General features: G+C 50.0%; 3 protein-coding genes across 4 annotated transcripts in view; 2 read left to right on the plus strand and 1 right to left on the minus strand.

Annotated features, from left to right (window-relative positions):
• The first annotated feature begins 698 nt into the window (after window positions 1-698).
• LOC144486462 (nectin-4-like) lies at window positions 699-21,601 on the plus strand. Its single transcript, XM_078204496.1, has 8 exons — window positions 699-1,133; window positions 8,428-8,727; window positions 9,786-9,903; window positions 12,344-12,495; window positions 13,390-13,537; window positions 18,327-18,435; window positions 18,603-18,929; window positions 21,239-21,601. Exons 1-8 carry the CDS (start codon window positions 701-703, stop codon window positions 21,434-21,436), a joined length of 1,785 nt encoding a protein of 594 aa, XP_078060622.1. The 5' UTR covers window positions 699-700; the 3' UTR covers window positions 21,437-21,601.
• Window positions 21,602-29,536: 7,935 nt separating this feature from the next.
• Window positions 29,537-154,532, plus strand: LOC144486459 (uncharacterized). Of its 2 annotated transcripts, none has more exons than XM_078204492.1 (12): window positions 29,537-30,266; window positions 116,000-116,102; window positions 117,838-117,982; window positions 119,772-119,854; window positions 127,111-127,218; window positions 128,906-129,042; window positions 129,742-129,919; window positions 133,406-133,506; window positions 135,020-135,097; window positions 143,699-144,157; window positions 151,024-151,271; window positions 153,107-154,518. In XM_078204492.1, exons 1-12 carry the CDS (start codon window positions 30,173-30,175, stop codon window positions 154,088-154,090), a joined length of 2,718 nt encoding a protein of 905 aa, XP_078060618.1. In that variant the 5' UTR covers window positions 29,537-30,172; the 3' UTR covers window positions 154,091-154,518. The 2 variants fall into 2 exon arrangements, with proteins under 2 accessions (XP_078060618.1, XP_078060619.1); XM_078204493.1 differs by having other exon boundaries at window positions 29,542-30,266; window positions 143,702-144,157; window positions 153,107-154,532.
• Window positions 154,533-194,400: 39,868 nt separating this feature from the next.
• Window positions 194,401-230,000, minus strand: part of LOC144486461 (A disintegrin and metalloproteinase with thrombospondin motifs 4-like) — a 100,672-nt gene continuing 65,072 nt past the window's right edge. Inside the window, exons 7-8 of the mRNA XM_078204495.1 lie at window positions 196,157-196,332; window positions 194,401-195,773 (exon numbers count right to left, since the gene is read on the minus strand). Coding sequence (XP_078060621.1) covers window positions 194,741-195,773; window positions 196,157-196,332 — 1,209 coding nt within the window. The 3' untranslated portion in view covers window positions 194,401-194,740. The remainder of the gene's footprint in view (window positions 195,774-196,156; window positions 196,333-230,000) is intronic.

The raw sequence follows: 230,000 nt of genomic DNA on the forward strand, positions 1-230,000 counted from the left end.
AGTGACAGACAGTGAAATTGGCAACTCGAAATGAGTGAATTCCAGTCCTTTGGATAACAATTCAGTTTCACTGTTAGTGAACTGACAGGTATATTCACGTCTCCAGTATCACTTTGGGTTGGAAAGCAGACACACCCTCAGATTGTTGTTCCAGATTGGAATGCCAGGGGCCAGAGAGTGAAAGGCCATCTTGAAAAACGATTAACACCTCTCTCTCTCTCGCCCTCTCTCTCTCGCCCTCTCTCTCTCTCCCCCTCTCTCTCGCCCTCTCTCTCTCTACCCCTCTCTCTTGCCCTCTCTCTCTCTCCCCCTCTCTCTCCCCCTCTCTCTCCCCCTCTCTCTCCCCCTCTCTCTCCCCCTCTCTCCCCCTCTCTCTCCCCCTCTCTCTCCCCCTCTCTCTCCCCCTCTCTCTCCCCCTCTCTCTTGCCCTCTCTCTCCCCCTCTCTCTTGCCCTCTCTCTCTCCCCCTCTCTCTCGCCCTCTCTCTCTCTCTCCCCCTCTATCTTGCCCTCTCTCTCTCCCCCTCTCTCTCTCCCCCTCTCTCTCTCGCCCTCTCTCTCTCTCCCTCTTCTCTCTCCCTCCACCCTCTTCTCTCTCACTTTCCCTCTCACCCACTATTCTCGCATTCTCTCACACTCTCTCCTTTCTCTGACCTGCTTCTTTCTCACTCTCCCTCTTCCTCTCTAACAATCTCCCACTCTATGTCTGTGGCTGCCCCCGCCCATTTTCTCTATTTTTCTCCGCAATTCTCTCTTTCTGTCTCCACCTCTCTCTCTGTCTCTCTTCCAGGTGTCTCCAGTTCCGAAGTTTCTTTGGACCCGAAGATTCAGGCCATTCGGGGTAGAGCGGTCACACTGCCATGTCGCTTTCTGGGGGAGGGACAAGTGACACAGGTGACCTGGGACAAGATGACGGATATGGGGCCGGAGATGGTGGCCATCCGAAGCCAGGACCATGGCATCCGCACTCACAACTTCTATGGGACACGGGCGCACTTCCAGGTCACGACCTCCGACCCCGACGCCTCGCTGGTCATCGAGGATGTGATATCCACCGACGGCGGGCATTTCCGCTGCACCATTGCCACATTCCCATCGGGCAACTTCGAAAAAGAGACCTTGCTGACCGTCCTGGGTATGCATCACTGTCGCGCACTTCCGCTGTTTGGGCTCAATTCGAATACAATCCTCATTCCACTGCTTTAAAATGCAATATCGTTCCACCCAATTCAAACACAAACATTGTTCCACTGTGTTCCTGTATAAACACTGACCCACCCAATTCAAACACAAACATTGTTCCACTGTGTTCCTGTATAAACACTGACCCACTCAATTCAAACACAAACATTGTTCCACTGTGTTCCTGTATAAGCACTGACCCACTCAATTCAAACACAAACATTGTTCCACTGTGTTCCTGTATAAGCACTGACCCACTCAATTCAAACACAAACATTGTTCCACTGTGTTCCTGTATAAACACTGACCCACTCAATTCAAACACAAACATTGTCCCAGTGGGTTCCTGTATAAAAACTGACCCACTCCATTCAAACACAAACATTGTTCCACTGTGTTCCTGTATAAACACTGACCCACTCAATTCAAACACAAACATTGTGTCTGTGTGTTCCTGTAGAAACACTCACCCACCCAATTCAAACACAAACATTGTTCCACTGTGTTCCTGTATAAACACTGACCCACCCAATTCAAACACAAACATTGTTCCACTGTGTTCCTGTATAAACACTGACCCACTCAATTCAAACACAAACATTGTTCCACTGTGTTCCTGTATAAACACTGACCCACTCAATTCAAACACAAACATTGTTCCACTGTGTTCCTGTAGAAACACTCACCCACCCAATTCAAACACAAACATTGTTCCACTGTGTTCCTGTATAAACACTGACCCACCCAATTCAAACACAAACATTGTTCCACTGTGTTCCTGTATAAACACTGACCCACTCAATTCAAACACAAACATTGTTCCACTGTGTTCCTGTATAAACACTGACCCACCCAATTCAAACACAAACATTGTTCCACTGTGTTCCTGTATAAACACTGACCCACCCAATTCAAACACAAACATTGTTCCAGTGTGTTCCTGTATAAACACTGACCCACCCAATTCAAGCACAAACATTGTTCCACTGTGTTCCTGTATAAACTCTGACCCACCCAATTCAAACACAAACATTGTCCCAGTGGGTTCCTGTAGAAACACTCACCCACTCAGTTCAAACACAATCATCACCCAAGCCGTCCTGCTTCCTTTGATAAAGCTATCTAGTGAGACCCACTCTCCTCCTCATTCCATCCCATATTGCTGGAGAAAATATTTAACCAACTGCCCCTTTGAATGTTACTCTTAAATCTGGTTGCATCAGCCTTCCAGGTAATGCATTCCAAATCACAGGAATGTTTTGTGCCAGGATGTTTACTTTCATGTTGGCATGTACACAGGAGCACAATACAAACAGTTTTGAGATGAAAATGTCAAATCTTTTAATACCGTTCGCAAAACAACAGTACTATACAATGAGATAAAATGTCCACAGCCTCAGGTGAACTCCCAACCACCAGAGGGCGATAAGTATAGCATGTGACATCTTTCTCTCTCTCACCTGGACGTCACCTATCCACCTTGTGCTGATTATCGCATGAAACCCCACGCCCCCTAAAAAAAAGATGATTACATACAGACAACATTGTCACACGGTGTGGAGGGGTGCAGGGAAGGAGGATGCATTCCTTGTGAACCTGGTCCTGGGTCTGGCCAAATTCACCAACCTCAACCTTTAAAAGTGAGATGAGGAATTTCTTCAGCCACAGAGTGGTGAATCTGTGAAACTCTTTGCCGCAGAAAGCTGTGGAGGCCGGGTCATTGAGTGTCTTTAAGACAGAGATAGATAGGTTCTTGATTAATAAAGGGATCAGGGGTTATGGGGAAAACGCAGGAGAATGGGGATGAGAAAAATATCAGCCATGATTGAATGGCGGAGCAGACTCGATGGGCCGAGTGGCCTAATTCTGCTCCTATGTCTTATGGTCTTACCATCAACAGTCCAGACAAAGCGGGCAATCGGGGAAGGGTTCAGGAGTCATCCAGCCTGACTGGCTGCCCCTCTACCATGTCTGTATGTGCAGCTGGGTGTCCCTGGAGTGGGAGCATGTGATGTCCACTGGCACTGTGGAGCTTTCCGTGTGGGTGGACACCCGGGGACTAGGTGTTTTATAGATGCCTCTTGTCACATCTTGGTTTGATTTTTTTTGTTAAGCTTCCTTCAGTTTGTTTTTGCTTATTGCAGTTTCCCTTCAAGATGGCTAACTCTTGTTATTTTAGCTGGTTTAATTTAGTTTGGTCGACTTTTGCCAGAAAGGTCTGAACCGCATCCTCTACAGAACCAGCAAAGGTGCAGAAAGAGGCCATTCAGCCCATTGGGTCTGTACCCACCAGGGAAGAGATAAAATAATCTAGCCACTAATTTTAATCCAGCACCTTCTCCGTAGCCTCGCAGGTCACAACGCTTAAGGTGCAGATCCAGGTACCTTCAAAGTGAGTTGAGTTTCAGTCATCAAACCAGGCAGTGAATTCGAGACCCCAGCACCCTCTGGGTGAAGGGATTTTTCCTCATGTCTCCTCTAATCCTTCCACCAATCACTTTAAATCCATGCCCCCTGGTAATTGCCCTCTCAGCCAAGGGAAACAAGTCTTTCCTGCCTTCCCTGTCTACTTTATTCTGTCATAGTAAGAAGTCTCACAATACCAGGTTTATTTGGAATCACGAGCTTTTGGAGCGCTGCTCCTTCCTCAGTGATGAAGGAGCGGTGCTCCGAAAGCTCGTGATTCCAAATAAACCTGTTGGACTTTAACCTGGTATTGTGAGACTTCTTACTGTGCCCACCCCAGTCCAACACCGGCACCTCCACCTCCACCATATTCTTTCATCAGATATGGGTGTCACTGGCTGAAATCCGTCTCTAATTGCCCCTGAGTTGCTTGCTAGGCCGTTTCAGAAGGGGCTGCGAAGGGTCAACCACCTTGGAGTCAAATGTAGGCCAGACCAGGTAAGGACGACAGATTTCCTTCCCTAAGGGACATTATTGAACCAGATGGGCTTTTATGATGATTAGAGTTCTAATTCCAGATTTTCAGAATTATAGAATTCCTACAGTACAGAAGAAGGCCATTCGGCCAATTGAGTCTGCACTGACAACAATCCCACCAAGGCCCTATTCCTGTAACGCCACGTATTTACCCTCCTAAGTCCCCTGACACTAAGGGGCAATTTAGCATGGCCAATCAACCTAACCCGCATATCTTTGGACTGTGGGAGGAAAGCAGAGCACCCGGAGGAAACCCACGCAGACACGGGGAGAACATGCAGACTCCACACAGTCACCCAAGGCTGGAATTGAACCCGGTTCCCTGGCACTTGAGGCAACAGCATTAACCACTGTGCCACCCTCAATGGAGTGGTTGAGCCAATGTCCGGCTTAAGCGAAGGCTGTGGCTGAGTGCTGTGCCCAACATCGGTGGGTGCTGTGGCAAGCTAAAAGTCCACCCGCCCCAGGCACGCACGCATGCGTGCACGCACGCATGCACACACGCACGCACGCACGCATGCCCCACGCACGCCCCATGCACGCACGCAGGCACGCACGCAGGAAGGCACGCACACAGGCACGCACACACGCACATACAGACCCCCAGCTGACTCCTTCATGAGAAATGATGGTCTGAAGTCGCCACTCAAGAAAGATGTGGACGTTTTAGAGAAAGTACAGCAGAGGTTTACCAGGATGTTGCCTGGTCTGGAGGATATTAGCTAAAAGGAGAGGTTTGTCCTCACTGGAATGACGGAGGTTGAGGGGTGACCTGATAGAGGTTTACAAGATTATGAGTGGTGTGAATCGAGTGGATAGTCAGATGTTCTTTCCTAGGGTAAAAAAGTCACGTGCTAGGGGACATAGGTTTAAGGTGCGTGGGGAAAAGTTTAGAGGAGATGTGCGAGGTAAGTTTTTTACATAGAACATTACAGCGCAGTACAGGCCCTTCGGCCCTCGATGTTGCGCTGACCTGTGAAACCAATCTAAAGCCCATCTAATCTACTCTTCCAATATCATCCATATGTTTATCCAATGACCCTTTAAATGCCCTTAATGTTGACGAGTCCACTACTGTTGCAGGCAGGGCATTCCACACCCTTACTACTCTCTGAGTAAAGAATCTACCTCTGACATCTGTCCTATATCTATCACCCCTCAATTTAAAGCTATGTCCCCTCGTGCCAGCTATCACCATCCGAGGAAAAAGGCTCTCACTATCCACCCTATCTAATCCTCTGATCATCTTGTATGCCTCTATTAAGTCACCTCTTAACCTTCTTCTCTCTAACGAAAACAGCCTCAAGTCACTCAGCCTTTCCTCATAAGACCTTCCCACCATACCAGGCAACATCCTGGTAAATCTCCTCTGCACCCTTTCCAATGCTTCCACATCCTTCCTATAATACGGCGACCAGAACTGTACGCAATACTCCAAGTGCGGCCACACCAGAGTTTTGTACAGCTGCAACATGACATCATGGATCCGAAACTCAATCCCTCTACCAATAAAAGCTAACACACCGTACGCCTTCTTAACAACCCTATCAACCTGGGTGCCAACTTTCAGGGATCTATGCACATGGACACCGAGATCTCTCTGCTCATCCACACTACCAAGTATCTTACCATTAGCCCAGTACCCTGTATTCCTGTTACTCCTTCCAAAGTGAATCACCTCACACTTTTCCGCATTAAACTCCATTTGCCACCTCTCAGCCCAGCTCTGCAGCTTATCTATGTCCCTCTGTAAGTTGCAACATCCTTCCGCACTGTCCACAACTCCACCGACTTTAGTGTCATCTGCAAATTTACTAATCCATCCCTCCACGCCCTCATCCAGGTCATTAATAAAAATGACAAACAGCAGTGGCCCCAAATCAGATCCTTGCGGTACACCACTAGTAACTGAACTCCAGGATGAACATTTCCCATCAACCACCACCCTCTGTCTTCTTACAGCTAGCCAATTCCTGATCCAAACCACTAAATCACCCTCAATCCCATGTGTCCGTATTTTCTGCAATAGCTTACCGTGGGGAACCTTATCAAACGCTTTACTGAAATCCATATACACCACATCAACTGCTTTACCCTCATCCACCTCTTTGGTCACCTTCTCAAAGAACTCAATAAGGTTTGTGAGGCACAACCTATCCTTCACAAAACCGTGTTGACTATCCCTAATCAAATTATTCCTTTCTAGTTGATTATAAATCCTATCTCTTATAATCCTTTCCAAAACTTTGCCCACAACAGAAGTAAGGCTCACCGGTCTATAATTACCAGGGTTGTCCCTACTCCCCTTCTTGAACAAGGGGACAACATTTGCTATCCTCCAGGGTCTTCTGGCTCTATTCCTGTCGACAATGATGACATAAAGATCAAAGCCAAAGGCTCTGCAATCTCCTCCCTAGCTTCCCAGAGAATCCCAGGATAAATCCCATCCGGCCCAGGGGACTTATCTATTTTCACACTTTCCAGAATTGCTAACACCTCTTTATGAACCTCAATCCCGTCTAGTCCAATAGCCTGTATCTCAGTATTCTCTTCGACAACACTGTCCCTCTCCAGTGTGAATACTGACGAAAAATATTCATTTAGCGCCTCTCCTATCTCTTCGGACTCCACACACAACTTCCCACGGCTGTCCTTGACTGGCCCTAGTCTTACCCTTTACTCCTGACATACCTATAGAAAGCTTTAGGGTTTTCCTTGATCTTACCTGCCAAAGACTTCTCATGTCCCCTCCTGGCTTTTCTTAGCTCTCTCTTCAGGTCCTTCCTGGCTAACTTGTAACTCTCAAGCGCCCTAACTGAGCCTTCACGTCTCAAAGGGTGGTGAATGTCTGGAACGCACTGCCTGGGGGAGGTGGTGGGAGCAGGTACGATAGCAGCATTTAAGGGGCAATTAGACAAATACATGAATAGGATGGGAATGGAAGGATACGGACTCTGTAAGTGCACACGGTTTTAGTTTAGACAGGCACCGTGATCGACGCAGGCTTGGAGACCAAAGGGCCTGTTCCTGTGCTGTACTGTTCTTTGTTCTTTTGTTGTTTGAAGTATTCCACAGTCAACTTCACCTCTTGAGGGCCGGCCTCCCACTGTTGTAGTCCCCAAGTAGTGTGGACTAAACAGATAATCGCTATCCGAGCACAAGTGCCAAATAAAGTCACCAATTTGCTTCAACGCTGCCACCATGCCAGTTTACATCAGATTGGCACCTGTGCAAGATCACAATACAAGCCGTGTCGAGATGAAAGCCCCAAACTTTAATGCAGCCGCTAAAACTACAGGGACAAGATATCCGGGCCCAGGAGGGAATACCGGATACCCAGTCACTAGATGACCTGTATATTGCTGTGTAAAAGTTGTCCTCAGTGCCAATCTTCATTTGTTTGCCACTTAATTTAAATCCACTGGTTACTAACGCTCCCCACCACCAGAAACAATTTCTACACAGTGATTTTGAACGCTATTAAACTAAGGAAAAATCCCAACTTCTCCAGTCTCTACGCACTAACCGAGGTCCATCGCTCCCTCCCCATTACAAGTTCTACCACTGACAATGTTGTGTCTCATTCTTTTGCTCAATATGTCCTCTTGTGTCTCACTCTCCCTCCCTTGCCCTCCTTGTTTCTCTTCTTCCCTCTCTCAATTCACCCTCTCATCCTGCTCCCTCACTCCATTTTTCCTTTCCCCTTCCCCTCCTTCACTCCATCTCTACCTCCACCTCTCCCCATTGATCTCTCATCTATTCCCTTCTTCCATCTCCCTGGCTTTATCTCTCTCCACCTCTCTCCAAATCTCCCCCTCATTCTCACCATCCCTCTCTCTCTCTCTCCATTCAATCCCTCCCTTTCTCTCCTCTCCCTCACTTTTGACTGCTGCCTTCCACTCTCCCCCCTTTCTCCTCTCTCCCTCCTTGCTCCCCTTCTCTCTCTCTTCTCTCCCTCTCTCTCCACTCTTCTTATTTGTTTTCTCTCTCACACTATCTCTCCATCTTTCCCACCAACCTCTGGCCCTTTTGTACCTCTCCATATCTGTCCATCCCTCTCTCCCATGTTCCTTCCTGTCTCTCTCCCTCCTCCTTACCTAACCTCCATCTCCCGCCTTTCTTTCTTCTCCCATCCGTCTCTCTTCACCCCTCGCTTCTCTCTCCACCTCTCACACCCATGCGCTTCCTCTCTATTTCCCTCTCCCTCCTTCACTCCTTTCTGCCACCCTCTTCTCTCCTCCCCCTCCCTCCTTCACTCCTCTCTCCCCTTCCCTTGCTCCCATCATCTCCCTTCCTCTGAACAGTGCCCCCGGAGGTCTCCATCGTGCCTGGTTCCCGGGCCTTGCTGGAGGGTGACAGACGAGCATTAGCTGCCACCTGCATTGCCAAGGGTAGCCTTCCGCCAGCGACAGTCAGCTGGGAACACGATGTGCCTGGAGAACAGGAGGAGGACATCATCAGGAATGCGGATGGAACATCGACCATCAGCAGCAACTTCTACCTGGACCCAGTCAGGGAGATGGAGGGTCACAAACTCTCGTGTCTGGTCAGTCATTCCACATTCCCAAAGCCAGCCCGCATTGATCTTCAACTGAGTGTACACTGTGAGTATAACAGAGCACACTGTCGTGGGAGCTTGACTCTGTATCTAACCCCGTGCTGTTCCTGTCCTGGGAGTGTTTGATGGGGACAGTGTAGAGGGAGCTTTACTCTGTATCTACCCCGTGCTGTACCTGCCCTGGGAGTGTTTGATGGGGACAGTGTAGAGGGAGGTTTACTCTGTATCTAACCCTGTGCTGTACCTGTCCTGGGAATGTTTGATGGGGACAGTGTAGAGGGAGGTTTACTCTGTATCTAACCCTGTGCTGTACCTGTCCTGGGAATGCTTGATGGGGACAGTGTAGAGGGAGCTTTACTCTGTATCTAACCCCGTGCTGTACCTGTCCTGGGAGTGTTTGATGGGGACAGTGTAGAGGGAGCTTTACTCTGTATCTAACCCCGTGCTGTACCTGTCCTGGGAATGCTTGATGGGGACAGTGTAGAGGGAGCTTTACTCTGTATCTAACCCCATGCTGTACCTGTCCTGGGAATGCTTGATGGGGACAGTGTAGAGGGAGCTTTACTCTGTATCTAACCCCGTGCTGTACCTGTCCTGGGAGTGTTTGATGGGGACAGTGTAGAGGGAGCTTTACTCTGTATCTAACCCCGTGCTGTACCTGTCCTGGGAGTGTTTGATGGGGACAGTGTAGTGGGACCTTTTCTCTGTATCTAACCCCGTGCTGTCCCTGTCCTGGGAGTGTTTGATGGGGACAGTGTAGAGGGAGCTTTACTCTGTATCTAACCCCGTGCTGTACCTGTCCTGGGAATGCTTGATGGGGACAGTGTAGAGGGAGCTTTACTCTGTATCTAACCCCGTGCTGTACCTGTCCTGGGAGTGTTTGATGGGGACAGTGTGGAGGAAGATTTACCCTCTATCTAACCCCGTGCTGTACCTGTCCTGGGAATGCTTGATGGGGACAGTGTGGAGGAAGATTTACTCTGTATCTAATATAATTGGGGTGTGGTGGGGGGGAGGGTGGGGGGGAGCGTGGGTATAAGTGTTGAGATACGTCCACACTATTATTTCATGATGTGACAAATCTCCAAACTTTCCTTCCCCAAGATGTTCCAGAAGTCACGATCCACAAATCCTCCAAGGATTGGTATGTGGGCATGGAAAAGGTTGAACTTACCTGTGAGGAAAATGGGAATCCTCCAGCCAATGGCTTTGTTTGGAAAAGGTGATTATGCTTTGGCATTGTGCACCGTGGGAGTGAATGGGAAGGGGTTTGGGTCCATTGGCATTGTGCACCGTGGGAGTGAATGGGAAGGGGTTTGGGTCCATTGGCATTGTGCACCGTGGGAGTGAATGGGAAAGGTTTGGGTTCATTGGGATTGTGTGCAGTGGGAATGAATGGGAAAGGTTTGGGTCCATTGGGATTGTGCACAGTGGGAGTGAATGGGAAGAGGTTTGGGTCCATTGGGATTGTGCACCGTGGGAGTGAATGGGAAAGGTTTGGGTCCATTGGGATTGTGTACAGTGGGAGTGAATGGGAAGGGGTTTGGGTCCATTGGGATTGTGTACAGTGGGAGTGAATGAGAAGAGGTTTGGGTCCATTGGGATTGTGCACCGTGGGAGTGAATGGGAAAGGTTTGGGTTCATTGGGATTGTGTACAGTGGGAGTGAATGGGAAGAGGTTTGGGTCCATTGGGATTGTGTACAGTGGGAGTGAATGGGAAGGGGTTTGGGTTCATTGGGATTGTGTACAGTGGGAGTGAATGGGAAGAGGTTTGGGTCCATTGGGATTGTGTACAGTGGGAGTGAATGGGAAGGGGTTTGGGTTCATTGGGATTGTGTACAGTGGGAGTGAATGGGAAGGGGTTTGGGTCCATTGGGATTGTGCACCGTGGGAGTGAATGGGAAGGGGTTTGGGTCCATTGGGATTGTGTACAGTGGGAATGAATGGGAAGGGGTTTGTTTCCATTGGGATTTTGTTCGGCGGGAGTCAATGGGAAGGGGTTTGGGTCCATTGGGATTGTGTGCAGTGAGAGTGAATGGGAAGGGGTTTGGGTCCTTTGGGATTGTGTACAGTGGGAGTGAATGGGAAGGGTTTGAGTCCATTGGGAATTTGTCCCGTGGGAGTGAATGGGAAGGGGTTTGGGCCCATTGGGATTGTGTGCAGTGGGAGTGGATGGGAAGGGGTTTGGGTCCATTGGGATTGTGTATAGTGGAAGTGAATGGGAAAGGTTTGGGTCCATTGGGATTGTGTACAGTGGGAGTGAATGGGAAGGGGTTTGGGTCCATTGGGATTGTGTACAGTGGGAGTGAATGGGAAGGGGTTTGGGTTCATTGGGATTGTGTACAGTGGGAGTGAATGGGAAGGGGTTTGGGTCCATTGGGATTGTGTACAGTGGGAGTGAATGGGAAGGGGTTTGGGTTCATTGGGATTGTGTGCAGTGAGAGTGAATGGGAAGGGGTTTGGGTCCTTTGGGATTGTGTACAGTGGGAGTGAATGGGAAGGGTTTGAGTCCATTGGGAATTTGTCCCGTGGGAGTGAATGGGAAGGGGTTTGGGCCCATTGGGATTGTGTGCAGTGGGAGTGGATGGGAAGGGGTTTGGGTCCATTGGGATTGTGTATAGTGGAAGTGAATGGGAAAGGTTTGGGTCCATTGGGATTGTGTACAGTGGGAGTGAATGGGAAGGGGTTTGGGTCCATTGGGATTGTGTACAATGGGAGTGAATGGGAAGGGGTTTGGGTTCATTGGGATTGTGTACAGTGGGAGTGAATGGGAAGGGGTTTGGGTCCATTGGGATTGTGTACAGTGGGAGTGAATGGGAAGGGGTTTGGGTTCATTGGGATTGTGTACAGTGGGAGTGAATGGGAAGGGGTTTGGGTCCATTGGGATTGTGTACAGTGGGAGTGAATGGGAAGGTGTTTGTTTCCATTGGGATTTTGTTCGGCGGGAGTCAATGGGAAGGGGTTTAGGTCCATTGGGATTGTGTGCAGTGAGAGTGAATGGGAAGGGTTTGAGTCCATTGGGAATTTGTCCCGTGGGAGTGAATGGGAAGGGGTTTGGGCCCATTGGGATTGTGTGCAGTGGGAGTGGATGGGAAGGGGTTTGGGTCCATTGGGATTGTGTATAGTGGAAGTGAATGGGAAAGGTTTGGGTCCATTGGGATTGTGTCCAGTGGGAGTGAATGGGAAGGGGTTTGGGTCCATTGGGATTGTGTACAGTTGGAGTGAATGGGGAGGGATTTTGTTCCATTGGGATTGTGTACAGTGGGAGTGAATGGGAAGGAGTTTGGGTCCATAGGGATTATGTACAGTGGAAGTGAATAGGAAAGAGTTTGGGTTCATTGGGATTTTGTACGGTGGGAATGAATGGAAAGGGATTTGGGTCCACTGGGATTGTGTACAGTGGGAATGAATGGGAAGAGATTTGGTTCCATTGGGATTGCGAATGGTGGGAGTGAATGCGAAGGGATTTCGGTCCACTGGGATTGTGTACAGTGGGAGTGAATGGGAAGAGATTTGGGCCCATTGGGATTGTGTACAGTGGGAGTGAATGGGAAGAGATTTGGTTCCATTGGGATTGTGAATAGTGGGAGTGAATGAGGAGTTCACGGTTGGAAAGCTGTGTAATTATTTACATTTCTGCTCCCTTGGTAATGCCAATTAGAATGGAAGGTTCATTACCCAACAACAGCCTAACCCTGGGGAACAAACTGATGTTTCGTGGCCCACTTTCCATCGAAGATGCTGGAACCTATGTTTGTGAAGCCACCAATACGATTGGGGGCAGAACTGGACAAACTGACATCAAAATAGCTGGTGAGTTCCAATACTAGAGCCCTGCAAATCCATCAGAGACCAACTATCATTTACCATTTAATTTGTCCTAGGAGTGTTTGATGGGGACAGTGTAGAGGGAGCTTTACTCTGTATCTAACCCCGTGCTGTACCTGTCCTGGGAGTGTTTGATGGGGACAGTGTAGAGGGAGCTTTACTCTGTATCTAACCCCGTGCTGTACCTGTCCTGGGAGTGTTTGATGGGGACAGTGTAGAGGGAGCTTTACTCTCTATCTATCCCCCTGCTGTACCTGTCCTGGGAGTGTTTGATGGGGACAGTGTAGAGGGAGATTTACTCTGTATCAAACCCCGTGCTGTACCTGTCCTGGGAGTGTTTGATAGGCATGATGTGGAGGCTGGCGTTGGACTGGGGTAAACACAGTAAGATGTCTCACAACACCAGGCTAAAGACTCGCATTCCAACCATTACCTTGTAAATTGAGTTTGTGTCTATATGTGCCCTGTTTGTGAACACAACTCCCACTCACCTGATGAAGGGGCAGTGCTCCGAAAGCTTGTGGCTTGTGCTACCAAATAAACCTGTTGGACTTTAACCTGGTGTTGTGAGACTTCGTACTGTGTTTGATGGGAACAGTGTAGAGGGAGCTTTACTCTGTATCTAACCCCGTGCTGTACCTGTCCTGGGAGTGTTTTGATGAGGACAGTGTAGAGGGAGCTTTACTCTGTATCTAACCCCGTGCTGTACCTGTCCTGGGAGTGTTTGATGTGGACAGTGTAGAGGGAGCTTTACTCTGTATCTAACCCCATGCTGTACCTGTCCTGGGAGTGTTTGATGGGGACAGTGTAGAAGAACCTTACTCAGTATCCCTGTGCTGTCACTATTTATGATTCTCTCTCTTTCTTTCTATTCCCCAGATACCAAGGAGGGCAATGTGAGCATGCTCTCCATGGCATTCATAGCCATTGGTGCGGTGGGACTGATTTTGCTCATCACTCTGGTAGTGGCCGTTGTTGCTGTGAACCGTTACCATAAAAAGAAGACTCAGGAGATGGTGTTCAAACTGTAAGCACCCATTTATTACCCAGCCTTCCGAACAGAAATGCCCCTTTCGAGCTGGTACAGGAAGAGACCTATCAGCCTCTCAGGCCTTTCTCACTTTCACTGGAAAGTCTGCTGCATGATATAAGGTACTAAAAGAGATGGCGGGAGAAATAGCAAATACACTCGTGGCAATTTCCAAAATTCACTGGACTCTGGGGTGATTCCCGCAGATTGGAAAACAGCAAATGTGACACCACTGTTTAAAAAAGGAGATAGACAAAAGGCGGGTAACTATAGGCCGGTTAGTTTAACTTCTGTAGTAGGGAAAATGCTTGAATCTATCATCAAGGAAGAAATAGTGAGACATCTGGACATAAATTGTCCCATTGGTAAGATGCAGCATGGATTCATGAAGGGCAGGTCATGTTTGACTAATTTGGTGGAATTCTTTGAGAACATTACATGTGCAGTGGACAATGGGGAACCTGTGGATGTGGTGCATCTGGATTTCCAGAAGGCATTTGACAAGGTGCCGCACCAAAGACTGCTACATAAGATAAAGGTGCAGGGTGTTACGGGTAATGTATTAGCATGGATAGAGGATTGGCTAACTAACAGAAAGCAAAGAGTGGGGGTAAATGGGTGTTTTTCTGGTTGGCGATCAGTGACTAGTGGTGTGCCTCAGGGATCAGTGTTGGGACCGCAATTGTTTACGATTTGCATAGATGATTTGGAGTTGGAGACCAAGTGTCGTGTGTCAAAATTCGCAGATGACACTAAGATGGTGGCAGAACAAAGTGTGCAGAGGATGCTGAAAGTCTGCAAAGGGATATCGATAGTCTAAGTGAGTGGGGCGAGGGTTTGGCAGATGGAGAAGAATGTTGGTAAATGTGAGGTCATCCATTTTGGTAGGAATAACAGCAAAATGGACTATTATTTAAATGGTAAAAAATTGCGGCACGCTGCTGTGCAGAGGGACCTGGGTGTCCTTGTGCAAGAATCTCAAGGAGTTGGTTTACAGGTGCAGCAGGTAATTAAGAATCATAGAAACCCTACAGTGCAGAAAGAGGCCATTTGGCCCATCAAGTCTGCACTGACCGCAATCCCACCCAGGCCCTACCCTCTTATCCCTACATATTTTACCCACTAATCCTCTAAGCTACGCATCTCAGGACACTTTTAGCATGGCCAATCAACCTAACCCGCACATCTTTGGACTGTGGGAGGAATCCAGAGCACCCGGAGGAAACCCACGCAGACACGGGGAGAATGTGCAAACTCCACACAGACAGTGACCCGAGCCGGGAATCGAACCCAGGTCCCTGGAGCTGTGAAGCAGCAGTGCTAACCACTGTGCTACCGTGCCGCCCTTAACCACTGCGCTACCGTGCCGCCCAGTAGACGGCAAATGGAATTTTGTCCTTCATTGCTAGAGGGATGGAGTTTAAAAACAGCGAGGTTATGTTGCAGCTGTATAAGGTGCTGATGAGGCCACACCTGGAGTACTGTGTACAGTTTTGGTCTCCTTACTTGAGAAAGGATATACTGGCACTGGAGGGAGTGCAGAGGAGATTCACTAGGTTGATTCCGGAGTTGAGAGGGTTGGTTTATGAGGAGAGACTGAGTAGACTGCGGCTATACTCATTGGAATTCAGAAGAATGAGAGGAGATCTTATAGAAACATATAAGATTATGAAGGGAATAGATAAGATAGAAGCAGGGAAGTTGTATCCACTGGCGGGTGAAATTAGAACTATGGGGCATAGCTTCAAAATAAGGGGAAGCAGATTTAGGACTGAATTGAGGAGGAACTTCTTCACACAAAGGGTTGTGAATCTGTGGAATTCTCTGCCCAGTGAAGCAGTTGAGGCTGCCTCATTGAATGTTTTTAAGGCAAGGATAGATACATTTTTGAACAGTAAAGGAATTAAGGGTTATGGTGAACGGACGGGTAAATAGACAGCACAAATGGGCGGCACGGTAGCGCAGTGGTTAAGGGCGGCACGGTAGCACAGTGGTTAGCACTGCTGCTTCACAGCTCCAGGGACCTGGGTTCGATTCCCGGCTTGGGTCACTGTCTGTGTGGAGTTTGCACATTCTCCTCGTGTCTGTGTGGGTTTCCTCCGGGTGCTCCGGTTTCCTCCCACAGTCCAAAGATGTGCGGGTTAGGTTGATTGGCCATGCTAAAATTGCCCCTTAGTGTCCTGAGATGCGTAGGTTAGAGGGATTAGCGGGTAAATATGTAGGGATAAGGGGGTAGGGCCTGGGTGGGATTGTGGTCGGTGCAGACTCAATGGGCCAAATGGCCTCTTTCTGCACTGTAGGGTTTCTATGATTCTATTCTAAGTGGAGCTGAGTCCACGAAAAGATCAGCCATGATCTTATTGAATGATGGAGCAGGCTTGAGGGGCCAGATGGCCTACTCCTGCTCCTAGTTCTTATGATATCTTCATTCCTCACCTCTGGGCTGTCATCCTCACTGTGCAATGTGTGGACAAACCATACAATGCTCGCTTTTATCGGGGAAGGGGTTTGGGTCCATTGGGATTGTGCACAGTGGGAGTGAATGGGAAGGGGTTTGGGTCCATTGGGATTGTGCACAGTGGGAGTGAATGGGAAGGGGTTTGGGTCCATTGGGATTGTGTACAGTGGGAGTGAATGGGAAGGGGTTTGGGTCCATTGGGATTGTGTACAGTGGGAGTGAATGGGAAGGGGTTTGGGTCCATTGGGATTGTGCACAGTGGGAGTGAATGGGAAGGGGTTTGGGTCCATTGGGATTGTGTACAGTGGGAGTGAATGGGAAGGGGTTTGGGTCCATTGGGATTGTGTACAGTGGGAGTGAATGAGAAGGGGTTTGGATCCATTGGGATTGTGTACAGTGGGAGTGAATGGGAAGGGGTTTGAATCCATTGGGATTGTGTATAGTGGGAGTGACTGGGAAGGGGTTTGGGTCCATTGGGATTGTGTACAGTGGGAGTGAATGGGAAGGGGATTGAGTCCATTAGGATTGTGCACAGTGGGAATGAATGGGAAGGGGTTTGGGTTCATTGGGATTGTGTACAGTGAGAGTGAGTGGGATGGGGATTGGGTCCATTAGGATTGTGCACAGTGGGAATGAATGGGAAGGGGTTTGGGTCCATTGGAATTGTGTACAGTGAGAGTGAGTGGGATGGGGATTGGGTCCATTTGGATTGTGTACAATAGGAGTGAATGGGAAGGGATTTGGGTCCATTGGGATTGTGTACAGTGGGAGTGAATGGGAAGGGGTTTGGGTCCATTGGGATTGTGTACAGTGGGAGCGAATGGGAAGGGGTTTTGTTGATTGGGATTGTGTACAGTGGGAATGAATGGGAAAGGGTTTGGGTCCATTGGGATTGTGTCCAATGCGTGTGAATGGGAAGGGATTTGGTTCAATTGGGATTGTGTACAGTGGGAGTGAATGGGAAGGGGTTTGGATCCATTGGGATTGTGTACAGTGGGAGTGGATGGGAAGGGGTTTGGGTCCATTGGGATTGTGTACAGTGGGAGTGAATGGGAAGGGGTTTGGGTCCATTGGGATTGTGTACAGTGGGAGTGAATGGGAAGGGGTTTGGGTCCATTGGGATTGTGTACAGTGGGAGTGAATGGGAAGGGGTTTGGGTCCATTGGGATTGTGTACAGTGGGAGTGAATGGGAAGGGGTTTGGGTCCATTGGGATTGTGTACAGTGGGAGTGAATGGGAAGGGGTTTGGGTCCATTGGGATTGTGTACAGTGGGAGTGAATGAGAAGGGGTTTGGGTCCATTGGGATTGTGTACAGTGGGAGTGAATGATTTGAATTGATTTGATTCATTATTGTCACGTGTTATTATACAGTGAAAAGTATTGTTTCTTGCGCACTATACAGACAAAGCATACTGTTAATAGAGAAGCCATGATGTGGAGATGCCGGTGTTAGACCGGGGTGGGCACAGTAAGAAGTTTCACAACACCGAGGCAAAGTCCAATTGGTTTATTTGGAATCACGAGCTTTCGGAGCGCTGCTCCTTCATCAGCTGAGGCTCCGAAAGCTCGTGATTCCAAATGAACCTGTTGGACTTTAACCTGGTGTTGTGAGACTTCTTGTTCTGGTCAGGAAGACGCTGACTCAATTGCATCATTCAAAAGGGAATGAGAGGAATGTTTAAAGGGTGATATGTTGCTGGAAGAACAGGGCGGGTGCAATTAATTGCAACATTTGTGCAAAGAGCATGCAGTGGGTTTGATGTCACGAATGGTCGCTGCCTGGTGTTGTGAAGTAGTGCCTTGGTACAAAGAATTTGCATTTGAGTTGGAAGCAGAGATCTTTCAAATGAATTGAATGGAGACATTAATGTGTTTGATCTGAGTAGACGGATGTTTACATTGGACTTGAGGAAGGAAATGTTTGTATTTGAAAAGAGTGGGAATGTTTGGCGACACGGTGGCACAGTGGTTAGCACTGCTGCCTCACAGTGGTTAGCACTGCTGCCTCACAGCGCCAGGGGCCCAGGTTCTTAACCCTTCTTGGGTCACTGTCTATGCAGAACCTGCGTGGGCTTCCTCCGGGTGCTCCGGTTTCCTCCCACAGTCCAAAGATGTGTGGGTTAGGTGGATTGGCCATGCTAAATTTCCCCTCAGTGTCAGGGGAGTAGCTAGGGTAAATGGGGTTATGGGGATAGGGCCTGTCTGGGATTGTGGGGAGTGTTTGTATCCGAATGGATTAATGGATGGAATGGGAAGTGGCTGTGGGAGATGTGATGTGCAGTTGATACTCAATCATAGACTCAGACTGGTGCCTGTTTCTTTTCCAGGGAGGAGATCTCCACCATGTCCCGACAGCCCTCTATCCGCAGGTGTAATTCCATGTCCGCCTCAGTAGATGCCAGGCTTCAAGACGGAGGCGGGAGTCGGGAGAACGATGTGAGTTGAAGAGCATTCGCGGCGGAAGAAGGGCTGCGCTAGGATTGGGGTGATGTGTGAGGGGTCATGGCAATGAGGGGAAGGAAGGATTTGTCTTTGCTCCCTGGAATTAGGCCCAAAGCCTTGGCCTCAATTTTGACGTCTCTCCCTTCTTCCGTTTCGTGCAGCTGGAGCAGGAGCCGATCCTCCAAGAGGCCCAGGTGACGGGCACACAGCAGCAACTCAGGAACAGCACCCGGGACCTGCAGTGCCCCAACGGAGAGATCACATTCCCTCCTCCAGCCTTTGGCAGCCATCGCTACAGCCTGAGGTCGACAACAAGTGAGAACCCCATGGTCCCGAATTACCAGTTTGGGAACTTTCGCTACAGCCTGAATAACAGCCTGCGGTACAGCGGGCGAGAGAGGCTGATGGGCCAAAGGATACTTCCACCTCCCATCCCACTGAGCAACCATAGAGACAACATGAGGGACATGACAGGGACTCCAGAAGAGGTAAGAAACCTGCTTGTCAGGGCCTGTGTGGGTTAGATACAGAGTAAAGCTCCCTCGACACTGTCCCCATCAAACACTCCCAGGACAGGTACAGCACGGGGTTAGATACAGAGTAAAGCTCCCTCTACACTGTCCCCATCAAACACTCCCAGGACAGGTACAGCACGGGGTTAGATACAGAGTAAATCACCCTCTACACTGTCCCCATCAAACACTCCCAGGACAGGGACAGCACGGGGTTAGATACAGAGTAAATCTCCCTCTACACTGTCCCCATCAAACACTCCCAGGACAGGTACAGCACGGGGTTAGATACAGAGTAAAGCACCCTCTACACTGTCCCCATCAAACACTCCCAGGACAGGTACAGCACGGGGTTAGATACAGAGTAAAGCACCCTCTACACTGTCCCCATCAAACACTCCCAGGACAGGGACAGCACGGGGTTAGATACAGAGTAAACCTCCCTCTACACTGTCCCCATCAAACACTCCCAGGACAGGTACAGCACGGGGTTAGATACAGAGTAAACCTCCCTCTACACTGTCCCCCATCAAACACTCCCAGGACAGGTACAGCACGGGGTTAGATACAGAGTAAATCTCCCTCTACACTGTCCCCATCAAACACTCCCAGGACAGGTACAAGACAGGGTTAGATACAGAGTAAAGCTCCCTCGACACTGTCCCCATCAAACACTCCCAGGACAGGTACAGCACGGGGTTAGATACAGAGTAAAGCTCCCTCTACACTGTCCCCCATCAAACACTCCCAGGCCAGGTACAGCACGGGGTTAGATACAGAGTAAACCTCCCTCTACACTGTCCCCATCAAACACTCCCAGGACAGGTACAGCACGGGGTTAGATACAGAGTAAACCTCCCTCTACACTGTCCCCCATCAAACACTCCCAGGACAGGTACAGCACGGGGTTAGATACAGAGTAAATCTCCCTCTACACTGACCCATCAAACACTCCCAGGACAGGTACAGCACGGGGTTAGATACAGAGTAAATCTCCCTCTACACTGTCCCCATCAAACACTCCCAGGACAGGTACAGCACGGGGTTAGATACAGAGTAAACCTCCCTCTACACTGTCCCCCATCAAACACTCCCAGGACAGGTACAGCACGGGGTTAGATACAGAGTAAATCTCCCTCTACACTGACCCATCAAACACTCCCAGGACAGGTACAGCACGGGGTTAGATACAGAGTAAATCTCCCTCTACTCTGTCCCCATCAAACACTCCCAGGACAGGAACAGCACCGGGTTAGATACAGAGTAAAGCTCCCTCTACACCGTCCCCATCAAACACTCCCAGAACAGGTACAGCACGGGATTAGATACAATTAATTTGAAAATATCCTCAACATTTGCATCAGGTTTGATTCTAATCGATGATTTGTTCTTTCTCTCTCTCTGTCTCTCTTTCACACTGTCTCTCCGTCTTATTTGCTGCCTCTTCCTCACTCTCTCTGCCCTTCCCTCTCCTCTGCCTATCTCATGTTCCACTCTGTCTCTCTCTTCCTGTCTTTTTCTCTCTGTTTGTTTGTACTGTTGCTCCCTTTATCTCTCTATCTCTCTCTCTTTTTCTCTTTTTGCCTTTATCTCTCTCTCTGTCTTTCTCTCTCTGTTTTTGTCTCTCTCTCTCTTGGTCTCTCTTGGTCTCTCTCTCTCTCTCTTTCCCTCTTTGTCTCTCTCTCTCTATATCTCTCTCCCTCCCTGTCTCACTCTCTATCTCTCTCTCCCCATCTCGCTCTCTCTCTCACTGTCTCTCTCCCTCGCTCTCCCTGTCTCTCTCTTTCTCTCTCTCTCTCTGTCTCTCTCTACTTGTCTGTCTTTCTCTCTGTCTCTCTTTCTCTCTGTCTGTCTCTCTCTCTCTCTGTGTGTGTCTCTCTCTCTCTGTCTCTCTCTCTCTCTGTCTCTCTGTCTCTCTCTCTGTCTCTCTCTCTGTCTCTCTCTCTGTCTCTCTCTCTCTCTGTCTCTCTCTCTGTCTCTCTCTCTGTCTCTCTCTCTCTGTCTCTCTCTCTCTCTCTGACTCTCTCTCTCTGACTCTCTCTCTCTGAGTCTCTCTCTCTGTCTCTCTCTCTCTCTGAGTCTCTCTCTCTGTCTCTCTGTCTCTCTCTCTGTCTCTCTCTCTGTCTCTCTCTCTGCCTCTCTCTGTCTCTCTCTCTGGCTCTCTCTCTCTCTCTGACTCTCTCTCTGACTCTCTCTCTCTGTCTCTCTCTCTGGCTCTCTCTCTGGCTCTCTCTCTCTGACTCTCTCTGTCTCTCTGTCTCTCTCTCTGTCTCTCTCTCTGACAGGTAGAGGTTCTCTCAAGCCAGAATCTGACCCCCTCGCCCTCGGTACCAGACTCTCAGACGGATGAAGATGAGGAGGTGATGGAGCAGCAGCAGTCGATCCAGGCTGCCATGGGTCACTTCTATCCACACAATGGAACTCTGCGTGCCAAACCTACTGGCAATGGAATCTACATCGCCAGGAGAGAGCACTGCGTCTGAATGTCCCATTGAGGAGTGGTGAATCCTGCCCTCTTATCCAGGATGTGTGCAGGATCGGGGAGCGGGACACACCCCATCTACACAGTACCTGTCGGGAGTGACTCAGTGACTCTTATCCCCTTCCCTCCTCTGTCCCATCGATGTGCTGTCCCTCAGCACCATCATCCCAAGGCGCTGCTTTAGTTTTCACATGTACACTGACCCTCCCCGGCTCCACCTCACCAACTCTCCCAACAACTGCCGCCATTACGAACCAACCAGTCCGGCATAAGCAGGAATCCCCCCCGGGTTAATATTGGGAAGGCCGAAGCCATTGTTTTCGATCCCCAATCCAAACTCCGCACCCTCCACCCACAGACTCCCTTACCCTCCATGTCAGGCTCCTGCTTCCTGGTGACGTTTCCTTGCGGAGCATGTGGCCGTCACTGGCTGGACCGAGCATTTATTGCCCATCCCTAATTGCCCCTTGAGAAGGTGGTGGTGATGCTGCTTTCTTGAATCGTCTGCAGTCCCTGCGGTGTAGGTACACCCACAGTGCTGTTAGGGAGAGAGTTCCAGGATTTTGACCCAGCGACAGTGAAGGAACGGTGATATATTTCCCTGTCAGGATGGTGAGTGACTTGGAGGGGAACCTCCAGGTGGTGGTGTTCCCAGGTATCTGCTGCTCTTGTCCTTCTCGACGGTAGTGGTCGTGGGTTTGGAAGGTGCTGCCTAAGGAACCTTGGTGAGTTGCTGCAGTGCATCTTGTAGATGGTACACACGGCTGCCACTGTGTGTCGGTGGTGGAGGGAGTGAATGTTTGTGAAAGGGGTAACAATCAAGTGGGGCTTGATTGTAAAAACAAATACTGCGGATGCTGGAATCTGAAACAGACAAGAATGGAAAATGCTGGAAAAACTCTGCAGGTCTGATAGCAGCTGTGGAGAGAGGGAAAATAGAGCCAATGTTACGAGTCTGGATGACTCTTTGTCAGAGCTGGCTGAGGGGCTTGATGGTGAACCTGGTTCCCCCGTCACTCACACTGCCAACCGTCGCTCCCAGCAACGTGATTTAAACCTCTCAACTCTTCTCAGCTTCCCTCAATGTCCTCTTCCCTCCCTATCTTTGTAACCTACTCCAGCCCCTACAACCCTCCCTATCTCTGTAACCTCCTGCAGTCCCTACAACCCTCCCTATCTCTGTAACCTCCTCCAGCCCCTACAACCCTCCCTAACTCTGTAATCTCCTCCAGCCCCTACAACCCTCCCTATCTCTGTAACCTCCTCCAGCCCCTACAACCCTCCCTATCTCTGTAACCTCCTCCAGCCCCTACAACCCTCCCTATCTCTGTAACCTCCTCCAGCCCCTACAACCCTCCCTATCTCTGTAACCTCCTCCAGCCCCTACAACCCTCCCTATCTCTGTAATCTCCGCCAGCCCCTACAACCCTCCCTATCTCTGTAATCTCCTCCAGCCTCTACAACCCTCCCTATCTCTGTAACCTCCTCCAGCCCCTACAACCCTCCCTATCTCTGTAACCTCCTCCAGCCCCTACAACCCTCCCTAACTCTGTAATCTCCTCCAGCCCCTACAACCCTCCCTATCTCTGTAACCTCCTCCAGCCCCTACAACCCTCCCTATCTCTGTAACCTCCTCCAGCCCCTACAACCCTCCCTATCTCTGTAACCTCCTCCAACCACTACAACCCTCCCTAGCTCTGTAACCTCCTCTCACCCTACAACACTCCCTATCTCTGTAACCTCCTCCAGCCCATACAACCCTCCCTATCTCTGTAACCTCCTCCAGTCCCTACAACCCTCTCTATCTCTGTAACCTCCTCCAGTCCCTACAACCCTCCCTATCTCTGTAACCTCCTCCAGCCCCCACAGCCTTCCCTATCTCTGTAACCTCCTCCAGCCCCCACAGCCTTCCCTATCTCTGTAACCTCCTCCAGCCCCCACAGCCTTCCCTATCTCTGTAACCTCCTCCAGCCCATACAACCCTCCCTATCTCTGTAACCTCCTCCAGTCCCTACAACCCTCTCTATCTCTGTAACCTCCTCCAGTCCCTACAACCCTCCCTATCTCTGTAACCTCCTCCAGCCCCTACAACCCTCCCTATCTCTGTAACCTCCTCCAGCACCTACAACCCTCTCTATCTCTGTAATCTCCTCCAGCCCCTACAGCCTTCCCTATCTCTGTAACCTCCTCCAGCCCCTACAACCCTCCCAATCTCTGTAACCTCCTCCAGCACCTACAACCCTCTCTATCTCTGTAACCTCCTCTCGCCCCTATAACCCTCAGAGATCTCTGCGCCCTTCCAATTCCGGCCTGTTGAACATACTCTGATTTCCAACTTTGGCAGCCGTTCCTCCAGCTGCCTGGGGGCCTGAGCGCTGGAACCCCCCCCCCCCCCAACCTTTGTGCTTCTCGCTGTCTTCCCCTTGATTAAGATGCTCCTTAAACCCCCTCTCTTTGACCGAGCTTTTACTGACCTGTCCCTGATATCTTCTCAAGAACTCGGAGTCCAATCTTGCTCGATGAGGTGCCTGTGAAGCACTCTGGGATGTTTTAATACATTAATGGTGCTGTTTAAGTAGCAGCTGTTCATTACGTTCTTCCTTATGTTTGACATTTTGTACTGAGCTGTAGATTCTGTATCTGAGTTCAGCTGTTAGGGTCTGTAAAAAGTTGTAAATTTGTACATAACTGTATAAATATTCTGTAAAATTATAACCCAATTTTGGTTTAAAACTCTTGTCTTGGTTTTGGAGTCAAACACTTTTCCTGGTGAAGGCATTATCTCAGTCTTGAGGATAACCCTCTCCCTCTCTCTGTCTAACTCTGTGAGTGTGTTGTGTGTATATATGTTTCTCATTCTCTCTCTCTCTCTCTCTTTCCCAGTCTTGCTGTCTCTCTCTATCTCTGTCTCTTTGTCTCTCTCTCGTCTCTCTCTCTCTTTCTGTCTTTCTCTCTCTCTCTCTCTCGGTCTCTCCCTCTATCTTTCTCTCTCTCTGTCTCTTTCTCTCTTGGTCTCAGTCTCGGTCTTTCCCTCTCTCTCTCTGTCTCTCTCTCTCTCAGTCTCTGTCTTTCTCTCTCGGTCTCTGTCTCTCTCTCTCTTGCTCGGTCTCTCTCACTCTCTTGCTCTCTCTCTCTCTCTCAGTCTCGGTCTTTCCCTCTCGGTCTCTGTCTCTCTTTCTCTCTCGCTCGGTCTCTCTCACTCTCTTGCTCTCTCTCTCTCTCTCTCGGTCTCTGTCTCTCTCTCAGTCTCTGTCTTTCTCTCTGTCTCTCTCGGTCTCTGTCTCTCTCTCTCTCTCTCGCTCAGTCTCTCTCACTCTCTTGCTCTCTCTCTCTCTCTTGCTCTCTCTCTCTCTCAGTGTCTGTTTTTCTCTCTGTCTCTCTCTCTCGGTCTCTGTCTCTCTCTTTCTCTCTGTCTCTCTCTCTCTCTCGCTCGGTCTCTCTCACTCTCTTGCTCTCTCTGTCTCTCTTGGTCTCTCTGTCTCTCTCTGCCTCTTTCTCTCATTGAATGGGATTTTAAGACCTCGCTTGGGTGAGCCCACCTGAGACCAAAGGAGAATTCCGTTCCGCGAGCCGAGCCTTCCCTGATTCCGGAGCGGTTTAATTCCAGCCGTTGTCTCCATCTCCTCATCCCTGGCCAGAACATTCTGGCTATTCACGACGATGGGATCTTCTGGCCGCGCAGACAGTGCCGCTGCCCTGCTCCCCGCTGCCCCGCTGCCCGCTGCCCCGCTGCCCCGCTGTCCCGCTGCCCGCTGCCCCGCAGCCACGCTGCCCCGCTGCCCCGCTGCCCCGCTGTCCCGCTGCCCGCTGCCCCGCTGCCCCGCTGCCCCGCTGCCCCGCTGCCCGCTGTCCCGCTGCCCCGCTGCCCGCTGCCCGCTGCCCCGCTGCCCCGCTGCCCCGCTGCCCGCTGCCCCGCTGTCCCGCTGCCCGCTGCCCCGCTGCCCGCTGCCCCGCTGCCCCGCTGCCCGCTGCCCCGCTGTCCCGCTGCCCGCTGCCCCGCTGCCCCGCTGTCCCGCTGCCCGCTGCCCCGCAGCCACGCTGCCCCGCTGCCCCGCTGCCCCGCTGCCCCGCTGCCCCGCTGCCCCGCTGTCCCGCTGCCCCGCTGCCCCATTGCCCCGCTGCCCCGTTGCCCCGCTGCCCTGCTCCCCGCTGCCCCGCTGCCCCGCTGTCCCGCTGCCCGCTGCCCCGCTGCCCCGCTGTCCCGCTGCCCGCTGCCCCGCTGCCCCGCTGTCCCGCTGCCCCGCTGCCCCATTGCCCCGCTGCCCCGTTGCCCCGCTGCCCTGCTCCCCGCTGCCCCGCTGCCCCGCTGTCCCGCTGCCCTGCTCCCCGCTGCCCTGCTCCCCGCTGCAGGTTTCCGGGTGCTATGGGTTGGACACAATGGAAAATCCCACCGACAGCGGCGGGAGCAGGAGATCCTGTCACCAAAAAACACCGTAAGAAGTCTCACAACACCAGGTTACAGTCCAACCAGGTTGCACTTTAACCTGGAGACTTCTTACTGTGTTTACCCCAGTCCAACGCCAACATCTCCACATCATGACCAAAACACACCGGCAGGGAGGCCGGAGAATCCCACCTTCTATCCCTCGTGCTTTGAGTGAGATTCTCTGCCACATGTTTCCCACGACTGGCGCGTGATGATGGCACCTTCCGATCCTGCCGCTGTCGATGGGGAATCCACCCAGAAACCCACAGCAGGGAGGCAGCACTGTCAGCTGGACCAGAAAACCCCATCGTCATGAAAGCTGGAATGTTCCGGCCTCTGTCTGCACCTCACTCTGACTCTCTCTATCTCCAAATCTCTCTCTATCTCCAAATCTCTCTCTCTCTCTGTCTCCACCTCACTCCCTCTCTCTCTGCCTCCATCTCTCTCTCTCTCTGTCTCTGCCTCCATCTCTCTCTCTCTCTGTCTCCATCTCTCTCTCTCTCTCTCTGTCTCCATCTCACTCCCTCTCTCTCTGCCTCCATCTCTCTCTCTCTCTGTCTCCATCTCTCTCTCTCTATCTCTCTCTGCCTCCATCTCTCTCTCTCTCTCTCTCTGTCTCCATCTCACTCCCTCTCTCTCTGCCTCCATCTCTCTCTCTCTCTGTCTCCATCTCTCTCTCTCTATCTCTCTCTGCCTCCATCTCTCTCTCTCTCTCTCTCTGTCTCCATCTCACTCCCTCTCTCTCTGCCTCCATCTCTCTCTCTCTCTGTCTCCATCTCTCTCTCTGCCTCCATCTCTCTCTCTCTCTCTGTCTCCATCTCACTCCCTCTCTCTCTGCCTCCATCTCTCTCTCTCTCTCTCTCTGCCTACATCTCTCTCTCTCTCTCTGTCTCCATCTCTCTCTCTCTCTCTCTGTCTCCGTCTCACTCCCTCTCTCTCTGCCTCCATCTCTCTCTCTCTCTGTCTCCATCTCTCTCTCTCTCTCTGTCTCCATCTCTCTCTCTCTCTGTCTCCATCTCTCTCTCTGTCTCCATCTCTCTCTCTCTGTCTCCATCTCTCTGTCTCCATCTCTCTCCCTCTCTCTGTCTCCATCTCTCTCTCTGTCTCCATCTCTCTCTGTCTCTGTCTCCATCTCTCTCTCTGTCTCTGTCTCCATCTCTCTCTCTGTCTCCATCTCTCCCTCTCTCTGTCTCCATCTCTCTCTCTCTCTGTCTCCATCTCTCTCTCTCTCTGTCTCCATCTCTCTCTCTCTGTCTCCATCTCTCTCTCTCTCTGTCTCCATCTCTCTCTCTCTCTGTCTCCATCTCTCTCTCTCTCTGTCTCCATCTCTCTCTCTCTCTGTCTCCATCTCTCTCTCTCTGTCTCCATCTCTCTCTCTCTGTCTCCATCTCTCTCTCTCTCTCTGTCTCCATCTCTCTCTCTCTCTGTCTCCATCTCTCTCTCTGTCTCCATCTCTCTCTCTCTCTGTCTCCATCTCTCTCTCTCTCTGTCTCCATCTCTCTCTCTCTGTCTCCATCTCTCTCTATCTCTCTGTCTCCATCTCTCTGTCTCCATCTCTCTCTCTGTCTCCATCTCTCTCTCTCTCTCTGTCTCCATCTCTCTCTCTCTCTGTCTCCATCTCTCTCTCTCTATCTCTCTCTGCCTCCATCTCTCTCTCTCTCTCTCTGTCTCCATCTCACTCCCTCTCTCTCTGCCTCCATCTCTCTCTCTGTCTGTCACCATCTCTCTCTCTGCCTCCATCTCTCTCTCTCTCTCTCTCTCTGTCTCCATCTCTCTCTCTCTGTCTCCATCTCTCTCTATCTCTCTGTCTCCATCTCTCTGTCTCCATCTCTCTCTCTGTCTCCATCTCTCTCTCTCTCTCTGTCTCCATCTCTCTCTCTCTCTGTCTCCATCTCTCTCTCTCTATCTCTCTCTGCCTCCATCTCTCTCTCTCTCTCTCTGTCTCCATCTCACTCCCTCTCTCTCTGTCTCCATCTCTCTCTCTCTCTGTCTCCATCTCTCTCTCTCTCTCTGTCTCCATCTCTCTCTCTCTCTGTCTCCATCTCTCTCTCTCTCTCTGTCTCCATCTCTCTCTCTCTGTCTCCATCTCTCTCTCTCTCTGTCTCCATCTCTCTCTGTCTCCACCTCTCTCTCTCTCTCTGTCTCCATCTCTCTCTCTCTCTGTCTCCATCTCTCTCTCTGTCTCCATCTCTCTCTCTCTCTGTCTCCATCTCTCTCTCTCTCTGTCTCCATCTCTCTCTATCTCTCTGTCTCCATCTCTCTCTCTGTCTCCATCTCTCTCTCTGTCTCCATCTCTCTCTCTCTCTCTCTCTCTTTCCATCTCTCTCTCTCTCTGTCTCCATCTCTCTCTGTCTCCACCTCTCTCTCTCTCTCTGTCTCCATCTCTCTCTCTCTCTGTCTCCATCTCTCTCTCTGTCTCCATCTCTCTCTCTCTCTGTCTCCATCTCTCTTTCTCTCTGTCTCCATCTCTCTCTATCTCTCTGTCTCCATCTCTCTCTCTGTCTCCATCTCTCTCTCTGTCTCCATCTCTCTCTCTCTCTCTCTCTGTTTCCATCTCTCTCTCTCTCTGTCTCCATCTCTCTCTCTGTCTCCATCTCTCTCTCTCTCTGTTTCCATCTCTCTCTCTCTCTGTCTCCATCTCTCTCTCTCTCTGTCTCCATCTCTCTCTCTCTCTGTCTCCATCTCTCTCTGTCTCCATCTCTCTCTGTCTCCATCTCTCTCTGTCTCCATCTCTCTCTCTCTGTTTCCATCTCTCTCTCTCTCTGTCTCCATCTCTCTCTCTCTCTGTCTCCATCTCTCTCTCTCTGTCTCCATCTCTCTCTCTGTCTCTCTGTCTCCATCTCTCTCTCTCTCTCTATCTCCATCTCTCACTCTCTCTCTGTCTCCATCTCTCTCTCTCTCTGTCTCCATCTCTCTCTCTCTCTGTCTCCAACTCTCTCTCTCTGTCTCCATCTCTCTCTCTCTCTGTCTCCATCTCTCTCTCTCTCTGTCTCCATCTCTCTCTCTCTCTCTGTCTCCATCTCTCTCTCTCTGTCGCCATCTCTCTCTCTCTCTGTCTCCATCTCTCTCTCTATCTCCATCTCTCTCTCTCTCTCTCTGTCTCCATCTCTCCCTCTGTCTCCATCTCTCCCTCTCTCTGTCTCCATCTCTCTCTCTCTGTCTCCATCTCTCTCTTTCTCTGTCTCCATCTCTCTCTCTCTCTCTCTCTCTCTCTCTGTCTCCATCTCTCTCTCTGTCTCCATCTCTCTCTCTCTCTGTCTCCATCTCTCTCTCTCTGTCTCCATCTCTCTCTCTCTCTCTGTCTCCATCTCTCTCTCTCTCTCTGTCTCCATCTCTCTCTCTGTCTCCATCTCTCTCTCTCTCTCTCTGTCTCCATCTCTCTCTCTCTGTCTCCAACTCTTTTTTTTTCTCTCTCGATCATTCACTCTGTCTTTCTGCCCCACTCTCCATCTCTCTCACCCTGTCCTGCTGACCATCTCTCTCTCACCCTCTATCCCTCCGTCTCTGTCACTTGCCAGCTCGCTCTCTGTCTTTCTTGATCCTTCTCTCTCTCTCTGGTTCTCCCTCTGTCTCTCTTCTATTCGCTTTGCTGAAGATCTTGAAACAGGAAGTGGTTTTTTTCAAGTGCTCGGGCCGCTTCCTGCCGGTGTTACGTTGTGGGGTGGGGTGGGCGGCCTGACGAGTGGAGGGGCTTTCGTAAACGGTTGGCACTGACGGATTTCACGGCCCCGCTTTGTCGCAAGTCCAACAAGAGGCTGACCATTGGTGTTTTTGTCCCTGTCATTCTCTCTCCCGTCACTCCCTCTCTCTCTCTCTCTGCGTCTCTCACTTCCTGTCAAGTCGGAAATTGAAGTTCGCAAAAGGTAGCCGGTACCTGAATCCTTGGCCTGGTCCTCCCTTGCCTCAGCCAGTCTGTCCCCAATCTCAAGCCTGCCCACCTTGCCCTGCTTCCCCCCCTAGTGCCCCTTGCAAGATTACAAGAAAAGCGGTGGGCGATTCACGTTGGCAGAGGACGATTCAGAAAGAATCTGTGTGAAAGAGAAGAGGAAATGAGGGTGTGATAGGAAGGGGAAAGAGAGAGAGAGAGAGAGAAAGAGACAGTGAAGACAACTCCAGCAAGCGTTTCGGTGAGAGACCTGCTGGATGATACCAACACGGGCCTAACTCAGGCTTCAGGCCGATGTGGCCAAAGGGGCACCAGCCAATGTAGGCCCCAGGCCCAAGTATCGCCGGGCTGGATGACAGGACCACCCAGAGGGAGATCGCAAGTCAAGAAGTGATCGGTGTTTCCCACCGCATCACATCTACATCATGAAAAGACAGAAAGGAAAGAAGAAGATTAACACAAAGGAACGAGTGTTTGGCTGCGACCTTATCAGTCATCTCGAGGTATCGGGACAGGAGGGTAAGATAAGGGGGCCACACCTCCTCAATCTGTGAACTGATTACCCCCGAAAAGAGAGGGACTGAGAGACACCAGTGTGTGTACAGATATCTCCCTGAGAGAGAGGGACTGAGAGACACCAGTCAGTGTACAGATATCTCCCTGAGAGAGAGAGAGACTGAGAGACACCAGTCAGTGTACAGATATCTTCCTGAGAGAGAGGGACTGAGAGACACCAGTCAGTGTACAGATATCTCCCTGAGAGAGAGGGACTGAGATACAGGAGTCAGTGTGCAGATATCTCCCTGAGAGAAAGGGATTGAGAGACACCAGTCAGTGTACAATTATCTCTCAGAGAGAGGGACTGAGAGACATCAGTCAGTGTACAGATATCTCCCTGAGAGACAGGGACTGAGATACAGCAGTCAGTGTGCAGATATCTCCCTGAGAGAAAGGGATTGAGAGACACCAGTCAGTGTACAGGTACCTTCCTTTGAGAGAGACTGAGATACAGCAGTCAGTGTACAATTATTTTTCTGAGAGAGAGGGACTGAGAGACACCAGTCAGTGTACAGATATCACCCTGAGAGGGAGACTGAGAGACACCAGTCAGTGCACAGATATCTCCCTGAGAGGGAGACTGAGAGACACCGGTCAGTGTACAGATATCTCCCTGAGAGGGAGACTGAGAGACACCGGTCAGTGTACAGATATCTCCCTGAGAAAGAGACTGAGAGACATCACCAGTGCACAGATATCTCCCTGACAGAAAGAGACAGAGAGACACCCGTCCGTGTAATGATATCTCCCTTCGAAAGAGGGACTGAGAGACTCCTGTCGTTACACTGGGCGGCACAGTGTTAGTGTGGCATAGTCGCACTGTGGTGAGCACTGCTGCATTACAGCGCTGGGACCCGGGTTCAATTGCAGCCTCGGCTCACTGTCTGGGTGGAGTTTTCACATTCTCGCTGTCTCTGCGTGGGTTTCCTCCGGGTTCTCCGATTTCCCCCACACTCTGAAGATGCATGGGTTAGGTGGATTGGCCATGCTAAATTGCCCCGAGAGTCAGGAGGATTAGCAGGGTAAATATGTGGGGTTACAGAAACAGTGCCTGGGTGGGATAGTGTTCGGTTAGATGTGATGGGCCGAATGGCCTCCTTCTGCACTCTCAGGATTCTATGATTCTTTGATCTCCCTGAGAGAGAGGGACTGAGAGACACCAGTCAGTGTACAGATATCTCCCTGAGAGAGAGGGACTGAGAGAAACCAGTCAGGGTACAGATATCTCCCTGAGAGAGAGGGACTGAGAGACACCAGTCAGTGTACAGATATCTCCCTGAGAGAGAGGGACTGAGAGACACCAGTCAGTGTACAGATATCTCCCTGAGAGAGAGGGACTGAGAGACACCAGTCAGTGTACAGATATCTCCCTGAGAGAGAGGGACTGAGAGACATCAGTCAGTGTACAGATATCTCCCTGAGAGAGAGGGACTGAGAGAAACCAGTCAGTGTACAGATAACTCCCTGAGAGAGAGGGACTGAGAGACACCAGTCAGTGTACAGATATCTCCCTGAGAGAGAGGGACTGAGAGACACCAGTCAGTGTACTGATATCTCCCTGAGAGAGAGGAACTGAGACACCAGTCAGTGTACAGATATCTCCCTGAGAGAGAGGGACTGCGAGACATCAGTCAGTGTACAGATATCTCCCTGAGAGAGAGGGACTGAGACACCAGTCAGTGTACAGATATCTTCCTGGGAGGGAGGGACTGAGAGACACAAGGCAATGCACAGATATCTCCCTGAGAGAGAGGGACTGAGGGACACCAGTCAGTGGACAGATATCTCCCTGAGAGAGAGGGACTGAGAGACACCAGTCAGTATAGAGGCATCTCCCTGAGAGAGGGGGACTGAGAGACACAAGTGAGTGTACAGATATCTCCCTGAGAGATAGGGACTGAGAGACACCAGTCAGTGAACAGATATCTCCCTGAGAGAGAGGGACTGAGAGACACCAGTCAGTGAACAGATATCTCCCTGAGAGAGAGGGACAGGGAGACACCAGTCAGTGTACAGATATCTGCGTGAGAGAGAGGGACTGAGAGACACCAGTCAGTGTAGAGATATCTCCCTGAGAGAGGGGGACTGAGATACAGCAGTCAGTGTACAGATATCTCCGTGAGAGAGAGGGACTGTGAGACACCAGTCAGTGTATAGATATCTCCCTGAGAGTGAGGGACTGAGAGACACCAGTCAGTGCACAGATATCTCCCTGAGAGAGAGGGACTGAGAGACACCAGTCAGTGTACAGATATCTCCCTGAGAGAGAGGGACTGAGAGACATCAGTCAGTGTACAGATATCGCCCTGAGAGAGAGGGACTGAGAGAAACCAGTCAGTGTACAGATAACTCCCTGAGAGAGAGGGACTGAGAGACACCAGTCAGTGTACAGATATCTCCCTGAGAGAGGGACTGAGAGACACCAGTCAGTGTACAGATATCTCCCTGAGAGAGAGGGACTGAGATACAGCAGTCAGTGTGCAGATATCTCCCTGAGAGAGAGGGACTGAGAGACACCAGTCAGTGCACAGATAACTCCCTGAGAGAGAGGGACTGAGAGACACCAGTCAGTGTACTGATATCTCCCTGAGAGAGAGGAACTGAGACACCAGTCAGTGAACAGATATCTCCCTGAGAGAGAGGGACTGTGAGACATCAGTCAGTGTACAGATATCTCCCTGAGAGAGAGGGACTGAGACACCAGTCAGTGTACAGATATCTTCCTGGGAGGGAGGGACTGAGAGACACAAGGCAATGCACAGATATCTCCCTGAGAGAGAGGGACTGAGAGACACCAGTCAGTGTACAGATATCTCCCTGAGAGAGAGGGACTGAGGGACACCAGTCAGTGGACAGATATCTCCCTGAGAGAGAGGGACTGAGAGACACCAGTCAGTATACAGGCATCTCCCTGAGAGAGGGGGACTGAGAGACACAAGTGAGTGTACAGATATCTCCCTGAGAGATAGGGACTGAGAGACTCCAGTCAGTGAACAGATATCTCCCTGAGAGAGAGGGACTGAGAGACACCAGTCAGTGTACAGATATCTCCCGGAGAGAGAGGGACAGGGAGACACCAGTCAGTGTACAGATATCTCCGTGAGAGAGAGGGACTGAGAGACACCAGTCAGTGTATAGATATCTCCCTGAGAGAGAGGGACTGAGATACAGCAGTCAGTGTACAGATATCTCCGTGAGAGAGAGGGACTGTGAGACACCAGTCAGTGTATCGATATCTCCCTGAGAGTGAGGGACAGAGAGACACAAGTCAGGGTACAGATATCTCCCTGTGAGAGAGGCACTGAGAGACACCAGTCAGTGTAGAGTTATCTCCCTGAGATAGAGGGAGCGAGATACGCCAGTCAGTGTACAGACTTCTCCCTCAGAGAGAGACTGAGATGCAGCAGTCAGTGTACAGATATCTCCCTGAGAGAGAGGGACTGAGAGACACCAGTCAGTGTACCATTATCTCTCTGACAGATAGGGACTGAGAGACACCAGTCAGTGTACAGATATCTCCCTGAGAGAGAGAGGGACTGAGATAAACCAGTCAGTGCACAGATATCTCCCTGAGAGAGAGGGACTGAGAGACACCAGTCAGTGTACAGATATCTCCCTGAGAGAGGGACTGAGAGACACCAGTCAGTGTACAGGTATCTCCCTTAGAGAGAGACTGAGATGCAGCAGTCAGTGTACAGATATCTCCCTGAGAGAGAGGGACTGAGAGACACCAGTCAGTGTACAGATATCTCCCTGAGAGAGAGAGGGACTGAGATAAACCAGTCAGTGCACAGATATCTCCCTGAGAGAGAGGGACTGAGAGACACCAGTCAGTGTACAGATATCTCCCTGAGAGAGGGACTGAGAGACACCAGTCAGTGTACAGATATCTCCCTGAGAGAGAGGGACTGAGATACAGCAGTCAGTGTGCAGATATCTCCCTGAGAGAGAGGGACTGAGAGACACCAGTCAGTGTGCAGATATATCCCTGAGAGAGAGGGACTGAGAGACACCAGTCAGTGCACAGATATCTCCCTGAGAGAGAGGGACTGAGAGACACCAGTCAGTGTACAGATATCTCCCTGAGAGAGAGGGACTGAGAGACACCAGTCAGTGACAGATATCTCCCTGAGAGAGAGGGACTGAGAGACACCAGTCAGTATACAGGCATCTCCCTGAGAGAGGGGGACTGAGAGACACAAGTGAGTGTACAGATATCTCCCTGAGAGATAGGGACTGAGAGACACCAGTCAGTGAACAGATATCTCCCTGAGAGAGAGGGACTGAGAGACACAAGTCAGTGAACAGATATCTCCCTGAGAGAGAGGGACAGGGAGACACCAGTCAGTGTACAGATATCTCCGTGAGAGAGAGGGACTGAGAGACACCAGTCAGTGTATAGATATCTCCCTGAGAGAGAGGGACTGAGATACAGCAGTCAGTGTACAGATATCTCCGTGAGAGAGAGGGACTGTGAGACACCAGTCAGTGTATAGATATCTCCCTGAGAGTGAGGGACAGAGAGACACAAGTCAGGGTACAGATATCTCCCTGTGAGAGAGGCACTGAGAGACACCAGTCAGTGTAGAGTTATCTCCCTGAGATAGAGGGAGCGAGATACGCCAGTCAGTGTACAGATATCTCCCTTAGAGACAGACTGAGATGCAGCAGTCAGTGTACAGATATCTCCCTGAGAGAGAGAGACTGAGAGACACCAGTCAGTGTACAGATATCTCCCTGAGAGAGGGACTGAGAGACACCAGTCAGTGTACAGATATCTCCCTGAGAGAGAGAGGGACTGAGATAAACCAGTCAGTGCACAGATATCTCCCTGAGAGAGAGGGACTGAGAGACACCAGTCAGTGTACAGATATCTCCCTGAGAGAGGGACTGAGAGACACCAGTCAGTGTACAGGTATCTCCCTTAGAGAGAGACTGAAATGCAGCAGTCAGTGTACAGATATCTCCCTGAGAGAGAGGGACTGAGAGACACCAGTCAGTGTACAGATATCTCCCTGAGAGAGAGGGACTGAGAGACACCAGTCAGTGTACAGATATCTCCCTGAGAGAGAGGGACTGAGAGACATCAGTCAGTGTACAGATATCTCCCTGAGAGAGAGGGACTGAGAGAAACCAGTCAGTGTACAGATAACTCCCTGAGAGAGAGGGACTGAGAGACACCAGTCAGTGTACAGGTATCTCCCTTAGAGAGAGACTGAGATGCAGCAGTCAGTGTACAGATATCTCCCTGAGAGAGAGGGACTGAGAGACACCAGTCAGTGTACAGATATCTCCCTGAGAGAGAGAGGGACTGAGATAAACCAGTCAGTGCACAGATATCTCCCTGAGAGAGAGGGACTGAGAGACACCAGTCAGTGTACAGATATCTCCCTGAGAGAGGGACTGAGAGACACCAGTCAGTGTACAGATATCTCCCTGAGAGAGAGGGACTGAGATACAGCAGTCAGTGTGCAGATATCTCCCTGAGAGAGAGGGACTGAGAGACACCAGTCAGTGTGCAGATATATCCCTGAGAGAGAGGGACTGAGAGACACCAGTCAGTGCACAGATATCTCCCTGAGAGAGAGGGACTGAGAGACACCAGTCAGTGTACAGATATCTCCCTGAGAGAGAGGGACTGAGAGACACCAGTCAGTGACAGATATCTCCCTGAGAGAGAGGGACTGAGAGACACCAGTCAGTATACAGGCATCTCCCTGAGAGAGGGGGACTGAGAGACACAAGTGAGTGTACAGATATCTCCCTGAGAGATAGGGACTGAGAGACACCAGTCAGTGAACAGATATCTCCCTGAGAGAGAGGGACTGAGAGACACAAGTCAGTGAACAGATATCTCCCTGAGAGAGAGGGACAGGGAGACACCAGTCAGTGTACAGATATCTCCGTGAGAGAGAGGGACTGAGAGACACCAGTCAGTGTATAGATATCTCCCTGAGAGAGAGGGACTGAGATACAGCAGTCAGTGTACAGATATCTCCGTGAGAGAGAGGGACTGTGAGACACCAGTCAGTGTATAGATATCTCCCTGAGAGTGAGGGACAGAGAGACACAAGTCAGGGTACAGATATCTCCCTGTGAGAGAGGCACTGAGAGACACCAGTCAGTGTAGAGTTATCTCCCTGAGATAGAGGGAGCGAGATACGCCAGTCAGTGTACAGATATCTCCCTTAGAGACAGACTGAGATGCAGCAGTCAGTGTACAGATATCTCCCTGAGAGAGAGAGACTGAGAGACACCAGTCAGTGTACAGATATCTCCCTGAGAGAGGGACTGAGAGACACCAGTCAGTGTACAGATATCTCCCTGAGAGAGAGAGGGACTGAGATAAACCAGTCAGTGCACAGATATCTCCCTGAGAGAGAGGGACTGAGAGACACCAGTCAGTGTACAGATATCTCCCTGAGAGAGGGACTGAGAGACACCAGTCAGTGTACAGGTATCTCCCTTAGAGAGAGACTGAAATGCAGCAGTCAGTGTACAGATATCTCCCTGAGAGAGAGGGACTGAGAGACACCAGTCAGTGTACAGATATCTCCCTGAGAGAGAGGGACTGAGAGACACCAGTCAGTGTACAGATATCTCCCTGAGAGAGAGGGACTGAGAGACATCAGTCAGTGTACAGATATCTCCCTGAGAGAGAGGGACTGAGAGAAACCAGTCAGTGTACAGATAACTCCCTGAGAGAGAGGGACTGAGAGACACCAGTCAGTGTACAGATATCTCCCTGAGAGAGAGGGACTGAGAGACACCAGTCAGTGTACTGATATCTCCCTGAGAGAGAGGAACTGAGACACCAGTGAGTGTACAGATATCTCCCTGAGAGAGAGGGACTGCGAGACATCAGTCAGTGTACAGATATCTCCCTGAGAGAGAGGGACTGAGACACCAGTCAGTGTACAGATATCTTCCTGGGAGGGAGGGACTGAGAGACACAAGGCAATGCACAGATATCTCCCTGAGAGAGAGGGACTGAGGGACACCAGTCAGTGGACAGATATCTCCCTGAGAGAGAGGGACTGAGAGACACCAGTCAGTATAGAGGCATCTCCCTGAGAGAGGGGGACTGAGAGACACAAGTGAGTGTACAGATATCTCCCTGAGAGATAGGGACTGAGAGACACCAGTCAGTGAACAGATATCTCCCTGAGAGAGAGGGACTGAGAGTCACCAGTCAGTGAACAGATATCTCCCTGAGAGAGAGGGACAGGGAGACACCAGTCAGTGTACAGATATCTCCGTGAGAGAGAGGGACTGAGAGACACCAGTCAGTGTAGAGATATCTCCCTGAGAGAGGGGGACTGAGATACAGCAGTCAGTGTACAGATATCTCCGTGAGAGAGAGGGACTGTGAGACACCAGTCAGTGTATAGATATCTCCCTGAGAGTGAGGGACTGAGAGACACCAGTCAGTGCACAGATATCTCCCTGAGAGAGAGGGACTGAGAGACACCAGTCAGTGTACAGATATCTCCCTGAGAGAGAGGGACTGAGAGACATCAGTCAGTGTACAGATATCGCCCTGAGAGAGAGGGACTGAGAGAAACCAGTCAGTGTACAGATAACTCCCTGAGAGAGAGGGACTGAGAGACACCAGTCAGTGTACAGATATCTCCCTGAGAGAGAGGGACTGAGAGACACCAGTCAGTGTACAGATATCTCCCTGAGAGAGAGGGACTGAGAGACACCAGTCAGTGTACAGATATCTCCCTGAGAGAGAGGGACTGAGAGACACCAGTCAGTGTACAGATATCTCCCTGAGAGAGAGGGACTGAGAGACATCAGTCAGTGTACAGATATCTCCCTGAGAGAGAGGGACTGAGAGAAACCAGTCAGTGTACAGATAACTCCCTGAGAGAGAGGGACTGAGAGACACCAGTCAGTGTACAGATATCTCCCTGAGAGAGAGGGACTGAGAGACACCAGTCAGTGTACTGATATCTCCCTGAGAGAGAGGAACTGAGACACCAGTCAGTGTACAGATATCTCCCTGAGAGAGAGGGACTGCGAGACATCAGTCAGTGTACAGATATCTCCCTGAGAGAGAGGGACTGAGACACCAGTCAGTGTACAGATATCTTCCTGGGAGGGAGGGACTGAGAGACACAAGGCAATGCACAGATATCTCCCTGAGAGAGAGGGACTGAGGGACACCAGTCAGTGGACAGATATCTCCCTGAGAGAGAGGGACTGAGAGACACCAGTCAGTGTACAGATATCTCCCTGAGAGAGAGGGACTGAGAGACACCAGTCAGTGTACAGATATCTCCCTGAGAGAGAGGGACTGAGAGACACAAGTGAGTGTACAGATATCTCCCTGAGAGATAGGGACTGAGAGACTCCAGTCAGTGAACAGATATCTCCCTGAGAGAGAGGGACTGAGAGACACCAGTCAGTGTACAGATATCTCCCGGAGAGAGAGGGACAGGGAGACACCAGTCAGTGTACAGATATCTCCGTGAGAGAGAGGGACTGAGAGACACCAGTCAGTGTATAGATATCTCCCTGAGAGAGAGGGACTGAGATACAGCAGTCAGTGTACAGATATCTCCGTGAGAGAGAGGGACTGTGAGACACCAGTCAGTGTATCGATATCTCCCTGAGAGTGAGGGACAGAGAGACACAAGTCAGGGTACAGATATCTCCCTGAGAGAGAGGGACTGAGAGACACCAGTCAGTGTACCATTATCTCTCTGACAGATAGGGACTGAGAGACACCAGTCAGTGTACAGATATCTCCCTGAGAGAGAGAGGGACTGAGATAAACCAGTCAGTGCACAGATATCTCCCTGAGAGAGAGGGACTGAGAGACACCAGTCAGTGTACAGATATCTCCCTGAGAGAGGGACTGAGAGACACCAGTCAGTGTACAGGTATCTCCCTTAGAGAGAGACTGAGATGCAGCAGTCAGTGTACAGATATCTCCCTGAGAGAGAGGGACTGAGAGACACCAGTCAGTATAGAGGCATCTCCCTGAGAGAGGGGGACTGAGAGACACAAGTGAGTGTACAGATATCTCCCTGAGAGATAGGGACTGAGAGACACCAGTCAGTGAACAGATATCTCCCTGAGAGAGAGGGACTGAGAGACACCAGTCAGTGAACAGATATCTCCCTGAGAGAGAGGGACAGGGAGACACCAGTCAGTGTACAGATATCTCCGTGAGAGAGAGGGACTGAGAGACACCAGTCAGTGTAGAGATATCTCCCTGAGAGAGGGGGACTGAGATACAGCAGTCAGTGTACAGATATCTCCGTGAGAGAGAGGGACTGTGAGACACCAGTCAGTGTATAGATATCTCCCTGAGAGTGAGGGACTGAGAGACACCAGTCAGTGCACAGATATCTCCCTGAGAGAGAGGGACTGAGAGACACCAGTCAGTGTACAGATATCTCCCTGAGAGAGAGGGACTGAGAGACATCAGTCAGTGTACAGATATCGCCCTGAGAGAGAGGGACTGAGAGAAACCAGTCAGTGTACAGATAACTCCCTGAGAGAGAGGGACTGAGAGACACCAGTCAGTGTACAGATATCTCCCTGAGAGAGAGGGACTGAGAGACACCAGTCAGTGTACAGATATCTCCCTGAGAGAGAGGGACTGAGAGACACCAGTCAGTGTACAGATATCTCCCTGAGAGAGAGGGACTGAGAGACACCAGTCAGTGTACAGATATCTCCCTGAGAGAGAGGGACTGAGAGACATCAGTCAGTGTACAGATATCTCCCTGAGAGAGAGGGACTGAGAGAAACCAGTCAGTGTACAGATAACTCCCTGAGAGAGAGGGACTGAGAGACACCAGTCAGTGTACAGATATCTCCCTGAGAGAGAGGGACTGAGAGACACCAGTCAGTGTACTGATATCTCCCTGAGAGAGAGGAACTGAGACACCAGTCAGTGTACAGATATCTCCCTGAGAGAGAGGGACTGCGAGACATCAGTCAGTGTACAGATATCTCCCTGAGAGAGAGGGACTGAGACACCAGTCAGTGTACAGATATCTTCCTGGGAGTGAGGGACTGAGAGACACAAGGCAATGCACAGATATCTCCCTGAGAGAGAGGGACTGAGGGACACCAGTCAGTGGACAGATATCTCCCTGAGAGAGAGGGACTGAGAGACACCAGTCAGTGTACAGATATCTCCCTGAGAGAGAGGGACTGAGAGACACCAGTCAGTGTACAGATATCTCCCTGAGAGAGAGGGACTGAGAGACACAAGTGAGTGTACAGATATCTCCCTGAGAGATAGGGACTGAGAGACTCCAGTCAGTGAACAGATATCTCCCTGAGAGAGAGGGACTGAGAGACACCAGTCAGTGTACAGATATCTCCCGGAGAGAGAGGGACAGGGAGACACCAGTCAGTGTACAGATATCTCCGTGAGAGAGAGGGACTGAGAGACACCAGTCAGTGTATAGATATCTCCCTGAGAGAGAGGGACTGAGATACAGCAGTCAGTGTACAGATATCTCCGTGAGAGAGAGGGACTGTGAGACACCAGTCAGTGTATCGATATCTCCCTGAGAGTGAGGGACAGAGAGACACAAGTCAGGGTACAGATATCTCCCTGAGAGAGAGGGACTGAGAGACACCAGTCAGTGTACCATTATCTCTCTGACAGATAGGGACTGAGAGTCACCAGTCAGTGTACAGGTATCTCCCTGAGAGAGAGAGGGACTGAGATAAACCAGTCAGTGCACAGATATCTCCCTGAGAGAGAGGGACTGAGAGACACCAGTCAGTGTACAGATATCTCCCTGAGAGAGGGACTGAGAGACACCAGTCAGTGTACAGGTATCTCCCTTAGAGAGAGACTGAGATGCAGCAGTCAGTGTACAGATATCTCCCTGAGAGAGAGGGACTGAGAGACACCAGTCAGTGTACAGATATCTCCCTGAGAGAGAGAGGGACTGAGATAAACCAGTCAGTGCACAGATATCTCCCTGAGAGAGAGGGACTGAGAGACACCAGTCAGTGTACAGATATCTCCCTGAGAGAGGGACTGAGAGACACCAGTCAGTGTACAGATATCTCCCTGAGAGAGAGGGACTGAGATACAGCACTCAGTGTGCAGATATCTCCCTGAGAGAGAGGGACTGAGAGACACCAGTCAGTGTGCAGATATATCCCTGAGAGAGAGGGACTGAGAGACACCAGTCAGTGCACAGATATCTCCCTGAGAGAGAGGGACTGAGAGACACCAGTCAGTGTCCAGATATCTCCCTGAGAGAGAGGGACTGAGAGACACCAGTCAGTGACAGATATCTCCCTGAGAGAGAGGGACTGAGAGACACCAGTCAGTATACAGGCATCTCCCTGAGAGAGGGGGACTGAGAGACACAAGTGAGTGTACAGATATCTCCCTGAGAGATAGGGACTGAGAGACACCAGTCAGTGAACAGATATCTCCCTGAGAGAGAGGGACTGAGAGACACAAGTCAGTGAACAGATATCTCCCTGAGAGAGAGGGACAGGGAGACACCAGTCAGTGTACAGATATCTCCGTGAGAGAGAGGGACTGAGAGACACCAGTCAGTGTATAGATATCTCCCTGAGAGAGAGGGACTGAGATACAGCAGTCAGTGTACAGATATCTCCGTGAGGGAGAGGGACTGTGAGACACCAGTCAGTGTATAGATATCTCCCTGAGAGTGAGGGACAGAGAGACACAAGTCAGGGTACAGATATCTCCCTGTGAGAGAGGCACTGGGAGACACCAGTCAGTGTAGAGTTATCTCCCTGAGATAGAGGGAGCGAGATACGCCAGTCAGTGTACAGATATCTCCCTTAGAGAGAGACTGAGATGCAGCAGTCAGTGTACAGATATCTCCCTGAGAGAGAGGGACTGAGAGACACCAGTCAGTGTACCATTATCTCTCTGACAGATAGGGACTGAGAGACACCAGTCAGTGTACAGATATCTCCCTGAGAGAGAGAGGGACTGAGATAAACCAGTCAGTGCACAGATATCTCCCTGAGAGAGAGGGACTGAGAGACACCAGTCAGTGTACAGATATCTCCCTGAGAGAGGGACTGAGAGACACCAGTCAGTGTACAGGTATCTCCCTTACAGAGAGACTGAAATGCAGCAGTCAGTGTACAGATATCTCCCTGAGAGAGAGGGACTGAGAGACACCAGTCAGTGTACAGATATCTCCCTGAGAGAGAGGGACTGAGAGACACCAGTCAGTGTATAGATATCTCCCTGAGAGAGAGGGACTGAGATACAGCAGTCAGTGTACAGATATCTCCGTGAGAGAGAGGGACTGTGAGACACCAGTCAGTGTATAGATATCTCCCTGAGAGTGAGGGACTGAGAGACACCAGTCAGTGCACAGATATCTCCCTGAGAGAGAGGGACTGAGAGACACCAGTCAGTGTACAGATATCTCCCTGAGAGAGAGGGACTGAGAGACATCAGTCAGTGTACAGATATCGCCCTGAGAGAGAGGGACTGAGAGAAACCAGTCAGTGTACAGATAACTCCCTGAGAGAGAGGGACTGAGAGACACCAGTCAGTGTACAGATATCTCCCTGAGAGAGGGACTGAGAGACACCAGTCAGTGTACAGATATCTCCCTGAGAGAGAGGGACTGAGATACAGCAGTCAGTGTGCAGATATCTCCCTGAGAGAGAGGGACTGAGAGACACCAGTCAGTGTGAAGATATCTCCCTGAGAGAGAGGGACTGAGAGACACCAGTCAGTGCACAGATAACTCCCTGAGAGAGAGGGACTGAGAGACACCAGTCAGTGTACTGATATCTCCCTGAGAGAGAGGAACTGAGACACCAGTCAGTGAACAGATATCTCCCTGAGAGAGAGGGACTGTGAGACATCAGTCAGTGTACAGATATCTCCCTGAGAGAGAGGGACTGAGACACCAGTCAGTGTACAGATATCTTCCTGGGAGGGAGGAACTGAGAGACACTAGGCAATGCACAGATATCTCCCTGAGAGAGAGGGACTGAGAGACACCAGTCAGTGTACAGATATCTCCCTGAGAGAGAGGGACTGAGGGACACCAGTCAGTGGACAGATATCTCCCTGAGAGAGAGGGACTGAGAGACACCAGTCAGTATACAGTCATCTCCCTGAGACAGGGGGACTGAGACACACAAGTGAGTGTACAGATATCTCCCTGAGAGATAGGGACTGAGAGACTCCAGTCAGTGAACAGATATCTCCCTGAGAGAGAGGGACTGAGAGACACCAGTCAGTGTACAGATATCTCCCGGAGAGAGAGGGACAGGGAGACAACAGTCAGTGTACAGATATCTCCGTGAGAGAGAGGGACTGAGAGACACCAGTCAGTGTATAGATATCTCCCTGAGAGAGAGGGACTGAGATACAGCAGTCAGTGTACAGATATCTCCGTGAGAGAGAGGGACTGTGAGACACCAGTCAGTGTATAGATATCTCCCTGAGAGTGAGGGACAGAGAGACACAAGTCAGGGTACAGATATCTCCCTGTGAGAGAGGCACTGAGAGACACCAGTCAGTGTAGAGTTATCTCCCTGAGATAGAGGGAGCGAGATACGCCAGTCAGTGTACAGATATCTCCCTTAGAGAGAGACTGAGATGCAGCAGTCAGTGTACAGATATCTCCCTGAGAGAGAGGGACTGAGAGACACCAGTCAGTGTACCATTATCTCTTTGACAGATAGGGACTGAGAGACACCAGTCAGTGTACAGATATCTCCCTGAGAGAGAGAGGGACTGAGATAAACCAGACAGTGCACAGATATCTCCCTGAGAGAGAGGGACTGAGAGACACCAGTCAGTGTACAGATATCTCCCTGAGAGAGGGACTGAGAGACACCAGTCAGTGTACAGGTATCTCCCTTAGAGAGAGACTGAGATGCAGCAGTCAGTGTACAGATATCTCCCTGAGAGAGAGGGACTGAGAGACACCAGTCAGTGTACAGATATCTCCCTGAGAGAGAGAGGGACTGAGATAAACCAGTCAGTGCACAGATATCTCCCTGAGAGAGAGGGACTGAGAGACACCAGTCAGTGTACAGATATCTCCCTGAGAGAGGGACTGAGAGACACCAGTCAGTGTACAGATATCTCCCTGAGAGAGAGGGACTGAGATACAGCACTCAGTGTGCAGATATCTCCCTGAGAGAGAGGGACTGAGAGACACCAGTCAGTGTGCAGATATATCCCTGAGAGAGAGGGACTGAGAGACACCAGTCAGTGCACAGATATCTCCCTGAGAGAGAGGGACTGAGAGACACCAGTCAGTGTACAGATATCTCCCTGAGAGAGAGGGACTGAGAGACACCAGTCAGTGACAGATATCTCCCTGAGAGAGAGGGACTGAGAGACACCAGTCAGTATACAGGCATCTCCCTGAGAGAGGGGGACTGAGAGACACAAGTGAGTGTACAGATATCTCCCTGAGAGATAGGGACTGAGAGACACCAGTCAGTGAACAGATATCTCCCTGAGAGAGAGGGACTGAGAGACACCAGTCAGTGAACAGATATCTCCCTGAGAGAGAGGGACAGGGAGACACCAGTCAGTGTACAGATATCTCCGTGAGAGAGAGGGACTGAGAGACACCAGTCAGTGTATAGATATCTCCCTGAGAGAGAGGGACTGAGATACAGCAGTCAGTGTACAGATATCTCCGTGAGAGAGAGGGACTGTGAGACACCAGTCAGTGTATAGATATCTCCCTGAGAGTGAGGGACAGAGAGACACAAGTCAGGGTACAGATATCTCCCTTTGAGAGAGGCACTGAGAGACACCAGTCAGTGTAGAGTTATCTCCCTGAGATAGAGGGAGCGAGATACGCCAGTCAGTGTACAGATATCTCCCTTAGAGAGAGACTGAGATGCAGCAGTCAGTGTACAGATATCTCCCTGAGAGAGAGGGACTGAGAGACACCAGTCAGTGTACCATGATCTCTCTGACAGATAGGGACTGAGAGACACCAGTCAGTGTACAGATATCTCCCTGAGAGAGAGAGGGACTGAGATAAACCAGTCAGTGCACAGATATCTCCCTGAGAGAGAGGGACTGAGAGACACCAGTCAGTGTACAGATATCTCCCTGAGAGAGGGACTGAGAGACACCAGTCAGTGTACAGGTATCTCCCTTAGAGAGAGACTGAAATGCAGCAGTCAGTGTACAGATATCTCCCTGAGAGAGAGGGACTGAGAGACACCAGTCAGTGTACAGATATCTCCCTGAGAGAGAGGGACTGAGAGACACCAGTCAGTGTTCAGATATCTCCCTGAGAGAGAGGAACTGAGATACAGCAGTCAGTGCACAGATATCTCCCTGAGAGAGAGGGACTGAGAGACACCAGTCAGTGTGCAGATATCTCCCTGAGAGAGAGGGACTGAGAGACACCAGTCAGTGCACAGATATCTCCCTGAGAGAGAGGGACTGAGAGACACCAGTCAGTGTGCAGATATCTCCCTGTGAGAGAGGGACTGAGAGACACCAGTCAGTATACAGATATCTCCCTGAGAGAGAGGGACTGAGAGACACCAGTCAGTGTACAGGTATCTCCCTGTGAGAGAGGGACTGAGAGACACCAGTCAGTGTACAGATATCTCCCTGAGAGAGAGAGACTGAGAGACACCAGTCAGTGTACAGATATCTCCCTGAGAGAGAGGGACTGAGAGACACCCGTCAGTGTACAGATATCTCCCTGAGAGAGAGGGACTGAGAGACTCCAGTCACTGACAGATATCTCCCTGAGAGAGAGGGACTGAGAGACACCAGTCAGTGTACAGATATCTCCCTGAGAGAGAGGGACTGAGAGACACCAGTCAGTGTACAGATATCTCCCTGAGAGAGAGAGACTGAGAGACTCCAGTCAGTGTACAGATATCTCCCTGAGAGAGAGGGACTGGGAGACACCAGTCAGTGACAGATATCTCCCTGAGAGAGAGGGACTTAGAGACACCAGTCAGTGACAGATATCTCCCTGAGAGAGAGGGACTGAGAGACACCAGTCAGTATACACGTATCTCCCTGTGAGAGAGGGACTGTGAGACACCAGTCAGTGTATGGATATCTCCCTGAGAGAGAGGGACTGAGAGACACCAGTCAGTGTACAGATATCGCCCTGAGAGAGAGGGACTGAGACACACCAGTCAGTGTACACATATCTCCCACAGAAAGAGAGACTGAGAGACACCAGTCAGTGTACAGATATCTCCCTGTGAGAGAGGGACTGAGAGAGACCAGTCAGTGTACAGATATCTCCTTGAGAGAGAGGGACTGAGAGACACCAGTCAGTGTACAGATATCTCCGTGAGAGAGAGGGACTGAGACACCAGTCAGTGTACAGGTATCTCCCTGAGAGAGGGGGACTGAGAGACACAAGTCAGTGTATAGATATCTCCCTGAGAGAGAGAGGGACTGAGAGACACCAGTCAGTGTACAGATATCTCCCTGAGAGAGAGGGACTGAGAGACACCAGTCAGTGTCCAGATATCTCCCTGAGAGAGAGAGGGACTGAGAGACACCAGTCACTGTACAGATATCTCCCTGAGATAGAGGGACTGAGAGACACCAGTCAGTGTACAGATATCTCCCCGAGAGAGAGGGACTGAGAGACACCAGTCAGTGCACAGACATCTCCCTGAGAGAGAGGGACTGAGATACACCAGTCAGTGTAGAGATATCAACCTGAGAGAGAGGGAGTGAGGTACACCAGTCAGTGAACGGATATCTCCCTGAGATAGAGGGAGTGAGATACACCAGTCAGTAAACAGGTGTCTCCCTGAGAGAGAGGGCCTGAGAGACACCAGTCAGTGTACAGATATCTCCCTGAGAGAGAGGGAGTGAGAGCCACCAGTCAGTGGATAGATACCTCCCTGAGAGAGAGGGACAGAGAGACACCAGTCAGTGTACAGATATCTCTCTGAGAGAGAGAGACTGAGATACAGCAGTCAGTGTGCAGATATCTCCCTGAGTGAAAGGGATTAAGAGACACCAGTCAGTGTACAGGTACCTTCCTTAGAGAGAGACTGAGATACAGCAGTCAGTGTACAGATATCTCCCTGAGAAAGAGGGACTGAGAGACACCAGTCAGTGTACAGATATCTCCCTGAGAGAGAGGGACTGAGAGACACCAGTCATTGTACAGGTATCTCCCTGTGAGAGAGGGACTGAGAGACACCAGTCAGTGTACAGATATCTCCCTGAGAGAGAGAGACTGAGAGACACCAGTCAGTGTACAGATATCTCCCTGAGAGAGAGGGACTGAGAGACACCCGTCAGTGTACAGATATCTCCCTGAGAGAGAGGGACTGAGAGACTCCAGTCACTGACAGATATCTCCCTGAGAGAGAGGGACTGAGAGACACCAGTCAGTGTCCAGATATCTCCCTGAGAGAGAGGGACTGAGAGACACCAGTCAGTGTACAGATATCTCCCTGAGAGAGAGAGACTGAGAGACTCCAGTCAGTGTACAGATATCTCCCTGAGAGAGAGGGACTGAGAGACACCAGTCAGTGACAGATATCTCCCTGAGAGAGAGGGACTGAGAGACACCAGTCAGTGACAGATATCTCCCTGAGAGAGAGGGACTGAGAGACACCAGTCAGTATACAGGTATCTCCCTGTGAGAGAGGGACTGAGAGACACCAGTCAGTGTACAGATATCTCCCTGAGAGAGAGGGACTGAGAGACACCAGTCAGTGTACAGATATCGCCCTGAGAGAGAGGGACTGAGAGACACCAGGCAGTGTACACATATCTCCCACAGAAAGAGAGACTGAGAGACACCAGTCAGTGTACAGATATCTCCCTGTGAGAGAGGGACTGAGAGAGACCAGTCAGTGTACAGATATCTCCTTGAGAGAGAGGGACTGAGAGACACCAGTCAGTGTACAGATATCTCCGTGAGAGAGAGGGACTGAGAGACACCAGTCAGTGTACAGATATCTCCCTGAGAGAGGGGGACTGAGAGACACAAGTCAGTGTATAGATATCTCCCTGAGAGAGAGAGGGACTGAGAGACACCAGTCAGTGTACAGATATCTCCCTGAGAGAGAGGGACTGAGAGACACCAGTCAGTGTACAGATATCTCCCTGAGAGAGAGAGGGACTGAGAGACACCAGTCAGTGTACAGATATCTCCCTGAGAGAGAGGGACTGAGAGACACCAGTCAGTGTACAGATATCTCCCCGAGAGAGAGGGACTGAGAGACACCAGTCAGTGCACAGACATCTCCCTGAGAGAGAGGGACTGAGATACACCAGTCAGTGTAGAGATATCAACCTGAGAGAGAGGGAGTGAGGTACACCAGTCAGTGAACGGATATCTCCCTGAGATAGAGGGAGTGAGATACACCAGTAAGTAAACAGGTATCTCCCTGAGAGAGAGGGACTGAGAGACACCAGTCAGTGTACAGATATCTCCCTGAGAGAGAGGGAGTGAGAGACACCAGTCAGTGGATAGATACCTCCCTGAGAGAGAGGGACAGAGAGACACCAGTCAGTGTACAGATATCTCTCTGAGAGAGAGAGACTGAGATACAGCAGTCAGTGTGCAGATATCTCCCTGAGTGAAAGGGATTAAGAGACACCAGTCAGTGTACAGGTACCTTCCTTAGAGAGAGACTGAGATACAGCAGTCAGTGTACAGATATCTCCCTGAGAAAGAGGGACTGAGAGACACCAGTCAGTGTACAGATATCTCCCTGAGAGAGAGGTACTGAGAGACACCAGTCAGTGTACAGATATCTCCCTGAGAGAGAGAGACTGAGATGCAGCAGTCAGCATATGGTATGCTTGCCTTTATCGGACGGGGTATAGAGTATAAAAGCTGGAGTGTGATGATGCAGCTGTATAGAACGCTGGTTCGGCCACATTTGGAATACTGCGTCCAGTTCTGGTCGCCGCACTACCAGAAGGACGTGGAGGCATTGGAGAGAGTGCAGAGAAGGTTTACCAGGATGTTGCCTGGTATGGAGGGTCTTAGCTATGAGGAGAGATTGGGTAGACTGGGGTTGTTCTCCTTGGAAAGACGGAGAATGAGGGGAGATCTAATAGAGATGTACAATATTATGAAGGGTATCGATAGGGTGAACAGTGGGAAGCTTTTTCCCAGGTCGGAGGTGACGATCACGAGGGGTCACAGGCTCAAGCTGAGAGGGGCGAAGTATAACTCAGACATCAGAGGGACGTTTTTTACACAGAGGGTGGTGGGGGCCTGGAATGCGCTGCCAAGTAGGGTGGTGGAGGCAGGCACGCTGACATCGTTTAAGACTTACCTGGATAGTCACATGAGCAGCCTGGGAATGGAGGGATACAAACGATTGGTCTAGTTGGACCAAGGAGCGGCACAGGCTTGGAGGGCCGAAGGGCCTGTTTCCTGTGCTGTACTGTTCTTTGTTCTTTGTTCAGTGTACAGATATCTCCCTGAGAGAGAGGGACTGAGAGACACCAGTCAGTGTACAGATATCTCCCTGAGAGAGAGGGACTGAGAGACACCAGTCAGTGTACAGGTATCTCCCTGAGAGAGCGGGACTGAGAGACACCAGTCAGTGTACAAATCTCTCCCTGAAAGAGAGGGACTGAGAGACACCAGTCAGTGTACAGATATCTCCCTGAGAGAGAGGGACTGAGAGACACAAGTCAGTGAACAGATATCTCCCTGGGAGATAGAGACTGAGAGACAACAGTCAGTGTACAGATATCTCCCTGAGAGAGAGGGACTGAGAGACACAAGTAAGTGCACATATATCTCCCTGAGAGAGAGGGACTGAGAGACACCAGTCAGCGTACAGATATCTCCCTGAGAGAGAGGGACTGAGAGACACCAGTCACTGTACAGATATCTCCCTGAGAGAGAGGGACTGAGAGACACAAGTCAGTGAACAGATATCTCCCTGGGAGATAGAGACTGAGAGACAACAGTCAGTGTACAGATATCTCCCTGAGAGAGAGGGACTGAGAGACAGAAGTAAGTGCACATATATCTCCCTGAGAGAGAGGGACTGAGAGACACCAGTCAGCGGACAGATATCTCCCTGAGAGAGAGGGACTGAGAGACACCAGCCAGTGTACAGGTATCTCCCTGAGAGAGCGGGACTGAGACACACCAGTCAGTGAACAGATATCTCCCTGAGAGAGAGGGACTGAGAGACACCAGTCAGTGTACAGATATCTCCCTGAGAGAGAGGGACTGAGAGACACCAGTCAGTGTACAGATATCGCCCTGAGAGAGAGGGACTGAGAGACACCAGTCAGTGAACAGATATCTCCCTGGGAGATAGAGACTGAGAGACAACAGTCAGTGTACAGATATCTCCCTGAGAGAGAGGGACTGAGAGACACAAGTAAGTGCACATATATCTCCCTGGGAGAGAAGGACTGAGGTGCACCAGTCAGTGCACAGATATCTCCCTGAGAGAGAGGGACTGAGATACACCAATCAGTGCACAGATATCTCCCTGAGAGAGAGGGACTGAGAGACACCAGTCAGTGTACAGATATCTCCATGAGAGAGAGGGACTGAGAGACACCAGTCAGTGTACAGATATCTCCCTGAGAGAGAGGCACTGAGAGACTCCAGTCAGTGTACAGATATCTCCCTGAAAGAGAGGGACTGAGAGACACCAGTCAGAGTACAAATATCTCCCTGAAAGAGAGGGACTGAGAGACACCAGTCATTGTACAGATATCTCCCTGAGAGAGAGGGAATGAGAGACACAATTCAGTGTACAAGTATCTCCCTGAAAGAGAGGGACTGAGAGACACCAGTCAGTGTACAGATATCTCCCTGAGAGAGAGGGACTGAGAGACACCAGTCAGTGTACAGATATCTCCCTGAGAGAGAGGGACTGAGAGACACCAGTCAGTGTACAGATATCACCCTGAGAGAGAGGGACTGAGAGACACCAGTCAGTGGACAGATATTTCCCTGAGAGAGAGGGACTGAGAGACACCAGTCATTGTACAGATATCTCCCAGAGAGAGAGACTGGGAGACACCAGTCAGTGAACAGATATCTCCCTGAGAGAGAGGGACTGAGAGACACCAGTCAGTGAACAGATATGTCCCTGAGAGAGAGGGACTGAGAGACACCAGTCAGTGTACAGATATCTCCCTGAGAGAGAGGGACTGAGAGACACCAGTCAGTGAACAGATATCTCCCTGAGAGAGAGGGACTGAGAGACACAAGTCTGTGTCCAGATATCTCCCTCGATGACCAGGGCTGACACACACAAATAAGTGTACTGAAATCCCACTGAGAAAGAGACTGAGAGAATCCTGTTGGCAGAGAATTTTCGCTGAGAGAGAAGGACTGAAATACAGCAATCAATGTACAGATATCTACCTGAGAGAGAGGGACTGAGAGACACCAGTCAGTGTACAGATATCTCCATGAGAGAGAGGGACTGAGAGACACCAGTCAGTGTACAGATATCTCCCTGAGAGAGAGGGACTGAGAGACACCAGTCAGTGTACAGATATCTCCCTGAGAGAGAGGGACTGGGAGACACCAGTCAGTGTCCAGATATCTCCCTGCGAGAGAGGGACAGAGAGACACCAGTCAGTGTACAGATATCTCCCCGAGAGAGAGGTACTGAGAGACACCAGTCAGTGTACAGATATCTCCCTGAGAGAGAGAGACTGAGATGCAGCAGTCAGCATATGGTATGCTTGCCTTTATCGGACGGGGTATAGAGTATAAAAGCTGGAGTGTGATGATGCAGCTGTATAGAACGCTGGTTCGGCCACATTTGGAATACTGCGTCCAGTTCTGGTCGCCGCACTACCAGAAGGACGTGGAGGCATTGGAGAGAGTGCAGAGAAGGTTTACCAGGATGTTGCCTGGTATGGAGGGTCTTAGCTTTGAGGGGAGATTGGGTAGACTGGGGTTGTTCTCCTTGGAAAGACGGAGAATGAGGGGAGATCTAATAGAGATGTACAATATTATGAAGGGTATCGATAGGGTGAACAGTGGGAAGCTTTTTCCCAGGTCGGAGGTGACGATCACGAGGGGTCACAGGCTCAAGCTGAGAGGGGCGAAGTATAACTCAGACATCAGAGGGACGTTTTTTACACAGAGGGTGGTGGGGGCCTGGAATGCGCTGCCAAGTAGGGTGGTGGAGGCAGGCACGCTGACATCGTTTAAGACTTACCTGGATAGTCACATGAGCAGCCTGGGAATGGAGGGATACAAACGATTGGTCTAGTTGGACCAAGGAGCGGCACAGGCTTGGAGGGCCGAAGGGCCTGTTTCCTGTGCTGTACTGTTCTTTGTTCTTTGTTCAGTGTACAGATATCTCCCTGAGAGAGAGGGACTGAGAGACACCAGTCAGTGTACAGATATCTCCCTGAGAGAGAGGGACTGAGAGACACCAGTCAGTGTACAGGTATCTCCCTGAGAGAGCGGGACTGAGAGACACCAGTCAGTGTACAAATCTCTCCCTGAAAGAGAGGGACTGAGAGACACCAGTCAGTGTACAGATATCTCCCTGAGAGAGAGGGACTGAGAGACACAAGTCAGTGAACAGATATCTCCCTGGGAGATAGAGACTGAGAGACAACAGTCAGTGTACAGATATCTCCCTGAGAGAGAGGGACTGAGAGACACAAGTAAGTGCACATATATCTCCCTGAGAGAGAGGGACTGAGAGACACCAGTCAGCGTACAGATATCTCCCTGAGAGAGAGGGACTGAGAGACACCAGTCACTGTACAGATATCTCCCTGAGAGAGAGGGACTGAGAGACACAAGTCAGTGAACAGATATCTCCCTGGGAGATAGAGACTGAGAGACAACAGTCAGTGTACAGATATCTCCCTGAGAGAGAGGGACTGAGAGACACAAGTAAGTGCACATATATCTCCCTGAGAGAGAGGGACTGAGAGACACCAGTCAGTGAACAGATATCTCCCTGAGAGAGAGGGACTGAGACACACCAGTCAGTGAACAGATATCTCCCTGAGAGAGAGGGACTGAGAGACACAAGTAAGTGCACATATATCTCCCTGAGAGAGAGGGACTGAGAGACACAAGTAAGTGCACATATATCTCCCTGAGAGAGAGGGACTGAGAGACACCAGCCAGTGTACAGGTATCTCCCTGAGAGAGCGGGACTGAGACACACCAGTCAGTGAACAGATATCTCCCTGAGAGAGAGGGACTGAGAGACACCAGTCAGTGTACAGATATCTCCCTGAGAGAGAGGGACTGAGAGACACCAGTCAGTGTACAGATATCGCCCTGAGAGAGAGGGACTGAGAGACACCAGTCAGTGAACAGATATCTCCCTGGGAGATAGAGACTGAGAGACAACAGTCAGTGTACAGATATCTCCCTGGGAGAGAGGGACTGAGGTGCACCAGTCAGTGCACAGATATCTCCCTGAGAGAGAGGGACTGAGATACACCAATCAGTGCACAGATATCTCCCTGAGAGAGAGGGACTGAGAGACACCAGTCAGTGTACAGATATCTCCATGAGAGAGAGGGACTGAGAGACACCAGTCAGTGTACAGATATCTCCCTGAGAGAGAGGCACTGAGAGACTCCAGTCAGTGTACAGATATCTCCCTGAAAGAGAGGGACTGAGAGACACCAGTCAGAGTACAAATATCTCCCTGAAAGAGAGGGACTGAGAGACACCAGTCATTGTACAGATATCTCCCTGAGAGAGAGGGAATGAGAGACACAATTCAGTGTACAAGTATCTCCCTGAAAGAGAGGGACTGAGAGACACCAGTCAGTGTACAGATATCTCCCTGAGAGAGAGGGACTGAGAGACACCAGTCAGTGTACAGATATCTCCCTGAGTGAGAGGGACTGAGAGACACCAGTCAGTGTACAGATATCACCCTGAGAGAGAGGGACTGAGAGACACCAGTCAGTGGACAGATATTTCCCTGAGAGAGAGGGACTGAGAGACACCAGTCATTGTACAGATATCTCCCAGAGAGAGAGACTGGGAGACACCAGTCAGTGAACAGATATCTCCCTAAGAGAGAGGGACTGAGAGACACCAGTCAGTGAACAGATATGTCCCTGAGAGAGAGGGACTGAGAGACACCAGTCAGTGTACAGATATCTCCCTGAGAGAGAGGGACTGAGAGACACCAGTCAGTGAACAGATATCTCCCTGAGAGAGAGGGACTGAGAGACACAAGTCTGTGTCCAGATATCTCCCTCGATGACCAGGGCTGACACACACAAATAAGTGTACTGAAATCCCACTGAGAAAGAGACTGAGAGAATCCTGTTGGCAGAGAATTTTCGCTGAGAGAGAAGGACTGAAATACAGCAATCAATGTACAGATATCTACCTGAGAGAGAGGGACTGAGAGACACCAGTCAGTGTACAGATATCTCCATGAGAGAGAGGGACTGAGAGACACCAGTCAGTGTACAGATATCTCCCTGAGAGAGAGGGAATGAGAGACACCAGTCAGTGTACAGATATCTCCCTGAGAGAGAGGGACTGGGAGACACCAGTCAGTGTCCAGATATCTCCCTGCGAGAGAGGGACAGAGAGACACCAGTCAGTGTAGAGATATCTCCCTGAGAGAGAGGGACTGAGAGACACCAGTCAGTGTACAGATATCTCCCTGAGAGAGAGGGACAGAGAGACACCAGTCAGTGTACAGATATCTCCCTGAGAGAGAGGGACTGAGAGACACCAGTCAGTGTACAGATATCTCCCTGAGAGAGAGGGACTGAGAGACACCAGTCAGTGTACAGATTTCTCCCTGAGAGAGAGGGACTGGGAGACACCAGTCAGTATACAGATATCTCCCTGAGAGAGGGGACTGAGAGACACCAGTCAGTGTACAGATATCTCCCTGAGAGAGAGGGACTGGGAGACACCAGTCAGTGTACAGATATATCCCTGGGAGAGAGGGACTGAGAGACACCAGTGAGTGTACAGATATCTCCCTGAGAGAGAGGGACTGAGAGACACCAGTCAGTGAACAGATATCTTCCTGAGAGAGGGGACAGAGAGACACCAGTCAGTGTACAGATATCTCCGTGAGAGAGAGGGACTGAGAGGCACCAGTCAGTGTACAGATATCTCCCTGAGAGAGAGGGACTGAGAGACACCAGTCAGTGTACAGATATCTCCCTGGGAGAGGGAGACTGAGAGACACCAGTCAGTGTACAGATATCTCCCTGAGAGAGAGGGACTGAGAGACACCAGTCAGTGTACAGATATCTCCCTGGGAGAGGGGGACTGAGAGACACCAGTCAGTGTACAGATATCTCCCTGAGAGAGAGGGACAGAGAGACACCAGTCAGTGAACAGGTATCTCCCTGAGAGAGAGGGACTGAGAGACACCAGTCAGTGAACAGATATCTCCCTGAGAGAGAGGGACTGAGAGACACCAGTCAGTGTACAGATATCTCCCTGGGAGAAAGGGACTGAGACACACCAGTCAGTGAACAGGTATCTTCCTGAGAGAGAGGGACAGAGAGACACCAGTCAGTGTACAGATATCTCCCTGAGAGAGCGGGACTGAGAGACACCAGTCAGTGTACAGATATCTCCCTGAGAGAGAGGGACTGAGAGACACCAGTCAGTATACAGATGTCTCTCTGAGGGAGAGGGACTGAGAGACACCAGTCAGTGTACAGATATCTCCCTGAGAGAGAGGGACTGAGAGACACCAGTCAGTGTCCAGATATCTCCCTGAGAGAGAGGGACTGAGAGACACCAGTCAGTGTCCAGATATCTCCCTGAGAGAGAGGGACTGAGAGACACCAGTCATTGTACAGATATCTCCCTGAGAGAGAGGGACTGAGAGACACCAGTCATTGTACAGATATCTCCCTGAGAGAGAGGGACTGAGAGGCACCAGTCAGTGAACAGATATCTCCCTGAGAGAGAGGGACTGAGAGACACCAGTCAGTGTACAGATACCTCCATGGGAGAGGGAGACTGAGAGACACCAGTCAGTGTACAGATATCTCCCTGAGAGAGAGGGACCGAGAAACACCAGTCAGTGTACAGATATCTCCCTGGGAGAGGGGGACTGAGAGACACCAGTCAGTGTACAGATATCTCCCTGAGAGAGAGGGACTGAGAGACACCAGTCAGTGAACAGATATCTTCCTGAGAGAGAGGGACAGAGAGACACCAGTCAGTGAACAGGTATCTCCCTGAGAGAGAGGGACTGAGAGACACCAGTCAGTGAACAGATATCTCCCTGAGAGAGAGGGACTGAGAGACACCAGTCAGTGTACAGATATCTCCCTGAGAGAGAGGGACTCGGAGACACCAGTCATTGTACAGATATCTCCCTGAGAGAGAGGGACTGAGAGACACCAGTCAGTGTACAGATATCTCCCTGAGAGACAGGGAGTGAGAGACACCAGTCAGTGAACAGATATCTCCCTGAGAGAGAGGGACTGAGAGACACAAGTCTGTGTACAGATATCTCCCTGAGAGAGAGGGACTGAGATACACCAGTCAGTGTACAAATATCTCCCTGAAAGAGAGGGACTGAGAGACACCAGTCATTGGACAGATATCTCCCTGAGAGAGAGGGACTGAGAGACACCAGTCATTGTACAGATGTCTCCCTGAGAGAGAGGGACTGGGAGACACCAGTCATTGTACAGATATCTCCCTGAGAGAGAGGGACTGGGAGACACCAGTCAGTGTACAGATATCTCCCTGAGAGAGAGGGACTGAGAGACACCAGTCAGTGAACAGATATCTCCCTGAGAGAGAGGGACTGAGAGACACAAGTCTGTGTACAGATATCTCCCTGAGAGAGAGGGACTGAGATACACCAGTCAGTGTACAGATATCTCCCTGAGAGAGAGGGACTGAGAGACACCAGGCAGTGAACAGATATCTCCCTGAGAGAGAGGGACTGAGGGACACCAGTCATTGTACAGATATATCCCTGAGAGAGAGGGACTGGGAGACACCAGTCAGTGTACAGATATCTCCCTGAGAGAGAGGGCCTGAGAGACACCAGTCAGTGTACAGATATCTCCCTGAGAGAGAGGGACTGGGAGACACCAGTCATTGTACAGATATCTCCCTGAGAGAGAGGGACAGGGAGACACCAGTCAGTGGACAGATATCTCCCTGAGAGAGAGGGACTGAGAGACACCAGTCAGTGAACAGATATCTCCCTGAGAGAGAGGGACTGAGAGACACAAGTCTGTGTACAGAAATCTCCCTGAGAGAGAGGGACTGAGATACACCAGTCAGTGTACAGATATCTCCCTGAGAGAGAGGGACTGAGAGACACCAGTCAGTGTACAGATATCTCCCTGAGAGAGAGGGACTGAGATACACCAGTCAGTGTACAGATATCTGCCTGAGAGAGAGAGGGACTGAGAGACACCAGTCAGTGTACAGATAACTCCCTGAGAGAGAGGGACTGAGAGACACCAGTCAGTGTACAGATATCTCCATGAGAGAGAGGGACTGAGAGACACCAGTCAGTGTACAGATATCTCCCTGAGAGAGAGGGACTGAGAGAAACCAGTCAGTGTACAGATATCTCCATGAGAGAGAGGGACTGAGAGACACCAGTCAGTGTACAGATATCTCCCTGAGAGAGAGGGACTGAGAGACACCAGTCAGTGTACAGATATCTCCCTGAGAGAGACGGACTGGGAGACACCAGTCAGTGTCCTGATATCTCCCTGAGAGAGAGGGACAGAGAGACACCAGTCAGTGTAGAGATATCTCCCTGAGAGAGAGGGACTGAGAGACACCAGTCAGTGAACAGATATCTCCCTGAGCGAGGGGGACTGAGAGACACCAGTCAGTATACAGATATCTCCCTGAGAGAGGGGACTGAGAGACACCAGTCAGTGTACAGATATCTCCCTGAGAGAGAGGGACTGGGAGACACCAGTCAGTGTACAGATATCTCCCTGGGAGAGAGGGACTGAGACACACCAGTCAGTGAACAGGTATCTTCCTGAGAGAGAGGGACAGAGAGACACCAGTCAGTGTACAGATATCTCCCTGAGAGAGCGGGACTGAGAGACACCAGTCAGTGTACAGATATCTCCCTGAGAGAGAGGGACTGAGAGACACCAGTCAGTATACAGATGTCTCTCTGAGGGAGAGGGACTGAGAGACACCAGTCAGTGTACAGATATCTCCCTGAGAGAGAGGGACTGAGAGACACCAGTCAGTGTCCAGATATCTCCCTGAGAGAGAGGGACTGAGAGACACCAGTCAGTGTCCAGATATCTCCCTGAGAGAGAGGGACTGAGAGACACCAGTCATTGTACAGATATCTCCCTGAGAGAGAGGGACTGAGAGACACCAGTCATTGTACAGATATCTCCCTGAGAGAGAGGGACTGGGAGACACCAGTCATTGTACAGATATCTCCCTGAGAGAGAGGGACTGGGAGACACCAGTCAGTGTACAGATATCTCCCTGAGAGAGAGGGACTGAGAGACACCAGTCAGTGAACAGATATCTCCCTGAGAGAGAGGGACTGAGAGACACAAGTCTGTGTACAGATATCTCCCTGAGAGAGAGGGACTGAGATACACCAGTCAGTGTACAAATATCTCCCTGAAAGAGAGGGACTGAGAGACACCAGTCATTGTACAGATATCTCCCTGAGAGAGAGGGACTGAGAGACACCAGTCATTGTACAGATATCTCCCTGAGAGAGAGGGACTGGGAGACACCAGTCATTGTACAGATATCTCCCTGAGAGAGAGGGACTGAGAGACACCAGTCAGTGAACAGATATCTCCCTGAGAGAGAGGGACTGAGAGACACAAGTCTGTGTACAGATATCTCCCTGAGAGAGAGGGACTGAGATACACCAGTCAGTGTACAGATATCTCCCTGAGAGAGAGGGACTGAGAGACACCAGGCAGTGAACAGATATCTCCCTGAGAGAGAGGGACTGAGGGACACCAGTCAGTGTACAGATATCTCCCTGAGAGAGAGGGACTGGGAGACACCAGTCAGTGTACAGATATCTCCCTGAGAGAGAGGGACTGAGAGACACCAGTCAGTGTACAGATATCTCCCTGAGAGAGAGGGACTGGGAGACACCAGTCATTGTACAGATATCTCCCTGAGAGAGAGGGACTGGGAGACACCAGTCAGTGGACAGATATCTCCCTGAGAGAGAGGGACTGAGAGACACCAGTCAGTGAACAGATATCTCCCTGAGAGAGAGGGACTGAGAGACACAAGTCTGTGTACAGAAATCTCCCTGAGAGAGAGGGACTGAGATACACCAGTCAGTGTACAGATATCTCCCTGAGAGAGAGGGACTGAGAGACACCAGTCAGTGTACAGATATCTCCCTGAGAGAGAGGGACTGAGATACACCAAGTCAGTGTACAGATATCTCCCTGAGAGAGAGAGGGACTGAGAGACACCAGTCAGTGTACAGATATCTCCCTGAGAGAGAGGGACTGAGAGACACCAGTCAGTGTACAGATATCTCCATGAGAGAGAGGGACTGAGAGACACCAGTCAGTGTACTGATATCTCCCTGAGAGAGAGGGACTGAGAGACACCAGTCAGTGTACAGATATCTCCATGAGGGAGAGGGACTGAGAGACACCAGTCAGTGTACAGATATCTCCCTGAGAGAGAGGGACTGAGAGACACCAGTCAGTGTACAGATATCTCCCTGAGAGAGAGGGACTGGGAGACACCAGTCAGTGTCCAGATATCTCCCTGAGAGAGAGGGACAGAGCGACACCAGTCAGTGTAGAGATATCTCCCTGAGAGAGAGGGACTGAGAGACACCAGTCAGTGAACAGATATCTCCCTGAGCGAGGGGGACTGAGAGACACCAGTCAGTATACAGATATCTCCCTGAGAGAGGGGACTGAGAGACACCAGTCAGTGTACAGATATCTCCCTGAGAGAGAGGGACTGGGAGACACCAGTCAGTGTACAGATATCTCCCTGGGAGAGAGGGACTGAGAGACACCAGTGAGTGTACAGATATCTCCCTGAGAGAGAGGGACTGAGAGACACCAGTCAGTGAACAGATATCTTCCTGAGAGAGAGGGACAGAGAGAAACCAGTCAGTGTACAGATATCTCCCTGAGAGAGAGGGACTGAGAGGCACCAGTCAGTGAACAGATATCTCCCTGAGAGAGAGGGACTGAGAGACACCAGTCAGTGTACAGATACCTCCATGGGAGAGGGAGACTGAGAGACACCAGTCAGTGTACAGATATCTCCCTGAGAGAGAGGGACCGAGAGACACCAGTCAGTGTACAGATATCTCCCTGGGAGAGGGGGACTGAGAGACACCAGTCAGTGAACAGATATCTCCCTGAGAGAGAGGGACTGAGAGACACCAGTCAGTGAACAGATATCTTCCTGAGAGAGAGGGACAGAGAGACACCAGTCAGTGAACAGGTATCTCCCTGAGAGAGAGGGACTGAGAGACACCAGTCAGTGAACCGATATCTCCCTGAGAGAGAGGGACTGAGAGACACCAGTCAGTGTACAGATATCTCCCTGAGAGAGAGGGACTGGGAGACACCAGTCATTGTACAGATATCTCCCTGAGAGAGAGGGACTGAGAGACACCAGTCAGTGTACAGATATCTCCCTGAGAGAGAGGGAGTGAGAGACACCAGTCAGTGAACAGATATCTCCCTGAGAGAGAGGGACTGAGAGACACAAGTCTGTGTACAGATATCTCCCTGAGAGAGAGGGACTGAGATACACCAGTCAGTGTACAAATATCTCCCTGAGAGAGAGGGACTGAGAGACACCAGTCAGTGTACAGATATCTCCCTGAGAGAGACGGACTGGGAGACACCAGTCAGTGTCCTGATATCTCCCTGAGAGAGAGGGACAGAGAGACACCAGTCAGTGTAGAGATATCTCCCTGAGAGCGAGGGACTGAGAGACACCAGTCAGTGAACAGATATCTCCCTGAGCGAGGGGGACTGAGAGACACCAGTCAGTATACAGATATCTCCCTGAGTGAGGGGACTGAGAGACACCAGTCAGTGTACAGATATCTCCCTGAGAGAGAGGGACTGGGAGACACCAGTCAGTGTACAGATATCTCCCTGGGAGAGAGGGACTGAGACACACCAGTCAGTGAACAGGTATCTTCCTGAGAGAGAGGGACAGAGAGACACCAGTCAGTGTACAGATATCTCCCTGAGAGAGCGGGACTGAGAGACACCAGTCAGTGTACAGATATCTCCCTGAGAGAGAGGGACTGAGAGACACCAGTCAGTATACAGATGTCTCTCTGAGGGAGAGGGACTGAGAGACACCAGTCAGTGTACAGATATCTCCCTGAGAGAGAGGGACTGAGAGACACCAGTCAGTGTCCAGATATCTCCCTGAGAGAGAGGGACTGAGAGACACCAGTCAGTGTCCAGATATCTCCCTGAGAGAGAGGGACTGAGAGACACCAGTCATTGTACAGATATCTCCCTGAGAGAGAGGGACTGAGAGACACCAGTCATTGTACAGATATCTCCCTGAGAGAGAGGGACTGGGAGACACCAGTCATTGTACAGATATCTCCCTGAGAGAGAGGGACTGGGAGACACCAGTCATTGTACAGATATCTCCCTGAGAGAGAGGGACTGGGAGACACCAGTCAGTGTACAGATATCTCCCTGAGAGAGAGGGACTGAGAGACACCAGTCAGTGAACAGATATCTCCCTGAGAGAGAGGGACTGAGAGACACAAGTCTGTGTACAGATATCTCCCTGAGAGAGAGGGACTGAGATACACCAGTCAGTGTACAAATATCTCCCTGAAAGAGAGGGACTGAGAGACACCAGTCATTGTACAGATATCTCCCTGAGAGAGAGGGACTGAGAGACACCAGTCATTGTACAGATATCTCCCTGAGAGAGAGGGACTGGGAGACACCAGTCATTGTACAGATATCTCCCTGAGAGAGAGGGACTGAGAGACACCAGTCAGTGAACAGATATCTCCCTGAGAGAGAGGGACTGAGAGACACAAGTCTGTGTACAGATATCTCCCTGAGAGAGAGGGACTGAGATACACCAGTCAGTGTACAGATATCTCCCTGAGAGAGAGGGACTGAGAGACACCAGGCAGTGAACAAATATCTCCCTGAGAGAGAGGGACTGAGAGACACCAGTCAGTGTACAGATATCTCCCTGAGAGAGACGGACTGGGAGACACCAGTCAGTGTCCTGATATCTCCCTGAGAGAGAGGGACAGAGAGACACCAGTCAGTGTAGAGATATCTCCCTGAGAGAGAGGGACTGAGAGACACCAGTCAGTGAACAGATATCTCCCTGAGCGAGGGGGACTGAGAGACACCAGTCAGTATACAGATATCTCCCTGAGTGAGGGGACTGAGAGACAGCAGTCAGTGTACAGATATCTCCCTGAGAGAGAGGGACTGGGAGACACCAGTCAGTGTACAGATATCTCCCTGGGAGAGAGGGACTGAGACACATCAGTCAGTGAACAGGTATCTTCCTGAGAGAGAGGGACAGAGAGACACCAGTCAGTGTACAGATATCTCCCTGAGAGAGCGGGACTGAGAGACACCAGTCAGTGTACAGATATCTCCCTGAGAGAGAGGGACTGAGAGACACCAGTCAGTATACAGATGTCTCTCTGAGGGAGAGGGACTGAGAGACACCAGTCAGTGTACAGATATCTCCCTGAGAGAGAGGGACTGAGAGACACCAGTCAGTGTCCAGATATCTCCCTGAGAGAGAGGGACTGAGAGACACCAGTCAGTGTCCAGATATCTCCCTGAGAGAGAGGGACTGAGAGACACAAGTCTGTGTACAGATATCTCCCTGAGAGAGAGGGACTGAGATACACCAGTCAGTGTACAGATATCTCCCTGAGAGAGAGGGACTGAGAGACACCAGGCAGTGAACAGATATCTCCCTGAGAGAGAGGGACTGAGGGACACCAGTCAGTGTACAGATATCTCCCTGAGAGAGAGGGACTGGGAGACACCAGTCAGTGTACAGATATCTCCCTGAGAGAGAGGGACTGAGAGACACCAGTCAGTGTACAGATATCTCCCTGAGAGAGAGGGACTGGGAGACACCAGTCATTGTATAGATATCTCCCTGAGAGAGAGGGACTGGGAGACACCAGTCAGTGGACAGATATCTCCCTGAGAGAGAGGGACTGAGAGACACCAGTCAGTGAACAGATATCTCCCTGAGAGAGAGGGACTGAGAGACACAAGTCTGTGTACAGAAATCTCCCTGAGAGAGAGGGACTGAGATACACCAGTCAGTGTACAGATATCTCCCTGAGAGAGAGGGACTGAGAGACACCAGTCAGTGTACAGATATCTCCCTGAGAGAGAGGGACTGAGATACACCAAGTCAGTGTACAGATATCTCCCTGAGAGAGAGAGGGACTGAGAGACACCAGTCAGTGTACAGATATCTCCCTGAGAGAGAGGGACTGAGAGACACCAGTCAGTGTACAGATATCTCCATGAGAGAGAGGGACTGAGAGACACCATTCAGTGTACTGATATCTCCCTGAGAGAGAGGGACTGAGAGACACAAGTCAGTGTACAGATATCTCCATGAGGGAGAGGGACTGAGAGACACCAGTCAGTGTACAGATATCTCCCTGAGAGAGAGGGACTGAGAGACACCAGTCAGTGTACAGATATCTCCCTGAGAGAGAGGGACTGGGAGACACCAGTCAGTGTCCAGATATCTCCCTGAGAGAGAGGGACAGAGCGACACCAGTCAGTGTAGAGATATCTCCCTGAGAGAGAGGGACTGAGAGACACCAGTCAGTGAACAGATATCTCCCTGAGCGAGGGGGACTGAGAGACACCAGTCAGTATATAGATATCTCCCTGAGAGAGGGGACTGAGAGACACCAGTCAGTGTACAGATATCTCCCTGAGAGAGAGGGACTGGGAGACACCAGTCAGTGTACAGATATCTCCCTGGGAGAGAGGGACTGAGAGACACCAGTGAGTGTACAGATATCTCCCTGAGAGAGAGGGACTGAGAGACACCAGTCAGTGAACAGATATCTTCCTGAGAGAGAGGGACAGAGAGAAACCAGTCAGTGTACAGATATCTCCCTGAGAGAGAGGGACTGAGAGGCACCAGTCAGTGAACAGATATCTCCCTGAGAGAGAGGGACTGAGAGACACCAGTCAGTGTACAGATACCTCCATGGGAGAGGGAGACTGAGAGACACCAGTCAGTGTACAGATATCTCCCTGAGAGAGAGGGACCGAGAGACACCAGTCAGTGTACAGATATCTCCCTGGGAGAGGGGGACTGAGAGACACCAGTCAGTGAACAGATATCTCCCTGAGAGAGAGGGACTGAGAGACACCAGTCAGTGAACAGATATCTTCCTGAGAGAGAGGGACAGAGAGACACCAGTCAGTGAACAGGTATCTCCCTGAGAGAGAGGGACTGAGAGACACCAGTCAGTGAACCGATATCTCCCTGAGAGAGAGGGACTGAGAGACACCAGTCAGTGTACAGATATCTCCCTGAGAGAGAGGGACTGGGAGACACCAGTCATTGTACAGATATCTCCCTGAGAGAGAGGGACTGAGAGACACCAGTCAGTGTACAGATATCTCCCTGAGAGAGAGGGAGTGAGAGACACCAGTCAGTGAACAGATATCTCCCTGAGAGAGAGGGACTGAGAGACACAAGTCTGTGTACAGATATCTCCCTGAGAGAGAGGGACTGAGATACACCAGTCAGTGTACAAATATCTCCCTCAAAGAGAGGGACTGAGAGACACCAGTCAGTGTACAGATATCTCCCTGAGAGAGACGGACTGGGAGACACCAGTCAGTGTCCTGATATCTCCCTGAGAGAGAGGGACAGAGAGACACCAGTCAGTGTAGAGATATCTCCCTGAGAGAGAGGGACTGAGAGACACCAGTCAGTGAACAGATATCTCCCTGAGCGAGGGGGACTGAGAGACTCCAGTCAGTATACAGATATCTCCCTGAGTGAGGGGACTGAGAGACACCAGTCAGTGTACAGATATCTCCCTGAGAGAGAGGGACTGGGAGACACCAGTCAGTGTCCTGATATCCCCCTGAGAGAGAGGGACAGAGAGACACCAGTCAGTGTAGAGATATCTCCCTGAGAGAGAGGGACTGAGAGACACCAGTCAGTGAACAGATATCTCCCTGAGCGAGGGGGACTGAGAGACACCAGTCAGTATACAGATATCTCCCTGAGTGAGGGGACTGAGAGACAGCAGTCAGTGTTCAGATATCTCCCTGAGAGAGAGGGACTGGGAGACACCAGTCAGTGTACAGATATCTCCCTGGGAGAGAGGGACTGAGACACACCAGTCAGTGAACAGGTATCTTCCTGAGAGAGAGGGACAGAGAGACACCAGTCAGTGTACAGATATCTCCCTGAGAGAGCGGGACTGAGAGACACCAGTCAGTGTACAGATATCTCCCTGAGAGAGAGGGACTGAGAGACACCAGTCAGTATACAGATGTCTCTCTGAGGGAGAGGGACTGAGAGACACCAGTCAGTGTACAGATATCTCCCTGAGAGAGCGGGACTGAGAGACACCAGTCAGTGTACAGATATCTCCCTGAGAGAGAGGGACTGAGAGACACCAGTCAGTATACAGATGTCTCTCTGAGGGAGAGGGACTGAGAGACACCAGTCAGTGTCCAGATATCTCCCTGAGAGAGAGGGACTGAGAGACACCAGTCATTGTACAGATATCTCCCTGAGAGAGAGGGACTGAGAGACACCAGTCATTGTACAGATATCTCCCTGAGAGAGAGGGACTGGGAGACACCAGTCATTGTACAGATATCTCCCTGAGAGAGAGGGACTGGGAGACACCAGTCATTGTACAGATATCTCCCTGAGAGAGAGGGACTGGGAGACACCAGTCAGTGTACAGATATCTCCCTGAGAGAGAGGGACTGAGAGACACCAGTTAGTGAACAGATATCTCCCTGAGAGAGAGGGACTGAGAGACACAAGTCTGTGTACAGATATCTCCCTGAGAGAGAGGGACTGAGATACACCAGTCAGTGTACAAATATCTCCCTGAAAGAGAGGGACTGAGAGACACCAGTCATTGTACAGATATCTCCCTGAGAGAGAGGGACTGAGAGACACCAGTCATTGTACAGATATCTCCCTGAGAGAGAGGGACTGGGAGACACCAGTCATTGTACAGATATCTCCCTGAGAGAGAGGGACTGAGAGACACCAGTCAGTGAACAGATATCTCCCTGAGAGAGAGGGACTGAGAGACACAAGTCTGTGTACAGATATCTCCCTGAGAGAGAGGGACTGAGATACACCAGTCAGTGTACAGATATCTCCCTGAGAGAGAGGGACTGAGAGACACCAGGCAGTGAACAGATATCTCCCTGAGAGAGAGGGACTGAGGGACACCAGTCAGTGTACAGATATCTCCCTGAGAGAGAGGGACTGGGAGACACCAGTCAGTGTACAGATATCTCCCTGAGAGAGAGGGACTGAGAGACACCAGTCAGTGTACAGATATCTCCCTGAGAGAGAGGGACTGGGAGACACCAGTCATTGTACAGATATCTCCCTGAGAGAGAGGGACTGGGAGACACCAGTCAGTGAACAGATATCTCCCTGAGAGAGAGGGACTGAGAGACACCAGTCAGTGAACAGATATCTCCCTGAGAGAGAGGGACTGAGAGACACAAGTCTGTGTACAGAAATCTCCCTGAGAGAGAGGGACTGAGATACACCAGTCAGTGTACAGATATCTCCCTGAGAGAGAGGGACTGAGAGACACCAGTCAGTGTACAGATATCTCCCTGAGAGAGAGGGACTGAGATACACCAAGTCAGTGTACAGATATCTCCCTGAGAGAGAGAGGGACTGAGAGACACCAGTCAGTGTACAGATATCTCCCTGAGTGAGAGGGACTGAGAGACACCAGTCAGTGTACAGATATCTCCATGAGAGAGAGGGACTGAGAGACACCAGTCAGTGTACTGATATCTCCCTGAGAGAGAGGGACTGAGAGACACCAGTCAGTGTACAGATATCTCCATGAGGGAGAGGGACTGAGAGACACCAGTCAGTGTACAGATATCTCCCTGAGAGAGAGGGACTGAGAGACACCAGTCAGTGTACAGATATCTCCCTGAGCGAGAGGGACTGGGAGACACCAGTCAGTGTCCAGATATCTCCCTGAGAGAGAGGGACAGAGCGACACCAGTCAGTGTAGAGATATCTCCCTGAGAGAGAGGGACTGAGAGACACCAGTCAGTGAACAGATATCTCCCTGAGCGAGGGGGACTGAGAGACACCAGTCAGTATACAGATATCTCCCTGAGAGAGGGGACTGAGAGACACCAGTCAGTGTACAGATATCTCCCTGAGAGAGAGGGACTGGGAGACACCAGTCAGTGTACAGATATCTCCCTGGGAGAGAGGGACTGAGAGACACCAGTGTGTGTACAGATATCTCCCTGAGAGAGAGGGACTGAGAGACACCAGTCAGTGAACAGATATCTTCCTGAGAGAGAGGGACAGAGAGAAACCAGTCAGTGTACAGATATCTCCCTGAGAGAGAGGGACTGAGAGGCACCAGTCAGTGAACAGATATCTCCCTGAGAGAGAGGGACTGAGAGACACCAGTCAGTGTACAGATACCTCCATGGGAGAGGGAGACTGAGAGACACCAGTCAGTGTACAGATATCTCCCTGAGAGAGAGGGACCGAGAGACACCAGTCAGTGTACAGATATCTCCCTGGGAGAGGGGGACTGAGAGACACCAGTCAGTGTACAGATATCTCCCTGAGAGAGAGGGACTGAGAGACACCAGTCAGTGAACAGATATCTTCCTGAGAGAGAGGGACAGAGAGACACCAGTCAGTGAACAGGTATCTCCCTGAGAGAGAGGGACTGAGAGACACCAGTCAGTGAACCGATATCTCCCTGAGAGAGAGGGACTGAGAGACACCAGTCAGTGTACAGATATCTCCCTGAGAGAGAGGGACTGGGAGACACCAGTCATTGTACAGATATCTCCCTGAGAGAGAGGGACTGAGAGACACCAGTCAGTGTACAGATATCTCCCTGAGAGAGAGGGAGTGAGAGACACCAGTCAGTGAACAGATATCTCCCTGAGAGAGAGGGACTGAGAGACACAAGTCTGTGTACAGATATCTCCCTGAGAGAGAGGGACTGAGATACACCAGTCAGTGTACAAATATCTCCCTGAGAGAGAGGGACTGAGAGACACCAGTCAGTGTACAGATATCTCCCTGAGAGAGACGGACTGGGAGACACCAGTCAGTGTCCTGATATCTCCCTGAGAGAGAGGGACAGAGAGACACCAGTCAGTGTAGAGATATCTCCCTGAGAGAGAGGGAATGAGAGACACCAGTCAGTGAACAGATATCTCCCTGAGCGAGGGGGACTGAGAGACACCAGTCAGTATACAGATATCTCCCTGAGTGAGGGGACTGAGAGACACCAGTCAGTGTACAGATATCTCCCTGAGAGAGAGGGACTGAGAGACACCAGTCAGTGTACAGATATCTCCCTGGGAGAGAGGGACTGAGACACACCAGTCAGTGAACAGGTATCTTCCTGAGAGAGAGGGACAGAGAGACACCAGTCAGTGTACAGATATCTCCCTGAGAGAGCGGGACTGAGAGACACCAGTCAGTGTACAGATATCTCCCTGAGAGAGAGGGACTGAGAGACACCAGTCAGTGAACAGATATCTCCCTGAGAGAGAGGGACTGAGAGACACAAGTCTGTGTACAGATATCTCCCTGAGAGAGAGGGACTGAGATACACCAGTCAGTGTACAGATATCTCCCTGAGAGAGAGGGACTGAGAGACACCAGGCAGTGAACAGATATCTCCCTGAGAGAGAGGGACTGAGGGACACCAGTCATTGTACAGATATATCCCTGAGAGAGAGGGACTGGGAGACACCAGTCAGTGTACAGATATCTCCCTGAGAGAGAGGGCCTGAGAGACACCAGTCAGTGTACAGATATCTCCCTGAGAGAGAGGGACTGGGAGACACCAGTCATTGTACAGATATCTCCCTGAGAGAGAGGGACTGGGAGACACCAGTCAGTGGACAGATATCTCCCTGAGAGAGAGGGACTGAGAGACACCAGTCAGTGAACAGATATCTCCCTGAGAGAGAGGGACTGAGAGACACAAGTCTGTGTACAGAAATCTCCCTGAGAGAGAGGGACTGAGATACACCAGTCAGTGGACAGATATCTCCCTGAGAGAGAGGGACTGAGAGACACCAGTCAGTGTACAGATATCTCCCTGAGAGAGAGGGACTGAGATACACCAGTCAGTGTACAGATATCTCCCTGAGAGAGAGAGGGACTGAGAGACACCAGTCAGTGTACAGATAACTCCCTGAGAGAGAGGGACTGAGAGGCACCAGTCAGTGTACAGATATCTCCATGAGAGAGAGGGACTGAGAGACACCAGTCAGTGTACAGATATCTCCCTGAGAGAGAGGGACTGAGAGAAACCAGTCAGTGTACAGATATCTCCATGAGAGAGAGGGACTGAGAGACACCAGTCAGTGTACAGATATCTCCCTGAGAGAGAGGGACTGAGAGACACCAGTCAGTGTACAGATATCTCCCTGAGAGAGACGGACTGGGAGACACCAGTCAGTGTCCTGATATCTCCCTGAGAGAGAGGGACAGAGAGACACCAGTCAGTGTAGAGATATCTCCCTGAGAGAGAGGGACTGAGAGACACCAGTCAGTGAACAGATATCTCCCTGAGCGAGGGGGACTGAGAGACACCAGTCAGTATACAGATATCTCCCTGAGAGAGGGGACTGAGAGACACCAGTCAGTGTACAGATATCTCCCTGAGAGAGAGGGACTGGGAGACACCAGTCAGTGTACAGATATCTCCCTGGGAGAGAGGGACTGAGAGACACCAGTCAGTGAACAGATATCTTCCTGAGAGAGAGGGACAGAGAGAAACCAGTCAGTGTACAGATATCTCCCTGAGAGAGAGGGACTGAGAGGCACCAGTCAGTGAACAGATATCTCCCTGAGAGAGAGGGACTGAGAGACACCAGTCAGTGTACAGATATCTCCCTGGGAGAGGGAGACTGAGAGACACCAGTCAGTGTACAGATATCTCCCTGAGAGAGAGGGACAGAGAGACACCAGTCAGTGTACAGATATCTCCCTGGGAGAGGGGGACTGAGAGACACCAGTCAGTGTACAGATATCTCCCTGAGAGAGAGGGACTGAGAGACACCAGTCAGTGAACAGATATCTTCCTGAGAGAGAGGGACAGAGAGACACCAGTCAGTGAACAGGTATCTCCCTGAGAGAGAGGGACTGAGAGACACCAGTCAGTGAACAGATATCTCCCGGCGAGAGAGGGACTGAGAGACACCAGTCAGTGTACAGATATCTTCCTGAGAGAGAGGGACAGAGAGACAGCAGTCAGTGAACAGGTATCTCCCTGAGAGAGAGGGACTGAGAGACACCAGTCAGTGAACAGATATCTCCCTGAGAGAGAGGGACTGAGAGACACCAGTCAGTGTACAGATATCTCCCTGGGAGAGATGGACTGAGACACACCAGTCAGTGAACAGGTATCTTCCTGAGAGAGAGGGACAGAGAGACACCAGTCAGTGTACAGATATCTCCCTGAGAGAGTGGGACTGAGAGACACCAGTCAGTGTACAGATATCTCCCTGAGAGAGAGGGACTGAGAGACACCAGTCAGTATACAGATGTCTCTCTGAGGGAGAGGGACTGAGAGACACCAGTCAGTGTACAGATATCTCCCTGAGAGAGAGGGACTGAGAGACACCAGTCAGTGTACAGATATCTCCCTGAGAGAGAGGGACTGAGAGACACCAGTCAGTGTCCAGATATCTCCCTGAGAGAGAGGGACTGAGAGACACCAGTCAGTGTCCAGATATCTCCCTGAGAGAGAGGGACTGAGAGACACCAGTCAGTGTACAGATATCTCCCTGAGAGAGAGGGACTGAGAGACACCAGTCAGTATACAGATGTCTCTCTGAGGGAGAGGGACTGAGAGACACCAGTCAGTATACAGATATCTCCCTGAGAGAGAGGGACTGAGAGACACCAGTCAGTGTACAGATATCTCCCTGAGAGAGAGGCGCTGAGAGACTCCAGTCAGTGTACAGATATCTCCCTGAAAGAGAGGGACTGAGAGACATCAGTCAGAGTACAAATATCTCCCTGAAAGAGAGGGACTGAGAGACACCAGTCATTGTACAGATATCTCCCTGAGAGAGAGGGAATGGGTGACAACAGTCAGTGTCCAGATATCTCCCTGAGAGAGAGGGACTGAGAGACACCAGTCATTGTACAGATATCTCCCTGAGAGAGAGGGACTGAGAGACACCAGTCAGTATACAGATGTCTCTCTGAGGGAGAGGGACTGAGAGACACCAGTCAGTGTACAGATATCTCCCTGAGAGAGTGGGACTGAGAGACACCAGTCAGTGTACAGATATCTCCCTGAGAGAGAGGGACTGAGAGACACCAGTCAGTGTCCAGATAGCTCCCTGAGAGAGAGGGACTGAGAGACACCAGTCAGTGCCCAGATATCTCCCTGAGAGAGAGGGACTGAGAGACACCAGTCAGAGTACAAATATCTCCCTGAAAGAGAGGGACTGAGAGACACCAGTCATTGTACAGATATCTCCCTGAGAGAGAGGGAATGGGTGACACCAGTCAGTGTACAGATATCTCCCTGAGAGAGAGGGACTGAGAGACACCAGTCATTGTACAGATATCTCCCTGAGAGAGAGGGACTGGGAGACACCAGTCATTGTACAGATATCTCCCTGAGAGAGAGGGACTGGGAGGCACCAGTCAGTGTACAGGTATCACCCTGAGAGAGAGGGACTGAGATTCACCATTCAGTGTACAGATATCTCCCTGAGAGAGAGGGACTGAGAGACACCAGTCAGTGTACAGATATCTCCCTGAGAGAGAGGGACTGGGAGACACCAGTCAGTGTCCAGATATCTCCCTGAGAGAGAGGGACAGAGAGACACCAGTCAGTGTAGAGATATCTCCCTGAGAGAGAGGGACTGAGAGACACCAGTCAGTGAACAGATATCTCCCTGAGAGAGGGGGACTGAGAGACACCAGTCAGTGTACAGATATCTCCCTGAGAGAGAGGGACTGGGAGACACCAGTCAGTATACAGATATCTCCCTGAGAGAGGGGACTGAGAGACACCAGTCAGTGTACAGATATCTCCCTGAGAGAGAGGGACTGGGAGACACCAGTCAGTGTACAGATATCTCCCTGGGAGAGAGGGACTGAGAGACACCAGTGATTGTACAGATTTCTCCCTGAGAGAGAGGGACTGAGAGACACCAGTCAGTGAACAGATATCTTCCTGAGAGAGAGGGACAGAGAGAAACCAGTCAGTGTACAGATATCTCCCTGAGAGAGAGGGACTGAGAGGCACCAGTCAGTGAACAGATATCTCCCTGAGAGAGAGGGACTGAGAGACACCAGTCAGTGTACAGATATCTCCCTGGGAGTGGGAGACTGAGAGACACCAGTCAGTGTACAGATATCTCCCTGAGAGAGAGGGACAGAGAGACACCAGTCAGTGTACAGATATCTCCCTGGGAGAGGGGGACTGAGAGACACCAGTCAGTGTACAGATATCTCCCTGAGAGAGAGGGACTGAGAGACACCAGTCAGTGAACAGATATCTTCCTGAGAGAGAGGGACAGAGAGACACCAGTCAGTGAACAGGTATCTCCCTGAGAGAGAGGGACTGAGAGACACCAGTCAGTGAACAGATATCTCCCTGCGAGAGAGGGACTGAGAGACACCAGTCAGTGTACAGATATCTTCCTGAGAGAGAGGGACAGAGAGACAGCAGTCAGTGAACAGGTATCTCCCTGAGAGAGAGGGACTGAGAGACACCAGTCAGTGTACAGATATCTCCCTGAGAGAGAGGGACTGAGAAACACCAGTCAGTGTACAGATATCTCCCTGGGAGAGAGGGACTGAGACACACCAGTCAGTGAACAGGTATCTTCCTGAGAGAGAGGGCCAGAGAGACACCAGTCAGTGTACAGATATCTCCCTGAGAGAGTGGGACTGAGAGACACCAGTCAGTGTACAGATATCTCCCTGAGAGAGAGGGACTGAGAGACACCAGTCAGTATACAGATGTCTCTCTGAGGGAGAGGGACTGAGAGACACCAGTCAGTGTACAGATATCTCCCTGAGAGAGAGGGACTGAGAGACACCAGTCAGTGTACAGATATCTCCCTGAGAGAGAGGGACTGAGAGACACCAGTCAGTGTCCAGATATCTCCATGAGAGAGAGGGACTGAGAGACACCAGTCAGTGTACAGATATCTCCCTGAGAGAGAGGGACTGAGAGACACCAGTCAGTGTACAGATATCTCCATGAGAGAGAGGGACTGAGAGACACCAGTCAGTGTACAGATATCTCCCTGAGAGAGAGGGACTGAGAGACACCAGTCAGTGTACAGATATCTCCCTGAGAGAGAGGGACTGAGAGACACCAGTCAGTGTCCAGATATCTCCCTGAGAGAGAGGGACAGAGAGACACCAGTCAGTGTAGAGATATCTCCCTGAGAGAGAGGGACTGAGAGACACCAGTCAGTGAACAGATATCTCCCTGAGCGAGGGGGACTGAGAGACACCAGTCAGTATACAGATATCTCCCTGAGAGAGGGGACTGAGAGACACCAGTCAGTGTACAGATATCTCCCTGAGAGAGAGGGACTGGGAGACACCAGTCAGTGTACAGATATCTCCCTGGGAGAGAGGGACTGAGAGACACCAGTGAGTGTACAGATATCTCCCTGAGAGAGAGGGACTGAGAGACACCAGTCAGTGAACAGATATCTTCCTGAGAGCGAGGGACAGAGAGAAACCAGTCAGTGTACAGATATCTCCCTGAGAGAGAGGGACTGAGAGGCACCAGTCAGTGAACAGATATCTCCCTGAGAGAGAGGGACTGAGAGACACCAGTCAGTATACAGATATCTCCCTGGGAGAGGGAGACTGAGAGACACCAGTCAGTGTACAGATATCTCCCTGAGAGAGAGGGACAGAGAGACACCAGTCAGTGTACAGATATCTCCCTGGGAGAGGGGGACTGAGAGACACCAGTCAGTGTACAGATATCTCCCTGAGAGAGAGGGACTGAGAGACACCAGTCAGTGAACAGATATCTTCCTGAGAGAGAGGGACAGAGAGACACCAGTCAGTGAACAGGTATCTCCCTGAGAGAGAGGGACTGAGAGACACCAGTCAGTGAACAGATATCTCCCTGAGAGAGAGGGACTGAGAGACACCAGTCAGTGTACAGATATCTTCCTGAGAGAGAGGGACAGAGAGACACCAGTCAGTGAACAGGTATCTCCCTGAGAGAGAGGGACTGAGAGACACCAGTCAGTGAACAGATATCTCCCTGAGAGAGAGGGACTGAGAGACACCAGTCAGTGTACAGATATCTCCCTGGGAGAGAGGGACTGAGACACACCAGTCAGTGAACAGGTATCTTCCTGAGAGAGAGGGACAGAGAGACACCAGTCAGTGTACAGATATCTCCCTGAGAGAGTGGGACTGAGAGACACCAGTCAGTGTACAGATATCTCCCTGAGAGAGAGGGACTGAGAGACACCAGTCAGTATACCGATGTCTCTCTGAGGGAGAGGGACTGAGAGACACCAGTCAGTGTACAGATATCTCCCTGAGAGAGAGGGACTGAGAGACACCAGTCAGTATACAGATGTCTCTCTGAGGGAGAGGGACTGAGAGACACCAGTCAGTATACAGATATCTCCCTGAGAGAGAGGGACTGAGAGACCCCAGTCAGTGTACAGATATCTCCCTGAGAGAGAGGCGCTGAGAGACTCCAGTCAGTGTACAGATATCTCCCTGAAAGAGAGGGACTGAGAGACATCAGTCAGAGTACAAATATCTCCCTGAAAGAGAGGGACTGAGAGACACCAGTCATTGTACAGATATCTCCCTGAGAGAGAGGGAATGGGTGACACCAATCAGTGTCCAGATATCTCCCTGAGAGAGAGGGACTGAGAGACACCAGTCATTGTACAGATATCTCCCTGAGAGAGAGGGACTGAGAGACACCAGTCAGTATACAGATGTCTCTCTGAGGGAGAGGGACTGAGAGACACCAGTCAGTGTACAGATATCTCCCTGAGAGAGTGGGACTGAGAGACACCAGTCAGTGTACAGATATCTCCCTGAGAGAGAGGGACTGAGAGACACCAGTCAGTGTCCAGATAGCTCCCTGAGAGAGAGGGACTGAGAGACACCAGTCAGTGCCCAGATATCTCCCTGAGAGAGAGGGACTGAGAGACACCAATCAGAGTACAAATATCTCCCTGAAAGAGAGGGACTGAGAGACACCAGTCATTGTACAGATATCTCCCTGAGAGAGAGGGAATGGGTGACACCAGTCAGTGTACAGATATCTCCCTGAGAGAGCGGGACTGAGAGACACCAGTCATTGTACAGATATCTCCCTGAGAGAGAGGGACTGGGAGACACCAGTCATTGTACAGATATCTCCCTGAGAGAGAGGGACTGGGAGGCACCAGTCAGTGTACAGATATCTCCCTGAGAGAGAGGGACTGAGAGACACCATTCAGTGTACAGATATCTCCCTGAGAGAGAGGGACTGAGAGACACCAGTCAGTGTACAGATATCTCCCTGAGAGAGAGGGACTGGGAGACACCAGTCAGTGTCCAGATATCTCCCTGAGAGAGAGGGACAGAGAGACACCAGTCAGTGTAGAGATATCTCCCTGAGAGAGAGGGACTGAGAGACACCAGTCAGTGAACATATATCTCCCTGAGAGAGGGGGACTGAGAGACACCAGTCAGTGTACAGATATCTCCCTGAGAGAGAGGGACTGGGAGACACCAGTCAGTATACAGATATCTCCCTGAGAGAGGGGACTGAGAGACACCAGTCAGTGTACAGATATCTCCCTGAGAGAGAGGGACTGGGAGACACCAGTCAGTGTACAGATATCTCCCTGGGAGAGAGGGACTGAGAGACACCAGTGATTGTACAGATTTCTCCCTGAGAGAGAGGGACTGAGAGACACCAGTCAGTGAACAGATATCTTCCTGAGAGAGAGGGACAGAGAGAAACCAGTCAGTGTACTGATATCTCCCTGAGAGAGAGGGACTGAGAGGCACCAGTCAGTGAACAGATATCTCCCTGAGAGAGAGGGACTGAGAGACACCAGTCAGTGTACAGATATCTCCCTGGGAGAGGGAGACTGAGAGACACCAGTCAGTGTACAGATATCTCCCTGAGAGAGAGGGACAGAGAGACACCAGTCAGTGTACAGATATCTCCCTGGGAGAGGGGGACTGAGAGACACCAGTCAGTGTACAGATATCTCCCTGAGAGAGAGGGACTGAGAGACACCAGTCAGTGAACAGATATCTTCCTGAGAGAGAGGGACAGAGAGACACCAGTCAGTGAACAGGTACCTCCCTGAGAGAGAGGGACTGAGAGACACCAGTCAGTGAACAGATATCTCCCTGCGAGAGAGGGACTGAGAGACACCAGTCAGTGTACAGATATCTTCCTGAGAGAGAGGGACAGAGAGACAGCAGTCAGTGAACAGGTATCTCCCTGAGAGAGAGGGACTGAGAGACACCAGTCAGTGAACAGATATCTCCCTGAGAGAGAGGGACTGAGAGACACCAGTCAGTGTACAGATATCTCCCTGGGAGAGAGGGACTGAGACACACCAGTCAGTGAACAGGTATCTTCCTGAGAGAGAGGGCCAGAGAGACACCAGTCAGTGTACAGATATCTCCCTGAGAGAGTGGGACTGAGAGACACCAGTCAGTGTACAGATATCTCCCTGAGAGAGAGGGACTGAGAGACACCAGTCAGTATACAGATGTCTCTCTGAGGGAGAGGGACTGAGAGACACCAGTCAGTGTACAGATATCTCCCTGAGAGAGAGGGACTGAGAGACACCAGTCAGTGTCCAGATATCTCCATGAGAGAGAGGGACTGAGAGACACCAGTCAGTGTACAGATATCTGCCTGAGAGAGAGGGACTGAGAGACACCAGTCAGTGTACAGATATTTCCATGAGAGAGAGGGACTGAGAGACACCAGTCAGTGTACAGATATCTCCCTGAGAGAGAGGGACTGAGAGACACCAGTCAGTGTACAGATATCTCCCTGAGAGAGAGGGACTGAGAGACACCAGTCAGTGTCCAGATATCTCCCTGAGAGAGAGGGACAGAGAGACACCAGTCAGTGTAGAGATATCTCCCTGAGAGAGAGGGACTGAGAGACACCAGTCAGTGAACAGATATCTCCCTGAGCGAGGGGGACTGAGAGACACCAGTCAGTATACAGATATCTCCCTGAGAGAGGGGACTGAGAGACACCAGTCAGTGTACAGATATCTCCCTGAGAGAGAGGGACTGGGAGACACCAGTCAGTGTACAGATATCTCCCTGGGAGAGAGGGACTGAGAGACACCAGTGAGTGTACAGATATCTCCCTGAGAGAGAGGGACTGAGAGACACCAGTCAGTGAACAGATATCTTCCTGAGAGCGAGGGACAGAGAGAAACCAGTCAGTGTACAGATATCTCCCTGAGAGAGAGGGACTGAGAGGCACCAGTCAGTGAACAGATATCTCCCTGAGAGAGAGGGACTGAGAGACACCAGTCAGTATACAGATATCTCCCTGGGAGAGGGAGACTGAGAGACACCAGTCAGTGTACAGATATCTCCCTGAGAGAGAGGGACAGAGAGACACCAGTCAGTGTACAGATATCTCCCTGGGAGAGGGGGACTGAGAGACACCAGTCAGTGTACAGATATCTCCCTGAGAGAGAGGGACTGAGAGACACCAGTCAGTGAACAGATATCTTCCTGAGAGAGAGGGACAGAGAGACACCAGTCAGTGAACAGGTATCTCCCTGAGAGAGAGGGACTGAGAGACACCAGTCAGTGAACAGATATCTCCCTGAGAGAGAGGGACTGAGAGACACCAGTCAGTGTACAGATATCTTCCTGAGAGAGAGGGACAGAGAGACACCAGTCAGTGAACAGGTATCTCCCTGAGAGAGAGGGACTGAGAGACACCAGTCAGTGAACAGATATCTCCCTGAGAGAGAGGGACTGAGAGACACCAGTCAGTGTACAGATATCTCCCTGGGAGAGAGGGACTGAGACACACCAGTCAGTGAACAGGTATCTTCCTGAGAGAGAGGGACAGAGAGACACCAGTCAGTGTACAGATATCTCCCTGAGAGAGTGGGACTGAGAGACACCAGTCAGTGTACAGATATCTCCCTGAGAGAGAGGGACTGAGAGACACCAGTCAGTATACAGATGTCTCTCTGAGGGAGAGGGACTGAGAGACACCAGTCAGTGTACAGATATCTCCCTGAGAGAGAGGGACTGAGAGACACCAGTCAGTGTACAGATATCTCCCTGAGAGAGAGGGACTGAGAGACACCAGTCAGTGTCCAGATATCTCCCTGAGAGAGAGGGACTGAGAGACACCAGTCAGTGTCCAGATATCTCCCTGAGAGAGAGGGACTGAGAGACACCAGTCAGTGTACAGATATCTCCCTGAGAGAGAGGGACTGAGAGACACCAGTCAGTACACAGATGTCTCTCTGAGGGAGAGGGACTGAGAGACACCAGTCAGTGTACAGATATCTCCCTTAGAGAGAGGGACTGAGAGACACCAGTCAGTGTACAGATATCTCCCTGAGAGAGAGGCACTGAGAGACTCCAGTCAGTGTACAGATATCTCCCTGAAAGAGAGGGACTGAGAGACATCAGTCAGAGTACAAATATCTCCCTGAAAGAGAGGGACTGAGTTACACCAGTCATTGTACAGATATCTCCCTGAGAGAGAGGGAATGGGTGACACCAGTCAGTGTCCAGATATCTCCCTGAGAGAGAGGGACAGAGAGACACCAGTCAGTGAACAGGTACCTCCCTGAGAGAGAGGGACTGAGAGACACCAGTCAGTGAACAGATATCTCCCTGCGAGAGAGGGACTGAGAGACACCAGTCAGTGTACAGATATCTTCCTGAGAGAGAGGGACAGAGAGACAGCAGTCAGTGAACAGGTATCTCCCTGAGAGAGAGGGACTGAGAGACACCAGTCAGTGAACAGATATCTCCCTGAGAGAGAGGGACTGAGAGACACCAGTCAGTGTACAGATGTCTCCCTGGGAGAGAGGGACTGAGACACACCAGTCAGTGAACAGGTATCTTCCTGAGAGAGAGGGCCAGAGAGACACCAGTCAGTGTACAGATATCTCCCTGAGAGAGTGGGACTGAGAGACACCAGTCAGTGTACAGATATCTCCCTGAGAGAGAGGGACTGAGAGACACCAGTCAGTATACAGATGTCTCTCTGAGGGAGAGGGACTGAGAGACACCAGTCAGTGTACAGATATCTCCCTGAGAGAGAGGGACTGAGAGACACCAGTCAGTGTCCAGATATCTCCATGAGAGAGAGGGACTGAGAGACACCAGTCAGTGTACAGATATCTGCCTGAGAGAGAGGGACTGAGAGACACCAGTCAGTGTACAGATATTTCCATGAGAGAGAGGGACTGAGAGACACCAGTCAGTGTACAGATATCTCCCTGAGAGAGAGGGACTGAGAGACACCAGTCAGTGTACAGATATCTCCCTGAGAGAGAGGGACTGAGAGACACCAGTCAGTGTCCAGATATCTCCCTGAGAGAGAGGGACAGAGAGACACCAGTCAGTGTAGAGATATCTCCCTGAGAGAGAGGGACTGAGAGACACCAGTCAGTGAACAGATATCTCCCTGAGCGAGGGGGACTGAGAGACACCAGTCAGTATACAGATATCTCCCTGAGAGAGGGGACTGAGAGACACCAGTCAGTGTACAGATATCTCCCTGAGAGAGAGGGACTGGGAGACACCAGTCAGTGTACAGATATCTCCCTGGGAGAGAGGGACTGAGAGACACCAGTGAGTGTACAGATATCTCCCTGAGAGAGAGGGACTGAGAGACACCAGTCAGTGAACAGATATCTTCCTGAGAGCGAGGGACAGAGAGAAACCAGTCAGTGTACAGATATCTCCCTGAGAGAGAGGGACTGAGAGGCACCAGTCAGTGAACAGATATCTCCCTGAGAGAGAGGGACTGAGAGACACCAGTCAGTATACAGATATCTCCCTGGGAGAGGGAGACTGAGAGACACCAGTCAGTGTACAGATATCTCCCTGAGAGAGAGGGACAGAGAGACACCAGTCAGTGTACAGATATCTCCCTGGGAGAGGGGGACTGAGAGACACCAGTCAGTGTACAGATATCTCCCTGAGAGAGAGGGACTGAGAGACACCAGTCAGTGAACAGATATCTTCCTGAGAGAGAGGGACAGAGAGACACCAGTCAGTGAACAGGTATCTCCCTGAGAGAGAGGGACTGAGAGACACCAGTCAGTGAACAGATATCTCCCTGAGAGAGAGGGACTGAGAGACACCAGTCAGTGTACAGATATCTTCCTGAGAGAGAGGGACAGAGAGACACCAGTCAGTGAACAGGTATCTCCCTGAGAGAGAGGGACTGAGAGACACCAGTCAGTGAACAGATATCTCCCTGAGAGAGAGGGACTGAGAGACACCAGTCAGTGTACAGATATCTCCCTGGGAGAGAGGGACTGAGACACACCAGTCAGTGAACAGGTATCTTCCTGAGAGAGAGGGACAGAGAGACACCAGTCAGTGTACAGATATCTCCCTGAGAGAGTGGGACTGAGAGACACCAGTCAGTGTACAGATATCTCCCTGAGAGAGAGGGACTGAGAGACACCAGTCAGTATACAGATGTCTCTCTGAGGGAGAGGGACTGAGAGACACCAGTCAGTGTACAGATATCTCCCTGAGAGAGAGGGACTGAGAGACACCAGTCAGTGTACAGATATCTCCCTGAGAGAGAGGGACTGAGAGACACCAGTCAGTGTCCAGATATCTCCCTGAGAGAGAGGGACTGAGAGACACCAGTCAGTGTCCAGATATCTCCCTGAGAGAGAGGGACTGAGAGACACCAGTCAGTGTACAGATATCTCCCTGAGAGAGAGGGACTGAGAGACACCAGTCAGTACACAGATGTCTCTCTGAGGGAGAGGGACTGAGAGACACCAGTCAGTGTACAGATATCTCCCTTAGAGAGAGGGACTGAGAGACACCAGTCAGTGTACAGATATCTCCCTGAGAGAGAGGCACTGAGAGACTCCAGTCAGTGTACAGATATCTCCCTGAAAGAGAGGGACTGAGAGACATCAGTCAGAGTACAAATATCTCCCTGAAAGAGAGGGACTGAGTTACACCAGTCATTGTACAGATATCTCCCTGAGAGAGAGGGAATGGGTGACACCAGTCAGTGTCCAGATATCTCCCTGAGAGAGAGGGACTGAGAGACACCAGTCATTGTACAGATATCTCCCTGAGAGAGAGGGACTGAGAGACACCAGTCAGTATACAGATGTCTCTCTGAGGGAGAGGGACTGAGAGACACCAGTCAGTGTACAGATATCTCCCTGAGAGAGTGGGACTGAGAGACACCAGTCAGTGTACAGATATCTCCCTGAGAGAGAGGGACTGAGAGACACCAGTCAGTGTCCAGATAGCTCCCTGAGAGAGAGGGACTGAGAGACACCAGTCAGTGTCCAGATATCTCCCTGAGAGAGAGGGACTGAGAGACACCAGTCAGAGTACAAATATCTCCCTGAAAGAGAGGGACTGAGAGACACCAGTCATTGTACAGATATCTCCCTGAGAGAGAGGGAATGGGTGACACCAGTCAGTGTACAGATATCTCCCTGAGAGGGAGGGACTGAGAGACACCAGTCATTGTACAGATATCTCCCTGAGAGAGAGGGACTGGGAGACACCAGTCAGTGTACAGATATCTCCCTGAGAGAGAGAGACTAATAGACACCAGTCAGTGTACAGATATCGCCCTGAGAGAGAGGGACTGGGAGACACCAGTCAGTGTACAGATATCTCCCTGAGAGAGAGGGACTGAGAGACACCAGTCAGTGTACAGATGTCTCCCTGAGAGAAAGGGACTGGGAGACACCAGTCAGTGTCCAGATATCTCCCTGAGAGAGAGGGACTGAGAGACACCAGTCAGTTCACAGATATCTCCCTGGGAGAGAGGGAGTGAGAGACACAGTCAGTGTACAGATATCTCCCTGAGAGAGAGGGACAGAGAGACACAGTCAGTGTACAGATATCTCCCTGAGAGAGAGGGACTGAGAGACACAGTCAGTGTACAGATATCTCCTTGAGAGAGAGGGACTGAGAGACACAGTCATTATACAGATATCTCCCTGAGAGAGAGGGATTGAGAGACACCAGTCAGTGTACAGATATCTCCCTGAGAGATAGTCTGAGAGACACCATTCAGTGTAAAGATATCTCCCTGGGAGAGAGTGTGTGAGAGACACCAGTCAGTGTACAGATATCTCCCTGAGATAGAGGGACTGAGAGACACAGTCAGTGTACAGATATCTCCCTGAGAGAGAGGGACTGAGAGACACAGTCAGTGGTACAGATATCTCCCTGAGAGAGAGGGACTGAGAGACACAGTCATTGTACAGATATCTCCCTGAGTGATAGTCTGAGAGACACCAGTCAGTGTACCGATATCTCCCTGTGAGAGAGGGACTGAGAGACACCAGTCAGTGTACCGATAGCTCCCTGAGAGAGAGGGACTGAGATACAGCAGTCAGTGTACAGATATCTCCCTGAGAGAGAGGGACAGAGAGACACCAGTCAGTGTACAGATATCTCCCTGAGAGAGAGGGACTGAGAGACACCAGTCTGTGTACAGATATCTCTCTGAGAGAGAGGGACTGAGAGACACCAGTCAGTGTACCGATAGCTCCCTGATGGCGAGGGACTGAGAGACACCATTCAGTGTACAGATATCACCCTGAGAGAGAGTGACTGAGAGACACCAGTCAGTGTCCAGATATCTCCCTGCGAGAGAGGGACTGAGAGACACCAGTCAGTGTACAGATATCCCCTGAAAGACAGGGACTGAGATATACCAGTCAGTATTCAGATATCTCCCTGAGAGAGAGGGACTGAGAGACACCAGTCAGTGTACAGATATCTCCCTGAGAGAGAGTGACTGAGAGACACCAGTCAGTGTCCAGATATCTCCCTGCGAGAGAGAGACTGAGAGATACCAGTCAGTGTACTGATATCCCCTGAAAGACAGGGACTGAGATATACCAGTCAGTATACAGATATCTCCCTGAGAGAGAGGGACTGAGAGACACCAGTCAGTGTACAGATATCTCCCTGAGAGAGAGGGACTGAGAGACACCAGTCAGTGTACAGATATCGCCCTGAGAGAGAGGGAGTGAGAGACACCAGTCAGTGTACAGATATCTCCCTGAGAGAGAGGGACTGAGAGACACCATTCAGTGTACAGATATCTCCCTGAGAGTGAGTGACTGAGAGACACCAGTCAGTGTCCAGATATCTCCCTGCGAGAGAGGGACTGAGAGACACCAGTCAGTGTACAGATATCACCCTGAGAGTGAGTGACTGAGAGACACCAGTCAGTGTCCAGATATCTCCCTGCGAGAGAGGGACTGAGAGACACGAGTCAGTGGACAGATATCTCCCTGAGAGAGAGGGACTGAGAGACACCAGTCAGTGTACAGATATCTCCCTGAGAGAGAGGGACTGGGAGACACCAGTCAGTGGACAGATATCCCCTGAAAGACAGGGACTGAGATATACCAGTCAGTATACAGATATCTCCCTGAGAGAGAGGGACTGAGAGACACCAGTCAGTGTCCAGATATCTCCCTGAGAGAGAGGGACTGACAGACACCAGTCAGTGTACAGATATCTCCCTGAGAGAGAGGGACAGAGAGACACCAGTCAGTGTACAGATATCTCCCTGAGAGAGAGGGACTAAGAGACACCAGTCAGTGTACAGATATCTCCCTGAGAGAGAGGGACTGAGAGACACCAGTCAGTGTACCGATAGCTCCCTGATGGCGAGGGACTGAGAGACACCATTCAGTGTACAGATATCTCCCTGAGAGAGAGTGACTGAGAGACACCAGTCAGTGTCCAGATATCTCCCTGCGAGAGAGGGACTGAGAGACACCAGTCAGTGTACAGATATCCCCTGAAAGACAGGGACTGAGATATACCAGTCAGTATACAGATATCTCCCTGAGAGAGAGGGACTGAGAGACACCAGTCAGTGTACCGATAGCTCCCTGAGAGAGAGGGACTGAGATACAGCAGTCAGTATACAGATATCTCCCTGAGAGAGTGGGACAGAGAGACACTAGTCAGTGTACAGATATCTCCCTGAGAGAGAGGGACAGAGAGACACCAGTCAGTGTACAGATATCTCCCTGAGAGAGAGGGACTAATAGACACCAGTCAGTGTACAGATATCTCCCTGAGAGAGAGGGACTGAGAGACACCAGTCAGTGTACAGATATCTCCCTGCGAGAGAGGGACTGAGAGACACCAGTCAGTGTACAGATATCTCCCTGAGGGAGAGGGATTGAGAGACACCAGTCAGTGTACAGATATCTCCCTGAGAGAGAGTGACTGAGAGACACCAGTCAGTGTCCAGATATCTCCCTGCGAGAGAGGGACTGAGAGATACCAGTCAGTGTACAGATATCCACTGAAAGACAGGGACTGAGATATACCAGTCAGTATACAGATATCTCCCTGAGAGAGAGGGACTGAGAGACACCAGTCAGTGTACAGATATCGCCCTGAGAGAGAGGGACTGAGAGACACCAGTCAGTGTACAGATATCTCCCTGAGAGAGAGGGACTGAGAGACACCATTCAGTGTACAGATATCTCCCTGAGAGAGAGGGACTGAGAGACACCAGTCAGTTTCCTGATATCTCCCTGCGAGAGAGGGACTGAGAGACACGAGTCAGTGTACAGATATCTCCCTGAGAGAGAGGGACTGAGAGACACCATTCAGTGTACAGATATCACCCTGAGAGTGAGTGACTGAGAGACACCAGTCAGTGTCCTGATATCTCCCTGCGAGAGAGGGACTGAGAGACACGAGTCAGTGTACAGATATCTCCCTGAGAGAGAGGGACTGAGAGACACCAGTCAGTGTACAGATATCTCCCTGAGAGAGAGGGACTGGGAGACACCAGTCAGTGGACAGATATCCCCTGAAAGACAGGGACTGAGATATACCAGTCAGTATTCAGATATCTCCCTGAGAGAGAGGGACTGAGAGACACCAGTCAGTGTACAGGTATCTCCCTGAGAGAGAGGGACTGAGAGACACCAGTCAGTGTACAGATATCTCCCTGAGAGAAAGGGACTAAGAGACACCAGTCAGTGTACAGATATCGCCCTGAGAGAGAGGGACTGACAGACACCAGTCAGTGTACAGATATCTCCCTGAGAGAGAGGGACTGAGAGGCACCAGTCAGTGTACAGATATCTCCCTGAGAGAGAGGGACTAAGAGACTCCAGTCAGTGTACAGATATCTCCCTGAGAGAGAGGGACTGAGAGACACCAGTCAGTGTACAGATATCTCCCTGAGAGAAAGGGACTAAGAGACACCAGTCAGTGTACAGATAGCTCCCTGATGGCGAGGGACTGAGTGACACCATTCAGTGTACAGATATCACCCTGAGAGAGAGTGACTGAGAGACACCAGTCAGTGTCCAGATATCTCCCTGCGAGAGAGGGACTGAGAGACACCAGTCAGTGTACAGATATCCCCTGAAAGACAGGGACTGAGATATACCAGTCAGTATTCAGATATCTCCCTGAGAGAGAGGGACTGAGAGACACCAGTCAGTGTACAGATATCTCCCTGCGAGAGAGAGACTGAGAGATACCAGTCAGTGTACAGATATCCCCTGAAAGACAGGGACTGAGAAATACCAGTCAGTATACAGATATCTCCCTGAGAGAGAGGGACTGAGAGACACCAGTCAGTGTACAGATATCTCCCTGAGAGAGAGGGACTGAGAGACACCAGTCAGTGTACAGATATCGCCCTGAGAGAGAGGGAGTGAGAGACACCAGTCAGTGTACAGATATCTCCCTGAGAGAGAGGGACTGAGAGACACCATTCAGTGTACAGATATCTCCCTGAGAGTGAGTGACTGAGAGACACCAGTCAGTGTCCAGATATCTCCCTGCGAGAGAGGGACTGAGAGACACCAGTCAGTGTACAGATATCACCCTGAGAGTGAGTGACTGAGAGACACCAGTCAGTGTCCAGATATCTCCCTGCGAGAGAGGGACTGAGAGACACGAGTCAGTGTACAGATATCTCCCTGAGAGAGAGGGACTGAGAGACACAGTCAGTGTACAGATATCTCCCTGAGAGAGAGGGACTGGGAGACACCAGTCAGTGGACAGATATCCCCTGAAAGACAGGGACTGAGATATACCAGTCAGTATACAGATATATCCCTGAGAGAGAGGGACTGAGAGACACCAGTCAGTGTACAGATATCTCCCTGAGAGAGAGGGACTGAGAGACACCAGTCAGTGTACAGATATCTCCCTGAGAGAGAGGGACTGAGAGACACCCGTCAGTGTCCAGATATCTCCCTGAGAGAGAGGGACTGACAGACACCAGTCAGTGTACAGATATCTCCCTGAGAGAGAGGGACAGAGAGACACCAGTCAGTGTACAGATATCTCCCTGAGAGAGAGGGACTAAGAGACACCAGTCAGTGTACAGATATCTCCCTGAGAGAGAGGGACTGAGAGACACCAGTCAGTGTACCGATAGCTCCCTGATGGCGAGGGACTGAGAGACACCATTCAGTGTACAGATATCTCCCTGAGAGAGAGTGACTGAGAGACACCTGTCAGTGTCCAGATATCTCCCTGCGAGAGAGGGACTGAGTGACACCAGTCAGTGTACAGATATCCCCTGAAAGACAGGGACTGAGATATACCAGTCAGTATACAGATATCTCCCTGAGAGAGAGGGACTGAGAGACACCAGTCAGTGTACCGATAGCTCCCTGAGAGAGAGGGACTGAGATACAGCAGTCAGTATACAGATATCTCCCTGAGAGAGTGGGACAGAGAGACACTATTCAGTGTACAGATATCTCCCTGAGAGAGAGGGACAGAGAGACACCAGTCAGTGTACAGATATCTCCCTGAGAGAGAGGGACTAAGAGACACCAGTCAGTGTACAGATATATCCCTGAGAGAGAGGGACTGAGAGACACCAGTCAGTGTACAGATATCTCCCTGCGAGAGAGGGACTGAGAGACACCAGTCAGTGTACAGATATCTCCCTGAGAGAGAGGGACTGAGAGACACCAGTCAGTGTACAGATATCTCCCTGAGAGAGAGTGACTGAGAGACACCAGTCAGTGTCCAGATATCTCCCTGCGAGAGAGGGACTGAGAGATACCAGTCAGTGTACAGATATCCCCTGAAAGACAGGGACTGAGATATACCAGTCAGTATACAGATATCTCCCTGAGAGAGAGGGACTGAGAGACACCAGTCAGTGTACAGATATCGCCCTGAAAGAGAGGGACTGAGAGACACCAGTCAGTGTACAGATATCTCCCTGAGAGAGAGGGACTGAGAGACACCATTCAGTGTACAGATATCTCCCTGAGAGAGAGGGACTGAGAGACACCAGTCAGTGTCCTGATATCTCCCTGCGAGAGAGGGACTGAGAGACACGAGTCAGTGTACAGATATCTCCCTGAGAGAGAGGGACTGAGAGACACCATTCAGTGTACAGATATCACCCTGAGAGTGAGTGACTGAGAGACACCAGTCAGTGTCCTGATATCTCCCTGCGAGAGAGGGACTGAGAGACACGAGTCAGTGTACAGATATCTCCCTGAGAGAGAGGGACTGAGAGACACCAGTCAGTGTACAGATATCTCCCTGAGAGAGAGGGACTGGGAGACACCAGTCAGTGGACAGATATCCCCTGAAAGACAGGGACTGAGATATACCAGTCAGTATACAGATATCTCCCTGAGAGAGAGGGACTGAGAGACACCAGTCAGTGTACAGATATCTCCCTGAGAGAGAGGGACTGAGAGACACCAGTCAGTGTACAGATATCTCCCTGAGAGAAAGGGACTAAGAGACACCAGTCAGTGTACAGATATCGCCCTGAGAGAGAGGGACTGACAGACACCAGTCAGTGTACAGATATCTCCCTGAGAGAGAGGGACAGAGAGACACCAGTCAGTGTACGGATATCTCCCTGAGAGAGAGGGACTAAGAGACACCAGTCAGTGTACAGATATCTCCCTGAGAGAGAGGGACTGAGAGACACCAGTCAGTGTACAGATATCTCCCTGAGAGAAAGGGACTAAGAGACACCAGTCAGTGTACAGATATCGCCCTGAGAGAGAGGGACTGACAGACACCAGTCAGTGTACCGATGGCTCCCTGATGGCGAGGGACTGAGAGACACCATTCAGTGTACAGATATCTCCCTGAGAGAGAGTGACTGAGAGACACCAGTCAGTGTCCAGATATCTCCCTGCGAGAGAGGGACTGAGAGACACCAGTCAGTGTACAGATATCCCCTGAAAGACAGGGACTGAAGTATACCAGTCAGTATACAGATATCTCCCTGAGAGAGAGGGACTGAGAGACACCAGTCAGTGTCCAGATATCTCCCTGAGAGAGAGGGACTGAGAGACACCAGTCAGTGTACAGATATCTCCCTGAGAGAGAGGGACTGAGAGACACCAGTCAGTGTCCAGATATCTCCCTGAGAGAGAGGGACTGAGAGACACCAGTCAGTGTACAGATATCTCCCTGAGAGAGAGAGACTAATAGACACCAGTCAGTGTACAGATATCCTCCTGAGAGAGAGGGACTGAGAGACACCAGTCAGTGTACAGATATCTCCCTGAGAGAGAGGGACTGAGAGACACCAGTCATTGTACAGATATCTCCCTGAGAGAGAGGGACTGAGAGACACCAGTCAGTGTACAGATATCTCCCTGAGAGAGAGGGACTGAGAGACACCAGTCAGTGCACAGACATCTCCCTGAGAGGGACTGAGAGACACCAGTTAGTGTACAGATATCTCCCTGAGAGAGAGGGACTGAGAGAGACCAGTCAGTGAACAGATATCTCCCTGAGAGAGAGAGACTAATAGACACCAGTCAGTGGACAGATATCCTCCTGAGAGAGAGGGACTGAGAGACACCAGTCAGTGTACAGATATCTCCCTGAGAGAGAGGGACTGAGAGACACCAGTCAGTGTACAGATATCTCCCTGAGAGAGAGGGACTGAGAGACACCAGTCAGTGTACAGATATCTCCCTTTGAGAGAGGGACAGAGAGACACCAGTCAGTGTACAGATATCTCCCTGAGAGAGAGGGACTGAGAGACACCAGTCAGTGTACAAATATCTCCCTGAAAGAGAGGGACAGAGAGACACCAGGCAGTGTACAGATATCTCCCTGAGAGAGAGGCACTGAGAGACTCCAGTCAGTGTACAGATATCTCCCTGAGAGAGTGGGACAGAGAGACACAGTCAGTGTACGGATATCTCCCTGAGAGGGACTGAGACATCCCAGTCAGTGTACAGATATCTCCATGAGAGAGAGGGACAGAGAGACACCAGTCAGTGTACAGACATTTCCCTGAGAGAGAGAGGGAGTGAGAGACACCAGTCAGTGTACAGATATCTCCCTGGGATAGAGGGAGTGAGAGACACCAGTCAGTGTAGAGATATCTCCCTGGGAGAGAGGGAGTGAGAGACACCAGTCAGTGTACAGATATTTCCCTGAGAGAGAGAGGGAGTGAGAGACCCCAGTCAGTGTACGGATATCTCCCTGACAGAGAAGGACAGAGAGACACCAGTCAGTGTACAGACATTTCCCTGAGAGAGAGAGGGAGTGAGAGACACCAGTCAGTGTCCAGATATCTCCCTGGGAGAGAGGGAGTGAGAGACACCAGTCAGTGTACAGATATCTCCCTGAGAGAGAGGGCCTGAGAGACACCAGTCAGTGTTCAGATATCTCCCTGAGAGAGAGAGACTGTGAGACCAGTCAGTGTACAGATATCTCCCTGAGAGAGAGAGACTGAGAGACACCAGTCAGTGTACAGATATCTCCCTGTGAGAGAGGGACTGAGAGTCACCAGTCAGTGTACAGGTATCTCCCTGTGACAGAGGGACTGAGAGACACCAGTCAGTGTACAGATATCTCCCTGAGAGAGTGGGACAGAGAGACACAGTCAGTGTACGGATATCTCCCTGAGAGGGACTGAGACACCCCAGTCAGTGTACAGATATCTCCATGAGAGAGTGGGACAGAGAGACACCAGTCAGTGTACAGACATTTCCCTGAGAGAGAGAGGGAGTGAGAGACACCAGTCAGTGTAGAGATATCTCCCTGGGAGAGAGGGAGTGAGAGACACCAGTCAGTGTACAGATATCTCCCTGTGAGAGAGGGAGTGAGAGACACCAGTCAGTGTACAGATATCTCCCTGAGAGAGAGGGACTGAGAGACACAGTCAGTGTACAGATATCTCCCTGTGAGAGAGGGACTGAGAGACACCGGTCAGTGTACAGATATCTCCCTGAGAGAGAGAGACTGAGAGACACCAGTTAATGTACAGATATCTCCCTGAGAGAGAGAGACTGAGAGACACCAGTCATTGTACAGATATCTCCCTGTGAGAGAGGGACTGAGAGTCACCAGTCAGTGTACAGGTATCTCCCTGTGAGAGAGGGACTGAGAGACACCAGTCAGTGTACAGATATCTCCCTGAGAGAGAGGGACTGAGAGACACAGTCAGTGTACAGATATCTCCCTGAGAGAGAGGGACTGAGATACACCAGTTAGTGTTCAGATACCTCCCTGAGAGAGAGGGACTGAGAGACACAAGTCTGTGTACAGATATTTCCCTGAGAGAGAGGGACTGAGATACACCAGTCAGTGTACAGATATCTCCCTGGGAGAGAGGGACTGTGAGACACCAGTCAGTGTACAGATATCTCCCTGAGAGAGAGGGAATGAGAGACACCAGTCAGTGTACAGATATCTCCCTGAGAGAGAGGGACTGAGAGACACCAGTCAGTGTACAGATATCTCCCTGAGAGAGAGGGACTGAAAGACACAAGTCAGTGTACCGATATCTCCCTGAGAGAGAGGGACTGAGAGACACCAGTCAGTGAACAGATATCTTCCTGAGAGAGAGGGACAGAGAGACACCAGTCAGTGAACAGGTATCTCCCTGAGAGAGAGGGAATGAGAGACACCAGTCAGTGTACAGGTATCTCCCTGAGAGAGAGGGACAGAGAGACACCAGTCAGTGTACTGATATCTCCCTGAGAGAGAGGGACTGAGAGACACCAGTCAATGGACCGATAGCTCTCTGATGGAGAGGGACTGAGAGACACCAGTCAGTGTACCGATAGCTCCCTGAGAGAGAGGAACTGTGACACACCAGTCAGTGTATAGATATCTCCCTGAGAGAGAGGGACTGAGAGACACCAGTCAGTGTACAGATGTCTCCCTGAGAGAGAGGGACTGGGAGACACCAGTCAGTGGACAGATATCTCCCTGAGAGAGAGGGACTGAGAGACACCAGTCAGAGTACAGATATCTCCCTGAGAGAGAGGGACTGAGAGACACCAGTCAGTGTACAGATATCTCCCTGAGAGAGAGGGACTGAGAGACACAATTCAGTGAACAGATATCTCCCTGAGAGAGAGGGACTGAGAGACACAAGTCTGTGTACAGATATCTCCCTGAGAGAGAGGGACTGAGATACACCAGTTAGTGTTCAGATACCTCCCTGAGAGAGAGGGACTGAGAGACACCAGTCAGTGAACAGATATCTCCCTGAGAGAGAGGGACTGTGAGACACCAGTCCGTGTACAGATATCTCCCTGAGAGAGAGGGACTGAGAGACACCAGTCAGTGTACAGATATCTCCCTGAGAGAGAGGGACTGAGAGACACCAGTCAGTATACAGATATCTCCCTGAGAGAGAGGGACTGAGAGACACCAGTCAGTGTACAGATATCTCCCTGAGAGAGAGGGACTCAGAGACACCAGTCGGTGTACAGGTATCTCCCTCAGAGAGAGGGACTGAGTTACACGAGTCAGTGTACTGATATCTCCCTGAGAGAGAGAGACTAATAGACACCAGTCAGTGTACAGATCCCTCCCTGAGAGAGAGAGACTGAGAGACACCAGTCAGTGTACAGATATCTCCCTGAGAGAGAGAGACTAATAGACATCAGTCATTGTACAGATATCTCCCTGAGAGAGCGGGACTGAGAGACACCAGTCAGTGTACAGATATCTCCCTGAGAGAGAGGGACAGAGAGACACAAGTCAGTGTACAGATATCTCCCTGAGAGAGAGGGACTGGGAGACACCAGTCAGTGTACAGATATCTCCCTGAGAGAGAGGGACAGAGAGACACCAGTCAGTGTCCAGATATCTCCCTGAGAGAGAGGGACTGAGAGACACCAGTCAGTGTACAGATATCTCCCTGAGAGGGACTGAGAGACACCAGTCAGTGTACAGATATCTCCCTGAGAAAGAGGGACTGAGAGACACCAGTCAGTGTACAGATATCTCCCTGATAGAGAGGGACTGAGAGACACCATTCAGTGTACAGATATCTCCCTGAGAGAGAGGGACTGAGAGACACCAGTCAGTGTACAGATATCTCCCTGAGAGAGAGGGACTGAGAGACACCAGTCAGGGTACAGATATCTCCCTGAGAGAGGGAGACTGAGAGACACCAGTCAGTGTACAGATATCTCCCTGAGAGAGAGGGACTGAGAGACACCAGTCAGTGTACAGATATCTCCCTGAGAGAGAGAGACTAATAGACACCAGTCAGTGTACAGATATCGCCCTGAGAGAGAGGGACTGGGAGACACCAGTCAGTGTACAGATATCTCCCTGAGAGAGAGGGACTTGAGACACCAGTCAGTGTACAGATGTCTCCCTGAGAGAGAGGGACTGGGAGACACCAGTCAGTGTACAGATATCTCCCTGAGAGAGAGGCACTGAGAGACTCCAGTCAGTGAACAGATATCTCCCTGAAAGAGAGGGACTGAGAGTCACCAGTCAGTGTACAAATATCTCCCTGAAAGAGAGGGACTGAGAGACACCAGTCAGTGTACAGATATCTTCCTGAGAGAGAGGGACTGAGAGACACCAGTCAGTGTACAGATATCTCCCTGAGAGAGAGGCACTGAGAGACTGCAGTCAGTGTACAGATATCTCCCTGAAAGAGAGGGACTGAGAGTCACCAGTCAGTGTACAAATATCTCCCTGAAAGAGAGGGACTGAGAGACACCAGTCAGTGTACAGATATCTCCCTGAGAGAGAGGGACTGAGAGACACAAGTCTGTGTACAGATATTTCCCTGAGAGAGAGGGACTGAGATACACCAGTCAGTGTACAGATATCTCCCTGGGAGAGAGGGACTGTGAGACACCAGTCAGTGTACAGATATCTCCCTGAGAGAGAGGGAATGAGAGACACCAGTCAGTGTTCAGATATCTCCCTGAGAGAGAGGGACTGAGAGACACCAGTCAGTATACAGATATCTCCCTGAGAGAGAGGGACTGAAAGACACAAGTCAGTGTACCGATATCTCCCTGAGAGTGAGGGAATGAGAGACACCAGTCAGTGAACAGATATCTTCCTGAGAGAGAGGGACAGAGAGACACCAGTCAGTGAACAGGTATCTCCCTGAGAGAGAGGGAATGAGAGACACCAGTCAGTGTACAGGTATCTCCCTGAGAGAGAGGGACAGAGAGACACCAGTCAGTGTACTGATATCTCCCTGAGAGACAGGGACTGAGAGACACCAGTCAATGGACCGATAGCTCTCTGATGGAGAGGGACTGAGAGACACCAGTCAGTGTACCGATAGCTCCCTGAGAGAGAGGAACTGTGATACACCAGTCAGTGTACAGTTATCTCCCTGGGAGAGAGGTACTGTGAGACACCAGTCAGTGTACAGATATCTCCCTGAGAGAGAGGGAATGAGAGACACCAGTCAGTGTACAGATATCTCCCTGAGAGAGAGGCACTGAGAGACTCCAGTCAGTGTACAGATATCTCCCTGAAAGAGAGGGACTGAGAGTCACCAGTCAGTGTACAAATATCTCCCTGAAAGAGAGGGACTGAGAGACACCAGTCAGTGTACAGATATCTTCCTGAGAGAGAGGGACTGAGAGACACCAGTCAGTGTACAGATATCTCCCTGAGAGAGAGGCACTGAGAGACTGCAGTCAGTGTCCAGATATCTCCCTGAAAGAGAGGGACTGAGAGTCACCAGTCAGTGTACAAATATCTCCCTGAAAGAGAGGGACTGAGAGACACCAGTCAGTGTACAGATATCTCCCTGAGAGAGAGGGACTGAGAGACACAAGTCTGTGTACAGATATTTCCCTGAGAGAGAGGGACTGAGATACACCAGTCAGTGTACAGATATCTCCCTGGGAGAGAGGGACTGTGAGACACCAGTCAGTGTACAGATATCTCCCTGAGAGAGAGGGAATGAGAGACACCAGTCAGTGTACAGATATCTCCCTGAGAGAGAGGGACTGAGAGACACCAGTCAGTGTACAGATATCTCCCTGAGAGAGAGGGACTGAAAGACACAAGTCAGTGTACCGATATCTCCCTGAGAGAGAGGGAATGAGAGACACCAGTCAGTGAACAGATATCTTCCTGAGAGAGAGGGACAGAGAGACACCAGTCAGTGAACAGGTATCTCCCTGAGAGAGAGGGAATGAGAGACACCAGTCAGTGTACAGGTATCTCCCTGAGAGAGAGGGACAGAGAGACACCAGTCAGTGTACTGATATCTCCCTGAGAGAGAGGGACTGAGAGACACCAGTCAATGGACCGATAGCTCTCTGATGGAGAGGGACTGAGAGACACCAGTCAGTGTACCGATTGCTCCCTGAGAGAGAGGAACTGTGACACACCAGTCAGTGTATAGATATCTCCCTGAGAGAGAGGGACTGAGAGACACCAGTCAGTGTACAGATATCCCCTGAAAGACAGGGACTGAGAGATACCAGTCAGTATACAGATATCTCCCTGAGTGAGAGGGACTGAGAGACACCAGTCAGTGTACCGATAGCTCCCTGAGAGAGAGGGACTGAGAGACACCAGTCAGTATACAGATATCTCCCTGAGAGAGTGGGACAGAGAGACACAGTCAGTGTGCGGATATCACCCTGAGAGGGACTGAGACACCCCAGTCAATGTACAGATATCTCCCTGAGAGAGAGGGACAGAGAGACACCAGTCATTGTACAGATATTTCCCTGAGAGAGAGAGGGAGTGAGAGACACCAGTCAGTGTACAGATATCTCCCTGTGAGAGAGGGACTGAGAGACACCAGTCAGTGTACAGATATCTCCCTGGGAGAGAGGGAGTGAGAGACACCAGTCAGTGTACAGATATCTCCCTGAGAGAGAGGGACTGAGAGACACCAGTCAGTGTACAGATATCTCCCTGGGAGAGAGGGAGTGAGAGTCACAGTCAGTGTACAGATATCTCCCTGAGAGAGAGGGACTGAGAGACACCAGTCAGTGTACAGATATCTCCCTGAGAGAGAGGGACTGAGAGACACCAGTCAGTGTACAGATATCTCCCTGAGAGAGAGAGACTAATAGACACCAGTCAGTGTACAGATATCGCCCTGAGAGAGAGGCACTGAGAGACTCCAGTCAGTGTACAGATATCTCCCTGAAAGAGAGGGACTGAGAGTCACCAGTCAGTGTACAGATATCTCCCTGAGAGAGAGGCACTGAGAGACTGCAGTCAGTGTGCAGATATCTCCCTGAAAGAGAGGGACTGAGAGACTCCAGTCAGTGTACAGATATCTCCCTGAAAGAGAGGGACTGAGAGTCACCAGTCAGTGTACAAATATCTCCCTGAAAGAGAGGGACTGAGAGACACCAGTCAGTGTACAGATATCTTCCTGAGAGAGAGGGACTGAGAGACACCAGTCAGTGTACAGATATCTCCCTGAGAGAGAGGCACTGAGAGACTGCAGTCAGTGTACAGATATCTCCCTGAAAGAGAGGGACTGAGAGTCACCAGTCAGTGTACAAATATCTCCCTGAAAGAGAGGGACTGAGAGACACCAGTCAGTGTACAGATATCTCCCTGAGAGAGAGGGACTGAGAGACACAAGTCTGTGTACAGATATTTCCCTGAGAGAGAGGGACTGAGATACACCAGTCAGTGTACAGATATCTTCCTGGGAGAGAGGGACTGTGAGACACCAGTCAGTGTACAGATATCTCCCTGAGAGAGAGGGAATGAGAGACACCAGTCAGTGTACAGATATCTCCCTGAGAGAGAGGGACTGAGAGACACCAGTCAGTGTACAGATATCTCCCTGAGAGAGAGGGACTGAAAGACACAAGTCAGTGTACCGATATCTCCCTGAGAGAGAGGGAATGAGAGACACCAGTCAGTGAACAGATATCTTCCTGAGAGAGAGGGACAGAGAGACACCAGTCAGTGAACAGGTATCTCCCTGAGAGAGAGGGAATGAGAGACACCAGTCAGTGTACAGGTATCTCCCTGAGAGAGAGGGACAGAGAGACACCAGTCAGTGTACTGATATCTCCCTGAGAGAGAGGGACTGAGAGACACCAGTCAATGGACCGATAGCTCTCTGATGGAGAGGGACTGAGAGACACCAGTCAGTGTACCGATTGCTCCCTGAGAGAGAGGAACTGTGACACACCAGTCAGTGTATAGATATCTCCCTGAGAGAGAGGGACTGAGAGACACCAGTCAGTGTACAGATATCCCCTGAAAGACAGGGACTGAGAGATACCAGTCAGTATACAGATATCTCCCTGAGAGAGAGGGACTGAGAGACACCAGTCAGTGTACCGATAGCTCCCTGAGAGAGAGGGACTGAGAGACACCAGTCAGTATACAGATATCTCCCTGAGAGAGTGGGACAGAGAGACACAGTCAGTGTGCGGATATCACCCTGAGAGGGACTGAGACACCCCAGTCAGCGTACAGATATCTCCCTGAGAGAGAGGGACAGAGAGACACCAGTCATTGTACAGATATTTCCCTGAGAGAGAGAGGGAGTGAGAGACACCAGTCAGTGTACAGATATCTCCCTGTGAGAGAGGGACTGAGAGACACCAGTCAGTGTACAGATATCTCCCTGGGAGAGAGGGAGTGAGAGACACCAGTCAGTGTACAGATATCTCCCTGAGAGAGAGGGACTGAGAGACACCAGTCAGTGTACAGATATCTCCCTGGGAGAGAGGGAGTGAGAGTCACAGTCAGTGTACAGATATCTCCCTGAGAGAGAGGGACTGAGAGACACCAGTCAGTGTACAGATATCTCCCTGAGAGAGAGGGACTGAGACACACCAGTCAGTGTACAGATATCTCCCTGAGAGAGAGAGACTAATAGACACCAGTCAGTGTACAGATATCGCCCTGAGAGAGAGGGACTGGGAGACACCAGTCAGTGTACAGATATCTCCCTGAGAGAGAGGGACTGAGAGACACCAGTCAGTGTACAGATATCTCCCTGAGAGAGAGAGACTAATAGACACCAGTCAGTGTACAGATATCGCCCTGAGAGAGAGGGACTGGGAGACACCAGTCAGTGTACAGATATCTCCCTGAGAGAGAGGGATTGAGAGACACCAGTCAGTGTACAGATATCTCCCTGAGAGAGAGGGAATGAGAGACACCAGTCAGTGTACAGATATCTCCCTGAGAGAGAGGCACTGAGAGACTCCAGTCAGTGTACAGATATCTCCCTGAAAGAGAGGGACTGAGAGTCACCAGTCAGTGTACAAATATCTCCCTGAAAGAGAGGGACTGAGAGACACCAGTCAGTGTACAGATATCTTCCTGAGAGAGAGGGACTGAGAGACACCAGTCAGTGTACAGATATCTCCCTGAGAGAGAGGCACTGAGAGACTGCAGTCAGTGTACAGATATCTCCCTGAAAGAGAGGGACTGAGAGTCACCAGTCAGTGTACAAATATCTCCCTGAAAGAGAGGGACTGAGAGACACCAGTCAGTGTACAGATATCTCCCTGAGAGAGAGGGACTGAGAGACACAAGTCTGTGTACAGATATTTCCCTGAGAGAGAGGGACTGAGATACACCAGTCAGTGTACAGATATCTCCCTGGGAGAGAGGGACTGTGAGACACCAGTCAGTGTACAGATATCTCCCTGAGAGAGAGGGAATGAGAGACACCAGTCAGTGTACAGATATCTCCCTGAGAGAGAGGGACTGAGAGACACCAGTCAGTGTACAGATATCTCCCTGAGAGAGAGGGACTGAAAGACACAAGTCAGTGTACCGATATCTCCCTGAGAGAGAGGGAATGAGAGACACCAGTCAGTGAACAGATATCTTCCTGAGAGAGAGGGACAGAGAGACACCAGTCAGTGAACAGTTATCTCCCTGAGAGAGAGGGAATGAGAGACACCAGTCAGTGTACAGGTATCTCCCTGAGAGAGAGGGACAGAGAGACACCAGTCAGTGTACTGATATCTCCCTGAGAGAGAGGGACTGAGAGACACCAGTCAATGGACCGATAGCTCTCTGATGGAGAGGGACTGAGAGACACCAGTCAGTGTACCGATTGCTCCCTGAGAGAGAGGAACTGTGACACACCAGTCAGTGTATAGATATCTCCCTGAGAGAGAGGGACTGAGAGACACCAGTCAGTGTACAGATATCCCCTGAAAGACAGGGACTGAGAGATACCAGTCAGTATACAGATATCTCCCTGAGTGAGAGGGACTGAGAGACACCAGTCAGTGTACCGATAGCTCCCTGAGAGAGAGGGACTGAGAGACACCAGTCAGTATACAGATATCTCCCTTAGAGAGTGGGACAGAGAGACACAGTCAGTGTGCGGATATCACCCTGAGAGGGACTGAGACACCCCAGTCAGTGTACAGATATCTCCCTGAGAGAGAGGGACAGAGAGACACCAGTCATTGTACAGATATTTCCCTGAGAGAGAGAGGGAGTGAGAGACACCAGTCAGTGTACAGATATCTCCCTGTGAGAGAGGGACTGAGAGACACCAGTCAGTGTACAGATATCTCCCTGGGAGAGAGGGAGTGAGAGACACCAGTCAGTGTACAGATATCTCCCTGAGAGAGAGGGACTGAGAGACACCAGTCAGTGTACAGATATCTCCCTGGGAGAGAGGGAGTGAGAGTCACAGTCAGTGTACAGATATCTCCCTGAGAGAGAGGGACTGAGAGACACCAGTCAGTGTACAGATATCTCCCTGAGAGAGAGGGACTGAGAGACACCAGTCAGTGTACAGATATCTCCCTGAGAGAGAGAGACTAATAGACACCAGTCAGTGTACAGATATCGCCCTGAGAGAGAGGCACTGAGAGACTCCAGTCAGTGTACAGATATCTCCCTGAAAGAGAGGGACTGAGAGTCACCAGTCAGTGTACAGATATCTCCCTGAGAGAGAGGCACTGAGAGACTGCAGTCAGTGTGCAGATATCTCCCTGAAAGAGAGGGACTGAGAGACTCCAGTCAGTGTACAGATATCTCCCTGAAAGAGAGGGACTGAGAGTCACCAGTCAGTGTACAAATATCTCCCTGAAAGAGAGGGACTGAGAGACACCAGTCAGTGTACAGATATCTTCCTGAGAGAGAGGGACTGAGAGACACCAGTCAGTGTACAGATATCTCCCTGAGAGAGAGGCACTGAGAGACTGCAGTCAGTGTACAGATATCTCCCTGAAAGAGAGGGACTGAGAGTCACCAGTCAGTGTACAAATATCTCCCTGAAAGAGAGGGACTGAGAGACACCAGTCAGTGTACAGATATCTCCCTGAGAGAGAGGGACTGAGAGACACAAGTCTGTGTACAGATATTTCCCTGAGAGAGAGGGACTGAGATACACCAGTCAGTGTACAGATATCTTCCTGGGAGAGAGGGACTGTGAGACACCAGTCAGTGTACAGATATCTCCCTGAGAGAGAGGGAATGAGAGACACCAGTCAGTGTACAGATATCTCCCTGAGAGAGAGGGACTGAGAGACACCAGTCAGTGTACAGATATCTCCCTGAGAGAGAGGGACTGAAAGACACAAGTCAGTGTACCGATATCTCCCTGAGAGAGAGGGAATGAGAGACACCAGTCAGTGAACAGATATCTTCCTGAGAGAGAGGGACAGAGAGACACCAGTCAGTGAACAGGTATCTCCCTGAGAGAGAGGGAATGAGAGACACCAGTCAGTGTACAGGTATCTCCCTGAGAGAGAGGGACAGAGAGACACCAGTCAGTGTACTGATATCTCCCTGAGAGAGAGGGACTGAGAGACACCAGTCAATGGACCGATAGCTCTCTGATGGAGAGGGACTGAGAGACACCAGTCAGTGTACCGATTGCTCCCTGAGAGAGAGGAACTGTGACACACCAGTCAGTGTATAGATATCTCCCTGAGAGAGAGGGACTGAGAGACACCAGTCAGTGTACAGATATCCCCTGAAAGACAGGGACTGAGAGATACCAGTCAGTATACAGATATCTCCCTGAGAGAGAGGGACTGAGAGACACCAGTCAGTGTACCGATAGCTCCCTGAGAGAGAGGGACTGAGAGACACCAGTCAGTATACAGATATCTCCCTGAGAGAGTGGGACAGAGAGACACAGTCAGTGTGCGGATATCACCCTGAGAGGGACTGAGACACCCCAGTCAGCGTACAGATATCTCCCTGAGAGAGAGGGACAGAGAGACACCAGTCATTGTACAGATATTTCCCTGAGAGAGAGAGGGAGTGAGAGACACCAGTCAGTGTACAGATATCTCCCTGGGAGAGAGGGAGTGAGAGACACCAGTCAGTGTACAGATATCTCCCTGAGAGAGAGGGACTGAGAGACACCAGTCAGTGTACAGATATCTCCCTGTGAGAGAGGGACTGAGAGACACCAGTCAGTGTACAGATATCTCCCTGAGAGAGAGGGAATGAGAGACACCAGTCAGTGTACAGATATCTCCCTGAGAGAGAGGCACTGAGAGACTCCAGTCAGTGTACAGATATCTCCCTGAAAGAGAGGGACTGAGAGTCACCAGTCAGTGTACAAATATCTCCCTGAAAGAGAGGGACTGAGAGACACCAGTCAGTGTACAGATATCTTCCTGAGAGAGAGGGACTGAGAGACACCAGTCAGTGTACAGATATCTCCCTGAGAGAGAGGCACTGAGAGACTGCAGTCAGTGTACAGATATCTCCCTGAAAGAGAGGGACTGAGAGTCACCAGTCAGTGTACAAATATCTCCCTGAAAGAGAGGGACTGAGAGACACCAGTCAGTGTACAGATATCTCCCTGAGAGAGAGGGACTGAGAGACACAAGTCTGTGTACAGATATTTCCCTGAGAGAGAGGGACTGAGATACACCAGTCAGTGTACAGATATCTCCCTGGGAGAGAGGGACTGTGAGACACCAGTCAGTGTACAGATATCTCCCTGAGAGAGAGGGAATGAGAGACACCAGTCAGTGTACAGATATCTCCCTGAGAGAGAGGGACTGAGAGACACCAGTCAGTGTACAGATATCTCCCTGAGAGAGAGGGACTGAAAGACACAAGTCAGTGTACCGATATCTCCCTGAGAGAGAGGGAATGAGAGACACCAGTCAGTGAACAGATATCTTCCTGAGAGAGAGGGACAGAGAGACACCAGTCAGTGAACAGTTATCTCCCTGAGAGAGAGGGAATGAGAGACACCAGTCAGTGTACAGGTATCTCCCTGAGAGAGAGGGACAGAGAGACACCAGTCAGTGTACTGATATCTCCCTGAGAGAGAGGGACTGAGAGACACCAGTCAATGGACCGATAGCTCTCTGATGGAGAGGGACTGAGAGACACCAGTCAGTGTACCGATTGCTCCCTGAGAGAGAGGAACTGTGACACACCAGTCAGTGTATAGATATCTCCCTGAGAGAGAGGGACTGAGAGACACCAGTCAGTGTACAGATATCCCCTGAAAGACAGGGACTGAGAGATACCAGTCAGTATACAGATATCTCCCTGAGTGAGAGGGACTGAGAGACACCAGTCAGTGTACCGATAGCTCCCTGAGAGAGAGGGACTGAGAGACACCAGTCAGTATACAGATATCTCCCTGAGAGAGTGGGACAGAGAGACACAGTCAGTGTGCGGATATCACCCTGAGAGGGACTGAGACACCCCAGTCAGTGTACAGATATCTCCCTGAGAGAGAGGGACAGAGAGACACCAGTCATTGTACAGATATTTCCCTGAGAGAGAGAGGGAGTGAGAGACACCAGTCAGTGTACAGATATCTCCCTGTGAGAGAGGGACTGAGAGACACCAGTCAGTGTACAGATATCTCCCTGGGAGAGAGGGAGTGAGAGACACCAGTCAGTGTACAGATATCTCCCTGAGAGAGAGGGACTGAGAGACACCAGTCAGTGTACAGATATCTCCCTGGGAGAGAGGGAGTGAGAGTCACAGTCAGTGTACAGATATCTCCCTGAGAGAGAGGGACTGAGAGACACCAGTCAGTGTACAGATATCTCCCTGAGAGAGAGGGACTGAGAGACACCAGTCAGTGTACAGATATCTCCCTGAGAGAGAGAGACTAATAGACACCAGTCAGTGTACAGATATCGCCCTGAGAGAGAGGCACTGAGAGACTCCAGTCAGTGTACAGATATCTCCCTGAAAGAGAGGGACTGAGAGTCACCAGTCAGTGTACAGATATCTCCCTGAGAGAGAGGCACTGAGAGACTGCAGTCAGTGTGCAGATATCTCCCTGAAAGAGAGGGACTGAGAGACTCCAGTCAGTGTACAGATATCTCCCTGAAAGAGAGGGACTGAGAGTCACCAGTCAGTGTACAAATATCTCCCTGAAAGAGAGGGACTGAGAGACACCAGTCAGTGTACAGATATCTTCCTGAGAGAGAGGGACTGAGAGACACCAGTCAGTGTACAGATATCTCCCTGAGAGAGAGGCACTGAGAGACTGCAGTCAGTGTACAGATATCTCCCTGAAAGAGAGGGACTGAGAGTCACCAGTCAGTGTACAAATATCTCCCTGAAAGAGAGGGACTGAGAGACACCAGTCAGTGTACAGATATCTCCCTGAGAGAGAGGGACTGAGAGACACAAGTCTGTGTACAGATATTTCCCTGAGAGAGAGGGACTGAGATACACCAGTCAGTGTACAGATATCTTCCTGGGAGAGAGGGACTGTGAGACACCAGTCAGTGTACAGATATCTCCCTGAGAGAGAGGGAATGAGAGACACCAGTCAGTGTACAGATATCTCCCTGAGAGAGAGGGACTGAGAGACACCAGTCAGTGTACAGATATCTCCCTGAGAGAGAGGGACTGAAAGACACAAGTCAGTGTACCGATATCTCCCTGAGAGAGAGGGAATGAGAGACACCAGTCAGTGAACAGATATCTTCCTGAGAGAGAGGGACAGAGAGACACCAGTCAGTGAACAGGTATCTCCCTGAGAGAGAGGGAATGAGAGACACCAGTCAGTGTACAGGTATCTCCCTGAGAGAGAGGGACAGAGAGACACCAGTCAGTGTACTGATATCTCCCTGAGAGAGAGGGACTGAGAGACACCAGTCAATGGACCGATAGCTCTCTGATGGAGAGGGACTGAGAGACACCAGTCAGTGTACCGATTGCTCCCTGAGAGAGAGGAACTGTGACACACCAGTCAGTGTATAGATATCTCCCTGAGAGAGAGGGACTGAGAGACACCAGTCAGTGTACAGATATCCCCTGAAAGACAGGGACTGAGAGATACCAGTCAGTATACAGATATCTCCCTGAGAGAGAGGGACTGAGAGACACCAGTCAGTGTACCGATAGCTCCCTGAGAGAGAGGGACTGAGAGACACCAGTCAGTATACAGATATCTCCCTGAGAGAGTGGGACAGAGAGACACAGTCAGTGTGCGGATATCACCCTGAGAGGGACTGAGACACCCCAGTCAGCGTACAGATATCTCCCTGAGAGAGAGGGACAGAGAGACACCAGTCATTGTACAGATATTTCCCTGAGAGAGAGAGGGAGTGAGAGACACCAGTCAGTGTACAGATATCTCCCTGGGAGAGAGGGAGTGAGAGACACCAGTCAGTGTACAGATATCTCCCTGAGAGAGAGGGACTGAGAGACACCAGTCAGTGTACAGATATCTCCCTGTGAGAGAGGGACTGAGAGACACCAGTCAGTGTACAGATATCTCCCTGGGAGAGAGGGAGTGAGAGACACCAGTCAGTGTACAGATATCTCCCTGAGAGAGAGGGACTGAGAGACACCAGTCAGTGTACAGATATCTCCCTGGGAGAGAGGGAGTGAGAGACACCAGTCAGTGTACAGATATCTCCCTGAGAGAGAGGGACTGAGAGACACCAGTCAGTGTACAGATATCTCCCTGGGAGAGAGGGACTGAGAGACACCAGTCAGTGTACAGATATCTCCCTGGGAGAGAGGGAGTGAGAGACACCAGTCAGTGTACAGATATCTCCCTGTGAGAGAGGGACTGAGAGACACCAGTCAGTGTACAGATATCTCCCTGGGAGAGAGGGAGTGAGAGACACCAGTCAGTGTACAGATATCTCCCTGAGAGAGAGGGACTGAGAGACACCAGTCAGTGTACAGATATCTCCCTGGGAGAGAGGGAGTGAGAGTCACAGTCAGTGTACAGATATCTCCCTGAGAGAGAGGGACTGAGAGACACCAGTCAGGGTCAGATATCTCCCTGAGAGAGAGGGACTGAGAGACACCAGTCAGTGTACAGATATCTCCCTGAGAGAGAGAGACTAATAGACACCAGTCAGTGTACAGATATCGCCCTGAGAGAGAGGGACTGGGAGACACCAGTCAGTGTACAGATATCTCCCTGAGAGAGAGGGACTGAGAGACACCAGTCAGTGTACAGATATCTCCCTGAGAGAGAGAGACTAATAGACACCAGTCAGTGTACAGATATCGCCCTGCGAGAGAGGGACTGTGAGACACCAGTCAGTGTACAGATATCTCCCTGAGAGAGAGGGATTGAGAGACACCAGTCAGTGTACAGATGTCTCCCTGAGAGAGAGGGACTGGGAGACACCAGTCAGTGTACAGATATCTCCCTGAGAGAGAGGCACTGAGAGACTCCAGTCAGTGTACAGATATCTCCCTGAAAGAGAGGGACTGAGAGTCACCAGTCAGTGTACAAATATCTCCCTGAAAGAGAGGGACTGAGAGACACCAGTCAGTGTACAGATAACTCCCTGAGAGAGAGGGACTGCGAGACACCAGTCAGTGTACAGATATCTCCCTGAGAGAGAGGCACTGAGAGACTCCAGTCAGTGTACAGATATCTCCCTGAAAGAGAGGGACTGAGAGTCACCAGTCAGTGTACAAATATCTCCCTGAAAGAGAGGGACTGAGAGACACCAGTCATTGTACAGATATCTCCCTGAGAGAGAGGGAATGGGAGACACCAGTCAGTGTACAGATATCTCCCTGAGAGAGAGGGACTGAGAGACACAAGTCTGTGTCCAGATATTTCCCTGAGAGAGAGGGACTGAGATACACCAGTCAGTGTACAGATATCTCCCTGAGAGAGAGGGAATGAGAGACACCAGTCAGTGTACAGATATCTCCCTGAGAGGGAGGGACTGAGAGACACCAGTCAGTGTACAGATATCTCCCTGAGAGAGAGGGACTGAAAGACACAAGTCAGTGTACAGATATCTCCCTGAGAGAGAGGGAATGAGAGACACCAGTCAGTGAACAGACATCTTCCTGAGAGAGAGGGACAGAGAGACACCAGTCAGTGAACAGGTATCTCCCTGAGAGAGAGGGAATGAGAGACACCAGTCAGTGTACAGGTATCTCCCTGAGAGAGAGGGACAGAGAGACACCAGTCAGTGTACTGATATCTCCCTGAGAGAGAGGGACTGAGAGACACCAGTCAATGGACCGATAGCTCCCTGATGGAGAGGGACTGAGAGACCCCAGTCAGTGTACCGATAGCTCCCTGAGAGAGAGGAACTGTGACACACCAGTCAGTGTACAGATATCTCCCTGAGAGAGAGGGACTGAGAGACACCAGGCAGTGTACCGATATCCCCTGAAAGACAGGGACTGAGAGATACCAGTCAGTATACAGATATCTCCCTGAGAGAGAGGGACTGAGAGACACCAGTCAGTGTACCGATAGCTCCCTGAGAGAGAGGGACTGAGAGACACCAGTCAGTATACAGATATCTCCCTGAGAGAGTGGGACTGAGAGACACAGTCAGTGTACAGATATCTCCCTGAGAGAGAGGCACTGAGAGACTCCAGTCAGTGTACAGATATCTCCCTGAAAGAGAGGGACTGAGAGTCACCAGTCAGTGTACAAATATCTCCCTGAAAGAGAGGGACTGAGAGACACCAGTCATTGTACAGATATTTCCCTGAGAGAGAGAGGGAGTGAGAGACACCAGTCAGTGTACAGATATCTCCCTGTGAGAGAGGGACTGAGAGACACCAGTCAGTGTACAGATATCTCCCTGGGAGAGAGGGAGTGAGAGACACCAGTCAGTGTACAGATATCTCCCTGAGAGAGAGGGACTGAGAGACACCAGTCAGTGCAAAGATATCTCCCTGGGAGAGAGGGAGTGAGAGACACAGTCAGTGTACAGATATCTCCCTGAGAGAGAGGGACTGAGAGACACAGTCAGAGTACAGATATCTCCCTGAGAGAGAGGGACTGAGAGACACAGTCAGTGTACAGATATCTCCCTGAGAGAGAGGGACTGAGAGACACAGTCATTATATAGATATCTCCCTGAGAGAGAGGGATTGAGAGACACCAGTCAGTGTACAGATATCTCCCTGAGAGATAGTCTGAGAGACACCAGTCAGTGTACAGATATCTCCCTGGGAGAGAGGGAGTGAGAGACACCAGTCAGTGTACTGATATCTCCCTGAGAGAGAGGGACTGAGAGACACCAGTCAGTGTACAGATATCTCCCTGGGAGAGAGGGAGTGAGAGACACAGTCAGTGTACAGATATCTCCCTGAGAGAGAGGGACAGAGAGACACAGTCAGTGTACAGATATCTCCCTGAGAGAGAGGGACTGAGAGACACAGTCAGTGTACAGATATCTCCCTGAGAGAGAGGGACTTAGAGACACAGTCATTATACAGATATCTCCCTGAGAGAGAGGGATTGAGAGACACCAGTCAGTGTACAGATATCTCCCTGAGAGATAGTCTGAGAGACACCATTCAGTGTACAGATATCTCCCTGGGAGAGAGTGTGTGAGAGACACCAGTCAGTGTACAGATATCTCCCTGAGATAGAGGGACTGAGAGACACAGTCAGTGTACAGATATCTCCCTGAGAGAGAGGGACTGAGAGACACAGTCAGTGGTACAGATATCTCCCTGAGAGAGAGGGACTGAGAGACACAGTCATTATACAGATATCTCCCTGAGTGATAGTCTGAGAGACACCAGTCAGTGTACCGATATCTCCCTGTGAGAGAGGGACTGAGAGACACCAGTCAGTGTACCGATAGCTCCCTGAGAGAGAGGGACTGAGATACAGCAGTCAGTGTACAGATATCTCCCTGAGAGAGAGGGACAGAGAGACACCAGTCAGTGTACAGATATCTCCCTGAGAGAGAGGGACTGAGAGACACCAGTCTGTGTACAGATATCTCTCTGAGAGAGAGGGACTGAGAGACACCAGTCAGTGTACCGATAGCTCCCTGATGGCGAGGGACTGAGAGACACCATTCAGTGTACAGATATCACCCTGAGAGAGAGTGACTGAGAGACACCAGTCAGTGTCCAGATATCTCCCTGCGAGAGAGGGACTGAGAGACACCAGTCAGTGTACAGATATCCCCTGAAAGACAGGGACTGAGATATACCAGTCAGTATTCAGATATCTCCCTGAGAGAGAGGGACTGAGAGACACCAGTCAGTGTACAGATATCTCCCTGAGAGAGAGTGACTGAGAGACACCAGTCAGTGTCCAGATATCTCCCTGCGAGAGAGAGACTGAGAGATACCAGTCAGTGTACTGATATCCCCTGAAAGACAGGGACTGAGATATACCAGTCAGTATACAGATATCTCCCTGAGAGAGAGGGACTGAGAGACACCAGTCAGTGTACAGATATCTCCCTGAGAGAGAGGGACTGAGAGACACCAGTCAGTGTACAGATATCGCCCTGAGAGAGAGGGAGTGAGAGACACCAGTCAGTGTACAGATATCTCCCTGAGAGAGAGGGACTGAGAGACACCATTCAGTGTACAGATATCTCCCTGAGAGAGAGGGACTGAGAGACACCAGTCAGTGTCCAGATATCTCCCTGCGAGAGAGGGACTGAGAGACACCAGTCAGTGTACAGATATCACCCTGAGAGTGAGTGACTGAGAGACACCAGTCAGTGTCCAGATATCTCCCTGCGAGAGAGGGACTGAGAGACACGAGTCAGTGGACAGATATCTCCCTGAGAGAGAGGGACTAAGAGACACCAGTCAGTGTACAGATATCTCCCTGAGAGAGAGGGACTGAGAGACACCAGTCAGTGTACCGATAGCTCCCTGATGGCGAGGGACTGAGAGACACCATTCAGTGTACAGATATCTCCCTGAGAGAGAGTGACTGAGAGACACCAGTCAGTGTCCAGATATCTCCCTGCGAGAGAGGGACTGAGAGACACCAGTCAGTGTACAGATATCCCCTGAAAGACAGGGACTGAGATATACCAGTCAGTATACAGATATCTCCCTGAGAGAGAGGGACTGAGAGACACCAGTCAGTGTACCGATAGCTCCCTGAGAGAGAGGGACTGAGATACAGCAGTCAGTATACAGATATCTCCCTGAGAGAGTGGGACAGAGAGACACTAGTCAGTGTACAGATATCTCCCTGAGAGAGAGGGACAGAGAGACACCAGTCAGTGTACAGATATCTCCCTGAGAGAGAGGGACTAAGAGACACCAGTCAGTGTACAGATATCTCCCTGAGAGAGAGGGACTGAGAGACACCAGTCAGTGTACAGATATCTCCCTGCGAGAGAGGGACTGAGAGACACCAGTCAGTGTACAGATATCTCCCTGAGGGAGAGGGATTGAGAGACACCAGTCAGTGTACAGATATCTCCCTGAGAGAGAGTGACTGAGAGACACCAGTCAGTGTCCAGATATCTCCCTGCGAGAGAGGGACTGAGAGATACCAGTCAGTGTACAGATATCCACTGAAAGACAGGGACTGAGATATACCAGTCAGTATACAGATATCTCCCTGAGAGAGAGGGACTGAGAGACACCAGTCAGTGTACAGATATCGCCCTGAGAGAGAGGGACTGAGAGACACCAGTCAGTGTACAGATATCTCCCTGAGAGAGAGGGACTGAGAGACACCATTCAGTGTACAGATATCTCCCTGAGAGAGAGGGACTGAGAGACACCAGTCAGTTTCCTGATATCTCCCTGCGAGAGAGGGACTGAGAGACACGAGTCAGTGTACAGATATCTCCCTGAGAGAGAGGGACTGAGAGACACCATTCAGTGTACAGATATCACCCTGAGAGTGAGTGACTGAGAGACACCAGTCAGTGTCCTGATATCTCCCTGCGAGAGAGGGACTGAGAGACACGAGTCAGTGTACAGATATCTCCCTCAGAGAGAGGGACTGAGAGACACCAGTCAGTGTACAGATATCTCCCTGAGAGAGAGGGACTGGGAGACACCAGTCAGTGGACAGATATCCCCTGAAAGACAGGGACTGAGATATACCAGTCAGTATTCAGATATCTCCCTGAGAGAGAGGGACTGAGAGACACCAGTCAGTGTACAGATATCTCCCTGAGAGAGAGGGACTGAGAGACACCAGTCAGTGTACAGATATCTCCCTGAGAGAAAGGGACTAAGAGACACCAGTCAGTGTACAGATATCGCCCTGAGAGAGAGGGACTGACAGACACCAGTCAGTGTACAGATATCTCCCTGAGAGAGAGGGACAGAGAGACACCAGTCAGTGTACAGATATCTCCCTGAGAGAGAGGGACTAAGAGACACCAGTCAGTGTACAGATATCTCCCTGAGAGAGAGGGACTGAGAGACACCAGTCAGTGTACAGATATCTCCCTGAGAGAAAGGGACTAAGAGACACCAGTCAGTGTACAGATAGCTCCCTGATGGCGAGGGACTGAGTGACACCATTCAGTGTACAGATATCACCCTGAGAGAGAGTGACTGAGAGACACCAGTCAGTGTCCAGATATCTCCCTGCGAGAGAGGGACTGAGAGACACCAGTCAGTGTACAGATATCCCCTGAAAGACAGGGACTGAGATATACCAGTCAGTATTCAGATATCTCCCTGAGAGAGAGGGACTGAGAGACACCAGTCAGTGTACAGATATCTCCCTGCGAGAGAGAGACTGAGAGATACCAGTCAGTGTACAGATATCCCCTGAAAGACAGGGACTGAGATATACCAGTCAGTATACAGATATCTCCCTGAGAGAGAGGGACTGAGAGACACCAGTCAGTGTACAGATATCTCCCTGAGAGAGAGGGACTGAGAGACACCAGTCAGTGTACAGATATCGCCCTGAGAGAGAGGGAGTGAGAGACACCAGTCAGTGTACAGATATCTCCCTGAGAGAGAGGGACTGAGAGACACCATTCAGTGTACAGATATCTCCCTGAGAGTGAGTGACTGAGAGACACCAGTCAGTGTCCAGATATCTCCCTGCGAGAGAGGGACTGAGAGACACCAGTCAGTGTACAGATATCACCCTGAGAGTGAGTGACTGAGAGACACCAGTCAGTGTCCAGATATCTCCCTGCGAGAGAGGGACTGAGAGACACGAGTCAGTGTACAGATATCTCCCTGAGAGAGAGGGACTGAGAGACACAGTCAGTGTACAGATATCTCCCTGAGAGAGAGGGACTGGGAGACACCAGTCAGTGGACAGATATCCCCTGAAAGACAGGGACTGAGATATACCAGTCAGTATACAGATATATCCCTGAGAGAGAGGGACTGAGAGACACCAGTCAGTGTACAGATATCTCCCTGAGAGAGAGGGACTGAGAGACACCAGTCAGTGTACAGATATCTCCCTGAGAGAGAGGGACTGAGAGACACCCGTCAGTGTCCAGATATCTCCCTGAGAGAGAGGGACTGACAGACACCAGTCAGTGTACAGATATCTCCCTGAGAGAGAGGGACAGAGAGACACCAGTCAGTGTACAGATATCTCCCTGAGAGAGAGGGACTAAGAGACACCAGTCAGTGTACAGATATCTCCCTGAGAGAGAGGGACTGAGAGACACCAGTCAGTGTACCGATAGCTCCCTGATGGCGAGGGACTGAGAGACACCATTCAGTGTACAGATATCTCCCTGAGAGAGAGTGACTGAGAGACACCAGTCAGTGTCCAGATATCTCCCTGCGAGAGAGGGACTGAGTGACACCAGTCAGTGTACACATATCCCCTGAAAGACAGGGACTGAGATATACCAGTCAGTATACAGATATCTCCCTGAGAGAGAGGGACTGAGAGACACCAGTCAGTGTACCGATAGCTCCCTGAGAGAGAGGGACTGAGATACAGCAGTCAGTATACAGATATCTCCCTGAGAGAGTGGGACAGAGAGACACTATTCAGTGTACAGATATCTCCCTGAGAGAGAGGGACAGAGAGACACCAGTCAGTGTACAGATATCTCCCTGAGAGAGAGGGACTAAGAGACACCAGTCAGTGTACAGATATATCCCTGAGAGAGAGGGACTGAGAGACACCAGTCAGTGTACAGATATCTCCCTGCGAGAGAGGGACTGAGAGACACCAGTCAGTGTACAGATATCTCCCTGAGAGAGAGGGACTGAGAGACACCAGTCAGTGTACAGATATCTCCCTGAGAGAGAGTGACTGAGAGACACCAGTCAGTGTCCAGATATCTCCCTGCGAGAGAGGGACTGAGAGATACCAGTCAGTGTACAGATATCCCCTGAAAGACAGGGACTGAGATATACCAGTCAGTATACAGATATCTCCCTGAGAGAGAGGGACTGAGAGACACCAGTCAGTGTACAGATATCGCCCTGAACGAGAGGGACTGAGAGACACCAGTCAGTGTACAGATATCTCCCTGAGAGAGAGGGACTGAGAGACACCATTCAGTGTACAGATATCTCCCTGAGAGAGAGGGACTGAGAGACACCAGTCAGTGTCCTGATATCTCCCTGCGAGAGAGGGACTGAGAGACACGAGTCAGTGTACAGATATCTCCCTGAGAGAGAGGGACTGAGAGACACCATTCAGTGTACAGATATCACCCTGAGAGTGAGTGACTGAGAGACACCAGTCAGTGTCCTGATATCTCCCTGCGAGAGAGGGACTGAGAGACACGAGTCAGTGTACAGATATCTCCCTGAGAGAGAGGGACTGAGAGACACCAGTCAGTGTACAGATATCTCCCTGAGAGAGAGGGACTGGGAGACACCAGTCAGTGGACAGATATCCCCTGAAAGACAGGGACTGAGATATACCAGTCAGTATACAGATATCTCCCTGAGAGAGAGGGACTGAGAGACACCAGTCAGTGTACAGATATCTCCCTGAGAGAGAGGGACTGAGAGACACCAGTCAGTGTACAGATATCTCCCTGAGAGAAAGGGACTAAGAGACACCAGTCAGTGTACAGATATCGCCCTGAGAGAGAGGGACTGACAGACACCAGTCAGTGTACAGATATCTCCCTGAGAGAGAGGGACAGAGAGACACCAGTCAGTGTACGGATATCTCCCTGAGAGAGAGGGACTAAGAGACACCAGTCAGTGTACAGATATCTCCCTGAGAGAGAGGGACTGAGAGACACCAGTCAGTGTACAGATATCTCCCTGAGAGAAAGGGACTAAGAGACACCAGTCAGTGTACAGATATCGCCCTGAGAGAGAGGGACTGACAGACACCAGTCAGTGTACCGATGGCTCCCTGATGGCGAGGGACTGAGAGACACCATTCAGTGTACAGATATCTCCCTGAGAGAGAGTGACTGAGAGACACCAGTCAGTGTCCAGATATCTCCCTGCGAGAGAGGGACTGAGAGACACCAGTCAGTGTACAGATATCCCCTGAAAGACAGGGACTGAAGTATACCAGTCAGTATACAGATATCTCCCTGAGAGAGAGGGACTGAGAGACACCAGTCAGTGTCCAGATATCTCCCTGAGAGAGAGGGACTGAGAGACACCAGTCAGTGTACAGATATCTCCCTGAGAGAGAGGGACTGAGAGACACCAGTCAGTGTCCAGATATCTCCCTGAGAGAGAGGGACTGAGAGACACCAGTCAGTGTACAGATATCTCCCTGAGAGAGAGAGACTAATAGACACCAGTCAGTGTACAGATATCCTCCTGAGAGAGAGGGACTGAGAGACACCAGTCAGTGTACAGATATCTCCCTGAGAGAGAGGGACTGAGAGACACCAGTCATTGTACAGATATCTCCCTGAGAGAGAGGGACTGAGAGACACCAGTCAGTGTACAGATATCTCCCTGAGAGAGAGGGACTGAGAGACACCAGTCAGTGCACAGACATCTCCCTGAGAGGGACTGAGAGACACCAGTTAGTGTACAGATATCTCCCTGAGAGAGAGGGACTGAGAGACACCAGTCAGTGTACAGATATCTCCCTGAGAGAGAGGGACTGAGAGAGACCAGTCAGTGAACAGATATCTCCCTGAGAGAGAGAGACTAATAGACACCAGTCAGTGGACAGATATCCTCCTGAGAGAGAGGGACTGAGAGACACCAGTCAGTGTACAGATATCTCCCTGAGAGAGAGGGACTGAGAGACACCAGTCAGTGTACAGATATCTCCCTGAGAGAGAGGGACTGAGAGACACCAGTCAGTGTACAGATATCTCCCTTTGAGAGAGGGACAGAGAGACACCAGTCGGTGTACAGATATCTCCCTGAGAGAGAGGGACTGAGAGACACCAGTCAGTGTACAAATATCTCCCTGAAAGAGAGGGACAGAGAGACACCAGGCAGTGTACAGATATCTCCCTGAGAGAGAGGCACTGAGAGACTCCAGTCAGTGTACAGATATCTCCCTGAGAGAGTGGGACAGAGAGACACAGTCAGTGTACGGATATCTCCCTGAGAGGGACTGAGACATCCCAGTCAGTGTACAGATATCTCCATGAGAGAGAGGGACAGAGAGACACCAGTCAGTGTACAGACATTTCCCTGAGAGAGAGAGGGAGTGAGAGACACCAGTCAGTGTACAGATATCTCCCTGGGATAGAGGGAGTGAGAGACACCAGTCAGTGTAGAGATATCTCCCTGGGAGAGAGGGAGTGAGAGACACCAGTCAGTGTACAGATATTTCCCTGAGAGAGAGAGGGAGTGAGAGACCCCAGTCAGTGTACGGATATCTCCCTGACAGAGAAGGACAGAGAGACACCAGTCAGTGTACAGACATTTCCCTGAGAGAGAGAGGGAGTGAGAGACACCAGTCAGTGTCCAGATATCTCCCTGGGAGAGAGGGAGTGAGAGACACCAGTCAGTGTACAGATATCTCCCTGAGAGAGAGGGCCTGAGAGACACCAGTCAGTGTTCAGATATCTCCCTGAGAGAGAGAGACTGTGAGACCAGTCAGTGTACAGATATCTCCCTGAGAGAGAGAGACTGAGAGACACCAGTCAGTGTACAGATATCTCCCTGTGAGAGAGGGACTGAGAGTCACCAGTCAGTGTACAGGTATCTCCCTGTGACAGAGGGACTGAGAGACACCAGTCAGTGTACAGATATCTCCCTGAGAGAGTGGGACAGAGAGACACAGTCAGTGTACGGATATCTCCCTGAGAGGGACTGAGACACCCCAGTCAGTGTACAGATATCTCCATGAGAGAGTGGGACAGAGAGACACCAGTCAGTGTACAGACATTTCCCTGAGAGAGAGAGGGAGTGAGAGACACCAGTCAGTGTAGAGATATCTCCCTGGGAGAGAGGGAGTGAGAGACACCAGTCAGTGTACAGATATCTCCCTGTGAGAGAGGGAGTGAGAGACACCAGTCAGTGTACAGATATCTCCCTGAGAGAGAGGGACTGAGAGACACAGTCAGTGTACAGATATCTCCCTGTGAGAGAGGGACTGAGAGACACCGGTCAGTGTACAGATATCTCCCTGAGAGAGAGAGACTGAGAGACACCAGTTAATGTACAGATATCTCCCTGAGAGAGAGAGACTGAGAGACACCAGTCATTGTACAGATATCTCCCTGTGAGAGAGGGACTGAGAGTCACCAGTCAGTGTACAGGTATCTCCCTGTGAGAGAGGGACTGAGAGACACCAGTCAGTGTACAGATATCTCCCTGAGAGAGAGGGACTGAGAGACACCAGTCAGTGTACAGATATCTCTTTGAGAGATAGTCTGTTAGACACCAGTCAGTAAACAGATATCTCTCTCAGTGACACTCAGTGGGAGATTGGTTCCTTGGAAGCCCAGTCGCTGAACAGATATCTTGCTAATTTTCTCTTGAATTGTATCTCTCTGATTCATTTCCTTTCTATCATTCTCTCTTTCCCTCTTGCTTTCTGTATTCCTATCCAACTATCATTCTCTCGTTTTTCAGTCCCTCAGGTTCTGAGAAGCTGCGCAGAATTCATTGAGGAACATGGAATTGTTGATGGAATCTATCGTCTCTCCGGCGTATCATCTAATATCCAGAAACTCAGGTGAAACCTCACAATAAGCAGATGCTCCATTGTCTACTCATTGCCTCTCTTGTCTCCCTACTTTACTATCTCCCTCCACATCTCTCTCTCCCCTTTATTTCCTTCTCCTTTTGCCTCTCTCTGTTTCTCTCTGACTGCCTTTCTGTCTCTCTATGTTTCTCTCTCTCTTTGCCCCTCTCTTCCATATCTCTGTTGCACATGGTCTCTCTCTCTCTCAGAGCAACATAGAAACGAGAATCAGGAGTAGGCCATTCGGCCCTTCGAGCCTGCTCCGCCATTCATTTTGATCATGGTTGATCATCAAATTCAATATCCTGATCCCTCCTTCCTTCCCATGTCCCTTGATCCCTTTAGCCCCAAGAGCCCTATCTAATTTCTTCTTGAAATCAGACAATGTTTTGCCCTCAACTGCATTCTGTGTGAATTCCACACGTTCACCACCCTCTGGGTGAAGAAATTTCTCCTCATCTCAGTTCTAAAAGGTTTACCCCTTATCCTCAAACTATGACCCCTCGTTCTGGACTCCCCCACCATCAGGAACATTCTTTCTGAGTCGACCCTGTCTAATCCTGTTGGAATTTTATAAATTTCTATGAGATCCTCTTTCACTCTTCCAAATTCCAATGAATATAATCCTAATCGACTTAGATTATCCTCATATGACAGACCTGCCATCCCAGGAATCAGCCTGGTAAATCTTCGCTGCACTCCCTCTATAGCAAGGACATCCTTCCTCAGATAAGGACACCAAAACTGAACACAATATTCCAGGTGTGGCCTCACCAACGCCCTATACAATTGCAGCAAAACATCCGTATCTCTGTCCTCAAATCCTCTCATTATGAAGGCCAACATGACATTTGCCTTCTTTACTGCCTGCCGTACCTGTGCACTTACTTTCAGCGACTGATGCACGAGGACTCCAAGGCCTTGTTGAGTATCCACCTCTCTCAATTTACACCCATTCAAGTAATAATCTGTCTTTCTATTATTGCTACTAAAGTGGATAACCTCACACTTATCCACTGCATCTGCCATGCAGATGCCCACACACTCAGCCTGTCCAAATCACACTGAAGCATCTCTGCATCCCCCTCACAGCTCACCCTCCCACCCAACTTTGTATCATCTGCAAATTTGGAGATAATACATTCAGTTTCCTCTTCCAAATCATTAATATATAATGTGAACAGTTGGGTCCGAGCACAGATCCCTGCGGAACCCCACTAGTCACTGACTGCCAATCAGAAAAAGATGCATTTATGCCAACTCCCTCTCTTTCTCACTGTGTCTATATTTGTGCGTTTCTCTTTCTTTCTCTCTGTCTCTCACTTTCTCTTTCTCTCTGTCTCTCTGTCGCTCTGGCACACTCTTTTTCACTCTTTCAGTCTCTCTTGCTATCTCACTTCTCTTCTCTCTGCCTTACAACCTCTCTTCATCCCTATCTGTTTCTCTTGCTGTGTGTCTCCCTCTCTCCTTGCCTTCTTGATCTCTCTCTTTCTTTCTCTGTCTTTCTTTCTTCTAGTCTCTCCCTTTTGTTCTCTGTCTCTGTCCCTCCCACTCATTTGCTCTGTTTCTGGCACTCTCCCTCCCTCTGTCCCTCTCTTTCCCTCTGTCCATTTCATCATCACTCCCCATCTTTCTGTCTCTCTGTGTTCTGCTTCTCTCCATCTCTATCCCTCTGACTCACTCTCAGTTCATTCCAATTATTCCTTATCTCCCCGTTCCTTCACAGACAGGAATTTGACAGTGAAAAGACAGCTGATCTCTCCAAGGATGTGTATTTCCAGGACATTCACTGTGTCAGCTCCCTCTGTAAAGCTTACTTCCGGGAATTACCCAATCCACTACTCATGTACCAGCTCTATGATAAATTTGCAGTAAGTTCATTTGACACTTTCTACTGGGGGTTAGATACAGAGTAAAGCTCCCTCTATACTGTCCCCATCAAACACTCCCAGGACAGGTACAGCACGGGGTTAGATACAGAGTAAAGCTCCCTCTATACTGTCCCCATCAAACACTCCCAGGACAGGTACAGCACGGGGTTAGAGACAGAGTAAAGCTCCCTCTATACTGTCCCCATCAAACACTCCCAGGACAGGTATAGCACGGGGTTAGTTAGATACAGAGTAAAGCTCCCTCTACACTGTCCCTCACCTGATGAAGGAGCAGCGCTCCGAAAGCTTGTGACTTGTGCGACCAAATAAACCTGTTGGACTTTAACCTGATGCTGTGAGACCTCTTACTGTGTTTACCCCAGTCCAACGCTGGCATCTCCACATCATGCCCATCAAATACTCCCAGGACAGGTACAGCTCGGGGTTAGATACAGAGTAAATCTCCCTCTACATTGTCCCCATCAAACACTCCCAGGACAGGTACAGCTCGGGGTTAGATACAGAGTAAATCTCCCTCTACATTGTCCCCATCAAACACTCCCAGGACAGGTACAGCACGGGGTTAGAGACAGAGTAAAGCTCCCTCTACACTGTCCCCATCAAACTCTCCCAGGACAGGTACAGCACGGGGTTAGATACAGAGTAAAGTTCCCTCTACACTGTCCCCATCAAACACTCCCAGGACAGGTACAGCACGGGTTTAGATACAGAGTAAATCTCCATCTACACTGTCCCCATCAAACACTCCCAGGACAGGTACAGCACGGGTTTAGATACAGAGTAAATCTCCCTCTGCACTGTCCCCATCAAACACTCCCAGGACAGGTACAGCACGGGGTTAGATACAGAGTAAATCTCCATCTACACTGTCCCCATCAAACACTCCCAGGACAGGTACAGCACGGGTTTAGATACAGAGTAAAGCTCCCTCTACACTGTCCCCATCAAACACTCCCAGGACAGGTACAGCACGGGTTTAGATACAGAGTAAATCTCCCTCTGCACTGTCCCCATCAAACACTCCCAGGACAGGTACAGCACGGGGTTAGATACAGAGTAAATCTCCATCTACACTGTCCCCATCAAACACTCCCAGGACAGGTACAGCACGGGGTTAGATACAGAGTAAATCTCCATCTACACTGTCCCCATCAAACACTCCCAGGACAGGTACAGCACGGGGTTAGATACAGAGTAAATCTCCATCTACACTATCCGCCATCAAACACTCCCAGGACAGGTACAGCACGGGGTTAGATACAGAGTAAATCTCCCTCTGCACTGTCCCCATCAAACACTCCCAGGACAGGTACAGCACGGGGTTAGATACAGAGTAAATCTCCCTCTGCACTGTCCCCATCAAACACTCCCAGGACAGGTACAGCACGGGTTTAGATACAGAGTAAATCTCCCTCTGCACTGTCCCCATCAAACACTCCCAGGACAGGTACAGCACGGGGTTAGATACAGAGTAAAGCTCCCTCTACACTGTCCCCATCAAACACTCCCAGGACAGGTACAGCACGGGGTTAGATACAGAGTAAAGCTCCCTCTGCACTGTCCCCATCAAACACTCCCAGGACAGGTACAGCACGGGGTTAGATACAGAGTAAAGCTCCCTCTACACTGTCCCCATCAAACACTCCCAGGACAGGTACAGCACGGGGTTAGATACAGAGTAAATCTCTCTCTACATTGTCTGATATGTTGTTTCATCTTTCTCTGTGTTGTTGATATTCTTTCATTCTTAATATTTTCTGATGGAAAGGATGCGGTTAACACGCAATTGGAAGAGGACAGATTACTCAAAATCCGGAGTGTCTTGCAAGATCTTCCAGTCGGCCATTACAGGTACACTGGATTTTTATTTGCAAGAGGGAGAGAACTTTCCTGTTATATATTTTAATGGTTGCATGGTTGCTTTCAAAGCTGATCACATGATTTGATGATGATGTCATTAGGGTGTTGCAGCGGATGCTGTTTTACTCTGAGTTTGTCCTCTGAGCAGACAACATCTCTTCCAATAAATCTGTTGCTGTTACTTTGAATCTACACGTGCAAGCCAGTTGTTTTCTTAGTCATAGAATCATAGAATCATAGAAATCATAGAAACCCTACAGTACAGAAAGAGGCCATTCGGCCCATCAAGTCTGCACCGACCACAATCCCACCCAGGCCCTACCCCCATATCCCTACATATTTTACCCGCGAATCCACGCATCCCAGGACACTAAGGGGCAATTTTAGCATGGCCAATCAACCTAACCCGCACATCTTTGGACTGTGGGAGGAAACCGGAGCACCCGGAGAAAACCCACGCAGACACGAGGAGAATGTGCAAACTCCACACAGACAGTGACCCGAGCCGGGAATCGAACCCAGGTCCCTGGGGCTGTGTTTAAAGCCCACAACCCCCAACAGAGTTCGGACATTGCACTTCCCAGGGTCCTTTTGTTAGCTGGTTTTAGCACCTTCTGTCAGCCAATCATGTCCTGCCATTGCATCCCTGCTCCCCCATTGGTTGCATACAGTCCAGACCAGCCAATGCACGGTCAAATGGTTGTGAATGTATCAAATTGAACTGAAGGTTTTGTGTTTGTGTAGCGACGGCTTGGTCTGCAGGACACCCCAGCGTGTTTCGCAGTCCATGCAGTGCTTTTCCAAGTTCAGTCACAGAATCACAGAGTTGTTATGGCACAAATGGATGCCGTTTGGCACTTTGAATCTGCGCTGGCTCCCCGGATGAGCAGCTTGCTAAGCGCCATTATGTTCACTCTTACCACTGAACAGGCTTGAATGCTTCAGTTGAAGCTGCCTCTCCCTCAGGCAGTGCGTTCCAGACCCTAACCACTTGCTGTGTGAAGATATTTTTCTCACATCACTTTCACTTTTGCCAATGAATTGCCTCTCCCATTCTCAATCCGTCTTCCGACTGGAACAATCTCTCCCGATCTACTCCGCCCAGCTCCCTCATGATTTTAAACATCTCCATCAAATCTCTCAGCCTTCTTCTCTCCAAGGAGAACAGTCCCAATCTCTCCAATCTATCTCCATAACTGAAGTTTCTCATCCCTGGAACCATTCTTGTAAACCTCCTCCACACTCTCTACAATGTGTTCACATCCTTCTAATAGTGTGGTGCCCAGAACTGTGCACTATATTCCAGCTCAGATCGAGCTAATGTCTTGTATAAGTTCAGCATAACCTCTTTGTTCTTGTACTCTCTGCCCCAGTTAATAAAGCCCAGAATATAATATGTTTTATTAACTACTCTCTCCATCTGTCCTGCCACCTTCAGTGATCTAAGCACTGAGATACCCAGCTCCCTCTGCTCCTGTGTCCCTTCTAGCATTGAATCCTTTATTCTATAAATTCATCCTACCAGAATGAATCACCTCACATTTATCCACATTGAAATCCACCTGCCACCCATCTGCTCACTCCACCAACTTGTCTAAGCCCTTTGTCAATTTCGACACTGTCGTCTTCACAATTTGCAATACTTCCACATTTTTGTATCATTCTCATCTGTTGTGATGTAGGAATCAATGCACAGCAAGATCCCGCCAGCATTAATGTGGTCACGGCCAGTTCGATTGTTTATTCACTATGTCCACAAGAGGGCAGTCAGGCCACCAGTTATCAGCTGATAGGAAAGAGTGTAGTCATGACAGTGCGGCACTCCCTCAGTACTGACCCTCTGACAGTACAGCACTCCCTCAGTACTGACCCTCTGACAGTGCAGCACTCCCTCAGTACTGACCCTCTGACAGTGCAGCACTCCCTCAGTACTGACCCTCTGACAGTACAGCACTCCCTCAGTACTGACCCTCTGACAGTGCAGCACTCCCTCAGTACTGACCCTCTGACAGTGCAGCACTCCCTCAGTACTGACCCTCTGACAGTGCAGCGCTCCCTCAGTACTGACCCTCTGACAGTGCAGCACTCCCTCAGTACTGACCATCTGACAGTGCAGCACTCCCTCAGTACTGACCCTCTGACAGTGCAGCACTCCCTCAGTACTGACCCTCTGACAGTGCAGCACTCCCTCAGTACTGACCCTCTGACAGTGCAGCACTCCCTCAGTACTGACCCTCTGACAGTGCAGCACTCCCTCAGTACTGACCCTCTGACAGTGCAGCACTCCCTCAGTACTGACCCTCTGACAGTGCAGCACTCCCTCAGTACTGACCCTCTGACAGTGCAGCACTCCCTCAGTACTGACCCTCTGACAGTGCAGCACTCCCTCAGTACTGACCCTCTGACAGTGCAGCACTCCCTCAGTACTGACCCTCTGACAGTGCAGCTCTCCCTCAGTACTGACCCTCTGACAGTGCAGCGCTCCCTCAGTACTGACCCTCTGACAGTGCAGCACTCCCTCAGTACTGACCCTCTGACAGTGCAGCACTCCCTCAGTACTGACCCTCTGACAGTGCAGCACTCCCTCAGTACTGACCCTCTGACAGTGCAGCGCTCCCTCAGTACTGACCCTCTGACAGTGCAGCTCTCCCTCAGTACTGACCCTCTGACAGTGCAGCTCTCCCTCAGTACTGACCCTCTGACAGTGCAGCGCTCCCTCAGTACTGATCCTCTGACAGTACAGCGCTCCCTCAGTACTGACCCTCTGACAGTGCAGCACTCCCTCAGTACTGACCCTCTGACAGTGCAGCACTCCCTCAGTACTGACCCTCTGACAGTGCAGCACTCCCTCAGTACTGACCCTCTGACAGTGCAGCGCTCCCTCAGTACTGACCCTCTGACAGTGCAGCACTCCCTCAGTACTGACCCTCTGACAGTGCAGCACTCCCTCAGTACTGACCCTCTGACAGTGCAGCGCTCCCTCAGTACTGACCCTCTGACAGTGCAGCGCTCCCTCAGTACTGACCCTCTGACAGTGCAGCGCTCCCTCAGTACTGACCCTCTGACAGTGCAGCGCTCCCTCAGTACTGACCCTCTGACAGTGCAGCGCTCCCTCAGTACTGACCCTCTGACAGTGCAGCGCTCCCTCAGTACTGACCCTCTGACAGTGCAGCGCTCCCTCAGTACTGACGTGCCACTGAGGATAAGAATAGGGAGTTGGTTCAAATGAATGCCTGGCTAAAGGACTGGTCCAGGAGGGAGGGCTTTATTTTCATAGACCAATGGGAGGTTTTCAGGAGAGGATGGCACCTGTACAAGAGGGAGGGGTCACAACTAAGTTGGAAGGGCACAAATATCCTGGCTGGGAGCTTTGCTAGTGCAGTTCGGGGGGATTTAAACTAGTATGGCAGGGGGGTGGGGATCAAACTATTAGGTCTATAAGTGTGGTGGCTGGGGACGAGCTTGGGGCTGGGACAAGGCTGGCAAAGAAGAAGAGCACTCTGGGGGAGGACGACCTCACTGAGCCTGGGGGTCTGGAGTGCTTATACTTCAATGCAAGGAGCGTAGCAGGTAAAACAGACGAACTTGGGGCCTTAATGCGCACGAGGAATTTGGATGTGGTTGCGGTGACGGAGACTTGGTTGAAAGAGGGACAGGACTGGCAGCTGAATATTCCAGGGTACAAGTGTTTTAGGCGAGACAGAGGAGGGGCCAAAAGAGGTGGGGGAGTAGCGGTATTGGTTGGAGAGCATATTACAGCGGTGCAGAGGGAGGACAATTCGGAGGAGTCGTGTAGCGAGTCACTCTGGGTGGAGCTTAGAAACAGGAAAGGCGCAGTCACTGTGTTGGGGGTGTACTACAGGCCCCCCAACAGCCCAAGGGAAGTGGAAGAATGGATATGTCAGGAGATACTGGATAGGTGCAGGAAATATAGGGTAGTTGTAGTGGGAGACTTCAATTTCCCTGGTATAGACTGGAAATCGCTGAGGGCAGGGACTCTGGATGGTGAGGCATTTGTAAAATGTGTACAGGAGGGTTCGTTGGAACAATATGTGGACAGCCCAACTAGAGAGGGGGCTATACTGGACCTGGTGCTGGGGAATGAGCCCGGTCAGGTCTTCAAAGTTTTGGTCGGGGAACATGTGGCAAATAGTGACCACAATTCTGTTAGCTTTAGGATAGTGATGGAAAAGGATGAGTGGTGTCCCAAGGGTAAGGTGTTGGATTGGGGGAAGGCTAACTTTATTGGGATCAGGCAGAAATTGGCAGCTCTTGATTGGGAGAGGCTGTTTGAGGGTAAATCCACATCTGGTATGTGGCAGTCTTTTAAGGAACGGTTGTTAGGGCTACAGGACAAGCATGTGCCTGTAAAAAAGAAGGATAGGAAGGGTAGGATTAGAGAACCGTGGATAACCAGGGAAATTGAGGGACTGGTCAAAAGGAAAAGAGAGGCGTATGTTAGGTCCAAGCAGCTAAAAACGGAGGGAGCTCTGGAGGAGTATAATGAAAGTAGGAAAATACTCAAACGGGGAATTAGAAGAGCAAAAAGGGGTCACGAAATGTTCTTGGCAGACAGGATTAAGGAGAATCCCAAGGCATTTTATTCATACGTTAGGAACAAAAGGGTTGTAAGGGAAAAAATCGGACCTCTCAGGGACAAAAGTGGGGACTTATGCTTGGAGCCCAAAGAGGTAGGGGAGATCCTAAATGAATACTTTGCGTCGGTATTCACTAAGGAGAGGGATGTGTTGACTGGGAGTGTCTCGGAGGGGAGTGTTGAACCGTTGGAGAAAATCTCCATTACAAAGGAGGAAGTGTTAGGTTTGTTAGAGAATATAAAGACTGACAAATCCCCAGGGCCTGATGGAATCTATCCAAGGCTGCTCAGGGAGAGGAGAGGTGAAATCGTTGGGCCTCTGACGCAAATCTTTGTCTCGTCACTGGACACAGGTGAGGTCCCAGAGGATTGGAGGATAGCCAATGTGGTCCCGTTATTTAAGAAGGGTAGGAAGGATAACCCGGGTAATTATAGGCCGGTGAGCTTGACGTCCGTGGTGGGGAAGTTGTTGGAGAAGATTCTTAAAGATAGGATGTATGCGCATTTAGAAAGGAATAAACTCATTAACGATAGTCAACATGGTTTTGTGAGGGGGAGGTCATGCCTCACGAACCTGGTGGTGTTTTTTGAAGAAGTGACCAAAATGGTTGACGAAGGAAGGGCCGTGGATGTTGTCTATATGGATTTTAGTAAAGCATTTGACAAAGTCCCTCATGGTAGGCTAGTGAAAAAGGTTGGATCCCATGGGATAAAGGGGGAGGTGGCTAGATGGGTGGAGAACTGGCTTGGTCATAGAAGACAGAGGGTGGTAGTGGAAGGGTCTTTTTCCGGCTGGAGGCCTGTGACTAGTGGTGTTCCGCAGGGCTCTGTATTGGGACCTCTGCTGTTTGTGATTTATATAAATGATCTGGAAGAAGGAGTAACTGGGGTGATCAGTAAGTTTGCGGACGACACAAAACTGGCAGGACTTGCAGATAGTGAGGAACATTGTCAGAGGCTACAGAAGGATATAGATAGGCTGGAAATTTGGGCAAGGAAATGGCAGATGGAGTTCAATCCTGATAAATGCGAAGTGATGCATTTTGGTGGGAATAATGTAGGGAGGAGCTACACGATAAATGGAAGAACCATAAAGGGTGTAGAGACGCAGAGGGACCTGGGTGTGCAAGTCCACAGATCTTTGAAGGTGACGTCACAGGTGGAGAAGGTGGTGAAGAAGGCATATGGCATGCTTGCCTTTATAGGACGGGGCATAGAGTATAAAAGTTGGGGTCTGATGTTGCAGATGTATAGAACGTTGGTTCGGCCGCATTTGGAATACTGCGTCCAGTTCTGGTCGCCACACTACCAGAAGGACGTGGAGGCTTTGGAGAGAGTACAGAGGAGGTTTACCAGGATGTTGCCTGGTATGGAGGGGCTTGGTTATGAGGAGAGATTGGGGAAACTGGGATTGTTCTCCTTGGAAAGACGGAGGATGAGGGGAGACTTAATAGAGGTGTATAAAATTATGAAAGGCATAGATAGGGTGAACGGTGGGAAGCTTTTCCCCGGGTCGGTGGTGACGTTCACGAGGGGTCATAGGTTCAAGGTGAAGGGGGGGAGGTTTAACACAGATATCAGAAGGACATATTTCACACAGAGGGTCGTGGGGGCCTGGAATGTGTTGCCGGGCAAGGTGGTGGAGGCGGACACACTGGGAACGTTTAAGACTTATCTAGACAGCTATATGAACGGAGTGGGAATGGAGGGATACAAAAGAGTGGTCTAGTTTGGACCAGGGAGCGGCGCGGGCTAATTGTTCCTGGTTTCTCGTTTCAAGGCTTCATTCTACAATCATCTTGCTGGTGCCAGTACAGAGTGAGACTGCGGATAGTTGGGAACCTGTCTCGGGGGCAGGGAATTCATATGGTGTTCGTGGAAGTGGAAATGACTAGGGTTGGGAAGCATTTTCCGATCGGGGCCATTGTGATCTCCTGGACTCGTTTCGATCGCCTCAGGGGGTCGGAGAGGAATTTCCCAGATTTTTTTTTCCCCATATTGGCCCTGGGGTTTTTCACTCTGGGTTTTCGCCTCTCCCTGGAGATCACATGGTCTGGAATGGGGGGGTGGGGGTAAGTTAATAGGTTGTAATGAACAAAGCATCGTAGCTGTGAGGGACAGCTCGGTGGATAGGATATTGGTATGTAGATAGGCTGGAAAATTGGGCGGGGATCCTGGATTCAGGATTCAATCCTGGACCGGGGAGCGGCGCGGGCTTGGAGGGCCGAAGGGCCTGTTCCTGTGCTGTATTGTTCTTTGTTCTTTGTTCTTTGTTCTTTGACCCTCTGACAGTGCAGCTCTCCCTCAGTACTGACCCTCTGACAGAGCAGCACTCCCTCAGCACTGACCCTCTGACAGTGCAGCACTCCCTCAGTACTGACCCTCTGACAGTGCAGCACTCCCTCAGTACTGACCCTCTGACAGTGCAGCACTCCCTCAGTACTGACCCTCTGACAGTGCAGCACCCCCTCAGTACTGACCGTCTTGTGATCGTCTTGTGAGTGTGACTGACATTGACAGGATGGACCAAATGGTCCCTTTCTCTGCTGTATCTGTTTCTGGATCTATGTCTTTCTTGGAGCGGTGAGCCCTGACGTAGGATTTGTGATCATTTTTTACTCCCTCACCCTCTCTCCCTCGCTCTTTCCAGGACCTTGGAGTTTTTGATGCGACACTTGCTCCGTATGGCTTCACATAGCTCTGAGACTAACATGCACGCTCGGAACCTGGCTATTGTGTGGGCCCCTAACCTCCTGAGGTACGTGTTCCTTTACTAACAATCCGAATGATGTGAGTTCAAATCCTGTCACGGGCGGTGTCGGAAGTTAAATTTAGTTATTAAATCCAGAATAAAAAAAGGCATTAATAATAGTTACCGTAAATTGTTGATTCGGCCTTTACAGCTGGTCTCTGATGACCCCTACACGGTTTATCATAGAATCCCTACAGTGCAAAAGGAGACCTTTCAGCCCATCGAGTTTGCTTCAACTCTACGACTGGGCTGTGAAGGTAGAGGCCTAGATTGATGCTCGGGTTGCCGGGGAGGTGATGGGTGGTATGGGGTTGGGGGGAGAGGGAGGGGTTGGTGGGTCCTGGGAGCACGCATTATGAGCACTTTGCGTAATTTTGGTCCTGTTATCTAAGGAAAGATACACTGGCATTGGAGGCAGTCCAGAGAAGGTTCACTTGGTTGATCCTCGGTATGGACGGATTTTCTTATGAGGAGAGTTTGAGTAGGTTGGATCTGTACTCACTGGAGTTTAGAAGGATGAGAGATGACCTTATTGAGACATAGAGGATTCTCCGGGGGGCTTGACAGGGTAGATGCTGAGAGGTTGTTCCCCCTTGGGGGAGAGTCGAGGACTAGAGGGCAGAATCTCAGAGTAAGGGGTCACCCATTGAAGACAGAGATGAGGAGGAATTTCTTCTCTCAGAGGGGAGTGAATCTGTGGAATTCTTTACTGCGGAGATTTGTAGTGTCTGGGTCATTAAGTATGTTCAAGGCTGAGATAGACAGATTTTTATTGGTTAAGGAATCAAGGGCTAATGGCAGGAAAGTGGAGTTGAGGATTATCACTTCAGATCAGTCAGAGTCTCAATGATCGGGGTGGCAAAGCGGCACTGCTGCCTTACAGCGCCAGGGACCCGGGTTCAATTCCGGCTTCAGGTGACTTGTCTGTGTGGAGTTTGCATATTCTCCCCATGTCTGTGTGGGTTTCCTCCAGGTGCTCCGGTTTCCTCCCACAGCCTAAAGATATGCGGGTTAGGTAGATTGGCCATGCCAAATGCCTCTTAGTGTCAGGTAGATTGGGAGGGTAAATATATGAGGTTACGGGGATGGGGCCTGGGTGGGATGGTTGTCGGTGCAGACTCGATGGACCAAATGGCCTCCTTCTGCACTGTAGATTGTGTGATTCTATGACTGGCAAAGCAGACTCGATGGGCCTAATGGCCTCCTTCTGTTCCTACATCTTACGGTCTAACTGATTGTCATAAAAACCCATCTGGTTCACTAATGTCCTTTAGGGAAGGAAATCTGCCGTCCTTACCCGTTCTGGCCTACATGTGACTCCAGACCCACAGCAATGCGGTTTACTCTTAATTACTTTTTAAAATGGATGAGCAAGCCACTCGGTTCAAGGGAATTTAGAGAGTTCTGGGCACTAAAGAGGTTGAAGGATGTGGGTACTGGGGGGTAATGTGGAGCTAAGGCACAGGATTAATCACCTTGTGCAAGCAGGGAGCTGGATCGAGGGGCCGAATAGCCTCCTCCTGCACCTATTTTGTAATGTTCTTGGCGTTCACATCTAGCAGGTTTGTGGCACTGATCCCCGGTTGCAGAGATGTTAGAGAAAGGGGCAGAGAGAGCGGGAGTGGAGGAGGGGCAAGATGTTGCGGAGTTAGGGGTCAAAGATCAATTAAACCCTCTGCTCACACATCAACAGATCAAAGGAGATTGAGTCATCAGGGTTCAACGGGACGGCTGCATTCATGGAGGTCCGTGTGCAATCCATTGTTGTAGAGTTCATCCTTAACCACGTGGAACAGCTATTCGACAGCAAGAGCCTTCACTCAAATCTTGGTAATGGCGCGGTGGTGCCTGTCCACCTCTCCAGAGAGCTATCAATCCCCACACTCCCCCCGACCCACCTTCTCCTCAATCCCCCCGATCCACCTTCTCCACACTCGCCCCGACCCACCTTCTCCTCAATCCCACCAACCCACCTTCTTCCCAATCCCTCAATCCCACCCATCCACTTTCCCCCCAATCCCCCCCAATCCACCTTCTCCTCAATCCCTCAATCCCACCCACCCACTTTCCCCCCAATCCCTCAATCCCACTGATCCACCTTCTCCCCAGTCCTGGAATCTCAACAATCCACTTGCTTCCCAATCCCTCCATCCTTCTTAACTTCCGACTTCTTCCCTCTTCTCCCAATTCTCCCTCCATTCCTCCCTCTGTCTCCCCTTCTCTGTCCCTTCTTTTCTCTCTAAGTCCCACTCTCCCTCCTCTCCCTCACCCGTCCACCCTCCTCTAATGCTTCGCTCATATCTCTCTCTTTTTCTCCCCATCCACCGCTCTGTTTCCAACCTTCTCATTGCCCCTTCTCTCTCTCTCTCTGACCATGGTTCTCTCACCCCTTTCTTCCATGTTCTCCGATGATACCAGTCCTGTCTTCCAGTCTGTCTGCCCCAAACTCCCTCTCTCTTTTTTCTCTATCTGTACGGTTCACTAATATTATCCCCCCCACTCTCTCCCTCACTCCCTCTCTCCACACAGGGATGCACCCCGATGATAGACGCAAGTCGCTGCCCTCTCCGGCCTCCACCCCGAACTTGGCGTATGATGAGGCCGGATGTCGGCTCTTGGCCTCCCAGATACCACACACCCTCCACATGGGCGATGGACCACCCGCGATGCGCCCATACCACTCCATTATCGAGCTGCCCGAACACAGGTAAGGTGGATAGAGGCTGGCACCAGATGCGTTTGGAGAGGGAGGAAGGGACAGAGGGGTGGGGAGAGATGGCCAAAAGGCATCAAGAGTGACATGTCAGCCTTGGCAGGGAGAATCAGAGAGTGGGCGGTGAGGGCATCGTCCATCTACACATCGTCCAGACCTTTCGCATTGGGGTGGGGAACAAATTTTAAATATGTTCTCACTCAAGGGGTTGATAAGTATAGTTCAGCAAGATAAATTTGGTAAAATAGCAGAAATGAATTTAAAACAAATTGTAGTTCAAGTAATAAATTGATAATTTTTAAAAAATAGTTAATAAATATAATTAACAGCAGACTGGAATCTAATCGAGGGATTTAGGGTATTTTTTATACAGAATAACCGATACCCGGGAATGAGTTACAGACTGGAATCTAATCAAGGGATTTAGGGTGGTTTATATATAGAATAACAGATATCCGGGAGTGAGTTACAGACTGGAATCTAATCGAGGGATTCGGAGTGGTTTATATATAGAATAACAGATACCCAGGAGTAAGTTACAGACTGGAATCTAATCGCGGGTTCAGGGTGGTTTATATATAGAATAACAGATACCCAGGAGTAAGTTACAGACTGGAATCTAATCGCGGGTTCAGGGTGGTTTATATATAGAATAACAAATACCCGGGAGTGAGCTACAGACTGGAATCTAATCGCGGGGTTCGGGATGGTTTATATATAGAATAACAGATACCCGGGAGTGAGTGACAGACTGGAATCTAATCAAGGGCTTCGGGGTGGTTTATATATAGAATCACAGACACCCGGGAGTGAGTTACAGACTGGAATCAAATCGAGGGGTTCGGGGTGGTTTATACATAGAATCACAGATACCCGGGAGTGAGTTACAGACTGGAATCTAATCGAGGGGTTCGGGATGGTTTATATATAGAATAACAGATACCCGGGAGCGAGTTACAGACTGGAATCTAATCGAGGGGTTCAGGGTAGTTTCTGTATAGAATAACAGATACCCGGGAGTGAGTTGCAGACTGGAATCTAATCGAGGGGTTCAGGGTGGTTTATATATAGAATAACAGATACCCGGGAGTGAGTTACAGACTGGAATCTAATCGAGGGGTTCAGGGTGGTTTATATATAGAATAACAGATACCCGGGAGTGTGTTACAGACTGGAATATAATCAAGGGGTTCAGGGTGGTTTATTTATAGAATAACAGATACCCAGGAGTCAGTTACAGACTGGAATCTAATCGAGGGGTTCAGGGTAGTTTCTATATAGAATAACACATACCCGGGAGTGAGTTACAGACTGGAATCTAATCGAGGGGTTCGGGGTGGTTTATATATAGAATAAAAGATACCCGGGAGTGAGTTACAGACTGGAATCTAATCGAGGGGTTCAGGGTGGTTTATATATAGAATAACAGATACCCGGGAGTGAGTTACAGACTGGAATCTAATCGAGGGGTTCGGGGTGGTTTATATATAGAATAACAGATACCCGGGAGTGAGTTACAGACTGGAATCTAATCGAGGGGTTCAGGGTAGTTTCTATATAGAATAACACATACCCGGGAGTGAGTTACAGACTGGAATCTAATCGAGGGGTTCGGGGTGGTTTATATATAGAATAACAGATACCCGGGAGTGAGTTACAGACTGGAATCTAATCGAGGGGTTCGGGGTGGTTTATATATAGAATAACAGATACCGGGAGTGAGTTACAGACTGGAATCTAATCGAGGGGTTCGGGGTGGTTTATATATAGAATAACAGATACCCGGGAGTGAGTTACAGACTGCAATCTAATCGAGGGGTTCAGGGTGGTTTATATATAGAATCACAGATACCCGGGAGTGAGTTACAGACTGGAATATAATCAAGGGGTTCAGGGTGGTTTATTTATAGAATAACAGATACCCAGGAGTGAGTTACAGACTGGCATCTAATCGAGGGGTTCGGGATGGTTTATATATAGAACAACAGATACCCGGGAGTGAGTTACAGACTGGAATCTAATCGAGGGGTTCGGGGTGGTTTATATATAGAATAACAGATACCTGGGAGTGAGTAACAGACTGGAATCTAATCGAGGGGTTCAGGGTAGTTTCTATATAGAATAACACATACCCGGGAGTGAGTTACAGACTGGAATCTAATCGAGGGGTTCGGGGTGGTTTATATATAGAATAACAAATACCCGGGAGTGAGCTACAGACTGGAATCTAATCGCGGGGTTCGGGATGGTTTATATATAGAATAACAGATACCCGGGAGTGAGTTACAGACTGGAATCTAATCAAGGGCTTCAGGGTGGTTTATATATAGAATCACAGACACCCGGGAGTGAGTTACAGACTGGAATCAAATCGAGGGGTTCGGGGTGGCTTATACATAGAATCACAGATACCCGGGAGTGAGTTACAGACTGGATCTAATCGAGGGGTTCGGGGTGGTTTATACATAGAATCACAGATACCCGGGAGTGAGTTACAGACTGGAATCTAATCGAGGGGTTCGGGGTGGTTTATATATAGAATAACAGATACCCGGGAGCGAGTTACAGACTGGAATCTAATCGAGGGGTTCAGGGTAGTTTCTGTATAGAATAACAGATACCCGGGAGTGAGTTACAGACTGGAATCTAATCGAGGGGTTCGGGGTGGTTTATATATAGAATAACAGATACCGGGAGTGAGTTACAGACTGGAATCTAATCGAGGGGTTCGGGGTGGTTTATATATAGAATAACAGATACCCGGGAGTGAGTTACAGACAGCAATCTAATCGAGGGGTTCAGGGTGGTTTATATATAGAATCACAGATACCCGGGAGTGAGTTACAGACTGGAATATAATCAAGGGGTTCAGGGTGGTTTATTTATAGAATAACAGATACCCAGGAGTGAGTTACAGACTGGCATCTAGTCGAGGGGTTCGGGATGGTTTATATATAGAACAACAGATACCCGGGAGTGAGTTACAGACTGGAATCTAATCGAGGGGTTCGGGGTGGTTTATATATAGAATAACAGATACCCGGGAGTGAGTTACAGACTGGAATCTAATCGAGGGGTTCAGGGTAGTTTCTATATAGAATAACACATACCCGGGAGTGAGTTACAGACTGGAATCTAATCGAGGGGTTCGAGGTGGTTTATATATAGAATAACAGATACCCGGGAGTGAGTTATAGACTGGAATCTAATCGAGGGGTTCGGGGTGGTTTATATATAGAATAACAGATACCCGGGAGTGAGTTACAGACTGGAATCTAATCGAGGGGTTCGGGGTGGTTTATATATAGAATAACAGATACCCGGGAGTGAGTTACAGACTGGAATCTAATCTAGGGGTTCAGGGTAGTTTCTATATAAAATAACACATACCCGGGAGTGAGTTACAGACTGGAATCTAATTGAGGGGTTCAGGGTAGTTTCTATATAGAATAACAAATGCCTTTTCTCATACATAACTAGGAGGAAAGGATCACTGAAGGTGAAGAAATGGAAATCAATTTTTAACCTTGGACGATCTGGGACAGATTCCAAAAGGAAAGCCTCCAGGAATGAGGAGAAAGGTCAGCAGAGTGCCCGTGGTAACCGCGTTAAATCAAGATGGAGACTCAAAGAGAGGGAAAAGATAGACAATGAGAATGATAGCCAGTTTGTATACTCTGTGAGGGAACAGGAAGAAGTTTGGTTCCATTGGGATTGTGTACAGTGGGAGTGAATGGGAAGGGGTTTGGGTCCATTGAGATTGAGTACAGTGGGAGTGAATGGGAATGGGTTTGGGTCCATTGGGATTGTGTACAGTGGGAGTGAATGGGAAGGGGTTTGGGTCCATTGGGATTGTGTACAGTGGGAGTGAATGGGAAGGGGTTTGGGTCCATTGGGATTGTGTACAGTGGGAGTGAATGGGAAGGGGTTTGGATCCATTGGGATTGTGTACAGTGGGAATGAATGGGAAGGGGTTTGGGTCCATTGGGATTGTGTACAGTGGGAGTGAATGGGAAGGGGTTTGGGTCCATTGGGATTGTCTACAGTGGAAGTGAATGGGAAGGGGTTTGGATCCTTTGGGATTGTGTACAGTGGGGGCGAATGGGAAGGGGTTTGGGTCCATTGGGATTGTGTACAGTGGGAGTGAATGGGAAGGGGTTTGGATCCATTGGGATTGAGTACAGTGGGAGTGAATGGGAAGGGGTTTGGGTCCATTGGGATTGTCTACAGTGGAAGTGAATGGGAAGGGGTTTGGGTCCATTGGGATTGTGTACAGTGGGAGTGAATGGGAAGGGGTTTGGGTCCATTGGGATTGTGTACAGTGGGAGTGAATGGGAAGGGGTTTGGGTCCATTGGGATTGTATACAGTGGGGGCGAATGGGAAAGGGTTTGGGTCCATTGGGATTATGTACAGTGGGAGTGAATGGGAAGGAGTTTGGATCCATTGGGATTGTGTTCAGTGGGAGAGAATGGGAAGGGTTTTGGGTCCATTGGGATTGTGTACAGTGGGAGTGAATGGGAAGGGTTTTGGGTCCATTGGGATTATGTACAGTGGGAGTGAATGGGAGGGGGTTTGGATCCATTGGGATTGTGTACAGTGGGAGTGAATGGGAAGAGGTTTGGGTCCATTGTGATTGTGTACAGTGGGAGTGAATGGGAAGGGGTTTGGGTCCATTGTGATTGTGTGCAGTGGGAGTGAATGGGAAGGGGTTAGGGTCCATTGGGATTGTTTACAGTGGGAGTGAATGGGAAGGGGTTAGGGTCCATTTGGATTATGTACAGTGGGAGTGAATGGGAAGGGGTTTGGGTCCATTGTGATTGTGTACATTGGTAGTGAATGGGAAGGGGTTAGGGTCCATTGGGATTGTTTACAGTGGGAGTGAATGGGAAGGGGTTTGGGTCCATTTGGATTATGTACAGTGGGGGTGAATGGGAAGGGGTTTGGGTCCATTGGGACTGTGTACAGTGGGAGTGAATGGGAAGGGGTTTGGATCCATTGGGATTGTGTGCAGTGAGAATGACTGGGAAGGGGTTTGATAATTCTCTCTCTCCACTTAACCCTCTAACCCATTCCTTATCCTGGTCACCTTTCAGAATTAAAGTCCGAAACAAGGAACCTGCGTCCTGCAAAGAGTATGGACTCCCTGAGCTCTGTCCCATTTACCGATGATGGTGAGCCTCAGTGAAGAAATGAATTCAGAGGGGGTCCTGTTTGTTAAAACTTCCACATCACTAACTTCTTTCTTGCTGCACACTCTCTTTTCAACCTCTCTCTTTCAACCTATCTCCTTCACCTCTTTCTCTCACTCTTACTCCCTCCCTCAATCCCTCACTCCCTTCCCCAAACCTCCCTGAAAGTCTCTCCTTCTCATGTTTTTTCCTCCATCTCTCCATCAGTCCTACAACTCCATCCCTCTCTCCCTCTCCACCCTCACCACTGTCCTTCATTCCCAGCCCACCCTCATCCACTCCCATCTCCCTCTTCTCCTTCCCTCCCATTCTCTCTCCTCCCTCAAATGATTCCCTCTCCCCCTCTCCGTGTCTCTCCATACACCCTGTTCCCCAAGCCTTCCACTGAAGGTTGTGGAGACCAATCACCAATATATATTTCTAAATGCTTCAGGTATCATAAAAATAGAAAAAATGGGAAGGGGAGTAGGCCGTTTGGCCCTTTGAGCTTGTTCCACAATTCACTATGATCCTCTATCTCAATGCCATGCTCCCACACTCTTGGAAAACCTCTCATCCCAGGTGAATACAGGCCCAGTCAATCCGATCTCTCCTCAGACAATCCTGCCAGGAATCAGTCTGGTGAACCTTTGCTGCGCTCCCTCTATGGCAAGTAGACCCCTTCTTAGATAGGGAGATCAAAACTGCACACAATATGCCAGCTGTTTCTCACCAAGACCCTATACAGCTGCAGTAAGACATCCCCGTTCCACTACTCGAGTCTTCTTGCAATAAAGGCCAATGTACAATTTGCCTTCCTCACTGCTTAGAACTGCTCAGAAGTAGGCCATTCGGCCCATTGAGTCTGCACCGACAACAATCCAACCCAGGCCCTATCCCCGTATCCCCCACATATTTATAAGAACATAAGAAATAGGAGCAGGAGTAGGCCATCTAGCCCCTCGAGCCTGCCCCGCCATTCAATAAGATCATGGCTGATCTGATAGTGGGTTCAGGAACACTTACCCGCCCGCTCCCCATAACCCTTAATTCCCTTAATGGTTAAAAATCTATCTATCTGTGACTTAAACACATTTAACGAGGTCGCCTCTACTGCTTCATTGGGCAGAGGATTCCAAAGATTCACTGCCCTCTGGGAGAAGAAGTTCCTCCTCAACTCTGTTCTAAATTGACTTCCCCGTATTTTGAGGCTATGCCCCCGAGTTCTTGTTTCCATTGTAAGTGGAAATAACCTCGCTGCTTCTACCCTGTCTCGCCCCTTCATTATCTTATATGTCTCTATGAGATCTCCCCTCAACCTTCTAAACTCCAATGAGTACAGGCCCAGTCTACTCAATCTCTCCTCATAAGCTAACCCTTATAGAATATAAAATAAACCACCCTGAACCCCTTGATTATATTCCACATTTCTACATTTCTATAGAATATAAAAGCAGGGATGTCTTGATGCACCTGTACAGGGCATTGGTGAGGCCGCAGCTGGAATACTGTGTGCAGTATTGGTCCCCTTATATGAGGAAGGATATATTGGCATTGGAGGGAGTGCAGAGAAGGTTCACCAGGTTGATACCGGAGATGAGGGGTTTGGATTATGAGGAGAGGCTGAGGAGATTGGGTTTGTACTCGTTGGAGTTTAGAAGGATGAGGGGGGATCTTATGGAGACTTATAAGATAATGCGGGGGCTGGATAGGGTGGAGGCGGAGAGATTCTTTCCACTTAGTAAGGAAGTTAAAACTAGAGGACACAGCCTCAAAATAAAGGGGGGTCGGTTTAAGACAGAGTTGAGGAGGAACTTCTTCTCCCAGAGGGTGGTGAATCTCTGGAATTCTCTGCCCACTGAGGTGGTGGAGGCTACCTCGCTGAATATGTTTAAAGCGCGGATGGATGGATTCCTGATCGGTAAGGGAATTAAGGGTTATGGGGATCAGGCGGGTAAGTGGTACTGATCCACGTCAGATCAGCCATGATCTTATTGAATGGCGGGGCAGGCTCGAGGGGCTAGATGGCCTACTCCTGCTCCTATTTCTTATGTTCTTATGTTCTTATAACCCCCTCATCTCCGGAATCAACCTGGTGAACCTTCTCTGTACCCCCTCCAAAGCTAAAATATCCTTTCATAAATAAGGGGACCAAAATTGTACACACTACTCTAGGTGCAGCCTCACCAGTGCCTTGTACAGTTGCAGCAAGACCTCCCTGCTTTTATACTCCATCCCTCTCACGATAAAGGTCAACATTCCATTCGCCTTCTTGATTACCTGCTGCACCTGCAAACTGAGTTTTTGTGATTCATGCACAAGGACCCCCAGGTCCCTCTGCACAGCAGCATGTTGTAATTTTCACCGTTTAAATAATAGTCCATTTTACTATTATTCCTTCCAAAGTGGATAACCTCACACTTACCAACGTTATACTCCATCTGCCAGATCCTCGCCCACTCACTTCGCCTATCCAAATATCTCTGCAGACTCTCTGTGTCCTCCACGCAATTTGCTTTCCCACTCATCTTTGTGTCATCCGCAAACTTTGTTACCCTACACTCGGTCCCCTCCTCCAGATCATCTACGTATATGGTAAATAGTTGAGGCCCCACCACCGATCCCTGCAGCACGCCACTAGCCACTGATTGCCAACCAGAAAAGCACTCATTTATTCCGACTCTCTGCTTTCTGTTAGATAGTCAATCCTCAATCCACGCTAACACTTTACCCCCAACTCCGTGTACCTTTATCTTATGCAGCAACCTTTTGTGAGGCACCTTATCGAATGCCTTCTGGAAATCTAAATACAGCACATCCACCGGTTCCCCTCTGTCAACCGCACTCGTTATATCCTCAAAAAATTCCAGTAAATTAATCAAACATGACTTTCCCTTCATGAATCCATGCTGCGTCTGCTTGATTGAACCATTCTTTTCCAGGTGTCCTGCTATTTCTTCCTTTATGATAGATTCCAGCATTTTCCCAACTACAGACGTTAAGTTAACCGGCCTGTAGTTACCTGCCTTTTGTCTACCTCCTTTTTTAAACAGTGGCGTTACATTAGCTGTTTTCCAATCAGCTGACACCTCCCCAGAGTCCAGTGAATTTTGATAAATTACAACTAATGCATTTGCTATTTCTTCTGCCATTTCTTTTAGTACCCTGGGATGCATTCCATCCGGACCAGGGGACTTGTCTACCTTTAGTCCCATTGGTCTACCCAGCACTACCTCTTTAGTAATAGTGATCGTTTTAAGGTCCTCACCCCCTACAGTCCCATGACCGTCAATTATTGGTAAGCTATTTGTGTCCTCCACTGTGAAGACCGACACAAAAAACTTGTTTAAGGCCTCGGCCATTTCCTCGTTTCCTATTATTAAATCCCCCTTCTCATCTTCTAAGGGACCAACATTTACTTTAGCCACTCTTTTCCGTTTTATATATTTGTAAAAACTTTTACTATCAGTTTTTATATTTTGTGCTAGTTTACTTTCATAATCTATCTTTCCTTTCTTTATTGCTTTCTTAGTCGTTCTTTGTTGTTTTTTAACGCCTTCCCAATCTTCTAGTTCCCCACTAATTTTGGCCACTCTGTATGCATTGGTTTTTAATTTGATACTCTCCTTTAGTTCCTTAGTTATCCATGGCTGGTTATCCCTTTTCTTACATTCCTTCTTTTTCACTGGAATATATTTTTGCTGAGTACTGAGAAAAATCTCCTTAGAAATCCTCCACTGTTCCTCAACTGTCCCACCAATTAGTCTGTGTTCCCAGTCTACATTAGCCAACTCCGCCCTCATCCTATTGTAATCCCCCTTGTTCAAGCAGAGGCCACTGGTTTGGGACCCTACTTTCTCACCCTCCATCTGTATTAGAAATTCAACCATATTGTGATCACTCATTCCAAGAGGATCCCTCACAAGGAGATCATTAATTTTATCTGTCTCATTACACAGGACCAGATCCAAGATAACTTGCTCCCTCGTAGGTTCTGTAACATACTGTTCGAGGAAACTATCGCGACAGCATTCTAAGAACTCTTTTTTTTGTACTTTTCCAATTCAATCAAATCAAGTCCAATTCAGAGTCTCAACAAGTTGAGACACTTCCGATCCAAGCTGACAAGACAGGGTATGCAACCCCTACCCTGTCTTGGGCCTGATCTACATGAGCCAACCTGATAGGAGTAGGCGGAGGTTTCCTCCTCCAAGGCTTGATCTCATTTGCATCTTAGCCAAAAGGCCGAGATGCCACTTTTAAAATTTGCTTCATATGAAAATGAAGCTTAAATGCAACCCAATGACCTCAACCACGCGCAGCATCCGCATAACTACACTTGATCTTAGCCAAAAGACAGCATTCTAAGAACCCTTCCTCAAGTCCACTGCGTCCGACTTGAGTTGACCAATCAATATGGAGGTTAAAATCCCCCATGATTATTGCTGTTCCATTTTTACATGCATCTGTTATTTGTTGGTTTATAGCCCGCCCCACCTTGAAGTTATTATTTGGGGGCCTGTAGACTACGCCCACCAGTGACTTTTTCCCCCTTACTATTCCTTATCTCCACCCACATTGATTCCACATTCTGCTCCTTAGAGCCTATATCGTCTCTCACTACCATCCTGATGTTATCTTTAATTAACAGAGCTACCCCATCTCCTTTTCCTTCCTGTCTATCCTTCCGAAATGTCTGATACCCCTGGATATTCAGTTCCCAGTCCTGGTCACCCTGCAACCACGTTTCTGTAATGGCCACTAGACCATACTCATTTGTACTGATTTGTGCCGTCAACTCATTCACTTTGTTTCGAATGCTACGTGCATTCAGGTAAAGTGTCTTTATGTTAGTCTTTCTTACCTTCACCCGATTTGTTAGTGCATTCCTTTGTTTGCATGCTCTGTCCCTTTCTGTCACAGACTGGTTATTCTTCCCTTCTCACGCTTGTCACCTTTTTTACTCTGCCTGAGGTTAGATTCCTGCCACCTTCTATACTCTCTGTTCTATTACGTGGTCTGGAAACTTTACTAACCTCTCCTGAGTCCTCGGCTCCTTTAACTGGTTGAAAGTCCTCATCATTAACCTGCACTCCTACCCTCTCCTTTACCTTTGATTTTCTAATTCTCCATACTACTGAACCCTCCCCCCCACTATTTAGTTTAAAGCCCTACCTACAGCCCTACTAATTTACCCTGCTAATCCCCCTGACAACTAAGGGACAATTTAGCATGGCCAATCAACCTAACCCACACATCTTTGGACTGTGGGAGGAAACAGGAGCACCCGGAGGAAACCCACGCAGAGACGAGGAGAATGTGCAAACTCCACACAGTCACCTGAGGCTGGATTGAAGTCGGGTCCCTGGAGCTGTGAGGCAGCAGTGTGAGCAACAATGCCACTGTGCTGCCATACCTGCATGTTTACTTCCAGTGTCTGGTGCACTAGGACACCCAGGTCCGTTTGTGTCAAGGGGTTTGGCGTGGAAGTACAGCTTTGAGATAAAGGATCCAGGGGCAGCACAGTAGAACAGTGGTTAACAATATTGCCTCACAGCGCCAGGGACCAGGTTCAATTCTGGCCTCGGGTATGTGTCTGTGTGGAATTTGCACATTCTTCCTGTGTCTGCGTGGGTTTCCTCCGGGTGCTCCGGTTTCCTCCCACAGTCCAAAGACGTGCGGGTTAGGTGGATTGGCCATGCTAAATTGCCTCTTAGTGTCAGGGGGACTAGCTAGGGTAAATACATGGGGTTACAGGGATAGGGCCTGGGCAGGATTGTGGTCAGTGCAGATTCGATGGGCTGAATGGCCTCCTTCTGCATTGTAGGGATTCTATGATTCTATGTTGAATGACAGAATGGCCTACACCTGCTCCTATTTTCTATAATACTAAATGGGAGAACCCATATACGTACACTTTTTCCCCTTAGTTCTAGATTGACTGTCCCGCCACTGACTTGAAGGGGGAAGCATCCTCTCAGTGTCACCTGGTTAAACCCCACACCCCCTCAGAATCTGATATGTTCCAGTAAGATCACCTCGCATTCTTCTAAGTGCCAACAAATATGGGCCCAGCCTGTTTTATTTTTCCTCACAAGACAAACCCCCTTCATCCCAGGGATCACCTGTCCTGCTCCCTCCACGCAGATGCTATAATTAAGAAAGCCCACCAACGCCTCTACTTTCTCAGAAGACTAAGGAAATTCAGCATATCCACGATGACGCTCACCAACTTTACAGATGCCCCATAGAAAGCATTCTGTCTGTTTGTATCACAGCTTGGTTTGGCTCCTGCTCTGCCCAAGACCGCAAGAAACTACAAAAGGTCGTGAATGTAGCCCAATCCATCACGCAAACCAGCCTCCCATCCATTGACTCTGTCTACACTTCCCACTGCCTAACCAAAGCAGCCAGCATAATTAAGGACCCCACGCACCCCAGACACTCTCTCTTCCGTCAGGAAAAAGATGCAAAAGTCTGAGGCCACGTACCAACCGACTCAAGAATAGTGAATTCCCTGCTGCCACAAGACTTTTGAATGGACCGACCATATATTAAGTTGATCTTTCTCTACACCCTAGCTATGACTGTACATTCTGCACCCTCTCCTTCCCTTCTCCCCTAAGTACTCTATGAACGGTATGCTTTGTCTGTGTAACACACAAGAAACAATATTTTCCACTGTATACCAATACACGTGACAATAATAAATCAAATTAGTTCAAATTAGGTCAACCTAGACAACCTTCTCTGGATTGCTTCCAATGGAGGCTCCTCAGGGTTGTGTCCTAGGCCCAACCATTTTCAGCTGCTTCATCAATGACCTTCTTTCCATCTTAAGGTTAGAAGTGTTCACTGATGATTATACAATGTTCAGTATCATTTGTGACTCCTCAGATTCTGAAGCAGTCCAATTCCAAATGCAGCAAGATCTTGGGCTTCCAAGTGGCAAGTAACATTAACGCTATACAAGTGCCAGGCAATGACCACCCCCAACAAGAGAGAATCTAACCATTGCCCCTTGATATTCAATGACATTACCATCACGGAATCTCCCACTATCAACATCCTGGGGGTTACCATTGACTAGAAACTGAACTGGACTAACCATATAAATACTGTGGCTACAGAGCAGGTCAGAGGCTGGGAATCCTGCAGCGAGTAACTCACCACCTGACTCCCCAAAGTCTGTCCACCATCTACAGGGCACAAGTCAGGAGTGTGATGGAATACCCCCCACTTGCCTGGATGGGTGCAGCTCCAACAACACTCAAGAAGCTCGACACCATCCAGGACAAAGCAGCCCCGCTTGATTGGCACCCCTTCCACAAACATTCACTCCCTCCACCACCGACACACAGTGGCAGCCGTGTGTACCATCTACAAGATGCACTGCAGCAACTCACCAAGGTTCCTTAGGCAGCGCCTTCCAAACCCACGACCACTACTATCTAGAAGGACAAGGGCAGCAGATACCTGGGAACACCAGCACCTGGAGGTTCCCCTCCAAGTCACTCACCATCCTGACTGGGAAATATATCACTGTTCCTTCACTGTCGCTGGGTCAAAATCCTGGAACTCCCTCCCGAACAGCACTGTGGGTGTACCTACACCTCAGGGACTGCCGTGGATCAAGGAGGCAGTTCACCATCACCTTCTCAAGGGGCAATTAGGGATGGGCAATAAATGCTGACCGAGCCAGCGATCCCCACGTTATGTGAATGAGTTAAGAATAATCCCTCCTTTGTAAGGAGGTTATAACTGTACCCAGTACCCTTGATGCGATCTCACCAATGCTCTGCACAGTTGTAGCAATAACTCCCTCAGGAGTAGGCCAATCAGCCCATCGAGCCTGTTCTACCAGTCAATAAGATCATGGGTAATCAAGATGGCGGCACTGATTTATGAGGAGAGATTGACTCGGTTAGGATTGTTTTCGCTGGAGTTCAGACGAAGGAGGGGGGGGATCTCATAGAGACTTATAAAATTCTAACAGGACTAGACAGGGTAGATGCAGGGAGGATATTCCCGATGGTGGGGGTGTCCAGAACCAGGGATCACAGTCTGAGGATTCAGGGTAGATCATTTAGGACGGAGGTGGAGACATTTCTTCGCCCAGAGTAGTGAGCCTGTGGAATTCATTACCACAGGAAGTAGTTGATGCCAAAACATTGAATGTATTCAAGAGGCGGCTGGATACAGCATTTGGACAAATGGGATCAAAGGTTATGGGGAGAAAGCAGGATTAGGCTATTGAGTTGGATGATCAGCCGTGATCTTAATGAATGGCGGAGCAGGCTCGAAGGGCCAAATGGCCTCCTCCTGCTCCTATCTTCTATGTTTGCGTTGAGTTCCACATTCCTTTCTACCAATCCCCAATGTAATCAATGCCTCCAATGTACCACCCACCTCATTTCTCCCCTCTCCCCTCTCCCTCCCCTTTCGCCTTCCCCCTACCCCTCCTCCTCAACCCTCCCCTAACCCCTCCCCTCCCACCTCCCCTCCCACTTCCCCCTCTCCCCTCCCCCTCTCCCCCCCCCTCTCCCTCCTCCCTCCATCTTCCGTCAGTCTAACCGCTGCTTCTCTATCTCTCTCTCTTCCCAGCAGGCATCTCCCCGGCGATGGGTGACCACATCCCGCACCGCCCGGCCCTCATCGCCCGCCGGGACAGCTTCGGCTCCGTGCGCCTCAGTTCGCCAGTCCGCCACGCCGTGGCCTTCTCTTCCCTGGGGCCCGAGCTGCTGCTGGAGCCGGGCGTCTCCGACGAGCCGGCCCCCGTGCTCCGGGCGGGATTGGACTCTCCCCGCTCGGGCAAGGCGGCCAGGCAGAGGGCGGAGAAGCGGGCGGCCATGCATATCTCCGGACCCTTCTCGGTCAGCCTGCCCGAACACGTCTCCTCGCTGCTGCTCAGGAACGCTGAGCAGGGGTCCGAGGCTATCCAGGACGGCCAGGGGACGCGGGATCAGGGCAGTGCGGAGGAAGAGGAGGAGGAGGAGGATGATGCACCCCGTGAACTGGTCGCAGACGATGTGCAGGGCGGGGAGGAGACGATGGAAGGTCACGGTGAGAGAGAGAGAGAGAAGGAATGTGAGACAGAGAAAAAGAAGAGAGAGAGAGGGAGAGAGACTGAGATAGAAGGCCAGGTTCCTGGGCACTGGTATCAGCAGGGCCTTGAACCATTGGGACGGCCTTCCCCTGAACTGTACTGGGACCAGTTTTCTGCCGCGTCTCATCACCAGAGAAATTAATGTGGGGACAATGGATCAATGAGGGAAGGTTGGATAAATTAAAGAGGTGGCAGTGAGGATAAAGGTTGGAAAGGTTAGGTTTGTATCCACTAGAGTTGCAAAGAGTAAGAAGTGGCTTAATCAAAACCTTTTTTCTCTACTTGTTCCTGGGTCGTTGGCTGGATCAGCATTACTGCCTCCCCGAGGACATGTCACCACATTGTGGGTTTGGAGTCACATGTGGGCCAGACCAGCAGATTTCCTTCTCTAAATTAGTGAACCAGATGGGGTTTTTCTACGTCAATGGTTTCATGATCATCGTTAGACCTTTAATTCCAGATTTTTATTGAATTTAAATTTCACCATTGGGTGGCATGGTGGCACAGTGGTTAGCACTGCTGCCTCACAGCGCCAGGGACCTGGGTACAATTCCAGCCTCAGGTCACTGTCTGTGTGGAGTCTGCACATTCTCCCCGTGTCTGCATGGGTTTCCTCCCACACTACAAAAGACATGCTGTTTAGGTGGACTGGCCATTCTAAATTGCCCCCTAGTGTCCAAAGATGTGTAGGTTAGGGGTATTAGCAGGGTAAATATGTGGGGTGATGGAGATAGGGTCTGGGTGGGATTGTGGTCGGTGCAGACTCGATGGGCTGAATGGCCTCTTTCACACTGTAGGGATTCTATAATTCATTGACCATAGAAACATAGAAAAACTACAGCACAAAACAGGCCCTTCGGCCCCACAAGTTGTGCCGAACATATCCCTACCTTCTAGACCTACCTATAACCCTCCATCCTATTAAGTCCCATGTACTCATCCAGGAGTCTCTTAAAAGACCCTATTGAGTTCGCCTCCACCACCACTGACGGCAGCTGATTCCACTCGCCCACCACCCTCTGTGTGAAAAACTTCCCCCAAACATTTCCCCTGTACCTACCCCCCCAGCACCTTAAACCTGTGTCCTCTCATAGTAGCCATTTCCACCCTGGGAAAAAGCCTCTGAGAGTCCACCCGATCTATGCCTCTCAACATCTCATACACCTCTATTAGGTCTCCTCTCATCCTTCGTCTCTCTAAGGAGAAAAGACCGAGCTCCCTCAGCCTATCCTCATAAGGCATACCACTCAATCCAGGCAACGTCCTTTTAAATCTCCTCTGCACCCTTTCAATCTTTTCCACATCCTTCCTGTAATGAGGCGACCAGAACTGAACACAGTACTCCAAGTGGGGTCTGATGAGGGTCTTATATAGCTGCACCATTATCCCCATGGTGACCATGGTGGGATTTGAACCCAGGTACCCAGAGAATTACCCTGGGTCACTGGGTTACTACTCCAGTGACAATACCACGACGCCACTGCTTCCCCTTTACAAACCTGAGGGGTATTGACAGGGTGGATGTGGAGAGGGTGTTTCCTCTTGTGGGCGAATCTAGAACCAGGGGTCACTGTTTAAAAATAAGGGGGTCGCTCATTTAAGACAGAGATGAGGAGAAATGTTTTCTCTCAGAGGGTGGGGAGTCTCTGGAACTCTCTTCCTTAAAAGGCAGCAGAAGCAGAGACTTTGAATATTTTTAATGCAGAGCTAGATAGATTCTTGATTAACAAGGGGGTGAAAAGTTATCGGGGGTTGGCAGGAATGTGGGATCGAGGTTACAATCAGATCAGACATGATCTTATTGAATGGGGGAGCAGAATCGAGGGGCCGAGGGGCCTACGCCTGATCTTAATTCCTATGTTCATATATGTGTGTAATGACAATCTGAGTGTGTCAGGAAAGCATAGACCACAGAACAGAGTGCGCCAACAGATAAGACTAGAGGCTGCAAAAATAATAAAAGCATAGAAGTAAAGGCTTTCTATCTGAATGTAAGCAGCATTCGTGACAAGGTAGATGAATTGACAGCACAAATTGACAGCTATTACAGAGATGTGGCTGCAGGTTGACCAAGGCTGGGAACTGAATTTTCAAGGGTATTTGACATTGAGGAAGGAAAGGCAAAAGGGAAAAGGAGGTGGGGTAGCGCCGTTAATAAATGATAAGTTCAGTACACTAGTGAGTGGGGACCTCAGATTGGAAGATCAAGGGGCAGAATCAGCTTGGGTGGAACTAAAAATCAGCACAAGGCAGCAACCTTTGGTAGGAGTTGTTTATAGGCCACCGAGTAGTTGTGGTAATGTAGGCCAAATCAGGAAAGTAGAGGTGCACATAACAAGGCTAATACAGCAATAACGTGGGACTTTAATATATGCTGGGTAAACCTGATTAGCACTAATGCTGAGGATGATGAATTCCTGGAATGTTTGCAAAATGGTTTTCTGGAACAGTAAGTTGAGGAACCAACTAGAGGGCAGGTTATTTTGGATTTTGTATCATGCAATGAGAAAGAGTTAAACAACAATCTCATTGTAAAGGAACCTTGAGGGAAGAGTAATCATAACATGGGCAAAATATATATGAACATATAAACAAGGAGCCATTTAGCCCCTTGAGCCTGCTCCACCTGCTGATCTGACAGAAACCTCACGTCTGCATCTTATCTACCTGTAATAACTGTGCCCGGCTTGCTTCCAAAAGCCTATCCACTCTGCCTCAAAAAATTCAAAGACTGGGTCAGTGTGAGTGTACAGCAGAGTCAGAAACGCACTCGCTGACAATCAAACAAGCAATTATAACCATTAAGGTGCCAATTGAATGCAATTTTACACAATCATAGAATCCCTACAGAGCAGAAGGAGGCCATTCGGGCCATCGAATCTACACCGACTCTCTGACCGAACATCATACTCAAGTCCTCTGCCTGTAACCCTACACATTTTCCATGGCCAATCCCCCTAACCCGCACATCATTGGACTGTGGGAGGAAACCGGGGCACCCAGAGGAAACCCACGCAGACATGGGGAGAATGTGCAAACTCCACACAGACAGTGACCTGAGCCAGGAATCAAACCCAGCTCCCTGGAGGCAGCAGTGCCGCCCCATCTGCTTTAATGGTCAGCGAATGGAGAGTTTACAACGGGGAATAAGGAAATGGGAGAGAGACTAAACAAATCCTTAGGCTCGGATGTTTAGGATGTGGTTACAGGGAGGGTGGGGGGAGGGGGGAAACTTACCTCCCTGATGGTGCTAGGAATTATGCGAACAATCTTCACCCATGCTGCTTGCCGCTGTGGCCACTTCCCGCTCTGCCGAGCCTCTAATGGCCGCTGATAGGACCTCCGCCAACACCACTCGCCCAACCTCAGAGAACTGTCAGCCGATCCGATTGGGGTGGAGGTGTTGGGGGAGAGGGTGACTGCAGTGAAGGGAATTTTGGCTGAATTCCCTTCAGTGATTCGGATGTGGGGACTAAATCCAATATCCCCAAGTTTGCTGATGATACAAAACTAGGTGGGAATGTGAGTGGTGAGGAGGATGCAAAGAGGCTTCAAGGGGATTTAGACTGGCTAAGTGAATGGGCAAGAACATGGCAGATGCAGTCTCGCATGGATATGTGTGGAGTTATCCACTTTGGTCAGAGAAACAGTAAGGCAGTGTATTTGTTAAATGCTGAGAGGGCGGAAGTGTTGATGTCCAAAGGGTGTTCTTGTTCATGAGTCAGTATAAACCATCACGTGGATGCAGCAAGGCAAATGGTACGTTGATTTTCATTGCAAGGGGATTTGAGTGGGAGTAAAGATGGGCGGGCACAACGGCACAGTGGTCAGCACTGCTGCCTCACAGCGCCAGGTACACGGGTTCAATTCCGGACTCGGGTCACTGTCTGAGTGGAGTTTGCACATTCTCCCCGTGTCTGTGTGGGTTTCCAATGGGTGCTCCAGTTTCCTCCCACACTCCAAAGATATGGAGGTTAGGTGGATTCGCCATGCTAAATTACCCCCAAGAATAACAGATTCCCAGGAGTGAGTGACAGACTGGAATCTAATCGAGGGGTTCGGGGTGGTTTATATATAGAATAACAGATACCCGGGAGTGAGTTACAGACTGGAATCTAATCGAGGGGTTTGGGGTGGTTTATATATAGAATAACAGATACCCGGGAGTGTGTTACAGACTGGAATATAATCGAGGGGTTTGGGGTGGTTTATATATAGAATAACAGATACCCGGAAGTGAGTTACAGACTGGAATCTAATCGAGGGGTTTGGGGTGGTTTATATAGAGAATAACAGATACCCGGGAGTGAGTTACAGACTGGAATCTAATCGAGAGGTTCAGGCTGGTTTATATATAGAATAACAGATTCCCGGGAGTGAGTTACAGACTGGAATCTAATCGAGGGGTTTGGGGTGGTTTATATATAGAATAACAGACACCCGGGAGTGAGTTACAGACTGGAATCTAATCGAGGGGTTCGGGATGGTTTATATATAGAATAACAGATTCCCGGGGGTGAGTTACAGACTGGAATCTAATCGAGGGGTTCAGGCTGGTTTATATATAGAATAACAGATACTCGGGGGTGAGTTACAGACTGGATTCTAATCAAGAGATTTGGAGTGGTTTATATATAGAATAACAGATTCCTATGAGTGTGTTACAGACTGGAATCTAATCGAGGGGTTCAGGCTGGTTTATATATAGAATAACAGATACCCGGGAGTGAGTTACAGACTGGAATCTAATCGAGGGGTTTGTGGTGGTTTATATATAGAATAACAGATTCCCATGAGTGAGTTACAGACTGGAGTCTAATCGAGGGATTCGGGGTGGTTTATATATAGAATAACAGATTCCCATGAGTGAGTTACAGACTGGAATCTAATCGAGGGATTCAGGGTGGTTTATATACAGAATAACAGATACCCGGGGGTGAGTTGCAGACTGGAATCTAATCGAGGGATTCGGGGTGGTTTATATATAGAATAACAGATATCCAGGAGTGAGTTACAGACTGGAATCTAATCGAGGGGTTTGGGGTGGTTTATATATAGAATAACAGATACCCGGGAGTGAGTTACAGACTGGAATCTAATCGAGGGGTTTGGGGTGGTTTATATATAGAATAACAGATACCCGGGAGTGAGTTACAGACTGGAATCTAATCGAGAGGTTTGGGGTGGTTCATATATAGAATAACAGATATCCAGGAGTGTGTTACAGACTGGAATCTAATCGGGGGATTCAGGCTGGTTTATATATAGAATAACAGATATCCAGGAGTGAGTTACAGACTGGAATCTAATCGAGGGGTTCGGGGTGGTTTATATATAGAATAACAGATACCCGGGAGTGAGTTACAGACTGGAATCTAATCGAGGGGTTCGGGGTGGTTTATATATAGAATAACAGATACCCGGGAGTGAGTTACAGACTGGAATCTAATCGAGGGGTTCAGGCTGGTTTATATATAGAATAACAGATACCCGGGAGTGAGTTACAGACTGGAATCTAATCGAGGGGTTCGGGATGGTTTATATATAGAATAACAGATACCCGGGAGTGAGTTACAGACTGGAATCTAATCGAGGGGTTTGGGGTGGTTTATATATAGAATAACAGATACCCGGGAGTGAGTTACAGACTGGAATCTAATCGAGGGGTTCGGGGTGGTTTATAAATAGAATAACAGATACCCGGGAGCGAGTTACAGACTGGAATCTAATCGAGGGGTTCAGGGTGGTTTATATATAGAATAACAGATACCCGGGAGTGAGTTACAGACTGGAATCTAATCGAGGGGTTCAGGGTGGATTATATATAGAATAACAGATACCCGGGAGTGAGTTACAGACTATAATCTAATCGAGGGGTTCAGGGTGGTTTATATATAGAATAACAGATTCCCGAGAGTGAGTTACCGGTAGAACCAGGGACACAGTCTCAGAATAATGGGTAGGCCATTGAGGACGAAGATGAGGAGGAATTTCTTCACTCCAAGGGAGGTGAATCTTTGGAATTCACTCCCCGAGAGGTCTGTGGAGAGTCATTCTTAGAGTGTGCTCAAGGCAGAGATTGATAGATCTCTGGATGTGACTGACATTCTGGGACATTGTGGGGAGAGGGGGGAAGGTGTCGTTGAGGGAGAGAATCAGCCCAATGCTCTGTTTGAATGATGGAGCAGGCCTGATGGGCTGAATGGCCTACTCCTATCCCAACACTCACCTGAGAGAAAGAGAGAAAGACAAAAACAGTTCCTGGTTGATGCTTCTGGAGAAAGAGCGCACAAAGACAGAAACAGGGAGAGAGAGAGAGAAATAAAACATAAAGAGAGATAGAGAGACATGGAAAGAGAGAGAGAGAGAGACATCAAGACAGCTAGGAGAAAGTTAACGTGGGAGAGACAGGAAGAGAGAGTGACAGAGAGGGAGGCAGTGAGAGAGACAGGGAGATACAGAGATAGAGATAGATAGAGAGGCAGAAAGAGAGAGAGAAGGAGAGACAGAGTGGAGAGAAAGAGGCAAAAGAGAAACAGAGAGAGACAAAGATAGACATGAAGAGGGATGCAGAGAGGGAGAGAGGCAGATACAGAGAGAAAGAGAAAAGGAGGCAGAGACAGAGAGCAACAGATGGAGAAAGATAGACATAGAAAGAGACAGAGAGAGAGAGAGAGAGACAGAGATAGACAGACAGAGAGAGAGAAAGTGAGCAAGACAGAATGAGACAGAGAAAGTGAGTGAGACAGAGAGATTGAGTGAAAGAGAGAAAGAGACAGAGAGAGATGAGAGAGACTGATTGTTGGTGTCCCTCTCTCTCCAGAGCTCACCCTGGAACTACAGGACACCTTCTCCTTCCTTGACACCCAGGACACCTCAGAGACCGGGGACTGTGATTCGGATTACCCCGGTGAGATGGGAATGCCGCTCATGACGCCCGAGGAGATGGAGCCGTATGATTACTACGCCAACAGTGACCATGATAGAACGGGAGTCCTGGAAATGAGCATCGAGTCAGAGCTCATGGATCACGATTTGGACAGCAGAGAGCTGAGAGTTTACGACACGCAGGTACATCAAATCATAGAATCTACAGTGCAGATGGAGGCCATTCAGCCCATCGAGACTGCACTGACAATAACTCTACCCAGGTCCTATCCCTGTAACCCCACATATTTACCCTCTTAAATCCCTGATGCTGCAGAGACTATAACTAGGCTTTGATCCCTTCAGAAGCAGCCAATGACACACCGACTAAACCAGCCCTCCCCTACCCCACCACAAGCTCAGCGCAACATCCAACCAATTTTAAGGAAGGCTCGTGATAAAGTTCCACATGAAAGATTTCTTGAAGAGAGCCAACTGTTCCTCGCCCACAGTTCGGTGATTGGTAGGGGAGGGAGGTGATCGAGTCAGATGTTTGCCCGGGGTCTGTCCACTGAAGTAAGCCAGACGAAGGGGGAGATAGGCACATCCTGAGGTCAAACAGAGGCATCTTGCCATAGCTGAGTTGTTTCCCTTGGGTTTGACATTAAGGAAGTGTCTGTCTTCCTTTTTCCCTCACGCTCACTCCAATTGGAGAAAGAGGGAGTGAGTGTAAATGGAGAATGTGACATGGTCTTTAACGAGGAACACGTGGACCCCGGAGCAACCAACAAGAACTGACATTATTCTGGGCCGGGAAAGTAGTGAAAGGTCCCAAGATGCTTTGCATGAGTGTAGTCAATAAGGATTTGTCACTGGGTCATGTGAGATCTGAGGACGCTAGAGAGATAGGGAGGGGTGTAGGGAATAGAGGAGGTTACAGAGATAGGGAGGGGTGTAGGGAATAGAGGAGGTTACAGAGATAGGGAGGGGTGTAGGGGATAGAGGAGGTTACAGAGATAGGGAGGGGTGTAGGGAATAGAGGAGGTTACAGAGATAGGGAGGGGTGTTGGGAATAGAGGACGTTACAGAGATAGGGAGGGGTGTAGGGAATAGAGGATATTACAGAGATAGGGAGGGGTGTTGGGGATAGAGGATATTACAGAGATAGGGAGGGGTGTCGGGAATAGAGGATATTACAGAGATAGGGAGGGGTGTTGGGGATAGAGGATATTACAGAGATAGGGAGGGGTGTCGGGAATAGAGGATGTTACAGAGACAGGGAGGGTTGTAGTGGCTGGGGGAGGTTACAGAGACAGGGAGGGTTGTTGGGGCTAGAGGTGGGTACAGAGATAGGGAGGGATCCAGGAATTGGTGAGGTTGCAGAGATAGGGAGTGTTATAGGGGCTGGAGGAGGTTACAGACATAAGGAAGCTTGTAAGGGTTGGCGGAGGTTACAGAGATAGGGAGTGTTGTAGGGACTGGTGGAGGCTACAGAGATAGGGAAGGGTGTAGGGGCTGGAGGAGGTTACAGAGAAAGGGAGGAGTGTACGGGGTGGAGGAGGTTACAGAGATAGGGAGTGTTGTAGGGACTGGAGGAGGTTACAGAAATAGGGAGGGGTGTAGGGGCTGGAGGAGGTTACAGAGAAAGGGAGGGGTGTAGGGGGTGGAGGAGGTTACAGAGATAAGGAGGGTTGTAGGGGATGGAGGAGGTTTCAGAAATAGGGAGGGGTATAGGGGCTGGAGGAGGTTACAGAGAAAGGGAGGGGTGTAGGGGGTGGAGGAGGTTACAGAGATAGGGAGGGATCTAGGAATTGGTGGAGGTTCCAGAGATAGGGAGTGTTGTGGTGCCTAGATGAGGTTACAGAGATAGGGAGTTGAAGAAGCTGGGTTGGTGGTATTGAGGGACTGGGGAGAAGGTGGGTTGGGGGGATTGGAGTATTTTTGAAGGGTGGATTGCATTGAGTTCTGGGAATGAGCTGCTGTCCATGTTGGTGTTGATGTTAACCCCCTCGTGCCTCTCTCACTCTCTCTCTCTCCAGGTTCATTACGTCGAATTCTCCGTCGAGCCCCCGGTTGATGAGATCTGGAGTCAAGACGATGTCTATGAGCCGCTCTCGGAGCCCCCAGGAACGCCCCTCAGTTGCCCCATTGAGCCTCCGCCTTTGGGAGCGGGACATCTGGAGGAGGATCCTGATCCGTCTGCCCCGGATCCCCAGGCCACAAGCCTCGACGCGAGACCGGAGGCTGGGCAAACTGAGCTGGAGAATCACAGCGACGGGAGCAGCTCAGAGTCTGGGAAAGCGGGCTGTCCAACTGTAGCGTGCATCACAGAGCAGGAGGATCCCATCCAGGAGAGTGCGGGAGGCGGGAATGAGGGCTTCCCCACCCAATTAAGCTTCCCGGAGCGGGGGTTTCCATGTGAGGGGGGTGCGGGAACCGGGAATAAGTGCTCTTCCACAAGGGAGGTCTTCACCGAGCAGGAGGAGGAGGAGCCTTCTCCGCTCCCACTGCATCCCGAATCTCCATGGGTGCCAGCGGGCGTCCCCATGAGGCTGGAGTGTTCGCCGAGCAGAATCCTCCATGCCAAGTCCTTACCAGTGGTGCCCCCCAAGCCCCACTACGCCAAGCTGCCACCGGCGTTGAAGGAGAAGCGTCGGCCCGAGGCGCTGGAGGCCCAGGTAGCCGAGATCCTGCCCCAGTCTGGCCTGGTCGAGGAAGCCCCCCGCGCTTCCCCCGCGGTCCGCCGGCAGGCCTGGCGCAGTGGCGGCAGCATGTCCTTCGACGAGGCGGTCGCCCTGGCCCGGGAGCGCAAGAACGCCCCCTACAGGCACCTGCAGACCTTCACGCGGGGTGACTCCCTCCCGAACCCCAGCCCTCCCCCGCTACCCTCGGCCCACCGGGACCGGCTGAGCCTCCCCCAGTTCCCGGACCCCCTGCGCCCACCGAATCCGGAGGCTTCCCCCAACTCCCAGGCCCAGGCCCGCTGTCGCTCCCTGGTGCTGGAGGGAGACGAGGCGGAGTGAAGACGGTGTCGAGGGCGGGAGTCGGAGGGGACATGGCAGGTGGTGGGGGGGGGGGGAGGGGGTGGGGAGAGGCATGGGGGGGGGTGCGGGAAATGGGTGGGATTGTGGGGTGGTGGGATGTGAGGGATCACCGTGGTAACGTGTCACTGGGATGTCACGGCAGCCTGAGGCCTGGTGAAGGCAAGCAAAGCCAGGCCGAGGATTGACACGCGATGGCGTCTCCCTGGTGGAGGGAGCTTCAGGACAGGCTGTGGCTGAAGGAAACTCCTGCGCTCTGAGGAGGGGCGTTCACTGGGGACTGTACCACTGTGGAGATGCTGCTTGGCTGGACTAATACCACACAGAGATCAGATTGAATCCCCCCACTGCTGCTGGGCATGAATTTAGTTCAACCGATTAATAAATCTGAAATTAAAAACAATACCAGGAATCATTGGCTGTCAAACTATTGTCAGTTGTTGTAAAAATCCCTGTGGTTCAATAATATCCTTTAGGGAAGGAAATCTGTTGTCCTTACCTGGTCTGGCCTACATGTGACTCCAGAGCCACAGACAACTGCAGCAAGACATCTTTACTCCCACTCAAATCCCCTTGCGATGAAAATCAACGTACCATTTGCCTTGCTGCATCCACGCGATGGTTTATACTGACTCATGAACAAGAACACCCTTTGGACATCAACACTTCCGCCCTCTCAGCATTTAACAAACACACTGCTGTTTCTCTGACCAAAGTGGATAACTCCACACATATCCATGCGAGACTGCATCTGCCATGTTCTTGCCCATTCACTTAGCCAGTCCAAATTTGGGGCGGCACGGTGGCACAGTGGTTAGCACTGCTGCCTCACAGCGCCAGGGACCCCCGGTTCAATTCTGGTGTCGGGTTACTGTCTGTGCCGAGTCTGCTCATTCTCCCCATGTGCGCGTGGGTTTCCTCTGGATGCTCCAGTTTCCTCCCACAGTCCAACGATGTGTGGGTTAGGTGGATTGGCCGTGCTAAATTGCCCCTTAGTGTCAGGAGGAGTAGCGGCGTAAATATGTGGGGTTATGGGGATAGGGCCTGGGTGGGATTGTTGTAGGTGCAGGCACAATGGGCCGAATGGCCTCCTTCTGCACTGTAGGGATTCTATGATTCTATGAAATCCCTTTGTACCCTCTCTGCATCCTCCTCACCACTCACATTCCCACCAAGTTTTGTAACATCAGCAAGATTGTAGATATTGGATTCGGTCCCCACATCCGAATCACTGATTGTGCATAGTTTGGGCTCAGGTACTAATCCTTGCAGAACTCCACTGGTCACAGCGAGTCAACCGGGGAATGACCCAGTTATTCCTCCTCTTTGTGCATTCACCAATCCTCAATCCTTGCTAGTATATTATCCCCAGTCCCATGTCCCCACACCTTGTTCATTAACTCCCGTGTGGCACATTATCTGAATAAAGCACATCCACTGGTCCCTCCTCATTTAGCCTTGCAGTGAAATTCGCAAAAAACTCCCAACAGATTTGTCTAAACAATGGAGGGGTTTGGGTTGGTTTATATATAGAATAACAGATACCCGGGAGTGAGTTACAGACTGGAATCTAATCGAGGGGTTCGGGGTGGTTTATATATAGAATAACAGATACCCGGGAGTGAGTTACAGACTGGAATCTAATCGAGGGGTTCGGGGTGGTTTATATATAGAATAACAGATACCCGGAAGTGAGTTACAGACTGGAATCTAATCGAGGGGTTCGGGGTGGTTTATATATATAGAATAACAGATACCTGGGAGTGAGTTACAGACTGGAATCTAATTGAGGGGTTCGGGGTGGTTTATAAATAGAAAAATAGATACCCGGGAGTGAGTTACAGACTGGATTCTAATCAAGAGGTTCGGGGTGGTTTATATATAGAATAACAGATACCCGGGAGTGAGTTGCAGACTGGAATCTAATCGAGGGGTTTGGGGTGGTTTATATATAGAATAACAGATACCTGGGAGTGAGTTGAAGACTGGAATCTAATCGAGGGATTTGGGGTGGTTTATATATAGAATAATAGATACTTGGGAGTGTGTTACAGACTGGAATCTAATCGAGGGGTTCGGGGTGGTTTATATATAGAATAACAGATACCCGGGAGTGAGTTACAGACTGGAATCTAATCGAGGGGTTCGGGGTAGTTTATATATAGAATAACAGATACCCGGAAGTGAGTAACAGACTGGAATCTAATCGAGGGGTTCGGGGTGGTTTATATATAGAATAACAGATACCTGGGAGTGAGTTACAGACTGGAATCTAATTGAGGGGTTCGGGGTGGTTTATAAATAGAATAATAGATACCCGGGAGTGAGTTACAGACTGGATTCTAATCAAGAGGTTCGGGGTGGTTTATATATAGAATAACAGATGCCCGGGAGTGAGTTGCAGACTGGAATCTAATCGAGGGGTTTGGGGTGGTTTATATATAGAATAACAGATACCTGGGAGTGAGTTGAAGACTGGAATCTAATCAAGGGATTTGTGGTGGTCTATATATAGAATAATAGATACCCGGGAGTGAGTTACAGACTGGAATCTAATCGAGGGGTTCAGGGTGGTTTATATATAGAATAACAGATACCCGGGAGTGAGTTACAGACTGGAATCTAATCGAGGGGTTCAGGGTGGTTTATATATAGAATAACAGATACCCGGGAGTGAGTTACAGACTGGAATCTAATCGAGGGGTTCAGGGTGGTTTATATATAGAATAACAGATACCCGGGAGCGAGTTACAGACTGGAATCTAATCGAGGGGTTCAGGGTGGTTTATATATAGAATAACAGATACCCGGGAGTGAGTTACAGACTGGAATCTAATCGAGGGGTTCAGGGTGGTTTATATATAGAATAACAGATACCCGGGAGTGAGTTACAGACTGGAATCTAATCGAGGGGTTCGGGGTGGTTTATATATAGAATAACAGATACCCGGGAGTGAGTTACAGACTGGAATCTAATCGAGGGGTTCGGGGTGATTTATATATAGAATAACAGATACCCGGAAGTGAGTTACAGACTGGAATCTAATCGAGGGGTTCGGGGTGGTTTATATATAGAATAACAGATACCTGGGAGTGAGTTACAGACTGGAATCTAATTGAGGGGTTCGGGGTGGTTTATAAATAGAATAATAGATACCCGGGAGTGAGTTACAGACTGGATTCTAATCAAGAGGTTCGGGGTGGTTTATATATAGAATAACAGATACCCGGGAGTGAGTTGCAGGCTGGAATCTAATCGAGTGGTTTGGGGTGGTTTATATATAGAATAACAGATACCTGAGAGTGAGTTGAAGACTGGAATCTAATCGAGGGATTTGGGGTGGTTTATATATAGAATAATAGATACTTGGGAGTGAGTTACAGACTGGAATCTAATCGAGGGGTTTGGGGTGGTTTATATATAGAATAACAGATAGCCAGGAGTGAGTTACAGACTGGAATCTAATCACGGGGTTTGGGGGGGTTTATATATAGAATATCAGATACCCGGGAGTGAGTTACAGACTGAAATCTAATCGAGGGGTTTGGGATGGTTTATATATAGAATAACAGATACCCGGGAGTGAGTTACAGACTGGAATCTAATCGAGGGGTTCAGAGTGGTTTATATATAGAATAACAGATACCCGGGAGTGAGTTACAGACTGGAATCTAATCGAGGGTTTCAGGGTGGTTTATATATAGAATAACAGATACCCGGGAGTGAGTTACAGACTGGAATCTAATCGAGGGGTTCAGGGTGGTTTATATATAGAATAACAGATACCCGGGAGCGAGTTACAGACTGGAATCTAATCGAGGGGTTCAGGGTGGTTTATATATAGAATAACAGATACCCGGGAGTGAGTTACAGACTGGAATCTAATCGAGGGGTTTGGGGTGGTTTATATATAGAATAACAGATACCCGGGAGTGAGTGACAGACTGGAATCTAATCGAGGGGTTCAGGGTGGTTAATATATAGAATAACAGATACCCGGGAGTGAGTTACAGACTGGTATCTAATCGAGGGGTTCAGGGTGGTATATATATAGAATAACAGACACCCGGGAGTGAGTGACAGACTGGAATCTAATCGAGGGGTTCAGGGTGGTTTATATATAGAATAACAGATACCCGGGAGCGAGTTACAGACTGGAATCTATTCGAGGGGTTCAGGGTGGTTTATATATAGAATAACAGATACCCGGGAGTGAATTACAGACTGGAATCTAATCGAGGGGTTTGGGGTGGTTTATATATAGAATAACAGATACCAGGGCGTGAGTTACAGACTGGAATCTAATCGAGGGGTTCAGGGTGGTCGATATATAGAATTACAGATACCCGGGAGTGAGTTACAGACTGGAATCTAATCGAGGCGTTCGGGGTGGTTTATATATAGAATAACAGACCCCCGGAGTGAGTAACAGACTGCATTCTAATCGGGGGTTTTGGGATGGTTTATATATAGAATAACAGATACCCAGGAGTGAGTTACAGACTGGAATCTAATCGGGGGGTTTGGGATGGTTTATATATAGAATAACAGATACCCGGGAGCGAGTTACAGACTGGAATCTAATCGGGGGGTTCAGGGCAGTTTCTATATAGAACAACAGATACCCGGGAGTGAGTTACAGACTGGAATCTAATCGGGGGGTTTGGGATGGTTTATATATAGAATAACAGATACCCGGGAGTGAGTTACAGACTGGAATCTAATCGAGGGGTTCAGGGTGGTTTATATATGGAATAACAGATACCCGGGAGTGAGTTACAGACTGGAATCTAATCGAGGGGGTTTAGGGTGGTTTATGTATAGAATAACAGATACCCGGGAGTGAGTTACAGACTGGAATCTAATCGAGGGGTTCAGTGTGGTTTATATATAGAATAACAGATACCCGGGAGTGAGTTACAGACTGGAATCTAATCGAGGGGTTCAGGGTGGTTTATATATAGAATAACAGATACCCGGGAGTGAGCTACAGACTGGAATCTAATCGAGGGGTTCAGGGTGGCTTATATATAGAATAACAGATACCCGGGAGTGAGTTACAGACTGGAATCTAATCGAGGGGTTCAGGGTGGTTTATATATAGAATAACAGATATCCGGGAGTGAGTTACAGACTGGAATCTAATCGAGGGGTTCAGGGTGGTTTATATATAGAATAACAGATACCCGGGAGTGAGTAACAGACTGGAATCTAATCGAGGGGTTCAGGGAGGTTTATATATAGAATAACAGATACCCGGGAGTGAGTTGCAGACTGGAATCTAATCGAGGGGTTCAGGGTGGTTTATATATAGAATAACAGATACCAGGGCGTGAGTTACAGACTGGAATCTAATCGAGGGGTTTGGGGTGGTTTATATATAGAATAACAGATACCAGGGCGTGAGTTACAGACTGGAATCTAATCGAGGGGTTCAGGGTGGTCGATATATAGAATTACAGATACCCGGGAGTGAGTTACAGACTGGAATCTAATCGAGGGGTTCAGGGTGGTTTATATATAGAATAACAGATATCTGGGAGTGAGTTACAGACTGCAATCTAATCGAGGGGTTCAGGGTGGTTTATATATAGAATAACAGATACCCGGGAGTGAGTTACAGACTGGAATCTAATCGAGGGGTTCAGGGTGGTTTATATATAGAATAACAGATACCCGGGAGTGTGTTACAGACTGGAATCTAATCGAGGGGTTCAGGGTGGTTTATATATAGAATAACAGATAGCCAGGAGCGAGTTACAGACTGGAATCTAATCGAGGGGTTCAGGGTGGTTTATATATAGAATAACAGATACCCGGGAGTGAGTTACAGACTGGAGTCGAATCGCCGGGTTCAGGGTGGTTTATATATAGAATAACAGATACCCGGAGTGAGTTACAGACTGGAATCGAATCGAGGGGTTCAGGGTGGTTTATATATAGAATTACAGATACCCGGGAGTGAGTTACAGACTGGAATCTAATCGAGGGGTTCGGGGTGGTTTATATATAGAATAACAGACCCCCGGAGTGAGTTACAGACTGGAATCTAATCGGGGGGTTTGGGATGGTTTATATATAGAATAACAGATACCCAGGAGTGAGTTACAGACTGGAATCTAATCGGGGGGTTTGGGAGGGTTTATATATAGAATAACAGATACCCGGGAGCGAGTTACAGACTGGAATCTAATCGGGGGCTTCAGGGCAGTTTCTATATAGAACAACAGATACCCGGGAGTGAGTTACAGACTGGAATCAAATCGGGGGGTTTGGGAAGGTTTATATATAGAATAACAGATACCCGGTAGCGAGTTACAGACTGGAATCTAATCGAGGTGTTCAGGGTGGTTTATATATAGAATAACAGATACCCGGGAGCGAGTTACAGACTGGAATTTATTCGAGGGGTTCAGGGTGGTTTATATATAGAATAACAGATACCCGGGAGTGAGTTACAGACTGGAATCTAATCGAGGCGTTCGGGGTGGTTTATATATAGAATAACAGACCCCCGGAGTGAGTAACAGACTGCATTCTAATCGGGGGTTTTGGGATGGTTTATATATAGAATAACAGATACCCAGGAGTGAGTTACAGACTGGAATCTAATCGGGGGGTTTGGGATGGTTTATATATAGAATAACAGATACCCGGGAGCGAGTTACAGACTGGAATCTAATCGGGGGGTTCAGGGCAGTTTCTATATAGAACAACAGATACCCGGGAGTGAGTTACAGACTGGAATCTAATCGGGGGGTTTGGGATGGTTTATATATAGAATAACAGATACCCGGGAGTGAGTTACAGACTGGAATCTAATCGAGGGGTTCAGGGTGGTTTATATATGGAATAACAGATACCCGGGAGTGAGTTACAGACTGGAATCTAATCGAGGGGGTTTAGGGTGGTTTATGTATAGAATAACAGATACCCGGGAGTGAGTTACAGACTGGAATCTAATCGAGGGGTTCAGTGTGGTTTATATATAGAATAACAGATACCCGGGAGTGAGTTACAGACTGGAATCTAATCGAGGGGTTCAGGGTGGTTTATATATAGAATAACAGATACCCGGGAGTGAGTTACAGACTGGAATCTAATCGAGGGGTTCAGGGTGGCTTATATATAGAATAACAGATACCCGGGAGTGAGTTACAGACTGGAATCTAATCGAGGGGTTCAGGGTGGTTTATATATAGAATAACAGATATCCGGGAGTGAGTTACAGACTGGAATCTAATCGAGGGGTTCAGGGTGGTTTATATATAGAATAACAGATACCCGGGAGTGAGTAACAGACTGGAATCTAATCGAGGGGTTCAGGGTGGTTTATATATAGAATAACAGATACCCGGGAGTGAGTTGCAGACTGGAATCTAATCGAGGGGTTCAGGGTGGTTTATATATAGAATAACAGATACCCGGGAGTGAGTTACAGACTGGAATCCAATCGAGGGGTTTCGGATGGTTTGTATATAGAATAACAGATACCCGGGAGCGAGTTACAGACTGGAGTCTAATCGCCGGGTTCAGGGTGGTTTATATATAGAATAACAGATACCCGGGAGTGAGTTACAGACTGGAATCTAATCGAGTGGTTCAGGGTGGTTTATATATAGAATAACAGATACCCGGGAGTGAGTTACAGACTGGAATCTAATCGAGGGGTTCAGGGTGGTATATAAATAGAATAACAGATACCCGGAGTGAGTAACAGACTGGAATCTAATCGAGGGGTTCAGGGTGGTTTATATATAGAATAACAGATACCCGGGAATGAGTCACAGACTGGAATCTAATCGAGGGGTTCAGGGTGGTTTATATATAGAATAACAGATACCCGGGAGTGAGTTGCAGACTGGAATCTAATCGAGGGGTTTAGGGTGGTTTATATATTGAATAACAGATACCCGGGAGTGCGTTACAGACTGGAATCTAATCGAGGGGTTCAGGGTGGTTTATATATAGAATAACAGATATCCGGGAGTGAGTTACAGACTGGAATCTAATCGAGGGGTTCAGGGTGGTTTATATATAGAATAACAGATACCCGGGAGTGAGTTACAGACTGGAATCTAATCGAGGGGTTCGGGGTGGTTTATATATATAGAATAACAGATACCTGGGAGTGAGTTACAGACTGGAATCTAATTGAGGGGTTCGGGGTGGTTTATAAATAGAATAATAGATACCCGGGAGTGAGTTACAGACTGGATTCTAATCAAGAGGTTCGGGGTGGTTTATATATAGAATAACAGATACCCGGGAGTGAGTTGCAGACTGGAATCAAATCGAGGGGTTTGGGGTGGTTTATATATAGAATAACAGATACCTGGGAGTGAGTTGAAGACTGGAATCTAATCGAGGGATTTGGGGTGGTTTATATATAGAATAATAGATACTTGGGAGTGAGTTACAGACTGGAATCTAATCGAGGGGTTCGGGGTGGTTTATATATAGAATAACAGATACCCGGGAGTGAGTTACAGACTGGAATCTAATCGAGGGGTTCGGGGTAGTTTATATATAGAATAACAGATACCCGGAAGTGAGTAACAGACTGGAATCTAATCGAGGGGTTCGGGGTGGTTTATATATAGAATAACAGATACCTGCGAGTGAGTTACAGACTGGAATCTAATTGAGGGGTTCGGGGTGGTTTATAAATAGAATAATAGATACCCGGGAGTGAGTTACAGACTGGTTTCTAATCAAGAGGTTCGGGGTGGTTTATATATAGAATAGCAGATGCCCGGGAGTGAGTTGCAGACTGGAATCTAATCGAGGGGTTTGGGGTGGTTTAGATATAGAATAACAGATACCTGGGAGTGAGTTGAAGACTGGAATCTAATCGAGGGATTTGTGGTGGTTTATATATAGAATAATAGATACCCGGGAGTGAGTTACAGACTGGAATCTAATCGAGGGGTTCAGGGTGGTTTATATATAGAATAACAGATATCCGGGAGTGAGTTACAGACTGGAATCTAATCGAGGGGTTCAGGGTGGTTTATATATAGAATAACAGATACCCGGGAGTGAGTTACAGACTGGAATCTAATCGAGGGGTTCAGGGTGGTTTATATATAGAATAACAGATACCCGGGAGCGAGTTACAGACTGGAATCTAATCGAGGGGTTCAGGGTGGTTTATATATAGAATAACAGATACCCGGGAGTGAGTTACAGACTGGAATCTAATCGAGGGGTTCAGGGTGGTTTATATATAGAATAACAGATACCCGGGAGTGAGTTACAGACTGGAATCTAATCGAGGGGTTCGGGGTGGTTTATATATAGAATAACAGATACCCGGGAGTGAGTTACAGACTGGAATCTAATCGAGGGGTTCGGGGTGGTTTATATATCGAATAACAGATACCCGGGAGTGAGTAACAGACTGGAATCTAATCGAGGGGTTCGGGGTGGTTTATATTTAGAATAACAGATACCCGGGAGTGAGTTACAGACTGGAATCTAATCGAGGGGTTCGGGGTGATTTATATATAGAATAACAGATACCCGGAAGTGAGTTACAGACTGGAATCTGATCGAGGGGTTCGGGGTGGTTTATATATAGAATAACAGATACCTGGGAGTGAGTTACAGACTGGAATCTAATTGAGGGGTTCGGGGTGGTTTATAAATAGAATAATAGATACCCGGGAGTGAGTTACAGACTGGATTGTAATCAAGAGGTTCGGGGTGGTTTATATATAGAATAACAGATACCCGGGAGTGAGTTGCAGGCTGGAATCTAATCGAGGGGTTTGGGGTGGTTTATATATAGAATAACAGATACCTGAGAGTGAGTTGAAGACTGGAATCTAATCGAGGGATTTGGGGTGGTTTATATATAGAATAATAGATACTTGGGAGTGAGTTACAGACTGGAATCTAATCGAGGGGTTTGGGGTGGTTTATATATAGAATAACAGATACCCGGGAGTGAGTTACAGACTGGAATCTAATCACGGGGTTTGGGGGGGTTTATATATAGAATATCAGATACCCGGGAGTGAGTTACAGACTGAAATCTAATCGAGGGGTTTGGGATGGTTTATATATAGAATAACAGATACCCGGGAGTGAGTTACAGACTGGAATCTCATCGAGGGGTTCAGGGTGGTTTATATATAGAATAACAGATACCCGGGAGTGAGTTACAGACTGGAATCTAATCGAGGGGTTCAGGGTGGTTTATATATAGAATAACAGATACCCGGGAGTGAGTTACAGACTGGAATCTAATCGAGGGGTTCAGGGTGGTTTATATATAGAATAACAGATACCCGGAAGTGAGTAACAGACTGGAATCTAATCGAGGGGTTTGGGGTGGTTTATATATAGAATAACAGATACCCGGGAGTGAGTTACAGACTGGAATCTAATCGAGGGGTTCAGGGTGGTTAATATATAGAATAACAGATACCCTGGAGTGAGTTACAGACTGGTATCTAATCGAGGGGTTCAGGGTGGTATATATATAGAATAACAGATACCCGGGAGTGAGTGACAGACTGGAATCTAATCGAGGGGTTCAGGGTGGTTTATATATAGAATAACAGATACCCGGGAGCGAGTTACAGACTGGAATATATTCGAGGGGTTCAGGGTGGTTTATATATAGAAAGACAGATACCCGGGAGTGAGTTACAGACTGGAATCTAATCGAGGGGTTTGGGGTGGTTTATATATAGAATAACAGATACCAGGGCGTGAGTTACAGACTGGAATCTAATCGAGGGGTTCAGGGTGGTTTATATATAGAATAACAGATACCCGGGAGTGAGTTACAGACTGGAATCTAATCGAGGGGTTCAGGGTGGTTTATATATAGAATAACAGATACCTGGGAGTGAGTTACAGACTGCAATCTAATCGAGTGGTTCAGGGTGGTTTATATATAGAATAACAGATACCCGGGAGTGAGTTACAGACTGGAATCTAATCGAGGGGTTCAGGGTGGTTTATATATAGAATAACAGATACCCGGGAGTGAGTTACAGACTGGAATCTAATCGAGGGGTTCAGGGTGGTTTATTTATAGAATAACAGATAGCCAGGAGCGAGTTACAGACTGGAATCTAATCGAGGGGTTCAGGGTGGTTTATATATAGAATAACAGATACACGGGAGTGAGTTACAGACTGGAGTCTAATCGCCGGGTTCTGGGTGGTTTATATATAGAATAACAGATACCCGGAGTGAGTTACAGACTGGAATCTCATCGAGGGGTTCAGGGTGGTTTATATATAGAATAACAGATACCCGGGAGTGAGTTACAGACTGGAATCAAATCGAGGGGTTCGGGGTGGTTTATATATAGAATAACAGACCCCCGGAGTGAGTTACAGACTGGAATCTAATCGGGGGGTTTGGGATGGTTTATATATAGAATAACAGATACCCAGGAGTGAGTTACAGACTGGAATCTAATCGGGGGGTTTGGGAGGGTTTATATATAGAATCACAGATACCCGGGAGCGAGTTACAGACTGGAATCAAATCGGGGGCTTCAGGGCAGTTTCTATATAGAACAACAGATCCCCGGGAGTGAGTTACAGACTGGAATCAAATCGGGGTGTTTGGGATGGATTATATATAGAATAACATATACCCGGGAGTGAGTTACAGACTGGAATCTAATCGAGGTGTTCAGGGTGGTTTATATATAGAATAACAGATACCCGGGAGCGACTTACAGACTGGAATCTATTCGAGGGGTTCAGCGTGGTTTATATATAGAATAACAGATACCCGGGAGTGAGTTACAGACTGGAATCTAATCGAGGGGTTCGGGGTGGTTTATATATAGAATAACAGACCCCCGGAGTGAGTTACAGACTGCATTCTAATCGGGGGTTTTGGGATGGTTTATATATAGAATAACAGATACCCAGGAGTGAGTTACAGACTGGAATCTAATCGGGGGGTTTGGGATGGTTTATATATAGAATAACAGATACCCGGGAGCGAGTTACAGACTGGAATCTAATCGGGGGGTTCAGGGCAGTTTCTATATAGAACAACAGATACCCGGGAGTGAGTTACAGACTGGAATCTAATCGAGGGGTTCAGGGTGGTTTATGTATAGAATAACAGATATCCGGGAGTGAGTTACAGACTGGAATCTAATCGAGGGGTTCAGGGTGGTTTATATATCGAATAACAGATACCCGGGAGTGAGTTACAGACTGGAATCTAATCGAGGGGTTCAGGGTGGTTTATATATAGAATAACAGATACCCGGGAGTGAGTTACAGACTGGAATCTAATCGAGGGGTTTCGGGTGGTTTATATATAGAATAACAGATACCCGGGAGTGAGTTACAGACTGGAGTCTAATCGCCGGGTTCAGGGTGGTTTATATATAGAATAACAGATACCCGGGAGTGAGTTACAGACTGGAATCTAATCGAGTGGTTCAGGGTGGTTTATATATAGAATAACAGATACCCGGGAGTGAGTTACAGACTGGAATCTAATCGAGGGGTTCGGGGTGGTTTATATAAAGAATAACAGATACCCGGGACTGAGTCACAGACTGGAATCAATTCGAGGGGTTTAGGGTGGTTTATATATAGAATAACAGATACCCGGGAGTGAGTTACAGACTGGAATCTAATCGAGGGGTTCGGGGTGGTTTATATATAGAATAACAGATACCCAGGAGTGAGTAACAGACTGGAATCTAATCGAGGGGTTCGGGGTAGTTTACATAAAGAATAACAGATACCCGGGAGTGAGTTACAGACTGGAATCTAATCGAGGGGTTCGGGATGGTTTATATATAGAATAACAGATACCCGGGAGTGAGTTACAGACTGGAATCTAATCGAGGGGTTCAGGGTGGTTTATATATAGAATAACAGATACCCGGGAGTGATTTACAGACTGGAATCTAATCGAGGGGGTTTAGGGTGGTTTATATATAGAATAACAGATACCCGGGAGAGAGTTACAGACTGGAATCTAATCGAGGGGTTCAGTGTGGTTTATATATAGAATAACAGATACCCGGGAGTGAGTTACAGACTGGAATCTAATCGAGGGGTTCAGGGTGGTTTATATATAGAATAACAGATACCCGGGAGTGAGTTACAGACTGGAATATAATCGAGGGGTTCGGGGTGGTTTATATATAGAATAACAGATACCCGGAGTGAGTTACAGACTGGAATCTAATCGAGGGGTTCAGGGTGGTTTATATATAGAATAACAGATACCCGGGAGTGAGTTACAGACTGGAATCTAATCGATGGGTTCGGGGTGGTTTATATATAGAATAACAGATCCCCGGAGTGAGTTACAGACTGGAATCTAATTGGGGGGTTTGGGATGGTTTATATATAGAATAACAGATACCCAGGAGTGAGTTACAGACTGGAATCTAATCGGGGGGTTTGGGGTGATTTATATATAGAATAACAGATACCCGGAGGGAGTTACAGACTGGAATCTAATCGAGGGGTTCAGGGTGGTTTATATATAGAATAACAGATACCCGGGAGTGAGTTACAGACTGGAATCTAATCGAGGGGGTTTAGGGTGGTTTATATATAGAATAACAGATACCCGGGAGTGAGTTACAGACTGGAATCTAATCGAGGGGTTCAGGGTGGATTATAAATAGAATAACAGATACCCGGAGTGAGTTACAGACTGGAATCTAATCGGGGGTTTCAGGGCAGTTTCTATATAGAACAACAGATACCCGGGAGTGAGTTACAGACTGGAATCTAATCGGGGGGTTTGGGATGGTTTATATATAGAATAACAGATACCCGGGAGTGAGTTACAGACTGGAATCTAATCGAGGGGTTCAGGGAGGTTTATATATAGAATAACAGATACCCGGGAGTGAGTTACAGACTGGAATCTAATCGAGGGGTTCACGGTGGTTTATATATGGAATAACAGATTCCCGGGAGTGAGTTACAGACTGGAATCTAATCAAGGGGGTTTAGGGTGGTTTATATATAGAATAACAGATACCCGGGAGTGAGTTACAGACTGGAATCTAATCGAGGGGTTCAGGGTGGTTTATAAATAGAATAACAGATACCCGGAGTGAGTAACAGACTGGAATCTAATCGAGGGGTTCAGGGTGGTTTATATATAGAATAACAGATACCCGGGAGTGAGTTACAGACTGGAATCTAATCGAGGGGTTCAGGGTGGTTTATATAAAGAATAACAGATACCCGGGAATGAGTCACAGACTGGAATCTAATCGAGGGGTTCAGGGTGGTTTAAAAAAAGAATAACAGATACCCGGGAGTGAGTTACAGACTGGAATCTAATCGAGGGGTTCGGGGTGGTTTATATATAGAATAACAGATACCCGGGAGTGTGTTACAGACTGGAATCTAATCGAGGGGTTCGGGGTGGTTTATATATAGAATAACAGATACCCAGAGTGAGTAACAGACTGGAATCTAATCGAGGGGCTCAGGGTGGTTTATATATAGAATAACAGATACCCGGGAGTGAGTTACAGACTGGAATCTAATCGAGGGGTTCGGGGTGGTTTATATATAGAATAACAGATAACCGGAGTGAGTTACAGACTGGAATCTAATCGAGGGGTTCAGGGTGGTTTATATATAGAATAACAGATACCCGGGAGTGAGTTACCGACTGGAATCTAATCGAGGGGTTCAGGGTGGTTTATATGTAGAATAACAGATACCCGGGAGTGAGTTACAGACTGGAATCTAATCGAGGGGTTCAGGGTGGTTTATATATAGAATAACAGATACCCGGGAGTGAGTTACAGACTGGAATCTAATCGAGGGGTTCAGGGTGGTTAATATATAGAATAACAGATACCCTGGAGTGAGTTACAGACTGGTATCTAATCGAGGGGTTCAGGGTGGTATATATATAGAATAACAGATACCCGGGAGTGAGTGACAGACTGGAATCTAATCGAGGGGTTCAGGGTGGTTTATATATAGAATAACAGATACCCGGGAGCGAGTTACAGACTGGAATATATTCGAGGGGTTCAGGGTGGTTTATATATAGAAAGACAGATACCCGGGAGTGAGTTACAGACTGGAATCTAATCGAGGGGTTTGGGGTGGTTTATATATAGAATAACAGATACCAGGGCGTGAGTTACAGACTGGAATCTAATCGAGGGGTTCAGGGTGGTTTATATATAGAATAACAGATACCCGGGAGTGAGTTACAGACTGGAATCTAATCGAGGGGTTCAGGGTGGTTTATATATAGAATAACAGATACCTGGGAGTGAGTTACAGACTGCAATCTAATCGGGTGGTTCAGGGTGGTTTATAAATAGAATAACAGATACCCGGGAGTGAGTTACAGACTGGAATCTAATCGAGGGGTTCAGGGTGGTTTATATATAGAATAACAGATACCCGGGAGTGAGTTACAGACTGGAATCTAATCGAGGGGTTCAGGGTGGTTTATATATAGAATAACAGATAGCCAGGAGCGAGTTACAGACTGGAATCTAATCGAGGGGTTCAGGGTGGTTTATATATAGAATAACAGATACACGGGAGTGAGTTACAGACTGGAGTCTAATCGCCGGGTTCTGGGTGGTTTATATATAGAATAACAGATACCCGGAGTGAGTTACAGACTGGAATCTCATCGAGGGGTTCAGGGTGGTTTATATATAGAATAACAGATACCCGGGAGTGAGTTACAGACTGGAATCAAATCGAGGGGTTCGGGGTGGTTTATATATAGAATAACAGACCCCCGGAGTGAGTTACAGACTGGAATCTAATCGGGGGGTTTGGGATGGTTTATATATAGAATAACAGATACCCAGGAGTGAGTTACAGACTGGAATCTAATCGGGGGGTTTGGGAGGGTTTATATATAGAATCACAGATACCCGGGAGCGAGTTACAGACTGGAATCAAATCGGGGGCTTCAGGGCAGTTTCTATATAGAACAACAGATCCCCGGGAGTGAGTTACAGACTGGAATCAAATCGGGGTGTTTGGGATGGATTATATATAGAATAACATATACCCGGGAGTGAGTTACAGACTGGAATCTAATCGAGGTGTTCAGGGTGGTTTATATATAGAATAACAGATACCCGGGGGCGACTTACAGACTGGAATCTATTCGAGGGGTTCAGGGTGGTTTATATATAGAATAACAGTTACCCGGGAGTGAGTTACAGACTGGAATCTAATCGAGGCGTTCGGGGTGGTTTATATATAGAATAACAGACCCCCGGAGTGAGTTACAGACTGCATTCTAATCGGGGGTTTTGGGATGGTTTATATATAGAATAACAGATACCCAGGAGTGAGTTACAGACTGGAATCTAATCGGGGGGTTTGGGATGGTTTATATATAGAATAACAGATACCCGGGAGCGAGTTACAGACTGGAATCTAATCGGGGGGTTCAGGGCAGTTTCTATATAGAACAACAGATACCCGGGAGTGAGTTACAGACTGGAATCTAATCGAGGGGTTCAGGGTGGTTTATATATAGAATAACAGATATCCGGGAGTGAGTTACAGACTGGAATCTAATCGAGGGGTTCAGGGTGGTTTATATATCGAATAACAGATACCCGGGAGTGAGTTACAGACTGGAATCTAATCGAGGGGTTCAGGGTGGTTTATATATAGAATAACAGATACCCGGGAGTGAGTTACAGACTGGAATCTAATCGAGGGGTTTCGGGTGGTTTATATATAGAATAACAGATACCCGGGAGTGAGTTACAGACTGGAGTCTAATCGCCGGGTTCAGGGTGGTTTATATATAGAATGACAGATACCCGGGAGTGAGTTACAGACTGGAATCTAATCGAGTGGTTCAGGGTGGTTTATATATAGAATAACAGATACCCGGGAGTGAGTTACAGACTGGAATCTAATCGAGGGGTTCGGGGTGGTTTATATAAAGAATAACAGATACCCGGGACTGAGTCACAGACTGGAATCAATTCGAGGGGTTTAGGGTGGTTTATATATAGAATAACAGATACCCGGGAGTGAGTTACAGACTGGAATCTAATCGAGGGGTTCGGGGTGGTTTATATATAGAATAACAGATACCCAGGAGTGAGTAACAGACTGGAATCCAATCGAGGGGTTCGGGGTAGTTTACATAAAGAATAACAGATACCCGGGAGTGAGTTACAGACTGGAATCTAATCGAGGGGTTCGGGATGGTTTATATATAGAATAACAGATACCCGGGAGTGAGTTACAGACTGGAATCTAATCGAGGGGTTCAGGGTGGTTTATATATAGAATAACAGATACCCGGGAGTGATTTACAGACTGGAATCTAATCGAGGGGGTTTAGGGTGGTTTATATATAGAATAACAGATACCCGGGAGAGAGTTACAGACTGGAATCTAATCGAGGGGTTCAGTGTGGTTTATATATAGAATAACAGATACCCGGGAGTGAGTTACAGACTGGAATCTAATCGAGGGGTTCAGGGTGGTTTACATATAGAATAACAGATACCCGGGAGTGAGTTACAGACTGGAATATAATCGAGGGGTTCGGGGTGGTTTATATATAGAATAACAGATACCCGGAGGGAGTTACAGACTGGAATCTAATCGAGGGGTTCAGGGTGGTTTATATATAGAATAACAGATACCCGGCAGTGAGTTACAGACTGGAATCTAATTGGGGGGTTTGGGATGGTTTATATATAGAATAACAGATACCCAGGAGTGAGTTACAGACTGGAATCTAATCGGGGGATTTGGGGTGATTTATATATAGAATAACAGATACCCGGAGGGAGTTACAGACTGGAATCTAATCGAGGGGTTCAGGGTGGTTTATATATAGAATAACAGATACCCGGCAGTGAGTTACAGACTGGAATCTAATCGAGGGGGTTTAGGGTGGTTTATATATAGAATAACAGATACCCGGGAGTGAGTTACAGACTGGAATCTAATCGAGGGGTTCAGGGTGGATTATAAATAGAATAACAGATACCCGGAGTGAGTTACAGACTGGAATCTAATCGGGGGTTTCAGGGCAGTTTCTATATAGAACAACAGATACCCGGGAGTGAGTTACAGACTGGAATCTAATCGGGGGGTTTGGGATGGTTTATATATAGAATAACAGATACCCGGGAGTGAGTTACAGACTGGAATCTAATCGAGGGGTTCAGGGAGGTTTATATATAGAATAATAGATACCCGGGAGTGAGTTACAGACTGGAATCTAATCGAGGGGTTCACGGTGGTTTATATATGGAATAACAGATTCCCGGGAGTGAGTTACAGACTGGAATCTAATCAAGGGGGTTTAGGGTGGTTTATATATAGAATAACAGATACCCGGGAGTGAGTTACAGACTGGAATCTAATCGAGGGGTTCAGGGTGGTTTATAAATAGAATAACAGATACCCGGAGTGAGTAACAGACTGGAATCTAATCGAGGGGTTCAGGGTGGTTTATATATAGAATAACAGATACCCGGGAGTGAGTTACAGACTGGAATCTAATCGAGGGGTTCAGGGTGGTTTATATAAAGAATAACAGATACCCGGGAATGAGTCACAGACTGGAATCTAATCGAGGGGTTCAGGGTGGTTTAAAAAAAGAATAACAGATACCCGGGAGTGAGTTACAGACTGGAATCTAATCGAGGGGTTCGGGGTGGTTTATATATAGAATAACAGATACCCGGGAGTGTGTTACAGACTGGAATCTAATCGAGGGGTTCGGGGTGGTTTATATATAGAATAACAGATACCCAGAGTGAGTAACAGACTGGAATCTAATCGAGGGGTTCAGGGTGGTTTATATATAGAATAACAGATACCCGGGAGTGAGTTACAGACTGGAATCTAATCGAGGGGTTCGGGGTGGTTTATATATAGAATAACAGATACCCGGGAGTGAGTTACAGACTGGAATCTAATCGAGGGGTTCAGGGTGGTTTATATATAGAATAACAGATACCCGGGAGTGAGTTACCGACTGGAATCTAATCGAGGGGTTCAGGGTGGTTTATATGTAGAATAACAGATACCCGGGAGTGAGTTACAGACTGGAATCTAATCGAGGGGTTCAGGGTGGTTTATATATAGAATAACAGATACCCGGGAGTGAGTTACAGACTGGAATCTAATCGAGGGGTTCAGGGTGGTTTATATATTGAATAACAGATACCCGGGAGTGAGTTACAGACTGGAATCTAATCGAGGGGTTCAGGGTGGTTTATATATAGAATAACAGATATCCGGGAGTGAGTTACAGACTGGAATCTAATCGAGGGGTTCAGGGTGGTTTATATATCGAATAACAGATACCCGGGAGTGAGTTACAGACTGGAATCTAATCGAGGGGTTCAGGGTGGTTTATATATAGAATAACAGATACCCGGGAGTGAGTTACAGATTGGAATCTAATCGAGGGGTTTCGGGTGGTTTATATATAGAATAACAGATACCCGGGAGTGAGTTACAGACTGGAGTCTAATCGCCGGGTTCAGGGTGGTTTATATATAGAATAACAGATACCCGGGAGTGAGTTACAGACTGGAATCTAATCGAGTGGTTCAGGGTGGTTTATATATAGAATAACAGATACCCGGGAGTGAGTTACAGACTGGAATCTAATCGAGGGGTTCGGGGTGGTTTATATAAAGAATAACAGATACCCGGGAATGAGTCACAGACTGGAATCTATTCGAGGGGTTTAGGGTGGTTTATATATAGAATAACAGATACCCGGGAGTGAGTTACAGACTGGAATCTAATCGAGGGGTTCGGGGTGGTTCATATATAGAATAACAGATACCCAGGAGTGAGTAACAGACTGGAATCTAATCGAGGGGTTCGGGGTAGTTTACATAAAGAATAACAGATACCCGGGAGTGAGTTACAGACTGGAATCTAATCGAGGGGTTCGGGATGGTTTTTATATAGAATAACAGATACCCGGGAGTGAGTTACAGACTGGAATCTAATCGAGGGGTTCAGGGTGGTTTATATATAGAATAACAGATACCCGGGAGTGATTTACAGACTGGAATCTAATCGAGGGGGTTTAGGGTGGTTTATATATAGAATAACAGATACCCGGGAGAGAGTTACAGACTGGAATCTAATCGAGGGGTTCAGTGTGGTTTATATATAGAATAACAGATACCCGGGAGTGAGTTACAGACTGGAATCTAATCGAGGGGTTCAGGGTGGTTTATATATAGAATAACAGATACCCGGGAGTGAGTTACAGACTGGAATATAATCGAGGGGTTCGGGGTGGTTTATATATAGAATAACAGATACCCGGAGTGAGTTACAGACTGCAATCTAATCGAGGGGTTCAGGGTGGTTTATATATAGAATAACAGATACCCGGGAGTGAGTTACAGACTGGAATCTAATCGATGGGTTCGGGGTGGTTTATATATAGAATAACAGATCCCCGGAGTGAGTTACAGATTGGAATCTAATTGGGGGGTTTGGGATGGTTTATATATAGAATAACAGATACCCAGGAGTGAGTTACAGACTGGAATCTAATCGAGGGGTTCAGGGTGGTTTATAAATAGAATAACAGATACCCGGAGTGAGTTACAGACTGGAATCTAATCGGGGGTTTCAGGGCAGTTTCTATATAGAACAACAGATACCCGGGAGTGAGTTACAGACTGGAATCTAATCGGGGGGTTTGGGATGGTTTATATATAGAATAACAGATACCCGGGAGTGAGTTACAGACTGGAATCTAATCGAGGGGTTCAGGGAGGTTTATATATAGAATAACAGATACCCGGGGGTGAGTTACAGACTGGAATCTAATCGAGGGGTTCACGGTGGTTTATATATGGAATAACAGATTCCCGGGAGTGAGTTACAGACTGGAATCTAATCAAGGGGGTTTAGGGTGGTTTATATATAGAATAACAGATACCCGGGAGTGAGTTACAGACTGGAATCTAATCGAGGGGTTCAGTGTGGTTTATATATAGAATAACAGATACCCGGGAGTGAGTTACAGACTGGAATCTAATCGAGGGGTTCACGGTGGTTTATATATGGAATAACAGATACCCGGGAGTGAGTTACAGACTGGAATCTAATCAAGGGGGTTTAGGGTGGTTTATATATAGAATAACAGATACCCGGGAGTGAGTTACAGACTGGAATCTAATCGAGGGGTTCAGGGTGGTTTATAAATAGAATAACAGATACCCGTAGTGAGTTACAGACATGAATCTAATCGAGGGGTTCAGGGTGGTTTATATATAGAATAACAGATACCCGGGAGTGAGTTACAGACTGGAATCTAATCGAGGGGTTCAGGGTGGTTTATATATAGAATAACAGATACCCGGGAGTGAGTTACAGACTGGAATCTAATCGAGGGGTTCAGGGTGGTTTATATATAGAATAACAGATACCCGGGAGTGAGTTACAGACTGGAATCTAATCGAGGGGTACAGGGTGGTTTATATATAGAATAACAGATATCCGGGAGTGAGTTACAGACTGGAATCTAATCGAGGGGTTCAGGGTGGTTTATATATAGAATAACAGATACCCGGGAGTGAGTTACAGACTGGAATCTAATCGAGGGGTTCAGGGTGGTTTATCTCTAGAATAACAGATACCCGGGAGTGAGTTACAGACTGGAATCTAATCGAGGGGTTCAGGGTGGTTTATATATAGAATAACAGATACCCGGGAGTGAGTTACAGACTGGAATCTAATCGAGGGGTTTCAGGTGGTTTATATATAGAATAACAGATACCCGGGAGTGAGTTACAGACTGGAGTCTAATCGCCGGGTACAGGGTGTTTTATATATAGAATAACAGATACCCGGGAGTGAGTTACAGACTGGAATCTAATCGAGTGGTTCAGGGTGGTTTATATATAGAATAACAGATACCCGGGAGTGAGTTACAGACTGGAATCTAATCGAGGGGTTCGGGGTGGTTTATATAAAGAATATCAGATACCCGGGAATGTGTCACAGACTGGAATCTAATCGAGGGGTTTAGGGTGGTTTATGTATAGAATAACAGATACCCGGGAGTGAGTTACAGACTGGAATCTGATCGAGGGGTTCGGGGGGGTTTATATATAGAATAACAGATACCCAGGAGTGAGTTACAGACTGGAATCTAATCGAGGGGGTTTTGGATGGTTTATATATAGAATAAAAGATACCCGGGAGTGAGTTACAGACTGGAATCTAATCGAGGGGTTCGGGATGGTTTATATATAGAATAACAGATACCCGGGAGTGAGTTGCAGACTGGAATCTAATCGAGGGGTTCAGGGTGGTCTATATATAGAATAACAGATACCCGGGAGTGAGATCCAGACTGGAATCTAATCGAGGGGGTTTAGGGTGGTTTATATATAGAATAACAGATACCCGGGAGTGAGTTACAGACTGGAATCTAATCGAGGGGTTCAGTGTGGTTTATATATGGAATAACAGATACCCGGGAGTGAGTTACAGACTGGAATCTAATCGAGGGCTTCAGGGTGGTTTATATATAGAATAACAGATACCCGGGAGTGAGTTACAGACTGGAATCTAATCGAGGGGTTTGGGTTGGTTTATATATAGAATAACAGATACCCGGGAGTGAGTTACAGACTGGAATCTAATCGAGTGGTTCAGGGTGGTTTATATATAGAATAACAGATACCCGGGAGTGAGTTACAGACTGGAATCTAATCGAGGGGTTCGGGGTGGTTTATATAAAGAATAACAGATACCCGGGAATGAGTCACAGACTGGAATCTATTCGAGGGGTTTAGGGTGGTTTATATATAGAATAACAGATACCCGGGAGTGAGTTAAAGACTGGAATCTAATCGAGGGGTTCGGGGTGGTTCATATATAGAATAACAGATACCCAGGAGTGAGTAACAGACTGGAATCTAATCGAGGGGTTCGGGGTAGTTTACATAAAGAATAACAGATACCCGGGAGTGAGTTACAGACTGGAATCTAATCGAGGGGTTCGGGATGGTTTATATATAGAATAACAGATACCCGGGAGTGAGTTACAGACTGGAATCTAATCGAGGGGTTCAGGGTGGTTTATATATAGAATAACAGATACCCGGGAGTGATTTACAGACTGGAATCTAATCGAGGGGGTTTAGGGTGGTTTATATATAGAATAACAGATACCCGGGAGAGAGTTACAGACTGGAATCTAATCGAGGGGTTCAGTGTGGTTTATATATAGAATAACAGATACCCGGGAGTGAGTTACAGACTGGAATCTAATCGAGGGGTTCAGGGTGGTTTATATATAGAATAACAGATACCCGGGAGTGAGTTACAGACTGGAATATAATCGAGGGGTTCGGGGTGGTTTATATATAGAATAACAGATACCCGGAGTGAGTTACAGACTGCAATCTAATCGAGGGGTTCAGGGTGGTTTATATATAGAATAACAGATACCCGGGAGTGAGTTACAGACTGGAATCTAATCGATGGGTTCGGGGTGGTTTATATATAGAATAACAGATCCCCGGAGTGAGTTACAGACTGGAATCTAATTGGGGGGTTTGGGATGGTTTATATATAGAATAACAGATACCCAGGAGTGAGTTACAGACTGGAATCTAATCGAGGGGTTCAGGGTGGTTTATAAATAGAATAACAGATACCCGGAGTGAGTTACAGACTGGAATCTAATCGGGGGTTTCAGGGCAGTTTCTATATAGAACAACAGATACCCGGGAGTGAGTTACAGACTGGAATCTAATCGGGGGGTTTGGGATGGTTTATATATAGAATAACAGATACCCAGGAGTGAGTTACAGACTGGAATCTAATCGAGGGGTTCAGGGAGGTTTATATATAGAATAACAGATACCCGGGGGTGAGTTACAGACTGGAATCTAATCGAGGGGTTCACGGTGGTTTATATATGGAATAACAGATTCCCGGGAGTGAGTTACAGACTGGAATCTAATCAAGGGGGTTTAGGGTGGTTTATATATAGAATAACAGATACCCGGGAGTGAGTTACAGACTGGAATCTAATCGAGGGGTTCAGTGTGGTTTATATATAGAATAACAGATACCCGGGAGTGAGTTACAGACTGGAATCTAATCGAGGGGTTCACGGTGGTTTATATATGGAATAACAGATACCCGGGAGTGAGTTACAGACTGGAATCTAATCAAGGGGGTTTAGGGTGGTTTATATATAGAATAATAGATACCCGGGAGTGAGTTACAGACTGGAATCTAATCGAGGGGTTCAGGGTGGTTTATAAATAGAATAACAGATACCCGTAGTGAGTTACAGACATGAATCTAATCGAGGGGTTCAGGGTGGTTTATATATAGAATAACAGATACCCGGGAGTGAGTTACAGACTGGAATCTAATCGAGGGGTTCAGGGTGGTTTATATATAGAATAACAGATACCCGGGAGTGAGTTACAGACTGGAATCTAATCGAGGGGTTCAGGGTGGTTTATATATAGAATAACAGATACCCGGGAGTGAGTTACAGACTGGAATCTAATCGAGGGGTACAGGGTGGTTTATATATAGAATAACAGATATCCGGGAGTGAGTTACAGACTGGAATCTAATCGAGGGGTTCAGGGTGGTTTATATATAGAATAACAGATACCCGGGAGTGAGTTACAGACTGGAATCTAATCGAGGGGTTCAGGGTGGTTTATCTCTAGAATAACAGATACCCGGGAGTGAGTTACAGACTGGAATCTAATCGAGGGGTTCAGGGTGGTTTATATATAGAATAACAGATACCCGGGAGTGAGTTACAGACTGGAATCTAATCGAGGGGTTTCAGGTGGTTTATATATAGAATAACAGATACCCGGGAGTGAGTTACAGACTGGAGTCTAATCGCCGGGTACAGGGTGTTTTATATATAGAATAACAGATACCCGGGAGTGAGTTACAGACTGGAATCTAATCGAGTGGTTCAGGGTGGTTTATATATAGAATAACAGATACCCGGGAGTGAGTTACAGACTGGAATCTAATCGAGGGGTTCGGGGTGGTTTATATAAAGAATATCAGATACCCGGGAATGTGTCACAGACTGGAATCTAATCGAGGGGTTTAGGGTGGTTTATGTATAGAATAACAGATACCCGGGAGTGAGTTACAGACTGGAATCTGATCGAGGGGTTCGGGGGGGTTTATATATAGAATAACAGATACCCAGGAGTGAGTTACAGACTGGAATCTAATCGAGGGGGTTTTGGATGGTTTATATATAGAATAAAAGATACCCGGGAGTGAGTTACAGACTGGAATCTAATCGAGGGGTTCGGGATGGTTTATATATAGAATAACAGATACCCGGGAGTGAGTTGCAGACTGGAATCTAATCGAGGGGTTCAGGGTGGTCTATATATAGAATAACAGATACCCGGGAGTGAGATCCAGACTGGAATCTAATCGAGGGGGTTTAGGGTGGTTTATATATAGAATAACAGATACCCGGGAGTGAGTTACAGACTGGAATCTAATCGAGGGGTTCAGTGTGGTTTATATATGGAATAACAGATACCCGGGAGTGAGTTACAGACTGGAATCTAATCGAGGGGTTCAGGGTGGTTTATATATAGAATAACAGATACCCGGGAGTGAGTTACAGACTGGAATCTAATCGAGGGGTTTGGGTTGGTTTATATATAGAATAACAGATACCCGGGAGTGAGTTACAGACTGGAATCTAATCGAGGGGTTTGGGGTGGTTTATATATAGAATAACAGATTTCTGGGAGTGAGTTACAGACTGGAATCTAATCGGGGTGTTCAGGGTGGTTTATATATAGAATAACAGATACCCGGGAGTGAGTTACAGACTGGAATCTAATCGAGGGGTTTGGGGTGGTTTATATATAGAACAACAGATATCTGGGAGTGAGTTACAGACTGGAATCTAATCGAGGCGTTTGGGGTGGTTTATATATAGAACAACAGATACTCGGGAGTGAGTTACAGACTGGAATCTAATCGAGGGGTTCGGGATGGTTTATATATAGAATAACAGATACCCGGGAGTGAGTTACAGACTGGAATCTAATCGAGGGGTTCGGGGTGGTTTATATATAGAATAACAGATACCCGGGAGTGAGTTACAGACTGGAATCTAATCGAGGGGTTCAGGGTGGTTTATATATAGAATAACAGATACCCGGGAGTGAGTTACAGACTGGAATCTAATCGAGGGGTTCAGGGTGGTTTATATATAGAATAACAGATACCCGGGAGTGAGTTACAGACTGGAATATAATCGAGGGGTTTGGGGTGGTTTATATATAGAATAACAGATACCCGGAGTGAGTTACAGACTGGAATCTGATCGAGGGGTTCAGGGTGGTTTATATATAGAATAACAGATACCCGGGAGTAAGTTACAGACTGGAATCTAATTGAGGGGTTCAGGGTGGTTTATATATAGAATAACAGATACCCGGGAGTGAGTTACAGACTGGAATCTAATCGAGGGGTTCAGGGTGGTTTATATATAGAATAACAGATACCCGGGAGTGAGATACAGACTGGAATCTAATCGAGGGGTTCAGGGTGGTTTATATATAGAATAACAGATACCCGGAAGTGAGTTACAGACTGGAATCTAATCAAGGGGTTCGGGGTGGTTTATATATAGAATAACAGATACCCGGAAGTGAGTTACAGACTGGAATCTAATCAAGGGGTTCAGGGTGGTTTATATATAGAATAACAGATACCCGGGAGTGAGTTACAGACTGGAATCTAATCGAGGGGTTTGGGGTGGTTTATATATAGAATAACAGATACCCGGGAGTGAGTTACAGACTGGAATCTAATCGAGGGGTTTGGGGTGGTTTATATATAGAATAACAGATACCCGGGTGTGAGTTACAGACTGGAATCTAATCGAGGGGTTTGGGTTGGTTTATATATAGAATAACAGATACCCGGGAGTGAGTTACAGACTGGAATCTAATCGAGGGGTTTGGGGTGGTTTATATATAGAATAACAGATTTCTGGGAGTGAGTTACAGACTGGAATCTAATCGGGGTGTTCAGGGTGGTTTATATATAGAATAACAGATACCCGGGAGTGAGTTACAGACTGGAATCTAATCGAGGGGTTTGGGGTGGTTTATATATAGAACAACAGATATCTGGGAGTGAGTTACAGACTGGAATCTAATCGAGGCGTTTGGGGTGGTTTATATATAGAACAACAGATACTCGGGAGTGAGTTACAGACTGGAATCTAATCGAGGGGTTCGGGATGGTTTATATATAGAATAACAGATACCCGGGAGTGAGTTACAGACTGGAATCTAATCGAGGGGTTCGGGGTGGTTTATATATAGAATAACAGATACCCGGGAGTGAGTTACAGACTGGAATCTAATCGAGGGGTTCAGGGTGGTTTATATATAGAATAACAGATACCCGGGAGTGAGTTACAGACTGGAATCTAATCGAGGGGTTCAGGGTGGTTTATATATAGAATAACAGATACCCGGGAGTGAGTTACAGACTGGAATATAATCGAGGGGTTCGGGGTTGTTTATATATAGAATAACAGATACCCGGGAGTGAGTTACAGACTGGAATCTAATCGAGGGGTTCAGGGTGGTTTATATATAGAATAACAGATACCCGGGAGTGAGTTACAGACTGGAATCTAATCGATGGGTTCGGGGTGGTTTATATATAGAATAACAGATCCCCGGAGTGAGTTACAGACTGGAATCTAATTGGGGGGTTTGGGATGGTTTATATATAGAATAACAGATACCCAGGAGTGAGTTTCAGACTGGAATCTAATCGGGGGGTTTGGGGTGATTTATATATAGAATAACAGATACCCGGAGTGAGTTACAGACTGGAATCTAATCGAGGGGTTCAGGGTGGTTTATATATAGAATAACAGATACCCGGGAGTGAGTTACAGACTGGAATCTAATCGAGGGGGTTTAGGGTGGTTTATATATAGAATAACAGATACCCGGGAGTGAGTTACAGACTGGAATCTAATCGAGGGGTTCAGGGTGGTTTATAAATAGAATAACAGATACCCGGAGTGAGTTACAGACTGGAATCTAATCGGGGGGTTCAGGGCAGTTTCTATATAGAACAACAGATACCCGGGAGTGAGTTACAGACTGGAATCTAATCGGGGGTTTGGGATGGTTTATATATAGAATAACAGATACCCGGGAGTGAGTTACAGACTGGAATCTAATCGAGGGGTTCAGGGTGGTTTATATATAGAACAACAGATACCCGGAGTGAGTTACAGACTGGAATCTAATCGGGGGTTTGGGATGGTTTATATATAGAATAACAGATACCCGGGAGTGAGTTACAGACTGGAATCTAATCGAGGGGTTCAGGGAGGTTTATATATAGAATAACAGATACCCGGGAGTGAGTTACAGACTGGAATCTAATCGAGGGGTTCACGGTGGTTTATATATGGAATAACAGATTCCCGGGAGTGAGTTACAGACTGGAATCTAATCAAGGGGGTTTAGGGTGGTTTATATATAGAATAACAGATACCCGGGAGTGAGTTACAGACTGGAATCTAATCGAGCGGTTCAGTGTGGTTTATATATAGAATAACAGATACCCGGGAGTGAGTTACAGACTGGAATCTAATCGAGGGGTTCACGGTGGTTTATATATGGAATAACAGATACCCGGGAGTGAGTTACAGACTGGAATCTAATCAAGGGGGTTTAGGGTGGTTTATATATAGAATAACAGATACCCGGGTGTGAGTTACAGACTGGAATCTAATCGAGGGGTTCAGGGTGGTTTATAAATAGAATAACAGATACCCGTAGTGAGTTACAGACATGAATCTAATCGAGGGGTTCAGGGTGGTTTATATATAGAATAACAGATACCCGGGAGTGAGTTACAGACTGGAATCTAATCGAGGGGTTCAGGGTGGTTTATATATAGAATAACAGATACCCGGGAGTGAGTTACAGACTGGAATCTAATCGAGGGGTTCAGGGTGGTTTATATATAGAATAACAGATACCCGGGAGTTTGTTACAGACTGGAATCTAATCGAGGGGTTCAGGGTGGTTTATATATAGAATAACAGATATCCGGGAGTGAGTTACAGACTGGAATCTAATCGAGGGGTTCAGGGTGGTTTATATATAGAATAACAGATACCCGGGAGTGAGTTACAGACTGGAATCTAATCGAGGGGTTCAGGGTGGTTTATATATAGAATAACAGATACCCGGGAGTGAGTTACAGACTGGAATCTAATCGAGGGGTTCAGGGTGGTTTATATATAGAATAACAGATACCCGGGAGTGAGTTACAGACTGGAATCTAATCGAGGGGTTTCAGGTGGTTTATATATAGAATAACAGATACCCGGGAGTGAGTTACAGACTGGAATCTAATCGAGGGGTTCAGGGTGGTTTATATATAGAATAACAGATACCCGGGAGTGAGTTACAGACTGGAATCTAATCGAGGGGTTTCAGGTGGTTTATATATAGAATAACAGATACCCGGGAGTGAGTTACAGACTGGAATCTAATCGAGAGGTTTGGGGTGGATTATATATAGAATAACAGATACCCGGGAGTGAGTTACAGACTGGAATCTAATCGAGTGGTTCAGGGTGGTTTATATATAGAATAACAGATACCCGGGAGTGAGTTACAGACTGGAATCTAATCGAGGGGTTCGGGGTGGTTTATATATAGAATAACAGATACCCAGGAGTGAGTTACAGACTGGGATCTAATCGAGGGGTTCGGGGTGGTTTATATAAAGAATAACAGATTCCCGGGAATGAGTCACAGACTGGAATCTAATCGAGGGGTTTAGGGTGGTTTATATATAGAATAACAGATACCCGGGAGTGAGTTACAGACTGGAATCTAATCGAGGGGGTTTTGGATGGTTTATATATAGAATAACAGATACCCGGGAGTGAGTTACAGACTGGAATCTAATCGAGGGGTTCAGTGTGGTTTATATATCGAATAACAGATACCCGGGAGTGAGTTGCAGACTGGAATCTAATCGAGGGGTTCAGGGTGGTTTATATATAGAATAACAGATACCCGGGTGTGAGTTCCAGACTGGAATCTAATCGAGGGGGTTTAGGGTGGTTTATATATAGAATAACAGATACCCGGGAGTGAGTTACAGACTGGAATCTAATCGAGGGGTTCAGTGTGGTTTATATATGGAATAACAGATACCCGGGAGTGAGTTACAGACTGGAATCTAATCGAGGGGTTCAGGGTGGTTTATATATAGAATAACAGATACCCGGGAGTGAGTTACAGACTGGAATCTAATCGAGGGGTTCGGGGTGGTTTATATATAGAATAACAGATACCCGGAGTGAGTTACAGACTGGAATCTAATCGAGGGGTTTCAGGTGGTTTATATATAGAATAACAGATACCCGGGAGTGATTTACGGACTGGAATCTAATCGAGGGGTTTGGGGTGGTTTATATATAGAATAACAGATACCCGGGAGTGAGTTACAGACTGGAATCTAATCGAGGGGTTTGGGGTGGTTTATATATAGAATAACAGATACCCGGAGTGAGTTACAGACTGGAATCTGATCGAGGGGTTCAGGGTGGTTTATATATAGAATAACAGATACCCGGGAGTAAGTTACAGACTGGAATCTAATTGAGGGGTTCAGGGTGGTTTATATATAGAATAACAGATACCCGGGAGTGAGATACAGACTGGAATCTAATCGAGGGGTTCAGGGTGGTTTATATATAGAATAACAGATACCCGGAAGTGAGTTACAGACTGGAATCTAATCAAGGGGTTCGAGGTGGTTTATATATAGAATAACAGATACCCGGAAGTGAGTTACAGACTGGAATCTAATCAAGGGGTTCAGGGTGGTTTATATATAGAATAACAAATACCCGGGAGTGAGTTACAGACTGGAATCTAATCGAGGGGTTTGGGGTGGTTTATATATAGAATAACAGATACCCGGGAGTGAGTTACAGACTGGAATCTAATCGAGGGGTTTGGGGTGGTTTATATATAGAATAACAGATACCCGGGAGTGAGTTACAGACTGGAATCTAATCGAGGGGTTTGGGTTGGTTTATATATAGAATAACAGATACCCGGGAGTGAGTTACAGACTGGAATCTAATCGAGGGGTTTGGGGTGGTTTATATATAGAATAACAGATTTCTGGGAGTGAGTTACAGACTGGAATCTAATCGGGGTGTTCAGGGTGGTTTATATATAGAATAACAGATACCCGGGAGTGAGTTACAGACTGGAATCTAATCGAGGGGTTTGGGGTGGTTTATAGATAGAACAACAGATATCTGGGAGTGAGTTACAGACTGGAATCTAATCGAGGGGTTTGGGGTGGTTTATATATAGAACAACAGATACTCGGGAGTGAGTTACAGACTGGAATCTAATCGAGGGGTTCGGGATGGTTTATATATAGAATAACAGATACCCGGGAGTGAGTTACAGACTGGAATCTAATCGAGGGGTTCGGGGTGGTTTATATATAGAATAACAGATACCCGGGAGTGAGTTACAGACTGGAATCTAATCGAGGGGTTCAGGGTGGTTTATATATAGAATAACAGATACCCGGGAGTGAGTTACAGACTGGAATCTAATCGAGGGGTTCAGGGTGGTTTATATATAGAATAACAGATACCCGGGAGTGAGTTACAGACTGGAATCTAATCGAGGGGTTTGGGGTGGTTTATATATAGAATAACAGATACCCGGAGTGAGTTACAGGCTGGAATCTAATCGAGGGGTTCAGGGTGGTTTATATATAGAATAACAGATACCCGGGAGTGAGTTACAGACTGGAATCTAATCGAGCGGTTCAGGGTGGTTTATATATAGAATAACAGATACCCGGGAGTGAGTTACAGACTGGAATCTAATCGAGAGGTTTGGGGTGGTTTATATATAGAATAACAGATATCCGGGAGTGAGTTACAGACTGGAATCTAATCGAGAGGTTTGTTGTGGTTTATATATAGAATAACAGATACCCGGGAGTGAGTTACAGACTGGAATCTAATCGAGCGGTTCATGGTGGTTTATATATAGAATACCAGATACCCGGGAGTGAGTTACAGACTGGAATCTAATCGAGGGGTTCAGGGTGGTTTATATATAGAATAACAGATACCCGGGAGTGAGTTACAGACTGGAATCTAATCGAGGGGTTCGGGGTGGTTTATATATAGAATAACAGATACCCGGAGTGAGTTACAGACTGGAATCTAATCGAGGGGTTTCAGGTGGTTTATATATAGAATAACAGATACCCGGGAGTGATTTACGGACTGGAATCTAATCGAGGGGTTTGGGGTGGTTTATATATAGAATAACAGATACCCGGGAGTGAGTTACAGACTGGAATCTAATCGAGGGGTTTGGGGTGGTTTATATATAGAATAACAGATACCCGGAGTGAGTTACAGACTGGAATCTGATCGAGGGGTTCAGGGTGGTTTATATATAGAATAACAGATACCCGGGAGTAAGTTACAGACTGGAATCTAATTGAGGGGTTCAGGGTGGTTTATATATAGAATAACAGATACCCGGGAGTGAGATACAGACTGGAATCTAATCGAGGGGTTCAGGGTGGTTTATATATAGAATAACAGATACCCGGAAGTGAGATACAGACTGGAATCTAATCGAGGGGTTCAGGGTGGTTTATATATAGAATAACAGATACCCGGAAGTGAGTTACAGACTGGAATCTAATCAAGGGGTTCGAGGTGGTTTATATATAGAATAACAGATACCCGGAAGTGAGTTACAGACTGGAATCTAATCAAGGGGTTCAGGGTGGTTTATATATAGAATAACAAATACCCGGGAGTGAGTTACAGACTGGAATCTAATCGAGGGGTTTGGGGTGGTTTATATATAGAATAACAGATACCCGGGAGTGAGTTACAGACTGGAATCTAATCGAGGGGTTTGGGGTGGTTTATATATAGAATAACAGATACCCGGGAGTGAGTTACAGACTGGAATCTAATCGAGGGGTTTGGGTTGGTTTATATATAGAATAACAGATACCCGGGAGTGAGTTACAGACTGGAATCTAATCGAGGGGTTTGGGGTGGTTTATATATAGAATAACAGATTTCTGGGAGTGAGTTACAGACTGGAATCTAATCGGGGTGTTCAGGGTGGTTTATATATAGAATAACAGATACCCGGGAGTGAGTTACAGACTGGAATCTAATCGAGGGGTTTGGGGTGGTTTATAGATAGAACAACAGATATCTGGGAGTGAGTTACAGACTGGAATCTAATCGAGGGGTTTGGGGTGGTTTATATATAGAACAACAGATACTCGGGAGTGAGTTACAGACTGGAATCTAATCGAGGGGTTCGGGATGGTTTATATATAGAATAACAGATACCCGGGAGTGAGTTACAGACTGGAATCTAATCGAGGGGTTCGGGGTGGTTTATATATAGAATAACAGATACCCGGGAGTGAGTTACAGACTGGAATCTAATCGAGGGGTTCAGGGTGGTTTATATATAGAATAACAGATACCCGGGAGTGAGTTACAGACTGGAATCTAATCGAGGGGTTCAGGGTGGTTTATATATAGAATAACAGATACCCGGGAGTGAGTTACAGACTGGAATCTAATCGAGGGGTTTGGGGTGGTTTATATATAGAATAACAGATACCCGGAGTGAGTTACAGGCTGGAATCTAATCGAGGGGTTCAGGGTGGTTTATATATAGAATAACAGATACCCGGGAGTGAGTTACAGACTGGAATCTAATCGAGCGGTTCAGGGTGGTTTATATATAGAATAACAGATACCCGGGAGTGAGTTACAGACTGGAATCTAATCGAGACGTTTGGGGTGGTTTATATATAGAATAACAGATATCCGGGAGTGAGTTACAGACTGGAATCTAATCGAGAGGTTTGTTGTGGTTTATATATAGAATAACAGATACCCGGGAGTGAGTTACAGACTGGAATCTAATCGAGCGGTTCATGGTGGTTTATATATAGAATACCAGATACCCGGGAGTGAGTTACAGACTGGAATCTAATCGAGAGGTTTGGGGTGGTTTATATATAGAATAACAGATATCTGGGAGTGAGTTACAGACTGGAATCTAATCGAGGGGTTCAGGGTGGTTTATATATAGAATAACAGATACCCGGGAGTGAGTTACAGACTGGAATCTAATCGAGGGGTTTCAGGTGGTTTATATATAGAATAACAGATACCCGGGAGTGAGTTACAGACTGGAATCTAATCGAGAGGTTTGGGGTGGATTATATATAGAATAACAGATACCCGGGAGTGAGTTACAGACTGGAATCTAATCGAGTGGTTCAGGGTGGTTTATATATAGAATAACAGATACCCGGGAGTGAGTTACAGACTGGAATCTAATCGAGGGGTTCGGGGTGGTTTATATATAGAATAACAGATACCCAGGAGTGAGTTACAGACTGGGATCTAATCGAGGGGTTCGGGGTGGTTTATATAAAGAATAACAGATTCCCGGGAATGAGTCACAGACTGGAATCTAATCGAGGGGTTTAGGGTGGTTTATATATAGAATAACAGATACCCGGGAGTGAGTTACAGACTGGAATCTAATCGAGGGGGTTTTGGATGGTTTATATATAGAATAACAGATACCCGGGAGTGAGTTACAGACTGGAATCTAATCGAGGGGTTCAGTGTGGTTTATATATCGAATAACAGATACCCGGGAGTGAGTTGCAGACTGGAATCTAATCGAGGGGTTCAGGGTGGTTTATATATAGAATAACAGATACCCGGGTGTGAGTTCCAGACTGGAATCTAATCGAGGGGGTTTAGGGTGGTTTATATATAGAATAACAGATACCCGGGAGTGAGTTACAGACTGGAATCTAATCGAGGGGTTCAGTGTGGTTTATATATGGAATAACAGATACCCGGGAGTGAGTTACAGACTGGAATCTAATCGAGGGGTTCAGGGTGGTTTATATATAGAATAACAGATACCCGGGAGTGAGTTACAGACTGGAATCTAATCGAGGGGTTCGGGGTGGTTTATATATAGAATAACAGATACCCGGAGTGAGTTACAGACTGGAATCTAATCGAGGGGTTTCAGGTGGTTTATATATAGAATAACAGATACCCGGGAGTGATTTACGGACTGGAATCTAATCGAGGGGTTTGGGGTGGTTTATATATAGAATAACAGATACCCGGGAGTGAGTTACAGACTGGAATCTAATCGAGGGGTTTGGGGTGGTTTATATATAGAATAACAGATACCCGGAGTGAGTTACAGACTGGAATCTGATCGAGGGGTTCAGGGTGGTTTATATATAGAATAACAGATACCCGGGAGTAAGTTACAGACTGGAATCTAATTGAGGGGTTCAGGGTGGTTTATATATAGAATAACAGATACCCGGGAGTGAGATACAGACTGGAATCTAATCGAGGGGTTCAGGGTGGTTTATATATAGAATAACAGATACCCGGAAGTGAGTTACAGACTGGAATCTAATCAAGGGGTTCGAGGTGGTTTATATATAGAATAACAGATACCCGGAAGTGAGTTACAGACTGGAATCTAATCAAGGGGTTCAGGGTGGTTTATATATAGAATAACAAATACCCGGGAGTGAGTTACAGACTGGAATCTAATCGAGGGGTTTGGGGTGGTTTATATATAGAATAACAGATACCCGGGAGTGAGTTACAGACTGGAATCTAATCGAGGGGTTTGGGGTGGTTTATATATAGAATAACAGATACCCGGGAGTGAGTTACAGACTGGAATCTAATCGAGGGGTTTGGGTTGGTTTATATATAGAATAACAGATACCCGGGAGTGAGTTACAGACTGGAATCTAATCGAGGGGTTTGGGGTGGTTTATATATAGAATAACAGATTTCTGGGAGTGAGTTACAGACTGGAATCTAATCGGGGTGTTCAGGGTGGTTTATATATAGAATAACAGATACCCGGGAGTGAGTTACAGACTGGAATCTAATCGAGGGGTTTGGGGTGGTTTATAGATAGAACAACAGATATCTGGGAGTGAGTTACAGACTGGAATCTAATCGAGGGGTTTGGGGTGGTTTATATATAGAACAACAGATACTCGGGAGTGAGTTACAGACTGGAATCTAATCGAGGGGTTCGGGATGGTTTATATATAGAATAACAGATACCCGGGAGTGAGTTACAGACTGGAATCTAATCGAGGGGTTCGGGGTGGTTTATATATAGAATAACAGATACCCGGGAGTGAGTTACAGACTGGAATCTAATCGAGGGGTTCAGGGTGGTTTATATATAGAATAACAGATACCCGGGAGTGAGTTACAGACTGGAATCTAATCGAGGGGTTCAGGGTGGTTTATATATAGAATAACAGATACCCGGGAGTGAGTTACAGACTGGAATCTAATCGAGGGGTTTGGGGTGGTTTATATATAGAATAACAGATACCCGGAGTGAGTTACAGGCTGGAATCTAATCGAGGGGTTCAGGGTGGTTTATATATAGAATAACAGATACCCGGGAGTGAGTTACAGACTGGAATCTAATCGAGCGGTTCAGGGTGGTTTATATATAGAATAACAGATACCCGGGAGTGAGTTACAGACTGGAATCTAATCGAGAGGTTTGGGGTGGTTTATATATAGAATAACAGATATCCGGGAGTGAGTTACAGACTGGAATCTAATCGAGAGGTTTGTTGTGGTTTATATATAGAATAACAGATACCCGGGAGTGAGTTACAGACTGGAATCTAATCGAGCGGTTCATGGTGGTTTATATATAGAATACCAGATACCCGGGAGTGAGTTACAGACTGGAATCTAATCGAGGGGTTCAGGGTGGTTTATATATAGAATAACAGATACCCGGGAGTGAGTTACAGACTGGAATCTAATCGAGGGGTTCGGGGTGGTTTATATATAGAATAACAGATACCCGGAGTGAGTTACAGACTGGAATCTAATCGAGGGGTTTCAGGTGGTTTATATATAGAATAACAGATACCCGGGAGTGATTTACGGACTGGAATCTAATCGAGGGGTTTGGGGTGGTTTATATATAGAATAACAGATACCCGGGAGTGAGTTACAGACTGGAATCTAATCGAGGGGTTTGGGGTGGTTTATATATAGAATAACAGATACCCGGAGTGAGTTACAGACTGGAATCTGATCGAGGGGTTCAGGGTGGTTTATATATAGAATAACAGATACCCGGGAGTAAGTTACAGACTGGAATCTAATTGAGGGGTTCAGGGTGGTTTATATATAGAATAACAGATACCCGGGAGTGAGATACAGACTGGAATCTAATCGAGGGGTTCAGGGTGGTTTATATATAGAATAACAGATACCCGGAAGTGAGATACAGACTGGAATCTAATCGAGGGGTTCAGGGTGGTTTATATATAGAATAACAGATACCCGGAAGTGAGTTACAGACTGGAATCTAATCAAGGGGTTCGAGGTGGTTTATATATAGAATAACAGATACCCGGAAGTGAGTTACAGACTGGAATCTAATCAAGGGGTTCAGGGTGGTTTATATATAGAATAACAAATACCCGGGAGTGAGTTACAGACTGGAATCTAATCGAGGGGTTTGGGGTGGTTTATATATAGAATAACAGATACCCGGGAGTGAGTTACAGACTGGAATCTAATCGAGGGGTTTGGGGTGGTTTATATATAGAATAACAGATACCCGGGAGTGAGTTACAGACTGGAATCTAATCGAGGGGTTTGGGTTGGTTTATATATAGAATAACAGATACCCGGGAGTGAGTTACAGACTGGAATCTAATCGAGGGGTTTGGGGTGGTTTATATATAGAATAACAGATTTCTGGGAGTGAGTTACAGACTGGAATCTAATCGGGGTGTTCAGGGTGGTTTATATATAGAATAACAGATACCCGGGAGTGAGTTACAGACTGGAATCTAATCGAGGGGTTTGGGGTGGTTTATAGATAGAACAACAGATATCTGGGAGTGAGTTACAGACTGGAATCTAATCGAGGGGTTTGGGGTGGTTTATATATAGAACAACAGATACTCGGGAGTGAGTTACAGACTGGAATCTAATCGAGGGGTTCGGGATGGTTTATATATAGAATAACAGATACCCGGGAGTGAGTTACAGACTGGAATCTAATCGAGGGGTTCGGGGTGGTTTATATATAGAATAACAGATACCCGGGAGTGAGTTACAGACTGGAATCTAATCGAGGGGTTCAGGGTGGTTTATATATAGAATAACAGATACCCGGGAGTGAGTTACAGACTGGAATCTAATCGAGGGGTTCAGGGTGGTTTATATATAGAATAACAGATACCCGGGAGTGAGTTACAGACTGGAATCTAATCGAGGGGTTTGGGGTGGTTTATATATAGAATAACAGATACCCGGAGTGAGTTACAGGCTGGAATCTAATCGAGGGGTTCAGGGTGGTTTATATATAGAATAACAGATACCCGGGAGTGAGTTACAGACTGGAATCTAATCGAGCGGTTCAGGGTGGTTTATATATAGAATAACAGATACCCGGGAGTGAGTTACAGACTGGAATCTAATCGAGACGTTTGGGGTGGTTTATATATAGAATAACAGATATCCGGGAGTGAGTTACAGACTGGAATCTAATCGAGAGGTTTGTTGTGGTTTATATATAGAATAACAGATACCCGGGAGTGAGTTACAGACTGGAATCTAATCGAGCGGTTCATGGTGGTTTATATATAGAATACCAGATACCCGGGAGTGAGTTACAGACTGGAATCTAATCGAGAGGTTTGGGGTGGTTTATATATAGAATAACAGATATCTGGGAGTGAGTTACAGACTGGAATCTAATCGAGGGGTTCAGGGTGGTTTATATATAGAATAACAGATACCCGGGAGTGAGTTACAGACTGGAATCTAATCGGGGGATTCGGGGTGGTTTATATATAGAATAACAGATACCCGGGAGTGAGTTACAGACTGGAATCTAATCGAGGGTTTCGGGGTGGTTTATATATAGAATAACAGATACCCGGGAGTGAGTTACAGACTGGAATCTTATCGAGGGGTTCAGGGTGGTTTATATGTAGAATAACAGATACCCGGCTGTGAGTTACAGACTGGAATCTAATCGAGGGGGTTCGGGGTGGTTTATATATAGAATAACAGATACCCGGGAGTGAGTTACAGACTGGAATCTAATCGAGGGGTTCAGGGTGGTTTATATATAGAATAACAGATACCCGGGAGTGAGTTACAGACTGGAATCTAATCGAGGGGTTCAGGCTGGTTTATATATAGAATAACAGATACCCGGGAGTGAGTTACAGACTGGAATCTAATCGAGGGGGTTCGGGGTGGTTTATATATAGAATAACAGATACCCGGGAGTGAGTTGCAGACTGGAATCTAATCGAGGGGTTCAGGCTGGTTTATATATAGAATAACAGATACCCGGGAGTGAGTTACAGACTGGAATCTAATCGAGGGGTTCAGGGTGGTTTATATATAGAATAACAGATACCCGGGAGCGAGTTACAGATTGGAATCTAATCGAGGGGTTTGGGGTGGTTTATATATAGAATAACAGATACCCGGGAGTGAGTCACAGACTGGAATCTAATTGAGGGGTTCGGGGTGGTTTATATACAGAATAACAGATACCTGGGAGTGAGTTACAGACTGGAATCTAATCGAGGGGTTTGGGATGGTTTATATATAGAATAACAGATACCTGGGAGTGAGTTACAGACTGGAATCTAATCGAGGGGTTCAGGGTGGTTTATATATAGAATAACAGATACCTGGGAGTGAGTTACAGACTGGCATCTAATTGGCCCCTTCTTGGAGTTATATCTAGAGCAGGAATGAGTGCAACTGCTGATCTTGTCCCTTCAGGTAGAAGTCATGGGTTTGGAATGTGCTGCCTAAGGAATCTTGGTGAGTTGCTGCTGTGCAACGTGTCGATGGTACACACGGCTGCCACTGTGCGTCAGTGGTGGAGGGATTGAATGTTTGTGGATGGGGCAACAATGAAGCGGGCTGCTCTGTCTTGGATGGTGTCGCTGGAGTTGCACCCATCCAGGCAAGTGGGGAGTTTTCCATCACACTCTCCTCTTGCCCGGAGAGTCAGGAGGTGAGTTGTTCGTCACAGGATTCTCAAAGAAATGAGAAGTGAATCTCATTTTCAGTGACCAAACAGACATAAGTAGATGTTGGCAAAATATCGATTTATTTGAGTGAGGAATTTAAAGGAATGCAATGGGAGCATTCTAAAATCGGACCGTCTGTTACAGATCCATCTGTATTCATCAGCAAATGTTATCAGCCGAACATTTAAACACAATCAATAATTGAAAATGTTACGGGAACTTTATTCAGTATTTAACTCTGTGCTGTACCTGTCCTGGGAGTGTTTGATGGGGACAGTGTAGAGGGAGCTTTACTCTGTATCTAACCCCGTGCTGTACCTGTCCTGGGAGTGTTTGATGGGTCTGGTTTGAGGGGAGGTAACCTGGCAGAGAGAGGGAAGCCCTTTGCCTCGTACCTGCTCAGCAGTTCCGCATCACACATAACGCCATGGTCGTTGGTTTCTTCTTCTTCTTGCACCTGCCCGAGGGAATGCCATTACTGTCGAGGCAGCGTACCCACCGAACACGCCAGCCCACTCCGCATTTGACGGAGCAAGATTGCCAGCGCCCTGTGTCCCATTTTGTGAATGGTTTCTTGACCGGAATGGGCATGGAGGCAGGCAGTGGGGGCCTGGACGTTGTGGGAGGCTGGGTGTCACTGGGCTGTGCTGGGGCTGGCAGCGTTGGAGCTGGTGTGGGAGAGGGCACTGTGGCGGTGGGCAGTGGGGAGGTGGGCAGTTCAGTCGGAGGCACATGAGGTGTCACTGTGGCATTAGGCAGTGCGGTGTTGGGCACACCCAGAGTGGGTGCGTGAGGGGGCACTCTACCAGTGGGTACTCTGCCAGTGGGCAGTGTGGCAGTGGGCACCCTCAGTGCGGAGGTGTGAGGGGTCACTGTGGCAGTGGGCAGTGTGACAGTGGTCAGTGTGGCATTGGGCAGTGTGACAGTGGGCATTGTGGCAGTGGGCAGTATGGCAGTGGGCTGTGTGGTGCTGTACAGTGCCAGAGTGGGCACCTGAGTGGGCAGTGTGAGGTTGAGGAGTGCGTGAGTGGCTGTTCCAGCGGGCATTCTGGGGGTGGACCCAAGCGCGCCACCCTGCCCTTGTCCTCGCGCCTTTGCTCTGCGCACATAGTAAGAGTAGAGGATCCTGACCACCCTCTGCTTGCTCGGGTTGTAGACCTGGAGGGTCAGTGGCTCGGTCAGTGCTCCGTGGGTGATGGCCTCCAGTGCGTCCCGTTTCGGGGTCCACCCTGTGTAGCGCAGGGCCACCCCGCCCACACTTAGCAAGCTCTCAAAGCCTGAGATCTGGGTGTTTCCATTGAGGATGTAGGTCCCGTCCGACTTCTTCAGTGCCAGGTAGGCCGTGAACACAGCCTGCCCTCGCCTAAACTCCTGCCGTGCTTTGAAATTGGCAGCTCCGGCAGGAATGACAGCCACGTCGCTGTAGTTGATCCTGGAAGAGAGAGAGGAGAGTCTTTAGTCATTAATCATCAAGTTTTTTCATCCATCGACCGCACTCCAATGACACAGGGGTCAAGGGGGCGAGGGGTCGGGGTTCAAAGGCCAAGGGGTGGGGGAGGTCATGAGATCCCAGGGGATTGGGACAGGAGCAAGTGAGTGTTCAATGGCTGGATGCTAAAATGTCAAGGGGGTCAGAGGTCACGGGAGGTTGGGGACAACCTCTTCGGGGCGGAGGGGCCAATGAGTGCCGCGTTTGTACCTGGGAGTTTAAGGGTCAAGGAAATATAGCAGGGGGGTCGAGGGTCGGGAGGGCCAGGTGTTGGGGAAGGGGGCTGAGGGGCCGGAGGCTCAGAGGTGCCACGCGCTTCGACTCACGTCCAGTTCCGGAAGCGTCTGATGACGCGTTGGCAGAGCACCTCCGCTCCGCCGCACACGCCACACTTGTTGTACCGTCTCCTCGACCCGATGACCCCATTGCAACCAGTCTTGATGCACCGGCCCCTGACGCAAACGGCGTCACTGTGCGGACTGCACCGGGTCCCGTCCTTCACCTGCGGGGGCAAGGGGAGAGGTCAGAGGTCAGTGGTCAAGGTCAGAGCTATAGGAAGATATGCAGCGGATGAAGTTCAATGCGGAAAAGTGTGAGGTGATGCATTTTGGTTGGAAATTTGGTAAAATTCTTGCAGGGACACAAGCAGAGGGAGCTGGGTATATCTGTGCATAGATCACTGAAGGCGGCAGGAACAGAGGGAGAGAGTAGTTAATAAAACACATTATATTCTGGGCAGAGAGTACAAGAACAAAGAACAAAGACCAATACAGCACAGGAACAGGCCCTTCGGCCCTCCAAGCCCGTGCCGCTCCCTAGTCCAAACTAGACCATTCTTTTGTATCCCTCCATTCCCACTCCGTTCATGTGGCTATCTAGATAAGTCTTAAACGTTCCCAGTGTGTCCGCCTCCACCACCTTGCCTGGCAGCGCATTCCAGGCCCCCACCACCCTCTGTGTAAAATATGTCCTTCTGATATCCGTGCTAAACCTCCCCCCCCTCACCTTGAACCTATGACCCCTCGTGAACGTCACCACCGACCTCGGGAAGAGCAAAGAGGTTATGCTGAACTTATACAAGACACTAGTTGGACCTCAGCTGGAATATTGTGCACAGTTCTGGGCGCCACACTATTGGAAGGATGTGAACACATTGCAGAGAGTGCAGTCGAGGTTTACAAGGATGGTTCCAGGGTGAGAAACTTCAGTTACGAGGATAGGTTGGAAAGATTGGGACTGTTCTCCTTGGAGAGAAGGTGGCTGATAGGAGTTTTGAAGAGATGTTCAAAACCACGAGGGAACAGGGCAGGGTAGATCGGGAGAAACTGTTCCCACTCGTAAAAGGATCGAGAACGAGAGGGCACAGATTTAAAATGATTTCCAAAAGAAGCAAATGGGAAGTGAGAGAAAACGTTTTCACGCAGCGAGTGGTTGGGGTCTGGAACGCACTGGCTGGAAGTGTGGTGAAGGCAGGTTCAATGGAGGGTATTAGATAAATATTTGAATAGAAACAATGTGCAGAAAAAGGCAGAGAAATGGCACTAAGTCACGATGCTGGTTTGGAGAGCCGGTATAGACACAATGGGCCAAATGGCCTCCTTCTGCACCGTAACAATTGTGTGATTCAGTGTCATCTTTGCAGGAGTTCCTCAGGGTTGTGTCCTAGTCCCAACCATCTTCAGCTGCTCCATCAATGGCCTTCCCTCCATCATAAAGTCAGAATGGGGGTGTTTGCCGATGATTGTTCAATCTTCAGCACCATTCGCGACTCCTCAGATACTGAAGCAGTCCATGTCCAGATGCAGAAAGATCTGGACAATGTCCAGGCCTGGGCTGACAAATGACAAGTAACATTCGCACCACACAAATGTCAGACAATGACCACCTCCTCCAACAAGAGTGGTTCGCACTGCTGCCTCACAGCGACACGGTGACACAGTGGTTAACGCTGCTGCCTCACAGCGACACGGTGACACAGTGGTTATCACTGCTGCCTCACAGCGACACGGTGACACAGTGGTTAACGCTGCTGCCTCACAGTGACACGGTGGCACAGTGGTTAACGTTGCTGCCTCACAGTGACACGGTGGCACAGTGGTTAACGTTGCTGCCTCACAGTGACACGGTGACACAGTGGTTAACGCTGCTGCCTCACAGTGACACGGTGACACAGTGGTTAACGCTGCTGCCTCACAGTGACACGGTGACACAGTGGTTAACACTGCTGCCTCACAGTGACACGGTGACACAGTGGTTAACGCTGCTGCCTCACAGCGACACGGTGACACAGTGGTTAAAACTGCTGCCTCACAGTGACACGGTGGCACAGTGGTTAACGCTGCTGCCTCACAGTGACACGGTGGCGCAGTGGTTAAAACTGCTGCCTCACAGTGACACGGTGGCACAGTGGTTAACGCTGCTGCCTCACAGTGACACGGTGGCACAGTGGTTTTCACTGCTGCCTCACAGCGACACGGTGGCACAGTGGTTAACGCTGCTGTCTCACAGCGACACGGTGGCACAGTGGTTAACACTGCTGTCTCACAGCGACACGGTGGCACAGTGGTTAACACTGCTGCCTCACAGTGACACGGTGGCACAGTGGTTCGCGCTGCTGCCTCACAGCAACACGGTGACACAGTGGTTATCACTGCTGCCTCACAGCGACACGGTGACACAGTGGTTAGCACTGCTGCCTCACAGCGACACGGTGACACAGTGGTTAGCACTGCTGCCTCACAGTGACACGGTGGCACAGTGGTTAACGCTGCTGCCTCACAGTGACACGGTGGCACAGTGGTTAACGCTGCTGCCTCACAGTGACACGGTGGCACAGTGGTTAACGCTGCTGCCTCACAGCGACACGGTGGCACAGTGGTTAACACTGCTGCCTCACAGCGACACGGTGACACAGTGGTTAGCACTGCTGCCTCACAGCGACACGGTGGCACAGTGGTTAACACTGCTGCCTCACAGCGACACGGTGGCACAGTGGTTAACACTGCTGCCTCACAGTGACACGGTGGCACAGTGGTTAACGCTGCTGCCTCACAGCGACACGGTGGCACAGTGGTTAACATTGCTGCCTCACAGTGACACGGTGGCACAGTGGTTAACGCTGCTGCCTCACAGTGACACGGCGGCACAGTGATTAACGCTGCTGCCTCACAGCGACACGGTGACACAGTGGTTAACGCTCCTGCCTCACAGCGACACGGTGGCACAGTGGTTAACGCTGCTACCTCACAGCGACACGGTGGCACAGTGGTTAACGCTGCTGCCTCACAGTGACACGGTGGCACAGTGGTTAACGCTGCTGCCTCACAGCGACACGGTGGCACAGTGGGTTATCACTGCTGCCTCACAGTGACACGGTGGCACAGTGGTTAACACTGCTGCCTCACAGCGACACGGTGACACAGTGGTTCGCACTGCTGCCTCACAGTGACACGGTGACACAGTGGTTAGCACTGCTGTCTCACAGCGACACGGTGACACAGTGGTTAGCACTGCTACCTCACAGCGACACGGTGACACAGTGGTTCGCACTGCTGCCTCACAGCGACACGGTGGCACAGTGGTTATCACTGCTGCCTCACAGCGACACGGTGACACAGTGGTTCGCACTGCTGCCTCACAGCGACACGGTGACACAGTGGTTAACGCTGCTGCCTCACAGTGACACGGTGACACAGTGGTTAACTCTGCTGCCTCACAGTGACACGGTGACACAGTGGTTAGCGCTGCTGCCTCACAGTGACACGGTGGCACAGTGGTTAACGCTGCTGCCTCACAGTGACACGGTGGCACAGTGGTTAACTCTGCTGCCTCACAGTGACACGGTGACACAGTGGTTATCACTGCTGCCTCACAGTGACACGGTGACACAGTGGTTAACTCTGCTGCCTCACAGCGACACGGTGACACAGTGGTTAACTCTGCTGCCTCACAGTGACACGGTGACACAGTGGTTAACACTGCTGCCTCACTGCGACACGGTGGCACAGTGGTTAACACTGCTGCCTCACAGTGACACGGTGACACAGTGGTTAACACTGCTGCCTCACAGTGACACGGTGGCACAGTGGTTAACTCTGCTGCCTCACAGCGACACGGTGACACAGTGGTTAACTCTGCTGCCTCACAGTGACACGGTGACACAGTGGTTAACACTGCTGCCTCACTGCGACACGGTGACACAGTGGTTCGCACTGCTGCCTCACAGTGACACGGTGACACAGTGGTTAACGCTGCTGCCTCACAGTGACACGGTGGCACAGTGGTTAACACTGCTGCCTCACAGCGACACGGTGACACAGTGGTTAGCACTGCTGTCTCACAGCGACACGGTGACACAGTGGTTAACGCTGCTACCTCACAGCGACACGGTGACACAGTGGTTCGCACTGCTGCCTCACAGTGACACGGTGACACAGTGGTTAACGCTGCTGCCTCACAGCGACACGGTGACACAGTGGTTCGCACTGCTGCCTCACAGCGACACGGTGACACAGTGGGTTAACTCTGCTGCCTCACAGTGACACGGTGACACAGTGGTTAGCACTGCTGTCTCACAGCGACACGGTGACACAGTGGTTAACACTGCTGCCTCACAGCGACACGGTGGCACAGTGGTTAACACTGCTGCCTCACAGTGACACGGTGACACAGTGGTTAACGCTGCTATCTCACAGCGACACGGTGACACAGTGGTTCGCACTGCTGCCTCACAGCGACACGGTGGCACAGTGGTTATCACTGCTGCCTCACAGCGACACGGTGACACAGTGGTTAACTCTGCTGCCTCACAGTGACACGGTGGCACAGTGGTTAACGCTGCTGCCTCACAGTGACACGGTGGCACAGTGGTTAACTCTGCTGCCTCACAGTGACACGGTGGCACAGTGGTTAACACTGCTGCCTCACAGTGACACGGTGACACAGTGGTTAACTCTGCTGCCTCACAGTGACACGGTGACACAGTGGTTAACACTGCTGCCTCACAGTGACACGGTGGCACAGTGGTTAACACTGCTGCCTCACAGTGACACGGTGACACAGTGGTTAACACTGCTGTCTCACAGCGACACGGTGACACAGTGGTTAACGCTGCTGCCTCACAGTGACACGGTGACACAGTGGTTAACACTGCTGCCTCACTGCGACACGGTGGCACAGTGGTTCGCACTGCTGCCTCACAGTGACACGGTGACACAGTGGTTAACTCTGCTGCCTCACAGTGACACGGTGGCACAGTGGTTAACACTGCTGCCTCACTGCGACACGGTGGCACAGTGGTTAACACTGCTGCCTCACTGCGACACGGTGACACAGTGGTTAGCACTGCTGCCTCACAGTGACACGGTGACACAGTGGTTCGCACTGCTGCCTCACAGTGACACGGTGACACAGTGGTTAGCACTGCTGCCTCACAGTGACACGGTGACACAGTGGTTCGCACTGCTGCCTCACAGCGACACGGTGGCACAGTGGTTAACATTGCTGCCTCACAGCGACACGGTGGCACAGTGGTTAACGCTGCTGCCTCACAGTGACACGGCGGCACAGTGATTAACGCTGCTGCCTCACAGCGACACGGTGACACAGTGGTTCGCACTGCAGCCTCACAGCGACACGGTGACACAGTGGTTAACGCTGCTGCCTCACAGCGACACGGTGGCACAGTGGTTAACGCTGCTGCCTCACAGTGACACGGTGACACAGTGGTTAACGCTGCTGCCTCACAGCGACACGGTGACACAGTGGTTAACGCTGCTACCTCACAGCGACACGGTGGCACAGTGGTTAACGCTGCTGCCTCACAGTGACACGGTGACACAGTGGTTAACACTGCTGCCTCACAGCGACACGGTGACACAGTGGTTAACGCTGCTACCTCACAGCGACACGGTGGCACAGTGGTTAACGCTGCTGCCTCACAGTGACACGGTGACACAGTGGTTAACACTGCTGCCTCACAGTGACACGGTGACACAGTGGTTAACGCTGCTGTCTCACAGTGACACGGTGGCACAGTGGTTAACGCTGCTGCCTCACAGTGACACGGTGGCACAGTGGGTTATCACTGCTGCCTCACAGTGACACGGTGGCACAGTGGTTAGCACTGCTGCCTCACAGCGACACGGTGACACAGTGGGTTATCACTGCTGCCTCACAGTGACACGGTGGCACAGTGGTTAGCACTGCTGCCTCACAGCGACACGGTGACACAGTGGGTTATCACTGCTGCCTCACAGTGACACGGTGGCACAGTGGTTAGCACTGCTGCCTCACAGCGACACGGTGACACAGTGGGTTATCACTGCTGCCTCACAGCGACACGGTGACACAGTGGTTAACACTGCTGCCTCACTGCGACACGGTGACACAGTGGTTAACACTGCTGCCTCACAGCGACACGGTGACACAGTGGTTATCACTGCTGCCTCACAGTGACACGGTGACACAGTGGTTAACGCTGCTGCCTCACAGCGACACGGTGGCACAGTGGTAAACGCTGCTGCCTCACAGCGACACGGTGACACAGTGGTTCGCACTGCTGCCTCACAGTGACACGGTGGCACAGTGGTTAGCACTGCTGCCTCACTGCGACACGGTGACACAGTGGTTAACACTGCTGCCTCACAGCGACACGGTGGCACAGTGGTTAACGCTGCTGCCTCACAGCGACACGGTGGCACAGTGGTTAACGCTGCTGCCTCACAGTGACACGGTGACACAGTGGTTAGCGCTGCTGCGTCACAGTGACACGGTGACACAGTGGTTAACGCTGCTGCCTCTCAGTGACACGGTGGCACAGTGGTTAACGCTGCTGCCTCACAGTGACACGGTGGCACAGTGGTTAACGCTGCTGCCTCACAGTGACACGGTGGCACAGTGGTTAGCGCTGCTGCCTCACAGCGACACGGTGACACAGTGGTTAGCACTGCTGCCTCACAGCGACACGGTGACACAGTGGTTAGCACTGCTGTCTCACAGCGACACGGTGACACAGTGGTTAACGCTGCTGCCTCACAGCGACACGGTGACACAGTGGTTAACGCTGCTGCCTCACAGCGACACGGTGGCACAGTGGTTAACGCTGCTGCCTCACAGCGACACGGTGACACAGTGGTTAGCACTGCTGCCTCACAGTGACACGGTGACACAGTGGTTAACGCTGCTGCCTCACAGTGACACGGTGGCACAGTGGTTAACACTGCTGCCTCACAGCGACACGGTGACACAATGGTTAGCACTGCTGCCTCACAGTGACACGGTGACACAGTGGTTAGCACTGCTGCCTCACAGCGACACGGTGACACAGTGGTTAACACTGCTGCCTCACAGCGACACGGTGGCACAGTGGTTAACGCTGCTGCCTCACAGTGACACGGTGGCACAGTGGTTAACGCTGCTGCCTCACAGTGACACGGTGGCACAGTGGTTAACACTGCTACCTCACAGCGACACGGTGACACAGTGGTTAACGCTGCTGCCTCACAGCGACACGGTGGCACAGTGGTTAACGCTGCTGCCTCACAGCGACACGGTGACACAGTGGTTAACGCTGCTGCCTCACAGTGACATGGTGACACAGTGGTTAACGCTGCTGCCTCACAGCGACACGGTGACACAGTGGTTAACGCTGCTGCCTCACAGCGACACGGTGGCACAGTGGTTAACGCTGCTGCCTCACAGTGACACGGTGGCACAGTGGTTAACGCTGCTACCTCACAGCGACACGGTGACACAGTGGTTAACGCTGCTGCCTCACAGTGACACGGTGACACAGTGGTTCGCACTGCTGCCTCACAGCGACACGGTGACACAGTGGTTAACGCTGCTGCCTCACAGCGACACGGTGGCACAGTGGTTAACGCTGCTGTCTCACAGTGACACGGTGGCACAGTGGTTAACGCTGCTGCCTCACAGTGACACGGTGACACAGTGGTTAACACTGCTGCCTCACAGTGACACGGTGGCACAGTGGTTAACGCTGCTGCCTCACAGTGACACGGTGGCACAGTGGTTAGCACTGCTGCCTCACAGTGACACGGTGACACAGTGGTTAACACTGCTGCCTCACAGTGACACGGTGGCACAGTGGTTAACACTGCAGCCTCACAGTGACACGGTGACACAGTGGTTAACACTGCTGCCTCACAGTGACACGGTGACACAGTGGTTAACGCTGCTGCCTCACAGCAACACAGTGGCACAGTGGTTCGCACTGCTGTCTCACAGCGACACGGTGACACAGTGGTTAACACTGCTGTCTCACAGCGACACGGTGACACAGTGGTTAACGCTGCTGCCTCACAGCGACACGGTGACACAGTGGTTAGCACTGCTGCCTCACAGCGACACGGTGACACAGTGGTTAACGCTGCTGCCTCACAGTGACACGGTGACACAGTGGTTCGCACTGCTGCCTCACAGTGACACGGTGACACAGTGGTTAACGCTGCTGCCTCACAGTGACACGGTGACACAGTGGTTAACGCTGCTGCCTCACAGTGACACGGTGACACAGTGGTTCGCACTGCTGCCTCACAGTGACACGGTGACACAGTGGTTCGCACTGCTGCCTCACAGCGACACGGTGACACAGTGGTTAACACTGCTGCCTCACAGTGACACGGTGGCACAGTGGTTCGCACTGCTGCCTCACAGTGACACGGTGACACAGTGGTTAGCACTGCTGTCTCACAGCGACACGGTGACACAGTGGTTATCGCTGCTACCTCACAGCGACACGGTGACACATTGGTTCGCACTGCTGCCTCACAGCGACACGGTGGCACAGTGGTTAACTCTGCTGCCTCACAGTGACACGGTGACACAGTGGTTCGCACTGCTGCCTCACAGTGACACGGTGACACAGTGGTTAGCGCTGCTGCCTCACAGTGACACGGTGGCACAGTGGTTAACGCTGCTGCCTCACAGCGACACGGTGGCACAATGGTTAACGCTGCTGCCTCACAGTGACACGGTGACACAGTGGTTAACGCTGCTGCCTCACAGTGACACGGTGACACAGTGGGTTAACGCTGCTGCCTCACAGCGACACGGTGACACAGTGGTTAACTCTGCTGCCTCACAGTGACACGGTGGCACAGTGGTTAACGCTGCTGCCTCACAGTGACACGGTGGCACAGTGGTTAACGCTGCTGCCTCACAGCGACACGGTGGCACAGTGGTTAACGCTGCTGCCTCACAGTGACACGGTGACACAGTGGTTAACGCTGCTGCCTCACAGCGACACGGTGACACAGTGGTTAACGCTGCTACCTCACAGCGACACGGTGGCACAGTGGTTAACGCTGCTGCCTCACAGTGACACGGTGACACAGTGGTTAACACTGCTGCCTCACAGCGACACGGTGACACAGTGGTTAACGCTGCTACCTCACAGCGACACGGTGGCACAGTGGTTAACGCTGCTGCCTCACAGTGACACGGTGACACAGTGGTTAACGCTGCTGTCTCACAGTGACACGGTGGCACAGTGGTTAACGCTGCTGCCTCACAGTGACACGGTGGCACAGTGGGTTATCACTGCTGCCTCACAGTGACACGGTGGCACAGTGGTTAGCACTGCTGCCTCACAGCGACACGGTGACACAGTGGGTTATCACTGCTGCCTCACAGTGACACGGTGGCACAGTGGTTAGCACTGCTGCCTCACAGCGACACGGTGACACAGTGGGTTATCACTGCTGCCTCACAGTGACACGGTGGCACAGTGGTTAACGCTGCTGTCTCACAGTGACACGGTGGCACAGTGGTTAACGCTGCTGCCTCACAGTGACACGGTGGCACAGTGGGTTATCACTGCTGCCTCACAGTGACACGGTGGCACAGTGGTTAGCACTGCTGCCTCACAGCGACACGGTGACACAGTGGGTTATCACTGCTGCCTCACAGTGACACGGTGGCACAGTGGTTAGCACTGCTGCCTCACAGCGACACGGTGACACAGTGGGTTATCACTGCTGCCTCACAGTGACACGGTGGCACAGTGGTTAGCACTGCTGCCTCACAGCGACACGGTGACACAGTGGGTTATCACTGCTGCCTCACAGCGACACGGTGACACAGTGGTTAACACTGCTGCCTCACTGCGACACGGTGACACAGTGGTTAACACTGCTGCCTCACAGCGACACGGTGACACAGTGGTTATCACTGCTGCCTCACAGTGACACGGTGACACAGTGGTTAACGCTGCTGCCTCACAGCGACACGGTGGCACAGTGGTAAACGCTGCTGCCTCACAGCGACACGGTGACACAGTGGTTCGCACTGCTGCCTCACAGTGACACGGTGGCACAGTGGTTAGCACTGCTGCCTCACTGCGACACGGTGACACAGTGGTTAACACTGCTGCCTCACAGCGACACGGTGGCACAGTGGTTAACGCTGCTGCCTCACAGCGACACGGTGGCACAGTGGTTAACGCTGCTGCCTCACAGTGACACGGTGACACAGTGGTTAGCGCTGCTGCGTCACAGTGACACGGTGACACAGTGGTTAACGCTGCTGCCTCTCAGTGACACGGTGGCACAGTGGTTAACGCTGCTGCCTCACAGTGACACGGTGGCACAGTGGTTAACGCTGCTGCCTCACAGTGACACGGTGGCACAGTGGTTAGCGCTGCTGCCTCACAGCGACACGGTGACACAGTGGTTAGCACTGCTGCCTCACAGCGACACGGTGACACAGTGGTTAGCACTGCTGTCTCACAGCGACACGGTGACACAGTGGTTAACGCTGCTGCCTCACAGCGACACGGTGGCACAGTGGTTAACGCTGCTGCCTCACAGCGACACGGTGGCACAGTGGTTCGCACTGCTGCCTCACAGTGACACGGTGACACAGTGGTTAACGCTGCTGCCTCACAGTGACACGGTGGCACAGTGGTTCGCACTGCTGCCTCACAGCGACACGGTGACACAATGGTTAGCACTGCTGCCTCACAGTGACACGGTGACACAGTGGTTAGCACTGCTGCCTCACAGCGACACGGTGACACAGTGGTTAACACTGCTGCCTCACAGCGACACGGTGGCACAGTGGTTAACGCTGCTGCCTCACAGTGACACGGTGGCACAGTGGTTAACGCTGCTGCCTCACAGTGACACGGTGGCACAGTGGTTAACACTGCTACCTCACAGCGACACGGTGACACAGTGGTTAACGCTGCTGCCTCACAGCGACACGGTGGCACAGTGGTTAACGCTGCTGCCTCACAGCGACACGGTGACACAGTGGTTAACGCTGCTGCCTCACAGCGACACGGTGGCACAGTGGTTAACGCTGCTGCCTCACAGTGACACGGTGGCACAGTGGTTAACGCTGCTACCTCACAGCGACACGGTGACACAGTGGTTAACGCTGCTGCCTCACAGTGACACGGTGACACAGTGGTTCGCACTGCTGCCTCACAGCGACACGGTGACACAGTGGTTAACGCTGCTGCCTCACAGCGACACGGTGGCACAGTGGTTAACGCTGCTGTCTCACAGTGACACGGTGGCACAGTGGTTAACGCTGCTGCCTCACAGTGACACGGTGACACAGTGGTTAACACTGCTGCCTCACAGTGACACGGTGGCACAGTGGTTAACGCTGCTGCCTCACAGTGACACGGTGGCACAGTGGTTAGCACTGCTGCCTCACAGTGACACGGTGACACAGTGGGTTATCACTGCTGCCTCACAGTGACACGGTGGCACAGTGGTTAACACTGCAGCCTCACAGTGACACGGTGACACAGTGGTTAACACTGCTGCCTCACAGTGACACGGTGACACAGTGGTTAACGCTGCTGCCTCACAGCAACACAGTGGCACAGTGGTTCGCACTGCTGTCTCACAGCGACACGGTGACACAGTGGTTAACACTGCTGTCTCACAGCGACACGGTGACACAGTGGTTAACGCTGCTGCCTCACAGCGACACGGTGACACAGTGGTTAGCACTGCTGCCTCACAGCGACACGGTGACACAGTGGTTAACGCTGCTGCCTCACAGTGACACGGTGACACAGTGGTTCGCACTGCTGCCTCACAGTGACACGGTGACACAGTGGTTAACGCTGCTGCCTCACAGTGACACGGTGACACAGTGGTTCGCACTGCTGCCTCACAGTGACACGGTGACACAGTGGTTCGCACTGCTGCCTCACAGCGACACGGTGACACAGTGGTTAACACTGCTGCCTCACAGTGACACGGTGGCACAGTGGTTCGCACTGCTGCCTCACAGTGACACGGTGACACAGTGGTTAGCACTGCTGTCTCACAGCGACACGGTGACACAGTGGTTATCGCTGCTACCTCACAGCGACACGGTGACACATTGGTTCGCACTGCTGCCTCACAGCGACACGGTGGCACAGTGGTTAACTCTGCTGCCTCACAGTGACACGGTGACACAGTGGTTCGCACTGCTGCCTCACAGTGACACGGTGACACAGTGGTTAGCGCTGCTGCCTCACAGTGACACGGTGGCACAGTGGTTAACGCTGCTGCCTCACAGCGACACGGTGGCACAATGGTTAACGCTGCTGCCTCACAGTGACACGGTGACACAGTGGTTAACGCTGCTGCCTCACAGTGACACGGTGACACAGTGGGTTAACGCTGCTGCCTCACAGCGACACGGTGACACAGTGGTTAACTCTGCTGCCTCACAGTGACACGGTGGCACAGTGGTTAACGCTGCTGCCTCACAGTGACACGGTGACACAGTGGTTAACGCTGCTGCCTCACAGCGACACGGTGGCACAGTGGTTAACACTGCTGCCTCACAGCGACACGGTGACACAGTGGTTAACGCTGCTGCCTCACAGTGACACGGTGACACAGTGGTTAACGCTGCTGCCTCACAGTGACACGGTGGCACAGTGGTTAACGCTGCTGCCTCACAGCGACACGGTGGCACAGTGGTTAACACTGCTGCCTCACAGTGACACGGTGACACAGTGGTTAACGCTGCTGCCTCACAGCGACACGGTGGCACAGTGGTTAGCACTGCTGCCTCACAGCGACACGGTGGCACAGTGGTTAGCACTGCTGCCTCACAGCGACACGGTGACACAGTGGTTAACGCTGCTGCCTCACAGTGACACGGTGGCACAGTGGTTAACGCTGCTACCTCACAGCGACACGGTGACACAGTGGTTCGCACTGCTGCCTCACAGCGACACGGTGGCACAGTGGTTAACTCTGCTGCCTCACAGTGACACGGTGGCATAGTGGTTCGCACTGCTGCCTCACAGCGACACGGTGACACAGTGGTTAACTCTGCTGCCTCACAGTGACACGGTGGCACAGTGGTTAACGCTGCTGCCTCACAGTGACACGGTGACACAGTGGTTAGCGCTGCTGCCTCACAGTGACACGGTGGCACAGTGGTTCACGCTGCTGCCTCACAGTGACACGGTGGCACAGTGGTTAGCGCTGCTGCCTCACAGCGACACGGTGGCACAGTGGTTAGCGCTGCTGCCTCACAGCGACACGGTGGCACAGTGGTTAACGCTGCTGCCTCACAGCGACACGGTGACACAGTGGTTAACGCTGCTGCCTCACAGTGACACGGTGGCACAGTGGTTCGCACTGCTGCCTCACAGTGACACGGTGGCACAGTGGTTAGCACTGCTGCCTCACAGTGACACGGTGGCACAGTGGTTAACGCTGCTGCCTCACAGTGACACGGTGACACAGTGGTTAACGCTGCTGCCTCACAGCGACACGGTGACACAGTGGTTAACGCTGCTGCCTCACAGCGACACGGTGACACAGTGGTTCGCACTGCTGCCTCACAGCGACACGGTGACACAGTGGTTAACGCTGCTGCCTCACAGCGACACGGTGGCACAGTGGTTAACGCTGCTGTCTCACAGTGACACGGTGGCACAGTGGTTAACGCTGCTGCCTCACAGTGACACGGTGGCACAGTGGTTAACGCTGCTGCCTCACAGTGACACGGTGGCACAGTGGTTAGCACTGCTGCCTCACAGTGACACGGTGACACAGTGGGTTATCACTGCTGCCTCACAGTGACACGGTGGCACAGTGGTTAACACTGCAGCCTCACAGTGACACGGTGACACAGTGGTTAACGCTGCTGCCTCACAGCAACACGGTGGCACAGTGGTTCGCACTGCTGTCTCACAGCGACACGGTGACACAGTGGTTAACACTGCTGTCTCACAGCGACACGGTGACACAGTGGTTAACGCTGCTGCCTCACAGCGACACGGTGACACAGTGGTTAGCACTGCTGCCTCACAGCGACACGGTGACACAGTGGTTAACACTGCTGTCTCACAGCGACACGGTGACACAGTGGTTAACACTGCTGCCTCACAGTGACACGGTGACACAGTGGTTAACACTGCTGTCTCACAGCGACACGGTGACACAGTGGTTAGCACTGCTGCCTCACAGCGACACGGTGACACAGTGGTTAACACTGCTGTCTCACAGCGACACGGTGACACAGTGGTTAGCACTGCTGCCTCACAGCGACACGGTGACACAGTGGTTAACACTGCTGTCTCACAGCGACACGGTGACACAGTGGTTAACACTGCTGTCTCACAGCGACACGGTGACACAGTGGTTAACGCTGCTGTCTCACAGTGACACGGTGACACAGTGGTTAACGCTGCTGCCTCACAGTGACACGGTGACACAGTGGTTCGCACTGCTGCCTCACAGTGACACGGTGACACAGTGGTTAGCACTGCTGTCTCACAGCGACACGGTGACACAGTGGTTAACGCTGCTACCTCACAGCGACACGGTGACACATTGGTTCGCACTGCTGCCTCACAGCGACACGGTGGCACAGTGGTTAACTCTGCTGCCTCACAGTGACACGGTGACACAGTGGTTCGCACTGCTGCCTCACAGTGACACGGTGACACAGTGGTTAGCGCTGCTGCCTCACAGTGACACGGTGGCACAGTGGTTAACGCTGCTGCCTCACAGCGACACGGTGGCACAATGGTTAACGCTGCTGCCTCACAGTGACACGGTGACACAGTGGTTAACGCTGCTGCCTCACAGTGACACGGTGACACAGTGGGTTAACGCTGCTGCCTCACAGCGACACGGTGACACAGTGGTTAACTCTGCTGCCTCACAGTGACACGGTGGCACAGTGGTTAACGCTGCTGCCTCACAGTGACACGGTGACACAGTGGTTAACGCTGCTGCCTCACAGCGACACGGTGGCACAGTGGTTAACGCTGCTGCCTCACAGTGACACGGTGACACAGTGGTTAACGCTGCTGCCTCACAGTGACACGGTGACACAGTGGTTAACGCTGCTGCCTCACAGCGACACGGTGGCACAGTGGTTAACACTGCTGCCTCACAGCGACACGGTGACACAGTGGTTAACGCTGCTGCCTCACAGTGACACGGTGACACAGTGGTTAACGCTGCTGCCTCACAGCGACACGGTGGCACAGTGGTTAACACTGCTGCCTCACAGTGACACGGTGACACAGTGGTTAACGCTGCTGCCTCACAGCGACACGGTGGCACAGTGGTTAGCACTGCTGCCTCACAGCGACACGGTGACACAGTGGTTAACGCTGCTGCCTCACAGTGACACGGTGGCACAGTGGTTAACGCTGCTACCTCACAGCGACACGGTGACACAGTGGTTCGCACTGCTGCCTCACAGCGACACGGTGGCACAGTGGTTAACTCTGCTGCCTCACAGTGACACGGTGGCACAGTGGTTCGCACTGCTGCCTCACAGCGACACGGTGACACAGTGGTTAACGCTGCTGCCTCACAGTGACACGGTGACACAGTGGTTAGCGCTGCTGCCTCACAGTGACACGGTGACACAGTGGTTAGCGCTGCTGCCTCACAGTGACACGGTGGCACAGTGGTTAGCGCTGCTGCCTCACAGTGACACGGTGGCACAGTGGTTAACTCTGCTGCCTCACAGTGACACGGTGGCACAGTGGTTAGCGCTGCTGCCTCACAGTGACACGGTGACACAGTGGTTAACTCTGCTGCCTCACAGCGACACGGTGGCACAGTGGTTAGCGCTGCTGCCTCACAGTGACACGGTGACACAGTGGTTAACACTGCTGCCTCACAGTGACACGGTGACACAGTGGTTAACACTGCTGCCTCACAGTGACACGGTGACACAGTGGTTAACGCTGCTGCCTCACAGTGACACGGTGGCACAGTGGTTCGCACTGCTGCCTCACAGTGACACGGTGGCACAGTGGTTAGCACTGCTGCCTCACAGTGACACGGTGGCACAGTGGTTCGCACTGCTGCCTCACAGTGACACGGTGACACAGTGGTTAACGCTGCTGCCTCACAGTGACACGGTGACACAGTGGTTAACGCTGCTGCCTCACAGCAACACGGTGGCACAGTGGTTAACACTGCTGCCTCACAGTGACACGGTGACACAGTGGTTAACACTGCTGCCTCACAGTGACACGGTGGCACAGTGGTTAACGCTGCTGCCTCACAGTGACACGGTGGCACAGTGGTTAACGCTGCTGCCTCACAGCAACACGGTGGCACAGTGGTTAACACTGCTGCCTCACAGCGACACGGTGACACAGTGGTTAGCACTGCTGCCTCACAGCGACACGGTGACACAGTGGTTAACGCTGCTGCCTCACAGCGACACGGTGGCACAGTGGTTAGCACTGCTGCCTCACAGCGACACGGTGGCACAGTGGTTAACACTGCTGCCTCACAGCGACACGGTGACACAGTGGTTAGCACTGCTGCCTCACAGTGACACGGTGACACAGTGGTTAGCACTGCTGCCTCACAGCGACACGGTGACACAGTGGTTAGCACTGCTGCCTCACAGCGACACGGTGACACAGTGGTTAACGCTGCTGCCTCACAGTGACACGGTGACACAGTGGTTAGCACTGCTGCCTCACAGCGACACGGTGACACAGTGGTTAACGCTGCTGCCTCACAGCGACACGGTGACACAGTGGTTAGCACTGCAGCCTCACAGCGACACGGTGACACAGTGGTTAACGCTGCTGCCTCACAGTGACACGGTGACACAGTGGTTAGCGCTGCTGCCTCACAGTGACACGGTGACACAGTGGTTAACGCTGCTGTCTCACAGTGACACGGTGACACAGTGGTTAACACTGCTGCCTCACAGCGACACGGTGACACAGTGGTTAGCGCTGCTGCCTCACAGTGACACGGTGGCACAGTGGTTAACGCTGCTGTCTCACAGTGACACGGTGGCACAGTGGTTAACACTGCTGCCTCACAGTGACACGGTGGCACAGTGGTTAACGCTGCTGCCTCACAGCGACACGGTGACACAGTGGTTAACACTGCTGCCTCACAGTGACACGGTGGCACAGTGGTTAACACTGCTGCCTCACAGTGACACGGTGACACAGTGGTTAACACTGCTGCCTCACAGTGACACGGTGACACAGTGGTTAACACTGCTGCCTCACAGTGACACGGTGACACAGTGGTTAACACTGCTGCCTCACAGTGACACGGTGGCACAGTGGTTAACACTGCTGCCTCACAGTGACACGGTGGCACAGTGGTTAACGCTGCTGCCTCACAGCGACACGGTGACACAGTGGTTAGCACTGCTGCCTCACAGCGACACGGTGACACAGTGGTTAGCACTGCTGCCTCACAGTGACACGGTGACACAGTGGTTAACGCTGCTGCCTCACAGTGACACGGTGACACAGTGGTTAACGCTGCTGCCTCACAGTGACACGGTGACACAGTGGTTAACGCTGCTGCCTCACAGTGACACGGTGACACAGTGGTTCGCACTGCTGCCTCACAGCGACACGGTGACACAGTGGTTAGCACTGCTGCCTCACAGCGACACGGTGGCACAGTGGTTCGCACTGCTGCCTCACAGTGACACGGTGACACAGTGGTTAACGCTGCTGCCTCACAGTGACACGGTGACACAGTGGTTCGCACTGCTGCCTCACAGCGACACGGTGACACAGTGGTTAGCACTGCTGCCTCACAGCGACACGGTGGCACAGTGGTTAACGCTGCTGCCTCACAGCGACACGGTGACACAGTGGTTAACGCTGCTGCCTCACAGCAACACGGTGGCACAGTGGTTAACGCTGCTGTCTCACAGCGACACGGTGACACAGTGGTTAACGCTGCTGCCTCACAGTGACACGGTGGCACAGTGGTTAGCACTGCTGCCTCACAGTGACACGGTGACACAGTGGTTAGCACTGCTGCCTCACAGTGACACGGTGACACAGTGGTTAACGCTGCTGCCTCACAGTGACACGGTGGCACAGTGGTTAACGCTGCTGCCTCACAGCGACACGGTGGCACAGTGGTTAACACTGCTGCCTCACAGTGACACGGTGGCACAGTGGTTAGCACTGCTGCCTCACAGCGACACGGTGGCACAGTGGTTAACACTGCTGCCTCACAGTGACACGGTGGCACAGTGGTAACATTGCTGCCTCACAGTGACACGGCGGCACAGTGATTAACGCTGCTGCCTCACAGCGACACGGTGACACAGTGGTTAACATTGCTGCCTCACAGTGACACGGCGGCACAGTGATTAACGCTGCTGCCTCACAGCGACACGGTGACACAGTGGTTAACGCTGCTGCCTCACAGCGACACGGTGGCACAGTGGTTAACGCTGCTACCTCACAGCGACACGGTGACACAGTGGTTAACGCTGCTGCCTCACAGCGACACGGTGGCACAGTGGTTAACGCTGCTGCCTCACAGTGACACGGTGACACAGTGGTTAACGCTGCTGCCTCACAGCGACACGGTGACACAGTGGTTCGCACTGCTGCCTCACAGTGACACGGCGGCACAGTGATTAACGCTGCTGCCTCACAGCGACATGGTGACACAGTGGTTAACGCTGCTGTCTCACAGCGACACGGTGACACAGTGGTTAACGCTGCTGCCTCACAGTGACACGGTGACACAGTGGTTAACGCTGCTGTCTCACAGCGACACGGTGACACAGTGGTTAACGCTGCTGCCTCACAGCGACACGGTGACACAGTGGTTAACGCTGCTGCCTCACAGTGACACGGTGGCACAGTGGTTAACGCTGCTACCTCACAGTGACACGGTGGCACAGTGATTAACGCTGCTGCCTCACAGCGACATGGTGACACAGTGGTTAACGCTGCTGCCTCACAGTGACACGGTGGCACAGTGGTTAACGCTGCTACCTCACAGTGACACGGTGACACAGTGGTTAACGCTGCTGCCTCACAGCGACACGGTGACACAGTGGTTAACGCTGCTGCCTCACAGTGACACGGTGACACAGTGGTTCGCACTGCTGCCTCACAGCGACACGGTGGCACAGTGGTTAACACTGCTGCCTCACAGTGACACGGTGACACAGTGGTTCGCACTGCTGCCTCACAGTGACACGGTGACACAGTGGTTAACTCTGCTGCCTCACAGTGACACGGTGACACAGTGGTTCGCACTGCTGCCTCACAGTGACACGGTGACACAGTGGTTAGCGCTGCTGCCTCACAGTGACACGGTGGCACAGTGGTTAACGCTGCTGCCTCACAGCGACACGGTGGCACAATGGTTAACGCTGCTGCCTCACAGTGACACGGTGACACAGTGGTTAACGCTGCTGCCTCACAGTGACACGGTGACACAGTGGGTTAACGCTGCTGCCTCACAGCGACACGGTGACACAGTGGTTAACTCTGCTGCCTCACAGTGACACGGTGGCACAGTGGTTAACGCTGCTGCCTCACAGTGACACGGTGACACAGTGGTTAACGCTGCTGCCTCACAGCGACACGGTGGCACAGTGGTTAACACTGCTGCCTCACAGCGACACGGTGACACAGTGGTTAACGCTGCTGCCTCACAGTGACACGGTGACACAGTGGTTAACGCTGCTGCCTCACAGCGACACGGTGGCACAGTGGTTAACACTGCTGCCTCACAGCGACACGGTGACACAGTGGTTAACATTGCTGCCTCACAGTGACACGGTGACACAGTGGTTAACGCTGCTGCCTCACAGCGACACGGTGGCACAGTGGTTAACACTGCTGCCTCACAGCGACACGGTGACACAGTGGTTAACATTGCTGCCTCACAGCGACACGGTGACACAGTGGTTAACATTGCTGTCTCACAGTGACACGGTGACACAGTGGTTAACACTGCTGCCTCACAGCGACACGGTGACACAGTGGTTAACATTGCTGCCTCACAGTGACACGGTGACACAGTGGTTAACGCTGCTGCCTCACAGTGACACGGTGACACAGTGGTTAACGCTGCTGCCTCACAGTGACACGGTGACACAGTGTTTAGCACTGCTGCCTCACAGCGACACGGTGACACAGTGGTTAGCGCTGCTGCCTCACAGCGACACGGTGACACAGTGGTTAACGCTGCTGCCTCACAGTGACACGGTGGCACAGTGGTTAACGCTGCTGCCTCACAGCGACACGGTGGCACAGTGGTTAACTCTGCTGCCTCACAGTGACACGGTGGCACAGTGGTTCGCACTGCTGCCTCACAGCGACACGGTGACACAGTGGTTAACTCTGCTGCCTCACAGTGACACGGTGACACAGTGGTTAACACTGCTGCCTCACAGTGACACGGTGGCACAGTGGTTAACGCTGCTGCCTCACAGTGACACGGTGACACAGTGGTTAGCGCTGCTGCCTCACAGTGACACGGTGACACAGTGGTTAGCGCTGCTGCCTCACAGTGACACGGTGGCACAGTGGTTAACGCTGCTGCCTCACAGTGACACGGTGGCACAGTGGTTAGCGCTGCTGCCTCACAGTGACACGGTGACACAGTGGTTAACGCTGCTGCCTCACAGCGACACGGTGGCACAGTGGTTCGCACTGCTGCCTCACAGTGACACGGTGACACAGTGGTTAGCGCTGCTGCCTCACAGCGACACGGTGGCACAGTGGTTCGCACTGCTGCCTCACAGTGACACGGTGGCACAGTGGTTAACGCTGCTGCCTCACAGTGACACGGTGACACAGTGGTTAGCGCTGCTGCCTCACAGCGACACGGTGACACAGTGGTTAGCGCTGCTGCCTCACAGTGACACGGTGGCACAGTGGTTAACGCTGCTGCCTCACAGTGACACGGTGACACAGTGGTTAACGCTGCTGCCTCACAGCAGCACGGTGGCACAGTGGTTAACGCTGCTGCCTCACAGTGACACGGTGGCACAGTGGTTCGCACTGCTGCCTCACAGTGACACGGTGGCACAGTGGTTCGCACTGCTGCCTCACAGTGACACGGTGGCACAGTGGTTAACGCTGCTGCCTCACAGTGACACGGTGACACAGTGGTTAACGCTGCTGCCTCACAGTGACACGGTGACACAGTGGTTAACACTGCTGCCTCACAGTGACACGGTGGCACAGTGGTTAACGCTGCTGCCTCACAGTGACACGGTGGCACAGTGGTTAACGCTGCTGCCTCACAGCAACACGGTGGCACAGTGGTTAACACTGCTGCCTCACAGCGACACGGTGACACAGTGGTTAGCACTGCTGCCTCACAGCGACACGGTGGCACAGTGGTTAACACTGCTGCCTCACAGCGACACGGTGACACAGTGGTTAACACTGCTGCCTCACAGCGACACGGTGACACAGTGGTTAGCACTGCTGCCTCACAGCGACACGGTGACACAGTGGTTAACGCTGCTGCCTCACAGCGACACGGTGGCACAGTGGTTAACGCTGCTGCCTCACAGCGACACGGTGGCACAGTGGTTAACGCTGCTGCCTCACAGCGACACGGTGGCACAGTGGTTAACGCTGCTGCCTCACAGTGACACGGTGACACAGTGGTTAACGCTGCTGCCTCACAGCGACACGGTGGCACAGTGGTTAACGCTGCTGCCTCACAGCGACACGGTGACACAGTGGTTAACACTGCTGCCTCACAGTGACACGGTGGCACAGTGGTTAACACTGCTGCCTCACAGTGACACGGTGACACAGTGGTTAACACTGCTGCCTCACAGTGACACGGTGACACAGTGGTTAACACTGCTGCCTCACAGTGACACGGTGGCACAGTGGTTAACACTGCTGCCTCACAGTGACACGGTGGCACAGTGGTTAACACTGCTGCCTCACAGTGACACGGTGGCACAGTGGTTAACGCTGCTGCCTCACAGCGACACGGTGACACAGTGGTTAGCACTGCTGCCTCACAGCGACACGGTGACACAGTGGTTCGCACTGCTGCCTCACAGTGACACGGTGACACAGTGGTTAACGCTGCTGCCTCACAGTGACACGGTGACACAGTGGTTAACGCTGCTGCCTCACAGTGACACGGTGACACAGTGGTTCGCACTGCTGCCTCACAGCGACACGGTGACACAGTGGTTCGCACTGCTGCCTCACAGTGACACGGTGACACAGTGGTTAACGCTGCTGCCTCACAGTGACACGGTGACACAGTGGTTCGCACTGCTGCCTCACAGCGACACGGTGACACAGTGGTTAGCGCTGCTGCCTCACAGTGACACGGTGACACAGTGGTTCGCACTGCTGCCTCACAGTGACACGGTGACACAGTGGTTAACGCTGCTGCCTCACAGTGACACGGTGACACAGTGGTTCGCACTGCTGCCTCACAGCGACACGGTGACACAGTGGTTAACGCTGCTGCCTCACAGCGACACGGTGACACAGTGGTTAACGCTGCTGCCTCACAGCAACACGGTGGCACAGTGGTTAACGCTGCTGTCTCACAGCGACACGGTGGCACAGTGGTTAACGCTGCTGCCTCACAGCAACACGGTGGCACAGTGGTTAGCACTGCTGCCTCACAGTGACACGGTGACACAGTGGTTAACACTGCTGCCTCACAGTGACACGGTGGCACAGTGGTTAACACTGCTGCCTCACAGTGACACGGTGACACAGTGGTTAACACTGCTGCCTCACAGCGACACGGTGACACAGTGGTTAGCACTGCTGCCTCACAGTGACACGGTGACACAGTGGTTAACGCTGCTGCCTCACAGTGACACGGTGGCACAGTGGTTAACGCTGCTGCCTCACAGCGACACGGTGGCACAGTGGTTAACACTGCTGCCTCACAGTGACACGGTGGCACAGTGGTTAGCACTGCTGCCTCACAGCGACACGGTGGCACAGTGGTTAACACTGCTGCCTCACAGTGACACGGTGGCACAGTGGTTAACATTGCTGCCTCACAGTGACACGGCGGCACAGTGATTAACGCTGCTGCCTCACAGTGACACGGTGACACAGTGGTTAGCACTGCTGCCTCACAGCGACACGGTGACACAGTGGTTAACATTGCTGCCTCACAGTGACACGGCGGCACAGTGATTAACGCTGCTGCCTCACAGCGACACGGTGACACAGTGGTTAACGCTGCTGCCTCACAGCGACACGGTGGCACAGTGGTTAACGCTGCTACCTCACAGTGACACGGTGACACAGTGGTTAACGCTGCTGCCTCACAGCGACACGGTGACACAGTGGTTAACACTGCTGCCTCACAGTGACACGGTGACACAGTGGTTAACACTGCTGCCTCACAGCGACACGGTGACACAGTGGTTATCACTGCTGCCTCACAGCGACACGGTGACACAGTGGTTAACGCTGCTGCCTCACAGTGACACGGTGGCACAGTGGTTAACGCTGCTGCCTCACAGTGACACGGTGGCACAGTGGTTATCACTGCTGCCTCACAGCGACACGGTGACACAGTGGTTAACGCTGCTGCCTCACAGCGACACGGTGGCACAGTGGTTAACGCTGCTACCTCACAGTGACACGGTGACACAGTGGTTAACGCTGCTGCCTCACAGCGACACGGTGACACAGTGGTTAACACTGCTGCCTCACAGCGACACGGTGACACAGTGGTTATCACTGCTGCCTCACAGCGACACGGTGACACAGTGGTTAACGCTGCTGCCTCACAGTGACACGGTGGCACAGTGGTTAACGCTGCTGCCTCACAGTGACACGGTGGCACAGTGGTTATCACTGCTGCCTCACAGCGACACGGTGGCACAGTGGTTATCACTGCTGCCTCACAGTGACACGGTGACACAGTGGTTAACACTGCTGCCTCACAGCGACACGGTGGCACAGTGGTTAACGCTGCTGCCTCACAGTGACACGGTGGCACAGTGGTTATCACTGCTGCCTCACAGTGACACGGTGGCACAGTGGTTAACGCTGCTGCCTCACAGCGACACGGTGGCACAGTGGTTAACGCTGCTGCCTCACAGTGACACGGTGACACAGTGGTTAGCACTGCTGCCTCACAGTGACACGGTGGCACAGTGGTTAACGCTGCTGCCTCACAGCAACACGGTGGCACAGTGGTTAGCACTGCTGTCTCACAGCGACACGGTGGTACAGTGGTTAACACTGCTGCCTCACAGTGACACGGTGGCACAGTGGTTAGCGCTGCTGCCTCACAGTGACACGGTGGCACAGTGGTTAACGCTGCTGCCTCACAGCAACACGGTGGCACAGTGGTTAACACTGCTGCCTCACAGTGACACGGTGGCACAGTGGTTAACGCTGCTGCCTCACAGCGACACGGTGGTACAGTGGTTAACGCTGCTGCCTCACAGTGACACGGTGGCACAGTGGTTAGCACTGCTACCTCACAGCGACACGGTGACACAGTGGTTAGCACTGCTGCCTCACAGTGACACGGTGGCACAGTGGTTAACGCTGCTGCCTCACAGTGACACGGTGACACAGTGGTTAACACTGCTGCCTCACAGTGACACGGTGACACAGTGGTTAACACTGCTGCCTCACAGCGACACGGTGACACAGTGGTTAACGCTGCTGCCTCACAGTGACACGGTGACACAGTGGTTAACACTGCTGCCTCACAGTGACACGGTGACACAGTGGTTAACGCTGCTGCCTCACAGCGACACGGTGGCACAGTGGTTAGCACTGCTGCCTCACAGTGACACGGTGGCACAGTGGTTAACGCTGCTGCCTCACAGTGACACGGTGGCACAGTGGTTAACGCTGCTGCCTCACAGCGACACGGTGACACAGTGGTTAACACTGCTGCCTCACAGTGACACGGTGGCACAGTGGTTAACGCTGCTGCCTCACAGCGACACGGTGACACAGTGGTTAACACTGCTGTCTCACAGTGACACGGTGACACAGTGGGTTCGCACTGCTGCCTCACAGCGACACGGTGGCACAGTGGTTAACGCTGCTGCCTCACAGCGACACGGTGACACAGTGGTTAACACTGCTGCCTCACAGTGACACGGTGGCACAGTGGTTAACGCTGCTGCCTCACAGCGACACGGTGACACAGTGGTTAACACTGCTGCCTCACAGTGACACGGTGGCACAGTGGTTAACGCTGCTGCCTCACAGTGACACGGTGACACAGTGGTTAACGCTGCTGCCTCACAGCGACACGGTGGCACAGTGGTTAACGCTGCTGCCTCACAGCGACACGGTGGCACAGTGGTTCGCACTGCTGCCTCACAGTGACACGGTGACACAGTGGTTAACGCTGCTGCCTCACAGTGACACGGTGGCACAGTGGTTAACGCTGCTGCCTCACAGCGACACGGTGGCACAGTGGTTAACACTGCTGCCTCACAGTGACACGGTGGCACAGTGGTTAGCACTGCTGCCTCACAGCGACACGGTGGCACAGTGGTTAGCACTGCTGCCTCACAGCGACACGGTGGCACAGTGGGTTAACACTGCTGCCTCACAGTGACACGGTGGCACAGTGGTTAACATTGCTGCCTCACAGTGACACGGCGGCACAGTGATTAACGCTGCTGCCTCACAGTGACACGGTGACACAGTGGTTATCACTGCTGCCTCACAGTGACACGGTGACACAGTGGGTTAACACTGCTGCCTCACAGTGACACGGTGGCACACTGGTTAACACTGCTGCCTCACAGTGACACGGTGACACAGTGGTTAACGCTGCTGCCTCACAGTGACACGGTGGCACAGTGGTTAGCACTGCTGCCTCACAGCGACACGGTGGCACAGTGGTTAACACTGCTGCCTCACAGTGACACGGTGGCACAGTGGTTAGCACTGCTGCCTCACAGCGACACGGTGGCACAGTGGTTAACACTGCTGCCTCACAGCGACACGGTGACACAGTGGTTAACATTGCTGCCTCACAGTGACACGGCGGCACAGTGATTAACGCTGCTGCCTCACAGTGACACGGTGACACAGTGATTAACGCTGCTGCCTCACAGCGACACGGTGACACAGTGGTTAACACTGCTGCCTCACAGCGACACGGTGACACAGTGGTTAACGCTGCTGCCTCACAGTGACACGGTGACACAGTGGTTAACGCTGCTGCCTCACAGCGACACGGTGGCACAGTGGTTAACGCTGCTACCTCACAGTGACATGGTGACACAGTGGTTAACACTGCTGCCTCACAGTGACACGGTGGCACAGTGGTTAACACTGCTGCCTCACAGTGACACGGTGGCACAGTGGTTAACGCTGCTGCCTCACAGCGACACGGTGGCACAGTGGTTAACGCTGCTGCCTCACAGCGACACGGTGGCACAGTGGTTAACGCTGCTGCCTCACAGTGACACGGTGGCACAGTGGTTAACGCTGCTGCCTCACAGTGACACGGTGACACAGTGGTTAACACTGCTGCCTCACAGTGACACGGTGACACAGTGGTTAACGCTGCTGCCTCACAGCGACACGGTGACACAGTGGTTAGCACTGCTGCCTCACAGTGACACGGTGACACAGTGGTTAGCACTGCTGCCTCACAGTGACACGGTGACACAGTGGTTAACACTGCTGCCTCACAGCGACACGGTGACACAGTGGTTCGCACTGCTGCCTCACAGTGACACGGTGACACAGTGGTTAGCACTGCTGCCTCACAGTGACACGGTGACACAGTGGTTAGCACTGCTGCCTCACAGCGACACGGTGACACAGTGGTTAGCACTGCTGTCTCACAGCGACACGGTGGCACAGTGGTTCGCACTGCTGTCTCACAGCGACACGGTGACACAGTGGTTAGCACTGCTGTCTCACAGCGACACGGTGACACAGTGGTTAGCACTGCTACCTCACAGTGACACGGTGACACAGTGGTTAACGCTGCTACCTCACAGCGACACGGTGACACAGTGGTTCGCACTGCTGCCTCACAGTGACACGGTGACACAGTGGTTAACACTGCTGCCTCACAGCGACACGGTGACACAGTGGTTAACGCTGCTACCTCACAGCGACACGGTGACACAGTGGTTCGCACTGCTGCCTCACAGCGACACGGTGGCACAGTGGTTAACGCTGCTGCCTCACAGCGACACGGTGGCACAGTGGTTAACGCTGCTGCCTCACAGTGACACGGTGACACAGTGGTTAACTCTGCTGCCTCACAGTGACACGGTGGCACAGTGGTTAACGCTGCTGCCTCACAGTGACACGGTGGCACAGTGGTTAACTCTGCTGCCTCACAGTGACACGGTGGCACAGTGGTTAACACTGCTGCCTCACAGCGGCACGGTGGCACAGTGGTTAACGCTGCTGCCTCACAGTGACACGGTGACACAGTGGTTAACGCTGCTGCCTCACAGCGACACGGTGACACAGTGGGTTAACACTGCTGCCTCACAGTGACACGGTGGCACAGTGGTTATCACTGCTGCCTCACAGTGACACGGTGACACAGTGGTTAACACTGCTGCCTCACAATGACACGGTGGCACAGTGGTTATCACTGCTGCCTCACAGTGACACGGTGACACAGTGGTTAACGCTGCTGCCTCACAGCGACACGGTGACACAGTGGGTTCGCACTGCTGCCTCACAGCGACACGGTGACACAGTGGTTAACACTGCTGCCTCACAATGACACGGTGACACAGTGGTTATCACTGCTGCCTCACAGTGACACGGTGACACAGTGGTTAACGCTGCTGCCTCACAGCGACACGGTGACACAGTGGTTAGCACTGCTGCCTCACAGTGACACGGTGACACAGTGGTTAACGCTGCTGCCTCACAGCGACACGGTGGCACAGTGGTTATCGCTGCTGCCTCACAGTGACACGGTGGCACAGTGGTTAACGCTGCTGCCTCACAGCGACACGGTGACACAGTGGTTAACGCTGCTGCCTCACAGCGACACGGTGGCACAGTGGTTATCGCTGCTGCCTCACAGTGACACGGTGGCACAGTGGTTATCGCTGCTGCCTCACAGTGACACGGTGACACAGTGGTTAACGCTGCTGCCTCACAGCGACACGGTGGCACAGTGGTTATCGCTGCTGCCTCACAGTGACACGGTGACACAGTGGTTAACGCTGCTGCCTCACAGCGACACGGTGGCACAGTGGTTAGCACTGCTGCCTCACAGTGACACGGTGGCACAGTGGTTAACGCTGCTGCCTCACAGCGACACGGTGACACAGTGGTTAACACTGCTGCCTCACAGTGACACGGTGGCACAGTGGTTAACGCTGCTGCCTCACAGCGACACGGTGACACAGTGGGTTAACGCTGCTGCCTCACAGCGACACGGTGACACAGTGGTTAACGCTGCTGCCTCACAGCGACACGGTGACACAGTGGTTAACACTGCTGCCTCACAGCGACACGGTGGCACAGTGGTTAACGCTGCCGCCTCACAGCGACACGGTGGCACAGTGGTTAACACTGCTGCCTCACAGCGACACGGTGGCACAGTGGTTAACGCTGCTGCCTCACAGCGACACGGTGGCACAGTGGTTAACACTGCTGCCTCACAGCGACACGGTGGCACAGTGGGTTAACACTGCTGCCTCACAGTGACACGGTGGCACAGTGGTTAACGCTGCTGCCTCACAGCGACACGGTGGCACAGTGGTTAACGCTGCTGCCTCACAGCGACACGGTGGCGCAGTGGTTAACACTGCTGCCTCACAGCGACACGGTGACACAGTGGTTAACGCTGCTGCCTCACAGTGACACGGTGACACAGTGGTTAACGCTGCTGCCTCACAGTGACACGGTGACACAGTGGTTAACGCTGCTGCCTCACAGTGACACGGTGGCACAGTGGTTAACACTGCTGCCTCACAGTGACACGGTGGCACAGTGGTTATCACTGCTGCCTCACAGCGACACGGTGACACAGTGGTTAACGCTGCTGCCTCACAGTGACACGGTGACACAGTGGTTAACGCTGCTGCCTCACAGTGACACGGTGGCACAGTGGTTAACGCTGCTGCCTCACAGCAACACGGTGGCACAGTGGGTTAACACTGCTGCCTCACAGTGACACGGTGACACAGTGGTTAACGCTGCTGCCTCACAGCGACACGGTGGCACAGTGGTTAACGCTGCTGCCTCACAGCGACACGGTGGCACAGTGGTTAACACTGCTGTCTCACAGTGACACGGTGACACAGTGGTTAACGCTGCTGCCTCACAGTGACACGGTGACACAGTGGTTAACGCTGCTGCCTCACAGTGACACGGTGACACAGTGGTTAACGCTGCTGCCTCACAGCGACACGGTGGCACAGTGGTTAGCACTGCTGCCTCACAGTGACACGGTGACACAGTGGTTAACGCTGCTGCCTCACAGCGACACGGTGGCACAGTGGTGAACGCTGCTGCCTCACAGTGACACGGTGGCACAGTGGTTAACGCTGCTGCCTCACAGCGACACGGTGGCACAGTGGTTAACACTGCTGCCTCACAGCGACACGGTGACACAGTGGTTAACGCTGCTGCCTCACAGTGACACGGTGGCACAGTGGTTAGCACTGCTGCCTCACAGTGACACGGTGGCACAGTGGTTAACGCTGCTGCCTCACAGCGACACGGTGGCACAGTGGTGAACGCTGCTGCCTCACAGTGACACGGTGGCACAGTGGTTAACGCTGCTGCCTCACAGCGACACGGTGGCACAGTGGTGAACGCTGCTGCCTCACAGTGACACGGTGGCACAGTGGTTAACGCTGCTGCCTCACAGCGACACGGTGGCACAGTGGTTAACACTGCTGCCTCACAGCGACACGGTGACACAGTGGTTCGCACTGCTGCCTCACAGTGACACGGTGACACAGTGGTTAACGCTGCTGCCTCACAGCGACACGGTGACACAGTGGTTAGCACTGCTGCCTCACAGCGACACGGTGACACAGTGGTTAACGCTGCTGCCTCACAGTGACACGGTGACACAGTGGTTAACGCTGCTGCCTCACAGCGACACGGTGGCACAGTGGTTAGCACTGCTACCTCACAGCGACACGGTGACACAGTGGTTAACGCTGCTGCCTCACAGTGACACGGTGACACAGTGGTTAGCGCTGCTGTCTCACAGCGACACGGTGGCACAGTGGTTAACGCTGCTGCCTCACAGTGACACGGTGACACAGTGGTTAGCGCTGCTGCCTCACAGTGACACGGTGACACAGTGGTTAACGCTGCTGCCTCACAGCGACACGGTGGCACAGTGGTTAACACTGCTGCCTCACAGCGACACGGTGACACAGTGGTTCGCACTGCTGCCTCACAGTGACACGGTGACACAGTGGTTAACGCTGCTGCCTCACAGCGACACGGTGACACAGTGGTTAGCACTGCTACCTCACAGCGACACGGTGACACAGTGGTTAACGCTGCTGCCTCACAGTGACACGGTGACACAGTGGTTAGCGCTGCTGTCTCACAGCGACACGGTGGCACAGTGGTTAACGCTGCTGCCTCACAGTGACACGGTGACACAGTGGTTAACACTGCTGCCTCACAGCGACACGGTGACACAGTGGTTAACACTGCTGCCTCACAGCGACACGGTGACACAGTGGTTAGCGCTGCTGCCTCACAGCGACACGGTGACACAGTGGTTAACACTGCTGTCTCACAGTGACACGGTGGCACAGTGGTTATCACTGCTGCCTCACAGTGACACGGTGACACAGTGGTTAACGCTGCTGCCTCACAGCGACACGGTGACACAGTGGTTAACACTGCTGTCTCACAGTGACACGGTGGCACAGTGGTTATCACTGCTGCCTCACAGTGACACGGTGACACAGTGGTTAACGCTGCTGCCTCACAGTGACACGGTGGCACAGTGGTTATCACTGCTGCCTCACAGTGACACGGTGACACAGTGGTTAACGCTGCTGCCTCACAGTGACACGGTGACACAGTGGTTAACGCTGCTGCCTCACAGCGACACGGTGACACAGTGGTTAACGCTGCTGCCTCACAGCGACACGGTGACACAGTGGTTAACGCTGCTGCCTCACAGCGACACGGTGACACAGTGGTTAACACTGCTGCCTCACAGTGACACGGTGACACAGTGGTTAACGCTGCTGCCTCACAGCGACACGGTGACACAGTGTTTAACGCTGCTGCCTCACAGCGACACGGTGACACAGTGGTTAACGCTGCTGCCTCACAGCGACACGGTGACACAGTGTTTAACGCTGCTGCCTCACAGCGACACGGTGACACAGTGGTTAACGCTGCTGCCTCACAGCGACACGGTGACACAGTGTTTAACGCTGCTGCCTCACAGCGACACGGTGACACAGTGGTTAACACTGCTGCCTCACAGTGACACGGTGACACAGTGGTTAACGCTGCTGCCTCACAGCGACACGGTGACACAGTGGTTAACGCTGCTGCCTCACAGCGACACGGTGACACAGTGTTTAACGCTGCTGCCTCACAGCGACACGGTGACACAGTGGTTAACGCTGCTGCCTCACAGTGACACGGTGACACAGTGTTTAACGCTGCTGCCTCACAGCGACACGGTGACACAGTGGTTAACACTGCTGCCTCACAGTGACACGGTGACACAGTGGTTAACGCTGCTGCCTCACAGCGACACGGTGACACAGTGGTTAACGCTGCTGCCTCACAGTGACACGGTGACACAGTGGTTATCACTGCTGCCTCACAGTGACACGGTGACACAGTGGTTATCACTGCTGCCTCACAGCGACACGGTGACACAGTGGTTAACACTGCTGCCTCACAGCGACACGGTGACACAGTGGTTAACGCTGCTGCCTCACAGTGACACGGTGACACAGTGGTTAACGCTGCTGCCTCACAGCGACACGGTGACACAGTGGTTAACGCTGCTGCCTCACAGTGACACGGTGACACAGTGGTTATCACTGCTGCCTCACAGTGACACGGTGACACAGTGGTTATCACTGCTGCCTCACAGTGACACGGTGGCACAGTGGTTAGCACTGCTGCCTCACAGCGACACGGTGACACAGTGGTTAACGCTGCTGCCTCACAGCGACACGGTGACACAGTGGTTAGCGCTGCTGCCTCACAGTGACACGGTGACACAGTGGTTAACGCTGCTGCCTCACAGCGACACGGTGACACAGTGGTTAGCACTGCTGCCTCACAGTGACACGGTGACACAGTGGTTAACGCTGCTGCCTCACAGCGACACGGTGACACAGTGGTTAACACTGCTGCCTCACAGCGACACGGTGACACAGTGGTTAGCGCTGCTACCTCACAGTGACACGGTGACACAGTGGTTAACACTGCTGCCTCACAGCGACACGGTGACACAGTGGTTAGCACTGCTGCCTCACAGCGACACGGTGACACAGTGGTTAGCGCTGCTACCTCACAGTGACACGGTGACACAGTGGTTAACACTGCTGCCTCACAGCGACACGGTGGCACAGTGGTTAACGCTGCTGCCTCACAGCGACACGGTGGCACAGTGGTTAACGCTGCTGCCTCACAGTGACACGGTGGCACAGTGGTTAACGCTGCTGCCTCACAGCACCAGGGATCCGGGTTCGATTCCCGGCTTGGGTCACTGTCTGTGTGGAGTTTGCACATTCTCCCCATGTCTGCGTGGGTTTCCTCCGGGTGCCCCGGTTTCCTCCCACAGTCCAAAGATGTGCGGGTTAGGTGGATTGGCCATGCTAAATTGCCCCTTAGTGTCAGGGAAATTAGAAGAGTAAATACGTGGGGTTACGGGGATAGGGCCTGGGTGGGATTGTGGTCAGTGCAGACTCGATGGGCCGAATGGCCTCCTTCTGCACTGTACATTCTATGACTCTATGAACTTCCCTTGACATTCAATGGTGTAACCATCGCTGAATTCCCCCACTGTCAACATCCTGTGGGTTACCACTGATTAGAAACTGAGCTGGATCAGCCAAATAAATACTGTGGCTACAAGGGCAGGTCAGAGACTGGGAATCCTGCAGTGAGTAACTCACCTCCTGACTCCCTAAAGAGTCCACCATCTACAAGGCACAAGTCAGGAGAGTGATGGAATACTCCCCACTTGCCTGGATGGGTGCAGCTCCAACAACACTCAAGAAGCTCAACACCATCCAGGACTAAACAACCCCACTTGATTAACACTCCATCCACAAACATCCACTCCTCCCACCAGTGACACACCGTGGCAGCCGTGTGTACCATCGACAGGTAAAGGCAAAGCCACCATAGTCCCAGATGACCATGTGCTGTTCTCCCTCATTAGAAGTGGGGGAGCTGACTGCTGGTGATTTAACCTGAGGATTGCCACACCTCAGGCGAGGGGTGAGTTTGAGAAGGCGGGACTTTATGAATAACTTCAGTGGCTACGGGCTGTTAGCCGATTCAGTTCCTGTAGTCACTAACCATCCATCCGGCCAACTGAGCTATAGCGACATCCATCTACAAGATGCACTGCAGTAACGCACCAAGGTTCCTTAGGCAGCACCTTCCAAACCCACGACCACTTCCATCTAGAAGGACAAGGGCAGCAGATACCTGGGAACACCACCACCTGGAGGTTCCCCTCCAAGTCACTCACCATCCTGACTGGGAAATATATCACCGTTCCTTCACTGTCGCTGGGTCAAAATCCTGGAACTCCCTCCCGAACAGCACTGTGGGTGTACCTACACCACAGGGACTGCAGACGATTCAAGAAGGCAGCTCACCACCACCTTCTCAAGGGGCAATTAGGGATGGGCAATAAATGCTTGGTCCAGCCAGTGACGGCCACATAATGTGAATGAGTTAAAAATAATCCCTCCTTTGGAAGGAGGTTATAACTGTGTCCAGTACCCTCAACA

This window comes from Mustelus asterias, unplaced genomic scaffold (genome assembly GCF_964213995.1).
Source record: "Mustelus asterias unplaced genomic scaffold, sMusAst1.hap1.1 HAP1_SCAFFOLD_348, whole genome shotgun sequence".
NCBI lineage: Eukaryota > Metazoa > Chordata > Chondrichthyes > Carcharhiniformes > Triakidae > Mustelus > Mustelus asterias.

What these genes read in the sequence shown, in the direction of transcription:
- LOC144486462 (XM_078204496.1), top strand. Translation starts at nt 701, where the DNA reads ATGTCTGTGGCTGCCCCCGCCCATTTTCTCTATTTTTCTCCGCAATTC. An exon ending in GACCTTGCTGACCGTCCTGG is followed by an intron (nt 1,134 to 8,427) that starts GTATGCATCACT and finishes TCCTCTGAACAG; the next exon opens with TGCCCCCGGAGGTCTCCATC. An exon ending in AACTGACATCAAAATAGCTG is followed by an intron (nt 12,496 to 13,389) that starts GTGAGTTCCAAT and finishes TCTATTCCCCAG; the next exon opens with ATACCAAGGAGGGCAATGTG.
- LOC144486459 (XM_078204492.1), top strand. Translation starts at nt 30,173, where the DNA reads ATGAAAAGACAGAAAGGAAAGAAGAAGATTAACACAAAGGAACGAGTG. An exon ending in CGAGGTATCGGGACAGGAGG is followed by an intron (nt 30,267 to 115,999) that starts GTAAGATAAGGG and finishes CTCGTTTTTCAG; the next exon opens with TCCCTCAGGTTCTGAGAAGC. An exon ending in TGGGCCCCTAACCTCCTGAG is followed by an intron (nt 127,219 to 128,905) that starts GTACGTGTTCCT and finishes ACACATCAACAG; the next exon opens with ATCAAAGGAGATTGAGTCAT.